The 288358-nt window shown below is 39.9% G+C and overlaps 5 protein-coding genes across 8 annotated transcripts; 4 read left to right on the forward strand and 1 right to left on the reverse strand.

The window, feature by feature from the left end:
* Positions 1 to 10034: 10034 nt before the first annotated feature.
* Positions 10035 to 44045, forward strand: smad1 (SMAD family member 1). Of its 2 annotated transcripts, none has more exons than XM_053502464.1 (7): positions 10035 to 10100; positions 30111 to 30655; positions 32174 to 32452; positions 33056 to 33172; positions 38982 to 39203; positions 40190 to 40446; positions 42009 to 44045. In XM_053502464.1, the coding sequence occupies exons 2-7, from the start codon at positions 30256 to 30258 to the stop codon at positions 42150 to 42152; spliced, it is 1419 nt and encodes a 472-aa protein (XP_053358439.1). In that variant the 5' UTR covers positions 10035 to 10100; positions 30111 to 30255; the 3' UTR covers positions 42153 to 44045. The 2 variants fall into 2 exon arrangements, with proteins under 2 accessions (XP_053358439.1, XP_053358437.1); XM_053502462.1 differs by lacking the exon at positions 10035 to 10100 and adding an exon at positions 29706 to 29970.
* Positions 44046 to 47363: 3318 nt separating this feature from the next.
* Positions 47364 to 64129, forward strand: mmaa (metabolism of cobalamin associated A). The gene is made up of 7 exons (XM_053501320.1): positions 47364 to 47483; positions 51416 to 51836; positions 52102 to 52224; positions 53312 to 53482; positions 53667 to 53752; positions 54549 to 54698; positions 62823 to 64129. Exons 2-7 carry the CDS (start codon positions 51452 to 51454, stop codon positions 63105 to 63107), a joined length of 1200 nt encoding a protein of 399 aa, XP_053357295.1. The 5' UTR covers positions 47364 to 47483; positions 51416 to 51451; the 3' UTR covers positions 63108 to 64129.
* Positions 64130 to 74890: 10761 nt separating this feature from the next.
* zgc:152968 (uncharacterized protein LOC564848 homolog) lies at positions 74891 to 90411 on the forward strand. Its single transcript, XM_053502658.1, has 16 exons — positions 74891 to 75041; positions 76844 to 78675; positions 78749 to 78835; positions 80112 to 80325; positions 80488 to 80678; positions 80812 to 80952; positions 81044 to 81158; positions 81275 to 81346; positions 83772 to 83912; positions 84243 to 84356; positions 84702 to 84775; positions 85979 to 86077; positions 86179 to 86294; positions 86379 to 86517; positions 86975 to 87095; positions 89258 to 90411. Exons 1-16 carry the CDS (start codon positions 74891 to 74893, stop codon positions 89347 to 89349), a joined length of 3699 nt encoding a protein of 1232 aa, XP_053358633.1. The 3' UTR covers positions 89350 to 90411.
* An 11408-nt stretch (positions 90412 to 101819) lies between these two features.
* Positions 101820 to 208605, reverse strand: znf827 (zinc finger protein 827). Of its 2 annotated transcripts, XM_053501834.1 has the most exons (15): positions 208106 to 208605; positions 171598 to 172827; positions 167857 to 168029; positions 165960 to 166410; positions 150104 to 150310; positions 133474 to 133713; positions 132174 to 132228; positions 131940 to 132043; positions 122221 to 122358; positions 121825 to 121996; positions 119900 to 120066; positions 112850 to 113047; positions 112167 to 112344; positions 107321 to 107371; positions 106811 to 106947 (listed from the first exon to the last, which is right to left on the reverse strand). In XM_053501834.1, exons 1-14 carry the CDS (start codon positions 208146 to 208148, stop codon positions 107323 to 107325), a joined length of 3405 nt encoding a protein of 1134 aa, XP_053357809.1. In that variant the 5' UTR covers positions 208149 to 208605; the 3' UTR covers positions 106811 to 106947; positions 107321 to 107322. The 2 variants fall into 2 exon arrangements, with proteins under 2 accessions (XP_053357808.1, XP_053357809.1); XM_053501833.1 differs by lacking the exon at positions 107321 to 107371 and having other exon boundaries at positions 101820 to 106947.
* Positions 208606 to 245463: 36858 nt separating this feature from the next.
* Positions 245464 to 248990, forward strand: lsm6 (LSM6 homolog, U6 small nuclear RNA and mRNA degradation associated). 2 transcript variants are annotated; one of them, XM_053502572.1, is made up of 4 exons: positions 245464 to 245549; positions 246078 to 246176; positions 248132 to 248245; positions 248777 to 248990. In XM_053502572.1, exons 2-4 carry the CDS (start codon positions 246083 to 246085, stop codon positions 248809 to 248811), a joined length of 243 nt encoding a protein of 80 aa, XP_053358547.1. In that variant the 5' UTR covers positions 245464 to 245549; positions 246078 to 246082; the 3' UTR covers positions 248812 to 248990. The 2 variants fall into 2 exon arrangements, with proteins under 2 accessions (XP_053358547.1, XP_053358548.1); XM_053502573.1 differs by lacking the exon at positions 245464 to 245549 and adding an exon at positions 245643 to 245838.
* Positions 248991 to 288358: the final 39368 nt, after the last annotated feature.

A 288358-nucleotide genomic window follows, 5' to 3' on the forward strand; every position in this document is an offset into this window, starting at 1 on the left:
ATATCTCCAGATGGAGACCTCCCCCTCTTTCTCTCTCATACACACACACACACACATATACTTACACACACTCTCATCTCATGAGAAATGACCTCACTGTGTTGTGTTAGACGAACATCTGTGAGATGCTCCGTACGTTATCATGACTTCAGTCCACACGCTGATTTCCTTCTGTCATTTTATCAGGTATAGCAGGAAAACTAAACGTCTTGCACTTTAATTTATGCACTTAACCGAACCGAACTAACTCACATCAGTTTTATTGCCTAGGTCTGATTTACGTACAATAAATTTGGACGCCTCGGTTAATTATACGTATCCTATTGTCTCTATATCATGCCATTTCCAGGTCCGTTCTTTTGCACGTTTGTCTTTTAGGTCTCACAGCGTCTGTTAATAATCCATTAACGGCTTCTGCAAATGGCCTCGGAGAACCTGACATCATCTTAGTAGTGTTACAAGCAGGATAATAAATGTCAGAAATGTGTGTGAAGCATAAATCTGCGGTGCCGTATATATGACGCTCCGGCTCACACAGCAAAAAGGCAAGTCAGGTAAGTAAGTACGTTATTTGTTTTAAACATTGCATTTTAAATCGAATTAGGTTTTAAAAAATATCATTCTGATCTGGGAAACATTAATTTTCCATTGAGATGTTTGGTATGGAGATAGATCTTAAGATCTCTATAGAAATCCGTTTATTACTCTCTACAAAAAACAAATAATTACAAAAAGGTTTACTTATTAAAGCATTATATTAAGCGTTATCCTTATAAAGAAAACATAAACAAATGAACTGATATTACAATTAGTGTTGTTAAGCGATTACAATTTTTTATTTGTATTATAAACGTGCAATACTGACTCAAACCCGGATCCTTAGATCCAATAACCACCAAGCTAGAGCCTTAGCTGTCTGAGTCACCACTCCCAAGTCTTATGGTCCATGTATCATTGTAAAAATAGTTTCCCATGAAACTTAGTGTTTAGCACCACCAGTTAGTGGTTAGCACTGTTGCCTTGGACCTCCAGTGTCGAGGGTTCGATTCCCGCCTCAGGTCTGTGTGCATGGAGTTTGCATGTTCCCCCTGTGCTTGGTGGTTTCCTCCAGGTACTCCGGTTTCCTCCCACATGTCCAAAGACATGCAGATTAGGCTAATTGGCATTCACAAATTTCTCATAATGTGTAAGTGTGTGTGGCCTGTGATGAACTGCCATCCTATCCAGGGTGTACCCTGTCTCATGCCTGAAGTCTCCAAAAGTTTCCAAAAGCATTTAGCACACCCCGTCCAATCGTATTTTAATGTCAAATCTCACAAAAGAAGGATTTTTTTTTTCACTGAAATGTAAAGTATTTCCAAAGCAAACACTTAAGAAAAAAAAAAGGCCCCAAAGTAGAAACTCAATGCAGCAAAAGTAAATGGGCCTTTAATCACTGACATACATGTTAGGGAACATGAGATCATTTATAATATAACAACCCACTTTTAGATTTATAGGCTGTGTGCATCGGCACGTCTGCATCATGACTCCATTTGACTCCAAAACGAATTGGCAGAGGAATGAAAGAAATCTCATTGTGCAGATTCGCAAAGATAAAAAAGAAGAATAGAAAAGGAAAATTACGCCATAGACGGCGTGCTTCTTGCACAATCAAGTGCTGAAAAACAGACGGGCGAACAAGTGCTTCAGACTTGGCAAAGGAGTTATCAGTGGAAATCGTAGTTTCTGTAACAGCGCAGAGACTGCTAACAACATTGCATAACGTCAACTCCTATTGACGGCGTCTAAAAAAAAAACAAGGCTTGCTTTGTAGTTTGCTAAAAAACATAAAAAGAAGTTTCGTTCTTGCGAGCACATTCTTTCTTAGCTCAGATCCTGTCCAGCGTGTTTGGCGTGAACCTGGTCAGGAGTTTTTACAGTACATATATAGTCCTGAGAGTGAAGCACAGAGGTGGGAGTGTGATAATATGAGGCTGTATGATTGCAGAAGGTGTTGGGGAGATGACATTTATAGATGGCACTTTGAACGCCTGTTGATATACCAAAATATTGTCTGACAAGTCTGTAGAAGTTTATCGGGAGCGGAAATTTCCAACATGATAAGAATTGAAAGAACGCTGCAAAAGTCATGCAAGAAAACTGAAAACTGTAACCTGGCCAAGTTTGTTGTCTCAGTTGAATCAAGTAGAAGATGAGTGGGGTACAACTCCAGCAAACAAATTTAATGCAACAATGGCAGAGCATCAAACATAAGTGTGCCCATGCGCATGGGAACACTTATGTCTGATGCTCTGCCATTGTTGCATTAAATTTGATTCCTACATTGGATTCCTACAGTACCTGTACTTTTATTAACAATGCTTTTATTGGTATAACATACAGTGGTACCTCGGCCTATGATTGCCCTGCCTCACGGATTTTCAATTGGCATTGCTATATAAAGCGATGCGAGGTTACATATTTTTTTTGTGTGTTTTTTTGCATTTTTTGCACTATTTAGTAAAGACATTGCCCAAAATTTTTGCAATAATAAAAGGGAGTCACTTTTAGTTTCATTTTCAAAGCAGCTGGTGCCAAAAGGAATCATAAATTAAGGTTAAGTGTCATTTAATTATTTCATATTTTACCTGTTTTTTCTAAATTTTTTAATTGTTTTGCAGCACAGATTACTTAAAAATAGCCAATGCTGACCAGAAAGGCACAAGAACAACCAGTGCACCACAGCTCACCATGCACATGCCCCAGCAGTTAAAGAGCCCAAGGCCACCGATTCTGCCTCCAGATCCCAATACAATCAAGCGTCTACGGGATGCACTGGACAAACAAGTCCGATTCATGAAGGCTCCACCCTACAACCCACAACACTCAAAGGATCCACTGACACAGACACCACCGCACATCTCCAGGGGCCCTACAGAGCCACACAGCAAGGGGCCAGAGCTGTCCCCCCCGCACCCCTCCGCCATCCATCGGCAAAAGGAGACCCAAAAACCTAGATGGCTAAAATGTTGACGTTTTTAATGTCATGATGGTGTACTGTATACTGCAGGTCTGTCGGTTTCACGGGGCTTATATGTTTAATATATTAAAAATTTAAATTTACTCTTACATAAGAGCAAATACTCTACTGTTCAACTTAAAAGTAATGGCATTATTGTAAGGTGATACAATTTTTAATCATTTGACATTTAAGTGATATTGCACAGGGGTGTACTTACTTTTATATTTAGGATTTTAGCCTCAAGAACCATAGAATTAGAGCATTAGAGAGTTGTATGATATTCTGGTATATTAAGAGTTCTTAGATGTACTGAAGGGTACTTTGCAAGTGAAGACCAAGTCCTGAACTAAATGCCAGTCATTGTCGACATATACTGGGTAAGAGGATGGTGAGAACTTGGAATGGAGTCTGTTTTTGTAAGAGTTCTATAAGAGTTGGTGATTAGTCTGAAAAAGATGTAGGAACAGTAGGTGGCTAGAAACTGTTAATAGCAAACAATGCAAGACATAGAAAGTGAGAATATGTTGACTATAAAGAAGATGGATCTTCAGGTGTGGTCTTCTTCCCAAACATTAACTGTAGTGTGAATTGTATAAAAGACCCAGACAAATCAGGAGGGAGTTTTGGATGAATTCGTCTTTGCACTTAACATTCAGCTTAAAAGTGAAAGTCCATTGGAGGCTATGTGAAAGAATATAAAACTGCTGTAAAGTTGATTTCCAAGCTATTCAGAAACATATTCAGTATTGCATTTTGGTGCATTTGATAAAAAACCCCATCATGGGGAAACTTCTGGAGAAAGAGAATTCTCAGCAAGACAGTGTAGCTTCTGGCAGTGTATATTGTTCTAAACCACCTTTAAAAGAAAAGAGCAAACCATGATTAATAGGGGGAAACTCACAAAAGAGCATAGATTTAGAATTACTACAATTATTAAATCATGTCTTGTCGGTAACTAAATAAAATGACTAAGCGAACAATGGCTGGTTTCTCAGTAAATTTCAGTGGTAGCTAAAAATATATATATATTCCTACTAGGTTTTTCCTAAGAGATCAGGGGAAAGTTGGGAAGATTCCTCTTAAAAATACCAAACTTGTATAAGTACACTTGGTGTGGAGTATTTCACAGTGTAGGCCTGTCCCTACGGAAACATGACAGCTGTTCCAGTCACCTGCTGTTCAAAGCCACCTCGCACACCTCCTCCGTGCTGAGGGACAGAGCGGGACAGACCACCCTCCTCGTCTGTGGGGGGCGCGGGGGGGAGGGGGGGTTGGCTTGGAAAGTCAACTGTGTGTTTAGGGACGGCTGTCAGGTCTCAAGGCAAGGCTTGTCTTACACACTCTCTGTGTCCAAATAACACGCTGTCAGTTTGAGGCAAATGTCCAAATCATCCAAATGGTATTGAATTAAAGTAATCGTAGTCTCTGTAGAGTAACTCAACACCGCATGTATAGATTACCCAGGAACAGTGTTCTTCTCACTCAGGACAAATGTTTAAACTACAGGTCTGATGGACAGACAGACAGATAGATAGATAGATAGATAGATAGATAGATGGATAGATGGATAGATAGATGGATAGATGGATGGATGTGTTTTATGGATCCCCATTAGATATATTTAGATAGATTAGGTTTGCCAGGTAACTATGGATAGCTGTTTAGAAATTCAAAACTAAAATTATTTTCAAAGCCACACTCACAAAAAGGTTCCAATTTGGCAGGCGACATGACACTTATTTATCCTAAGTGCTGGGATGACCATCATTTATTCACTCACTCATCATCATCAGTATCACTTCATCCTGTATACGGGGGCCTGGAGCCTTTCCCAGGACGTTTTTACGCACAAGGCAGGGTACACCCTGGATGGGGTACCAATCAAGAGCAGGGCGCACACACTCATTAACACACTCTAGGCAATTTGGGAACGCCAATTAGCCTAATCTTCATGTCTTTGTGGAAGGAAACCAAAGTAGCCAAAGGAAACCCACCAAGCACAGGGAGAACATGCAAACTCCATTTACACAGACCCGAGGCAGAAATCTGTGGGAAAAAGTATTTTATTTCTGTTACTGTAGACTCACTGTCTGTTTTAAATAACAATACAACATTCACTTACTCATCTTCTATACCGCTTTATCCTGTATTCAGGGTTCGGGGACCTGGAGCCTATCCAGGAGGCTTAGGGCACGAGGCGGGGTACACCCTGGACAGGGAGCCGATCTATCTCAGGGCACTACAGGCAAATTGGGAACGCCAATTAGCCCAATCTGCAGGTCTGTGGACTGTGGGAGGAAACCGGAGTACCCGGAGGAAACCCACCAAGCACTGGGAGAACATGCAATCAGCAACAACATTTACAGTTAGTTTCAATTTTGTGATATTTCTTGTTATCATAGTCGCTTAGTTAAAAACTGCTGACACTGGCGACTTCTTCCTTACAATAAATGGCAACAATTCCACACACTTGTAAAATTTGCGTTTAATGTTTATGTGCATCATGTACTACATAAAGCCCTCTATAAACTGTTACTGTAACAAAAACCTGCTCTTTTGTGGCTCTGTAAATATTTCTAATATTCATGCAAAATATTTATTTAGTTTTTTTTAAACATACCAAAATATTAATCAGCCATAACATATACAGTATATAATGTATGTGTATGTGTTTGTGCAAATGTAGCCTGAATTAAAAAAAGGCCTTAGAGACAGCATTTAAAAATTACTCTAGATATTATTTCTAGGCGAGATTGTTGGCTCTGTGCTGTCCTGTGTAATGTGAGCTGTCTGACGCTTGGCCGCCGTGTTTAGCATTACTGAAAAATCTGACGCTTGGCCAAAAATCCCAGATGGCACAAAACGAAACTAGTGTTGCCAGGGTGTGATGGTAAACTGGTGACACTGGGCCGCATTATAAAGAAATAAATGTGTACAGATTCCTGGCATTACACTATAAAACTTTCTATTCTTTCTGACTTCTTGGAAGTATTTTAAAGGTATGATCAGGGATGGCTCGCAATATTTGTCATACTCACAAGATTCCACAGTACATCAAGTAACATACAGTAATGTATGAGACAAGACACATTGAAAGGTCTTTTGTCTTTGCTTTGGCTCAAACGTCCAACAAAATAGTCCTTCATTGCTGTCTCACTGGGAGCCCCTGAATAATGTCTAGGGTTGCCAGATTTCACTGAGAAAATCCCACCTAGGCATTGCTGAAATCCCACCCATGAAACTTAGGAGCTGACCATAAATCTTCAGAGATGTTGCATAGCCAAAATGTTTACTACCAGCCCAATTTCACGACGGTAAAAATTGCATAAAATCTATTCAATCTGGTGGCACAACTTACGACTTTAAAGGCGTCACTTCCTGGGGATCGGTATGCCCAATGTACAGTAATCCTGTGCCATTTAGACTTGGGTTTAGACTAGGGTTCTCATTCAGACATTAAGCTGACGCATTCAGATGTTTCATTGAAAAGACGTGTATATCTGAAAAGAGCTTAAAATGCCCCATGTGTGAATGCATGTGTGAATTCCTGCATCACACTAGCATCACCAAGGTGACCAAAGTAAATTTTCCTGTCCAGTCTATCTGAGATCAAATTCTGGGTCCACCGTCACCCTGACCAGGATAAAACAATTACTGGCGATGAATTTATGTAAAACCTTTTGGTGTTAAGGACTATATGGTGCAGTGGTGGCTCAGACGGTTAAGGCTGCAGGTTACTGGGTTACCGAATGGAAGGATAAATGGTTCAAGCCCAAGCACTGCAAAGTTGCCACTGTTGAGCCCTTGAGCGAGGCTCTTAACCCTATATCTGCTTCAGGGCGTGTTGTATCATGGCTGGCCCTGTGCTGTAACCCTAACGGACATATTGAAAATTACAGAAAATTAATTTCCCTTTGGGATTAATAAAGTACTAAAGCAATTATTATTATTATTTAAAAAAAAACAAAAAAAAAAAACACCTGAGTGTTCTCAGCTGAGTGTTCAGATCTAAGGCTGACTAGATTGTTTAGTCGGCTTGTATTTTAACAGCAGGTAAAGAAAATGTTTTGAAAATGAATGATCAAGGGGTAATAAGAAACAACTGAAAGTAATAATAATAAAATAAAAATAATAATAATAATAATAATACAGTATGTCTATTTTTAAACTGCATTTGGGACATTGTGGTTAACACTGTGGCTTCGCACCTCCTGCCTCAGGGTCTGTGTGTGGAGTTTGCAGGTTTCCCCTGTGCTTTATGGGTTTCCTCCGAGTACTCCAGTTTTCTTCCATAGTCCAAAGACATGCTGATAAGGTTAATTGGCGTTCCAAATTACCTGTAGTGTGTGTGTGTGTGTGTGTGTGTGTGTGATGGATTGGCACCCTGTCCAGGGTGTACCCATGCCCAAAGTTCGAGACTTAGGCTCCAGACCCCTGTGACCCTGTATAAAGGATAAAGCGATGTAGACGATAAGTGAGTGAATGTATATTTTTTTCTTTTAATTGCATAAAAAAGTACAAATATTTCAAAGTAATGTTTTTGCTGATGTGGATCTTTAGACAGAATGAATAATGAATCACACACACACACACACACACACTGTTCCAACTCGCAGTGTTTTCCCAGATTTCACATTCACGTTACAGACTCGGCCCTGGTCCCAGCCCGCATACTCTCATACTAAGCAGTGCGCTAAAGCCGGAGTCCCCGCGCGCTCAGCGCTTGAACCTCCGGCGGCGCTGCCTACTACTCTTACACCCTCTTTAGTGCGCTAGTATGCGGGCTTCTGGACGGAGCCTCAGACTTGCTGTCGCCAATCGCGTGACGTCAGCCGCCCTCGCAGCGCAGCGCAGCGCCCCCTGCCTTTCTCCTGTATCCCTCCGCCGGTGGCGCTGGAAGGGGGAAACTAGTTCCACACGGAACTCATTTTGGAAGCTTTAAAACAGCTGATTAAATACATAAACCTTTGATAAAATTAGGCAAAAAAGTTAAACCTAATATATATAACCATATACCAGCACAGTGTCAGTAAATACATATTACACTGCATTCCACAATGAATTAGATATTAATAACAATTCAGTTTTATTTGTATTATTGGTGCTACATATGCTGAATAAATATATATATATATATATATATACAGTCAGCATATGTAGCACCAATACAAATAAAACTGTTGTAAATAAAACTGCTTTTTATTTATATTTATTATATTACATTATTTTTATTCAGGATTGTGGAGGCTTTTACATCCATTTATGGTCATTATATATAGTACATATGCTAAATGTGTGTGTATAGTACATATACTATATACACCGACTGTAATGCATGTACAAGCCTCCACAATCCTGAATATACAGATAATAATTAACGTGTATACTCTATAGAACTTTCTCAAGACTATATTATTTTAAACAATTATAACAAATACATATTATATCACATTTTACAATGAATTAAACCTTAAAGTACAGTTGTATTTGTATTTGTGCTACATATGCTGAATGTATGTATAGTACTATACTATAGTATATTCTATAGACTATATTACGACAAGCCACCACAATCCTCAATACACACACACACACATCAAAGCACGACTTATCATGGCTTACTGCAAAAAAATAGTACATACACTATGAAAACTGAATCTTGCACCATCAATTAAATCAAAATGTTAAATAGAAGAGAAGTCATGAGCAGTTATGTGCCAGATGCTGGTATTCTTATGTTTAGCTTTAACCTTTCAACTATTTCTAAAACCACTTTACTTATGGTAGTATATAATATTTATCGCATAGATTATACATTGCACAACAATATCATCACCATCTTATCACGTGCACTTGTCTTCTCACTGCTTTCCATCTTCTCACTTTGGCCGATGCAGAATAAATAATGAACCAGAGAGATCATCTTCTGCTGTCTTTCCATTTTCAATGCACTAACCTTCCAGATCATGTTCATCATACAGCATGCATCACTGTATTTATCCTGACAAAGCATCCAAACAGACCCAGCCCTAGAGTGTCCTTTCACTAGGACATACCATAGATTATAAACAGATTCATAATCATTTTTACAATGCCGATCCTAAACACAGATTTTGGTTTGTTATGTAGTGAGACTAGACATTAATATATATAAAAAAATAATAAATTATGAAAGCCCCACATGCCTTTTTTTGTATAGAAATATCCCGAGATATACAAATTATACCATATCTATTTAAATGGTGGATAGTAGTTAGTTAGTTATGAGGTAGGAATTTTAAATTTCAATGCAATTATTTAAAAAAGATTATTAAAATATTTTCTATTATTTATTTATTTTATGCAAGTAAATACTTGTATTTCTATACAAGTATTTACTTGCATAAAAATGCTTTTTCTTTAAAAACATTTAATATGTTCATTTTACTGTTTGTAATTTTCTTGTAATAGACTTTGAACTGCTTTTTGTGATTATTATTATTATTAGTGTTGTTATTATTACTATTATTATTATGGTTATTATTATAATTATTATTATTTTGTTCATTGTAGTTGTTTTTTTTACTTTCCTTGTTATTGGATTGATAAAGAATCTATCTATCTATCTATCTATCATAAATCTTTGTCTTCTTTTTGTTGTTGTTTTTGTTGTTGTTATTATTATTATTATTATTATTATTATTAAACACGTTAATTTGTGGTTGTTCTTGTGGTAAGAATTGTCTTTGAAATGAATAAAGTATCTATTATTAATAATAATAATAATAATAATAATAATAATAATGTTGTTGTTGTTAGTTGCATAAATGCAAAAAAAAATATATATATATATAGTATAACTATAAATATTTTTCAAGTTATATGAATTAAATTAAATGTATATAAATTAAAACAACATTAAATGTATCATTAAACACCAGGGGTGTGTTCGATGCTGCTGCTCCTCCTTCTCTCGGCTCTAACTCGCTCTCGCGCAGGGATCCGCGGCGCGCGCGCGGAGCAGTGAAGCGGCTCGCGACACCCTGACGCCAGGAGAAAGCAGATCCGGTCCGCTCGCGCTCGCTCGTGCGTCGTGCTGAGGGAGGAGGCGCAGGAGGTAGAGTCAACTTTATTTTATTTACAAACAACATAAACAAACAAACAACATAACAGCTAAAGCTCCGGCGTGTTTCTAACCCGAATGCGCGAATAGGATCTAGAGGATGATGTTACATGTTTGCAATGTTTAGACTTTACAAGGTGTTTGGAAAATGCGCTGGAAATAGCGTGCGCGCGCGTCTGTTCGTAGGACTCTTAGTGTTAAAAGTTGGAGGTTGAGAACTGATGAGGATGAGGATGATGTGCATGGGGTTGGATGTGATGTTGTGCTGTAAATCAGGCTATTGTTCATCATGCACAAACCTTTTTACGTCCAGTTCTCTCTGCAGTGCCAGAATTGAGGGTGCACTTAAAAAAAAAAAAAAAATATATATATATAGGATTATTGCATTGCCATAAATCCTGATTGTATTTAATTTTTATATTTCATTTGCTCAGTGCATGCATGTCATGAGAATGTGTTATTTAATTTTTTTTATAGGTCTCTTCTGCTCTGTGTTCCAACCTGTACTTGCTGTGAATGTTGATTTCTTGTGTGTGTGTGTGTGTGTGTGTGTGTTTGTTTCTTTCATTCTGCCTATTATACACTTGTCAGTGATTAAGGCATCATTGCAGCATGGATGCAGGAGCTCACAGACCGAAGCCCGTGTTCCTGACATCAGTGAAGATGACATATCAGATTACTCAGAGGACAGGAATTCGTCCTTGTCTGTGATTTAGTCTGCTTCAGTTTGGTGTTAAACCGCTTTAGTTCTCCGTCTCATCTCTTTATAACTCGAGAAGTGTCTTATAAGTGATTATTAACCATTTTACCCCGTAAACAGCAGCGTTATTTCAGTTTGCTTGTGTGTGTGTGTGTTTGTGTGTGAATGGGAGGGATGTAGGGCTCGTGAGATTTGATGATTGTGTGGCAGCTCACAAAGTCATAAAGCTGCTTCTCCATTTGTATTGTCAATCCTTTTTTTGGGGAAAAAAAAGTGCTTACTGATCACCATGATTGTGCAATCCCATAGACTGGAAATATAATAAACTAGCGCTGTCATTGACGGTTTGAAGAGGTTGTTGTAATAGTTGAAAGGTTAAAGCTAAAAATAAGCTGATCAGCATCTGACACATAACCGCTCATAACTTCCCTTCTACTCAACATTTTGACCTCGAAATGGCGCTCAACCATGGTGCAAGGTTCAGTTTTCATAGTGTACGCACCATTTTTTGGAGTAAGCCATGATGAGTCGTGGTGTCGTGTGTGTGTGTTGTTGATTTGGGCGTTTCATTTGTAGGTGCATTATAGTCGTTTCTGTGACTTCTGCACACTGTGTATACACGATGTTGATTGGCACTGTTGAGTGACTCGTATAGCCACGCCCACCTCGAGAAGGTTCAACTTCAGGCAGATATCTAAGGACTGAAAAAGTTTCATAAAATTCTGTCCAGACAGATGTTATGACAAAATCTGGCTAGACAGACAGACAGACAGACAGACAGACAGACGTCCAGACAGACATTTTTCTGAGACTGGTTTCTTCCTCCAATGTATAAAACATTATAACATTAAGATATCATTGAAAGTTCTGACCAGTGTACAGGCAAAACCTTTCTTTTATTTATTATAAATAGGCTTGATATTAATACTAATCACGTTAGTGTTCATGAGGCTGATCAGAGCACTTAATGAACAGTCATGAAATGTTTAAGACGCATACTTAATGATCACATGACCGCAACCTCCTTGTTTCATTATTTATCTCAAGCTAATGGAAGTGAGTCTTGCTGATAAATAGAGAACGTTTTTAGGTTAGAATCATGCACAAGGGCCGTTCAAGTCAAACTGGGACTTTATATATTTGATGCAGAATAAAGAACACCATTCTGAGAGTAAACATGCCCTTTATTTTTGTATATAATCCCCTTTCTACACTAATGAACTTATCCCAGTGTTTCACTAATGCTTGGTAACCATCGTCTGATTCTCGCCTAAAACGCCGGCCTCCCAGGAACTCCATTATAGTTTACTTACACATGTGGAAATGTCTTGGAGCGAGGTCAGGACTGTACAGAGGATCTGGCAATAACTCCCAGCTGAGTTCCTGTAACGTGCAAGTGGTGTTGTTGAATGATCTGTGTACAGTTCACACACACAGATGCATCTCTTGTGCAAGTTGGTGACAATTTATTTTTTAAGGTTTCAATTTTAAATTCTTCTGTAAATGTCAATCGCTTTAAGGCCTTCATTTACAAAAAAGTTCCTGGTTTGACTTCCAAAAGAGGTCCTGGTTTGACTCGAACACTCCTTGTATATATTTGTTACATAACTTTTTTTTTTTCTGTTGTGATGCACTTGTGTGTGAGTGTAGGGGAGTCTTTGTTCGTGCTCTTTGTTAACTTGTTAGTCAGTTGTAGCTACCTACGGCTAGTGTTTGATACGTCGTGTGATATTGAGATGATGATGTATTAACGCTGTGATACGGTTTTCTAAGTACTAATATAACTGATAATCAGATTGAACTAGTCTATGTCATAATGTAGCAATTTTGTGGGGTTTTTTGTGTTTAAAAAAAAAATCTTGGTCAAAACGTCCAACAAGGTCTAAATAACATCTAAAAAAAAAAAAAAAGCTTTTATAACAATAATTAACTTTTTGATCATGATATATTGTGCTTCATGGATGTGAGGATATGAGATATCGTGTAACAGAATCCCCAAAAACTACAGTATGTATATTAATCTTTTTGTCTGATTTTATTAAATTTTTTTGGTTGAATGTTCCTTTTTTTAAAAATCATTTTAGATTATATTTGTTATTTTTTTTGATTACCAACATTACAATAAAAAATTAAAATCTATATTTCGTTTTTAAACGTATATTTCTGACCTTATAGATCTTTTTGTAATAACGTCCCATTTAAAACAAATACTTTTTCTTTTTTTTATCTTTATTTCCGAATCATAATTTTATCTAATGTTTTGCTGCGAATCCTTCCATAATTTCAGTGGAATGTTATTTATATTTAACAACTAAAAAAGAATAATGAATAGACTGAATTAAACAAGTCTTTAATTAATCAGTAAGCACGTAAAGATTTTCCTACATGTGATGTGTAGCTTTGTTTAAAGTTTCCCAGCAGTATAGTAGTTTTTCATTTTTAAATATCTATATAAATAAAAAAAATAAAAAAAATTAATAATAAAAAATTGTATAACACTTGATTTAATGTTTGCAACTAAATATATATTTTCTGTATTTATAGTAAAATCATAATCAGCAAACATTTTTAAACAGAAATATAAATAATAACAAATTCTATATGAAATCAGTTGCTTACTATCAGTTTTTAACAGATTATTTAAAAATTAATTTTAAGTTTAAAATGTTGATAAATTTGAAACGATATCAATAAATCCAAATTGTTTTGACAATTTCATATCATGATATGATGCACACACACACACAACAACAACAACAAAACTTCATGACGTATCAGATTAATGTTTAGAAAAAAACACTTTAAGATTTTTCAAATCATTGGGAAGATCCTCTGTATCGTATGAACCCCGTCTCTCTCTCTCTCTCTCTCACTCTGACTGCATACCACAGGTGATGTGTGTTAATTTACCGTCCCAAACATTTGCCCTCCATGTGTGCACAGGCACAATGTGTTCTCGGCTCGTCAGGCCTGTCCTGGCTCAGAGCTCCTCGATCCACCGCCCTCCTCATTCCACACCGATATGAGAATAAATTTCCTGAGAAGTAGATGTGTAGGCCATCGCCAATGTAATTCCTCCATCTGTCCATCTCCGCTTTACTTCCCCTCCACCCTTCTTTCCTGTTTTTTTTTTTTACTCGTTCTTTTTTTCCCCCCTTCCTCTTCTGTACATCCCGGCTCGGAGCTAATGGAAGTTCCAGGCTTTGATAAATAATGTACGTTCTTCATAATGCCGAGTCCCCGGAGAGGGCCGAGAGAGCATCATTACTGCCTCCTAAATTGATTAACGGCACTGGAGCGGCGCAAAATGATACATGGAGATGATGCAGGGGGTCGGGCTCGGCGGAGGCGTGCCGCGGGGGCCGCATTAGCCCGGGTTTCTGCGCACTGCTAATATTTACGTGCACTCAGGCTCCGAGAGCTTCGGCCTCAATTATTGGGCTTTTATGGGATCCGAGATCGCCGTTTCAGTTCATTTGGGCAATTCTTCAACGCGAGGCTCGCTCACTGGCGCATATATCACAGTGTATCAATTGTCTTCTCGTCAGGGCTCACTCTTTATGCGTATAAATTATCTTCTTTTTTAAAATTCATCCCATAAAACCGCCGCATTACTACATCTTAAATGGATTACGGGCATTAAAACGGGCCAGTAATGTCAGAGGATCGCTCTCTGCTGCATAATGCAGACATTATTGCCGTTTATACTGACAGGGACACAGCGAGGGGATTAATGCAACTAATGTCTGTACGGATTTTATTGAATGTTTTTATAATTTATTCTTATTCTTATCTAGAAGAAATCTACAGCATGAGAGCTCCATACAAATAAATCATCAGAAAAACACATGCAGCGACAAAAATAATTTAAAAGAAATTAAAGTTAATGGGAAAATGTTAATGGTACAAAGAGAGGCAATCAGAAATATGAGCTAAAAAATAAAAATGTGGTAATTTTGTATTTTTTGTGTTGTCTTTTTTATCATTATATACATACACTTGGCACATTTGGCACGCTTGTAAACCATCTATTAATTGCAGTCGTTAACTAAAACATACTAAAATGTGACATAACAGTTGTACTCCAGCAGTGTAGTGCTCTATTTGGGCCTCATTTCTGAGCTGTAAAACTCTCTTTTTGGCTCAGAAGGGTTGCCAGATCCCACACCCAAAATATATCCTAGGCCTTAAAAAAAAAAAACACCCCAAATAACGATGTAATAGTTAGAACTTATGCTGTATATGTGTGTAAAAATATATATGCAAAGACGTTCTTTCAGTAAAGTTAAACTAATAATTTATTACCAGCCCAAGTCACTTTTTTGTTGTCAGCCCACGATGATAAAACGTAGCCCAATTACCAGAAAAGAGCACAATCTGGCAACACTGCACATGCTGCTTTGCGCTGCGTGACAAATGTGCCGTAAAACAAATCCAGAGGCTGGAAAAAGGGAAAAATCCGATCGTCTGTTTCAGATCGGAAAGGAAGCATCCGATAGGGTCTAACAAGCCTGTGTTCTTTGATCGGCTGGTTTTGTTGCACGTTTTTCTTGCTGTGCCAAGTTTAGCGACTTAATTATTTATTTATTTATCTGTTTATTTATTTTGATGCTATTTATACAGGCTATTTTTGATTCATTATTTTTCAAATGATGAACATCAGTCAGCTGCTTAAATGTGTTTTCACAACGTAAAACCTACCTATCAAGTGATGTTAATTTTTTTTTTTTTTTTTTATGTAAGTGATTTTAGTTTTCCGTTGACTCGTCATATTGTTATCATATTTTTGCGACTCGGGAACACGAGTTTCCAACAGGAATTCCACATTAAACTAATTGATCGATCGTTCTGTTACCCTTTTCTGTATTACAGGTGAACTTCTGTAAAACGTCGACTGCAGCATAGGGTTGAATATCGTTTTTTTTTTTTTTTTTGATACCGGTGCCAAATCGATACTTTTAAAACGGTACCGGTGCCAAAACCGTGCCTGAACCGATACTTTACAAAAAACACAAAATGATGGTGGATGACTCAAGAATAAATTTTTATTGAACAAAAAATTTAATGCTTAAAATTGAACAATATATTAAAAGTTTAAAGTATATATGAATATATAAGTACCTTTTAGCTGGAAAGCCATAATTATAAACAGAATCCATGTTACATTAGTATTTTACAAATCGTTTGACCATTTGTTAGCATGAACGCAAGATTTGCAGTTTGCGATTAACATTATATTATCCTACGACTAACCTGCGAAAAGGCTGCTGTCATCATCATAATCGTCTCCTTTTTGCTACGGTTGGTATGACTGGGGCTGGGGTCGTCCACACTGATAGTGCCAGCTGTTTCGCAAGCTTTTAAACGCGGTGCATCCCTCTGCTTTTAGCTTTATTCCGTGTGCCCTCAAATGTTTCATTAGATTTGACGTGTTTCCCCCTTTACACGAAACCGCTGTAAAACATTTGCTGCACGTCGCGGTGGTGGAATCCTTTCTTGTGAAATATAGCCACACTTTCGACAGTTTAGTTTTAGGCATTGAAACTAAAGTTGTTTAATTTAGCAAGCTAAGATAGCGGTAGACCTCCTGCTCCCGTCAGAGCAAGTGTAACGTTAGTTGCTACATTCACGCGCATCTTGGATGGTCTCATTTCCTGATCTAATTTGATAAACTTTTAATCTACAAAAATAAAATGGACAGTAACATTACTGCAACAATGTTTTGGATTTGTATTATCAAAGTTTTCCGAAGTTCTCAAGATTTTCCTAATTAAGGAAATAATTAATTTTTCCCATCATTTCTGACACCTCATGAATGCAGTATTTAAATTTTTTTAGTGATCATGTGTGTTGATAAATCTGATGCTTATTACAACTGTGTCATCATAGCCCCAGAGAACAAATATTTTAATCGACAGTTCAGGCTTTTAAGTGGCACCAAAGTGAGGCACCGAAATTCGCGTTCTGTTTCGGTTCGGTACATACCGGCTATATAGGTACTACTGCAGCATGAAGGCAGTACAGCTACGTTCACATCACCAAATCCAATTTAGGTTTGAGGTTTTTTTTATATGTCAATGCCACCATATGTGCAGAGAAATCGAAATATCGTTTCTCTTTTCTCTCATTAAGTGTTTACATTGTTAGTGCAAGATAGAAAGTCTGTATAAAAATATCAGCAGTCAGTGCAATATAGAAACAAATTTTTGTATAAATGTACAGGTGTGCTTATAACAAATAGCTATAAATAAATTGAGTGAATATGTCTTAGATCTGAATTAATATCCAGCTGAAGTGAATTTTGTTAATTCGCCCAAGGGTCCAATATTTGTAAGGTAACAAACATACGTCCAAATCAAAACACAACAAAATCCAAGTATTTGTGAGGTACGAGACGGGTAGCAGCAGTACGACTGTAGCTACAAGAGCACCGCAGTGCAATAGTGCAATCAGATTTCGAACATTTTAAAAGAATTCAGAAGAATTCGTACATTTATTACCCTTTGTCATACAAATCCGATGTTTTTCAGATTGGATCTGAGTCAGTTTCGTACAGTATCCTAGATCGGGTATATACTGTATATAATGAGAACAGATTCATACGCAGGACGCTCGCTGACATCATCGATCAGCATCGGCAGTGGAGGACAGCAGAGAGTTAGTAGATATTTGGGGCAGCGAGTCTGTCCAAGCAAAACCGGAGAGAACCTACAGACATATATCAGTGTTCGAGATCATTTCAGTATCGTTTCAGGGGACAGACGCGTCCAAGTTAAAGTCAGATTAATGTCATTCGTAATTACGAACGTGAACCATCATGACGTGCGAATCGGCTATGACCGAACAAATGGGAGTTGAACAATGTGACTTGTAAAGTTTTCCAGGACAGAAGACGTTTTGTGACTCTCTGGTGTCTCTGTAGCACGAGATGCTTTAACTTTAAGAGCGGAAAAAAAGAGCCATGACTGTTTAAAGCTGCTGTAAAATGAATCCTAATAGACATTTAAATGTAAGTAAAATTGATAAAAAGTTTGATAAAATGATCATTTTGGATGAAAGTCAAACTTTATATTCTGTGCTCAACTGATTGCTGATTGTGTTTTTTTGTTTTTGTTTTTTAAAAAGAAATCCCAATAAATTGGCGCTCCTCATCCTCCTACTATACGAAGCTATACAAGCCTCCACAGATATTTCGACTCACCTAAACTGGCATAGAGTCAATATTTAGAGTATCGAGCTCTCGAGTCAGGATGCGGTCACACCGGCGGTCAGATAATATGGATCCTCAAGTCCGGATTGAAAGAAGGTCAAAACGTTTTGGAGCGGGCGTGTGTCAGTCATGCAGGCAGGATGTTAAGCTGGGTCACGTGACCTAGAAGCAGATGGTGAAGGACGCGGAAAGCCGACGCGGCGTCCGTGAACGCGGCCCACCTGCAAGAGCGCGGAGCCGTGTTTGGGTTAGAAAAGTGTGTTTTCAGAGTTTTGCATCGTACGCCAGTGAGGTTTTTCGCCGGAGTAACACCTGGATGGATGTTTGCTCGGATCCACACCGGGGTTTAGACCTTGAGAGAAAGCCTGCTTTAGATAAACGTGCGTCAGGCAGCGGTGTAACAGCAGAGCTAGTGCAGGTGTTGGGCAATTTTTTTTTTTTTTCCAGTTAGTCACGCTGAAAATATGAGGAACAAATATGAGAACTTTGCTGACGATGGAGTTTTTCGCTTACTGTCAGTCTGGAAGGCAGAAGTTCACAGAGATGTCTGGTTTCACTGCAGAGGGGAATCTCGAGCCTGGAAAATGTGCCTGTTCAAATCATAATGGACCTTTTTGGCTTTTTGTATATTTTTATATACCTTAATATGTTTTTCGACAAAAGAAATTTATTTCAACCCAGGTAGAGTTTCTGCAAAACATGATTTGAAAGTGAAATAATATAGATAAGATGTATTGTTCAATAAAACCCCCTGAGTTTAATGATATTTTTTAGTTAATTTACCTGCATAAAAATATTTAAACTTTTTTTTTAATTGCAAAGAAGGAAAATGATTTAGAATAGCTCATTTATATTATATTTTTTAGATGGATTAGATATGCATAGAAATAGAAAAAGACATATTTTCCAAACAATTCACACAGTAATAGAATAATTTATTTTTCTGTATTTTAACAAGCTGAGTTAACAGTAGTCAGGACTTTGCAGATCAAATGTATCAGAATATAGATTTTTCAAAACAATTGAATTTCAAATTTTATTACCAGGGGTCACCCGATATAATATCATTCCAACACCATTCAGTTTGTATTGCGATTCTTTAAGTATCATGATTTCATAAAGATTCTGATTCGTTATTATTCTTATTCTTATTATTATTTTTTTATTTTTTTTTTTTTCCGGATTTTGTTTTGAAACCTAAAAAACAATTTGCAGCTACCACACAGAATACTGTGCTGCCTGCTGGAATGTGAATAGTTCAGAGTGCAATTTTTCCACCTTAAATGTAAACATAAAATCCATGTCTAAATCAAAGTTTCCCCCATCTCTTAATATTTTCACATCTATAACAAGTTCCTGTTTGTTTCTATTTTGATATTTTGCAGACGCTCTCGTTGACACACATCCTGCATTGCGGTGAAGATCAAATTCTTTATGACGCATGATGGTGTATGATGACTCACTTTAAGCCAGCGTATTTAAAATGTATGAACCAGTACGTGGCTGTAGCTCTTCTAGATGAGAAATCAACACAATGTTGTAAACTGAAACTTTCCAATTATACACATAAATAAATGTGTCTAACCAGTGGAATTACAGGAAATTAATAACAGTTTATGTTTATTAAAAAACTTGTAATTTAAAGAAATAATAATAATAATAATGTATGTTTGGATGAAAGTTCGAAGCCAGTAAATATGTACATTAAAAACTTTTAATATAAGAATTTGAATCCTCATTGGTGCCTGACTTTAAATATTACTCCCTTATTATTAATAAAGCGAAAGCCTGCGTTCTAGCTGAAGATGTAACTGAAGATGTACGTCAGTCTGTCCTCTACCTGAGACATCTGTGCTTCCCGTTTAAGTTCAGTTTATTCAGGTGTCTGTGACCACGTGGCCTCGAGGTCGAGGGCCGCCTGCAGTGGAGTTCATCTCCCGATGTAGAAAGCGTAAAAGCACAAGAAGTAAAATGACACAGCACTAACTAAAACTATCAGACCCCCCAGGAGTCAAGAGGTAATTTGGGCTGGAAGTTTCTCAGGGGTGGAGGAAGAAAAACACAGACATTGGCAATTTGGATAGAAATAAAAGGACTGAGTAGCACCTGTGAGGACGTAAAGCAGTCTTGTGTGATAGGTTTTTGTCAGCTTTACACTTTTGGACCATGAAAAAATAAATATACGTGGGCTGTGAAGAACGCAATTTTCAGATCAGATTGTGGTCTGGGTTTTGATCCGAAAATGGTTTTGTTTTTGGCTTTAAATCATTATAAGTAGCTTTCCGAGTATGTTTAGGGTAACTGGAAGAGGAACCATTGTCCTGGTCTTTAGTCTTTGGGAAACTGGAAAAGTCTTTCCTTTAAGAATCCAGAGTTGTCTTGGCCCTTCGTCCCCACAGTCAGGGACATTGGAACTGTTCGAATTTAACCAAAAACAGCCTTTGTTTTGATGCATGCTCGTTTTTTTCTTTAATACAACAGTGGCAGACTGTTGTCGAATGATTTATGAATTTGTTATTGAAATTGGACAAGGCAAGGACGTTCCATGAGTGGGGACATCCTGGCATGACCCCACTCGGACTCACTCCGCATTGAAACTTAATTTCTTGAATAATAGGATGTCAAACTTCCATTCATTCAGTGTGTGCTAGCTGGACTACGGACAATTGTTGAGTTCGCAAACGACATAACGTTAAACTTAATGAACAAACGGGTGGTTTGGTAGGGTGGGAAGAGAAGAAAGTGCTTGTTGCTTGGAAATGGAACTGTTATGTAAAAGCAGTATGACACTCATGAAGTTGTTAAAGGAGATCTCCTTAATTCTGTTTTGAATATAAGCTTAAATCCTTTATTGGAAGAAAAAAGTTAAGGACAAGTTGACGGGAGGGGGCACAGGGGTGCTTGAGGTAGTGGCGCGGTGGTCGGGTATTCAGCCTTGTTTTCAATGTCCATGCCCAAAGCATAATGCTACCACCACCATGCTTCACCATAGGGATTGTTTTTAGTTTTTGCCAACCATAGCCCTTTGTGCCAAGATCAGAATGTGTTTCCCCATGTTTGCTGATAGTCCATCATGCCCCCTCGCCTTTTCTACTCTTTTAGTCGAGCTTTGTGGTTTGTCCAGGCTTGAGTTTTCCTGTAAACAGCTTCTTTTAAGAACTGTGGATCTCTTTACCTGCTTCAGAGTTACCCTTAGTGTTTGCGTCGCTTCTTTGTCTAGTCGTCTCTTCTTTGTCTAGTTGTCCCTTTCCAGTCTCTGACTTTTGATGGACAGCCTCCTCTATGCAAAATGAGTGTTCTGGGAGTTCATTGGTCTTTGCGGTCATGTTTATTCAGGTGTGTTCTCTACCAAACTCTGGGAATTTTGGAAACCAAATAGATTTATAGGTTTTCCTCCATTTTTATTATTTCAGGTTGATCTGGCCTGTAAGAGCTACTGTAGGGATTGTTTCTAATTAGGACATGAAGTTAAACATTTCCGTTTTAACTTGTTTTGATTTAGACTTTCTAATTCCAAAATAAAACCAGATCATAAAATTTAACCAGAAAAAATGCAGTTCCAACCTCATTTTTGTTGTTGTTGTTGTTTTTGGTGTGGGATGTGCCTTTTAACTCGCCGAAGTGAATCAGAAGGGGAAAACCAGACTTTTCTTCGCCCACGTTTTAAGCTCCACCAGAATTTTATTCAGTGACTAGACTTCAGTTATCTAGGCTAAAGTTCAATTCCCAGCGAACATCCTATTCATTATGTGATATTACTTGACATGCCACAAATCTATTATTGTTTTTTCTTTTTTTAAACCATCTTTAATCAAGATTCAAAGAACTTTATTGATCTCAGACGAACGTTGCTTTACAAATTCACAAATGGAATAAACTTTTCATAGTATTACACTATACACTATTACGCTTACACTATACGAATAATACAGATGAATAAGTTTTAAATTTTTTGCACTGAAATGATCAAATTTGCACATCACACCCAAATTTTTTTTAATAATCTATGAAAACTTTTAATGCAACTTCCGTTACTTTATACATTCTACCCTAAAATTATAAAATATATACAGAATTCTATACATTATCATGATATATATATAGCCTAGTGCAAAAAGTTGCATACCCTTAAAACATTTTTTTTTTTATATAGATTAGAGCATATGTTTTTTCTTCATGCTTAATAAGTTTTTATTAAATTCTGTACATGTAGGTAAGGGATAAAACATCAGGGCATGCTGTTATAGGAATATAATGAACAAATGGGTTGTGTGAGGTGACTTGACATAAAGCAAAGTCATTTTTATAACACTGAAGTTGATTATTTTCCTACTACAGCTCATGCCTGAGTGCTAATTTGTGCTAACCCCTTACACCACAGCATTTTACATTCGCTAAGACATTTTCATCAATAAATATTGCTGCACAATCAATAGCATAAAAATCACAAATGCAAATATTTAATCATAATCTATTACGTTTGTCAAGAATTTAAGTATTTGTTACATTTAAAAAAAAATACTTTTGGGGTAATAAATAAATATTGGCGAACATCCTCTTAGTGAGATAATTTGTAATCTGTAATTTGCTGTTAGTCTTATAAATTTCTAGACTATGAATACAAAATGGTACATGTAATAGTAACATGTCGCAGTTTAAGTAGTAATTGCGATTTAAAAATAATTGCAATGTCATTTTTTATTATTATTTTTTCATAATTTTGTTTAGATCCCCGTGTCCTGTGTTGAAAAACAACATTTCCTGTATGACTGCTACTAAGCAGGAACACTGGAGACCCCTTCCGTAAACGTCAACTTGGCATCTCTTTACCATATCGACGGTTTATAATCCATTTACCTGGAGTCTGTGTGTAAGCTGTTACAATAGAAACAATATCAGATTAGATCGAGTGCATTAATACAAACCTTTTCGCCAGAACTTCATGTGGGCACTGCTGAAACTGACTCAACGTTCATCAGAATCCAGAATTCAGCAGTGATATGGAAAAATATTATCATCTCAGTTCAGATGGGAGAGGGAGAATTACTGGTACCACTCTTATATCGGATCAAAGCAAGGAGGTCATAGCACAGCCTTTGAACACTGTTTCTCACTTGTTTATTCATTTTTATTTCGTGTGTTTGTGTGTTAATGAAACCGTTGGAAATATTTTTTTCTTGTTCAGCAAATTACAGTGGAACATCAGTGTATGAACGTTCCGCCCTAAAACTGAAATTTAGCAAGAAATTTGCCTCGGAATACAAAGCATTAAGCCGCGCGTACATGTTTTGCGTCAGTGGCCGCAAAGCGTGTTTACATTTTTTCTTTTTTTTTTTGCATTTTGTGCAAGACTTAATGAAGACATAGCACCATGGGTCTCAAGAATAATAGCAAGGTCGGTAGCAAGGAGAAAAGGGAGCCTCTTTCAGTCTGGTTTTTAAAGCAGCCGGTGCCAAGAGAAATCATAAATTGAGGTTAATTGAGGTTTAATGTCTATTTATTTTATATTTGACTTAATTTACGTGTCTTTTCGAAATGTTTTGATTATTTTTATATTAAAAAATATGATTATAGTGTTGGAAATTATTGGTAATATTGGTTATTTTTGGGTGGCTGGAACGGATTATCTGGATTTACATTATTTCCTTTGGGAAAATGCGTTTCACAATACGAATTTTCACTTTAAGAACTCGCCTTCAGGACGGATTCAATTCGTATGCCGAGGTACCGCTGTATACATTCGCATACCTGTTTTTCTATTCCGAATCGACAGGAAACTGGGCACGTGATGGTTAACGGAGACTCGTTTTAATCTGATTCATTCCATCAGTACAAAACTACAAGCTTACAGCATCTTTCCCGTTAAAAGAGAACTTTAACCATCGCTTTTTCACCTTAAACCTGACGACGTTGGCGTGCGTGCCGGATTATGTCAGTGAATCTCCTGCCAGAATGCACTCATAAGAAACAGAAATAGAAAGCTCTTAGTGTGACTGAACGCCGTACCGTAAAGTCGGTCATTTGATCTCAGACTCTGATTAACCAGAAGGCCGTAACCGTGTGAGAGCTGAGCACTTGGAGACGCTCGCTTTGTTGCTCTTGGCTGTGATGGACGTGCTTCCCACTCTGCTCCGCTCCTCCCCGACAACAGCGCGAGTTCCCGAGCTTTTAAATTAGCTCTTGGCAACTCCGCGGCTCTAAATATAGGAGGAACTTTTTAGCTTTCCTGTCATGGTGCTCTCCACAATCGCTGTAAACAGCACCTGTTTCCATTGAAGGGCTCCCAGAGCTGCGATCCCGGCCTCGGAGAGAAAAGCGAGCGGGGATTTGGCTCAGGCTGGTTTTTTGCTCTCGGAGAGAAAGGGAGGGGGAAAAAAAAACGAGTGGAAGAAATCATGAAAACAACAAATAAGTAGGAGTAGGGCCTTGATGTTTGGCTTTTATGCACAACAGAGAATAGTGTGTGTCTCTCTGACTTTTAATCTAGTAATACACAAGGACAGTATCTCCCTCCATCTGTCGCTCTCTCTCTTCCCTCGTGCACTCACACACACAAATACACTGACTCATTAGTCTGTCCTGAACACTTTGCATTGACATTATGAATAATGCAACTGTTTAATCCTGAACAACACCTGATATACCACTGAATGTATCCCAAACCTCCGTAACAAAAGGTTGATTTTTTATTAAAAAAAAAAAAAAAAGGGAAATAAATAATGAGATTGATTTATAGTTTCCAAATGTAAAATTTACCACTCATTTATGTATGTATGTAAAGGACGTGATTTTTTTTTTTGTCCTTTACACACATTTTGTCCACGCACATTTTTCTTTAATCTGGTTTCCAAACATTAGTATTCCAGCAAAAAAAAATTTTTAATAAAGATATTATAGGAGAATCTCTGAAAAAAAGCATATTACGTAAAAGACACATTTTTTACATGTGGAAACCTTTGTATTTGTGAAGACATTCAGGATCTACAGCAGTTACTTGGATGTGATAAAGACGTCGCGCATTAGTGTAGATATGAATGACCAGAACGTCACTGTGAGTTTTAGTCTGTTCCACATCTGTCACGTTAGTCATTTTTACTGTGTGTGTGTGTGTGTGTGTGTGTGTGTGTGTGTGTGCGCGCACGTATTCATCTGGAAAGATTGAACATTTTTGTAAAATGACCAGTAAAAACAACCTGGTATACAGTGTGTTCCCTGTTTGAACAAATTTAAATTCTTTTGAAGTTGAAAATTTGAATTTTTTTAAAAAAAGTTACTGGTCATTTTTTTCAGGATAAAGACATAACACACAGAAGTGCTAGATGTTTTAATTTATCGCGAGCCAACACCAAAAAAAAAATGCAGAACAATTACATATATATTAGAAGCGTTCACATTCAATATATATTGTGATACAAAAACTTCATGATGTATATCAGTTGGTCTCATGATTCGTAACATGTGGTATCCTGACAGCAGGGCAATTTGTAGACAAACATATCCTGACATAATATACAAGAAAAAACTTTTTTTCTTTTTTTCCCCCTCTCTCTCTCTCTCTCTCTTTCTCTCTCTCTTTTTTAAGAAAAAAACTGAAATGGATTTAAAAGCCTCTTGTTTACAGATAAATGAGTTCCACAGGCTGCTCACGGCCATAAGGTTTTTTAGGACAAGCGTACACTACACACCATTGATGTCCAAAGTTTCCCCGCAGTGCTTACTTCTTTCACCGTAATGTGTGATGTACAAATCATGCTCTCCTTTCATGTTTTAACACACAAGGAGCACGATGAGCTTGGATGTGGAAGCACGTGCCGTCTAAACCTGCGATCGAGCTGAGATTAAATGAATAGAAAAAGCTCCGTATATTATAGCTCCTTGAAATGTTACGATAATATGCTGTGTGTCGTGAAATAGTATTTGCCACCTTTGAGGTTTTATTATTATAATTTTTTATTTATTGCATATTTGTTTCACTTAAATGATTGAGATCATCAAACAAATTTCAAATTTTGTAACCCGGGTAAATACAAAATGCAGTTTTTAAATGATGATGTCCATAATCCTCGAACCACATGTAGACATCAGGGTTAATATGATGCGTGTGTGTGCTGAATTCTATGCTGATTTAAATCCAGTATGAGGGTTTTGGAAATTTCCTATTCGGCAGTAGAGAATGCAGAATTTAAAAACGTATCTAGAGCTATGGAGAGCGAGTCACTGATCAGCAGTAACATTAAAGGGGAGATGAAATGTAAAATTCACTTTTAAGTCATTTCTAGACTTTTTAATGGGTTTCCAGATTGTGTGTTTAAAAACTTAGCTTTTTATCTTTTTTTCTATTTCTGGATTGGCCAGAACTTAAACAGGCTAATTAAATTTTTTTCTCTATTGTGACCTCATATAAGGGGATATCCTCCTCTGCTTGCTGATTGGCTTTGCTGTTCTCTGGTGGGCGTGGCTCAGCCATAGCTTGTTTCCATAGACAACAAAACGGCACGTTTAGAAAAGGAGTGAAATTTTTTTCATTTGATAAATTGTGCTTTTTTTTTCTTTTTTTTTTTTAAATTTGATTTCATGCTTAAATATATATATATATATATTTGCACTTTTCTACATTTAAGCATGGAAGTTGTAATGGTGTAATGAGTTTATTGTGAAGGCACATCCATCTCTTTAATTTGTTCAGAGATCACTTTTGTGAATAATATAACATCCAAATAGTTGCATGATCTGAAGTACAGTACTGTGCAAAAGTTTTTATCTAACATTTCTTTATAGTTAAATTGAATGATGTAGATTAACTCAAACAAATTGGGAAAAAAAAATTCCTGTGACAGGCTGCAAAGTAATTTAAGATGCAATAAAATAAAAACGGTTGTTTATGTGCCAACCTCAGCAGCAACCTCATTTCCCCTCTCGCAGATCAAGACAGTTTTAGGACGTCTCAGGCTAAGGAAGAAAATATAAAGAACTGACAGGGTGTCAAGACTTTTGCGCAGTATTGTATGACAACTAATATCACACATTCTTACGACATTGCTGTCTCACAGTCAGTAATCAGCCTTATGAATCTGTGAACCTGTTCATGATGTGTTTAATGTTGTCCATTGCAACAGTGCACTTAAACAACCGTGTGTGTGTGTGTGTGTGTGTGTGTGTGGGTAGCCTTCAGTGTGAACAGTCATGTAGCCAGTGTTTGTTTCTCACCCTCAGGTCAAAGTGACATATTTTAATGGTTTATTTTTCTGCACAATGGAATGTACAATACAGATGCACAACACGGATTCAAAAAAACAAAAACATTTGTGATATGCTTTGCTAGACTTTATCAAAAAAAAAAAAGATATGAGCTTCTCCTGGTTTCTGACTGGTCGTGCATTGTTTGAAAACATGTGAAATCATGTCAGGGTCGTGATTCATCCGGACAGAAATGCTTACCTGTAGCATCTGGGATTGGTCAGGATCATGACAACACAATGAGGTTTAATCTTTAGTTTGACCTTCTTTCATTCTGCTTTTATACGTAATAGTGTGTGTGTCAGTTTTGATTTATAGTCAATTTAATCCTTTTGTGTTTGATTGGTTTTCCTCCTTTGATTGATTTCACAACGTAAAAAAAAAAAATCAAGTGTGTAGTAGTAGAGATGATCGGAGATGTATCGCAATTTTTTTGTGTGTGTGTTTTGTGTGTGGCAATTCGAGTATCGTGAAACTGACTCCAAAATAAATGTTTTTATGATCAATTATTTTTATAATTATATTTATACAGTATTTCTTTGCATGTGAGGTGGATAAAACAGTAGCTCATGGTTTAGGTTGTTAAGGGTTTAAGGTGTTGGACTGCTTATCAGCAGGTTGCTAGTTCGAGCCCCGACGCCGACTGGCTGCCACTGTTGGATCCTTGAGAAATTTCCTTTATTCCCAAGTGTTCGGATACAGTCGGTCATCGGCCTGGAAACCCAACCCCGTAATTAAACCAAATCTAATAAATATGTATCGCAATTATTTTTTTCAAGACAATTCAGTACACCACAATGACTCCAAAATCTATATATTTTATTATTTTTTGGGATTTTTTCCCGATTTTTCTCCCTATTTTAGTCGTTACACATTAAGGCTACTACTACCATTCAGCCGGGAGGGCTGAAGACTATCACGCGTTTCCTCCGAACCACGTGACGTCAGCCGACCGCATCTTTTCGAACTGCTTGCTTACGCACTACTAGGGGCGGAGTAACACCCTCGGAAGAAAAGCGCTAGGCGCTCCTTCCGCGTGAGCGAGGTCACAGACGCCCCTGATTGGCTGTGGAGCCGTGATTAATGTGGGAGTGCAAGTACCTCTCATCCCTCCCCCTGAGAGAGCTCGGCCAATCAGCTCTCTCTAGACCTCCGGCTGTGAGAGGTAACAGCATCACCCGGGATCAAACCAGCGATCCCCCGATGATAGGGCGAGCACTTTACCACTGCGCCACTCGGAGGCCCCAAAATCTATATTTTTAAAGTTATATTGGTTTGCATTTAAATGCGTAAAATGTTGCAGTTCCACCATAATCCTGCATGTAAACTTCACACTTTGGCACATTCTGTGTGGTAAAATTTGTTTGTTTAGTTTGTAACACAAATGTAATATTGAATTAGGATATTTATAACATTGTGATACTTACACAATCGCAATACGAATCAATCGACATCTAGGTATCGTGATGATATGGTATCGGGTGGTCCCTGGTGATTCCCATCCCTACATATCTATATCTCTAATCGGGACATTTCATAAAATACCGATAATTAAAGGATTGCAATTCATATAGAATCGGCACCTAAGTATCATGCTCATATCGTATCAAATGGTCCCTGGTGATTCCCATCCCTGTATAAATCTCAAATGGAGCTATTTCTAAAATTGAGGTATTTACAGAATCGCAATACAAATAGAATCGGCATCTGGGTAGCATGATGATATTGTATCGGTGGTCCCTGGTGAAATTCTTTATTCTTTACATATCCAAGCTTTTTGTTAGTAGACTGGGGTCAGAGCGCAGGGTCGGCTGTTATACAGCGCTCCTGAAGCAGACAGGGTTAAGGGCCTCGCTCAAGGGCCCGACAGCAGCAACCTGGCGTAGCTGGGGCTCGAACCGCCGACCAGTCAGTAACTCTGTGCCTCAACACACTGAGCCACCACCGCCCCATGTATATCTCGTATTGGGATATTTATAAAATTGTGATGATTAAAGAATCGCAATAGAAATAGAATTGGCGCGTGATGATACCGTATTGGCCGGTCCCTGGTGATTCCCATCACCATAGTGTTTAGTGTTTGTTAGCATCCACCTAAAACTCATAAATGTCTTGGTTCACTTTCATGCAGTCGAGTCAATTCGATTCGATTCACTCATGCAAGAGCTCGCTCTGTGCATCTGCTAATATAGGAAAACGCAGTGATTGGTTCCTCACTGCTCTCTATTTGAACTCTCTCCCATCCTTCCCCCGGAATAAGCGCTGAAGCTTTAAGCGTCTGGTCTGAGTAATTTCAAAAGAAGCACGAACTCTTGCTTTCTCTACCATTCTCCGGCTGCTGAATTGCCGTCTTGGGATCTCGCTGAATAGCCACTTTCATCCTCATCCAAGTAGCGTTTCCTGTCTCGATGATGTCAAGGGAAGCAGAGGCTCTTAAATGTGTTAGATGCGCCGTTGTCTTTGCTAGCCTGTGTGAGGATGCAGGAAAATAAATGCGACGTCTTTGACGTATAGCTGTGTAACTCTAGAGACGAAGCCAGCAGTGACTCAGGAGGATATTCAAAGCCGCGCGGCATCACATCGACGGATATGTGCCACCGGTGTCATCCGAGATCACTGTGCGAACGCTCGGCCGTACCGGAAACCATTTAGAGAACGCGGTGTTGACTGGACGTACTGGAAAAGCCGCGCATTGTGGCTCTTGATTCCCAGAAACGGTGATTCGTGTGGTAGTGATGTCACTCTGTAATGACACGGATGTGCAGCCAGTTGCTTTTTCGCATTGTGTTAAAGGTCCCCCGTGGGGGAGAATTTCTCACAGGAGTGTTATAACGAGCAAATCTCTTTCTCTTTGCAGGTCAGCTGGATATCCGTGTGTGTTGTTGGCACCGTTTCCTGCTCTGCTGCTGCTGTCGCTGCTTGTGTTGTTTTTTTTTGTGTGAGAACTTTCTGACGTTCAGCATTTTGCAAACCAGACGGGACACAGGACGTTTAGCGTGAGGATGAACGTCACGTCACTGTTTTCCTTCACCAGCCCGGCGGTCAAGCGCCTCCTGGGCTGGAAGCAGGGCGACGAGGAGGAGAAGTGGGCCGAGAAGGCTGTGGACGCGCTGGTCAAGAAGCTGAAGAAGAAAAAGGGCGCCATGGAGGAGCTGGAACGCGCGCTCAGCTGCCCCGGCCAGCCCAGCAGCTGTGTGACCATCCCGCGCTCGCTGGACGGACGGCTGCAAGTGTCGCATCGCAAAGGCCTGCCGCACGTCATCTACTGCCGCGTGTGGCGCTGGCCTGACCTGCAGTCGCACCACGAGCTCAAGGCGCTCGAGTGCTGCCAGTTTCCGTTCGGATCCAAGCAGAAGGACGTGTGCATCAACCCGTACCACTACAAGAGGGTGGACAGTCCAGGTGAGAGCTAGCGAGCGTCGCGGCACACATTAGCTTTACTGTCATTTTTACGTTCTATGACTATAACGAAAGACATTTTAAAAGTTAAGCAGGCACATCTAAAGACATCTCTTTGATCTAAACACGTCATAAGGACGTAGTTCATGATCTGTCGAAGATCTAGATGATTTAGTTGAAGAGTGTGCGTTATTTATTCACGTTTCATCCTTCGTTCCTCTCCCACATCCTCCTCTCCCCGACCAGCTGCTTGGCCTTTCCGTTATCATTTATACTACAGGATAAAAACTATCTACATTGGTAATCTAAAGTTTTTTGTACCGTGTGTGTGTGTGTGGTTTGGCAAAGCAAAACCTGTCCTCCGTTCCTGCTCCAAGGAAACGAGGCGACTTGAAACACACACACAGGCATAACATACCCCCACCCCACCCCACACACACACACACTTTTTTTTGTTGGCTTAGCAGAAGAAGAGGGTCAGCTGACAAGACAGAAACAGCTGTCCACAGTGTGTGTGTGTGTGTGAGAGAGAGAGAGAGAGAGAGAAGTAGGAGAGCGGGAGCAGGAAATTCCATTCAGAGGGAGAATAAGGGCTTTGTTCTGTCAAGTGTGTGTGTGTTGCACGCGTGTGCAGAGAACATGTGGCCGCGCGGAGAAAAAGTGCAGCAGGAAGTCCTGTCGACGTCTCGCACAATAGCAGGAAGGAGTGGAGGCCTGCTGTACACCCGCTCCCGCAGCACCTGTCTCACACACTTCACTTCGCTCCTTTCATCAAAGCAGGAAACGTGACCGATAGCTGATGTTACGTATAAAATAATGGCTTTAAGAACTGAAATTTTCATGTCTTATGAAACATTTTCGGCACACGAGCGATGGAAAAGCCATGTAAAGTTTTTTGCATTTTTTTGCAAGATTTAGTAAAGATATAGCACCATGGATCCCAAGAATGTAAGCAAGGACGGTAGCAAGAAGAAAAGGGAGCCGCTTTCATCTTTGGTTTTAAAGCAGTTGGTGCCAGGAGGAATTATAAATTAATGTCATGTGAGGTTTAATGTCTATTTATTTCATATTTTACTTTATTTACAATTTTTTGTAAATGTCTTGATTGTTTTTATATGTAAAAATATGAATATTGTGTTTGGAAATTGGTAATATTGGTATTATTTCTGAGCAGCTGTAACGGATTATCTGCATTTACATTATTTTCTATGGGAAAATGCGTTTCACTATACAACATTTCACCTTAAGAACTCATATTAAATTCATATGCCGAGGTACCGCTATGTGCGTGTATCCATACAGTATAATTAACTAACTGCTTAACTAATTAACTTTAATTAGTTAATAAATTCATCTTTAAAAGGGAGGCGGTACTGGTTTAAACGTCACACCGTCGAAAGGACACCAGTACGTAGCACAACAGTGTAGAATGCCTTTGTTTACTCTCCTTCTATACATCAACCTTTTTCCCATTGCTGGTCAAAGCTGATTGCTTTTTTTCTTCTGCATCATTTCGCACAGTTCTGCCGCCGGTCTTGGTGCCTCGGAACAGCGAGTTCAACGCCAAGCTGTCCATGCTGCCACGCTACCGCAACTCGCTGCACCAGACTGAGCCACACATGCCCCACAACATTAAATACCCAGAATCGTTCACTCAGCAGCCAGGCAACAGTTTACCGTTTGGACCCAACTCGCCCTCCAACAGCTACCCCGGCTCACCCAACAGTGGCACGGCGAGCAGCGCCACCTTCCCACATTCACCGGGCAGCTCCGAACCCAGCAGCCCCTTCCAGATGCCAGGTGAGATTGTTAGGGAAGTTGATGGATTTTATAATATTGCTTTTTAAGTCAAGTTAAACCGGAGCGGTGTTACTAATTTAATTGTTTTAATTATTCTATAACCGCAGCTCTGACTTCAAATCACAGGTTACTATGAGCATATGCTCGACTTAGTACATTTCTGATTCCATATTAAACATGCAGTTTCTGTAATGATATAATTTGATTGACATTACGGCTGTCAATATTAATGCGTTGCGATTAATCCAGAAATTTTGACACAAATTAATCATATGACCGAGTTTGACCCCGAAGGCCTCCCATAATCGCAGCACAGTTACCTGGCTGTGTGTGACACGGATAATAAGATGACTGAGTAAATCTAAGTATTTTAAAATTGCGATTAATCGTGATTAATCACAGGCTATGACTGTGATTAACTAGATTAAAAATTTTAATCGATCGACAGCGTTAACTTACTTTTTATTTAAGGAGTTAAACAACAGGGTAGTGTGACGCCGCCAACGTTTGAAACGGAGATGTTCTTAGTTCTTAGTGCTCCAGGCTTGATTTTGACTTGTGATCATGTGGATCGTGGATTAAAGCTCGCGTCTTGGTTCACAGAAACTCCGCCGCCTGCATACATGCCCTCTGAGGAGCAGATGACACATGACTGTCCCCAGCCAATGGACACCAACATGCTGCCCCCCAACCTTCCTCTAGACATCAACAACCGGACAGGTACACACACACACACACACACACACACACACACACACACACACACACACACACACACACACAGGCAATACCATTCAACGCCTCTGCCTGAGATCATCTCCTCAATCTGTCAGCACCTGCTTCGCTTTACACTACAGGTGCAGGAAGTCTCACACACGCTCATGTTCACACACACACACACACACACACACAACCCCATGCCCCCCCCCCATTACGTCCACTTTAGCCTTTCCGGATGATTCTGTAGTACAGCGTGTCTCGGGTTCTGCTTGTACCTAATGATTCATTTTTAATGCTTTAGCTTGTCAGCAGTCAGGAGACGGAGTCCTGGATCTCTGAACGAAGGCTCGCAGGGAAAACTTTTTCGGTTTAGTGATAAATCTGTCCACGTTTGGTCTTACTTTTTATTGATTATGAGTGAACAGGATGTAGGACCTGAGCTGAATTAGTTTTTGTTTTTTGCTTTTCCTTAAACAGAGCTGTGTGGCATGGGAATTAAATATCAGTGTTGTTTTGGAGGAAGAGCTCTGAGATATAATCAGATATACAGTTTAATCGAGAAGGTGGGTTTTAATCCATTTAAATCAAATACAACATTTTAAACGGTCGAAAAAGTCCCCCCCACAAATGTATACGGGTCAATGACGTGACGCCCCCTTTTTCTGTCCGGGTTAATTTTATTTTGCAGAAAAAACTAAAAAATACATAAAAATTTCTCATCTACTTGTTATACCTTCTTTACCTACTAAACCACTCTAACTTCTCCAAATTTTTAGGTTTTTCATCATTTTTTCTGCTATCCGAAGTGCCAAAACACCATATGGGGCGACCGTCCGGCCTTGACTTTAGTTAGGACAACTGGTTTAAAAACACTTTAAATCAACTTAAATATATCCCTTTTCCTGGTTGGCATAATTTTAAACATGTTTTACATCCATTGACAAAACTATAAAGCATTTGCTCATATATTTCTATCATGATATACAAACGAATGTTGTCCGAATTATGTTGATTCTATCCATTTTATCCGGGGCGACCATCAACAAACCACAATTTTGGGACCTTTATTTTAAAAAAACATCTCAAGGATGGGATACTGCATCCGCCAGACACAAGTGAAGACCCCCTGGAAACAACTGTATAGTAAATCAGTCTCTCTCATATAGTAAGAAAAAGCTGTTTTTTAACGGCTGTGATGTCGTAGTCACTTTTGGTCATCATGTGGGGCGACCACCCCAAAACTGTGAATTATAATTTTTTTCCACAAATCTATATTTTGATGATAAATTTGATAGTGCTTTGTCACTAGAAGAAGCTAGTTTGGTTTCTGATGCTAACTGTTAGTCTGTTATACCTGAGTAAACTTGAAAACATCATATGGGGCGACCGAGTCTCATGTGGGGCGACCACTGCTGAGTGTTTTAAATGATAGATATATGTCCTATATTTGTAGTTTTCATATTCTATACATTAATTATATACATAGAGTTAATTGTTTAAGTATCATTATTTGTATATTTTATCTTTTATTTTCTAAATTTAGCCATTTTCCATTCCTTTTGTAGGGATAAACATTTATTTTAACTGGATAATGAGGGAGACTCTGATATTATAGAATAAACTTGTGAAATAATGGTTTTTATAAAATGAAAGGACACTAAAGTTTATCTTTCTTCATCAGTTTATCTACTTACTGATATGAGTTCAACTAGTCTTAATGACACATAAAAATGTGAATTCTGAGATATATTACGGTCGCCCCAGATGACTTTTTTAAGGCTATGTTTTATTAACTTAAGTGTAAAAACACTAAAATGACAATTTTTTTACTTTTCTTTATAAAGGCATGTGTACACTACATTCCAAATGTTTAGAAAATGGCCAAACATATCCATATTTTTGGTATTTTAAAATTGGCCTATTAAAAAGTCTTATCCGTCAGTGACCCACACATACTTTTAATCGATCGAAAAAGAAAAAAAATAGTATTATTTATATTATTTATATCATATTAATATCATAATGGTTATATATAAACTAATATATAATGTTTAGCAATATATTTAGTATTAGAAGTTTTTCTGAAGTGTGTATACAAGGTAGGCATTCAAGGTCACAGTTCTAAAAACGCAGGACACTAAAGAGACTTGTCTACCGACTGTGAAAAACACCCAAAGAAAGATGCCCAGGGTCCCTGCTCATCTGCGTGAACGTGCATTAGGCATGCTGCAGGAAGGCATGAGGACTGCTGATGTGGCTAGGGCGATAAATCGCCATGTCTGCACCGTCAGACGCCTAAGACGGCGCTACAGGGAGACAGGAAGGACAGCTGATCATCCTCGCAGTGGAAGACCACATGTAACAACCATTTATTTTGAACTAAAACTCACATTTTACATGCAGTTAGTGCTTTACCGCCACCTACTGGACAGTAATGTGGAGCAGGAGATTGAAAAGGGTGAAAAAAGTCACTTTGTATGAGACGTAACATTTAAATTACTCATCATTACACCATGTGTATCAGCCATAATATTAAAACCACCTAGGTTTTGGGTCCCCTTTGGGCATGTGTTTTCTTTTTATTTCTTTCTTTCTAGTACCTACCAGAGGTAAAGCTCACAGGTCAGATCAGATCATCTCACAGATTTAAATGTACAGATCAGGTCATTTTTCAGATCGGAAAAAAAACAAGGATACATGATTTAACTGCAGATAAGAGATCGAGATTGGATAAATCTTTATTAATCCAGAGGGAAATTGCAGTTGTGCAGAATAACAGTTACAGACGTCTAAACAAAGATACGATTAAATAAAATAAACCAAGCACACGAAAGTCCTATTTACTGTACACTAGGTCGCATGTCTTGAGAAGACGTCGACAAGGACTCATCATCGACAAGGAGGTGGCAGATACCCGGCCCTGCAGGCACTCACTAAGGATCCTAATGGCCGCAGGTATAAACGACCTCCCGTAACGCTCCTTAGTGACACACTCCACACTACAGCATAAAAAACTAAAATAATAATAAAAAAAATCACCCTGGTCACAACAGACTGATGAAACACATTCAAAAGTGACTTAGTGATTCAAAAGTCTGCTAAGGAAATAGAGGTGACTCTCTCTCCCTTCTTCTATACAGCCGCTGGGTTTGTGCTCTAGTCCAGTTTGTCATCCAAACGTACCCCTAGATTTTGATCTTTTTGAAGTCGATAACCATCTCCTTTGTTTTGGTGATGTTCAGTTGCAGATGATTCAACATACTGTACAGCATTCCACAAGGTCTCTGTTCTCACTCTTCTTTCCATTCCCTGTACACCTGATCACTACTGTGTCAGGAAATTTTTAATTACAATTGTACAATTATAGTACACTTAAAGCAAGAAATTTCTGACTGTGAACTTCCAACCAGTCCTTGGGTATCTGCCTGAGGTTTAACCCGCACCATAAATGAAATCCAAATGTTGAGCAGTTTTGCGACAGCGTACTGGTCATTCATCAAACTCTGGGCGCGTCTTCAATCGAACAGCGGACAGGATTTAATGGAACTTTGGCATTAGTTAGTATTTTCACTGCTGATGTTGTTTAAATTAATTGATGCACCGAAATCATTTTAAGACAAAACTTATATTTTTGGGATCTACTTTTTCCATTTCTCATCTGTGATTTACTCTCCGATTACCGAACAGGGAGTGTATTTGTCTGACCACCAAAGAAGGACAACTTAGTGTAAACAAGGCGTAAAAATATTTTTGAATCTTTATAGCTTACTGTAAAGCTGACCGTCTGTAAAGGAATGTTAAGTACATTCGACCACCACGAATTCGCGGTTCAGAGTTTGCTGCCTCAGATGCAAACTTATATATTTAACTTATTTATATATACATTAATAACAATATAATTGACTAATTTTTTAACATAAATGTGGATAACTCAGCTAAATCTCATTATAAAATATAATACTCTATACATTTGTTTAATACTGCAGAGAGAACACAAAGCGACTGTAGATTGTGATGGTAAATTTATACCGTATTTACCCTACAGTACTGAAAACAAAGAAAACGCACTTGCATGAGTTACAGTATACAGTAATATATGGGGGGGGGGGGGTAACATCTGTATTTTACATTCTAGCACAGCTGGAGACACAGCAGTACAGTACTGTGCAGTTCACGGGTTCACCTTAAGATTCTCTTTATTTTTTAAGGGGGGATGTATTAAGCCGAGTTTGAAATGAAATTAAAATATTTTGGCAGCAGATTTATGGTTTAAACTATAAAAATAGGCATTTATGGGCATTTTTTGACCACATCTAAAATGTGCGTTTTTTTAAAATAACTTTCTGGTTGCTCTGGGAACCGTAACCCCAAGAATTTCAGGGGTCGACTGTATATTTTATAATAAATATACAAATATGTGATATATAAATATAAATATATAATATTTTGGTATATCGTCCACTCGTCCCTGATGCCGAACATGGATATAGAACTAGGACAGAACATTTGATCATTGTTAATTAATTCAGACAATAGCAGTTACGTGGATAAAAACAAGCCACACAATAGAGACGTGTCCTTTGGACAACCAACCAAAATCTTTTAAAGGAAGCCAAATGAAACCATGGGGTGGAAAATTGTGTTCTTATGATTTTGTGTATATAAATGTCTGAAGAATAAAAGAACTTAGTGAATAGGAAAGCAGTGTGACATTTAATAACGTGACTATTTTTTTTGTTTATTTATTTATTAATTTTATTAATTCGATTTAATTTACTAATAAATTACTCTGTAAACTGTCCAGGAATATGTGATTTTCACCTTCACAACGTTATGTTTTGGTCCGTGCATATGAAGCTGTGTGTCCTGTCCTAGTAGGGAGACGTCGAGTTTTTTTTTTTTTTTTTGTGGAGTTGCGAGTCGAGTGGGAGTTTTGGGAAAAAGGACTCAAGCTGCATCCTGTGTAGTGGCGTTAGGCGCTGCCCCATTGTGAGAACGCTGATGGGAAAGGGGTAGACAAAACACACCTGCACCTCAGTGCCACCCGGCTCAGGAAGCAGAAGAGAGCCGCGTGCTGAATAAACACACTTCAGCTCTCTCAAGCGGGGGGGGGAGGAGGACGAGGACGAGGACGAGGCTGAGGACGAAGGAAGGGCAGAAGGGCTGACTCACTGAGGGCAAACACGGGGCACGACACAGGCGCAGACACGCAAGTTCATCCGATGCGCACCATGGATGCACACACTACACTGATTCAGATCGAGGTCTGGTGTGTGATTAGCTTGTGCATTCGTTAATACAAAGCTGTGTGTAATTAGATTAAATACATTAGTGATAATCGGATTAGAATACGATCAGATAATGCTAGTTTGGAGACGTTGACATAGCAGCTTATTTGATTACAAACAAAAAAATAAGAAAAAGCAAAATGCAGCAGCCTTTAATATCCACCTTTACTGTATCTTTGATCATCTCTGTGCTCGCTGAGGTGTTGTTTTCCATAAAACCTATGCAACATAGCATTTATTTCCAACCAGTGGTCTATTAAATTTTGCCCGAGATGATTGACAGGAGAGTCAAACCACTTCATTCAGATTATACTAATTGGCGTTCCCAAATTGCCCGTAGTGTATGAATGTTGATTGGAGAAAAAATACAATGGTCACCATTTGGCCTCCACGGTCCCTAATTGGACTACAGAGGTCCCTAGATGGAGGGATAGCTGAAGAAATAAGTGAGTGGGCTCAAGATTTCTGCACAGCACTGTATGATACCTAATAATGTTTTTTTTTTCTGTTTCTATGTGCAGACGTCCAGTCAGTGGCCTACGAAGAACCCAAGCACTGGTGCTCCATCGTGTACTACGAGCTGAATAACCGGGTCGGAGAAGCCTTCCAGGCGTCCTCGACCAGCGTCCTGGTGGACGGCTTCACCGACCCGTCCAACAATCGCAACCGCTTCTGCCTGGGCCTGCTGTCCAACGTCAACCGCAACTCCACCATCGAGAACACGCGCCGGCACATCGGCAAAGGTTCGACACGGGAACGCTGCGTACATTACATTACAGATGTTTCTGTGGTTTTCCGTGCGGTTTACCTGACGATGCAGTTCATCAAGGCCCAGCTCATGCAAACTGATAATATAGATTAATGTTACTCGGTCCACTTCCTAGAGGTGTACTGCATGGCCTCGTTTCAATCGATCAGCCCGTTCCCATTAGGATCAAACTACAGTGTCGCGATATCCGGCTAGACGAAGACAAAAAAATACCACGGGGAGATGTTTCCTTTATTTTAACTGCATTTGCTCTGCATATGCTTTGTTTAATTTTAACTGAATGAATACTAAAATTTCAAAACTTTCTAAAGCTTTCAAGCCTTAGCTTTATTAGCTAACCTACAGTACGTTCTGCAGTTGAATCCCACTGAATCAACGTCTATACCGCTTTATCCTGTGTAGAGGTCCTGGGATACAGGAGACTTAGGGCACACGGCGGGGTACGCCCTGGACGGGGTGCCAATCCATCGCAGGGCACACACACTCTCACACTCATTCACACACTATGAGCAATTTGGGAGTGTCATTAGCCTAATCTGCATGTGGGAGAAAACCGGAGTACCCAGAGGAAACCGGGGAGAACGTGCCATCTCTCTGAACACAGACCAAAGGCGGGAATTGGAGAGAATTTGGAATTGTGTTAGAAGCTAGTTAGATAGCTTTGTATCTTGGCTTAGGCATAAACAAACAACACATATGGTTTAGAGGCGATTCCGAACGACTTGGAAGAAATTAGGGAAGAAGAAGGAAAATTTTCTCAGAGTTAAGAATCCAATAACAATATGCTACGTTGGTATAGACCCCACTAAACCATGCCATACAACACCACACATCTCCAGAGGTCACATTATTAGCTTTCTGTAGCCCACAGTCTCACCCAAGACCATCTACACCTTCCACTATATCTCTCATCCAGGAGTTTTAATGAAGTTTTTTTTGGTTTGTTTTGTTTTTCCCCAGGTGTGCACTTGTACTACGTAGGAGGCGAGGTGTACGCCGAGTGCCTGAGCGACAGCAGTATCTTCGTGCAGAGCCGCAACTGCAACCACCACCACGGCTTCCACCACACCACCGTGTGCAAGATCCCGAGCGGCTGCAGCCTCAAGATCTTCAACAACCAGGAGTTCGCCGAGCTGCTCGCCCAATCCGTCAACCACGGTTTCGAGGCCGTCTACGAGCTCACCAAGATGTGCACTATTCGCATGAGCTTTGTCAAGGTACTTCATTCATTCATTCATTCATTTATTTATTTATTTTATTTATTTATGTTTGGTTATGATCTATGTATAAAAGTAATGCACAATTAATCGCACAAAAATCTAAATCACCATGAGGACCTGTGGAATCATTTAATCACAAAAATCTGCAATTCACTGTTGTTAAGGTTATTTAAAAAAATATATTTAGAGGGGATAAATAAATATTGTTTAGCATCCTCTCAATGAGATCTGGTGTAGATTAGATAAATATGTTTCAATATAAAATAGTATGCAGCCCTAATATATAATTATTTTCCATATAAATTTTCTATCTGATTCCTTACTTTTGTCTGTTAAATGTGTTTATTTATTATGTTTTTTTTATTGTTTAGATGTTTTTTTTTTTACTCATTTGTTATTTTACCCCATTGTGGCAAAGATTTATGTAAAAAAAAAAAAAAAACTGGCATTTCAGGGTTAATGTGATGATGATAATAATAATAATAATAATAATAATAATAATAATAATATGACCTATTTTACCTAAAAGTTAAAGTAAGAATATGTTTGTTTTCACAATGTCAAGTTTAAAAACTACTCTATCTATCTACAATGGCATCCCGTGTGGTAGGATTGAATTATTTGCATATACAGTGGAACCTCGGATTACGAGTAACGCGGTTTGCGAGTGTTTCGCAAGACAAGCAACGATTTTTAATATATTTTTACTTGGAAAACGAACAAGTCTTGATTTACGAGTACTGAGTATCATGTATCACGCATGCACTTCTTGTTTTGACGCCAAGCATCACGTGATCACAACTGAGGCAGATAAAACAGTGTTTTTGTTGTGTGCACGCGTGTGTGTGTGTGAAAAGAGTGGCGGAAGGGTGTGTAAGACGAGAAAGGGGAGAGGGGGAGGGGCTCCTTACTTTAGCTTCACTCACACACACATACACAGCACCTGCCGCACAAACGGAAACACTTATCTGTCGGGATTTATTTTTACTTTTTTTAAAGGTAAAGTGCAGGTTAATTTTTTTTATTTTTACTTTATATTTTGTAATAATTATTTTTATGTATTTAATTTTTTGGCTTGTGGAACATAATTTGAGTTTCCATTATTTCTTATGGAAAAACTAAATTTGGTTTACGAGTGTTTTGGAATATAAGCCCGCTCCCGGAACGAATTATACTCATAAACCAAGGTTCCACTGTATATTATATATATTTTGTTTAGAAATAATAATTATGATGGTTGACTGAGTAGCTTTTTTTGTTTAGTTAATTTGAAGTTAAATGTTAAAACTCTTGTATTTTAAGTTAGTTTGCATTGTATAAATGGTGCACTTGGTTTTTAAATGAAAAAACTAATGTTATAAGGAACAGCCTACATTTAATTAATCATGTTCAGTTCACTTCAGGTCAGTTGTGAAGTAATTGAACCGGCACCGAGGTATCGTTTTAATATCGTATTGGGTGGTGACTTGTGATTCCCATCCCTACTATCTATCTATCTATCTATCTATCTATCTATCTAGTGTGTACTTATCAGTGCCCGTGTTGATTTCTGTGTCCAGGGCTGGGGAGCCGAGTACCATCGTCAGGACGTGACCAGCACCCCCTGCTGGATCGAGATCCACCTCCATGGACCGCTCCAGTGGCTGGACAAGGTTCTGACGCAGATGGGCTCTCCTCACAACCCCATCTCCTCCGTGTCCTAAGGAGTGGGCGGAGAGGGGAGGGAGCGGGGTTATGAGGTTATGAGGTTGGGGGGGGGTCAGTTGTATACGATTTTACTTGCAGTGAGCAAAGCCCTCAGTCAGCGAATGTCTGGAAGATACTTGATAACTCTGTGTGACCAATCGCAATCGTTGATGAGGCCATCATACCCGCTGCAAAAGTATCCTCCTTTCATACTTGTGACAGCAGGCGCTCTCCTGTATCACACTTTCTCCTTTCTTTTCATTTTTTTTTTTTTTTTGGTTTGTGAAATATGTTATTATTCCAATGAAGAGGAGGGGGGGGGGATTCGTGTAGGTACAGTAACTATACAGTAGAGGGGTTATGCGACACGACTGACCTGCTTAGAGATTAAAAACGAGTAAATAATCATAGACATTGTGCGTCAGATGCACGGAAGAAGCGTCTGTGCTGTGTAGAACAGAATGTATTACAGTTTTTATTCTCTTTTTTGTTTTTGCAAGAAAATGTAGCAAAATGAGACAAAAAAAGACATTGGGTAAATAAAGATAATGTGGACGTGAATAATCATAAGTGTTGTAAAGGGGGAATAATATGTGGGTTAAACGGCATGATGTTGGTAGAGTAGGGGCACATAGGCACACTCGTGCTCTACTTATATTGCATCCGATTGATTTCAGATCATTTTAAGGGCAGTGTATAAAATTTTTTATAGATGTGCTGATTGTTAGAGGAAATGCTGTGCTGTCTGTTTTGGATATTATTTTGTTGATTATTATTTTTCTGCCACTAACATTTTAACATATGAGTATTGAAATACATTACATACATAGTGATCGGAAGACACTAAAGGTCGTTCTCGTTTATGAAAATGAAATGGACAGAAAACGAAGAAAATTCCGTTCGTTTGCTGTGGTTCTGGTTTGGAGTGTTCGAAATATTTTTCATTTTCCAGCTCAGTGTTGCTCGATATCGCCCTCACGTCCAGATGCGGTACATCAGGAGGCGCTCACGGTGCGCTCGAATTTTTTTTTTCCTCTTTAGCTCATGACGCAAATCGTAATCGACGATATTGTAAATAAAATCACAGCAGTTAAATCGAAAAGGCTGTAGTTCAGAGAGTGATATTCAGAATTTGATGTTTAACTGTTTAACCATCAAGCATCCGTTCCATATTAATAAGTAGGGATAGTAATCACCATGCGTCACCCGATACCGTATTATCACCATACCTAGGTGGAGATTCGATTTTGTATTTCGATTTTGTAAGTATTATGGTTTTGTATGTTTTTTTTTTTTTTTTTTGATTTTCTTACAATTCTAAACAAACTACTTTAAATAGCGGAACTGTGACTATTTAAAACCACCTCAAATGCAAACATATATCAATAAAAAAAAACGTAAAAAATTAATAAATAACATTTATAACAATTTTGGCGTATCAGTGTGGCGATACTGGAACTGCCACACACAAGAATTCTGATACATACCCAAATCAACCTAAATTTTTCCTGTCTATATTATTAAGTTCCGAATAATTAACCTGATATGGTAGTTATACAGTAAAAAAAAAGACTTCTTACATTTAAAACCAGACTTACCTGTTTTTTTTTATATACATTAGGTTCTAATGTTATGTCCTGAGCTCCGAGTATAGCTAGCTGATTAGTAGCATTCAAAAACAAAACATCAAAAAAATGCACAATCTTGAGTGTTTAGTGCTAGACAAGAACGCGATAAAACAGACAGTGTTTGTTCAAAGTTTAAATATGGAACAGTGACTTTGATTTGAAAACTAATTCTAATTTGTACTCATCAGATCAGCTCAGTGTTTATTGATGAAATACAGTACAGATGTGGACAGATGTGTGATTTATGGCTAAAACAATTTTTTTTTTTTTTTTAAAGATGGCATTATCACAAATATCTTGTTTAATGTCTAGAGTAAAGCCGACAGATGTTCCTGATATAAATCCTGTTCGTTTTATGTTTAAACATGATGGCGTGTTGCAAAGTTGGCCATGCTCCCTGGGTGGGAGGGGCATACTGTATCTCTCACCTGTCAATCACAGTGACCGCATCGTCCATAAGCATAGCGCTTTCCTAAAGATCGGACCAGGAGTCAGTCTCAAAATAGTCCTAAAATGATCTTTGTTTATTATTGTATTACATTTTATCATAAAAAATAAAAATAATGATGTGTCAGTAATGTACAGTATGAGAAGGAACTGAAACCACCCGCTGGCTGTTCTCTCGTAGCTCGATTATGTGGAAAAACATGTAATACACGTGCATTGGAAGGAAAACAAAAACGGCACGCATTTGCTTTTACTAATGACACGAAATTAGTGCACCACACAGGATATGACATTTTAATTCAGTTCAGTTATATTTATAGAGCGCTTTTTAACAACGGATGTTGTCACACAATCCAGATAATCAGCTACGCTTCCTGTTTTTTAGCCTTTTATCTCCGGAGTTTATGCCTGATTAACACTCCTGGAGCTATTCAGTTTCACAACGCAGAGAAAAGGATTGAGGGTTTGGGTCACGCTGTATCGTACCGATTTGCACGTTATTTTCTTTCCTTCATAGAACAAGAAATTCGTACTGTTTTATTCCTCTTATACCACAGCAGCTACACTTTTTATAAAGTAAATAACGACACTTTGTGCTTTTTATTCCTTTGTAGTTACGTCTAACGTCTGAGTCACGTCGGTTTTAGCAGCTACACACAGTTCATTCCTTCACCAGCCTCACTTTTCTCTCTCTCTCGAAGTTAATCTGCGGACGGCCGGCTGCTACGAGACGAGCTTCTCTTTTAACGGGCATAAAAAAAAACCCTGAAGAAGAGCGAATGTTCAGTGTTAGAGGTGACGTGAGACACATTTCAGGGTAACGCCGACACGCATCCTCACATACAGCGTCTTTGGTCACATAAAGATGTTTTTATTCCGGCGTTTTTTTTTCTTCTTTTTTTTTTTTTCTGCAAACGTTTAACGCTTACAGAAATATAAACCATGCTTTAGGAAAACTGGAACGATTTACCCTGTTGCAGAACTTTATTTTGGGATTCGACCTCACAACCTTCTGATCACTAGCACAACCCACGAGCTGCTTTACTGCCACGTCAGTCAATACGGTGCGAAATCAAAACACAGCAGATTCCCATAAACATCCTGCCGTGAATTTTGAAATTTCAGTCCCAAGTCGAAAGCGGTGTCGCTTTTCACCTTAAAGCAGCAGTAAGTTTCGCCTGAACATTTACAGCATTTAAAAAAAATAAATAAATAAATAACTGATTTAATTCGGTTACTTTCTAAATGGCACTATTTTATTTGTGTTTTTGTTTTTTGTAAAAAGTTTATATTTCTCATTACCTTTCTTTTTTTAATTATTCGAGAGAAATCCCATCCGCTGTTTTAAACTGAAACATTTTGCTTGTTTTTTAAAGAAATTCTATTGTACGTGCACTTTTTCCTAAGTGGTTGTGTGTCTTTGTTTTCCGTCCTTCTTTTGTGCTCTTGTTGCTGTGTAGTGTTTTCCAGAAAGCAGTTTTAGCCACGAAATATTAAAAACTCTCCTGGGAGATACAATAATAAAATTGTTTCAGTATCACAAATGTGTGTGTGTGTGTGTGTGTGTGTGTCTCATTTTAATGTAAAGTAACATAACTGAATCCGATCCGGGAACTGATACTGAATGGAATGATGTTGTGCAGTGTGTGTGTGTGTGTGTGTGTGTGTGTGTGTGGCTTTTCAGAACGAGCGTGGGGGGGGGTCATAATGGAGGACAAGGATGTAGTAGCTGTGTTTCCACGTACACACACATAAGCACAGGATTTACACACAATCAAGTGTACACACAGTACATACACTTAGTATACGCAAAATGATACACGAACAAGTGTACACACACACACACACACACACACACACACACACTACTTACAGAGTATTACACCAAACAGACAGGTGTACACACTCAGTAATTACACCAAACAAGAACAGACACACAACTTACACAGTGTGTACACGGACAGAACTTACACACACACAGACAAGTGTACAAACACACACAGTACTTACAGACAGACAAGTGTACATACACACACACACACACACACACACACACACAGTACTTACAAACAGACAAGTGTATACACACACACACACACACACAGTAGATCCTGAAAGTATTCGCCTCGCTTTTGTTATGTAACAGCCTTTTTTTCTAAATGGATTGAATTCATTCTTTTTTTTTTTATTCTACAAACATTACACCATAATGATAACGTAAAAGAAGTTTGTTTGAAATCTTTGCAAATTTATTATCTTTGCGAATTTTTTTTAAATCACATGTACAAGTATTCACACCCTTTGCCATGACACTCAAAACGAATCTCCGGTGCACCTCTGTCCCCTGATCATCACTGAGATGTTTCTACAACCAGACTGGAGTCCACTTGTGGTAAATTCAGTTGATTGGACATGACTGGACAGACACACACCTGTCTCTATAATGTCTCACAGTTAACTGGGCGTGGCAGAGCACAAACCAAGTCATGAAGTCAAAGGAATTGTCTGTAGACCTCCGAGACAGGATTGTACTGAGGCACAGATCTGGAGAAGTGTACGGCAAAATTCTGCAGTATTGAAGGTCCAGATGAGTGGACAGTGGCCTCCATCACCCATAAATAGAAAAAGTTTGGAACCACCAGGACTCTTAACATACGTTTTAATATAATATTTCCATTCCATTCTCCCCATCTACTGTCCCTAGATAGATAGATAGATAGATAGATAGATAGATAACAATAATTACAGTAAACATAAAAAATAGAAACATAAGCTGGAGTAAAGGCCAAATAGACAAAGGTGTTCCTATTGTGCAACAGGTGACAATTAATTATTTAAAGTTTATAATTAAATTATTCCAACCATTAAACCATTATTTAAATAGTTAAATTGCTAAACAAGAAAATAAATAAATGGTCTATAATATTACGGACATTATTACTTATTATAATTCATATAGTTATGTAGTTTTATAAATCACGTAGATAGCAGATTTCAGACTTTTATTATGAAAAATTCAAACGCGATTCCAGGTTGCGACCCGGAAGAGAACGTTAGCTCCCTGATGCCTCCTGTGAGAGGTCAGTGATAGTGGGTGGATTGTAAATACCTCCAAACACACTCTCTCTGCGCACTATAAGGGAGCTGAAGTAACGGCGCTTTAAGTTGATCTAGTGCACTTCATATTGCTCAGGGCCGTGTTTGGATCTCAGCGGCCAATTGTGCGACACACACGCACACCGCGGGTTAGTGAAGCGGGCGCTCGGGCTCGAGGTAAATAACCTGAGCGGTGTAGATGTGTATGATGTGTGTATGATGTGTGTGTGTGTGTGTGTGTGTTACAAAGTTAGATTAGATTATTAGTTTTAGACTAATGACACGCTGGTGCTCTGTGTTATTTCACCTTGAGAGAGAAAGTGACATTAACATTATTATAGTGTGTGTGTGTTTGTGTATTAGTTTTACCTTCTGTTATAAACCTGGAATAACTTATTAACTGTTTAAAATCCAATTTTTATATTTTAAAGAAGAAAAATTAATCTATCTATCTATCGATCTATCTATCTATCTATCTATCAGGCAGATACAGTTGAAACCAGATCAAAACCACAAAATCTTTTTTTTTCTTTACTGTCAAACATTAAATCAGAGTAAACTTTTTCTGTTTTAGATCAATAAATATTAACACAATTTTTGCATTTGTTAAATGTCAGAATTAAGCAAGGGAAAAATTTTATGTATTTTTTTTTATCACTTTTAACAAAGTCAGAAGTAAACATTAGGGGTGGGAATCTTTTACCATCTCACGATTCAATTCGATTCCGATTCTTGAGGCCACGATTCGATTCAAAATCGATTTTCGATTCAAAAAGATTAGATTTTATTCATAATGATTTCTAATCGGGTTCCTGATCATGATCTACTCTCATCTGCTTTGCTATACAGAATGACAAACGGAGACATTAAAGTGTCTTTTTCACATTTATTAAGTTAAATTCTCAGGGAAGTGCCTTTTATTAAAAACATTGTCTGGTTCTCAATTCCTACTCATTAGTAGCTAGCTATAAAATAAGTTGGTACAAAAATAAAGTGCTTCTTCATAATACAAAATGGTTGAAAATAGATGCATTTCCCAGGAAAGTTGCAGTTTACCACAAATATCATGTAGAACACAACCGGAGAAGACAAAAAACCATCTATATTTCTTAGTCAGATTCAGTAACTTAAAGAATAACAAGTTATGAAAATGAAGTGCTTCTTTCAAAATGGAAAAAAATAGTGCCTCTAAGCTACCTGTCTCTGAAATGTTCATAACAGTGTCTCTTGCAACAACAGAACTGTAAACTGTGCAACTGATTATATGACTTTCAACAAATCATGAAAAAAACTGAACATGAACTGTGAAAAACTTGCGGGACGGTATGGCGTACCTCTCCTCTGCTGTCTGTAACATGCAGACTAACCCCTCGTTTCTCCACAACACTGTAAGGCCTTAGGTCTTTGGCAATGAAGCAAGCGATATACCGAGTTATTTTTTTTTTTGCTCTCTCGGAGTTGGTAGGGAGTTTCGTGAAGCACTGCAGTGTGCGTTGGTCTGCAGCTGGCGGCTGACTCTGCTCCGTGTCGCTGAGCTCCGGGTGATGCCTAGTAATATGAGCATGCGCATTTGTTGTGCTGTCGAAGTACTTGGTCTTCGTTTTGCAAAGCTTGCACACTGTGTGTGTCATGTCCACCGCAGTGCTTCCAGGCATTCGGTAAAAACCGGAATGACGCCAAACTTTAGCTTTAAGTGAAGACGGGGCTGATTGGATCTCCCTCTCATCCATATTTGCTTCCTCTTTGTTTTAGTGATTTGCCGCGCACGCTTACGTTCAAAAACCGGCTGCGTGGTGGCATCAGTACAGACCAGTAGGCTAGTTACAAAAATGGAGGCGAACAGCCAGCTGATTTTATTTATTTATTAAATTGATTCTTGGACATTTCAGATCGATTCTGAATCGTTGCAAATGAGAATCTAAATTTTTCTGTGAATCGATTTTTTTGGCACACCCTTAGTAAACATGCACTAAGTTTATTTTGTCTTTAAACAAAAAGAAAATTCCAGATGATTCCATTCTGATCCTAAGAAGCTTCTGATTAATTCTGGTTAATTGATTCCATTTTGAGTTAATTGGTGACGTCCCTCAAACAGAGAGCCTCTTTCTTTGCATCATGAGGAAATTAAGAGAAATCAACCTAGACATCAGGAACAGATTTTTTTTTCTGGGCCTCTACACGTGCGGCTCATCCTTGGGTGCGAGTTCCAGATGCCTCAAGGTCCCACGTTCATCCATTCAGACGATAATACGCAAGTATGAAAAACATAGGAATGTACAACCATCATACCACTCAGGAAGGAGACGGACTCTGAGTCTCAGAGAGAAACGTTTTTTTTGTGTGTGTGTGTGTGTGTGTGAAAAGTGCGAATCAACCCCAAGACAACAGCAAAAGACCTTGTGAAGATGCTGGTAAGACAGTGTGATTGTCCACAGTAAAACAAGTCCTGTAGCACCACGAGCTGAAAGGTTACTCTGGGAGGAGGAAGGCATTACTTCAAAACCACCATAAAAAACAGACTACAGTTTGCAATACATGCGGACAAAAATCTTAATTTCCGGAGACGTGTCCTGTGGTCTGATGAAAACAAAATTCAAACTGTTCGGCCATGATGATAAACGGTATATTTGGAGGAAAATTCATAAATAAATGGCATCATGATAAATATATCCAGTTACACCAGTTCTGTCAGGAGGAGTGGGCAAAAATTCCAGGAAACTATTGTAGGAAGCTTGAGGAAGGAAACCCGAAATGTTTGGCCCAACTGAAAGTTACTGGGCAAATCCACCAAATACTGAGGAAGTGTATGTAACTTTTTGACTGATAAAATCCCATAAAATTCTCCCTTGCTTGATTCTGACATTTAAGAAATGCAAAAAAAAGTTAATATTTATTGATCTAAAATTAAAAAAAGTTTGCGCAGATTTAATGATTGACTGTAAAGAAGTTTTTTTTTTCCTGAAGTGTATGTAAATATTGTGTTTCAACTGTAGATGGTCAGAAAGTAACCTTTTGTTTTTCTTGTGTGTCTAGCGCTGTCTCAAAAACAAAATAAAAAAAATAATTTAAATGTTTTAAAATTAAATCATTCCATAAAAATTTCCATCTATCCATTCTTCTATCCAAGCCTAAAGCTCCATTATATTCAGATAAAGACGCACTGAGTTTGTTCACTGTAGCTGTAGGTGTCCCCTAAAACACCTACAGTAAATAAACATAAATCCTCTTTTATCCTAAAAAAATAAGGTGATTGAATTTTGACTTAAATGAAAATATTAAAATATTTCTCATCTATATTTAGACTATAATATATATATTTTTAATATATATTTTTTTATCTACACCTCAGTGGCAGTGTAATAGTGCCCCCTTGTGGCTGTTCTTTTTTACGTCCTGTGTTAAATAACAAGGAAAACTCAATAAAAATCAATAGACTGCTTAAAAATAAATTAATACAATTTTGATTACTCATACTTTTTTATTTATATCTGTAACGCTAAAAAATTAGCAATATTATTTTCTATTAATTTTAAAATTAGTATTTTGTCTTGAGCAGCTCTGAGTTTTATTGATTTTATTTCTTGATATAAAAAAACCCACAACATTAAAAAAAACAAGTCTAATAAGGAGCAGGTTTTTATTCCTTCACCTCAATCAAAATTACTAAATTCTAAATTAATAGTTGATTAAAACTGCAGGGTTTTTAAATAAAAAAAATAATTTATTACTTCTTGTTATTTTAAAAGAAAAAAATGTTTTATACTATATTAAGAAGTGTATGCATAAAAATGTTTTAAGTATAAAATAACAAAATGAAATAAACTTAAAAAACATTAAAAAAAAAAACAATTTTTTTTGCATCACATCAATTAAAATAAATACATTCAAAATAAATTAGACTGCAGTTTACATTTTTTTTGTGTATTCTTGTTTCAATTTAAAAACGACAACCGATTTTATTCTATATTAAAAAGTGCACACGAATTTTTGTAAACATATATATAAAATACAATAAATAAAAATGAACAATAAATTTTTACAGCGTATGAATTTCGATGCACTCACTTTTTGTCTCTGTCTCTCTCTCTCTCTCTCTCTGTGTCCCTCAGTCTCTGCGTCCCTCAGTCTCTGCGTCTCACACTGCCATGGCTCCCGCTGCTCTTTTCCCGTGTTTATTCCGTATCAGGTCTCTGAGCTCGGTCACACTTTGCAAACATTCCTTAAAAATCCTCCAGAGGACCAGCGCCGATGGACGAGTGTGCGTCGTGTCTTGCCGGAGGAACGCGTCTACGGAGGAGGCTCTGAGCCACAGCGTGTCGGATCTGACGCACAGAGAGAGGACGGTGCTCGAGCGTCTGTACGATGGCCTGGTCGGGGGTCAGAGGTCATCTCTGGCCGAGTGTATAACGCTGGTGGAGACGCAGCACCCTCGGAAGAAGGAGCTCGCCCAGGTGCTCCTGCAGAGGGTGCTGGCGTACCGGCAGGAGCGTGAGAGGGTCGCAGGAGGGAAACCGGTCGCCTTCAGAGTGGGTGAGTGGAGGAGTTGGACAAATAAACCAAAACAGCTTGGAGATGGAATGGGTTTAAGCCCAAGCTCCTTGACATCCCAACATCTCCTCAGTAATGCTCTTGTAGCTGAATGCTCGCAGATCCAGATCCTTATATTCACACTTCAACATCTAGTGCAAAGCCTTACCAGTAAACCTGAGCTTATTAATAGCAGGAAAAGAAAAAAAACAGCTCTTTAAATGATATTTTCTTAACAATCGTAACACACCTTTGAACGTGACTGCAGGTTTGTCCGGTCCTCCCGGTGCTGGGAAATCCTCCTTCATCGAGGTTCTGGGGAAAATGCTGACGGGTAAAGGACACAAAGTCTCAGTGCTGGCTGTGGATCCTTCCTCGTGCACTACGGGAGGTGAGCGTACGCCAAAATGTAAATCGATTCAATCCAAACAACCACACGGTGTAGGTTTTTTAAAAATTATTATATATTTTTTATCTTTATTACGTCTGATTTCAGCTCAATGAAAGTTTTTTTTTTTCATTAAAGCTACAGGAGGCATTTAAGTCAAACCTGAGACTTGTGATGAAATTTCTTGTGAATGAAGGATTGATGTGTATACAAGACTTTAAGCGCAGTATGGTGATGAGACTCTTAGCTGCAGTAAAACTTCTGAACGGCACAAATGTTTTTAAAAAGGCTGTATGTCCGTAAATAACGATCTCTGTGTGACACAATCATTCACCAACACCACTTGCACATTACAGGAACTCAGCTGGGAGTTATTGCCACGTCCCTCGTACAGTCCCGACCTCACTCCAAGACATTTCTACATATTTGGAAAAGCTATTAAAGGAGTTCCTGGGAGGCCAGTGTCTCAGTCGTGAATCAGGCAGTCTGATCACAGCTCTGACGTACTGAGAAAACCTTTTTACCTTGATGGTAAACAAGCACTAGTGAAACAAGGGGATTATATAGAGAAATGAAGGGAGTTTTTACTTTTAGAACTGTTTTCTATTATCTGGACAATCGAAAGTCCCGTTTTGACTTGAACACCCCTTGTAGTGAGCAAAGCAGGAGGCCAGGATAATCTAATCTGGCGCTGATTATTTCCCCAGAACATCATGTTGTGGTTTGTTTTATTCCTCTTCTACATTTACTCATAATTTTTTTTTGTTCTGTCTTTTTTTTGTTTTCTCTTTAACTTAATAATAAGAAATGAATGAAAATTGTAGCTTCTGTCTTAAAGACTTTGTTTTCCTTAAGTTACAGAGTTGACAAAAAAAAAAAACTGCTTAAGATTCTTCCCCTAAACTTTAAAATAAACATTTCCTCCCAGAAAACTTACTATAGAAACGATAAAGTGGTGGACAAAGCTTGTGATTTGTAAGTGCGCTGCTGTCAGAGTTGCTCTTAAAAACAAATTAATCAACAGCACTCAGGCACAAATAGTTTTATACGATGATGTAATCGTTTTTTTAACATGTAAGTGCCGTCACAGGCTCGCTGATGGGGGATAAGACGCGGATGACCGAACTCTCACGAGACATGAACGCTTTTATCCGACCGTCTCCGGCGTCAGGCACGCTCGGTGGGGTAACGAGGACCACCAACGAAGCCATAGTCCTGTGTGAGGGAGCAGGCTACGACATCGTGCTCGTAGAAACAGTGGGTAAGGGTGTGCTTAATTCTAGGACGTGTCTTTGCTGTCGTTTATTTCATTGTTTATAATGTTGTCTAGACATTTTTCCCCCTTATATATGTGATGCCTTTGCATTTTAACATGACTCGGTATTGATTTGTGATGTGTGTGTGTGTGTGTGTGTGTGTGTGTGTGTGTGTGTGTGTGTGTACAGGTGTTGGACAGTCTGAGTTTGCAGTGGCCGATATGGTGGACCTTTTCGTGTTGCTAATTCCACCAGCAGGAGGCGACGAGCTACAGGTAAATGTTTCGCTTCGTTTATTAACACAGGTAGTTCCTGATTATGAACATTCCAGTCACAAATTTTCAGAATGCAAACACAACGCGGTTCTATAACCATTCGTAGATGCAAACAAATCGCTAAAGTACCTCATGTGTATTGTACAAAAAATAGACACTACAGTGCACCAGATTTTAATATTTATCATCATATACAATATTTTCAGTGTGTAAGTGAACGTATAAAATGTCAGAAGCCCGGTATATTGTGTGTGTGTGTGTGTGTGTGTGTGTGTGCGTGCGAGAGAAATGAGTCTGCCTCACTGGTTTCAATGAATAGGTCCGGGAGCACGATGATAGAAAATGTAAAGCTGTCCTGAATCAATTATCCTAATTTCCTAAAATCCTTAACTAAACAGAGTTCACAGTCCAATACAGTGGAAAACAGCTCTGAGAAAAAATAGTGTCCAGGATTCCTCTCGCGATTTAAAGGCGCAGAGACAACACTGTTACATTTCACTCGGTTATGGCTCGGTTATGGTTTTTTGGTCACATAATGGCAGTGTGGGGAACAGGGACAGATTTAGTCAAGTGGATTGGTATACTTTACATTGTATATTCACTTCAAAGGCTTATAAGACTTAGTCTGACTTAGGAACAAATCTGACTTATGAACATGCTCCTGGAACGAAATTTGTTCGAAGGTTGGGGATTACCTGTAGTTCAAACAAGGTAAGAGGAATATGATTCCTCACTTAAATCTGTCTGTAGAAATATTTCTTTTCCTCTCTCTCTTTTTTTTTATTTGGAAATAAAGGGAATAAAGAGAGGTATTATTGAGAAAGCTGACCTGGTCGTAGTGACGAAGTCAGACGGTGATTTGGTCATCCCAGCTCGCAGGATTCAAGCCGAGTACACGAGTGCGCTGAAGCTGCTTCGAAAGAAATCCAAAACCTGGATACCTAAGGTACATATCCTCTGCAAGTGGATCCTTTCTTGTTAAAGTGATAACTTTCTTGTAAAAAATTTGAGAAATGATCACTTTGATTACTACACTTTACTACATTTTATGCAGAAACAGGTCAAAGTTTACATCAGTGACACCATTTACAACAGCTGTTACCAAAACGTTACACTTTTAATGTAGTATATTAACAGTTTTAAGTTTAAAATAAAAAAAAGAAGTAATACACTTCTCCAATAGAAAATCTGCTATTTTATATATAAGCAACACTGGATGTGTGAAAACTCGCTTCTCCTTATTAGACTTTTTTATTTTTTTTATTTTGTGGGAATATTAAAAAAATATATATATATATATATATATATATATATATATATATATATATATTGTAGCGTTTTCACGCCCGAAAGGATGGTGGAGAGGCGAGTAATTAAATTGCTGCCCAATGCAAATGGCTGGGAGTATTTTATTGTACTCACACAGGGTAACCAGCAGCATAACAACACACACACCACATCACACATATCCTGGCCGAAGCCACTAAACCAAACACCTTTTCCCAACAGGGTGAACACATAACAGCCCCTCCCGCAAAGCATGATGGTCCCCAAGCGAAACCCCGCCCCCCGTCACACTGCCCCCACCCGAGCTGTGACCGTCCCCGGTCACCATGGCTCAGTCCAACAGACGTGACGGTGGTCGGCGCCGGCGTTGGGAACGCCGGAGTCTGGTTGCGGAGGAAGAGGGCCCGTCGCCCTCCTCCTGAGGCGGACTGGCCTCCACAGCATCCGACGATGCTCTGGCGTGGGGCTGATAAGGAGCCAGACGATCCCGGTGGAGCACGACCAGTCGCGACCGCCCCGCCAACCGCACCCGGTAGACCACGTCAGAGAGCTGTGCGACGACCGTGCAGGGGCCCACCCAGTGCGACATAAGCTTAGGTGAGAGCCCCCTTTTCCTTCCGGGGGAATACACCCAAACTTGCTCCCCAGCAGCAAAGTCTCGCCCCCGGCTGTGCGTATCGTACACACGGCGCTGCTTAACCCCGGCGTCCGCCAAGTGTCTACGCGCCAATTCGTGGACACGGAACAGTTTGTCTTTTAATGAACAGAAATACTCCACACCTGGTTTCGTGGGTAAATCCACTTGTGGAGGGGACCCAAACACTAGATCCACAGGCGTGCGCAACTCGCGACCGAACATCAACGCAGCTGGCGTCAGCTGCGAGGACTCCTGCACCGCCGTACGATACGCCCAAAGCACGAGAGGCAAATGCTCGTCCCAATCTTTTTGTCGGTCGCTGGTAAGCACGGCGAGTTGGGTGGTGAGTGTTCGGTTGAACCGTTCCACGAGGCCGTCACTTTGTGGATGCAAGGGCGTGGTGCGGGTCTTTTTTACTCCGAGGCGCTCGCACACCGCCGCAAACACCTCCGCCTCGAAGTTACGCCCCTGATCGCTGTGCAACTGCTCCGGGACGCCGAATCGGCTGAACACCTCATCCACCAGCACTCGAGCCGTGGTGGAAGCGCTCTGATCTGGAACAGCGAACGCCTCTGGCCACTTCGTAAAATAATCCATGGCCACCAGCACATAACGATTCCCGCGATCAGAGACGGGAAACGGCCCCAGAATGTCCACGCCCATACGTTCCATGGGCGCCCCCACCCGAAAGTCTTGCAAGGGTGCTCGTGAGCGCTGGGAAGGGCCCTTCTTTGCCGTGCAGACATCGCATCTGTGAACAAAAAGTTCGCTGTCAGTATGACAACCCGGCCAGTAGAACCGAGCACGCAACCGCCGCAGTGTCTTAGTTACCCCAAAGTTTCCCGAACCTGCGTGCCCATGAACCATCCCCAGCACACATGCCCGCAAAGTCCGCGGCACCAGCAGCTGAAAAGATTCGCCAGCGCCACACGGCCGTTCCCACCGGCGGTAGAGTAAGCCCCCCCGCAACGCTAGTCGGTGAAACTGCGAGTGGAGAGCTTTTTCTTCTGGTCCCAGGTGGGCAATGGCGGCATAATCCGGTCTCTGGCCCGCGTTAACCCAATCTACTACCCGCTGCAGCGCCGGGTCCTTCTCCTGTTCGACCACTAGCTGCTCGCAGTCCATCTGTGGCACAGGCGAAACGACCACCGGCGATGGTTTAGGTGCCGCAGTGACTCGGCTGCACGCCGGCTCGGACGGCCGATTACCGACGGGGGCTTCGGAAGACTGCGCAGGGAGAATGTTCTGGTTCACGGGGGTCGGGGTGTGTTCACTGTCGTGACCACCCACACGCTCTTCAACCCGCTCGCAGTGTCGACAACGCTCTTTGCTGCACGGCCGGCGGGATAACGCATCGGCGTTAGCATGCAATTTTCCCGCTCGGTGCCGAACGGTGAAGTGATAGTCCTGCAACCGCTCGAGCCAACGCGCTAACTGGCCCTCGGGCTCTTTAAAACTAAGCAGCCACACTAGCGAAGCGTGATCGGGCCGCAGCAAGAAGGATTGCCCGTATAAATACGGCCTAAAATGCTTAAGGGCCGCGACGACCGCTAGCAGCTCGCGCCGCGTGACGCAGTAATTCTTCTCCGGGCCAGACAACGCGCGGCTGAAGTAAGCGACAACACGCTCTTCGCCCCCGGCAACCTGAGACAGGACGGCCCCCAGCCCTACATCGCTCGCGTCCGTGTTGAGAATAAACGTACGAGCTATATCAGGATACTCGAGAACGGGCGACGTAACCAGAGCTTCCCGTAACCGAGTAAACGCACGCGCGTGCTCCCTGTCCCAGCGAAACGGCTGGTTCTTTCTCGTGAGCGCGTGCAGCGGGCTGGCGATCGTAGCGAAATCCCTCACGAACCGGCGATAGTACGACGCTAACCCGAGAAAAGTGCGCAGCTGCGACACATTCGACGGCTCAGGGCAATTCTGTACCGCGGCAATTTTGGCTGGATCGGTGGCAATCCCTCGAGCGCTAATGACGTGTCCCAGAAAGACAGTTTCTTGCCGCAACAACTGGCACTTTTTGGGATTGAGCCGCAAATTCGCCCGCCGGATAGCTAGAAACACCTCCCGTAGGTTAGCTAGCGCGACCGCAAAATCCTTGCCGTGCACCAATAAATCGTCTAAGTAGACGACACAACGGTTGCGAGGGATCTCTGCCAATACTCTCTCCATCAACCGTTCGAACGTAGCGGGAGCGTTGCAGAGGCCGAACGGCATGCGCCGAAATTGCCATAGCCCTTGTCCGATAGAAAACGCGGTTTTGGGTCGTGCTTCCGGGGCGAGCTCTACTTGCCAGTACCCGCTACGCAGATCCAACGAGCTAAACCACGCCGAGCCCGCAACGTGTTCCAACGCATCATCTATTCCCGGCAACGGATAAGAATCTTTACGCGTCACCTCGTTTAACCGCCGGTAGTCCACACAAAACCGCCACGATTCGTCCTTCTTACGCACAAGTACAACGGGTGAAGACCACGGTCCGGATGCTGGCTCTATGACGCCCGAGTCGGCCATCTCACGCAGCTGCTGCTCGGCTATAGCTCGTTTAGCTAACGGGAGGCGTCTCGGATGTAACCGAACAGGAGCGGCGTTACCTGTATCGATGTTGTGCTGCACCAAATTGGTATGCGTGCACTCGCGTTCATCCACTGCGAAAATATCTGCGAACTCGTGCAAAAGGGACTTCACAGCGTCGGTCTGCGTCTGATTTAGCCCCACACTGCTACGCTGCATCAGCTCGGCCATTATTCTCACTCGGACAGCTACCGGATGTTTACACGGCGCGTCCACCGGAAGTTCCGCCCCCCTGGTGCGTGCTACTAACCCGTCCGGCTGCGCTTTGGGCACTAGCAACCTAGCTAAACCGAAACTACCCCGCAGAGTCCCGTCCGCGAGATTCAGTACCGCACCCCACCTTTCCAAAATGTCTAATCCCAAGATACAATCATCCTCGATATCCGCCACAAAGAATGGGTGAAAAAGAATGATTGTACCTACTTGTATTCGCACTGTGCGACAGGCCCGTATCCTCAGATAACTCCCCGACACGGTGCGAATGTTCACGGCCGGGTCCGGCAGCACACGACCGCGCTCTCCACGCTCCAACAATCCCCCGCGCAGCAGCGAAACTGTAGAGCCGGTGTCCACGAGCGCCCGCAGCGAAACGTTGTCCAGGCCGCAGTCCACATAGACCCCCGCGCGATTTCCGACACGTCCCGACCGGAAGTTAAATCCGGCAGTTGGGGAAACAAAGATGGCTGTGGGAGGCGGTTTCCCCTCGGCGCCCCCCGAAGCTAGTTTAACGGCTGCTGGGGTACGCTGTCCTCCGGCCGGAGAACGTTGCAGCGGTGGTCCGGCGGTCCCTGGCCTCGGCGTCGTCGCGGAAACTCGGAGGCTGGGTCGAGGCCCAACCGTGACGGGTAGCCCTGTCCCCGGCTAGGTTCACCTACCCAGCGGCCGCGAGCCACCGAAGATCGGTCGGCTCTCTCGCCACGGTGTTCACCCAAGATGGGCTCGGCGCGCTCGGCCTCGCGCAGCGCCTCGGACAGAGACGCCGGTGCCGCTAACCGGAGGTGCTCGCGAAGCCGGTACGGCCGGACTCCCCGAAGGAACGCGCGACGAGCTAGCTCCTCCTGCTGGCCGTGTCCGAAATCCGGATAGCCCTGGCGCGCGAGAGATCGCAGGTCCATGGCGAACGCCCCTAGTGGCTCAGAGGCGCTCCGCACGCGGGTTGCCAACTCCTCGCCCGCGGCCTCGTTACGGTCCCCTGCGCCGAAGCGGAAACAGAGCGACTGCTGCAGCTTCACCCAATCCCCCCGCTCATCAGCCCGGAGATCTTGCAACGCCCGCAGCGCGTCACCCTCCAACGAGAGGGCCACCCGGACAGCTGTTTCCGCCGGGGACCAGCTCGCGAATTTGGCGGCTAGCTCTACCTGGGCGATGAACGCGTGGGGGTCGCCGGCGCCGTTGTAGGCCGGCAGGCGTAGCTGCAGGTCGCTTCGCTGGCGGACGGAACACGGAGCTGTAGCTTGCTCCGGCGTCGGCGCCGTGTCACTGGAGGAATCCTCTCCGAGGTCCAATGCCGGAACCGGGAACGCGCCGCTCCGCTCCGGTTGCCGCTCCTTGCCCGCGCTGGCTCCGTCAGGGAGGGTCTTCTTCCTTCTCAGCTGCTCCGCCACTCGCCGGCCTAGTTGGATCCTCCGGATTTCCTCCGGGGTGCGCTCTAACTCGCGACTCTCCATCCCACTTCTGACACCAATTGTAGCGTTTTCACGCCCGAAAGGATGGTGGAGAGGCGAGTAATTAAATTGCTGCCCAATGCAAATGGCTGGGAGTATTTTATTGTACTCACACAGGGTAACCAGCAGCATAACAACACACACACCACATCACACATATCCTGGCCGAAGCCACTAAACCAAACACCTTTTCCCAACAGGGTGAACACATAACAGCCCCTCCCGCAAAGCATGATGGTCCCCAAGCGAAACCCCGCCCCCCGTCACAATATATATATATATATATTTAAAAAAATTCAGCACTAGATATCAAAATAAATAAAAAATAAAAGTCTTTATTTCATTATAACAATGGTTTCGGTTTATAGAAATGGAAAACAATTATGCGTGATCACAAATTTTATTCATTTACTTTTTAAGCATTATATTGATTTTTATGAGTTTTTTTGTTATTTAAAACTGCACAGGAAAAAGAACAATGAGGCATCATTTGTAATAAATGTTTTTCTTTTGATTATTTTTAGTTTTGTAAATATGTTACAAATTCTCAGAAAATAGCTAATTGAGTATTTTTATTTAAAAAGTAACAAGAACTAATAAAACACAGCCATGGTATTGAAACATGCGGCATGGTGACATAGTAGTTTGCATGTTCTCCCTGTGCTTGGTGGGTTTCCTCCGTGTACTCTGGTTTCCACCTACAGTCCAAAGACATGCAGATTAGGATAATTGTTGTTCCCAAATTGCCCTTAATGTGTGAATGGGTGTGTGCGTCTGAATAAGCGTGTGCAGGATAAGCGGTGTAAAGAATAAATGAGATATTCTTTATTTGTTTTAGTTTTGTGTGTAGATCAGAGAAGAGCAGCTTTAAGTTTGGGAATAGAACAAAAAACTCAAAGCATCCTCATCAACATAGGACAGACTGGTTCGAGTTGACAGGAAAACTTAAATAACCACTCGTTACACAGAGAAGAAAAGCATCTCGGAGTGTGTGTGTGGGTGGATCACACAAACTGGACAGCTAAAGATTGTAAAACTTGATTAAGTCACATCAAGTAGGCAAGTCAATGGTAGCAATTATTCGCCTCTTAAACTGCCTAGTTTTGAGCTGGCTGTGCCCATGAATTTCATTATACAATTAAAATTGTGCACAGTTTAGTGTTATTAATATTTATGGTTCAAAATGATTTTACCCAGGATTGTTCAGGTTTGACCTGAGAAAAAAAAACAACAACTTAAAAAACAGAACAAATCATTGTCTCACCCTTAAACTTCATGCCCTTGGTTCATTTTTATTTTAACATTAACATCACTTAACTTTAAAATCACAAATATACTAGTGTGTACAAAATCTAAATCCATCACAAGGTCACTCGAGCTCACAACCTTCTGGGCCTCATAATGTTTCTTTATAAATTCTAATATATACATTAACTTTTATGTGTTTTACTCAGATGAAACTCCATCTCTGATATAATCCATACCGACGATGTTGTTTTTTTTTATGTTGTTCTGGTCCTCTGTGGCCAGCAGGGGGGGCTGTTTCGGAGACGTCATCCCGATCGTCGTCCAGAACGCGCTACACAGTCCAGGGCTGCTATTCACAGAACGTCTCGGAGATGGAGTGCTGAGCTCTGACGACATTCCAGCCTGTGAATACTCGCCTTTATACCAGAAAAACGATCCATCTTCTTTAATTAACACTGGGGTCGGGATGCCAGCAGCGCTAAACGATACGACTAGCATTACATGTAACAATCTGCTAAACGAAGGGACGTCTGGTTGCTATTCTCAGTCCACCCTTGTTCTTTCACAATTTATTATTATTTTTTTCATCAATCCGATTGAGCTTAGGGGTTTCATGTATGTAACATGCTTTAATGTCTAATTCCCAGCATGCTCTGCTCTGCCTTTTGGACACTGGCACGCAACCTTTTTGTCTTCTATCCCCACAGCAGTACATCTGCCTATTGGCAGCGCGCCAGCATGGCATTTCACTGATTAGAGGCCACCCACTCGCACGGGAGTCGCTCACATCTTTGTCTCCGTATCCACAGAGGGCTCTCAGTGCAGCATCCCTTTCACTCAGCCGTATTGATTTTTCTTTTCCCTGATCTGAAGACTTTCCAGCCTGTAGTTCATCAGTCATTGAAACCCGAGAAGGCCTGTGTGGGTGTGCTTAACCTTCTCGCGCGTCCAGCTTTAACAGCGCGGTTTAAAGGAAATAATAACTTCATCCTCCAAGAATTTCAGATGTGTACAGCCGACATGTCCGTATCGGGTTTTTGACTGACAAACAAACAAACAGACAGGTGAAAACAGGCTATGTTGTAAATGCAGATGTTCGGAAGGTAGTATCTGTTCAAATCCCCAGCTAATTCTGTTGAAATGAAGCGAGGCAGCCTGAATCTGCTAATCAATATTTCATTTCCACTCGGAGGCTTAAAACACCGGTGTGGGGAAAAAAAAAATCTTCTATTTCAGGGCAAACTGCAAGAAAAGATGATAAGAATCCACCTTTTTGAGACAGTTAACAAATTTTAAGCTTTAGGAACCTTGTCATTTGAACAAGCTTCCTTGTCCAGTGAAATATATTCAATCACGTACTTGCACACTGATAAACTTGACTTTGTTTTGTTTTTCTGGGAAGTTAAACCTTGATATTTGCCATTTAAAATCACCAATTTATTAAAATAAATGTAATTTTGCAACGCCAATGTGGGTTGCTATAGTTAAATGGTTAATATAATATATATATATATATATATATATATATATATATATATATTATAATATATATTAAGAATATAACAGTCCTTAAGCTAAGAGTCAGAGTCCATGTTATAGCCTTTATACTTTTTTCTTCTCTCTCTCTCTCTCTCTCTCTCTGTTATGTCGTGGTCAGGTGGTCCGTGTGTCCTCTCAGACAGGACAGGGTGTCCCCGAGCTCTGGGACGTCATGCTGCAGTATCGCGACGTCATGTTGTCCAGCGGTGAGTTGCAAACCCGCAGACGTGAGCAGCAGAAGGTCTGGCTGTGGAGCCTGATCCAGGAAAACGCCTTGCGCCACTTTCAGGAACACCCGGCGGTGCGGGCGGCGCTGCCAAAGATGGAGTGCAGGGTAGCACAAGGAGACATTAGTCCTGGACTGGCAGCCGACCTCCTGCTGAGGGCCTTCAGGACCACATAGTAATACAAAGACCTGTCTTGGGAAGAGGTGCAATGTGTAAGGAATGAATCCTGGGATGATTAAAGCTTTGGTATGTGGGTTGGTGCAATTATTATTTACAGGTTTTCAACATCTCACTGTAAATATTGAAGCAAAGCTGGACAAAATTCATAAACGTAGCAAAAGCTCATGTCCTATGTAACAAGGTGGATAAAAAAAACAATAGCTAGCATAATGTAATAACAAATTAATGAATAGATATATAAAATAAACATGTGTTTTTTTTTTTTCTTAAGAATGTTTCTAAAGTACCTCCTACTCAGCAAAACATTGGCCAAAATATTCACGCGAAAGCTATTGAAAGTGGAACCTCGGCATACGAATTTAATCCGTTCTGTAGGCGAGTCCTTTTGTATTGTGAAACGCATTTTTAATGCAGATAATCCCATGGTAAATGCGGATAATTCGTGGTGGAAAAAAGATGCCCTTTGACCCCTTTAAATTCAGACAGGACCAGGTTGAATATACAAGGTGCCGTGTACTGTAGTCCAGAAGCGCTTGACCCATGCATATTTATTAAAGGGCGAGGAAGCTCCAAAATGTCAGCACTGTAACACTAATCTGACTATAAAGCATAAACTTTTGACCTGCCCAAGTTTTAATGCCATGAGACAACGATTTCTACCAGAACAAACTTTAAAGAACTTTTTCTGCAAGATGAAACCAGGAAAAACTTTTACAATTTTTAGCAAAAGTGCATCTAAAGAACCCTGTATAAAATCTTGTTCTTCTGGCCAAGGCCATTTTATAATGTAATATTTATTTATTTATCCTATTTCTTTTATTTTATTTTTTGCTGATATTTAAATCCCTTACATTATATCTATAATTTAATATTATATCAGTTTGTATAAATTGGTTGAAAGTTTAATATGTATCTGCCATGAAATAGCCTGTGAAGCTGATATGGCAATAAACCCTAATACAAACAAACAAAAACCTAAAAATATTACCAATATTACCATTTTTAACACTATATAACACATATTTTAGCAGATAAAAAAAAAAAAAAAACTTTTAGAAAAGACATAAAGTAAAATGTGAATTAAATAGATGTTAAACCTAATTTAAGCCTTAATTTATGATTCCTCTTGGCACAGGCTGCTTTAAAAACCAAACTGAAAGCGGCTCCCTTTTCTTCCTGCTAACGTTCTTGGGACCTGTGATGTCTTTACTTAATCTTGCACAAAAAAAAAAAAAAGTGTAAACTCACTTTGCTTTACTTTCTACTGATGCAACCAAGTTTTCAACGGCTTCCAGACATGAGTAAGTATGCGGAACTTAGCTGGCGTTCAGTTCACTTTGTACATTTTCCCTTTACGCTATAAATGCTTCAATGCCAAGGATTTCATCTTTATTTCTCTTTGTCACTTTCTTTTGCCTGAGCCACCTTTGCTAGCCCACTGAACCTAATTCTCCACTAAGTAACTATTAAAAAAAAAAAAAAAAAAAAGTTCCAGATGCCCAGGTTACCAATTTGTCCACCCCGCCCTGACAGGCACTACACTACAGCTTTGCAGTTTTACATTGTGTGTAAAAATAAAGACGATACTTATTAAACTCAGTTTTAAAATGAGTTCTTAACCTATAATCCAGATTCATATTGTTTTATATATATGAAGTTTTGTTCCTCCACTGCTGTAACAGAGGACATATTTGATATTATATTCCTCTCCAATGTGAGGACAAAATAAGTGAACAAAGAAAATGTACCTATGGAGAAATGTACCAGTTGCCTTCACTGATTATTGCTTTATACACTGCGTTTAAAGTGTTACATGTGTGACTTTTACAGTATGTTTGGATGTAACGATCGCTGTATTTTTAAAAAAGGGATAGAAAGAGTGAATGAAAGAATTAGTTACTACAGATAATTCCGTCTTCTTTTCTTCGTCCTGGTTTTTAATACACGCTATTCAAACAGCAGCGGTAAATTAATTAATGCACATCATTTATGTTGAGATTTTTTTTCTTTCTTTTCTCAAGAGATTTCTTTTCAGCGCTGGAGACCGGCTTCTTTTGAAAAGACGAGTATAAACAGACTGGTAACTCTGACCTTGTAGGATCTCATCTGTTCCATCCTGTGTGTGTGTGTGTGTGTGTGTGTGTGTGTGTACAGTATGTGTGTTTCTGTAGTTGTGAATACGCACTAATTTATCGAGTTAACATATAAATCCATGTACACTGGTGGTGCGAAAAAAAAAACGGCATTAAAGGTGCAGTTTGTAATTTCTACACCCACCTACTGCCTGTGAGGTGAACTGCTGTCTCGGTTAAAACATCTACAAACTTTCTTGTCTAGACAATTCACCTAGGGTTTTTTTCTTTTTTTCACCAGTCTATAGTTTGGACACAATCTTCGTTTTATTGTCCACACTATAGAACAATACTGGACATTTCAAAACTATGACCGATACGGCTGACATGAAGTTCAGCTGTTCTGGAGCAGCATTTACGAAACCCATCAAGCTTCATGAAGACAGGACCAAAACGTACCTCTGCTGCAGAGGAGAAGTTCATTTAGAGTCACCAGCCTCAGAAATCACCAATTAACAACCAGCACCTCAGATTAGAGCCGTTATGAAGCTTTACAGAGCACAAGTAGCAGATATACATCTCAACATCAACTGTTTAAAGAAGATTATTGTGTATTTTGGATAAACGCCTTCAGCGTTGTTTTATAGTGTAGAAAGAAATAATCAGGTAAATATCATGGAATTAGAAGGGGTGTACAAACTTTTGACAGGTAGTGTGTGTGTAGATGCTTTTTATGCTAAATTTATACATCCACATGTATGACCTACAACAATATCAACAAATCATTGATAGAGATGCCATTTTTTTTTTTTGGTCAAAAAGCGTATTCTTGTATTATATACAGTAAATGTGGACTTCTTTCCATTTACTTTTCCTTACACTTTGATCTTTGATCTACTTCTTATGTTATATCTATTTGTATCATTCCCCATCTCTTTCAAAGGTCAGTGCTGTATGTCCAGTAAACTGCTGAGTGTAGTTTTTTCTGCACATAATCTCATCTGTTTACTGTGCTGCTGTGAGTTGTAAGACTGTCCAGGCTGTCCAGTGTCCTAGCACTGTTTAGTACTTGTACCTTCTCAGGGAATGTGAATTAAATCGACACAAGTTTGTAATAAATGTCTTGAGGGTGTGTATTTATATAGAGCAGGTCAACAAGAGTCAGACTTTTCATCTTGCCAATAAACTGAACTTTTTCTCATGTTTGTGATGTGATATATGGTGTAATTATTCAGAAATGTTTGTTTTTTTTCAGAAAATATTAAAAGAAATGCAAACATTTGTAGTCAGTTTTACTTTGCGTCTTGCACTTAATAAGGATTAAATGGCATGAATCTACATAAAAATAACTGTCTAATCCTCTTTATACCCAGTCAGACTTTAAGTAGACGGCCTCCGGCACCCACACTCGTGGTTGCCATTTTTTAACAATGTGCTGTTGGATATTAAAAAAAATAGTCACACTCTATGATTCTATTTAATCACCTTTAGCTTTGATTAAACACAATGTGGTGTCCAGTTCATGTGTGAAAATGATTTCTCATGCTCCCAGAAACCACTCTGAGTCAAGGAAGAAGAAACCCTCCATAGTTGTGATAACCTGGTGATTCAGTACATTCAGGTGGTCAGCTGACTTCATTTTATTGCCCCATAACGTTGCTGAGTCTAGACCTGATCATAACACTGTCTCCAGAGGCTTGTACAGTGGACACTATGCATGATGGAGCATCGCTTCATGTGCTTCCCTTCTGATCCTGACACGCCCATCACTCTGGAATAGGCTCAGTCTGGACTCATCAGGTCACATGACCTTTTTCCATCACTCCAAAGTCCAATCTTTATGCTCCGTAGCTTTTAAACTTAAACCTTTTTTTTACTGTTACATGTTTTACCATGCACCTTCATCAAGTGTTTAATTGACACATTTCTTCCACAAAGTTGACGGGTCAGCTCTGTCCTTGCAGGTTTTGATGATGTGTTGAAGGGTTCTTCACCCAGTTCCAGTCATTTCAAATCTCCTCAGTTGTTTTCTATGCTTGATGCAGTCCAAAAATTTAACACTTCTGAAATGGCGACTTTTTTTTTTTTTTTTTTTTAGCCAGTGTTTTATAACCATATTATGACGTTTGATTAGTTTCCTATCAAACTCTGGTGAACATTTGTATTTAAATTGAGATCACACGACACTGGGACTCTGTGTAACTGCTAATTCGTCCCCATGGCATGAATGCTTGCACCCTTACCACTTTTGCTTCTTCTTCTTCTTCTTCTTCTCCTTTTGTCTTTTTCTCCACTTCAGTTTCAGGGTGTAGTGCAACAAAATATAGTTAAGCTCGCAGAGGGGTGAATACTTATGCAAGACCCTGTAAATACCAGCGATGATATGTCATACTGTATGTCTTCACATAGCCGTGATGTTGTAATCTGACCTTTAAGTTGTGGAGTTGTGTCTTTATTGACGCTAGATGGCGCCATCTGCTTGGACAGAGTGTTGGTCATTATGTAAATAAGGCTCTTTCTGCATGCCACAGCTGTGTGTCTTAGTCCGCAGTGGTGTGTGTCATGAGTGTGTTGTGCCAGGAAGGCTTGCAGAGTGAGTGTGTGTGAGTGTGTGTGGTTAACTCTCTCACTCCCTACGCTTCTCCGCTATTACAATAGAGGCGGGGGAAAAAAATAAGAGTGTGTTGCTGAACATTACCTCATAATGTTCGAGGTCGGTGTTTGGATGACCTTCTGCTTTGATTTCGCACTGATGAATACAGAGCTGCATGTGCGCATGACGATCTGCGCCTTTGTGCTACAAGCTGTTTTTGTGTGTGTGTGTGTGTGTGTGTGTGTGTGTGTGTGTTTGTGTCCCCGTGTTTCTGTCCTGTCTCTCATGCATGTGCCCTCTGTCTTATGACTCCATGCTGAATGCGGCGTGAATACTAATCAGCTCTTAAGGCCTAAGGACCTCCCTCGCGATCAATCACACACAGGAGCTTCATCTCCTGGCAGGACTCTGTTGTGTGTCTGTTGTGTTGCGGTTTTCTGTTTTACTTTGTGTACTTTCATATAGTTAACATTTTGACCGGTTAAAGCGAGGCCTCTGTGTTCATTTAGAGGGTGGATATTATTTTGTTTATTTACTTTTTTCATCTACTAATGCTCCAATGCATGGATCACGTGTTGAGTAAAAAAAAAAAAAAGATTATTGAATATATATCTAGACATATTTTACTAGTTAAAGGTACAATATTTTACTAATTCTTTAACAAGTTAACCTACTGTAAGTCTCAAAGCTCCCCTACTGTGTGTGTGTGTGTGTGTGTGTGTGTGTCTAGCTGAAATACTCCTCACATTATGCTTTTTTCATAAAACTTCACAACAAGCTGTTTCAGTGTCTATGTAAATGAGCGATTGCTAAGCCACGCCCCCTCCAGAGAACTGCAGAGCTGAACAACACGCTAGGGGAGGGGCATCTTCTAATATGAGGTGACATTAGGGGTTGGCGGGTTGGGATCTCATCGGCTCGTTTAAAACCTGGCCAATACAAAAATGGGGTGGGGGGGGATAAACAAAAGGAAGATATTTTTCTCCTTATTTATGTATATACTTATTTTTTGGGGGGAGATCAATCCGAATGTCTTTTTTTTATAAAAAAAATTTATAATATAATAGGTCCCCTTTAATGCTTTACACTTTCTTGTTCTCTTGGCAGATGTAACACATAAAAACTATTTCCAATTTTTAAAAAAAAGTGAAATGTAAAAATTTAAGATGAAGAATAGGTAATTAATAATTGTAGATTTGGTTTATTGTATTCTATAAAGAAGCAATAGAAACAAAATCACTTTGACTTGGTTCAAGATATTTTCCCTATTTGTATAGCGCTTTTAACAATGGACTCTGTCCAAAGTAGCTTTTACAGAAATAATAATAATAAAAAAGAAATACAGATAAATAACCTTTTTTGTAATGAAATGATTGATAGTTTATCAGTTTGTCCCCAACAAGCAAGTCTAAGGTGACAGCAGTAGAAGGAAAAACTCCCTGAGAGAACATGAGGAAGAAACCTTGGGAGATTTGAAACTCATAAGGGAACCCATCTTCATTTGGGTGATAACAGAGAGCAGGACCATGAATAAATCCTGTCAACTGTTATATGGTCAAATTTGCAGATTTATAACATGAAGTCCATTTTGTTGAGGTTTACCAAACCGTTCAGTAATTAAGATTGAGACTTGTCGTAGTCACAAGCCTTTCCAATGACACATCAATGCAAGAATTTATTTGACATAAGGAAAAAATATGTGAAAGTGTATCGCTCCATATTCATGCCTGAGTCGTGAGATTCGTGCCCATACGATTCGTGTATAAAATGTATACGAGGGTGAGTCAAAAATGAGCCGCACTCTGGCTGTTGAATTTATTTTAAATAACTTTTAAAAAAGACATACATCATTTTTTAACATAATCTCCTTTTTAAGACACTTTGTCCAACTGTCAACAAGTTTCATATTCCCTCATTAAAAAAAGTTTCAGGCTGAGCTGTGAGCCACGAATGCACCGCTGTCTTCAGTTCTTCATCAGAAGTGAATATTCGTACTCGAGGGGGAAAGTTTGATGGAGCGAGATCAGGACTATGCACACTACTGTACATACATATAATTTATATGATATAAAAATAAAAACCATAAAATAATTATTTGCTTTTTATTTTTATATAAAAATTTACACACGACTGTAAATAACATGAAAATTAAATCAAATGTAAAATTATATTGTGTAAGAGCCAGTCGTGAAAATTAAACGTAAAGAATCACGTGTTACAATAAATAAATAATTCCAAAAAATTCAAATAAAGGTCACATGAGAAAAACAAACAAACGGATTGCTAATAAAAGTTATACATTTTACAAAAATATATAAACCCATGCACTGTGTGTAAGAAGTGTTAAAGCTTTTAATGTGTGTACAAAATCTCCAATTCCGTGTATGAGAGTTGACTTTTCTGTTAATCCCAGTCCAAAAGTAATCACAATAAATAACAGTTAAATAGAGAAGAAAAAAGTGCTACTGTTGTGTGTGTGTGTGTGTGTGTGTGTATAGAGAGTGTGAGTGTGTGGAGACTGGTCACGCTCTGAAGCCTGACAAAAGCCTCCATCTCCCTGCTGTGTTTGCTGTACTCTCCCCACTCACACTCACTCTCACTCTCTCACACACACACACACACACTCACACACATACACACACTGTGACTGCTCAACTGGATGCCTGACCATCTCTCTCTCTCTCTCGCTCTCTCTCATGACAGATGAGTGTGTAAAGCATTTCCTCCAGGGTGGTGGGCTCTGTTTCGAGAGCTGAGCTGCTGCAAATGATCCCATGAGGACGAACCTAATGATGCTGGATTTGTGCTGCAGGAACGTTAGAAGTCCGGAGCTTCGAAAGGCTGTAACAGAGACCCAGTTCGGTTCCTTCGGTTCCCTCTGGGCATGGCTGAGAATTGAATGATCAGTGTGTGTGTGTGTGTGTGTGTGTGTGTGAGAGAGAGAGCCTTTCTATGGCGTTAAGCATTCCGGCAATAGAAAGATCAACAGATTATGTTACCGTTTCATTTTCATGCAAAACCTGACATGCCTGTAGGTGGTCAACGCGATAAGGCTTTATTAGTTGCCAAAGGAAAAGCTCGCCTTGCTAATGGTGTGTGTGTGTGTGTGTATGTGTGTATGTGAGTGTTTCAATATCTCTGTAATTCTCCCGTCTGCCTCTGGGCTGTGTTTGAGTGCTGATCCCATAGAGGAAGCACTGGCGGGAATAATCAGAGTTTAACAGCGAGAGCAGGCGAACACGGTAGACCTCTGGTAATGGATCTGAGTGAATAATTATTGCGAGGTACAGCTTTGGATGATGGTATTGAGGGAAAAAAAAGGAGGAGGAAGAAAAAAAAACAGATGAGTTCCACTGCATGACTCATTGGCATAAAAGAGAAGAGTGCCAGCGCTCAGTTAATGAATTCCATCTGGTCTGTATCGCAAAATCAGTGCTGGATCAGACTGGGGTCTCCCGGGTTGGCCTCTCCGAGAGCGAGGGAAAGAAAAAGAGAGGGAGAGGGGGGAGAGAAGGACTCTTTCCCGTGGTTCCGCCCCCGTATCTTTGATGTCGAAACTGCCCTCTTTAGACTGAGATATGTGCATTGTGGTCTTCTCATTTATCCTGGCAGCGCTCTCTTCATTCACAACGATACCAAAGAATCTCAAGATGGCGCCCGGATCCTCCTCAGGCCACGGAACCCAATCCTTTATGATCCGCCCTATAATTGCTCACTTTGCCAGTTAAAGAGAAAACAGCTGCTCGCTGACTGTAAAGCCAAAACAAACCTTTCTTTGCAGGACAGACCATCATCATCATCATAATCATCATCGTACAGATGTACACTTTTTTTTTTTTTTTTAAATAAGCAAAAGAAGATCAGAGTATGGCAGCGCGCCTGTTAAGGAGGTGAACCGGCTTTTCTGTGATGCATCGTTTCCCAAGCGGAAAAAGGAGACATCAAGAGAGGCAGGTTGCCTCTGCGCCCCTCGCCTGGCTCCTTCATCTCTGTCTTGTAGCGATGATATAATAAAACAGTGGACAGGCAGAGAGTGCAGTGTGTCTTTCCCTCCTGGCCTTCCTTTCAAACATCATCGCTGCTTTGTGTATCTGGAGAGCTAGACCAGAAGCTTTGATCAGGTCAGGGGGTTCATCCCAGCTGAAAACTGGTGCCATTGTGCCCTTGAGCAAAACACCGAACCCCATCTTGCTTCATTTTGGATAGTGCAATCTGCTTTAGGCACAAAAAAAAAGAGAGAGAGAAAAGAATCATATAAATGTGTGGAGTGTTTCTTACAGGTTAAAGGACTCCAGGCTGTGATATAATTATCCAGTCATTTGAACTGCTAAAGGTAAACGTTTCATCTAAAATCAAGACGCTCGATCGTGCTGCACTTACTGTAGCTGCCGGTGATACTCGGTTCCGTTTATAAAAATGCCAGCAGGAAATAAAACACCGGCGGTTATGCTGTGGAAAGAAAACAAGCAACGACTAGAAGTGAGGCTTGATCTATTGTATATAGGGCAGAGTTACTGTTACCACCCCAGTGGTGATGGTTTTCCAATAACTGCAGATCCCGAAGTGTTTTATTTCTCATACACACACGATCGGTTTACCCACAATTACAGTTTGTTAATTAAATAACGTGTTTTTTTTTTAAATCCATTTATATCATATAAGTGTAATAAACTGTACTTTTCTTGTCTCAAATGTTCAGCTTTTTTTTTATTACCTATGAATTGTATTCAAGGATAAAATATATTATATACTTGTTTCCAGATACTGTAAATTATACATATTTAAGTTACAAAAGAGCATTAAGACTATAATTAGTCATGTTTAATGCTGTGGAACGTCCAGAAAAAAAAAAAAAAAGTTTTAATGGTTATACTTGGAAAGCTCTGTTATGGAAATATTGTTGTAGTTACAGTACAACCCAAATGATCAGTCTAGGAAAAGCTGAAATTTTACCTGTTTTCTGGCTACAGCAGGAAGCATTGTATTCTCATAGTTGCTAGTTCCTGTCCCAGAGCTCCAGGGTTCCCGTCTCACACCTCAAGGGTTCATGTCCCAGAGCTCCAGGGTTCCCGTCTCACAGCTCAAGGGTTCATGTCCCAGAGCTCCAGGGTTCCCGTCTTATAGCCCCTGTGTTACTCACATCTTTTGGGGGTTCTGTCTCACACCTTCTGGGGTTCTCTCTTACATCTCCAGGGTTCCTGTTATACATCTTTAGGGTGTCTGTCTCATATCTTCAGGTTTCAGTCTCACATCTTTTGGGGGTTTTGTATCACAGCTCTAGGGTTCCTGCCTCACACCTTATGGGGTTCTCTCTTACAGCTCCAGGGTTCCTGTTATACATCTTCAGGATTCCTGTCTCACATCTTTAGGGTGTCTGTCTCACAGCTCCTGGGTTTCTGTTCTCAATATTCCAGGGTTTCTGTGTCACAGCTCCGGGTTGTAGAAAGAGTTAAAAGGATAAAGCTAAAAATAAGCTGATCAGCTTTAATGTTATTAGAGATATTATTCATTTAGGTTGAAGCCCAAGTACATGTCTGCCTGCAACAAAGATGAATCTCTGATTTTTTTTTTTAAACTGTAAGTTCACAAAAATTTTTCTAAAAATTTTAGAAAATTATATCGTATTGGAGGCTAAATATTAGAAAATTTTCACAGCAGGATTTCAAATCTACAGTGCTGTTATCCTATTACAATTAATGGTAAAAAGAGGGTATAGAAAAGTTTATACCTTGATTACACTAAGTTGTACTTAGTGGGCCAGGGGTAGCTCAGTGGTTAAGGCATTGGACTACGGTTCGAAAGATCCCAGGTTCAAACCCCACAACCACTAAGTCGCCACTGTTGGGCCCTTGAGCAAGGCCCTTAACCCTCAACTGCTCAGATGTATAATGAGATAAAAATGTAAGTCGCTCTGGATAAGAGCGTCTGCCAAATGCCTAAATGTACTTCTTTCGTTGTCAGATAAATACACTCCCTGTTCAGTAATCGGAGAGAGAATCACAGATGAGAAATTGAAAAAGTAGATAAAAATTGAAAAAGTAGATAAAAGGATAAAGATGAAGTTTTGTCTTAAAACGACTCCAGCGTGTTAAAATTCACTTCAGCGCTGTTATTTCCGCAGTGGAAATATGAACTAATCCCAGTAAAAATATTCAGTTTACCTTTTCTAATTAATATCTATTAGTGCTGGTAGTGCATTAGTAGCTTATTTTAAGGTAGATTATTAAATCCACCACGTAACTGTTCATACTGTAACATCGCTTTTACTCAACATTTAGATTTCTTTTATGGCACAGATTGAACTTCAGGCAGATATCTAAATACTGCAAGAGTTTCATTAAATTCTCACTTTTCTCATCATTTTGCATGATGCTGTGACGTAACCTGGCTGGACGGACAAACTAATTTTCTGAGACTGGTTTCAGGTCCTTCCATTTATGCAGCGTTATCATTGAAAGAACGAGTTCTGACCAACATACAGACAAAACCTTTCTTTTATTTATGTAGATAAATACAAATGATAATAATCAATATAATAAAAAAAAGGATAGAAATAAAGATAGACTGTCAGACAGAGAACGAAGCAGACAACTAGATAGGTAGACAGACAGAGAGATAGATGTTATTCAAATGAAATCGGGACATTAGAGTAGGAAAATAAAAAATAAAAAATACACATTTTTACACACACACACCAGTTAATAATAATAATAGATTATTTAATTTTTTTTTATGAAACACCTTTCACGTGTTAAATCAAATATTTCATGCATTAATTCAGATATGAAGGCTGTTTTTCTGTGTCTGTGTGTGTGTGTGTTTTAAGACCTGCGGAGTGTGCGCGTGCCCTCGGGTTGTGTGTGTGTAATTGTCTGCAGGTGATTGCAGGCTCATTAATTGCGCACCGGAAGTGGGCCACTAATTAGGGGGTGGGAGGAGGTCAGGTAGGAGGGCGGAAGGGTGTGTAGTGTGTGTGTGCGCACGCAGATGTGGCGTGGACATGTCTGTGTAATGAGCGTTTATTAAAGCGCACCGTGTCCCTCCCTAACGCTAAATAAACTAGTTTACAACACACACACAGTTGTTAGTTTTGTCTGTGGCTTTGCGCTCTCCGATGTTTCCCTCCGCTGGACTCTTCTCTCAGACTGACTGTCCTTTCCTCAGCCGGGCCGGATGTGAGCGACCTCACTGTCCATACAGACACATCAAAGGAGAACACGGCACAGGTGCGCGCGCCGGGAGTGCGCGCGCGGCAGCTGAGACAGGTACGCTGTAAAGATGGGCGTGGCCTAAATCAGCACGTGTTGACCGAACAGGCGGCCCTTTCTCCCCAACTGGCAGGTCTTTCATACGGTATTAGTGCTAAAACGTGTCTCACCTCGGGGTGAAAAAGTCAATTTTCAGACAGGATCATAAGACACTTTTTTTTTCTTCACATCCATGCTTCATTTTTTGTAAAATAGGCATACACATTTTTATCTGATAAATAGAAAAAATTCTCCTTTTTTTTTTAAATTTTTTTTTTTACATTTTTTAAAAAAGAAATGGAAACATTTTCATGCTCTTGAGTGACTTTGTAACTTTTTTTCAGTTTAAATCTTTCAATAATCTTAATTGTCCTTCAGATTAAACTTGGCTGATTTAGATTTCACATGAAAACCTGAAAAAATGCAAAATTGTTAAGATATTGCAACATGAATTTGACATGGATATGGGCACTACAGCTATTTTGCTTTTTAACCTTTTACTGAAAAACAATTTAAGCAACAATTTTTACAGGTCATATACTTCTAGAAGGTCCGTCACTTCCATGTAGCATAAAATTCAGGAATAGCTTCTTTGGCACACATTTTATTTGTTTATATATAAGGAACAGCAATAATGTACTGTGTTTTGACTGACTCTAAAAAATATTTAGCTTATCATACAGGTTTAAAAAAAAAAAAAAAAAAACCTCAAGGACCGCCGATCTTTATAAACCATACTAACGAGTGGAAGTGTATTAAAACTTTATTGTATTTTAAAACCATTAAAAAATGTTCTAAAAATTTGTAGCTGTTCCAGAATGAATGTATTCAATTAAGATTCCAAATGTAAATTGGGTAAATATAACTTATTAAACATATTACTTTCATATACACCATTCACCTGTAGTTTTCTTGTGTTAAGAGTTTCTTTGATCATATTTATGAAGATGTTGAATGTCCCAAGTGGATTAATGAGGCAGCAATTCCTTACTAAAGTGCAGGTAAAGCTGGAAAATATTTAAACACTTACATTTCTATTTTTAAGGCTGAACGTGCAAATAAGATTCACCTGGAAAAAAAGAAATCCATGCACATCTCAAATCACAAACTGTTATTCATTTTTTTTTTTATTGAATAAAGGCTGGACTTAAGTTTGTTAACAGTGGTTTTTAATCCTAAATATCTTGTGCTATATATATATAGCGATTAAATATTTAGTTATATATAACTTTCTTGAGTTTCCTTTATTGGATGATGTATGTTGGCTTGCAAGTTAAATGAAAAAAAATGACAAATATTATTAAGGGGTCATTCACCCACTAGCTGTATTTGAAGTGTAGTCATGTTAGGAATTTTAATCGACTGATTGAAGCTGTTTGGCAAAAACAAAGTTTGTTGTAGAGTATTGGTTTTGAAACATGTGAATAAAAGATTTTTCTTCCAAAGTGCAAGCAAAAACCAAACTCTTAAGGTCAAGGGGAAATTCAAGTAGACTAACTTGCTGTGCAAAAAAAAAAAAAAAAAAAAAGCACTTTCACTTGCCTGGGTGTAACATTTCATTGCATTGTTCTATCTTGTAAAATATGCTTTCAGTTTCTTATGTAATCGTCATTTGATCTTGATCCTAAAGAATTTACAATTGTGTCACATCAGAACAATGATTTTCATATGAAAGAATTGGCCACTAATATTTGACACTGATTAGTTTGGTATAACAATGTGTGGTAGATGTTCTTGCACAGATGTTTTCTGCAAGCTTAATGTATTACAGTGAAACTTTTTTTTTTTCCTTTTCTTCTCCACTCAAAACTTTGCTCTAGGTCATGGCAATCATAATGCTGCTAGAGTCTTCCACAACCAGGAACAGAGCCACGCTTGTCTTTCAGAGCTGGAAAGGATCAACAAACAGATTGAAGCAGTTAGAAATGAAGTGGAGAAAGAACAAAAAAGACTGTCCCGCTACCAGTCTGATCAGGCTGAGAGTGCTGGAGCTAGCTCAGAAGAATATCTTGTGACAAGAAAAACTCCTTCTAAAGACCAGAATGGAAACCAGCTGAAACGTAAAAAGTTCACCACTGCTGCCTGCAAATATGTTGTTGATCGCACCAAACCAAAAACTGATCTGGAATATGATCCTTGTTCAAATTTTTCTGCCGACCTGCGATCTGGCAGCTCAACAGATAAAGCGAAATCTGCCGGTAAAGCTGATGTGGAACGTGATCAGCGGGAGAAAGAAAAGGATCCGGATCCGGTTCCCGTTGGCTCTTGTGATTTTGAGGATTCTGATGAGGAGGGGGAACTGGTTATTGACATTCCCCCCTTTGAATATGACGGGAACAAGAGGTCTCAAATACAAAGTGCACCAGACAGTGAAAATGCAAATTTTATAAAGCTAAACAGGGAATCTTCAGAAGTGGCCCATCTTGATACTGACATGCTACTGCTAGAAAAGAAGGTTGAAACAATTAGGACAGCAAAGAAGACCATGACTAGCATCGGTGAACAACTGGAGGCACCCAAATCCTTGTGCAAGGATGCTGATTTGGTAAAACGAAAACACCCCATGGTGGAAAGGGAAACAATGCCTTCTGAAAGAGTTCATCCTGTTGGAAATAGACCTACAGAAGGTGAACAAAAACCCTCAGTTTGTTCCACAAACCCTCAGTTCAGGATAGTCAATGAAGAATCTGAATTACCCAATAAGATGGAGATTGGTGCCTTGCCTGCAAAAAACAATCAAGTGCTTCATAAGGGTCTGAAACAAAACTTGGCTGCTTCAACAAATGACAAATGCAAGAAAGAAATCTTGAATTGTGTGACTGAAAAATCTTCAGAATTACCTGGAAACGCAAGGTCGTCTTCAATGGTAGGTTTTTCAAAGGGTAGCCACTTGGGAAAATCTGCGAACAGTGTGAATGCTGGCGACTATGAAGAAAAAACACAGAATATTGAGAATGTTTTAGATGATATTTCCATTTGCCTGGACCACCTAAGGCATGAAAGTGAGAACATTGCTTGCCTTCAAGATGTGGATACTCTTCTTGACACGATCCCTTCTGCCCCCAGTTGCTTGAAGATGCATGGTGATCCTTTACCAAATCCTTTACCACCTGTAACAGAAAAGCAAACAGAGCCTGAGATACAACCAAATAACTGGCTCACAGGTCACATTAGAAAAATGGACACAGTGCCCATTGGACACTCATCAAAGATCCCACAGAACTCGACAGTATTCCAGGATTACCTTCCTACCACTTCCTCTTTCTCAGCCATAACCAAGGATCCAGGATCTTGTCAGAACACTCAAACATTTGTTGAAGAACACTGGCCATTTGCACATAAAGTCCCAACTGAACCTGATGTTCAGTATGTACCGCAGTATGTTTCTGGAACCAACACCCCAACAATTCCATCTTCACATACAGAGCTCAAGCCAGCTGCTCCAACCATGGATTTGACTGGGGGCCAGTTCCTGCAGACCCCACCTGCTCTGCAGTGTGAAACAGATGATATAACGGTTGATTCTAGTTCTTCAGAAGATCTCAATTATTCAGACATAGATCTTTCTGAGAGTGATCCAATGGAAGAGTGCTACAGAATATTTATGGAAGCCAACAAGGATGAAGGTGCCACCTTTCAAGGTGACAAGCCAGTAAGTGGATGGGTGTATAATGGGTAGGACTGACCATGGAAGGAGGAAGCTTATTATTTCCTTTATCTTGTAGGAAGAGGTTTCAAAGATATCGGAGGCTGAGACTGTCGCACCAGTTCTTTCTCAGAAAAAGAGAGTAGCCCATGTAGCAAAGTTTGAGGTAAGACTACTTATTCATTAACAATACTAACTTGGGAGCCAGGGGTAACTCAGTGGTTAAGGCATTGGACTACGGTTCGGAAGATCCCAGGTTCAAACCCCACAACCACCAAGTTGCCACTGTTGGGCCCTTGAGCAAGGCCTTTAACCCTTAACTGCTCAGATGTGTAATGAGATAAAAATGTAATCTCTGGATAAGTGCGTCAGCCAAATGCCTAAATGTAAATGTAATGAATGAGTAATTGCTTGTAGAGGAAGATTACTAATATTTGAACTCAAAAGCCAAATAAATACACCCTTAATTGCTTATTTAGCTCCACTGCCCAATTTCATGGAATTGCATTGGTGAGGCAGTGACCCTAACAAGTGGGGTGTCTCACCATATAAAATGTCCCAAAACATTGTGCGATCACGCACTACAGAAATTGACCATGTTTGTAGCTAAGGTAACAAAGAACGTAATGTTGTCTACTGTATTATTACAAAATATGCATCAATCCAATCAATCATACAAGGGCTAGAAAATGTGTTCTTATATTCTTATAAATATTATGATGGCAAATAATGTAATTACTGTTTCCCACCCAGTAGGTGGTAGGTTGGCAAAAGCAACAGTTGCTGCCTCAAAGCTAATTCTAAAATGATTCATCAGTCATGCCGAAACATGGCATCCTTTACAGGATGTCATATTTCATGTCCTTTGACTCGGGTTCTCTTTATTGTTAAAACATCTCACCGATTGTAACTCGTCCCTTTACCCTACTGTGGCTCTATTTTTATAACTTCCATTGCTCCCCGCAGGGTTGCCAGATGACGGTAGCAAAATCCTGCCTAGACAGTGCTGACAGCATTCTCACTTGAATTATAAACAAATCAAAAAACTTAAAACCGCCGAAATAACATTAGTGATCCAAGTCAGTGGTGTTTTGGGCCACATTAATTCTCACTTACAGTGCCAGGGCTAAGTGTGAACACTGGATATGACCTTCCCCGCCAACCCACACAAAATGGACAGCTAGCGAATAGTCATGAGAAAATCAGTGAATGTCAAAAAAGTATATTTGATTAAAATTTCTCTCTTTAAGGATCATTGAGTCCACATCAATCTAATTAGTATCATTGTTCGGAAAACATTTTTGATACGAATTGAACAACCCATATTGTTTTGACCCACAGTCCAACAGAACTAGATGGAGTTGTTAGGTAGCTTGTTCAAATGTGTTGAGAATAACAAATCATTCTATATGTATTCAACATATTTGGTGATGTATATCTAGACCACTCATCAGGTCAATAAAAACAAAGCACAGATCATCGTGCCCCTTAGAGACAGCGGTTCCCAGCTGCCAATGCCCAGCCGGAGTCAGCAGTGCCAGAAGACTGCGATGTCTCTTACAGCAGCTGTGAAAGGATGCCAATCCTTTATTGCAGCCAATGCACCCAAGCGAGTCATCACACCTACTGTCCTTCATCCAACTGCCGTGCCAAACCGTGAGTAATCTCATTAGAGTAGAGATGACCAAAGCCAGTTTTGGGAGGCTTGTGAAAATTTTACTTTTAAAAAAAAATTATTTATTTTTATCATTTGTTTAAACAACAGACTTGGTTTTAAATTTGAAAAATCCATTCTTAAAAATAAAAGTCAATTTCTAGACTGTGTGAACATCCTCCCGGCTGGAGCGACCCTGCAAATCGGACCAAACCTGCACCTGATAGTCCCTGAAGGGACCTGTGCATTACCGGTCACACTAATTCCCACTGCTGCAGTGCCTATAGCACGTCCAGTTCATCAACCGTCCCCAATCCGACAGCCTGTGCAACGAGCTAACTACACCCCTGCCAAGGTAGGTAAGCCTTGCTAAACAAGGCTGTTTTTGTTAGTGTGGGTTTTTGTTAATAATAATTCACCTAGCTGTAGAGCCAAGCAGTCGAAGAAACCTTTTAAACCTGTACTACAATGTTCAATTATGCAAACAGTCAATTCCTATCAAACGCAAAGCAAAAGGACGTGCAGAGGTTGGCGTCAAAGTTCCTCATGATGTACGGCAGCGGTACGTCAATCTGTTTGTGGAGGAGTTCCTGAAAACCTCCGCCACTGTGCAAGACGCCTTTGAAAAGGTTCGTAACACAAAGGGAAATGGATATGTATCTCCTTTTGTAGTGCGTTATGGTTTATAAATGTTGCTTTTGCAACCTGCTTTTATTACAGGCACTAGCAGAAGAGAAGACTGTGTTTGATCGCAGCATCAATAAACTGAAGTATTTAAGCATAGCAGTGAACGCACTCAAGAGGCTTAAAAATCAAAATGCAGCTCCTGCCAAATGTATGCAAATGTGATGAACGGTTCTTAACAGCAATTTGCCAGTAATGTTTTAGATAACCTTTTCATGAAATATGCTAATCTCATACAGTGTTACTGTCCCTGTTTTTACTCTACAGTTTCCAGCGAAAGAGATGCACAGGCTTCTAGAGGAAATGTGCCACTCAATACTCAAGCACTCCTGCAAAATGGTGAGAGTGCCATTAGCTTTTATTTCAGGGTCACATTAAAGTGTCCATCCTTCTGGTATTAATATCAATTTTATCCGATTCATTATGTATAAATGCTTAGTGGACCGTCCTTTAGGGAACACACTTAGTGCTCAGGATGTACAGTAGAGAGTGATGGAGTACTAGATTAGTTTGCTTTCGGACGGCTCGGTAGACAAACTGACAAAAGTATGATAAGGCTGATCGATCATACGTCACCATATTCAATTCACGTGCCAATTATGTTGATGCTAAGCGATTCACCTACAGTAGTCTTGTGGAGTAATTCTCTTGGTGAGCGTGCTGATCTTTATATTAGCTTTAGTTTTCTGACGGAATGGAAATGGTAATCCTGAACAGAGACGGCACTAGAATTTCATGGTGCTTGCTTTATTTTGGAAGATTTGATTTAGGCCTTAAAGCTCAACAAATTAATAAATCAAAATTAGTGGTATTATCTGAAAAAAGTAAGTTTTCTGTGTAGGGATGAAACTATTGTTCCTATCGTCTGGGACTAGTAATTTAAACATGTAATTTAGTGCTAGTTTTTTTGTATCTATATTAATTTATCTCTCTAAATTAGTTAATCTGTATTGGGATGGGCAGTAAAAAAAAAAAAAAGAAAAAGTCAAATAATACTTGATAAGTGTTGTGTTATTTAAACTACTACTATTATTAGTTATAGTAGCGGTAATAATATTAATGATAATTATTATAATTTGATAAAAAAATATATAGGGGGATCTCTTAACTGACACATTTAGCAATTGAACTGCTTTAAAACAGAATTTGTAAAGATTTTGCAAAGTTCGTGTTTTGCCTATTTTAATTTTCATTTATTTTATTCTCACGTATACAGCTATAGTTTTTTTTAAATATATACTGTATATATATATATAATATTTGTAAGCCTGACATTTGGTTCTAGTTCCTAAAACCTAGGTCTGCATGGTACATATTCAAGTATTCAAAGTTGATTCTAAAGTGGGTGTGGCCTAAACTTTTTTTTTTTTTGTGTGTGTACTCTGCTGTCAAGTTTTCTAGTGAATTTCGTTGCCTTTATTTCCCATAAATAGCTCAGGCCAGCTACTAAGAATAAGTTTATCAAGGCAATAAATGCATCGTTCATATTGATGAACATGCTTCTACTTTGTGCTATGAGCTTCATAGCTGGAATTAATACTCTCCTACCTGTAGATGTAATGTTAATCTTTCTGGCAAGCATTAAAATAATAACTATTATATTTGCTATATCCTTTGGAATGGGTTTAGCTGAGCATATCAGCAGTCATGTGATGCAGACAGATATAGATGCATACACCAATCACGTTACCACTACATAAAATTAAGACTGAATATCAATTACAATGGAACCTTGGATTGTGAGTAACTTAAAAATTTTTTTTTTTTAGAAATTCAAACGAATAACAATAAATTTGATAAACGAGCAAGGTCTTTCCATATGAGTAGTACATATGCGCTTTGTGGGTAATTGTCTCCAGTGCTTGGTCTCAGTGCGCATGTTTCAATTGTATAGTCAACATCTGTGTACACGTGTACTGTTGACTATAACATGTAGTGACTTTTCTTTAGTACCTGTACTGCAATAATTGCCTCTGTAAAGAAAAAGTTTAAAAAGACTATAGTAGTCAGTGTTGCCAACTCCTCATTAAAAAAAGGAGCCATCGGCTGTCCTAAAAGTCGCTTAATGACATCACGTAATTTACATAATGTCATGACAAAAAGTGAGTAGGTAAAAACACCCCTAAATATGTTTAGAACTATACAAATGAACTAAAAAAGTCTCAGTTAGCGTAACACAGTGCATGTAGCAAGCTTTTTTATTATTATATAATAAAATGAAACGAGAAAGAATAGAAAAAGAATAAAACAAGCTATTGTTAGAGGCCTGTTTTGCTTTTGTTAGTTGTATAATAAAGAAAAAAGAAAATAGATGGAATACAAAAGGAACATAGATGCTAGTGGTAATCGTTAATGTTTTTTTAAATTTTTTTTTTTAATGTCACAATTCTATCCCTCCTCCTTTATCCAGGCTTGGAACTAGCTAAAGTGACCCAAATTAGACACTCTTTTGGACACATTAAAGTCTGCAAAAGTCTCCAGTAACACCAGAAAAAGTGGCTAGAGGGGTCTGCGGGGAACACGCTAGTCAAACAAGTCCAATCCACAAAGGCCCCACCCCACTACATACAGCACTCAAACGACCTAGAGGTCTTGTAGAATCATGTCTCGAGGGGACAGAACCACCCCAATAGTGCAAGAGGAACTTGTATAATACTGGGCTTAATGTTTTAAGGTTTACTGTTGTGCCATTTTGGTGTATATTATAACTGGTAGGTGATAAATATTGATTGTCTGTCTTTCCCATACTTCCTTTTAACATTAGGTGACTCCACCCTCTATGATCAGCTGAATGAACATATTCTAACCAAGGACCTGCTGAAGGAGAATAACTATCCTCACAAACACCCTGATAAAACTGGCTTTGCCGTTCAGTATGGTGACGCCAAAAAGGGTAACACTGATGGTAAGCCCACCAACATTCTAATAATTCGCAATGACCTGAACCAACCAAGGTGTTCAAGTAAAAAAACTGAAGAATGTATTAGGATGTGAGATTTAAAGTGTTTAAAGAAACCACTTCTGATCACATCTGAATTTAATATTTACATGCTGCTGAAGATTTGGATCTGCGCGATTAGATTAGCATAAACTATACTCTGTTGTATCTCTCTAGGGGCTGAAATCTGTCTCGTCGTTCTAAATGTAGAATGCTGTTGGGAAAACTTTTGGGGTAAATGCATCATGAACAGATTTAGTGTGAATGTTGGATAACCATTGTGGTCAATTGGCTCAGTTTCCAGGAGAATCTGCTGTCGCTGTGGAACTTCTTTCTCCGTTGGCCAGACAGGAAAGCATACTCGCAAAGAAGAGTGCAACTATCATTACGGGAAAGTCATGGAAAACAGAGGTGAGAAGCGAATTAAGTGAGTAACTGCCTTTACCAGACGTATTTTATATATCGGTGCTGCCAGACAAACGTCTGGGGACGCATTGACTTCTTTTTTTTTTTTTTTTTTCCTTTCGTTCTTTCTCCTTCCCCAACAAACCCAAACACACCTCGTTGTCTGCTCCAGTACTGACTACACCATCATCTGACCTTTAGTCCGTCATATTACTCTAGAATAAAACGTATGAGAGATTTTCCCAAACAGCTGGCCAACCTTTGTGCAAGATTGTAAAACATTTAGAAAACTGAGAAGTCCAGAACCTTTTGAGTTGTACATAAGTTTTTCCATTTGTTGATTTTTCACAGTACCAGGAGGAGTGGAGACGCGCTATAGCTGCTGTGAGAGTGCAGTCGGGTCTCCTGGCTGCCAAGTGTTTAAGGTACGGGTCTCTCTCCTCTCAACCATTCCATTTATCTTGCATCGTCCACTTGGGAGGAAAAAAAGACCTTCAGAATCAGATTGTGACCTCACTGACCATGTGCACTAGTTGTTAGCAGAACAAAAATTACCTTTTTAAACAATATTTTTGGGGCAGTAGTATAGGTTTAGTTAGAATGATTTTTTAAATTTCGTAATAAAGGAGGAGAAGGTAATCCTCCTATAGAGATGGAGATAAAGATGGAGATAAATCCTTTGTGAGATCACCCCCTTTTAATTAATTTTTTTTTTTTGGCTAGGCCTTACCTACAGTAACCTTCAAACCACCTACAGGTTTTTAACCAATAATAGTGGGACAGAATTCTTGTAACCAAGTTTAACGCAGAAGGTGGGATTTATTTTGTGGTTTTGTTTTAATCTATACATATAATAAAACCATAAAGTTGGTGTGTCTGTACATTGAAGATATTTATGAAAAAATAATTGGAAGGGGGAGGACCGCGCACTTCACAGTAACACGTAAAAAATTTTAGTTTACGCACTCCAAAATTCAACAGTAGCCCTGTGTGTGTGTGTGTGTGTGTATATATATATATATATATATATATATATATATATATATATATATATATATATATATATATATATATATATATATAATTTTATTTATTTATATTTTTTTAAACGCACTTGAGTGTTCAATTAAAATTCCACATGAGCGAAGTCATGGGCACAGCTAGTTATTTTATAATGTACTTTACAAAGAAATAAATACTGTTAGTATAAATACGAAGAAATGAAGAAAAACTGTTGTCTACCAAAGACTCGGGTATACTTTTGCATGTTTTTTTTTTTTTTCCCTGTTATGGCTCTTTTCATATTTCAGACAGATTGGGAGGATCATGAACGAATGCATTAATGTGTTGTGTATCTGCTCCCTTGTTAATCAATGTAACTTTTATTTGTTCCATGAGCTTCATCGCAGACTGCCCTCATGAACCTAATCTGATCATCCACTCCCGTCACTTATTCTATCATCCCGTGGAATCCCAGTCCCAATGCACCTACATTATATCCCCAAGATATTATTTTTCTTATTAGTACCCTTTCTTGACCAAGTCTTTGGTTTAAAATGACCATGAACACACTCAGCAGGTAAAGAAGAAAGTATAGTACAAACTAAACCTTACTATATCCTCTGTAGCTCCATGTCCATGATGCACTGAGTCTCCAAGGCTTCGTCACTAGCCTCCCTCAGACTCATACGGACTGCCCAGGGATTTACGCTATTGGCACGGAAATGGTAAGAACATGAATATGACCACATCACCATGTTATATATTTACCATGAATCCCAACTGAAAGGTGAGCTCTCCTAAACATGGCTCCTCGTTCCCTTTTCAGTGCTACACCACCCAGGGTCTGGAACTGGTGAGAGTCACGGTGGTGAACAGCAATCTGCAGGTCGTCTATGACACGTTTGTTAAACCTAACGATGAGGTCATTGACTACAACACCAGGTATACTTTAGATGATGGTCAGTAAAGTGACTGCAAGTACTCCATGAGTAAGAGGGATGAAGTGGTCTTCATGTTCTTGCCCAGGTTCTCAGGAGTCAGTGAGGAGGATGTGAAGAACAGAAGTTCATCTTTGCAAGATGTGCAAGCTGTGCTTTCAAGCTTTATTAATGAGCGAACCATCCTTGTTGGGCATAGTTTGGAAAATGATCTCTGTGCTCTAAAAGTGAGTTTAATTTTTTATTTATTTAAATTTTTTCAGTATGCTTGTGTGGTTCCTTACATTTTAGTTTGAGCAGACCACAAAAGAACTGACTTTTAAACACTTCTTTATAAACATCAGTACATAAGTAACTTGGATCATGGGCTAAATTTTTGAACATCTGTTGGAAAACAAATCTATTATGTACTGTATACATTAACCATTCATAAGTATGCGCACCCCAAACTTGACTTTTGGTGGATTTCAAGATATTTCAGTTGTCCTGGGCATATTTTGATGGCTCCCTGGCTGTCTTTACACTGTTTTAGTCGTGATGTCTAGAAATTTAAAGACTTTCAGTTTCAGGATGTCACGCAATAACGTTCGCTTATTCAAGCAACTGCCCTCTAGCCTCCAAAATTGAGAAGAGACAAGAACTCTTATTTCTTTGCTGCCTTATTTATTTACTTTTTTTTCAAAGCTTATTCACAGCACGGTGGTCGACACGTCCGTGGTGTTCCCCCATCGCCTGGGTCCGCCGCACAAGAGAGAACTCCAAAGCTTGACAGCCGAGTATCTGAGGAAGATAATCCAAGAAAGCGGTAGGTTTAGCTGATTGAATCATTTGCCCTGTTAAACCCATCTTTAATCAAGCGTGTGACTGGGGCTGGCTCACACTGGGAGCTGCTGAGGAATCTTCTCATTCTGTACATTATCTTCACTTAGTTACTCTCATCTGGGGTCTGGCCAAAAAAAAACAATATATATATATATATATATCAATTTCAGAATGATTAAATAATTGGTCTGCATCATGCAAAGAAAACAACTAAGGAGATTTAAAATTGCTGGAACTGGGTTAAGAACCCTTCAACACATTAGTAAAACCTGGAAGGATCGTGCTGAACAGTCAACTTGTGGATGAATGGAGATCACTTGTAGCTATGTATGTTTAATAATAGAATTAAGAGCATTTCCATACACACACTATGATGAAAACTCACAGGATTGGGACCATCAAAAAAACACTTGTTAAGAATCATTAGGGGGGAAAAAAAGACATTGGAGCAATGTAAAAAAGGTCATGTGGTCTGATGAGTCCAGATTGAGCCTATTCCAGAGCGACCGGCACATCAGGGTAAGAAGGGAAGAGCATGAATCGATACACCCATCATGCATTTTGGCCACTGTACAAGCATCTGGAGGCTGGTGATTGTTATGAAAAATGTCTATCAAAAATTTTTTTTTCAAATAATGGGATTTACACACTTTGTCATGCTTCTGAAACAGTGTCCCAGTGGTTATTCACAACCAGCAACTCAAAAATATTCCCTGTCCAACATTATGACTAGCACCTCAACTTCAGGCTCTAGGATCCTGATCGAAAGGGCGAGGGTTCAAACCCCAGCACTGCCAAGCTGCTGTTGAACCCTGTCTGCTATGCGCTGGTCGACCCTGAGCTCTGACCCCAGCTTTTTAAATGGGACGTGGAGGAAAAAAATAAAAATAAATAACTGTGCTGTAAGGTACACAAGACAAACAATTTTAACTTTTACTGTAATGTTCAAACATGTGATCCCATCTTCTTTCTTTTTCCCCCACAAGCATGTATTGGACTATAAACTCTTTCTTAATACTTTTGACCAAGGTGAAAATTATATTGCTATATAATGTATATTGCTACTATTTAATTATATTGCCATAAAGATTAATAAAGAGCGTTTAACTTCAGTTACATACAACATAATTCAAACACATTAGGTCATATAATGTATTTAGTTATACCACAACAAATCTAAATTCATGATTTTCTCCAGAAGGTGTTGAAACTTTTTCATTATCAGTATTGCTAGCTGTTCCCCCTGATGATTCTTGTATTCTGGGGAGGGAAAGTGTACAGAATATAAGTATATATGCGTCCCTCCGCATACGAACACCAACTGAATTTTGCAAGAAATTCGTCCGACATACGAAGCATGCATACAAATAAATAAAATGTACATTCTGGAGCCGTTAAAAAGCTGCCAGTGGAAAGCCAAAAGCATGTTTTTTTGAATTTTGTGCAAGATTTAGTGTAAACATAGCACCATGGATCCCAAGGATGTTATCAATGACGGTAGCAAGAAGAAAATGGAACCACTTTCAGTTTGGTTTTTAAAGCAGCCGATGCCAAGAGGAATCATAAAGTTAAGTGCGGTTTAATGTCCATTTATTATTTTACATTTTTCATATTTAGGATTTGCAGTCGCTCTGAATAAGAGTGTCTGCCAAATACCACTAGGTTTGCAGGGCACCTAAGCACAAGGGTTGCATGAGGAAGGGCATGATCAATGTGCGGATTGAAGGATCTGCTGTAGCAGATGTAAAGCAGGCGAAAGAACATCCATTGTAATGGATTAGTCTCCTTCTGACATGAACCACATTACCTATACTGTATGTATATTCCTTTCTAACAGTACAAACTTGGTACTAAAGGGTGCTTTCCTTATGCAGTAGTGAATGCATGTCTTCACTTTCTTTTGGAAATATGTTATAAACATTTAAATGAAATTTTGGACTTAACCAAAATTATACTCAATACACCAGCTGGTTATTGTGTAGGTTATACAATGGTCTGGTGTGTAATGGTGTATAGTCTGCAGCATGAGGCAAAATTACAGTCTGTACATGATTGTGTAATCTTGGAAAGAAGGGACCAAACAAAAAGCCTGTGCTTCCATTTTCAGCGTGTGTTATTTCAGTGTTTGTCCTTCATGTCTCACAGTGGAGGGACACGACACCCAGGAGGACGCGAGGGCGTGCATGGAGCTCATGCTGTGGAAGGTGAAAGAGGATGCTAAAGGGAAGAGATGGTGATCTCATCATCTCGGCTGATGAAGAAAGATCTGCTTGGCCCTAATGTGCACTGCTGTAGAATCGTCACTAGAAACTTGCTTTATCGTATCAATCGTCACCTGTTGTCTGTCTTATTGGGTTAATAATTAGATTAATAGCTGCATTAGGGTTGCTGGAAATGTAGGGATAGAAACGAATGGTTTCCTCACATATGTATTGACACATTTCTGTTTTGTTTCACTTTCAGAAAACAGGGTACCTTTCTTTGTCACTCTAGGCTTATTGTATTTGACTAGAAATGTGGAAATAGTGTAACTCTTAAAAGTTCATAAAGTTACTTAGTTACAGTCACATTGCATATCATAACCTCTAGGGCCTATCTATATCTAAGTAAAAGATGTACCAAAGACGTAGGCTTAAGGAGACCACTTCAGTGACGAACAAAAGTAAGGTTTTTTTTTTTTTTTTCACGAGTCTTGAACGTGAGACATTTTGTTTTGTCAAGTGTCCATGAAATAAACTTATTCACCATTGCACTATGGAATTATTAAATAAAAAAAAGTATACTTGTGCACTCTGGGATGATGGAAAAGCAAGTAAAGACACTGCAATGATCTGGTGCTGTGTGAATTCTTTAGCCCAATTAGTTTGGTTACTGATTAGTTGATTGGTTAATTAGTTAATTGGCTTCAAATGATTTCACTAGCTGACCCAGTCATGCCTCCACCTAATGCTATTGATTAACTTTCTTTAAATGTCCATCCAATTAGCTACACTTAATTTGCAACTAAATTAACATTGATTAAGGTTATAGAGTAATGCGCACACACAAGTGACTGTGATTGGTTCTTTCACAGGTCTGTTTTTCCTCTTTGACTGAGGGTTTGGATGTTCGTGTTCAGGAAATCACTAATTGCTAATTTGGTATTTAGTTTCTCAGGTTTGGGAGAACTGAAGACACCTTGAATGACTTCAGTTCAGATTTACGATTTGAAATGTTTAAAGTATTTATTCCTGTGTTAATGAGCTAGCTCAATGTGTAGACCAGGTTTAATAAGATTATGAAGGATGATCAATAATAAACAGCGTCTACCGATGCCTTTCCAGGAGTTGATTCACTTTATACAGTTTGGGGTTTAAAAAAAAAACTAAGCAAAGTGGCAATATACAGGAGTGATACATGCTAAAGGTAGACTCGTTTTATTTTATTTTCCTCCCTATTTGATCATTTCGAGCTTGGTGCAAATCACCATGTGAAACAAACACTATGGCAGGTCAACTTCTGGTTTAGCTCCAGGGCAACAAACACCTGTACTAAATTATATAAATAAACCAAACTCCTCCCATGTGTGCAGGGTGCGTAAAAATATGTTTATATTTAATGGCTGTAGAACATTGGTGACCTTATTTTTATGCAGGATGGTGCACCCACCCCATTTTGCTCTTACTGTATGTGACCAGCATTTTCCAGGATGTTGGCAAGGATGACATGGACCTCATGAATGGCCTCCAGATCCCACTTTCCTGTGGAGCCTCACACACTGGAGGACTTGTAGGTATGGAGTCAACAGGTTTTTAGTAATATCCCAAACACCTTCCTTCAGAAGTCTGTGTTCCATCCCCAGCTTTGAGGAAACTGGTTTGATGCCGCTGGTGCCTACTTTAAAATTTAAAGATTTGCTTCCTATCTAAAAAGGACATTAGATTTGTTTCAATACATTTGTATTAGAAATTTGGACTTTTTTGGAGGTTTCACCCACACTGTATATATACTGATCAGCTATAACATTATGACCACCTGCCTGATAATGAGTATGTCCCCCTTTTGCAATCAAAACCCTGATGCACTGTGTTTTCTAACACCTTTCTATGGGAACCAGTATTAAACTTTTCAGCAGTTTGAGCTACAGTAGCTCTTCTATTGGATCAGACTACACTGGCCAGCCTTCACTCCCTGCTTGCATCAGTGAGCCTTGGCCACCCATGACCCTCTTACTGGTTCATAGTTGTTTTTTTATTCTGTGGAGCACTTTTGGTAAATGCTGACTACTGTAGACCAGTAACATCCTACAAGTCCTGCAATTTTGGAATTGATCTGATCCAGTCGTCTAGCCATCACAGATTGTTGCACTAGCTACCGATACAATCTCAATACAATGGGGGCTGGAAGTGGGTGGGATTAAATTGGGCAGCGGTAAACATTTTGTCTCTGAAGTTGAAGTTTTGGAAACAGAAGAAATGGCGTAGATTCCTTCCTGACACAACCATCCCATTGTTTTCAGGCTTGGGTTCGAGGCGTGAACTAGGAATCGAACTCGGGCCTTGTTCGTGGCAGGTGGGAAGCCTACCACTGAGCCGGCAATACCCCAAGTTTGGAATCTGTGCTACTTTAGCTAGAGGGTTTATTCCTACCTCGTCTCGAAGATTAAAGTGGCTCATATTTGTTTTACTGCTGTGTGTTTTTAGATTTCCAGCAAACTTTTAAATCACTCTTATTAAACTGTTTTTTTTCAACATGTATTAAGGTGAAGGGTAAGTTTTAAGCTTTGGAAACAAGCTGATTTTTAATTATGTTTTTGTAATTAAGTGGTTGCATGTTGCGGTCATTTTGGTTCTCACTAGACAATAACTGAATCTATCTGGCTGCTAAAGTTTGATTCTGCAGGACTTGGGCTGGGAATCAGACTCTGTGTATCAGCGCTTCCACATCGCTGTAGAATCAATACACCACAGTGTCTCTGCTCTTTTGGTAGGTGTGTGCGCGCTTGTGTGGGCTGCTGATGTAGGATGCCTCTGCAGGCACAGAGCGAGGCCAGCGTGCGAGCTGGCAGAACGGTGTTTGGACATGGCCGGGCGTTGTGCCAGGCCACTGCTGCTCCAGTCCGTTTGGGCTCATGCTGGACAAGCTGTGAGAACGTGGCCCAATTGGCAGATGGGCACGGCTCAGCAGCAGCAGTGGGCAACTGTAACAACGGCCAGACACACACTCGCACGGCACTTGGCACTGGAGAAGAAAGCCAGGTGTCCCTCTTCGAGCCAAGAGTGTGTATGCTTGCCTGTGTACGCGAGTGGCCTGTCTTCATGATTAATGCATGGATGACATTTTCATTTGATGTCATAATGCATGCTAGTGTTATTACCCGTGTGATTGAGTGGTCGTGCATAGGGATTTAACCGTCTCATGTCTGGATTTATTAGGAGGTTAAAATGCAGTGTAAAGGTAAAGAATTTCTAGATCATGGCTTACAAATGTCTGGTGGTTTGGAGGGGAAAAAAAGAAACATTAATGTTCATCTTTTTAATTTAATTTGACCTGCTGCCTTGTAAAATAGGAATTAATGATTAGGCTTAGAAGGTCTTAATTCGAAGTTAAACAACCATGTGATACTGTGATAACTGATTTAAGACAGTTATCACGCTTTGTTTAACAGCACTAGTTGTTTGACATAAAATAAAAATGAAGGTTTATATTCATGTTGTTAGCACTGTTGCCTTGTACCTCCAGGGCCCGGGTTCGATTCCCGCCTTGGGTGCTTGGTGGGTTTTCCGCTGGGTGTTCCAGTTTTCTCCCCAGTCCAAAGACATGCAGATTAGGCTAATTGGTGTCCCAAATTGCCCATGGTGTATGATTTAATGTGTGTGTGTGCCCTGCGATGGATTGGCACAGGGTTGTCCAGGGTGTACCCCACTTGTGCCTCATACCTCATAAGTCTCCTGGGATAGGCTCCAAGCGATTGAGTTTCATGTTTGTTACTTCAGTTCTTCTTAATGTGCTTGACTGATTTTCCAGCGTGACTCAAACCGAGACCGAATATGATTTGGTAAGAAGGTTAAGAACTTCATCAAAGAGGACCTTAACATAAAATGATTAAATAAGTTATGTATCCAATTTAACAAGCATCAGTCTACGCTTTTAGCCATGTAGTTTGAACCTTGTCTCTATCCTTTTTACTGGGTTGAAAACTTTCAATTATCCATACCAGTCTCTATATTTTCCTATTTTAAATGTTTATCTGAACACTACTTTTATTTTGTTTGTTCGGTGAAGTGCCACTGCAAGATAACATTACCTCTAGTTGAACCCTGCTGGTGATTCACTCAGCCCATTTCCACATCAGTACATAACCCTGGAACGGTTTGGAAAGTTCTGGTGCTTTGGTTTTGCTTTTGATCTGCACGGCCCCTGCTACTTTGTGAGCACATTCATGTGCTGGTGCATGTTGGAATGCAGCCACCGCTAAAAGTTCAGCGTAGAGCCGTTCGGTTAAGACATGAACCCAGGATGGGTGACGTGTGCATAGGTGGTTTTTATCCTGGATATAGAACAGTACACAGATTTGTTCAATTTAGAAAACTGTCTCTTCAGAACCAGAAACCTTAATAGCTTTATGTTCTATCCCAGAACAGAGTGTTTCTCTATTAGAAAAGGGTTTCCAAGCTCTTTGAGTGGTCAAAGGTTTTAATTCCAAATGAAAGAACTCTTTTATGAGACTGAAATGTCAGTGGAGTTATCTTAAAACAATTGTTACACAGCTCACCCAGCTAAGATTTAAAACTTGCATAACAGGTCTGACCTGGGAGATAGATGAATCTGTTTTGGAATTTATTTTTAAATATGGTAAACAATCCCAGCCGTAACAGTATAACCAAGCACCTAATGTTGAAAAAGGTCACCCTTTTGGGGACCTTTGTGTTTTGACTCCTTTGTATCAGAACTAGCATCTACTTTTTCAGCTACATCCATCCATCCATCCATCCAGATACCTCCAACCAAGGACAGTGAAAGCCAATTTTGACCATTTTATTTATTCCCATTTTCACAGCCGTGGTAGAACCTACGGTCAACATTTACATTGCATTGACATGCTATGAGCAATTTTGGAATGCAGATTACCCTAATCTAAATGTCTTTGGACTGCGGGACACCGACTTGAGCTATCGGATCAGACTACGCAGGCCACCCTTCACTCTCCATGTGCATCATTGAGCATTGGCTACCCATGATCCTATTGCCGGTTCACCGGTTTTCCTTCCTTGGATCACTTTTGGTATGTCTTGACCACTGCAGACCAGAACCTTAACAGACCCATAGGATTTACAGTTTTGGACTTGCTCTGACCCAATCCTCTAACCAATCGTTATTTGGCCCATGTCGCATTAGATAACGATATACTGTAACGATGTACTGTGTTATTAGATTTAAAAAAAGGGGGAAATGTAAAGATTTGAATGACAAGAGGCAAATTGTGATATCTAGACAATTGGGTCAGTGTAACTCCAAAACTGCAGCTTTTATGTGATGCTCCCAGTCTGCAGTGGTCAGGACATACCAAAAGTGGTCCAAGGAAGAAAAACCAGTAAAAGGATCGTGGGGAGCAAAGACTGGCCTGTAGTCTAATCCAATAGAAGACCTAGTGCCGCTAAAACTGGTGAAAAGGTTAAATCTGAATTTGTAAAATGCCTTGTAGAAAAGATAACTCCATGTAGGTATTATAAGAAAGTATACAAATATGGGGTTATTTTTTATTTTTTTATTTTTTAAAAGAGTCACTTTTACCACAGCAAATGTCAGGACCGCATACAATCACGTTAACAGGAAGGAAGACACAAGATCACAATGTCCCGACGTAAGACCGACAATCATACTAATAAAACAGCTTTATTTGGGATGTAGAAGTCTGTAAGACATAAACTCATGATAAAATGTAATAATCATTTAACGTTCATATTACAATGCTAGCTGAACTGTGCTAAAGTTACTCTACAGTTTAAGCCCTACCCTTTGTGCTCTAGGGTGGGTTCACACTTCACATTCAATGAGGATCTAACCAATCATCATTGAGACCTGATCATAATGCGGAAGGTAGGATTTGTTGCACTCGTACCCTGGTTGTGTGTTATGCATAAACAAAGTCTCGAGGAACGCTAACGTAAAAATAATCCTAGTCTAAATCACAGAAAACCGTCACTTTAACATACTGAGAAAGCCAGTAATGTTAGGCATTCTATGTCTTAAAAAAGATATATAATCTCAAATGCAGGCGTTATGAACTGCTTGGCAGCAAGGTGAACGTTATCTTAAAGAACGGAGTTGTATTTTATAGTCGTATCCCAGTTCGCTTAAGGTTGGCTTTACAGATGTAAGGGCGGAGCCTTTGTGCTGGTATAACCACCCACCCATCTTATTATAAACGACTACATAAAAGGGTGCTACGGGGAACTCTCTGTCTAGACTGCAGACTTCGGGACGCCTAAGTAGACCTTGGGATGCAGCTGATACTTTTAAAAGTCTCGCCCAATTCAAAGTGCAGAGCAGCAAGTAATACGACACTGAATTGCTTCCATTCATGAGGGATAATTGTGTGGCACTGAGTGGACAAAGAACCCTCCTTGTGTGCCACCCTTGTCTGGACAGGCCAGCCCCCAGGGACTGATGGGTAATCCCTCTTCCTCGTTGAAACCCCCCGTCGCGCCTCCAGATTGTCAAGCCCCCTACTGAGCGTCCGTGTGGTACAGTCTGGGTCTTATTTGCTGAGAGAGATCGCGCCATTGGGGGCAAGCCAGGGGGGGGTCCTGTCAGGTCAGCTAGGGGAAGAAATGCGCGTCGTCACACGTCTTTTCGGAAAAACCAATTTGCAAGTCACACTGTTGAATTGTGGATTAGTAATCTTACTCCAGTGCCTCTTTGGTGCCAATTACCGAAAAAGCAGCAGTAGCATCACCACACGTCACTGCCATCCTGTCATATTTCGGATCCCTTCTCGTTTCTGATGAAGCTTCAGCCACATCTGTCTTACGTATACGTACTGTGAAGTCTCTATCAAAGGCAAAGACCATGTGGCGTTTTCTCCAGCCGTAATCAGTTCCAGAGAATTCTTTCTCTTCCTTCGAGCAGTCCACTTGGAGACTGGTCTGAAGGCGTTTGTGTGTGTGTGTGTTTCTGTGAGCTGAACACTGATCTGTCTTTACTTAGTGCAGCTCTTTTCGTACAATGCAGGAGAGAAAGAGAGGGAGTGTGGCAAAAGAACAATGAAGATGAGATGAAGAATAGAGGGAGAGAGAGAGAAAGAGAAAGAAAAAAGAAGATGGGAGGGGAGAAGGATGTGGGAGAAAGACAGAGATAAAAAGAGAGCAAGACATCTGAGTGGAGACAGGGAGGGGGCTTTTCTACAGACTCCTCTAAGCAGCTTTCCTCTCGAGGCGAGGTCATGCAAGGTCACAGTGGGATTACAGTTTTGGCAAACAGGAGGGAGCTCCACTCTCTTACGCGCACACACACATATACAACAGCAACAGCAACAGAACGAGAGACAGAAGCTCCCTGATGACTCGAACCTGGCTGTAATAAAGCCATGGCCGGCTTGAACCTACAAACAAAAAAGCCAACAGCCTATCGATCGGCTTCTGCCGACTCTCTCGCGCCCGTGTCGGGAGGCTGCCTTTCTGTGCAGACACACTCCCGCCTGAGGTTGTGCAGAGAAAAACTGGCCGCCTCGCTTCCAAAACACACACACGTCTCCACTACGGCCAGTGCAATTCCTCACACATTAAACCCTGACCCGCTGGAGCAACATTTGGGCGGATAATACGATCTCATCCTCGGTTTAAACCTCAGGGGGAATTCCTTCTCTCAGCTCCCAGCAAGAAACCGTCCTAAATAAGCGATAAGAATTTTTATAGCTGGGTGCCCGTAAGACTAAATTAGCCCAGTGTGACGCAGATACTGTGTGTGTGACCCGATCACTCTGGAGACACACTTCTTAATCAACGTTTCCACAGTGGCAGGGGGGGTCACGCAGGGCCGAGGCGGATTCTGGCCTCCAGTGCTGCTTTGAAGTTAATTAAGATGCGTCGGAGCACGGTTGGAGAGGATTCATTAAAGCTCCAGTCGGACTAACAGTGTGTCGCTTCGAAGTGGACGCGCCGTCCAAGAGGACTAAAAGCCCAGAGGAGAGCTTCAGCCCCTGAGGCGACACCTCGAGTGCCAAGCAGGCAGGCTTGACAGCGAGCCCTCGTTCATCAGCTTGGTAACACACACTAGACACTTCACACAGACAGCAGGAAAGGATTTTAGTAAGGAGTAAACCCTTGGGGTCTTGCTGTTCTAGGAAAATAATCAACAACTGATTGGTGTGATGAAGCCTAAAGGTTACCATGCTCGAGTTGATTTTTCAAGTTTATTTTAACAGCATTTCCCAGAGCGTTTTATTCCTAGTGCACGGCTACATTTTGATATGTGGACGCGTTTCCACGTGGATGCGTTTTTGATACATCTAACGATGTTTCTATGCAATAAAAGCGTTTAATCAGAATGTACGTTTTTAAAAAAAAAAATTTACAAAGTGACTCTGCTGTGAAGTGTTTAATCTGCTGGAAACCCAATCAGAACGCCTTCCTCAGCCAGAGACCCAATGGATGAAAGTCCAAAGTGTTCTCATAGAGTTTACTGATCACTTAGTGTTGCCCCACATGGGGCAAAAGTGCAGAAAGAACATACTTCTTCCAACAAGAAATAAATAATCAGATCAAGTGTTTACATGGTTAATATTTACCTACTGAATCAATGATCAAAGGTTAAGAGGGTTGGGTTACACACCACCGCTCTCAATCTCATCGAAAACGTATTCCAATCTGGCCGGATCGGATCAGAACGTTCCGACTGAAGTGTTTTATGCATTTTAAAGTTGTTAGGCTTTTATTCTTATTATTAGTGCAATTATGGGGTTTTATGTAAATGTACCCAATGTGACCAACAAATGAGCTGCTTACATTTTGGAACCGATCCAAACTGGGTCAAGGTTACAGCAAGGTCAAATGTCAGAATGAATTTTTCTTTAAACGCTTCTTTGCTGTTTGTCATACAGTGCTGGCATTTACATAATATGTGTTCATCATTTATCAGGGTTAATAAGTGTTTATAAATCTAATGTCAGAATAGAATTATACTGTCTCAAAAGCCTCCAGTATAATTCCGTCTCCAAACTTGCAGACATGCAGAGAATATTATGCAACCAAAAACTGATTCTGAATTTCTGCATTTTTTTTCTTTCTTTTTTCCCCCCAAACTTTACATCATTCAAAGTTTGTGGAAGAAATATTTCTGGTTGGCAGTAAGTCCAGTGTGTATTCTCAGCTCATGTTTGGTGTTCCATGGACTGGCACTGAATCCACTATGACCTTGAACAGAATAGTGTTCAGGTGCTTGCTGAAGATCACTAAATTAAGGAGTGATGTTTTCAAGATGGCTTCCTCCATAACTTTGAAAGTTTTTATGGTTAAAGGTTACAGTTAGCCACAATGGGACTCATGCAAGAAGCAATATTTTCTCTCCTTTTTTTTCTTATTATGTTCATATCCGTTCATTTCTGGGATTCACCAATGTTTTATTATATTTGCTTCTCTCATAGGTAAGAGAACTCTTAACAAGATCAGGTAAAAAATAAAACAACCTGTTTTCAAAGTGCTCAAAGTGTTTGTCTGATGCACGGAAACCGAGGTTTAAAATTGAGAAACAAAAATTGCATCATATACTAAACATATAAAAATGTAGATTATGTTTATAGAGGAATGATGATGAGCTTATTAAATTTATGGCTTAAAGGGATACTATTGGTCAATTGATCCCATTTAAGACGATAAAAACCCTTGGATGCTTCTGAATGGCTTACAGATGGCTGTTAGATGCTTTGGTCATCCAGGGCTTGTGCAGAGAGCGATCACGCAGAGATTTTGAGATGAAGGAACGGATGCTGAGCAGTTGCGGATTTTCATTAGCATTCTAAAACAAAACATTGGCGCGGTGGCTCAGTGTGTTAAGATTGAGTTAAGGGGTAAGTAAGTAAGAAGGTTGGCGGGTCGAGCCCCAGCTCTGACAGCTTGCCACTGATGGGCTCTTGAGCAAGGGCCTCCAGGGATGCTGTAAAAATGGCTGACCCTGTGCTCTAAGCCTAATAACCAAGCTGGGATATATGAAAAATAAAGAATTCCACTGTGCAGTAATGTAAATATGACTAATATAAATAAAGGCTGAACTCATCCAACTTTTTAACATAGCTGCAGGAGATTATGCCCTCACGCGGGAGTTACTAATTATCCCAAATGATAGGACATGGTCCTCCAATTCACGGTACGATCGAGTGGGGTTCATCATTCGGCTCACCTGGCTATAAGCAGATCGGAATAGTTAAGAAAGTTTGATGTGTTTGGTATTGACTTCTCTTATTTTTTTTCTTTTAACAGAAAATTAAAGGAAAATTAAAGGAAAATGTTGCTCTTTGAAGCCCAATGTGTCGTTAACTACATTGTGTGTTTATAAGTCTGAGCTACCTGATGACGATTAATAGAAGCATGAAATATCCACGACAATGGAGAGATTCTGAAACTTTTTTGTCCTTTTTGTTTTCTAGCTTGGAACCCGCAATAACCAGACACGTATAGCTCATATAGAGCACATCACAGCTCATTGCTTTGGAAAGCTTATATAACGGCTGGTCTGTGGCTGACCTCGCTCCGTGGCTGTGTGTCTACTGCAGCATGATGGAGGGATGTGGGGAGGGAGAAGTCCCTGTACAAGGTGCTCTGAAGCCCCCGGGCTAACCGTGATGAATGGAGCCCCTAATGGCGGCAAACACTTTATCTCTGCTTCATCTGTTTTCATTAGGCAGCTGCAACCTTTGGCTTGGTCTGAGCGCTTCGCTGCTCGCCGGACTGCTGCACACCGAGCTCGGGGAGTTCACCTTCGCCTGTAGGGGCCTGACTGGACTCCTTCCCACTGCTGTTAGGAAAATGACTTAAAAACATATTTGAAGTCTCCATTTCGGAAACAGCAGTGGCGTAATGTTGACAATATAGAATTCCCATGTTATAAAGTGATTTCTGAGAAGGTAAGCGGCCTGGAATTAAAGCTTGCAACACGATCTTAATTAACGTGAGCAAGCCAATGTGTTAAACGCGTCCTTGCCTAAACGTAAAAACGTTAAACTTTGCAGTTGCAGGAAGTGGTCGGGTGTCATGGCAGCCAAATCACTTAGAAATTTTAACTGTTCCCTTTGACACTGGCTGCCATGAACACGTCAAATTCTGTGTTTCAAGGCTGCCGATTTTAACTTGTGACCAAAGAATTCTTTTTCGGATGTGCGGTTTCTGTCTGTATAAGAAAATCAGGCTGACAAGTGTAGCAGTTTTAGTATTCTAACTTGCAATATAGATTTAGTCTTAAATATAATAATGATTGGCTCTTTTTTACAGACTTTTTTACTGTTTTATGTGCAATTAGTGCCAATTCAAGTACTTCAAATTCAACTAGTTATAATTAATCAATATCACCCAATAGCGAGTATACTGTTGTGCTGGATATCAGCACGGCCGTGATGCTGTTGTTGGCACGAGGGTGCAGCTTTTATACAACAGTTCCACAAACACCATTTATTATTGACAAATTAAGGTGGTGGACAGTCGTGTAAATCATGTAAGTTACTGTGGGATTGAATCCCAAATAGCGTTAAAAGGGAAGCTAGGGCACTACGTAGGGTTACAATTCCTTGTTCCACATACCAGGTAGTGCCATTAGAGAGAGAGATTTGGAAATCAAGCTTGTGTCAGAAGCTAGTTAACTTTGTACAGTACCTTGCCATAAAAGGAAATAATACAACATGAAGGCACTTTGGAACGACTTAGGAGGAGACGGCGCATTGTTTAAGGTGACGTTATCAAATGTGCTTTCTTGCTGAACGTTTTTCTGTGACTGATAATGTAAATGTAGGTTTTGTCTCTCCTCCGTACTGCGGACCGTACAGACCTACTGGACTTTGCTGCGACCTAAAGTTAATGTAATTAACGGTTATTAGAACACCCGTGATATGGAGTGATGTGTATAGTTGAATGGTCCAGTGCCGTTACTGTCTATCATAACTGGTGGAACGCCTTTTTGCCAATAAGATTACTCTGTGTTGTGCAACTTTCTGTATATTCACTCCCTACACATATTTTGGCTACGTTTACACTGCAGGTCTCGATGCCCAATTCTTTGCCGATTTGTTGCCTATATCTGATTTGGGTGCTTTTCCTTTTCCATGTCACCTGCGATGTTATAATTCCACACAAGCTTCCACTGGAGAATAACATTACGTTATTAAACTGCGAAGTAGTCACAGTTTTAATGACGTACAGAACGTAATGCCTCAGGAAATCCAATCTGTCTGTTTACACGACAATCACATTAGCACATATCTGATTTATTTCCACATATAAAGGAGGCCTGAAACCGATCTCGTAATATCGGAATGCATGCGTTTTTTTTCCCTGTTTACACAGACATAGAACATATCGGATATGTGTCACATATGAGCAAAAAATCGGAATTGGGTCACATTTACCTGACAGTGTAAACGTAGCCTTTGTCTCCCATGTTTGTACATAAAAGTTTGATGTTGCCATTCTTTTTTAACAATCAGCTTATAAACTGTACATGGAATACAAGAAGACACATTCAATATCTGATGTAAGCTTTACTTTCAAATCTTGTTACATTTAGAACTGGCAATCGGAACATAAGAAATGCCAAACTGAGGAGAAATAAAAATATATACAAAACAAAAATGAAGGTACAAATGGTCTAATTACCAGTTATTGTCACAAACAACCCTGTACAGCCTTAGGAATGAAGTAATAAAAAAGCTTTATTTTACAGCATATCATTTTACTGAGTGCCAAAAATAAACAAACAAACAAAAAAAGATCATTGAGCCTTATTGAGTCATAAAATACAACAACAAATGCAAAGCGAAAAAAAAAATGTGCTGGAAAAGAAAATATCAAGGTAAATGCAAACAGTATTTTTATTTATTCATTAAATTTTTTTTAACGAAGAAAGAACATAAGTGCTACAAGTTAGAAAAGAGCGATCGATTTCATGCATCTTTTGTAGGGCTATAAAGGTAGTCTCGTGTAATGCACAATGATGTTGAAGAAACAAAACAAAAAAAACGTACAGACACAGAAAAAGCCGTCCCCCTTTGCATTTAGGCAAAAGAAACGCAAGAATAAGTGCTTGAGTACTGGCGTCAGCACAGGGAGGAATTTCTATCCTCCGTTTCCTGCCCGCATAATCAGACAGGACCGAGCTGCAGCCGCTATCATCTTTTACAAAATGATTACGTGGTATATCGAAACCAATAGGATCTCATCCAACTGATTTTTGATCTGAATGGGTCAAGAGAATCAGTCTGACTCATTCTAGGGCCTTCCAGGCCATGTCTTTTCCACCAAGTGGCACTAGAGCATAAAAGAACGCATCGAGCTGGAGCCTCGGTAACGATCAGAAGCTCGGCTTGATGCGAGGCATCACACTTTGTCTGCATGCTGGGCATGTGTGCAGAGAAAAGTTAATAGCATGGGATGAAAATGAGCAAAGTGAAAGAAAAGTAAGTGTGGATGTGTGTTCGGTAGCTTTGTTGGTTAAACCAACCCAAAGAGTTAGACGCAAGGCTGCATTTAAAAGTGTACAACTTGGCCATAAAAATTCACATCTTCGTTCTAGTTCATCTTCTCCAAAGACAAAGAAGACTTGAGCTTAATTAGGGAGAGATGAGGCGAGGGTCAGCTCTACGAGTAATGCTCCAGGGTTTAAGAGTCCCTTCATGTGTTTGTGAACTTGGGGTTCACAAAGGTGTTCGCGAAAAGCTAACAATTACATCTGACATTATGGTGAATACTAATTATTCATTTTACTCTAGGCAGGTTGAAAATATACAGACTTTCAACACGTTGACTTGGAATTGGATTCATCAGAGACCAGCCGATACAATATTATCACGATAACTGGGTGCCATGTTTTTATAAATTCCTGATTTAGCATAAATTTTTTTCAGTATTAAATTAAATTCTAAACAAACATCGCTCCTACCAAACAGGATGCTATGCTGGGTGATTAGGTCATTTTAACCCCCAAAAGAACTATACGTCTTAACGTGTTTGCTTTTGATTTACAAATTATATTGTTAGTATTTTTATGAGTTTTGCACTAAGTCATCACTAGCAGCAACAATGGTCCCCGTAACTTCCTTCCAAGCTTTAGTTTTCTTTGCAGCGTCCCTGAACGCGTTTTATGCATATACAGAATATAACAGGATAAGATGGGCCATAGACTTCATTTAAAGTTAAGTGGATCGGTCGCTTTACTGCATTGAGAAAATCTCAGCTGAAATAGTGTTCTCCATTGGAAATGATGGCTATGGTGGTTAATGTAGGAGTACTGGTATAGTTGGGAAATTTCATCCATCCATCCATCCATCCATCCATCCATCGTCTATACCACTGATCTCATGTAGGGACAGAGGGGTTTAAAACCTATCCCAGGAAACTCGGGGCTCGGGGACCAACCGAGCACGGGGAGAAGACGTATGGACGTGGACGGAGGAAAGATTTGAACACCCAACCTTGGAGGGTTGTGGGAACAGCGCTAACCACTGAGCCACCGTGTCACCAGTCTTGAAATTAAGCAGTATAAATAAATAAATCAGATTGTTGCCACTGTTGTTTTTTCTTTTTGTTAATATAATACAATCTTCTATTTAAATATAATAGATAAAATTCAGTCACCTACTTAAGAGATTCATAGATTATATTTATATTGATAGGCATAAGACGTACAGACATACTATAATAATTGATCTGAGCTCTAAACGCAGTGGAGCCTTACTATAGAGCATTTCCTTACACACGTTCCCCAAATTCACTTAAGAGCTTATCAAAGACTGAGCTATTTCTTACTAATTTCTGACTCTAATTCAGATTATATATTTTTTCCACCTCTAATCCACTGATTTGTTTGGAAAAGTGCAATTTTACAGCACAGTGCAAAACTGGCTTTAACAAATTTAGCCTGGTCCTTCTGCAGCCAGGTGAAAATCTACAGTATTCCTAATGTACGATTCACTTTAATGGAACTGTCCAACATGGGCAATATCTGTAAATAAGAGCTTTATATATTTATTTATATATTTTTCCCTCCCAACCTGTATGGCAGAGACACCAAATGAGGCATTATATAAATGCCAATGCTGTGGTCTGACAAGGTTGGTGGAAGTGGCATCAAATGAAATTTGTTCTTGGGCTTAAGTGCTTTTGCTTGAAATGTGTTAACATGGTAAGTGCAATTAAAATGGAAATAAAGAAATGGAGAGGGGAACACAGGATACTAGTACCATGTTTGCCCGCTTTAGAGAAAGCCGTGCTTTTGCAAATCCTCCTTAAAAAGTTGACGGCTGCCTCCACATTGCACTTAAGAGCCATTATCCAATGAGACTTTCATAACGGTTTGTTATGTATATAACAGGATATATAGTTAAATATCTTACATTTTAAAGGCTCATAAAAATGGTAGGAAATAAAACCAAAACAAAAAGAAAAAAAAAATGTTAAGAGACAGAAGGCCACCAAAACCAATATACCACTATTTTTCATATCTTGACTCTTTCTACCTCTGTATCACTTTAACATGAACCAACGAAAAGTACATTCATTCAAGTCATTTTGGAACAGTTTCTCCTTTTTTTTTTCTTTTACCAAAAAACAAACAAACAAAAAAAAAGCAACAACAAAAAAGAAACAATAAAAAAAGGTCCAAAAAGCACCATAGAATCGGCCTTGTGTGACGGGGACTTGGAATTTCCCCCCCAACAACCTTTCGCCTTGTATATCTTCGTAAATATATATGTGCATGTTACAACCTGATAACTATGCACAAGGCTCGACTGGTCACTCAGCATCTTTCGAGCTTGGGTAGCTTTTGGCACAGTCTGTGGCAATGTGGTGTGTTAATGGCAAGAGCTGCGGTTTTCAGGGCCGTATGGTGGGTAAAGTCTTCCTATAGAGGAAGCTGTGATAGCTTGGACCATTGGCGCACCCTGAATGGCTTGTCTTTTACAAAAAAAAAAAAAAGGCTTAAAATGTTTTGCCATCAGCTGTGCATGACTGGTAAATCGCCTTCAGCTTACGAGCCAAGATCAGTGTTTCAGGGCTGGTGTCACCAATCCTGAAACCCATTTGACGCCAATACGCATTGTGGGGCAGTGGGACGTCAGTGGGTGGGTAGAAATGGGTACAAAACTATATACAGTTCGATAAATAATCAAGTGCATGGTTTGAGGCGTCGCTTTGAAAACGAGACTTGAAAGAAAGCAATTTGTGTCTTTTTTTTTTTCTTTTCCTCTTTTCTTTTTGTCGTGCTGCAAACGCCCTGGGATATTTTGTATTGAGTCCCTAAATGACATATAAAACAATCGTAACACATAGGTGAGCATGCTACCTGATGCTTGGCAAAGAGACATACTGATGCACAAGAAAAAAAAAAAAGAAAAAAAAAAAGTCAAGCGCTTAAATTTTTGCATCTTCTTGTTTTCTTTTTACCTCCTCATAGAAGGGAAAACAATAATCCTATGGAAATTACTACTATATGTTTCATGGTCATTCAAAATCTGCAGAACAGAAAAAAGACAAAAAAAAAGTATAATTAGATTAATAACGAAAAGCAGCTTTCATATAAATGCATTAAACACACAGCCTTTTTTCCTTTAATAAACACTGTGTTCTTTCGGTTCCTTGAGAGCAGTGCTCTTCTGATGCCAACGGGCAGAACTGGTCACTCCTAACTGCTGCCCAGGTGCTGCAGGGCCGAGTGAAAGTAAGGAAAGATGAAAGAAGATTGACAAAGAAAAAAAAATGTAGAGGTAGGTAGCTCAGATGAGATGGGTAGCTCAGACGGTTTTTGCTCTTTCCGTCAATCCCAGATACGCCAGGAAGGAGTGTTTGGGGGATATGTGCAAGGGTGAGGTCTGTGAGGATGGGCGGGGCCAGAGTCTGGAGAAAGGTGAGGGGGCGTGGAATGTGAAGCGGCGGCGAGCGCTGAAGAGTGTGGTGAGAGGTATGAGATGAGCCGGGTCAGAGGTCCTGTACTGCTCGATATAGTGAGCCGCCAGTGTTGGCGATGACGTAGGAGAAGCTCCATTGGCACAGAGGTAGTGCGGGGAGGGCGTGGTGGCAGGCAGCATACCTGAAACTGACAAGGCAACCGACTGCAAGGCCTGTGAGGCACTCAGGCTCATTAACGGGCTGCTACTGCTACCGTCAGGCAGGAAAAAGGGCTCGATAGCATCGGCGCTGAGTGGCCGTGGCGTAAAAGCAGCCTGAGCCTCCTCCTGGGTACTGCCCTCCCCAGCCTGGTGCTTGCGGACGTGGCGACTGTAGACGAACGGGTGCGTGGTGGTGAAGGGACAGCGGGCGCAGCCAAGCGCATGGCGTGGTGCATGTTTTAGCCGCTTGTGCAGGTTAAGGTTGTCCTTGCGTTTGCAGCTGTAGCTGCATCGGTCGCAGTGGAAGGGGCGCTCGCCCGTGTGCACGCGTCCGTGCTCTATCAGCTTGTTGGCCGTCTTGGCCAGGTAGCCACACTGCTCACAGCGGTAGTGGTTGCCCAGACGGTGGGTGCGCGCGTGCCGCTCCAGCTCGGCACGGCTCGCCCACGCCGCCTGGCAGATGCGGCAGCGGTGCTCCGACTTGTAGTGCGTCTTCAGGTGGCACTCCATGGCCGCCGCCCTGCTGGTGGAGTATATGCACAGAGGGCACCTGGGCACAGAGACAGAAGGTGAGGGGTTGCGAGAAGCATGGGATGTTGTTTAATACACTGGCTTCCATGTAAGCCATTTATTTCATTAGATAAAAAAAAAAAAGAAAAAACGACAACAACAAAAACGGACAACGTGCACAAACACACGCAAACACACACAAAATGGACAAAGGGAAGGGATGAAGGATGCACTTATGTATGTAGCTGACCCTGAATAGTGTAGAACAGCTAAAAATCTATGTGTATGGTAGTTTATATGTGTATTGCATGTGTGTATGTGTGTGAGAGAGAGGGTGTACACACAGATATGTGTTTTAAAGTGACAGTTTGGGGGTCAGACGGAGGTTAAATGAATAAATGAGGAGCACTTACATTTAAATAGCACCTTTCATCTGCTCAGGGCCCCAAAGCGCTTCACAAACCCTGCAGAACAAAATGACCTCAGAAAGCACACCAAGAAGAGCGCTTCTCTGCCTCAGCGCTGAACCTCAACACTGAACCTCAACGCTACCTTGTTCTCTCATCAGTCTCACAGCAGCAGAGCAGGCGCGACACACCCAACTACCACTCAGCAAACATTCTCAATTCATGGACACAGTTTGAATGAGCCTCATAATTATTACCGTTTTCATTCCATTCTGGTGCCAAACCATCTTAGTGGTTTGGTTTTAAAAAAGGCACAATTTTCCTCTTACCCCAACTACATTTCTCAGCCAAGACATGTTTCGTGTCTACAGTTTGCCTTATTGCTTGCATTACAACTAAGATAGTGCAGCTAGTAATATAAGGTCATGAAATAATAGAAAGGAAATAGGAAGAATATCTATAAATACGTTGTTAAATAATTTTACACTTGCTCAATTTTTTTTTCCATTTTGCTTTTAAACTTCAAATATCCCTAGAACTCCAGGGGTGGTTATATTACCAAACTGAACTTAGAGGAACAGGCAGGTGTTTAAGATGGCTGCAAACAAAGTTTCATGTTTACAGTCATACTGTAGGTCATATTTTATCATATACCATATAGGCAAGTCTGACTGAAGTCACCACATATATGATGAACTGCATGAATACTGACTCGACGAAATATTCTATAGTGTTACAACTTAATAATTTCAGTAAATTTTTAGTATAGAATAAACCTATTTGTGCAAACATGGTGTGATGTGATCTCCAGAAGTTGGTGAAGAACTAACCTGGATCTAAACACATATCTAAAAAGTCTGAAAAATGTATAAATTAGGGATTGGTTTTATGTTACATACAGTATATATGTCATTGAGTCTTTGACCAGGTAAGGAGCGCAGTAGTCAGTGAAGAATTAAAAAACCTCAATACGATGCTACCGCTACCTTGCTTCACTGTGATATGCATTTGGATGAAAGTTTTTTAGCCATTTATCTCTAGTTTAAACCTAAAGAAGTAAACATTGGAAGCATGTCTTGGCTATTGGGCAAGTGGAAAAATTGCATTTTAAAATTACTTTTAATGTGTCATTTGTACATAAAGATTTTTTTTTATATAGACAAACTTCTTGGCATTGACTTGAATCTAGATCTGTATTCTCATAACCATATCACAAAGGCATAATGCCTGCATTCCTACCTCTTAGTCACATGTGTAATAACTAAAATAGAAGGTGGTGTGTTTGGGTATTTATTTATTTATTTATTTTACCTTTTGGATGTGAGGGGAAAAAGTCAATGCCAAAGTTAAGCTACTGTTTTTGTGTATTCCTGAGCATGGCCCATAATGCGTGACTAATAGGCCAAATGATGAGTTGCATCTCTCTAATTCTATTATGCTTAGCCTTATAAATACAGGCTAAAGTATACAGGCTAGCATGAGAAAACACAGCTATAAAGAGTGACATGATGATTCAATGGCATCTGAAATACACACAAGACTCTGAGACATGAATTATGTATGTCACACAGCTAGACAAATACACAAAAAAGAGACTGGACTATGTACTGGAACACTCTGCAGGGGGGAGAAAAAGAAATGATCCACAAATGAACCACAAAGGGGTCAGTTTGTGTGTGTGTGTGTGTGTGTGTGTGTGTGTGTGTGTGTGTGTGTGTGTGTGTGTGTGTGTGTGCATGTGTGTGTGTGTGTTCACGCACTGTAGTGTGGCTAGGGAGAAGTGTGCTGCATGTGTTTAGTTTTGTGTAAGTGCTGGCGACTAGGACAGGCTGGGAAAGAACAGTGTGAACTCGAGTCTAATGCTCTTGGCAGTGGGCTCGTTTAACAGATGGAGAGGCGCTGACTAGCTTGTCGTGATTTCTTCAGATATTGCACATGCACAACCAGACTTCTTGCTGGAATGAGCTACTGTCGCATGGCAGAGATGGGCTTGTTCCTGAAAGTGCTTTAGACAAATCACTACTTTTGTTTTGCATTTCTTAACATTAATAATGACTTCTACATTTTATTATATTATAGCTGTCATGGCACATTCAGGAACTTCCTATATCTGTGTATCATTTTGTGGTGGTGGGACGGCGAGGGGTGGGTGGAAAAGATGAGGGTTTGGGGAGAGTTCGCCCTCAAACACTGCTGTAGGATCAGTTGTTTAGACCAAAACAAGTGTGGCTTATTTAACACATTTTTTAATGTTCACCTTAGTTGTTTAGTTAAATTGGTACTAGCATAGTAATACTTATGTTGTTTTTTGTCTGCTCCGATGAAGGAGTTGCCAGAGTGGACCATACAATCTGCATACATACTACTTGGCACAGGTTTTCCCTTGCTAGGTGCCCTTTCTGACCACAACCCTCCCATTCTATCCAGGCTTGTACCCTGCCCCAAGGATGCCATGAATCCAGTGGCTGGGTTGGAGTACCGGAAATCGAACCTGGGGCTTCTACGTGGCAGGTGACAAGCCTACCAATGCCTGCCATAATAATTTATATGAAAACATTTAGAGCAGCCAACAACTGTTGAGCTGTATTGGGTCAGATATTTCAAAATGTTTTTAAGAATCTTTAGTCTAATAGCATTTTGAGAAACTTTCATAAATTCAAACATACTGATGCTGGGATTGCATTGAACCTTCACTAGTGTGATCTGAAGATCAAGGCCCAATTAACATGCACGTAATATTAGTTGATGAGAGAACGTTCCAAAACGTTTGCCACCTACAGATTGGGGTAATCAGCTAAAAAAAATATCCCCAAAACAGCTCATAAACAAAATACTTGCTGTCAAACACTAGATGTAAGGCAGTAGACCAGACAAGACCAGGCCAGTTAGGGCACTAAAGGAGAAGTTGGTTTAAAAACAGAGGGTACAGACACAAATAGCTCTAGCTAAGTGTGGAAGCAGACAAAAGAGTTGCTAAATGAATGGATGAAATTAGTCAAGAGTTCTGGACTGGGTGGAATTGGACAGTTTTTAAACGAGCTGATAAGTTAGTCAGAGTTCCTTCTGGAGCTTGTGCGATTGGTCTGGGTTTCTAAAGAAAGGGGTAAGATTAGTCAGAACATTCAAAGTGGGATTAATCAAAGTTTCTACAGGTGTCTGGAGGACTGGTCAGAGTTTATAAAATCATTGTATTTGGTCAGAATGTCTAGACAAGTAAGTAAGACTGGTTAGAGTTTTTTTCAGGAGGGGTGGAGATTCTTACTCAAGGAGTTGGCAGAGTTGGACAGAGTTTCTAAAAGAATTGGTAAGATTACCCTGAATATCCATAGAAGCAGGTGGTATTGGTCAAGGTTAGTCAGAGTTTCTAAAGGATGGAGGGAGATTAGTTAGAGTTTCTAAAGGAATGAGAGGGATTAGTCAAAGTCTCTAAAAAAGTGGAAGGTATTGGTCAAAGTTTCTAAAGGAACAGAAGGGATTGGTCAAACTTTCTACAAGAACAGAAGAGATTGGTCAAAGGTTATGAAGGAAAGGGGGAGGCTACCCTGAACTTCCAGAGGATTATTAGGAGTTGGTCAAAGTTTATTAAGGAATGGGTAAGATTACCCTGAACTTCCAAAAAGACTGCTGGATTGGTCAAAGTTTATGAAGGTGCAAGAGGGACTGTTTAGAGTTTCTAAAGAAGCAGAAGGTATTATTCAGTTTCTAAAGGAGGGATTGGACAAGGTTTCTAAAGGAGCGGGAGGGATTGGTCAGATTTTCCTAAAGAAAAGGCAGGGATTGGTCAGACTTCATAAAGGGAAGGATAATGAACTTCCAGAAAAACAGGAGGGATCGGTTAGGGTTTCTAAAGGATCAGGAGAGATTGGTCAGTTTCTCAAAAAAAGGGAGGGACTGGTCAGAGTTTCTAAACGAGCAGAGGGATTGGTCAGTGTTTCTGAAAGAGTGTCAGGAACTATTTCGAGTTTCTAAAGGAGGGGGAAAGGACTGTTCAAGAATTTCTGTAGGTCTGAGCTTCTTAGCAGTAGTCAAGATTGGCCAGTGTGTCTGCTTAAGTGAGTAAGTACAGTTGGGTTCGTAGTATTGTGCATGATTGGTGAAGATTTCTACAGGGGTTGGTAGACATGGTCAATATTTCTGTAAAAAGAGGTAGGCATACTGAGAATGTCGGGGAGAAGTGGTCAGAGTTGCAGCAGCTGCAGTCCAGTGGAAGCAGGGCTTCTGCAAGATTGGGTAGGCATGGTCAGAATAACTGCATGGATCTGGTCAGAGCTTCTCAGAAAAAAAATGTGCGAATAGCAGGAGTGGATTGGAAAGGTCAGATTTCCTGTGGTAGTGGAAAATCAGTGTTTGACAGAAATATGTAATCAGTCTTTGCAAAAGCATGTAGTAGTGGAGTCTTTGTAGGACCAAGGTATCATTAGTCAGCACATCTCCAAAAATGTGTGGGAATGGCTGTTTTCTGTGGGAATGACCTGGGTTTCTTAGGGAGGGTGTGGGATAAAGTGGGAGTGGTCAAAGAAGCTTTAGGGGAGTGGGCTTAGCTGGAGTAAGTGTGTTAGCCTGCTGGGAAGGAGTCACAGATGGGTGCTGTCTCATTCTAATAAAATATTAAAACTGACTTTAATTGGTGAACATTTGCATTTTCATGTACTCTGGGGAAATTATGGTTGTTCTCTTTAATGTGTCAGCATGATCCAAAAGCAGCACTCCAGGGGGATCTCACTTGAGGGTGGGGGGGTTGTGCTGTGGGTGAGAAGGGGGCAGATGGGCAAGGGTTATGTAGGGCGATTGAGGGAGGGAGTGGGATTTGTGAGGCGGTAGAGGAAACTCGTGCTGTACTTGCTTTCCTTACTTGAACCCTCCAGCGGGGACCGTATGGCACTTCTTGTGCTCGAGGAGCTGCTCGGGTGTCTTCATGAACTTGTGGCAGACATCGCACTCAAACATGCGTGCGATCAGGTGGATCTGCAGGTGCCGCTCGTACATGGCCCGCGTCTTACACACAAAGTTGCAGAACACACATTCAAAGCCTTGAGGAAGGGGGAGGAAGAGAGGACACATTTACATGTTTATGCTGATGCATTTGCCAAACACTTATGCAAAGCAACAAAACCCGAAGCCTGCAGATGACATGAAGACAGAAGTACAAACGCAACACTGTAAGGAGGTTTCCCTTGGAGCATTTCCTAATATTCCAACTATCGTGTAGGCTTCTCGTAAGTGTGATTTACTTCACAAACATCCAGCACGAATGCTCCTTTAATACCTTGGTGGTATTTTTGGAATGGTGTTAGTCGAACAAAAGAGCCGTTTAATGCTTTTCTTGCAAGATGCTTTTTCAAGTGTCAGACAAATTTTGTCTATGGCCCTCGGTAAAGTCACACTTTTTATCCCTCAAAATGATGGTGCTGGTTTTGGCTCTCTTGTGTGCATGTCTCTTTGGTTTCTAACCCTTTGCTTGCTTTAATATGACAGTCGCCATTTTTCATAAATCATTGTTATAATTCACTGCAATAACGGTAAAGAATATCTCACCTTTTTCTGACTTCTCCTCCATTCCTGATGCCAAACTCGATTGACTGCTGGCGGACGAGGGTGGAGCCAAAAGACTTTTGAGTTCCTCGCTTCCTTGGGTAACGTCTCCGCTTTCAGAGCTGTTCAGGGAGTCACTGAGGGCTGAGAGGGATGAAGACGTGCTCTTGCTCTCACTCAGAGGACTCCTGGAATTTAGGCCTGTCCAGGTTAAAAACAGGAAGCAGAACGTCATCCACACACACCAAACTATCGTTTCTTTGCTCTGTATTTGGCAAAAGGTGTAGCAGGATGCTTTACTGCATTCCCATGCTTGGTATGAAGATCAGTACATCTGTTTATGTAGTACAACATGCCTGTTCAGGCATTTAATTATCATTGTTTTTTCCCCCATAAGGAGCAGTGAGAGCTAAAATGTATAGCCTGTTTAATGTATGTATTAATGTGTTTTAAATCAAAGGTGTTCGGAAATCTGGCATCTTTGGATATGTTTACTGGAAAAAAATATATTTTAGATTAGTATCTTTATTGCACATTTTAAATTTATTACTGTTTCATGGCAAATATTCTTCCGGCAAATGTCAATAGATTACCATGTGTCATGTCTCGGGATTAACAAGAGAGTAACCTGTTTTGAAGATGCATGAACCGTGCTTGGGAAGGAAACCCATCTTGGCTGCAAGTGGTCAGTCTCTGGTGAGATTATGATAGATTCCAGTAGTTCGTTGTATGCTTTCTGCATTTAGTCTCAGGATAAACTAGCGTAAAGGCAATACACCACAAGTTTAATCTTTTGTTCTATTTTTAAGTACTGAAGTGGTTGTCATTACATCAGAGCCAACAGATAGCTCTGTGGTAGGCTCAAACTGCACTGCAATGCTTCATAAAGGTCTATCTTTTTTTTAAAGGTAGAGAGACTTTTCTAAGATAAAAGGCTGTTTTCCTGTTTCATGTTGATTGTGTAGTGGTTGTTGCAGCATTATAAAGTCAACAGGGATCCTGAGCTCCTGTTGTCTGTATGCAAGCAGGCAGAACAATCAAGGCTGCAGCCTTATTGATTTCCTCAGTCTGCGAGGGCTAGAGGGAGGGGGCGGTCAGGTCACGGGCACTAGAGCTAAGATGGAGGGAGCGACGCAGGCCATGGCTCTCCCTTAGGGCTCCATAGCTAACAGAATGGACATGATTCTACACAAGCTTGCATATACTGCCTGCCCAAGAAAAATGGAAGTCTGGCATACCAAACTACCATCCAGACAGTCAGGCTAAGCAAAGTAGGTGACCACTCTTAATCCTCCGTTTGTTGCAAGATGCTGAACAATGTGATTAAAAAAACACACCAATGTAAGTAAAGTCAGCGGCCTCTATTAGTAAAAGTGAAGCAGACATGCTATATGACATGGAGATGGATTAACAATCAAGTGGGCTCGAAGCCCTGCTGCAGGAAGACACAGGCATGCACTGAAAATCTGTCTTTACTCCAGCACACACACACACGCATCTCAGGCAGTGGAGAGACTGATTAGAGGTCAGCCATTCTGTGAAAGGCAGTGTCCCTGGCACAGGTCTAAATTACACCTGACACATCGAGCTGGCCTTTCGCTGTCACCCTGCCCGGTGGACACGGCCACTCTGGCACACTCTAAATGCCAGCAGCGGGTGTGAGAAAGTGGGAGCTCTAGCTGTGGGTGGCTGTATGGGGACCGTCCAGGCTATTGATTTCTCAACCTCCAGTGTCTGATAACGCCAGGTCTTCTAGATAAATACACACTCACTCACACACACACAAGACTGGGCCACCCTCAGTCATAAACTCTCTTAACAGCAGGCCAGCGTACCTTGGCGATAAACCCACCGCCTCTTTTGTTCAAAACACTATCGACCTTCAGATTTGGACGGAAAAGTCTGTGGAAGGTTAACAAAGCGCTGTGTACTGGCTGTTCATTACACTGTGTGCTGTGTGTTTGCTAGAGGACACAAATGGCCGATGCATGTGCTTCCAGTATCCCAGAATATCTCAGAGATTCCTCAATCTCTTATTATTGAATCTATATTCCAGGGAATTAATCTAAAGTCCAGCCATGTCTAATGACAATTTTCAAAGCAAATAGATATACCTGTGGAGCGTATTTAATACAACCTGAAATAAAGACTTGTTTGTTCATGTTCCTGGTTTTCTCAGTATGCAGGGGTCATCCCTACTTCACAACTGAAACGCTGGCCCCAGAACTCCTTCAATGGCCCAAAAAAGGGGGCGAGGTCAGGTCTTAACGGGGGTCGTGGCAATAACTCCCAGACGAATTCCTGTAACGTCCACGTGGTGTTGGTGAATGATTGTGTGTACAGTTCCCATAGACATGCGTCTTTTTTACAGGTTGGGTGAAAAGTTGTCTGTCGATTTTCAAGGATCAGGAGTTCCATTCGCTGAATGTTCATGGCAAGGACTGCAGTATGCTCTGAGCCACCTCGTCATTTAAGGATGTACGGCCTTCTTTAAACTGTCTGCACCGTTCTCATCACTGGAGTCTCATCACTGTACTGTGCTTGAAGTTTTCTGTAAATTTCAATTGCTTTTACACCTTCAGTCGTGAGAAACTTCATCACAAGTTCTGGTTTGACTTAGCCCGACAGATTTTTTTGTTGAAAGAGCAATGACTTCATAACACATAAATCATCAAGTGAAAATATTCACAAGTATAGAAATTACATTTCGCAAAGTATTGCAATTTTTTAAAACATAATTTCAAAATTAAATGAGCTACAATACCACAAGGTTAGCAGAACTTTCTTAAGATTTCAGAGCAGTCAGTAAATTGCATTTACACACACAATGAGGGTCTACAGAAGCAGGGGTATTCAACTAATATAAGTGAAGGTCAAGCAACATTAAATTTCCTGCTTATAGAAGTCCAGATAAATAACTAACATGACTGAATATTGACCACATTTAGGTTTCTATCCTTAACCATTATCGCACAGTTTCACAATTATGAAAAGGCATTTATTTAAAGTGGCTGTTTTGTTTCATAGTCATGGTTGACATTCTTACTTTTGACTCCTGACACAAATGCTGACTAGATGAGACATCAGCACTGATCATTTTTAAGCTTTCTGTCTAGATTCTTCTTAACAATCCATGTCAAGAGAGCAAAATTGGCCATGATCTCTGGGTGGTGTTACTCTGTTCCTTGTCAATCACAATGACACCAACCAATCATAGGCATCTATAGGTTCATATATGTGGAAGTCTGATAGCGTGCTCCTTCAAGTGAGTCATGCTGCGCAGTGATGCAGTGTCAACAACAGTTGGAAAAGATGTTTTGGATTATATGGATTGATAAAAGTGATGAACAACTTGTTTCATAGCTCAGTGGATAAGGCAATGGACTACGGTTCGGAAGATCCCAGGTTCAAACCCCACAACCACCAAGTTGCCACTGTTGGGCCCTTGAGCAAGGCCCTCAACTGCTCAGATGTATAATGAGATAAAGATGTAAGTCGCTCTGGATTAGAGTGTCTGCCAAATGTAAATGTTTCCCCATCACCCCAATTTTTCATCAGTTGTGTTAGAATTACTTTCAGGTGCTGAGATACTCCCTGGGTATTTTGAGATTGCGGCATTCAAGTTGACAACCCCTGGTCTTAATCATTGCGTTTCCCCAAATACTGTTGGTCTTCTTCATTGGTTTCCAGAAAGAAGTAGTATTCTTGATTTGTCAGCAGCCTTCGATACAGTGAATCATAATATTCTCCTGGATCGTCTCCATTACACTATTGGTCTGTCGAAAACTACATTGCAGTGGTTCCAGTCTTACCTGTCTGACAGATCTGAATGTGTCATGTTGGGAGGATGTAAGTCCAGGCTGCTTAATGTCACATGTGGTGTTCCACAGGGGTCGGTTCTTGGCCCCATTCTTTTTACCATCTATATGTTACCTCTTGGGTGCATTATCAGCAGACATGGACTGTCTTTTCATTGCTATGCTGACGACACGCAGCTTTATATTAAAACTGCTCCAAGCCCATCTGAAGCCCTTTCGAACCTTACTGCATGCCTTGAGGAGATAAAGGCATGGATGAACAATAACTTTCTACAGTTGAACAGCAATAAAACTGAGGCAATTCTTGTTGGAACCCCTCATCAGATCCTTTCTTTCCCCATATCTCAGTTTACTTTTGATGGTCAGGTTATCACTTTGTCCTCCACAGTCACTAACCTGGGGGTTCGGTTTGATCCACAGCTGACTTTCAGTGAACATATAAAACACCTATGTAAAACATCAGTTTACCATCTACGAAATATCTCCAAACTCGGCCCCCTTTTAACACTCCCAGATGCAGAAAAACTTGTTCATGCCTTCATATCATCAAGGTTGGATTACTTTAATGGACTCTTTGTTGGGATCCCTGTCAAGGACATTAAAAAATTACAATACATCCAAAATAGTGCCGCTATAATCCTAACGAAAACCAGGAAATTTGAGCACATCACTCCCATTCTCCAATCACTACACTGGCTTCCTGTCTCATCCCGTGTTGAATATAAAATCTTGATGTTAACGCATAAATGTCTCTCTGGTCAGGCACCATCTTATCTGCAAGAACTGATCTCTGTACAGTGTTCTAACCGCACCCTTAGGTCATCTGGAAGTGTGCTCCTCAAAGTCCCTTTTACCAGACTCTGTACCATGGGGGACCGAGCCTTCTGCTCAGTTGCACCACAGCTCTGGAATCGCCTTCCTGTCCATCTGAGAGCCACTCAGAGCCTTGATTCATTTAAAGCTAACTTGAAGACTTTTTTATTCAAGAAAGCTTACAATTGTTGATGTGGTTTTATTTTAATTGTGTTTTTTTCCCCCCTGATGTTAGCACTTTGAGATTTAATGAATGAAAAGTGTGTTACAAATAAAATGTATTATTATTATTATTATTATTATTAATGGTAATTATCTTGATTTCCACTCTCCCTCACTCACTCTTCGCCTATACTGCTTTATCCTGTATTCCGGGTTGCAGGGAGCCTGGAGCCTATACCAGGAGACTTAGGGTGCGAGGCGGGGTACACCCTGCACAGGGTGCCAATCTAATGCAGGGCACACACATGCACACAATCACACATCATGGGCACTTTAGGAACATTTAGGCAATTAGACAAATGTCTTTGGACTGTGGAGGAAACTGGAGTACCCGGAGGAAACCCACCAAGCACGGAGAGAACATGCAAACTCCATGTACACAGAGACAGGAATCGAACCAGGTCGGGAATCGTACCTGGACCCTGGAGGTCTTGATTTTCAATTGTATCTATTTTTTTAAATAATGAAATGAGAAACATTTGATTTTTTTCTGCTTCAACTTAGGTACTGATTGTTTTGCACTGTTCCTGAGTATGATTGCCCCCAAACTCACCAGCTGGTCAGCTTTCACATTGAAAATATTCTTCCATTCCTACGTGCACATGTGTATCGACATTCCCTAGACAAAAACATGTCTAAATTTCAAAGCGTTCAAATTATTGGACTGCATCAAGCAAAGAAAACAACTAAGGCGATTTAAAAATTATTAGAACTGAGTTAAGAACCCTTCATCACATTATTAAAACGAATTATAAAGGATAGTGCTAAACCATCAACTTTGTGAAAGAAATGTGTCACTTAAAAAAGTGGTGAAGTTACATGATAAATAAAAAATCATCAGTTAAAATCAGAACTGTGAAAAGTAAAAATAAAAGCATTCCCACATGCACGGCTTTGCGTCCATAAGAAAACCACTTGTTAGTGAGTCTTTAAAAACACTCACATTTGCTAAGGAGCATAAACACTAGACTTTGGAGTGATGGAAAATTGTAATGGGGTCTGTTGAGTCCAGATTGAGTCGAATTCAGAGCGTGTCAAGGTAAGAAGGGAAGCGCTTGAAGCGATGCTCTCATAATGCATAGTGTCCACTGTACAAGCCTCTGGAGACAGTGCTATAATCTGGGGTTGCTTCAGTTGCTCAGGTCTACAGTAGACGCAGTAACAATATGTGACAATAAAATAAAGTCAGCTGCTGACCTGAATGTACTGAATGAGTTTTTTTTCTGATGGCACGGTCATATTTCAGGACAGGTTCTGAAACAGTGGTTCTGGAAGCGTGAGGAATAATTTTTACACTTGGACTGACCACCATGTTGTGCTCTGTTATCAAAATCAAAGGTCGTCACATGATATCTTAGTGTGTGACTTTTCGGACAGGGCCGTGTACAAACTCCAATACAACAAGTGTTTTGTGATTTGCCAAGAAACACAAGGAGTATGAGGAAGGAGTTGACCTTCACACTGTGCCTAATATTGATATTTTGGAGAAAATGTCAAGAACAACCCTCTTGTCTGCCTTCCTACATTATCAGCTATGGCTGTGCAGTTTAGAGGATAAGATCGGCAAGTCCTCCACGCATACACAGATTTCGGTGTTGTTGTTGAAATTTTAAATAGCGGTCCAGTCCCATGTTTTGCTTTCAAACCTGATTTGATTCACTGTTCCATCTGCAAAAAAAAACCCTTTTTACATTGTTTGGTAAAGATTGGTTGTCGGTTAAACAGATTTTGGGATCATGTGACTGCTCCACTACTTCTGAGACACCTGTACTACAATTATTGTAGTATTGTTGTAAGTGACTAGTGTCTAATTTTCAGCTTCATTGAAGAGGCAAGAGAAATATAACTAACTAGCATCGCAAAGCGACTTGTCTTAGGAGATTCCCCTCTCAACACTACACAATTTATTATATACTTCCTCAAGCTCGCTCCTTTTCCATGCTCATTTGTCATTACCATGGAGAGCTCACATTCCCTCTTTCAGTAACCACACAGATCTGGTGCTGTTCACGCTGATCTCCCACTTCACATACCTTCAAACCAACCACGATGACTATTTTATTGTTCCTAAACAGACTCTTTCTACTATTGGAAGTGTTTGTCTAGCTATTTCTTGAGACTAACTCTGTAGTGAGTTTCTTTCCGTCAATGTGAGTATGTGTAGTCTAGTGTCCTCACGTGTAGTGCTGAGGGTGCTGACCTGTGTGTTCAGCGTTGATATGAGCCTTCATCTCGGCCTCGTCCACTCCCACGTACTCACAGGAGTTACAGCACAGCGAGAACATCCACTGCTCCTTATCCACGTGCAGCGACATGTGGCTCACAAACTGTGCGTTCAGCTCCGTCTGGAAACCACACACTCGACAGCTAGACAGAGAGAGAGACAGAGAGTGTGCTACCTGTTGGATGCAACACCATGTGGCTTAAGGCTACGAATGTTTTACAGACGGACACGTACATTCAACCACTTTCTCTTTCTCACATACACACACACACCCTGTAAAGAGTATTAGGAGGGACATACTGATCTCTCTCTCATCAGTTTCATACCTGACACTAATCTGATCGAGGGCTGCAACTGTTGTGTTGCATCATTTTGCTAACCTGTAACTACACACCTAATCATCCATCCAGCAGCCAATCAGCTTTCAGCAAACATTTCACACAAAGGAGCTGAAGACCTTTTAATTGCAGCCATGCCGTTTATTAAAGGTGCTAAAATCTCTATCTTGTGTTCGCGCACATACGAAATGAATAAACATCGGACATTTTCACGGCATAGATTACAATAATGAGACAGCAGCAAATGGGACAGCATCTTATGTAAAACTGTAGCTCATGCTCAATATTTAATCAGTGTTTCTGTATTCACCAGGCAATAGAGTTTATTTGTGTTCAGACAAGGGATTATCCTCGTGAAGTTTCCTCGGTTATTATTTAATTATACGTACTTGTAATGCCTTATTTCATTTAATTACTTGCCAGGCAAAAATCTTTTCTTGGAAATATCAGTTACTAGACCCACCATGAGTTGCCATGATGTTGTCAGTGATGGGGGTGTGGCCACAAGGGTTGCACAGGTTGACACCTGCCACCATTAAAATAAGCCTTGTCACTCAAATCTGGCCTTCTTTGAACTTCTCAGGGGTGTGACATGAGGTCAGGGTTTCCCACACACTTGGTGCAAACGTAATGGATGAGATCTAGCTCATGTTGATTTAACCATTTAAACATCCGGCATCTGGTTACTTACATTCATCTTTGGAAACTTGAAATTTCTTTAAATTATAAGCTTTGTGATTTCTGCCTCGAGCAGCCATGTGTCTCTTAGGTTTTTAAGCACTGTAACTATTTAAAGCATTTAATAATCATTGATAATTGTGTGTAATTGTTTAAAACGCGATGCTACTAGATGGACCCGTTGAGGTCTGGGTCAACGTGATGTCTAGTTACGTTACTGAGGAGACGGGTGTCAGTGGTACACCTTAGTGTACGTAGCTACGTGAGGACCTATGACATAGACTTCATGTAGAAGCGTAAACCAGTCTGAAGTGTGTTCTGATCTTCTTCACCATACTCCAGACCAGTTGGTGGCGGTAATGTACCTCTTAACTGCCCATGAACTTAAAAGATGCGTAAGACTAATGAGCGTATTAGCAAGTATTTTTTTAGTAAAAGTAAGCAGTTTGTATTTTTTGGATTTATTTATTCATTTATTTTTAAAGAAATTTGAGTTTAACATTCAGACGTTTATCCAAATCAAATTGAAAAACTGATAGTTTAATAAATCGATTCGACAAAAAAAACTGTTTAAATGGCATAACTTTAATACCTTTAAATTTAATCGCATCGCTCAAAGTTATTCCAGATGGTATGATGTGTTGGTGTAGAGGTCATTTATTAAATAAAACTTCACTTAAACCAATACCAGAACCGATGCATCACTAGTTCCTAAATTTGGTAAACAACATTTTTATTTTACTGGTCAGTTCCCATGGACAATACCACGAAGCTATGATTAAGCCACCCTTAAATGATACCACCCCATGTCTAAATGCCTGGACACCGTGCAGGTGAGAATGCAGAATATTTTGATGGGGGGGGGGGGGAGTGCTGTGTGTATACCTGTAGTAGTAGGGGCAGTTTTTGCGTTCCCCTCCTTCGTTGGTGACCGAGTTAACGATGTGCTCGGCGTCCGTGCTTACCAGTTTGACCGAGTGAATGGTGAGGTGCTGGTTCAGGTTGGCGCGGCACTTCGCCGCATATGGGCACAGGTGACACTTATACTTCCTCTCCTCTGAGGAAACACACAAACAGAGTCATGCACATGTGAGCACGGATGTCACGTTGGTCTTGGAGAGCAGTGATAGTGCTGGAGCTTGGAATGAAATCTAAAAAAGAATCACTAGACAAGACCAGAGCTGACGTGCAAATCTGAAATCGTGGTTCAGTTTTAAAAAGGATCTCCAATTGTCAAGTCCTAGTGAACCATGAATTAGTGAAAGAGTGTTGGGATCTTACCTGTGTGTAAGGAAAGGTGTCTGGAGAGAGTTTGCTGGCGGCCGAAGACTTTGCCGCACACCGGACATGGGAAGAGCTGCTCGTTGAGTCTCCACTGCGGCAGGCCGTTTCCTGTCTCGCACAACAGTTTCTCTGAATCTTAAGAAGAAGAAGAAAAAAAAAACGTAATCTCTCCAGTCAAACTGCTCAGTACTGTTGAAGCTCGAGACACATTGCTTAAATGAGCAACGTTCACGACCAATTCAAGCGCGGCACATTCTTTCAATTCATTTGAATGAAAAGCAACAAGAAGACCTGCATCTGTGAATATTTTTCTTTCTTTTTTCTGTTAAGTGGCCTCGTCTTTCTGCTCTGAGATCTGTAATGTAGTCTGTGCATAGTATTAGATTTTTTTTCAGAGCGCTGCACATTCTCATTTCATTTAACCAGCAATAGCGAACGATACGGACTTTAACTGCAAACTCCCAGTGCGACCTGAAATAAATTCCTTTTTTCCACATTCCTTTACTATTACTATTTTACAGTAGCTACTTTAGGATTAATTAAATAATAAGCTGAGTCTTTATGAGGTTAAGTATAGCCTGGAAATAAATGTGTGAAGCCAGTTTGAAATAAGTCCACGTAAATAACACACTGGTGGAACAGCGCGTTTGACCATTTCTGCTTAACCCAGGGGGGAAAAAAATCATTTTACAGAATAAATAAATAAATAAGTAAATAAAAAATAGAATTTCCAGAGAAGAATGTGTTATGATGATAAAACGCAGGAGGCTGAAAGGTAGAATACATGTCCAAGATTTAACAAAGGTGAAATTGAAGTAGACAGTCTAGATCACACAATCACAGGCAAAATACAAAGCTGAGAGAACGCTGGCAGGAGTCAAAAACACCCACTAACAAAATACTGGAGGATAAACAAACTATTATATATCTAAAAAACACAACATGCATTTGAAGACCAGATACCGGATAACACTTTTCTTTTTTTTCTTTCTTTCTTTTTTTTTTGTCTTGCCTGTAGGCATTGATGTTTATTTTAAGGAATAAAGAAACTCGGAGGTGTGCTGTTATAGCACAATAATCAATGACAGAGTTTGTTATAACTGCACAACTGGAAGAGTTCCGTTCTTCTAATTCGACAGCAGTCTGCTGACACTGGAGACTCCTTCCAAAAACACCAACTGACCATCTCCTTACAGAAATCATCACCGAACCCTCCATGGCGTCTAGTTGCAGCAGTAGCCAGAGCAACTTGTATTTATTTCTGTATATATTTAGGTCTTGTTCAGCTTTGGCAGCTTGGTGGTGCTGGGGTCTGAACCTGTGACCTTCCCATCAGCATTCCTAGGACACGCATCTACAGCGGAGGACGATAGTGGTAGCAGTGATTTTCTTTCTATACTTTGATTTCAGATGTAATGGTACTCCTCTGGATGTTTACAGTGTGTGATATTTTATTTAAGAAATATCACACGATTAGGAGTGCTGTTGTACTGCTTTTATACAACAGTTCAACGAACATTGTTTATTATCAACAGATTATGATTTGTTTCTTTATTTAATTAGATATTTTCCTCCGCCAACACGTCTTCATCTTCGTCTATCAGAACTAACTAAACCTGACTGGTGGAGCTGGCGACTGTCAGTGTAATTAACAGTGCGAAAGCAGTTTTAAATTCTATGAAGGCAAAAGGTGAGGAGAATAAACCATGCAGGTGGTGGACAAGCCTGAGAAAGTTACAAGATTTACTTATATTTCTATTTATTCCATTTGAGAATATCAGTTTCATTGACGTAAACTGCGTTTAAATAGCGTTAAACCAAATAGCGTTAAACGTGAAGCTAGTGCACTGTGTAGGGTGCACGATCCCTTGTTTCTTGTTTCTTGACCAGGGGTTAGAAAGAGATTTGGGATTCAGGCTTGCGTTGTAAACTAGTTAACTTTGTAGCTTGCCTTTGGTGCCAATAAAACAACAACACAGAGGCAATTTGGAACGACTTAAGAGACAGCCAGCCCTTTGTTGTTTAAGGTGATATAACGTTATCAGATGTGTTTTGCTGAAAGTACTTCCGTGGCTGGGTTTGAATGTGGGTTTTGGGAGGCAACTGCTGTCTCCTCAGTACAGCGGATCGTACTTTAGGGTAATTAACGACTGGTAGAACAGTTGCCACAGGGAGCGATGCATACATTTAAACATCCCAGTGTTTTTCCCCCCTCATGCAATCCATCTTGTCCAATCAGATCGCTTGGTCTCAAACAACTGTTTTATAATCGATTCTATAATCTAGTGATGTTGTTCTATTGTTGGAACTCGCTTAATGTATCTGGCGTACTAATCCCTATAATCTGTAAATCCCTGTGAACCATAGAAACATCAAACATATAACATTAACGTCGAAGCTGTTAGGAAAAGAGAATGAATAAACAACTTCTGAGCGATCAGACGGGATCAGACTGGAAGTCCTGATTAATTACAACCAACATCGTCCAGGACTCTCAGAGCCCAAATCTACATGTCTGATTAGTTAGACACTTAACACACCAGGATTATGTACAACACACCCTCTGTCTGCTGAATCCTACTTGTACACACCTTTTATTTCTGATATGGAAGGAAGGGGAAAGGGAGATTAAGAGAGTGAGAGAGAGAGAGAGAGAGAGGGGGGGGGCAGTACTCCACAAGGAGACAGACAGAATTAACCTTCTGATGAAGGTGCTTTGGCTTGGCGTCAAATTAAAATGCAGCTCCACGCCTCCCCTCTCTAACATACTGGAAGTAGGGGGAGAGATAAATAAACGAGGGGATAGATAAACAAATCAGAGAGAAATTCCGTCACTGCGCGTTGCGGCCCCTTCGAATGGCCAGGTGGTGCGGCGGGCAAGCATGACTCTTATTCACTCACACACATACAGACGCACAAACAGGCTAATGCAATGCAGGCATCACACATGATAAACACAGCATGGTGACATCAGCACGACGAACGAGTAAAACAGCAGACCCGCGAACCTGGGCCAGTTGGACATTCCGTGGAACACACCAGCGTGTGTATGTGGGTGTTCGGAGGTCATGCAAATGACATCTACAGCCTCCTTAGCTTCCTGTGTAGATCTCCGCATTCCATCCCGCTTGCTACACACTCACGCATGGCGTTCTGCCTGTGCGTACATGCTACTTTGTGTGTATGTGTGTGTTTCCTTGGTCCTGGGTTCGTTATAAACAGGCCCATTTTTCTGGAGGCTGTCCTGCATAGCGCAGGCTGCAGGATTGATGGGGTTAGGGAGGAGGAGAGGGGGGAGAGAGCAAGAAAGAGAGAGAGAGAGGGCGTCTCTGAGTAGCAGCTTTTTGGCATGTTGGGGAATATTTAATGGCGGCCATTAAAGAGCAGATGCACTGGCCTTGGACGCCGAGCCTGAAGGACGTCTCACCGGTACACGACCCAGCACGTGACGGCGCATTACGGCCCAAAGCAGCTCTAAAAACCCAAATGAGTGGATGAGTGCAGGGGAATTTGGGTAATCTTATGGGGGGAAATTAAGCTATTGAGGTAGAACTTGCCTTATTCAGACTGCTTTTTCTTAAAGCTGAATACACTAATTGTTTAAAAAAACATAAAGGTGTTAGTGAAAAATTTTATTTAAATCAATAGGAGGACACATTTCTACAATATTTTGACACAAATGGAGATAGATCGGTACACCTCTAGCACTTCGGGGAATTTCATGTCTGGGACGTCAACCTGAGAAATCTGTCCTTACAATGAAGCATGGTGGTGGTAGCATTAAGTCGGTTTGGCTTAAGTGCGACTACTTACCTGCTTTCTTTAAAATAATGCATTAAATGGTATTCCATGGGATAGTCAAAGCTTGTAATATTTATTTCTTTATTGAAGTACTAACCTTGATTTATTTCTTATTCATTGTTAGAGTGTTTGGTTTTTGTGTTCTTCAGGAACTAGTATATTTACAGTATTACTCACATCCAATTACACTGGCCAATGAGTATGGCCAATTGTGTGTAAAATATAAAATAATCATGTAAAAACAATATAGAAATGTGGATTTAAGAAAAAAAAAATCTAGTTTATTTCTTGATTAAGATTATGCTAATATCTAGCTGTCTAATTATTTCTACTTAATACCAACACTTCCAGAGATGTCTGTATCCAATATTCATGCAGCATGTCAGTTCTTAAAGTCGATGTGTTAGAGGAAGGAAAAATGGGTAATCGGAAGAAGCTGAGTGACTTTGCCAAAGGACAAATTGTGACGGCTAAACGACTGGGTCAGAGCAAGTCCAAAACGGCATTTAGTACCTACTAAAAAATTGTCAAAGGAAGGACAACCGGTGAACAGTGACGGGGTCATGGGGTGCCCGAGGCTTGTTGATGTGCATGTGCCCATGCTGACCCTGTCTACCACTGAAAGCTCCTACAATGGGCATGTGAACATCAAAACTGGACCATGGAGAAATGGAAGAAGGTGGCCTGGTCTGATGAATAAGATTCTCCGTGAACGGTGGAGTGCATGTGGCTTAGTCACATGAGATAAAGATGGCAACGGGATACACTATGGGAAAATGGTAAGCCGGCGGACGCAGTGTGATGCTCTGGGAAACCTTGGGTCCTGAAATTCATGAAGATGTTATTCATGGTGATGGTAATGTTATGGCTGATCTACTGTACGTACTGTATACAGTACCTGTGCAGTGAGAGTGTGTTATCTAGATTATAGACTATTCCACTGATTTATCTACTTACCTTCTAAAATAATGATGGTGTCTATAATTTATGATCGCTAACACACTTTTAATGGTAACGGCATGAATATCTCATGAGAGGAAGGTGACCTCGTAACCTTTTATGTTTCGTTTCATAACATTCGACACAGTTGCAGTCTGGTGTTAATGCAGCTACACTACTTTTAAACTTCAGCCTGGATTAGGGGCGGCATATAATTAAATAAACTACGTTTAGTCTATAATTACATAACTACACGGTGTATACTGCATCTCTTTACTTCGGCTGGTCTGATTCACATTACGAGAGCGTCCATTAAAGCTGCGAGGATGTTTGCCCTTAACTCTGGTGTATGACTTTTAGAAGTGCTTTAAAAAACGCGCAGGGAGCAGTCACGACACCCGGGAACCTCTGGTGCAGCTGGGTGACTCATGACCAACAAGCACCTATTAGCTTTGGTACTAGTGTGATTTATGTCACATTCCCACAATGCACTGGGGAAAGGGCTTGTGTTTGGTGTGACTGAACCGTATTCCGTTTGTTAGATAAAACATCTGCTCTCTAGCTAATTCATCTAACTTGTGCTAATGTTTCCTGTCGAGGAAAATCTTGTGTCTGCGTTATTTATAGAGAAGTTAATGAAGATAAAGATAAAGCGATGTTCCTCGCTCATGTTTTACACACTGGTTCAATTATTTGAAGAGACATGCCCAAATGAACACATTTTTGTCTTTGAGATTCAAAAAGTGAGGTGGGGTCACGGGGTCAATGAGTTTGGAAGCTTTGGAGCATCTGTTAACCAGACCAGCATTGAGTGAGAATGTGTGTGTGTGCATCAAGTCCTCAAGTGCTTAATGGTTTAATTGGCATCAGTAAGGTCGGAGAAGAGACGTTGCTTGGAAATAAGTGCAAGACACAAGGACACACACTTTCATACAAGTGCAGTAGCATCATCATAAAAATTGGACTGTGCAGGAATAATAATAATAATAATAATAATTTTAAAAATAAAAAGTCGGAGCATTCTCTGCATTGACCATGGAGTAGGAGTCCAGCCCACACCGCCTCACAAAGGTGTTAACCGTTTGGAAATTAAACAGACAAGTAGAGAGCGAGAGAGTGTGTGAGTGAACTATAGTTGTAGTGTGTGTGTGTAGTGAATTAACTCTCAGGGCACCCTGAACATGGAAAGCCCAATCATTATTTCATTAAGTGGTGGAAGGAAGCGGGCCAGGCTGCCGCGCACTAATTACCCTCCGCCAGAGGGGCCAGCAGAGATGGGGGTGGGGGTACATGGAGCGCAGCTGCCCAGCGCCAAGGCCTCCGGGCTGGGCATGCATATGGGCACGGGGCCTCTGGAGCTCTGGAGCCTGGCACTGGGTGAGGGGGGGGGGGGGGGTGTTTTGTAATCAGCAAGCCAAAATGAGGGAACTTACGAGGGCAAAAGATCGCCGGCAACTGCAGCATCTCTGAGCGGGAATAAATAAATTCAAACTTAATCTAATCTGTATGATCAGGGTCTGTTGAGGGTTTAATAAGAAAAAGTATCATTAAAAAGTGACTTTTAAAATGAATCATATTGGATTGAAACTTAGAGCTACAAGATGCGGGGATAACAAACTATACTAATCTGAATAATTTGTAACATAAGAATAACCGAACTGAGTTTCTGAAAACGAACAGGTTAATTAGGAAACAGTCTTAAATAAACAAATTAACCCCACTACACCAGGCGTCGCGGCAGCTGTATTAAACTCGACACTGTAGTTAGAGTGTTATTGTTTCTCTATCTGTTTGTGTGTGTGAGAGAGAAACGAGGTTTTTGGCTAATTAGCAAATGTGTAAATTGGTGTGTGTGTGTGTGTGTTTGTGTGGAGGGGAAGATGGTTTGTCTTCCTGCATTGTTGACTCTGTGATTACATTAGTGCTCATTCACTATGTTTTGTTGGTAACATGTTGAGTCAGAGAGTGTTTTCTAATCTTACAGGTCTGAGAGGTTACAGTTCGCTCAGTCTCTGGTTGTGCTGTTGTTTTATCTCTTCTAGAACTTATCATGCTGCTGTTAAAGTTGTGCCACCTGTAAGAAACAGCCGCACCGGCGATATCACGCCAGGGCGGTGGTGGCTCAAACTGTTAAGGCTGTAGGTGTGTCGGAAAGCCAATCAGAACAATTTGTAACATTTTGTTTGTGCAGCGTCTGAACTGCATCATGGCCACTTTGACAGAACATATTGCAGACGCCAGGAGATTACAAAGATGTAAAAAAAAAAAGTCCAAATTATAATAATAAAACATAATTGCAAGCAATGATGAGCGGGTCCAAGCATGTTTCGCCATCAGAAACACAGTAGGCACAGTGGGCCCATGCATTTGAAGGGGCATCCCATCTACTATTATGACATCATTTTAGAAAAGGTGAAATTTTATGTTGAAAAAAGAAAAAAAAAAAGCCTTATATGTGATGTCACTCAATGTGATGTCATGCCGATGACATGCGATGCGAAAGTTGTTCAGATCAATGAGCTCTTAATTTGTACTGGTTTTTACGTGGAAGTGTGCGTGAGCTACAGTATGCAGCAAAATCTCATGTGAGCGCCCTGTGCCAGATTCCAACATGTGCGTTGATTTTCATAAGTTTTTAAGCAAGACCCCAAAAATCCCAGGATGTTGAAAAAATATATTTCCGTAGAAGAACAAGAGGGCCCTGCACATACTATGACATCAGCACTATCACACATCAGCAATGACAATGCTGATGTCATAGTGCTTGGGCCCAAATATAAAATAATTTGCCCCTGTGCATTAACTAGCCTCAACAGGATGCTTGCTAGCGGTCGAGTGGTGAGCACAATCGGGCGTTTAAGTCCAGCTCAGGTTTGATAATGATTTACTTGTCCAGTCTTTTTTTTGTTCTTGTTGCAATGTTCTGTTCTGGGACATTCGTTTAACGTGATCTAATTGTCAAGTAGTCAACATTGTTTCATCAAAGTAATTCAAACTTTCAAAACCAACCTAACATCAGCGTTGTCCGTGACGCTGCCAAATTAACATCACCACGATGATTTGGCAACCTAAAATTCCTGCTGGAGTTCCAGTTTTGCATTTTTGCTCATTTGTCACTTTCTCCCCTGGTTTCCATTGTAACTTCCAAAAACTTCCTGGGAGGTGTATTTGTAACTCCACAATGCCCTTAGGTGTGAATGCATGTGTGAATGTGTTTGTGTGTGTGAGATCTGCAGTAATAGAGTGACTGCCTCACTGCCTTGTGTCCAGTTTTTACAGAATTTCATTACGTAATTCTCCTATTTAATTAAAGATTTTCTATACTTTATATATATATATATATATATATAATTGCACTTTTACAGAGGCACATTACACCATTTGATCTACGTTCCAATTTACTTATGGTACTGAACAGACCCGCCATCCTCATGATGAGCCGGTATTGTCTGTGTTTGCTTGTTTCAGCTGTTTTCCTAAAGGGGACCTATTATGAAAGTTCATTATCGATGGGTCTCATGGGTTTTTAGTATGTGCGAGTGTGTGTGTGTGCATGGAAAAAAAATGAGAAAAACACACCCTCATTATTTTTTCATCTTTAAATTTGCATATTTTTCTTTATAAACCTTCTCTTTGGATCCATCCCTATTAGTGACACTTACAAAATCCTTTGAGGGGGGAAAAAGGGTGAAAAGATCCTCCCCAGTGAGTGACATCACAGGTATGTGTTTTAAATTAACGCGTTTAGAGTGTTACAGCAATGTGTGTGTACAGTATATGTGTTAAATGTTTCACATCAGACTGCCTTCTCGATGAGGAACGATTCTGAGCCGCCTTTGCAAAAATACTAACGCTGAAGTGTGGATCTGTTCCGAGTGTCCGAGACGCAACTTTAGCTCTAAAGCTGTAAAAGTGTGTTGTATTGTTTAGGCTTGTTTGTTGAATTTAGGCAAACTGTGAGGCTGAGGGTGGGAAGAGTAGTGTGGATTGTGCAAAACATTGTATTTTGCACCGAAGAGGATAAGTCTTCAAGGATAGTCATTTTTAAAAGTCATGAAAATGTACCAGAGAATTTGAGGTGAATTTCATGAGCTTTTCATAGCGTGTGGATATAATAGTGCAATTTCACATGATTTTTTACATGATTTTAACCTCGGGCTGGTACGGATATTATATAATAATGATAATAATTAGTACTTTATTAATCTCAAAGGGAATTTTTTTTTTTTTTTTACATATTCCAGTTAAGAATCTGGGACCCGAGCCAGGATACAGCACCCCTGGAGGACATAGGGTTAATGAACCTCCGACCTTTCAATCATAAACCCAGTAACCTATAGCCGTAACCGTTTGAGCCACCAGTGCCCAGATCGGGTATCACCAGTTCGCCTGTTTCTAACAGAAGAGTACGTTAGCGGTTAACGGCTAGCCTAGAGGTCTTCAGTTCTTAGCTGTGTTTTAACTTTCATATTGTAGAACACAATCGCGAACAAACCCTCTTAAATATAAACACGATAAATCAATTGTGACTGAAAAATCCCCCCACCATTTGTTTTTTTTTACTTTTTGTAAAATGCCTGATCTGACCTGTCTTGAAGTAGGCAGGGATTTTACTCCTTTAGCTTTTAAACTATGCAGGTAGGTAACGAAAGTTGAAGGTTTCACCAAGTAGAAGGTTTCGGACTGGCCGAGTCGATCAGACCTTAACCCGAGTGAGAACAAAAACATTTCAGCTCCTGAAGCATTGTGAAGCATCGCGACAGTTTGATGATGTCAGTAAGATCCTGGGACTGCAGGGCACAGAAGACTGCCTGTTCCAGTACTTTTGAAAATCGCATGGTGTGCCAGCAGAGCTACCATGTTCTGAGTTGCCTGTTACCAATCGTCTCTTCCTTGAGGGCTGATACTTTTAGACGGAGCTGTGAATTTATGGGAAGGCGATAAATATGGACGTGTTTGTGTGTGACCTACTGTACCTTGCTGTTGGGAGGCTCGGGCGGATGAGCTGGCCTCGGCCGGGGAGGAGCTCTTGGAGCGCGTGCTGAAGGGCGATTGTCTAAAGCGGTCGTCCAGAAAAGGGCTGGAAGGAAAAAAATTCATAAAGAAAAAAAAAAACGTGATGTAAGAACAGTAAACTCTCCTTTCATTTCATTTCAGGGCAGGGAAACAGGGAAACAGTGGGTACAGAGGGTACCTGTGTCGGCGCTCACCTGGTCATGCCGAAAGATGCGCTGTCTTTGTTTTCGTTAGCTTTGCTTACTTTTTCTGCAACACACACACGAATAAAATAAAAATACATACACGCAAAGGGCAATCGGGTTAAGCTGGTGTGTTTTTACAACGCCTTATTCTTCAATCTAGCCGAGTGCAAACGGGCCGACCGCATGTCTTTTCACGCGACTGGCTGTGTTTGGAGATAAAGCGTAATTGTGCGCTATATTTACTCTAGCCTGTGAGAGTTTAAACATACACGGCTAAAGAAAGTGCAGTGTTATTGTTTAAGCCCTAGAAGGCCTCATGTTATTATTTGGTTATTTATTTTTATAAAAAACACATTACACAATAATTACATTAAAAATAAGAGGAATAAGTACGAGATATAAATCTGGTTCTTCGAAGACACCTGAGAGAGACAGAGAGAGAGCTTGTGTGGGGTCCCAAGCTCCTGTTGATTTAGTATCTGCGTGCACTCGGAGCATCATGGGAGTCGGGGGAAAATAATAAATCGGTCAGACAAGGAACAAGCTTCACTCAGCTCCTGGTTTACACAGTATATCTTTAGAATAAAGACGGAAGGCCGCTCTTCCCCCCACTGCACTGCAGGGTGACGGTAATGACCCCGCTCTCTGGGTGACACTTCCTAGGCTTTAGCTCTCCAACACTCGGTGTCACATGACACGCCGAGGACACAAGGGTTCTCTGGGTTGCCATGACGATGCCGCAAGAGATGCAGAGAGAAAAAAGGGGCGAGAGAGAGAGAGGGGCAGCGAGAGCCGGAGAGACAGGGATACGCAGAGGAAGCATGTGTGAGCGAGTGGGTTTTTCATGCCAGAACCTTTGAGAATGAGATAAATGGAGGACCAGGGCTTTAACGGACGAGGCTCTCTCTCACACACACACGCACACTAACACACACACATACACAGACTTCTCACATCACAGATTCTTGTTTGGAGCATGCGAATGGTGTGTGTGCTGGGAGACAAAGTGATGGTGGAGGATTTTTTTATTATTATTTATTTATTTCTCAAGCTTTAGAGGTGCTACATGGAATTTAAACCGAGAGTCGTAACTGGCGAAGTGAGTAGCGGGGGCAGCTCTGCCTCGACTAATCCTCTCTCTGCTCTTGAGTGAAAAGCGTGTGTCGTTTACCACCACAAACACATACACCCATATAAATATATATATACACACACACACACACATATATCTACCAACCAGGCCACAGGAAGAAAATTGAGCCCAAAGTGGAAACACACACACACACACACGGTAAATAGACACACTCACCAGACAGTTTGAAGAGCAGCTCGGAGGCCATTTTGACCGATATGTCCTGGGAGAAGAGGTCTTTGTTGGGGCGGGGCAGAGGCTCCGGAAGGCTGGCCATCGGCTCCTTCTTCTCGCATGCCCCTAAAGTGCTGAAGCCTAGCAGGTGAGAAGGGGGCGGAGCCACTTCCGAGGGTGGGTCCACCTCCATTGGCTCCGCCTTTACCGTCACTTTCTGGAGGCAGGTGTCTTTGCTGTTCTCTGAAGGAGACGGAAAGATAAAAAGGTTAATGACGTCCGATGATGTCACCGATTAAATAAAATAAAGTTTTGGTGCGTCACGGTGTGTCAAAACAAATGCATTAAGATAACTAACTGACCACAGACATCATTAATACTGTATGTGGTTAACGGCAAGGATAACTCCGGTTTAACGCGGTTGTAAGGAAAGCACTTTCCGCCCTCTTCTGCATACTTGAGCTCACAGATGATTGACAGGAGAGAGAAAAAGAGAGAGAGAGAGAGAAAATACAGAGCCCTCCCTCTTTGTCAGAGCTAATAAACCAATCTGCATGGCGTTCCACATCTCTATGGTCCAGCATTCCTCCAGAAGAACACCATTCTTTAGATCGCTCGGCCGCACCAAGTGAATGTCGAGCGTCACGTGGATCCTCCGAGTGATTCTTCGATTTTAAACCTTCACACGAGTCTCTAAAAGCTGCCTAAAGAGGAGCTGGAAATGTGTCAGAATGAGTCGGAGCTGTCTCCTTGATGAGAGGAAAAAAAAAAAATACAAAAATCCTGGAGGTGTTTGTCCTCCTGCCATGAAAAGGAACAATCCATCTGTGTTCCTGAAGGAGGCAGACAATGTGTAATTATCTTGTCTCTCTGTACAGGATATCAAAGATGAACAGAGCGCGCTACGTCTCTGTGCGAGTGTTGGTCAGCGTTCAGCAGATTGCATGCCAGCCTCCTCTATTTTAACTCCTGATATTTTGACACAAACTCCTGCTCTGAATCAGAAACTTATTTTTAGGAGAGTAGGATGAACTGGATTATGGGATTACACGGACGATCGATGCTTTCTTTCATATTTCTCAGGAATAAGTAACTTTAGGAATCTTCTGTCACGCAATATGGTTCAACAGGCATGGTCGCTCGTTATGTAAGAAACAAAACACTCATAAACATGGTTTTATAGGAAAATAATCAATCATCATGAAGCAGAGTTACAGATTCCCCCAACAGCCCCATCCTGAAGTGTTTTTTATTCCTTTTACACCTTACTGTGACCGAATCCTCATATCCAAAGCCGTGGATGAATCGGTTATACAGTAGCAGAAGCTCTGGTGGAGATGTACAGCAGACGCTCCACGCATTTCCTTTTAAAAGATAATAATTTAACATTCGTAGAACTACGGTGGAATGTTATTTACAGACACGACACTTCAAGAGAGGGAAATAAGGGGCTTGTGGTTGAACAACATTAGAGTGAAAAAATACCTTATCGCCTTTCTGAATCTATACTGTATATGTCGTTGATGGGTCAAATTTTCGTAGCACGTTAAAATCTTAAAATAATCTGATGATCTTTAATGTAATCAATGATATTTTTATTATCTTAGGTTGAAGCCCACGTACAGTACATGTCTGTCTGTCTGTACAGCAGAACTCTCTGTCTAACTTATTAATACAAAGAAATCTTACAACTGGTTTACACTAAGTTGTCCTTCTTTGGTGCTCAGACAAATACACTCCCTGTTCGGTAATCGGAGAGTGAATCACAGATGAGAAATGGAAAAAGTAGATTGGATGGAATGAAGTTTGGTCTTAAAACCACTCCAGCGTGTTAAAATTCACTTATACCAATTCAGCGCTGTTATTTCAGCCAAAAAATATAAATATTCAGTTGATCTTTTCTAATTAATATCTATTGGTGCAGGTGTTTGTTTACATTGAGCCAGTAGCGCATTAGTAGATTATTTTACAGTAGATTATTAAATCCGGCAAATAACTGTTCATAACATCGCTTTTACTCAACTTTACTCCTTTTGATTTTCACTTCACTGCTTTTTATTAGCGAAACGGTTTCAATTTTGAGACTCTGAGGTGGTCAAATGTTCCACCGTTCCTACAGGTGGCGCACTGTGAAGTATTTACACATTTTCATCCCGTGTTTGTTTAGGAATAATACTTATGACAGATTATGTACTGTAAATACACGCTGCTTAGTAACAGTGCGGCTTTTTCGTTTAATTAAACTAGAAAGTAAATTTTAAAATAAATTTTTGTATTGTTTAAATGCTGTGTTTGTTGTAAAACTAATATTATAAGGATTATTAAATTAACTGGGTGCATTTAATAACTCCTTATACTTTTTTTTAAGATTTAAAATTTTAACAGAATCAGAGAGAAATGCAATATTAAATGGGGATATTTATAAAAATCGTGGTACTTATAGAATTGCGATATTACTCTAATCGGCACCGAGGTATCGCGATAATATCGTATCGTACCGTAAAAAGGACGAGTGACTCTAATAAGTGCTAAACTTCCCACCTGAGATGCTACACACACTGTATTTCTTTTTCTTAAGAGATTCCCTACATATAAAATGCTATAAGTGTCATGCGCGACACATTTTTATTCCTACGACATTCAGCCAGTAACGCTGTTGGTGTTCTCTATAAAGACCATAAACGCCATTTTTTTCTTTATTTCCTTTTTTGTATGTAAACAATATGAATGTGTTCGAGCTTCATTCCGACAGCCCGAGTGTGTGATATGAAGTAAACAGCATTCATGCTGAGTGGAGGTTCAGTCACCTCAGTATCTAGAACATTCTCAGGTCCACTTAAGTAAAAAAAAAAAAAAAAAGAGGAAGGAAACAGATGCCAGCGCTATAAAGAGCACATAAAGAGCTCCTCCGCTCCAGCGGGTGTCTTAATGAAAAACTGCCCTCGTCAAGCGGCCTGATATCGGAAAATAAAAAGGTCTGCGGTAGCCCTGAGCGCGAGGGCGGGAGACACAGAGAGAGATGTTGGTGGACGGAGAAAAGAAACCCTTTCAGAGATTTTCATAGCGTGCGGCAACCTTTCCCCTGCTCCTTCTTATCAGATCGGTTCAAAAGGTTAGACAAACAGCCAGCTATAAATAGCACCAGGGTAGATGCCATCTGCGGTCAGGTCTGCCATGGTGGGCGGAGCTAACAGATGATGCTGGTTCTGGTCCCCGCCCACTCAGAGTAGCGTTGGTGGGCGGAGCTTGGATTGGTGCCCGTGTTTATGTCTGGGTCTGACCTAGATAGCGCGAGTACAGTGTGTGTATGTGATTGTGTGTGTGTGTGTGTGTGTGTGTGTGTCCAGGTGTCGGGCTCTGGAGGAGGCAATGCCACACGGACAACCAGCAGCCTGCTAATCTTTTAATAAGTGGCCTGGAGCCAACACGAGGGCCGGGGTCACACAAGGGACACACACACAAACACACACACTCACGCACTCTCTCTCTCATTCACACACACACACACACACACACACACATGCACCAAACGTGTACTTGCACCTCAGGTTCACCAACGGATTTTGTCAGTAACTGGTTTCAAAAAACAAACACACACACACACACACACACACACATTTTGCAGAACGAGGTTTTCTTTCCTCTGTGCACACGGTTCAGGTACAATTCACTGCCACCCACAAACGAAAACACACACTTTCACACACACTTTCTCACACATACACAGGAAGTTGAATTTAATTTAAACTTTTGCTGATTTCTCTAAATATATTCGAAAAACATTATTTCGTATTCACTCGTAACACTTTCTGTCTCTGTTTTCATACAAATGTACCTCCAAATAAACTTACTTATTTGTTTGTTTGTTTGTTTATTTATTTTCATGAAGTCGTTTATACTTTTATGGAAAGACACTGTACTGTATACCTGATTTTAGTCAGATGTTTAGAATGAAAGACTTTTTGTCTAAACAACAGCTGATTGATCTGAATCTTGGCAACTTTGTAGCAGACACGAAGCTCCACCCACTTTAAATCACATGACCCTCAAAGGCTTGCTTCCTGATACAGACGATGAGTATTGGATCATTTTTATATAAATATGTTTAGGCTCCTTTAATGTGTGTGTGTTTTTGTGTGTGTGTGTGTGTGTTTGAAAGATTCTCATCAGCTGTAGTGTCTTGTCGACGAAGATGACACGACTTTCCATCGCTGATATCAAATTGTGAGAAAACTAATGTAATAAGCAACGCGTTACGTTTAATTACTTATTAAACTTTTTTCAAAGGTTTAAAATTGTAACAAAAAATGTAATATTGAATCGTGATATTTATTAAAATCACGATACAGAATCGCGATATGAATCGAATCGGCACCGAGGTATCGTGATAATATTATATCGGGAGGTGACTGGTGATTCCCACACACACACACACACACACACACACACCGAAACCCAAAGAATAGTTCAGTAACACTACACCCCCATCCTCATTTAAAAGACACTAATAAATACTTATTAATATACATGAGGATACATGAATATGCAATTAGACCACGCCCACACGTCCTCCTGTTTAGCACAGCTCTGTGCCGGTCATTTACAAACTGACCTATTAAACAACACCCCCCTGTCAAAATACGACGTTGCCATAGCAACCATGATAGGGGAGGGTTGCTATCTCGTGCGCGGGTCGAGGCTCGGACATTTCCTTATCCGCTCCCCCTTTAATAATAATGCGGGACTGGTCCGAACCACAGATGTGACTTGTGACCCAAACAGCAGTCCCTGCACCGCTATGCAAGCTGTGTGTTAACGACGTCTATCCTCAGTGTGTCTGTGTGTGTGTGTGTGTGTGTGCCCTAGCCGGTGTGCATCCTTACACAGTTATTAGTGTGTTACACGATGAAATGATGAAACAATGCTGTGTTACATCAGAATGTTTCCTGCTCTCTCTCGAGGTATGTGTGTCTGTGTGTGTGTGTGTGTGTGTTGCTGATGGACACAGTGGCACGCCGGAGTCACTCTTTACACGCGCAGCACATGCAAACTGCTCTTATCACATGTGGCCTTTCTCGTAGAGTGACGTGGCGCTGAAATATGAATTGAGGTGACACGAAGAAATATGAATTGACGCACACAGAGAGGCGATATGTGTGTGTGTGTGTGTGTGTGTGTGTAAAGCAAGACTGATGAAAGAGCATCAGTATAAACAAAGACTGAGGAGGAGTAAAAGAAGTGAGACATAATGCTGAGAGGGAAAGAAACAGAGAAATAGACAGAGAGAGAGAGAGAGAGAGAGAGAGAAGAGGGGGAAGAAGACGGAAGCTTGGAGGAGTGTAAAGGTGACGGGCCCTAGAGTGTAGGCGAGAGGAGAGAGAAAAGAGGTAGAGGAGAAGGATAGAGAGAAGGGAAGAAGAAAGAGAGGTAAGAGGAAAGAAAGGAGAGAGAGAGAGGGGAGAGAGCAAAGACACAGAGGAGGAAGATAAAAGAGAGAAGGGAGGAGAGATAGATGGACGAGAGAGAGAGAGGAGGGTTAAGGGAAAAATAAGGGGAAAAAAGATCGGAGAGAGAGAGAGAGAGAAGGGGCAGAGGAAACAGTAAGAAAAGAGAAAAAACTAAAGAAAAAAAGGACAGAGTTAGAGAGGATAGAATGAGGAGAGAAAGATAGAAGAAAGGAGAGGAAAGAAAAGAAAGCTGAGAAAAAAGAAAAGAGAGGAAAGAGAGAGAGAACAGCGAAAGGAGTGAGATGGGAGAAAGATAAAAGGGGTAGAGGAGAGAATGAGAGAAATAAGAGAAAAGATAAGGGAGAGGAAAAAGAGAGAGAGAAAGAGAGAGACCCAACAAACAACCAGTTAATTCCTGCTGGGAAAAGAAAAGAGGATCCAGATCCCATTAGAGATTCTAGTGGTTTGTAAATGGTTTCAGCAGGTTTCTGATGGTTCGTAATGGCAGCTGTAGTGTCCGTGTCGCTCCTGATGGTTCTGGGCAGTTTCTCTTCTGATTCTACTGAAAGTGATGATGTTATTACTGTCAAACACCGGCGATCTCTAGCATCTCTAAATCTCCAGCACGTCTACAGGGAAATAAGTTCATGCACGAGTTATAAAGGAAGAAATTAAAAACCTTAATTAGCAACATGTTTTCTTCATCTCTGTAATTATTAAAGGTACTGATATTGATATGAGTGTCGCTTCAGGAAAACTACGGCGATATAAATATATATAAATTATCAATAATAATAATAATAATAATAAAAATAATTTTAATATACAGCACACACACACTGTGGTTTTCAATATCATGTGTAAAAATGATTTTAATGTTGATTTTAATTTTTTTGTTAAGTGTTTAAGCGATCTCCACTCGTGATTTTTTTTCCATGTGTACATTTCTCAAATCTCCCTAGTTGTTGTCTTTGCTTGATGCAGCCCAATAATTTAAGCTTAATAAAATAGTGACTTTTATTTTTGGTTAGGCGGTGTCTATAACATTGCAGGGATAATACTAATGTTAAATATCACAATTAACAGAAAATATTTATATTTAGAAATTAAATATCACGAGTTATATCTTTCTCAGACATTTTGTTGGGACATTCCTTACTTTACTTAATAAAGTCATTAGGTTTAAACTGTTTCAATAAAAACATTCCAAGCTTCCAAGATATTTCTCAGTCAGTCGGTCCAGCACCATTTATCGCATTTACTTGAGATCGTGAATAGATTAAATCAAGCTTTTAAGGTTTTGTAGTTTTGTCCTGTTTTGTGTATCGTATAGAACTGTGAATCGTGATTAGACTGTTGATTCAAAGTAATTCCGTTTTGATGCCCGCTGTGGTGTTTAATTTATTTAGATTCAACAGCACGAGTGTTTATTGTCTAATTTGTCTCAAGCAGCTCTATTTCTTACAGCTTTTCAAATATTAAAAACATGTAAAATATTGTGTAAATTGTGATGTCAATTGACTAAATGTCATGTACAAAAAGTGATGATTTTTCCCTTGCTAATATCCAGTCCAATAGGGGGCAGTACTGCACCAACATCCATAATAACTCAAAAGAAAAAGAAGTGATGTTTGTGGAAGATGAGAACAGTTTGTATTTACCAACTAAAAATATGTTTCCGTCTTCCACAAACACAAGTGTATCACAACTTCTTACAATGACAGAGAAGTCCAAAACAAAATAAAAAAAACAAAAAACAAAATAAAAAAAACTTTAAAAAAAACAAATTTGAAAACAAAATAGGAAAACCGAAAACAAAAGAACAAATTTGAAAACAAAAGAACAAAACCAAAAACAAAAGAAAGAATTTGAAAACAAAATAAGAAAAACCAAAAACAAAAGAACAAAACCAAAAACAAAAGAAAAAATTCGAAAACAAAATAAATAAAAAAACGAAAACAAAAAACAAACCCGAAAACAAAAGAACAAACCCGAAAACAAAAGAAAAAATAGAAAATGAAATAAGAAAAAAGAAAAACAAAAGAACAAATAAAAAAAACGGAAATAAAATTAGAAAACATAATAAGAAAAAAGAAAAACAAAAGAACAAATAAAAAAAAATACCAAATTAGAAAACTTAATTCTTAATTTTATTCGCAATAAAATCGACACCTACCCTTTTCAGTTTGTTGATTCTTACCACTCGTCGAATGAGAGTTATTTAAAATATACAAAAAGTAACTTCTTATGTTTTGACAGATGCTTTGTCCAAGCAGCGATAATAAATTATTTTCGCAAACTATAGCTACCGTTTCCGGTAACAACTTCTTTTAAGTTTTTTTGAGTGTTAGTGCGGTACTGCCCCCTACTGGACTGGAGGGTGGAGCAGAACATTGTCAAGGAAAATTCTTTTGACTTTGTTCATAGAATTTGGACAAACAAAACTGAAAACAGGCCTGTCGATTCAGTAGATGAATGAAACTAACCAAAGAAAGATGGATTTACTTATATGGTTGGGTTTAACAGCCACCTCGGGGTTGATCGTATCATGCCTGCTGAGATGCTCTTCTGCTCGTCGTGGTTGTAGCGAGTGATGACCATCTACCCAAACACCTGTTGCTTGGTCAGTCTCTCTGTTTTTTTTTCGTGCTGTTGTTTTTCACACCATTCTGTGTAAACTTTAGACGATGGTGTGTGTGTGTGTGTGTGTGTTTGTGTGTATATGCGTGTGTGAAAATCTTCACAGATCAGCAATTTCTGAAATCCTCTAACCATCGAGTCCATCTGAAACTAAGAGAAACACGGTACGAGTATAGTCACAGAGATATTTTATCAGATATCATTAGTGGGGGTGTGATGATTAAACCGTCCTGAATTAACCAGAGAGAGAGAGAGAGAGAGAGAGAGAGAGAGAGGGGGGCTGTGGTTATAACTTAAAAAGAGAGAGAGAAAGAGAGAGAGAAAAGACTGTTGTGGTTAGAAAGAGAAAGAGAGTGAGACAGAAGAGAACTGTGGTTTTAAAAAGAGGTCAAGCAAGAGACAGAGACAGTGAGTGTGTGAGAGAGAAAGAGAAGACAACATCGAGAAAGAGAATAAGAATGAGATGAATGAGAGAAAGACAGCACTGGTTATTGAGAGAGTAAAGGAAAGAGAGACTTGTGGTTAAGAAAGAAGGAGGTAGAGAAAGTCAGACAGGAAAAAAGAAAGACAGAGCGTGAGAGTGTGTGTGTGTGTGTGTGAGAGAGAGAGAGAGAGAGAGAGAGAGAGAGGGGAAGTAAAGAAGCTTGTCATTCAGAGGCGTGTCTCCTGCGGGTGAAGAGTTCAGCTGCTTCAAAGCATCGCTGCTACACTGGACACAGCGGGCACTCACGAGGAAAAAAACCCCACCACTTCGGCCGCGATCTGCTCAATAATGCAGTACATCGTGATGCAACACACACACACACACACACACACACACACACACACACACACACACACTGGTGAGTGGTGTTCAGTGCTGAGACCAGACGCAAGAGCAGTACGCAGGTTACATAATGTTATTACGAAATGGGATAAAAGTTTGTGTGTGTGTATTTGTGTGTGTGTGTGTGTGTGTGTGTGTGTGTGTGTGTTTCCCATTGGAGCTACAGTAAAGAAGCTCGAACCCACAGTGAGCTCCAAACATCCGCTCCATCTCCAACTCCAACACCGGCTTTATTTCATCACCCCGACACATCGCACTCAACACCGTCCACACACTCCGTCCGCGTCACTCGCATCCACCTAAACATCCTACACACACACACACACACACACACTTCACACGGTCGGAAGCTTTTTTTGTTACAAAAAAATAAAAAAATAAATCACTGTTGCCATAGTAACAAGTACACGTACGTTGTCGTAGTAACAGCTCGTCCACAGAACGTTTTCTGTAAGGAGACGTTTATTTAACGTTTAAGGAAGGAGTCTCCGCTTCGACGGGTTTCTGTCTTTGTGTGTGTGTGTGTGTGTGTGTGTGTGGTTATGACATGGTTGTGTAGCTGTCGTGAGCCAGTGTATCTATAAACGGATACAAGGGATGTTGTTGCTAAACGGAGCTGGCTGTGGCATCGTACAGTGCTGTGAAAAAATATTTGATTTTGATTTTTTTTTTTTTTTGCATATTCGTCAAACGTTAATGATTGAGATCATCAAACTAATTTTAATATTACACAATGATAACCCGAGGACATACAAAATACATTTTTTAAATGATGATTTTATTTAGAACTGGAAAAGAAAAGCTGTCGAAACCAACCTGGCCCTATGTGAAAAAGTAATTGCCCCCTAAACCTCATAACAGGTTGTTCCAACAACTGCGATCAAGCGTTTATCACGAGTCTTTCACATCGCTGTGGGGGAATTTTGGCCCGCTCTTATTTGAAGAATCGTTTTAATTCAGCCACACTGGAGGGTTTTTTTCGAGCATAAACAGCATGTTTAAGATTCTCGATCGGATTTAAGTCCGGACTGAACCATTTAAAGTGTGACAAATATGCAGAAAAAAAAAAACATAAAAAATCATGAACGGGCAAATACTTTTTCACAGCACTGTGTGCCTCATACGCGCTCATTTAAAGGGCAACTATTATGCAATGTTTACTTTTTATCATTTTTTGACATTTACATAGGTCTTCAGAGTGTGTGTGTGTGTGTGTGTGTGTGTGTGTGTGTGAACAAAACATGAGGGAGAGGTTTCCCCCCTCCAATTCTATCCATGTTCAGGTTTCACACCTGGTATGACATCATTCATATGGAACAATTTGCATAGCCCCTCCCCCAGCCGGACTCCTAGACGCTGTTTTGAGTGACGTCCCCTTTCTCTCGTTCTGATTGGCTGGAATAATGCATTTCCACAACGGGCCGTGTTTGCAGGAGTTAAACTGCATTTATAGCACATTTAATTCTGTTAATGTAATATTTAGTGTAATATTTAATATTGTTTTATATTGTTTTTGATAGTGTGATTTTCCTCGTGAGACGTGTGTCTGTCCATAAACTATGTCAATAATGTTCGTCTTAAGAGCTGAAATTTTGCAAGAAATTTTCCTCGGCACATGGAGCATTTTCATCATAAGCGCGAACAAACCGAGCTGAACTGAACGTTGTGTGTACGTCCGGGAGCTGCTCAAAACTTGTGTGCGTCAGTGCAAAACCAAGTGAAGTGAGTTGTTTTTTTCTTATAGCACCATGAGTCCCAAGAATGTTATCAGGAAGAAAAGGGAGGTGCTTTGAGTTTGTTTGTTAAAGCAGACAGTGCCAAGAGGAATCATAAATTAAGATTAAATGTGGTTTAATGTCTATTTATTTTATATTTTACTATATTTGCATGTTTTTTCTAAATGTTTTGATTGCTATTTATATGCAGTAATATGATTATAGTATTGGAAATTGGTAATATTGGTAATGTTTTCGAGTGGTTGGAACGGATTATCTGCATTTACATTATTTTCTATGGGACAATGCGTTTCACAATACGAAATTTCGATAAAATTCGTACGTCGAGGTACCGCTTTTTTTTTTATTTATTAGAATTTTCAAAAATCTTTTGGCCAGGTACGAAGCTAGAACATCTGTGTGTGTGTGTGTGTGTGTGTACACGAGCCTCCTCATCAGTGCCCATCTGTTGAAGCCTGGTCTCGGCCGGTGCACTAACAAGGCAGAGGTAATTAGCCGGTTTGGTGCTAACGGCACCGATCAGACGGACCGAGCTGCTAACTGGCTGATGGGGGCAGGAAGAGGAGGGGTAATGGGTGGTGTGGGGGCATGAGGGTTTTTTTTTTTTGGCGGAGTGACCTACTTTACATAAGCGATGATGCAACAGTGGGCAGTTATGAGCGGAAACAGAGACGCTCATCTTGCTGCTGCTGCTGCTGTCTTGTTTCTCTCTCTTACACACACACACACACACACAAAATATATAACACATCATGTCAGCACCAGCCCTGATATCTAGGCGATAATTTTTGCTCATTTCTCATGAGCCTGTCTGCACACACACACACACACACACACACACACAAACGCCAAACACCTCAGCTGCTAAAAGGCAAAAAAGAAAAGAAAAAAAAAAACCCACCAGAGGTGACTCATTTAGCCCGCCAGCCTCATGTCTCCTGCCATGAGTCAAAGCTTTTTCACTCGAGGTGAACGTGTGAAGGGTGACGACGCGGTGGGTGTAAAAACACGACAGGGATTTTAGCACGTTTCGAGCGACGCAGCCGGGATTCGAGAACGTTTCCCACGATGATCAGATCGCGCGCAAAAAAACAAAACAAACAAAATGATTGTTTTATCCTTCTCGTCCTTCTTCTGTACAGATAAACATCCACTTTATTAAAACACATATATCATTAATATTATTATTATTATCAACACCACTACGTAAAAATATTTCGTATGTCTCTTCCTCATGCGTGTGTGTGTGTGTGTGAGTGTGTGCCGAGTGTGTGTTCTTTACCGAGCTGTCGCTCACGGCTGTTAAGCTAAGAGTTCACTTCTCTCTTGACTGGAAATAAACGAGCTGATAAACTGTTGCTGCTTTCTATCGGTCTGTGAAACGCCGGCGCGCTGACCCCGAGTTTACACACACACACACGCACACGAGACGGCTCTATTAGATCTCACACACTCGCTCTCACTGTGTATCCCGTATATGCTCTATCTATCTGTTTACTCTTTTTTTTTCTGTTGCTCTCTTACCGTTTCTCTCCTCTCTTCCACCCACACTCCCTTTTCTCACTTTCAGTTTGTCTCACACACACACACACACACTAGAGTTGTGACCCGGGGCCCGACAGCTTGGCCGCACACGTATAAAGAGATGCTGTGTAGCACGAGCTGAGTCACAAGCTGAGGCGCAAGAGACGGAGAGAGAGAGAGAGAGAACATTGGCGGGACCTGTCACACACACACACACACACACACACACACACGAGCACAAACTGCACTGAATCATTCTCAATCATCCTCTGTAATAGACTCAGCCTTTCTCTCTCTCTCTCTCACACACACACACACAAACTTGTGCATGTCGACCCAAATAAAATATAAAGCTAATTTCATCACGGCACTCAGGCACCAAAAAAAAAAAAAGAAAAAAAAAAAAGACTCGTACTATTTAACCGGGACGTTTTATCGATCGTGACTCATGATAGGATGATTGTGTGGGCGTTTGCGGAGTGTAATTTCCAAACGATTTAAAGCAAATTCATGATAATTATTTTCACAAGCTGGACGAATATTACAAAGTGATCCTAATAATCAGGCGTAAAGCGCGCGCGCGTGTGTGTAATCTCTGTTAAAAGGGATACTCCGGTGTTTCTGTTCGACGTCACCTCTATCGGACGTATCTGAAGCCCCCGCGCTCGCTGGAGATAAGTGTTTCAGCACGCGCTGAGCGAATAAAAACCAGAGCGTCCATAATCCCAGTGATGATGACAGACGTCTAGGGGCCGGGTGTTCAGTCTGTACGTGAGGAAAGAGGGGGTTACGTTTGTTTGTTTTTGACCATCTGATCAGGTCGTTTCTTCCGCCGTCTTTACAGATCGCATGTCTTCAAGTTCAGGGAGACGCGCCCTGGATTCCGTTACGCAGAGCGACAGAGCTAAGGGAATCGATGTAGAGGATGAAAAGGAAAAACGATAATCTACTGCTGATCCACCTGGCGTGTTTTTGGGGAGAAAGAGGAAACTGGAGAACCCTGAGGAAACCCACAATATGAGTCATTTGTCTATGGGAAGGGAAGGGAAGGGAATCCCCCCCAACAACAGGACTCTCATTGTGCCAGGTGTAAAAATGTTGTATATACTATACGTCATAAGTATGTCATATTATATACCGCATAATGTACTGTTTGTACTGTAAGTGTGTGTGTGTGTGTGTGTGTGTGTGTGGTGTTGATACTCCATATCTTAATCTCTCTATATTTCACTCCTCTTCCGAACAGGCCATTTCAGTGTCTATGTAAATGAGCCACTCCCCTGAGCCATATCACTCCAAAAAACAATCAAAAAACAAACAAACAAACAAACAAAAAAGGCTAAGAAACAACCCAGGGGAGTGGGATCTTCTTATATGAGGTCACAAAATAGAGAGAATTCTAATTGGCTTGTAAAAGCCAGGAATGTTTTCCTGAAAATGACTCGAAAAATAAACCTCAAGGAACGATTTATCTAAAATCCTTAAATCTCAAGCGGCACAGATACACAGCACACGGCATAATATATATTATATAGAAACAACCATTAAACAACCATAAAAACACGAGATCATGTGCATGTGTACTATTTCTTTGCCTACTGTATATGACTGATTTTTACATTTTATAGTCAGCTAAAGGATACGTCACTCTACACCATACAATCCTGAGCCCTTTATATGTTTATTGAAAAAAAGCAAAAAACAAAACAAATAATGGTTAAATCCTCTAATTTTAAGGGCTGCATCCTGTTCCAAATGAGACCTGAGAGGTGATTCGAGATGAGGGAGACACAGGTGCCTGTCACTGGTCCAGACTAGCAGGAGGAGGAGAACAAAAAACTCATCCAGGACCTTTTCTGCATGGTGTAACTTGAACAACCTGCACCTTGACAACGCTAAGACCTGGTAGATGGTGGTGGACTTTAGGAGACCCAGGCCTCAACCAGAACCTGTGACTATTAATAGTGACTGTGTAGAGCTTGTGAGGACATACAAATACCTGGGGGTGCAGATGGACGACAAACTGAACTGGACTGCTAACACAGATGCTCTGTACAAGAGAGGAGACCCGCTTGTACTTCCTCAGAAGGTTGGCATCTTTTAACATCTGCAAAAACTGATGACGATGTTTTACTTGTCTGTCTGTCTGTCTGTCTGTCTGTATGTCTATCTATCTTCTGAGATCTAGGCTCTGACCTTCAACCCTAGACAGCCCTGAGAAGGTGATTTGACCTTATTAGAGTTCTGTGCAGGAGCAGTAACACGACTACGCGATTACCATCCCAGCCCTGGTTTAAAGAGAAAGAGTGACAGGACAGCAAAATTTTTAGCGGAAATAAATACATAAATTAGCTTTCGTTTATCCTAAAAGTGCTTTATTTACCTTTTAATTACCTCATTATTAGTCTTTGGGGTTTGTGAAAATTCTTCTACAGTATGTACGCAGGTATGTTAGCGACACTGTGATGTATCGTTACCTTTGCGAACATCTTTCCAGCCTTCAGCGTTTCGCCTTCTACCCCCGAGTGTACACCAAGAACCAATCTGTGTCTCTGAGTCGCTCGAGGCGATCAGTATCCTCGTGTCACTAGTGAACACTTCTGTTGAGTTACAGCTGACTTCATTCGCTGCTGGTTTCCTCGAGTCGGAGCGGGCAAAAGTGGCTGATTTCTGTTTTTTTATTTAGGCATTTGCTGGTGTTTGTGTGTGTGTGTGTGAGAGATGTGAACAACTAAATGGATGTTATATAAGAGGTCGGTACAGCGTGAGTACTGCGGGAGATTCAGTTGGTTTCATTTAAGTTGAAATCTTACACGCTTACACAGACAGACCTGGTTTAAAAGTAGCTTCAAGGAGAAAGTCGGATCCTTGACGAGACAAACCCGAGGCGAGCGCGACTGAGGATGGGGGTATCTCGAGTCCATGCGGAAAGCACTGGTGGATAACGAGCAGGACTATAAATCGTTACTGTTTTACAATTAAAAGAGTCGGAAGGATATCCGGGACCCTAAGAAGCAAACAGCCTTGCTTTCCCCGCGTCTCAGGCGCATTGTCTCCGGAGCGTCTCCGAGGCTCCCTGACAGCAGTTAAACCGATTTATACGCAGCCACAGAAAATCCGAAGATGGTGACAGATGAAGCGCGAGTCTGAACACCTCTCGGTGTTGAACTACAGTCTCTCCCCCCTCCACGTCTTCTAAAGTTCAGATAAAGATTGGGACCGTGGCCCCAAAAGAGCAATCGATAGGTTTGTTTTGGCACAGCGCTGCTGAGCATGAAAAGGATATCGACTGCACAACATGAAAAGGAATTGACCCTCGAGTTTCTGCCCAAACCACAGCCGTGAGCTGAAGGCGTCTGGGATGGTGGTGGTGGCGGCTGCGACGGTTGGGAGGGAGGGGGATATTGTGGGTGAAGAAAAAGGGGGGAAAAAAAGAAGTGATAGAAAGGGAACAGATGAAAGAACTAAAGGGATAAATAATACAAGACCACGATGAGCCAGAGTTTTGCAGAGATTTCCACTCGTTCTAATTATTTCCTAAAGTCCTGAAAGCCTCCCCCCCCCCCCCAGCCTCTCTCTCTCTCTCTCTCTTTAAGAGCATACACAGAAAAATCTGACCTCACCGGCTTCACCGATCCTGCAGATCTCAGCCGGAAAACATGCTAATGACGAGACGGTGTTAGCGTACACACCCAGCCCGGTCGTGCGGCTCGCTCTGGATCTCATACAGCTACTGTTATTCATCGCTATTTATAGTAATGCTAAAATCTTAAACCTGATTGGTCTGAAGGTGTTCGAGCTAGAATAAGAAAAAAAATTAGTTATTATAACATGCTTTCTTCTGAGTTTTTATTTTTTAAAAAAATCAGGTTTATCTTTAAACAAATATTTAATTTAACTGATGCTTTCGCTGCTGAAACGCTTAAATAGTTAAAATCGAAATTTACACGATAAATTAGGGGTTTATTGGATGCACTGGATACGTGGCGATACTAGGGATGAAAGCCAGCCAACGATATCATCACGATACCTGTTCCAATTCCTTTTGCATTGCGATTCTGTAAGTACAGTCGACCACCGAAACTGGCAGGGTTTTACGTTCCTATAGGCAAAAAAAATGCCTATTTTAATAGTTTAAACCCAAAATTTTCGCCCAAAACACTTTAACTTAATTTCAAACTCAACTTAATACATTACACTTTAAAAAATCATCATCACAAGCAGCGTTCCCCCTACTGTGACATCATATAGGTAAGATACCCAGAGGGACATTGCGGTATGAAAAAGTGCAATTATCTGAGGGGTATTTCAGCTGGCGCATTAAAAGACACAGATCTGAGACCCGTATTGACGTAATAGAAATAGTAAAAATATGTAACCTTTAAAAAAACAAAACAAAAAAACTGACACATTCCTTAGCTTCAAACGTTTTTCAAACCCAGTTTTGAAATCCGTCTTACCAGAGAGTTTCATGAGCAGTTCGGACGCCACTTTGACGTTGATGTCATGGCTGAGGATGCTACCATCTTGGCGCGGCCTGCCGGGCACCGCGGGGGCATCGTGGCCCAGGGTGAACGGCGGACATCTTGTCGGACTTAGTGCTTCCTCCGCCTCGGGCTCCTCCTTCACGCAGAACCCACTCTTTAGCGCCTCCTTCTGGTTCGCCGCTGTGACCATAAGATAGAGACAAAGACAAAGGAATGAAACTAGGCAGCCATCTTTCTAACAACAGAAAGTAAAGAGACGCGAAACAGGTTTTTCTCCATCTGCTGAAGCCACACCAACTACCGTCGCGCATTTACAGTGCGGGAGGAATGTTTATTTATTTTTAATTTTTTGTGTGTGTGTGTGTGTGTAAGTTTCGGAGGAGGATGCTAAGAGGAAGGTAAACCAGGCAGCGCTGTAGGGTTATTTTTAGGAGAACCATGGTAGAGTTGTAGTGGCTTCCTGAGACTCGACACACAGTAACACACTCAGGTGTGGGGAAACACGCAGGGCTTTAAAGGACAACACGGGTATCATTAAACGAGGTTTGACATCACTTCCTGTACGTGTTCTTCTCAGGCTTTAGGTTTTGGTACAAGCTGATAAATCCGTACAAGCAGAAATTTCATAGACAACCTGAGAAGGTTTACAGACTCGGGATTTGACAAAATTTTAAACCCGATCAGGAACGAGCTCACGTTTTGCTAAATGCACAGATGGAGAAACTTTTAAGCTAGCCTGAAAGTGTAGCAGCGAAACAGTCGTCTTGCATAAAAATAAAATTCCTTAAATTAAAGTTTAAAAAAAGAAAAGTTTTTTTATGCTTCTTTTTTTTGCACACCCCTTTAGATTTAACACATTTTTATAAATTAGCTGTGCACAGTTGTCACTGTTATTAAACATATTTTACAATTATATAAATATTAGGGACGGGAATCACCAGTTACCTCCCGATACGATATAATCACGATACCTCTGTGCCGATTTCGATTAAAATTGCCCTTCTATAAGTATTACAATTTTATAAATATTCCATTCCGATATAATATTTCCCTAAATTTTGTTACAATTTTAAACCTTTAACAAGTTTAATGAGTAATTAAATATAGTTATATTATTTTTAAGATTATTTTTTTCCCTTAAAACCCAAGCGCAGCATTTAAACACTACAAACTAACTTCAAATACAAGTGTTGAACATTTAACTGAGCTATTATTGTTATTATTTCTAAACAATACAATACAAATTTCCATAATCTTTTTTTTATTTTGTGAAGCTGCTTTGAGACAATCACCATTGTTAAAAGCATCATGTAAATAAAATTGAATTGAAATTAAACAATTTTAGCAAATAATTCACTCCTACTACACGTTATGAAAATGTGTGAATAGTTCATAGTGCGCCACCTGTACGATTATAAAGAAATGGTGACGTTTTACCGCCTCAAAACCCAACTCAACAGTAAGCGCGTGGCTTGAGTGGCGGCCGGCTTCTAACGCGGAGCTTCTAATGAATCCGTTTTTTGACTAATTAGCACTCCTGGTGTTTTGAGGTGATTTAAGACTAATTCGCATACAGAGTTTAGAGAAAAAGGCAGATTGGAGGGTTTTAATACGTGTATAATTTTTAAAAGTGTAACTCCATAAAAACACATTTTTGTTGCGCCACTATCTGTTTAAAATAGAGTCCATAGACTTGATTTTGGAGTCAGTGTGGTGATGCATGAGTCACCACAAAAAATAATCGCGATTCATAACAATCTCTAACGTGTATATATGATGATGCAGACAAGGCTACACTTGAGATGATGTAAAATGTTGGATTAAATGTCTCACACTTCAAGCAGTGACAATAATTCACAAAAATCGACAATTACTAAGACACGCAAACCTACTCGGACGGATAGCGGCGCATGCTGCGATCCTTCATATTTTTCAGATTAGCGTGTGATGAATTCCTCCGAGCGCTGATGATAACACAGTCGCTCTGTCTAAGCCCGCGTACGTTTACACTGCTGTCTGCACTTCATATGGAAAGCAAACACGCTGTTTGCTGAAGAGGGGCGGAAGCTCTGTGAATACCACTATGCTCTATTTGCATAAAAAGCTCATATCTTTCCCTGACACGCGAGTACAAAGCCCTTCTGAATGCTGCTCCTTGTTAAATCGTGTCCTCTTTACATACGCGCTGGTGTTTATTTGTCATGCTCGCGCTTATCGTTTCGCTAACTGTAAGGATTAGCCCGGCGCGAAAGGCGAGCGCTTGATAATGCCGGGGAATGAAGCCATCGGGTCAATTTCAGAGCGTGATTAAAATGGCGTGCGCTCAAAATGATGACGAGGTGCTCTGAGAGTAATTAAAGCGGCCGCTTCTGGCCCCCGGGCCGCGTTACGGCCGGGTCAAATCTAACGAACTGACTGTGCAGCATGTTTGTTTTGACTGTCTCCATTAAGCCTAAAGGGCTGCTGAGGATTGTGTGTTATTATGCACAGTGGAGTAACGGGGAACGGAGCGAAGCTGCCTCTCGATTGAGGGTGAGGCTAATCAAGCCTTTTCTGCTCACGCGTTATGCTGTAGAAGTAGGCCGTTTCTAATCAGGAACAGATTAATAATTTATATCAAGACGTGGAGCAAGTTTTATACACTGTCGATAGAACACAACATAGGCACTGTGCTTGTCTCAGACACACACACACACACACTAAAGCCCAGTTTCTTCCCAGGGCCGTCTCTACACAACATATCTGTCCATGCTCTTATTTCATTCTCACCAGAGACGCAGTGATCGATGATCTGATGTATAAGGGATGATGATTCAATACCGTGTGATGTACAACTGGTTTAAGATATGAAATAATCTGCATTAATATTGTGCAATAAAAGTTTAACACCGCCTCCTTCACTGAGAATGACAGACACAGAGGTCACAGCTCCTCCATGGACAGAGGCCACACCTCCTTCACTCACAGACACAGAGGCCACACCTCCTTCACCGAAAGAGGCCACACCTCCTACACTTACAGGTGCAGAGGCCACGCCTTCTACACTAACAGAGGGAGAGGCCACGTTTCCTTTACTAAAACCGACACACTCACTCACAGAGGCCACACCTTCTTTGATAAAACTGACAGACACAGGGGCCACACCTCCTCCATCGACAGAGGCCACACCTCCTTACCTCAGACACAGAGGCCACACCTTCTTTACTGATACAGAGGCCATACCTCCTTTACTGATACAGAGGCCACACCTCCTTTACTGATACAGAGGCCACACCTCCTTTACTGATACAGAGGCCACACCTTCTTTACTGATACAGAGGCCACACCTCCTTTACTGATACAGAGGCCACACCTTCTTTACTGATACAGAGGCCACACCTCCTTTACTGATACAGAGGCCACACCTCCTTGACTTGCAGACATAAAGGCCACAACTTTACTGACAGGGGTCTCACCTCGTACACTCACAGATACAAAGGCCACACTTCCTAAACTCAGACACAGAGGCCACACCTCCTACACTCAACGATGCCGAGCCCACGCCTTCTACACTTACAGAGGGAGAGGCCACGCCTCCTTTACTAAAACTGACACATAGGCCACACCTCCTTAACTGATACAGGGGCCACACCTTCTTCACTGATGGACACATAGGCCACGCCCTTTACCAACACTAATAAACACATAGGTCACACCTCTTCAATAACACTGATGGACACAGAGGCCACGTCTCCTTCACTTACAGAACACAGAGGCCACGCCTCCTTCATAGACACTGATAGACACCCCTTGTACTGACACACACAGAGGCCACGCCTCCTTCCCTGAGACTGACAGACACAGTGCCTTGAGTGTCTCCCTGCTTTCTTCATCTTTAAACATTCTCTCCTGTTCCTCTCTTAGGTGAGCAGCGATGTGATCCCTCACTCCTGACACGGTCAACACTCGCCTCGCAGCAGCTATCTGATGTCCTCTTGCCCCGAGCCTTGTAAATACACACTCCATAACAGCGCAGGCACGCGTGTCATCAATCTGCGCCGGGCGGTCTTTCGGCTGAACCGATGGCTCTGATTAACGACGGCGCGAGTGTAGAAACGCGGTTGGACGGAGATCCGGGACAGGTGACGTGACATGGCCGGCGGAGTGCGCGACCTTCATGCGCGGAAGCGAGCGGCGTGTATGGAGGGCACCGGAGGGGGTGCGACTCGGGCACCGGCTGGAAATGTCACCAGTCAGGCGTCAGCGGGCGGACGGAGCGAGGCCGGGTCAGCACCTGGAAGGGCGTCCTCTAATTAAGAGCGTGTTGGGTCGCGTGTCCTATCAGGCAGGGACAGGGCATTACACAAACATTTCCCTAAACACACACACACACTCGCGCGCACTCACTTCCTCTCAAAGGCACACATAAAAGTACAAGTTGGAGACGTGAGTGCAGCAACAAAGTCACACTATTCTGGTGACCTTTCGAATGGTGGCTAAAAATAGGGCGAAATTTCCATTCGAATTCATGTTACACTGAGCGCTGAATAATTTATCAGTTCGAGCCGTCAGCTGGTTTGTGTTTTCTTATCCCTTTTCGCCTTTAAGCCCCGAAAGCCCACAGGTCTCCGAAATCCATATCATAAGCCGTGTGAAATGAGACGAGCCGGAATTCTTCGATTTGAATCTCGTTAAAGCTGTACGGAGCGTCCGGCTGCTTTAAAATTCCACGACACTTTTCCGCAATTCCTTTTTTAAAAACGTGAAAACGATACGTGATTTGCGCCCCCTCTCTCCCTCCAAAATTCAGAGAATTATACGACTAACGTAACCGTAGTCGTGTACTCTAGATTAGTCTCGTGCGAAACAATTTAACAATCAAATCCTTAAACGTGACAAACATCCGCATGGTTAATTAAAATACGATGCCTGTTTTTTAAGCATCCCGGAAGTCCGTCGATCGTATGGGATCCCTCTTATCTCCATGGCAACTACAGCAATGCATTCAAATGTCAATCCTTTTCTTTTGTCATGGATATCTTTTGGATTTGAATCAATCCGATCGATCTGATGATTGTGAGTAAGAAACATGAGCTACGTGTAACACACAAGACCAGAGTGATTGTAGAGCAGGAGATAGGAAAACTGTTAGAGATTTAGAAACGTAGTAACAAAACGAAAATTTTCAGACACACAGCTCGCCGTATAGGGGATAGGCCACGCCCCTTTCTAGAGTCTTTCATGTTGAGCTCTGCTCCATTTGTTTTTTTTATTTTATTTAAGCTATGACTGTCCTGCTTTTAAGAAAATATTATAAACTAGTGACAAACATTTGCTTCCGTACTGTAAAAACCTGTTAAACAGACGTCTCTCCCCGTGTGCCACCTGATTACAGTACAGCACTTCTACACCTTTCCTCATCCTAGCCGTCAGCTGGCCTCTCTTTCCCTCTTTCCCTTCATCCATCTCTCTGACAGATCCTTGTCGGGTCCTCCTCACCTCTGCCACCGTCCTGACTGGCCACTATCACTCCACTTCATTAGCCCTGTACCCCTGTAACAGCGGCGTGCTCTCCGCCGCTAATGTCAGAGCGCTGGCTTAGAGGGCCAGACACGGCCATGTGATTCTGCACACACACACACACACACACACACACACACACAGGTACGGGAGCTGGCATTCACAACGAAGATCCTGGCGGATCCCAAGATAAAAGAGAACGTGTTTGAAAAGGCAGAAAAAGAAAAAGAAAAGGACGCTGAGGTCCGGTTTAAAAAGAGCAAATTATCAATGATAAATAGATGAATGAATGAGTAAAATGCAAAACAAAAAAACAGGAAAATATCCTGAATATAATGTAACTCATCTACACTTACCTCTCATTAAGAAATTACGATTAATCGAGGATTAGATTGTTGAACCTTTTTAAACAAGTTAATATACCGCAAGTCTTCAAAAATATATCTGTTCATTTTCCATCTAAAATACTTAAAAAAATGATTTAAATAATTTATGGTTTAAGGTAAATGGAAAGAGATGTAAATTTCTCATGCTTTTTTTTGCATTTTAAAAGACACTACAATTTTACAATTTCCCTTTTTGAATTAATAAAGAACTCTTTCTATCTCTCTCCCTCTATCTATCCATCCATCACTAGAGATCTCTAAGACACCTTATAAATGTTCTCCCTTTACCCGCGCTTCTATCTTGTATCTCCATGGGTTTCTGCACATTGCCGCTGCCACATAACAGGCTGATTGGATAACTGTGTAACCCTGCAGGTCTATTTGGTGTCCCTATTAAAGTGGACAGTCAGATTCTGTGACTGGTGCGAGTGACTGGATGGTGATTTTTTTTTCTCGCTCTCCATGTGCCGCAGAATGAACAGTCATTTTAATCTGCTGTGTTTTTTTATCATTATTTATTTATATTTGAATCTCAGTGCCGGCGTGTCAGCCCCCCTCTCCTCGTCCTCCGCTCTTTTCTCTTTTCTCCAGCCAGCATGTTGAGAAGAGAAATGAATAGGGAACTCTAATCCGTGGCTGCCTATGGAGAAATTTTAATCTCGGGGGGTGTACGGATCCGGACCCAGCATGCCGAAGCAAAGACCTGGCGTGTTGAATATTGGGGGGGAAGGAAATGTGAAAAAAAAAAAAAAAAAAAATTGTAATAAAATAAATAAATGAGCAAGCCACGGTGCCTGAGGCAGATGGGACGAAGGAAGAAGCAAAGGATTAATGGAAATGAGTAGAGTGAATTTGTGAAGAGTGATGAAAGACGGGATTAATCTGTTCAATGTTAATGCAGAAGGTGGAAAAAAAAAAAAAAACAGGAGGTGACACATTGATGTTTAATGTAATGTGATTAGCGAAGTGTGTACTGTAGTGTATAACTAAAAGTTCAGGACTAGTGGAGCTCGTCAGCTTTAGTGGAACTGTAGTGAAAAACCGCATAACTTGCCAAGATTAATGCTTGTCTCAATTCCACCAACTGGAGAAACACATAAGATGACGTCATACTCATGGGACAGGTACAGATACGGTAGCTGGAAACACCCTTAAAAACCACTGACCCTTTGCACGTGTCTTTCATGGTCCCATTTCAAAATGAATGTTACTTATTAGATGCCGGTGCCAAAACCCACATCTGATAGCAGTATGTCATCTTAAACAACACTTTGTCTCCTTAGTAATCACTTCTAAGTCCATGTTGCGTTTCATGGCTGAGTCCCAAATCCCTCTCTAAGCGCTGATGAAGGCACTACCTAATGTGTTAAACAAGGGATTGTACACTCTACATAGTGCACTAGCTTTCCGTTTAGCGCTTTTTTATATTCGACCACAGAACAGTTAATTAGCTATAAAAATAATGAAAAAAATTTAATTAATATCTATCTATAATAGCTATCATGTTCCAGGTTACTTTTACAGGTTACAGTTATTATCAGGTAATATTTTAAGCTACAGTTTTGGGCTCTGAAAAACACCATGAACGTAATAATCAATGAAGACAGGTTGTGGCCTAACGTCGGTTAACGTTGGATCGGCCATCTGCTGTACGTCATGGGAGTCACGTGACTGCACAGGCGGTCAGTTGTACAGGGTCTCTTGTAGACGTTTGTCCTTGCTGTGACCTTGAGCCTATTTGGATCGATTCCAAAGTCTAATCAGTTCAGGTTCTCCTGGTTATAATAATAATTTTATATCAATCTTACAAACACGCAAGAACTTGTTGATGAGGAATCTCGTTAGCGCTAATCTCTCCAATCAGACGGATCACGCCTCCACGACTTAGTGGGATAAAAAACGTCTTTATCGTCTCAGGCTCGCTGTGAAGATGTTTGTAGCTGCGCTTGGAGATTAACAGTACTTCCTACTTCCTGTGCAGAAAATGTTAGTTACGAAAACTTCCCTCGATAAACTCTCTCCATTTGGAATGTCATCGGCGCAGACATCTCTTCTTTGGTGTGTTACCATGGTAACGAGATCGTCTCAGATATCTGTTGTACAGGTAAATGTACATAGATGTGATTTAAGTAATTTATAAGATGTACAGTTTAATTTTTAAAGAGATTATAATCATGCAGGTTTTTTGTAAATTAACAGGCTATTTAATGTAAATAATCTATTGAATATAGATGTAGATTGACAAATGATTATATAATAATATGATTCATAGATATTTTGTCTGCTGCAGAGTATTTTTATTAGTCTTTTAATATTTTATTTTATTATTATTGTATTAATATAGTTAATTATTATTATGTTATGATTATTATTTTTAATATATATATATATATTTTTTTTAGAATTTTTTACAGTTATTATGTAGATGTAGATTTACACATATATTAATAGGTATATTAAATATCATTATTTTTAGATGGATGTAGATTTTTTTTTATTATTTTAATTTGTCTTTTATATATTTTTTTATTATTGTATTAATATTTAGTTTATTTATTATGTTATTTTATTTTTTATTGTTTTATATATAATATTATATTTTTAGAAAATTTTACTATTATGTAGATTTACACATATATTATGTTGTATTTTAAATATCATTATTTTAGATAGATGCAGATTGTTTTTCGTTATTTTTATTTGTCTTTTATTACTTTTTTTTATTATTATTTTATTATTATCCAGATAATTTTTTTATTTTATAAAAAATTATAAAAATAAGCCAAGGTACTACTGTAGGACTGCTTCTCTACAAAGTTAAGCTTAGGTTTAGATTTCCAGTCTTTTCCGATAAATCCCGCCTTCTGAGTTATGATTGGTTAGAAGAACTCTAACTCTCATCTATAATTGGTTAGATGCTTTACTTCGTATGAAATACAAATTAGACTGTGCTCCTTCCACAGCCAGACAAACAACTGATGATAGTTTAAAAGAAGGTCACCCATATGGGGGGTGGGGGGGTATTTGTTCTCACAGAGTTTACGATCATAAATGGGAGTTAGATAGTTAGATTTCCTTCCAGGAAACTTGTCACAATAACTACCACGTGGGGTAAACATGTGCAGGAAGAATGTGTTCAGTCCAACAAGAGAAAAAACAATCAGGGTAATATTTACGAAGGTTTTACACCGCCGGATCAGGCGCCTGACTGGGGCAATTTTATTCCATTCGCACCATTATTCCCGTCATTACCGGAAATATCAGCGTCCATTTAGACGCACCTTAGCGATCACACTTCCATTCGCACGGAGCAGTTTCGCTCAATACAGTTTGGAATCTCACTTAGCACGGCTGAATACCGCGTACGGTCCACCTCGCAGGGACCTACAGGCAATCGGAACGCAACCTGTGTGTACGTGATCCTGTCTTCCACATGAGTAGATTTGATTAGCGTAAGCAGAGCGTAGTAATTTTCTTTCATCGTGGGTCTCGCAGGATCGTTGGCGGTGCGTGAGAAGTAATATGTTAAAAGACCCCTGAAGTCACACGGTGTTTAAAAAAATTAACAAGTAAAATAAAAAAAGCTTTAAGTGAAAGCTCTCTACTATGAGCTGCATGTGCAAGTTTTTTTTTTGCAGTTGCTTTTGAGTCATTTAATTCAAAAACAATCAATCAATCTGAACTGCTTCACAACATCTGAGCCGAAAGAGTCGACTCTTATTGGCGCGAGCGGAGTCGCTGATAAAAACTGGAAATTACCAGTATTACAACAAATACAGAGAGGAGAGGTTCACGCTAACAAGAGCACGGAGAAGACGATGTGCATTACAGGTCACACACACACACACACACAGACACACTGCAAATCACACTCACGTCTAAGCAAACTAAAGCAGAGGCAGTATAAGGACATGGTGTAGGGCCGCAAACGTTTAAACAAGCCAACTTTAGAAGCCTAAAGTTAAGATGAAACTCGGATGAATAAAATAAATAAATAGAAGCAGACAAAATTCTGCTCAAGTCCTTACATTTTTAGAGTTAAAGTAATAAAAAAAAAAAAACATCCATTTAGTTATGAATCGGGATTATTTAGTTTTAGTTATTTAGATTATTATTTAAGCGAATTAGTCTCAAACTGACTCATTACACACACTTACACCAGTCTCGCAACAACGTGTGCGCTAATTAGTCGAAAACTGTGCATTACAAGGCCTGTGTGACCAAGTTAGAAGACGCTCAACTCGCGCGCTCATTGTCAAGTTGAGTTTTGAGACTTTGGTGGCGTTTGAGGCGGTAAAACGTAATCCTACAGGTGGCACACTTTTTGAATTATTTGCTGAGTTCGTTTAAAAATAATAATGATCATGGCGGATGACTGAGATACGCGGAAATGGTATCTTTTTGTTCAATTTAATTATTTTAGTGTTTTAATGCTGCGTTTGTATAAATAAAACCATGATACTTATAGAATCAAATTCATTGGACCTCCCGATACCAGATACGATGTTATCATGGCACCTAGTTATCGCGTCAGTATCGTATTAGGGAGAAAAATGGTGATCCACATCACAATACAGGACTAATATCATCTCTTTTACATCCAACACTAACTGGGCATTCATGGCCACTATGGACACATTCATGCACACTTTTTGCACTATATAGTTTTACTTTTATTATGGACCACTGCACAAATCACCTTAATAATAAGACACTTTAAGAACCTCAGCCATTTTTACATTACTTATACGGACAAATTTCTATTTTTTTCTTTTATATTTCCATATCATATATATTTTGTTCTTATTTGTACAGTATATTTTTATTTTAATTTTATTTTACTTAGCACAGTATATTTTACTAGTTAATTTCGTTTTTCTGCAATATTTCTTTTACTGCAATATATCTTTATTTTTACTTGTACAGTATATTTTACCAGTTAACTTTATTTTCTACCGTATTTCCTTTATTCATATTTATTTCTTATGTTTAAGCTTTAATTTTAAGGTCGCTGGTAGTCGAAAAAGCATTTCACAGCATATCGTACTGTGTATGACTGTGTGCGTGACAAATAAAATTTGAATTCGAATTTGATTCCCATCTCTACTTATTTTGAGATTTCGTCATACTGTCAGCGTTTTGATTTACAATTTCTGACTCAGATTTAAAGCTTAGAGGAAGCCTATATATCATGATATAACACACACACACACACACACATATATATATATAGTGTTTATTAGTATTGGGATTATATTAAATTCCACTCATACAGCACAGCTGGTGAACTGCTAGCGTGGTGCGTTTTTAGTATTTCCTTACGGGCAAAAAAGGACACGTACAGTAAAATTCACATAATGAGAAAATATAACGATGATAAAAAAAAAGCCATACTGGGAAAACAAACCCCCACAGAAAAGAATCGTTCATACAGAAAGTGCACAGAACGCTCACAAGGCCGAGCTACACACTAAAACCACTAAAATGTTATAGATAATAATTCTGGTTATAATTAGTGATTTAGATGATTTGTTTCAGGTCACTGATTGGACTCTTGTGTCACATAAATTGCTCACTTGTTATTTAAGGTATTTTGACAAAAAAAAAAAAAAATTTCTGAAGCAGGTGTATTTCAGTTCTCCACATGGCCTTATTAGAGGCTAATCATCTAAGAGGACTCATTAATGACTCATTAATGACTGAGAAGAGCTGACTCATATTGACTCACTGAAATGAGTCAACTTGTGGTAATGACTCACTGGAACAAGACTCGTATAAATGTCTCAAGTTGACTCATATTAATAACTCATTAATGACTCACTAAATAGAGCTGACTCGTATTTATGACCTGCTGAAACGAGTCGACTTGTATTAATTACACACTGAAGAAAGTTGGCTCATATTACAGACTGAAACAAGCCGGCTCATTAATGACTCGCTTTACCAAAAACGAGTCGGCTCATGAATGACTCACTGAAAAGATATGACTCGCATTACAGACGCACAGAAATGCACTGACTCGTTAATAACTCGCTAATTAATAACGTACAAAAATAATAGACTCACAAATGGCTCACTGAAAAGAGTCGATCCACATCAATGACACACTGAAGTGTCAACTCGTATTAGTGACTTACTAAAAAAGAGTAGACTCATGAATGACTCACTGAAAAAAGTCAACCCCTTAATGACTTGCTGAAACAAGTTCGCTTGTGTCAGTGACTCATAGAAACGCAATGACTCACGGAAGAAACTTGACTTGTAATAAAGACTGAAACAAGTCGACCTGTACTTATGACTCACTTGAGAGAGTCGACTCGGATTAATGACCTACTAAAATGAGTCGACTCACAAATGACTCGTATTAAAGGCTTGCTAACACAGTAGAAGGCGGCACGGCCGTGTAGTGATTAGCACTGTGGCCTCGCACCTCCAGGGTCTGGGTTCGATTCCCGCCATGGGTCTGTTTGCATGGTGGGTTTCCTCCGGCTTCTTCGGTTTCCTCCCATGGTCCAAAGACATGCCGATTAAGGAAAGCCTGACTCTTTTTAAGCATCACGCCCCTACCTCGACTTCTGCAACGTGCTTATCTTATTTACACTTAAAAAGGCAACCAGAATCACATCTTGCCTCCAACTGTTTTTAGCTGGACTCTCTCTCTCTCTCACTCTCTTACACACACACACACACACACACACACACACACAGTGTATAGACACATAGCAGCTAATTGCCTGTGACATTAGCCACGCCCACCTCTGCAGCACGAGACCCAGAGCGCTCATGCTGTGGCCTGCATTTCAAAGCGCTTTGCAGGCTTTTATCTCTGAACGAGGACGTGGATCGCTACTGGACGTCTGACGCTCGTGTCAGTGTGTGTGGCAAATCAAAGCTGATTGGTTTAACGGGCTGGAAAGATCAGCGGCTGGCCCAAAAAACATTTAAAAAAAAGTAAAAAATAAATAAAAATGACAGCCCAATTATGTCAGAGGTCAGAGAGAGTTCAGTGTGTGTGTGCGAGAGAGAGAGAGAATGTGTTTTCGCCCGGGGATCTAAAAACACTACTGTGTTGTCACTGGCTTCACTCTTCTCCCTCTCTATTTCCTCTTTTCATCATCCCTATGCGCTGCTCTCTCTCCCTTTCTCCCTCTCTCCATCTTTCCCTTGAGTCACTCTTGCATGAGTGTGACGGAAGACGACATCAGGAAAGAGCTGGTCATATCCGTGCTGATATTGATGCGGCGATGAAGCGAGATTAAATTCCTAACCGCTCACGTGTCGATACACCCATGTGTGTATCTGCTTTTATTTAACGGGTAAAAAAAAAAAAAGGCTTTTTTTTATAGGCTTTGCATCATTTCCATTAAATGACTTTTTACATTTAAAAAATATATATATATTTTACTGTGCCATGCAAGCCAAATAAGGACATATGGGCGGGGCTAAACCATGATACAGTCTGTTGATTGGACGCCAGAATGCTCCATGCCTGCTCCTACATTATTTCTCCTTTCACACGTCTATTGTCATATTCAATAACACAATTATAATTAGGCTCCGTCCCAAATGGCTTCCTGTTTACTATACATTTATATCATATGACTTAAACAGAGTGGAATAAAATATTGGCACCCATGACTTCATTCCGTCTACTATTGTTATTAAAAGCAGACGACGTGATTTTGCCGTCGTGCCTTGACCAGTTGCCACGATGCCCAATTAATTTCAGAAACCACGCTGGCAATAATTTGCTGTGCCCTTTTCTTACGGTGCCTTGGTGCCCTTTATGCTTTTATTCATTGAAATTATCAAAATATATTTGGATATCAGGCTTACTGGGTGGTGTGCGCTCAGCCTGGTGCGGCACACTGCTAGAGCCACACATTTAGGCCTAATTTACATTAAAACTCAGTGTGTACCTGTGTATAAATGTGTGTGTGTGTGTGTGTTTATACATGTGTGTGTCAAATGTCTAGTATGTGTGAAATTTCTGTGGCTCACTGGCGTTTATAAACAATCAACTATATCTACAGTCAGCTTTGCAAGAGTCAACTTGCGTTAATGACTCACTTAAAAAAATCAACTCATATTATTGACTCAATGAAAAGACTCACTGAGTCAACTTGTATTAATAACTCACTAAAAAGAGTCAATTTGCATTAATGACTCACTGAAGAGAGTAAACCCATATTAATGACTCAGTGAAAAAAGTCAACTTGCATTAATGACTCACTGAAAAAAATCAACTCATATTAATGATTCATTGAAAAGACTCACTAAGTCAACTCATATTAAAAACTCACTTAAAAGAGTCAAATGGCATTAATGACTCACTGAAAAGTCTACTTGTATTAATAAGTCACTGAAATTTCAACTCATATTAATGACTCACTGAAAAGACTCACTGAGTCAGCTTATATAAATGACTCACTCAAAAGAGTCAAAATCGAATTAATGACTTACTGAACTCATATTAGAAAAGAGTAAACTTGTATGAATGACTCAGAGTCAAATCGCATCATTGACTTAATAAAAAGGACTCGCGTCAACAGGACTAAAGACTCACTGAAAAATACTGACTCAATGCAAAGAGTCAAATAGAACTAATGACCTAATGAAGAATCGACTCATATTAATGACTCACTGAAAAGAATCAACTCTCTTGAACTGACTCAGTGAAAAGTATTGTCACTTTAATGACTCACTGAAAAGAGTCAACCTGTATGAACGACTCACTAAATAGGACTCGTATTATATATAGACTATAGTACTATATACTTATTGACTGTTGTTTTTTATCTTTTGCAATATATTGAATCTTCAAAATCTACATTTTGTTGTCTGAGGTATTGTGGATATCGCGATCTCTGTTTATTTAATGTTGCCCACACACACACACGAGGCATCCGTCCAGGAGGTCACACTCTGGCGCCGAGGGCCGCTAATCACTTCCAATTACAGATTCCTTCTTAATTATGAATTATGCATGAATTTTTAATTAATTTTATATTTGAAAGAGTTTTTTTTTTTCTATTTTTCTTCCCTCTCCTCCGTACCAAGATCTCAATCTAATTACTGTGTGTTAAGCGGGTGAGCGGCGGCCCTGTCTCTGCCCTCGCGGCTGAACCCTGGGCGAGTGTCTCGCATCAATCTTGCCATCGACTCACAACAAGCCGACATCCTAAACTTTGGGCTTGCTGGAGTGAATAACTGTCAAAAAGTCCTGGCTCTTTTTAAAGCCTTTAGAGTCAGCAGGATACCGTCGCTTTAGTGTGTGTATGTGTGAGTGTGTGTGTGTGTGAGAGAGAAAGTAAGACAGACACAGTGGACGTGGGCTGTACTACTACATTAACATCTCTTATCTCTCCTATCTAACGCTTAGTGTTTTAAGTTCTCAGCACGGCTCTTGGAGAAGTTCTACGGTAAAGCACGTGGTCCTGCACTAACACACATTAACGAGCCTTTAATGAGCTTAAAATGGTGATGCACGCTCGTCCTTGCAGGGTCTGCGCCTTTAATTGTCCCTACAAGATACATTTTAGAGGTTTAACAAGCTTCGTCACCTCATCGAGGGCCTCGAAGATCAGGTGTGTTGGCCGCAATGAGAATGAAAGGAGGATCTGTAGTTGTGATTCGTCCCTGCCTTCGGATCCGGTGTCTCTGAGACGGCAAGAGCCTCTTCAGTCATTATTTATTTGGTAATTATTTGACCTTGTGTTTCCTACCCATAATGCAGTTCACCCTACTAACTGATAATGGTCTGGTGGGATTCAGCCCTTTAGTACTTTTTTACTAGTACTTCTTTTCTCACGTCCTCGTCTGTACACTCTGCTCAAACAATCCGGCTTTCATATCGTCATATCGTAGTGTGCTAGTCTCGGCTGTAGCCTGTTGCATTCTGGGAATCTGCACCATTAATTCCACACATTGCGTTTGAAACCTACCAGAGAGCTTCATGAGAAGGTCGGTGGCCGTCTTGGTGCTGATGTCGGGGCTGAAGAGCGATGCGGCCGGGGTGCCCGGGCCCGGGCCGGGTGGACTAGCGCTGATCCTGGGCAGATCCAGTGAGCTGCTGCTGCTACCCGGTCGCTCTCTGCCTGGTGGGAAAGGCGGCGTCAGGGCGACGTCCTGAGGCTCCTCTTTGATGTGTGCGTGATTGGAGGAGGGTTCGCCCGGGGCCTGGCACAGAGACGGAGACGGCGAGGTGCCCGTGCCCGACGCCCGCTCCGCCTCGGCTTCCTCCGCGTCGGTGAACGACTCCTCCTTGACCTTGAGCTCGGTCCGGGGAAAGTGCTGGTGACAGCGCATGTGCAGCTTCAAGCTGAAGTGCCGCGACGAGGTGAAGGGACACAGCTCGCACTGGAAGGTCTCGCCCCGATCCTGGTGCTGGTGCACCTAAAATGATCAAGATTTATTTACTCACGACTGATATTCTGACACCTGCTTAGTTTAAAGTATGTTTAAAAATTCAGAAAGGAAAATTATTATAGATGTCATCATTATGCGTTAGAAACTATATAAACTAGAAAACGTATTCTTTTTTTATTGCATAAATTCTTTGAAAAACCAGCAGAAGCAAAAAGCCAAAGCTCCAGCTCAAATCTCACTCTTAATATCCAGATTTACAAATTTATCATCAATCACATAAAATCAATCAATTAATCAATTAATCAATCAATCAATAAAGTGGTGACAAAATTAAATAGACTTGTTTTTGCCTCTGCTCAGGCATACGACGTTTGCTAACGCCATCATTCATCACCCAGTGCGGGGATTTCAAAGCAGTGCTAGTAACAGCTGCTAAAACGGCTAAAGCAAGACGTCTGGCTTTCTTCCTTTCTCTAGACTTTACCACACACAGCTGTCTAACTGCTTGCCGTCGTCAAGAGAGCAAAACCCCAAGGACATTTTTTTGCCAAAATTATATCTATTGTTTGAGATGACGGAGTGATTGAGCAAATATAACGTGTTTTAAAACAGATGGTGCGAGAAAAGACGCGTCAGTGTGGTGATGTGTGGGGTTTCAGGGGACAGACGTGTCCACGTTAGAATCAGATAATAAAAGTCACCTGTAATTAGGAATGTTATCCGTCATGACGCGCAAATCTGATCCGACCAAAAAAAACAAAAAAACTCTTTGGCTTGTAATGTGAACGTAGCTACAGTATGTGTGCATTTAAAATAATAATAAAAAAACTGACAACTACTAATTATGACATTTCGTGCATTGATGCAATTTATTTAATATTTAGTTTTACTTACAATATACTTAAAAATTATGTGAAAAAACTTCATCGGTAATAAATGCAAACCTTTAGATAACTAATAATTATAAATTATAAATTCATCAGGAATATTTGGCAATATTAATGCCTTTTAAAATAAATAAATGTTTAAACATATTATAATAAATGTTATAAATATATTAAAAATAAATCAATTATCTAAAAAAATAAGCATAATTCATATTAATTAATTAATTAAAATATAAATTTTAGGAGAAATTAATTAAACAATGATATAAAAAACTATATTAATATAAATATATGAAGCACATGTTAATGTAATCTATTTTTTTAACCAAAAAAAAATGAAAAATCAAATTAAATGATGAAACATTCAATATTACTTAAAATAGACTTAAAAAATATAAATTAAATAATAAGTGTTTGTTATTTATAAATATTAAATTATAATTAAAATCTTAAAAACAAATAGTAATGATATAAATTTAAAAGTGTGGATTAATAAAGTTTTTTATTACCCACTGTAACATGCTATATAACATGTAATACATTATAACGTTAAATCACAGCAGCACTGAGGTGCCATGAATCTTACCTTCATGTGCGACTTGAGATTGTCTTTGCGAGCGCAGCGGAAGGGACACAGAGGACACTGGTGGCTTTTTAAACCCGTGTGGATCACCATGTGTCTCTTCCAGTAGCTCTTGCGTTTGATGACCAGGCCGCACACGGGGCACTGGAAGGGTTTCCCACTGTCCTCCGGTGAACCTTCACAGATAAAATAAAATAAATAAATATGGACAAAGAAGAAATATTACACCCTTCAGACTCTGATCTTTACGCTGCTACCTTAATATGCTACATGAGACAGTGTCTCGGGTCGGTCAGAGGGACGGGACGGGGAAGCTGTCGATGTTGGCGAGTCCGCTCGGGCTCGTGGTTAAGTTTTATTGTGGTTAACTGTATGGACGAGTGATGGGAATAAAAATAAAAATAAAAAGGGGTGCGGTATTAGCGTTTTTCTCACGCTTCTTGCCGCGATCCTCGATCTCGGAGGCGTCTTTGGCGTGGATTGATGCGATCGGGTCTCGCGGCGAGCTCTCGAGATGATTATTGTTGTTGGCTCTGTATCCGGTGCGCATTAGAGCTCGATTGGTCTTATTAGAAGCTGGCATGATTGCATTAGAGGCGGGCTTCATAAGTATTCCAGTCGCGTGGCTTGAGAAACATCTGGTAATCAGTGTTTGGCGAAATTGCCGCGCTCAGCCGTTCATTGACCCGGAGTGTAAAACTTCGAGGCTGCCTATTTGCGACGATAAACCGCCATCTGTGGCCCGACCTCGTGCTGCGACGGGATCGCCGTGGAAACTGAAGGTCTTTTACGCTCGTGGGAGACAAAAAAAAAAAGAAACGGCTTGTATACGAGGGACTGTCCCAGGATAATACCGGACGCGCCTACGCAGCTGTCGATCATTCTTTTACGTTGGCAGGAATAAGGCTAGAAGATAACCATTTAAGTTTCCAGAGCTACTGCTTTACAACTCGTGTTCGTCTGCTTGTAAATTTCCCACAAATGCCTTTTTTAACAATTTAAAAAGTTTGTAAACGGTGCCAGTGTGGTGGTTTGATGCGAAAAGCAAGTCTGAAGTCTAAACTCGGATGGCTGCGTTGCATCTGAAGAGCCTGACCTACATTCCTGGGGAATCTGCTGAGATGGACTTGGTTAGCTTGCGCACAAACATGCGCGTACACACACACACACACTTACACACACAGCCTCTGTTTGGCAGTCGATACAGCCGAGAGAGAGAGAGAGAGAGAGAGGGGGGAAAAGAAGAAAAAAAAAAATAGTGGTGATTGAACAAAACCACAGCGAGCTAATATTTCCACAAATATCTTTCTAAGGAAGGAAGACAAATAATAAAGGCTGAAGATTTCTGCAAGCAGATGTTTATGAGACATGTAAGAGGAAGGAGTCTCCAGTGTCAGCGCATCGTCAAAGCACTTTCTCAGAAAGATGCAAGCTGGTAATTTTCATCCTTTATTAACTTCAATGAAAAAAGAGCGAGAGGAAAAAAAAGAGAAAAAGATTAGCTGGTGGAGGAACTAAATTCTTTACATCTGCTTCAACATATGCATTGTTCTCCACAATGTTAAGCCACTGCTTCAAATAGTTTAGCTTCTTGTTCTTCAATGAAACAAACAAACAAAAAGAATCTATAGCAAATTCCTGTGGTATAAGAGGAAGAAAACGGCTCTAGAGGTGTGCTTTTATTTCTTCACCATACAGGCTATACCTTACACTTACACAACGTGAGCACCAGTGTCACCTACACACACACACACACACACAGACACGCTATTCCCTCATGGTGTATCCACAGCCTCAGGTACAGGAGTAATTATGCGCAGTAAGATCTCTCTGGGTCACGTCGAGAAGGCTAAAATAAGAGCTTATGTTCATGATGACGCTCATCGGAACGAAAATATCCCTGACGAAATAAACTCGGACTGTTGAGAGAGCATTGGATTGTGTCTATTTTTATTTTATGTTACATGAGATTAAATGAGCTCGTATTTAAAATGCTCGGAATAAAAAAATTAATAATAACTCGCTTTGATAAAATGCTTAATGTAACAATGTCATTTCTTGCAAAAATATGTATGGCGTATTATAAATGCTTCTGTATAAGATATACTTAAAACAAAATATGTAGATTTGCTTACAAAGTTGAAAAAAAACTTTAATAGTTGTTTATCATCTACATCATTGACATTACAGCATTTTGGCAGATGCCCTCATCCAGAGCGACTTATATTTTTATCTCGTTGAACATCTGAGCAGTTGACGGTTAAGGGCCTTGCTCAAGGGCCCAACAGTGACACCTTGGTGGTTGTGGGATTTGAACCTGGGACCTTTCAAACTGTACTCTTAACCACTGACTCACCATTATATCTTCTAAACCAGAAAATAAAAACGTGATGGTAAAAAAAAAACACTTTCAAGTAAAAGCACACAGTGTAGAAGCGTTTTATTACTCTTATACTTAAGCAACTATTATAATGACCTTATATGGTCATAGTCATTTCCTCATCAGCCTCATTTCTCTCTCTCTTTCTTTATTCCCCTAACTCTCTGTGTTAACATGCAAAAATACAAGAAAATATAATACAGTGCATTGCATAAAAAAAAAAAAAAACTAAAGCTTGCGTTGTGATTATCAATCAATTATTTGATTTAGTCGATCTTCTGATGGCTTGGTTTTCAATTCACAATTAAATTGTGTTGTTTTTGTTTTTTTTTTACAAACAAATTATTTAGAAACATTCAAATATCTAACATTTTTAAAAAGTCCTAAAAATCTCTTACATCTTCTTGCAGAACACACAAACCACTCGCATTTCCTGCAATCTCATGTTTTATGAGCGTATCATGGTATTCTTCTTCTTTTTGCGTTAATGAGCACTTGGTGCAATATCGCCACCTACCAGTCTAGGGGGAAAAAAAATCATCCCTTTGTACTAGACATCACATTTAAATAATCAAAAACACACGGTATACACAGCATTACCACGTTCACTAAATATTTTCTTTGTAGTTTTTTAAGACTTGCAAACCTGTACGAAATACAGTATAGATGCTTGAGACAGACAAGTGCTTTTAAACTGGATTTAAATCCAACAATCTGCATGAGATTCAGAGCAGTGAAATGAAACAGATCATGTAATCTTGTACTGCTCAGTGACAGAAAGCGCTGACACTGGAGACTCCTTTCATAAATATGACATGTCTTCTATTAGAATACTTCGATTTGCTTCGTGGTTAAATAACAAGAATTTTTTTATATAAGTAACAAAAATCTTGTTAAAAAAGGCTTCTGTCTGATCAGACTCAAAAAGATGTGATTCAAACAAGCGAAAAAATAAATAAATAAAAACAGTCAGTATTTAAACTAAGAAACAAAAAGTCAGGCATTGATGATATTCATGACTCATCTGGATATCAGCCGTCTTTTATACAGAGTGAGAAAATTTCCAGATGATGAAATATGAAACTGTAAATTAGGTCAGTTTATGTCAGTTATTTCACATTAACGCAGATGAATAGATGAATAAAGTCTGGCATTTTATTAGCTATTTTACAAAAAAAAAAAAAGAGCAGTCCTTTCAGTTTGCAGAAACAGGTCAAGGTGTTAGAATACCTTTAGTCGTTCACGTACAGGTGATTTTATGCAAACGAGGACGCCTTTAGCCAAATCGCCTGCTGTCAGCCGTCATTACGGCGCATTAAAGGAATTGTTTACATGCATCTGCCATGGTGAGGACAAGCTGTTACCTGCTTGGCTGCTGGGCTTGGTGCGTCCCTTGGGGGCGGTGGGCAGCAGAAGCTCCATGTTCTGGTTGGGCGTTGGGGCCTTGTGGTTCCTGTCTAACTGCGCTTTGGAGTCCTCGGCGTTGGCCGTCGCCAGCTGCGGCTCCTTTTTATCAGCCAGCATGTTGCCGGCGGCCCGAGCTGCCACTTCTTTAAGCAGCGCTGCAGATGAGGTCATGGAGACGAGAGACAGAAAGGGGGCGGCCGACGGCTGCTGCTGCTGCTGCTGCTGCTGAGGTGGCGGCTGTTGCTGCTGCTGGCTTCGCTCTGACACTTTCTTGGAGAGTGCGGCGAGCGTGGAGCTGGCAGACTGCGAGCTAAAGGGCGACGCGAAGGAGTCGAAGCGCGCCGGGTCGTCCGAACGCCCTCCGAGTGGCGGCACGGAGGAAGAAGACGAGGATGAGGAAGAGGAGGAGGTGACTGAAGAGGAGGACGAGGAGGAGGATAAAGAGGTGGAGTTCTTGTCCTGGAGAACAGCATTGGCTGCTGCTTTTAGTTTCTGGATGGCCGAGTCGGGAGACAGGCTTCCAGTTGGAGGCCATTTGTCACCCATTCCGACCCAAACGAAGCTGGTGTTGCCCGAGCTGGCGGGCTCCGCTGGTCCAAAAGGGTCTCCTGGCTCCTGTTTTACCATGGGCACCGAGGCGGGTGAAGTGGAGGCAGAGCTAACGCCGTTGTTACTGCTGTTGGCAAGTCTGCGTGCGAGGGCACTCAACTGCTGGGCATGATGTGAGGACGGAGACAGCGCCAGGCCTGCAGGCGGAGACTCCGTCCCTCTGCCCAGACCTCGCCCGATCAACTCTCCTGATTCTATCTTTACCGAGCCGGACTCCAGAAGTCTGCGCAGGTTGCTGCTAAGCGGTTTGGAGAGCCCGTGGGCCGAGTCGCCGTACAGCGATGATACCATGGATGACAGCGAGACAGAGGATACCAGGGACATGTCCTGCGAGGACAAGGTCCGCGCGTCAAGCCCCAGAAGCTCCAGTGACACTCGCTGATTAGGCGTAGCACAGCCCGACGGGCTCCGGGCCGAGGCGGCGCGGTCCGGCCGTGCCCCGTCCCCCGGAGACACCCGCGGGTCGTCCTGCACATCGCCGTAGGATGATGTTGAAGGGCTGTCGGAATTGTTCCCAAACCAGCCGTCCTCCACCGCCGAGCTGCCCGCTAGCGCCCCGTCCTCGGATGGCTCTGCATCTGCAGGATAGCAGAACAATGATTTTACACACACTGCAGAAATGAACTGTGTACCAGTGAAAGAACATCGTACCTGAATTAACCCCCCCGCCAAAAAAACATCAAGAGCTTCGATTTGTTATTTTCCTTTCACTTATTGTCTTTCATCTTTCTAATAAATAAATGTAAAAAATATTTAAAAATCTCTTAAATCATGACCTTTTCCAGGTCGCGCTTTCTCGTCGTGGTCATTGTGACCAGTCTGAACATGCAGGGGGAAAAAAAACGGAATGACACCAAAAACTCTTCACCAGTGTGCAATTCGCAACGCAAGAACGACTCGGTCCTCTGCCTATTTTTTTTTTCCTTTTTAACCATTTTTTTTTCCTTCCCAGGGTCTAAAAGAGCCTGGTGAAGGGGTTACCATGGCGACGGTCTCTTCGGGGAGGCTAGACAGCAAAGATTAGGGTAATGGAGGTTACAGAACTGCATTAATATTCATGAGGCTGCAGATACCACCGGGGAGCCAATAAGGATAGGGTTAAGGTCACTGAGGGTCATTAATATACACTTCATGTATCAATATTCATAAGCAAAACATTACAGCTTGCCAGACAAGGGCGAACAAAAGAAAGCGAATATTCCTGATACATATTAACAAAGCCTTGTCGAGAACATGTCAAGAAAACACAACAGCCAGAGCCCTGTATGTGAAACATGTCAAAACTTATCACCGAGGTTTTTTTTTTTTTTTAAACTCCCCTCCATCCTCAGAGTGTACAGTTACGTTAAGCGTTTTAAATGGCACCACCTCCGCAGGGACGGACAGATAATGAAAAAAAAAAAGCTGTGGCCGTGCAAAAGGTCAGTGCACCTCTGACACGGGAATATGATCTGTACAAAAAGAAAAAGCAAGATTCATTTGAGCGCTGTGTCCTCCGTATCGCGGCCTCCCTCACCTCGCCGACCTCGACATAAGCCCTGTGAGTTCTTCTCTGTTTACAGGGAAAAACGGCAAAGTCGTTGCCAGGCAACGTCGCCCCCGGTGACCCGCCGGGATCATTACAGTCGACACACATCTGGCCAGCAGCGCTGACTGGAGGAGGGGAAGGGGATGAGGTGTGGAGGAGACGGCTGCCTCGACCTCGCGACCGGACCGGTTCGAAACGAAAGACTCCTTTAGGTTTGTCTACGCCCGAGAAGAATTTCCTGTGCATCTCCATCTTTCTATACTTTACTTGCTTGTATATCTTACAGACACCGCGGCGCCTGATACTGCAGATGCCCAAAAAGCTGTGTGCGTTTCATTTTTTAATGTAATGTTTAGCACTTTTACGTACAGCTATGCAAAACATGCTGGGCTTCCTCTTAAAGTGCCACTATTATGCTTTTTTAAATATTTTCTTTCATGCAGTGTGTCATGTAGCTGTATGTGAACATAAACTATCTGCGCTATCTGTGACGCTGACAGTGCCTGATAAATGAAGTTTTTATCTATTAAAAAAAAAGAGTCGGCTCACATTCGCCAAACGAGTCGTTAGCAAATCTATTTTTACTCTGTTAAGGATCCATGTCACTCCATAACATATTTGCATAATTCCCGCCCACGTTCTACGTCGTAAACAACTTGCCCGCCCATGTTCTACGTTACGAACAACTTGCCTGCCATCTTACAATTAACGTTACCACATTCTTGTTAATGTGAACAAGCATTCTTGCCGGGTTCGCTTAAACACTTTGTAATATAAAAAAAAAACAATAAAAAACGAGAGCACACAAAATCCTTTTAAACTGTTTATTCTCCACCATTCACCAAAACTGAACTTAACACTCGCGAAGTGGCAAGGCGCATGCGCACTTCATGTGTGCGGATGAATTTTTTTCTCTTGGGGCTTGCCGCAGCAAAGAGTAGTAATGTGGACCAGCCGTTATTTGTTTGGACGAGAGAAGGAGAGATTGCTGTGGATCATTTTATTTCGAAGATTTTTTAACCGGATTATCTTTGACTGGACATATTCCCCGGACTTCTCACCCTCCGTCATCGGCCTCCCAGACTTCATTAACCCTGGTGAGACCGAACCATACTCGGTATACTCGGATAACACACATACAATAAAACAGGGACTTCTGACATTTTCCACTTACTCGCACACATACACATACAGTTTATTATATATAGTTTGTAAATATTGTTTATATCTTTGTTTGGTTCTGGTGCACCTTTTTCGTTTACTTTATTTAGTTTTGTATAATACACGTTTGCTTTATCTACTTGTTTGTGTTTATCCTTTTTGCTCACCAGCCTTTTAACACAACACCGACACAAAGATAAAAGACCTCTCGATTTTTGTAGCCACAGGTAATATAAAATTAGCTGATCGTTACACGGTAATGTCATGTCGATGACGCCATCTTTTCTATGTATTGACGGGTCTCCAGAGTCGTTGTTCAGTTATGGAAATGGCCGTTTCATTTTCCGACACACGGTGTAGCGGTAGACCAATCATAGCGGGCCGCGCCATCTGACCAATCACAGCAGTGAGGGCTCACAGAAAGGAGGGGTTTAGACGGACTGAATCTTCGAACTGCTTCACACGAGTCGTTTACGAATCATTTAAAAATGGGGTACAATTAAATCTATTTTTGGAGAAAACTTAAGTGTTGCATACATGTAAACCTGTTTTAAGAGACTCATTAGGCAATATCAGCAACCTTTAAAATGGCATACTTGGGGCACTTATAAAATTTTTCACATACTTCGTCTCCATCTCACGTCCAAAACCCTTCATGTATGTTCAATCTACTATTCCCAGAAGAACAATATCTCCTTCCGCATACTACCCCAAGGTGTGTGTCCCACTTACTTTGTTTAGATTATAATTCGTTTGGTTATAATCTATCATACGATGTAAGACGAAGTGTTTTACTAATCTTGTACCACTGGCACTGGAGACTCCTCCTTCCATAAAATGGCAAATAAAAAAAATAAAAATCCCCTTACACAAAACTTTAAAAATATGCAGCATGGCCGGTAGACATCCCTGTAAATGAACTGTTACTAAAGAAACTATACGTTTTTTTTTTTTTTTTTAAATGTTAATATAAATTAAGGACATGTTTAAACATTACATGCTCGCTTTGATGTGACGGAGAACCAACAGAAGGGTGAGCACAATAAGGCGATTCTTTTACGTTCGCTTTACTGATTTCAAAATCTATTTTTTTTAAATACATTTTTTGATTTATAGAATTGCATTTCGCTAAGTGTTTAATTTAACAATGTATATTTATAATGATATATTTATAAAGTCGTAATAGTTATAAAATCACGATAAAGATCGGTACCGCGATAATATCTTATCGGACGATTCCCGTTCCTACTGAGCACTTAAAACAACAATCAAGCAGATTTATTAAGTAAAAGCACACTCAAACACACACTTTCATCACTCTCCACAGCAACATTCCGCTACTAACGCATGACACAACCATGTCCAACAGTGTGTGTGTGTGTATGCGCGTTTGTGTGTACAAACACAGAGTCTCGCAACGCTCGTCATTAAGATACCCGGAGCAGAAGAGGGCGAGTGTGTTTTTGAGACTGATTGTCGGTGTGTAAACATGTGCGAGTGTGTATATGTGTGCGTGCTGTGATGTTGCCGAGCGGCCTGGAGCTGAAGATCACCTGAGCGTAGCTTGAGTTCACTGCGCGTGACCTGCGTCCATGTGACAGTGCAGAGGACGGCTGCTAATGGCCCTAATGTGGTTAGAGAGAAATGGCTGGATTGCTGACCCAAGGTCTCGGAGGCAGAAACACACAGACAAACACACACACACACACACACAAAACACATACAACGCACAAAATACACACCCAAACGTGCTGCTCGCGTAAGTTACGCTAGGCACCACTACACCCCTCCACTCTCTCTTTCTCTCTCTCTGTGGGCAGGGTGACATTTTCCAAGGTCACGACTCCAGCTCCAATTTTGCATGGATTTATCTCGAACACTACCTACCTGTCTCTCTTTACTTAGTTTTCTCTCTTCACCTAACTGTCTTTCTCTCTTTATGTCTCTGCTGTATCTACCTTTCTTTTTCTCTACCTTCCTGTCTCTCTTCACATACTCCACCTACCTATGTTTTTCTCTTTACTTCTTAATCTACCCGTCTTTCTCTTTTACGTCTCCAACTACCTTCCTATCACTTTCTCCACATACCTGTCTCTCTCCACCATCCTCTCTCTATACTGCTCTCCCTCCTTCTACCTGTCTCTCTTCACCTACCTTCCTATCTCTCTCTCCACCTACCTGTCTCGCTTCACATACCCATCTCTCTCCCTATGTCACTCTCTAAATACCCGTCTCTTCATCTACCTGTCTCTCTTTATTTTTCTTTCCAGGTACAGTACTTGTCCCTCTCTACCTACTTGCCTCTCTTTACATACCCGTGTCTTTTTGTTTGCGTTGTTTCATCTATCTCTCTTTAACTACCTCTCTCATTCTTACTCTGTTCTCTCTTTATCTTTCGCTCTACCCATCATCTCTTTCTTCCTTCTTGTCTCTCTCCTTATCAGTCGCGCTTTACCATCCCGCCTCTATCGATATACTTCTGTCCTCCTCTTGTATCTTTCGCTCTAATTTCCCTTCATGCTCTCTCTCTCTTCCTCTCTTTCTCTCTACTTTATTTCCGACATCAGTATCTGAATCTAACGAGAGCAACAAGCAACACACAACTAGTAATTTACTGCATGGATAAGGACACACTTTACCGTAAACTAAACCGCTATTAGACACGTCCTTCCTTCAGGCTGAACAGAACCGAGCGAGTCGAGGACCCGCTGAACCCAACTTCATTTTATAATCTGGACAGTTTACAGTGTTAGTGTATATAACACTGCAGTACTGAAATCATTTCTGACCCAGAGCCACAGCGGTGCAGGTGTCCAGGCCGTTTAGCAGCGGTCAGGATGAATCTCCGCGTCCTGACAAGCTCTCTCTGCAGCTCGGGTCGGTTTCTCCGGGCGGCTCGTTACCGCCCAGCTGACTGCCGCTCCTGCTACTCGCTGTGACCCCGCGCTTACCATCGCTCACCTCCTGTTTACGCTCGGCTCCTCAGACTCTCTCGCCCAAAGCCACGGCGTTACACAACTACAGAATCAGTCCTCCTGGAGCGACTCGGGGTTAAGCGCCTCGCTCAAGGGTACAGCACTGGTAGCCGTCAGCCAGGATCGAACCTGTGACCTCCTGAGTCATGACAAAAAAAACAACAAAAAAAAAAAAGGACTCTACAAATCACACTGTTCAGTGTAGTGGGAACACTGCAGTGTGAAATTCTCTCACTTCTTCTTATCTCTTAAACTCTGAGTCCAGTCATATTTCGAATGTACACAGAACTCACGCTGCAGCTGTAGTCTATATACACGTAATGCGCTGTACACAGTTTATTTACACAGCTTACTTTAATCTAAATCTACTGATTAACAGGTCCCCTTAGTGTTGGGATCTGTTTTACCTAGTTCTACACAAAACTTTTACAGATATGACCTTTTTTTCCTTTGGTGAAAATGAAATTGTGTGCACACACACACGCACAACATCTTTATTCTTTTACTGAGCATTTTTACTGCATAATTTCATTTCATATATATGAAACTAGAATTTGAATACTGCACCAAGTAGGGAAAAAAAACTACACCGGACAACTCTGAACCTAATCTCGTTTTCTGATCTGAAAAAAAAAAAATCTAATTTGTTTTTCATAGGCTTGGAAGAAGAACCAGAATATTTTTACTCATACTTGTGATTATTTCCTGAGAGCTTTTCGAGCAAACATATCTTGCGGGGTCTTTTCCGCGCAGCCTGGACGGGGGAGGAAAAGACAGGTAGTCCCCGACGTTCTAACGAGTTCCGTTCTGGGAGCACGCTTGTAAGTCTGATTTGTTCTTAAGTCCAACAAAGTGAGTGTTATACGCCATTGACACAAATATACAATGTAAAGCAAACCAATCCATTTGATTAAATCTGTCCCCTTTCCTCACATTGCCATCATGTGGCTCAAAACCGTAACCTCGCCTAAAGAAATTAATCTCAGTGTTGTCTCTACACCTCTAAATCCCGGACGCCATTTTGTCAGCTGTTTTCCACTGTATTGGATTGTAAACTCTGTTTTGTTGAGGATTTTCCGAAATTAGGACACCTTTACAAGACAGACATTTTCTATCATCGTGCTCCCGGACTGATTCATTGAAACTGGTGAGGCCGACTCATTTCTCCCGCACCCCCACACACGCGCATACAATATACGGGACTTTATACATTTCATACATTCGCTTACACACTGAGAATATTGTATATAATTGTAAATATTGGTATCTGGTGCACTGCAGTGTCTGTTGTTTGTACAATACACATGAGCTACTTCCGCGATCTAACGAGAAGTAGAACAGCGGTCCGTTCATATCGGCGGAAATTCATAACTCGAACTAAATGTCCGTAAGTCGGGGACTACCTGTATACAGTATTAGCATTCGGTATCACCTCGTAATTATTCACATCAATTCTATTAAAAGCTGCAATATTCTTTTTTTTGGTGTTCTGACTTATACAAATATCCTCAATAGTTTGTAACTAGGTTTAAGCTGCAGCCTTGGCACGGTGTAGGGTGGAGCTTTACATGAGGTGTCACTGTAGATCCAGACGGGTGTGGGTTCAATCAAATGTCTGACCTATCCACGTACTTACTAGCAAAGTAATGTCACTTATTGCAACTTTAACTGGATAGCCTCAATTTATAAACTGCTTTGGAGGTTTTTTGTGAATGTAAGGGATGAGAATGAGAAAGAAGAAGAAGGGGAAAAATCAGGCAGCGAAAGAGATGCTGCTGGTTTTCCCTCCCAGACCCACATGACTTGTGTGAGGTTGTCTACTGACATACTGCGGTTATTCTGCACTCAGCGGGCCATAAAAATCGGCCCGGCTGACCCGAGGTCACGGAGAGGGTGCGTGGTGGGGAGGGTGTGTGGTGTTGGTTGGGGGGTTGTGTTGCTGTGAACAGAGGGCAGGCTGCTTCAGCCGAGTGAAAAGCAGGCACAGAGGCCATTAGTCGATTAAACTAGGGCGCAGCCATCAATATTCCGCTCTCACACAGGCTTGCAGGAGAAGCTGAGGGTCCAACTGCTTTGACTCCGTCGCAAATAGACGAGTGGGTACGCTCCAGGGTGCACGTCTTGTTCACTGTGGGGCTGTAGGACAAAGCGCAGCCTGCGTCCGTGCCCGGCTGCGGCGAACGTCGTGAAACTCTGCTGCGCAAAATAATCGCCAAGTATCGGACCCTGAGTTTACTTCCATTTACTTTGGGGTTAGTGCAGTATCCAGTGTGGGACACACGACAAACCCACCATTTAACTGGACCTGACATAACACCGCCTTCTCTTTTCCGGTACTGATACTCTGAGCCAACATCCATACCCATCTGATTGTTTTCTTAATTTTTTTCCCTGATGTAATTATACATTTAAACTGATACCAACAGCCCCAGGATGTGAACAAAATCCATTCCTAAGTCTGTCCTAAAGCTAAATTTTTAGACTCGTCTGAACAGTCACGTGATTCCTTGGACCTTATTTGGTGTCAATGTGTCGGATGTTTGTCTTAGAATATAGTACAGTATAAATTAGAGAGGAAGGGAATGAACTACAATTTTGACGAGTTACTGTGAAGTGCGCGGAATGAAGGTGTGAGATCGCCTTTATTAAGTAGATTTCAATCACACACTCAATGTGTACAGCACAAAATGTACAGCGCCATCTGTTGAATTTTGAGATGAACTGATAATTTTTTTCAAGGATGATTTTTAACGATATAAGGGCGTTTTCTGGTTAAATTTCAAAAGTAGAATATTTTCTTTTCCCGTGGGCTGACTGTGATGAAACAAAGCCTATGTTACCTCAAGCTCGGCCAAATACACCTGTAAAAAACCTCATTAAAATTCATCCAGTAGTTTTTACGTCATGCGTGCACAAAGGGTTATTCCCCTCCCTAGTACATATTTTACCCTGTAGGCATATCAAACATTTTACAAAAACGTTTTAAAATTCACTAAAACATCTTTAAAATAAAAAATGCAGTACATAATACTGATAATAAATTGTTGCTCTTGTTTGCACATTTGTACTTGCACTTTATGTTGTCTTGTTGCATAGCTCTTAGATAGTTTTGTTAAGTTATGGTGCTAATTAGGTGTCTTAGCTGGTCCTGGAGGAATAATGAACTCTATATTATTGACATGACGATAAAAGCCGACTTGACTTGACTAATAATATATATATTTTTAATATAACAATAATAATAATAACTATTCCAAAGACTGATGATGTTCCATCTTTTATCCGATCACTTTAACTTATCATCTCCACTTTTGGTTTTTTGACTGTTTTTATTTAAACAGGCTTGCGAGTACGAGTTGTCCACAAGTTAGATGTCCTTAACTAGAGGACTGTCTGTACAGATTTATAAAGTACTAGTAATGCACCATTTTCCTGGCTATTTATCGGTAATGGCTGATTTGTCTTGTTCACCAGATTTTGACTGATTTGCGTTTTCCCTCGTACAACCGTAGCCTACCCAGCTGTGACTTCGGCGAAGATGAAATAAGCGGTGCTATAATACCTCGAATAAAAAGGGACGATGTGCACTCGTGTCGGTAAACGACGGCTGTGCTGGGATACTTCACTGTCTCGGAAAAAGATATGCATTCTGGCGATATTTCAAGAGTTAGTTTGTTATACTTTTTAATCGCTTTTACATTTAGATTCAATTACATTTATGTTTCACAAAAAGCTTTTTGTTGTGCTATGTAAGTACTGAAAAAAATCTTATTTAGTGTGGAGCTGTACAGAAAGATAAAAAAAGCCTGTTAAAAAGCCTTGTTTTTCACGAAAACAAATCTGCCTTGTAAAGAAGGTTATATTAAAGGTTTTATTTTTCATAAATTTGACTGACTGAAAAAGAAAGTGTGAAAAGGGCTTTGAAACAGTTTAAGAATTTAATTTTTTATTTTTTATATGAAGATCTTAATGTTTTCATAGGCACAAAACAGGAAATAACACAAAAATGGCATCGGTCTCAAAGTCGGTTATCGGCCAAATCATTATTTTATATTGTTTTTGTGTCGACCCAGAATTTCTAAACCACACTGTATAGTAGCTGAGCTACAGATCATCTGCACAGAAGCGCGAATCAAAGCTGAAGGATCTCACACGGATTCTGTTGTATCCGACAAGTCAGTCTGATCCTTCCGTTTCATTGTGATTAAATTCTGTGACATCACCGCGCGTCTCCACCGACAAACTAATTAGTGTGTGTGTGTGAACGATCTCAGGTGGGAAAAAAAAAAGAAAAAGTGCCGTGGCTTTTCCTAGACTCGGAGGGAAGTGCTGCGACTCGTTCTGGAGGCGGCGAAACCCGAAAGCCAAACTAATTGGCACCCTTTTGGCAGCCATTTCCTGGCGCTCCCAGTGCATGCTGGGAGCGAGTACTGTTAGTGAGAGAGAGGCAGTGGAGCGAAGTGTGAGAGAGGGTTGGTTCAGGGGATGGAGGAAGATAAGGAGTGGTTGCCGGTAATGAAGTGTCCGGAGCTGGGTGGTGCCGTGGCCGCCGTCGGCTATGCTAATTAGTCCGCCTGGCGGGGCAGTGCTGTCTTATTAGCGCACGGTTGAGAAAATGGCGGGAATCACTCTCTCTCTCACACACACACAGATTTGGGTCTCTCGCTGTCTCGAGTGACTAACGGAGCTCAGCAGGAGGTGTGGGGGGGGGGAGGAGATCCTGCTAATTGGGGATCTCTCACAATCAGTTCTGTCTCAAGAGGAGACCAAACGAGTCCAGACTGATGAACCGACAGCCGTGTTGTAGCTTGAAACTGCTCCAGTTTGACAAGGTTTGGCTTAGTGTGCGTATATATGTGTATGTGTGTGTTCCAGGACTGACGAAAAAAAGTCTACATTTCCACATGAAATGTAAAGCAGCTGGAACGCTGCTGCGTCGTCGTGTGTGTGATTCTTTTCACGGTGCTGGAAACGAGGCCTCGCTCGCAGCACGGCCCTTGCTATATATAATGGCGGCCATGTTGTACCGAGATGTAGTACATATTACCATCTGTGTATTTTCAGCATGGCCTCGGCGCTCTGTGGGTACGCCCGGCTCCGTGCCAGAGGTGAGAGTGCTCTTGGAAGAGGAACGAGGCGCCTTTTTGCCTGGAGATTTCTGAAATTCCTCTTTGCAGATGGAGCGCCCTTTCGCTCGTCCGTTAAATTTCCTCCTCCACCTCTTTTGCTTATGGAGACCACACACACACACACACACACGTGCACACTTGTGCGCGAGAATAGACGAAGATGGGGAGAAAAGAAAAAAAAATCTCGAGTTGAAAATGAATCATTTCGGATTTACCTTCGGAGCTCTGAGTTGATGACTGCGGGGCATGGAGAGGAGGAGATACGCTGTGAGTGAGGAGAATGGATTGGGCACTAAAATAAAAAAACGCAAACAAAATGGAAAACACGAGGATGTGTGTGTGTGTGTGTGTGTGTGTGTGAACCAGAGTGATAAAAGTAGCAGTGTGAGCAGCAGAGGGACAGGAAGCAGAGGTGGGTAGGAGTAGGTGTTGTGACGCTCGTGGCACTAACGGGCATTTGCTCCGGCGCCGAGGCCGCCTACCCGGGCAGGGACGGGGGTTGGCGCTGCCAGGGGAAGCTGTCCAGCTACTGTAAATCACGCTCCTTCCTACTAACACGTCCAAACCAGAGCCACCCAGACAGACAGAAAAAGAGAGAGGGAAAGAGAGAGAGGGAGGTGGTACTCTGGAAGAAAGAAAAAAAAGAGCGCTGGTGTCTTTTTTTTTTTGTTTTAGTGATATTGGTTTGACAGCAGCTGGGAGTGCAGCCTGAGGCGGTAGCTTCCTGGACGCGAGCCTGTCACTCAAAACGAGGGACACTAATCAGGAAAGAGGGAGGGCGGCTTCTCAAGCATTAGACGGAAAGGGCTAGGGAGGGAGACTGTTACAGAAAGACAGACAGAGAGAGAGAGAGAGAGAGACACTCCTCTCTCATTTACATGCAGGTCCAGGAGGATGGCGCGCTGATTCCTTTTTCCAATCTCCATGTTAAACGGTGGCCAGGGCGGCCCATGGTTACCGTCGCATTGTTCTCTCCGTCGCAGACACGTGAGCCAGATAACGGCTCTGAAATAAACTGGGGAAAAAAGGGAAAAGAAAAAAAACCTGTCGAGCCAGAGGAGGAGGAGGAAGAGAGGAATAGGAGGAGGAGGATGCTGGAGTGCGAGAGTTATTTTCGTCTCTCCTGTACTCCTGGTGTGTTGCGAGTGTGTATGTGTGTGTGTGTGTGTGTATGTGCATGTGGATGGAGCCAGGTGTGTGTCGGACTCGCGTTGCACTATCCCCTCGACAAATCATTGAAAAAAAAAAAAAAAAACAACAGAGTAATGATCACTATGACAACCGTGGCTGTGCCTTTGGCAGGGAGGAGAAGGCTGACATTTCATGTTGACCTCGACGCTGAATTGAGGCATCACTCAAATCGAAGGCTGTGTTTGAGCCCGAGTCCCTGGCAGGCTGGAAAAAAAAAAAAAAAACAACGAAAAAAAACAAAACAAAGCGGGCTGGTGTCACGGAGACTTCCAGTGCCGCGGAGCTTGAGGTGGGATAAGTCTGGAGGGCCCGCGATACGCAATACGTACAGTACACACACACACACACACACACACACAGATCAGGTTTCACACAGAATTACCAACATGACTGAAAGCACTTAGAAGCTGAAGGACCTCAAGCACCAGTTGGTTAAACTTGGTTACTTTTTTTCCTTTAACGCACTGAACTGAAAGTAAATGTTAAAAACTAAACTTTTCTTCTGATGCTAATTCTGAAAATGTTGGTAGTTAAAACAAAAGATTGACAGATCAAAAGAAGGTCCTAAATGAGTTTAATGTTTTACATTTAATTCTGTGTTGCTATGAAACTTGAAGAGGAGTTCAAAAAGCATCTTGTTTAAATCAGGTATAAAATCTATATACGTTTAAGTATGTTGCTGTAATTTTGAACAATTAAACCTTTTATTTTTCAACATGAAGCCCATTTTATTTTTGTTGTTACTCAGATATTCATACTTCAAATAATGTCAATTTTTTTGGACACCCTGAATTTAGAGGAAGCGATGTTTTATTGAACGTAAAAATATTTTACAAATAAATAAATAAATAAACATACAGCGACAGCAAGTGTAGTCCAGTCTCTTCATTATTTATTTATTTTTTACGTAATATTATAGTTTCTCCAGAATATCCACATCTGTACCTCACATCTTCCACACTTCCTCATACCTTATCACCTTACAAATTTCACATCTTACTAACGCCACGACGATACGCGAATACTAATTCTGCACAAGTGTCTTGTTTTCGAAACAGACGTATTTATTTATCCTTACGCCTGATCGCTCCGCACGCTCGTATTTCCGATTGATTAAGATGTTTATAACTGTTCATATCTCGAACGCTATGGCCGCATTCCTCTTCTGATCTGTTTAATATCTTAACGAAAAAGCAAATAAACGGGGCTAATTAAACTAGACGCTTTTTGGCCAAAGCATGCGTTCTTCGTTTGTTGCTCGGGGTTGCCAGGTCGACAAGATTCCCATCTAAACTAATTCTAAAATTAAGGAAAATAAACATCTGAAATGTTACTTGGCGACTGCTGGTTTGTTGTGTCTCAAAGGAGGGTGTGAGAGTCTGAAGTCCTGCGTTCGTCGATTGAACCAGAAAAAAAATTGATGTGCTTATGTCGTCTGTGCAATGTTACGCTAGCGTCTAGTGTCTTGTGTAAACAGCGTAGCGTGGATGTTTTCAAAGGTGGAATGTGGGCTTGATTACATTTTAATGACTTGATATATATATAAACACTGTTTTTTTATGACAAGGTTATTATTTTATTATACTTTATTATATGGTCTGCTGAGTGTATCATTAGAGCTTCGTATTAAACCTTACTGTACATTGTATCCTACACTTTATATAAAGTTCCAGAAGCAGCGTGACGGTAAAACTGATGAATTCACTTATAAAGTTCTCCTTGATGCTGGTTAATGCTTTCACTATAAGAAGACACGACACACAGAACACTTCAAGAGATTACTTTAAGAAATGTCTGATAAGAAAAAATTGGATTGGATAAGCACTGAGCCGGTAACTGACTTACAAGCAGAAAAAAACATTCATATTATACATACATAAAAGTAAATACTAGACAATTTCTAAAATTACATCTATGCAAGTTTACGTAAGCAAGGTTAGATTTGCTATACTTCTCAAACCTCGCCTTCTGCATTATGATTGGTTAGAAGAATTTAGTCTCGTCTGTGATTGGTTAGAACTTCCCTGAGCGTGAAACACAAGCCAATCCTAGAGAACAAAAGATTGCTTATTTAAAACCAGTTTTGATTACTGTAGGCCTTAAAGCCTCAGAGTATTTTTTGCCTTTTTTTTTTGCATTAATATACATTATTTGAAAAAAATAATAAAAAATAGGGGCCAGGATTGTTTAATATAGGAGTGACATTTTTTTTTTTCAGCACAGACTAGGCATTATGATAAAATTAATTTTCATTCATTTTAACCAACTATACAAACGTGACTGAGCGAGATAATTATTTTTTAGAAAATTGTCACACAGGCAAAAAAACAGCACAGAATCACATGATCACATATTTTTATGGTTAATTTAGGTTGCTTTTATGTAAAAAAAAAAATTATAATAATAATCATATGAGCATTTGGTGAGTTCGACCTTTTTGCAATGTCAACCCCATAGTGGTTAAATGTTCATGTTTCAAAAGTAATGATAACCTAGTTTCTACATGACATACACTGCTAGTCAAAAGGTTGGACACCCCTTCTAATTCCATGGCCTTTTCTATATGTATATATATATATATTTTTTTTTTCTTTAAACAATACTAAAGGCATTAAAAATACACAATAATCTCCTCTGAACAGTTGATATTGTGATGTATCTGCTACTTCTGCTCTGTAAATCCTTCATAACGGCTCTTATCTGAGGTGCTGTTTGTTAATCAGTCATCTCTGAGGCTGGTGACTCTAAATGAACCTCTCCTCTGCAGCAGAGGTAACTTTTGGTCTTGCATTCCAGGGAAGGTCTTCATAAGATTGACGGGTTTCGTAAATGCACTCGACACAATACTGTTCTTGCAAGAACTGTTTTAGAACAGCTGACCTTCATGTCTTACAATAACAACTGACTGTTGTTGTTGTTGTTGTTAGTTAATTACCCAATATGTTATTTCATAGTTTTAAAAAACAAACATCTAGTATTGTTCTAGAATGTAGAAAATAAATCAGATTTTGTGTCCAAACTCTTGACTGAAAACCCCAAAGCACACTTTAATATCTGAAGCCTGTCTAATTGACTTTTTTTTGCTTTTTTGGTTTTAAGCGTTAAACATCCTGAACAATAACGATTATGTTGCTTGGCTAGATTATTTATAGAACAGCCCAAAACAATAAGAAATATTTCTTATTTTAGATTAAATTTTTCAGATTTTTCTCCCACTTTGTCTCTTTAAGGGCACCATATATTAAAAGCAAATTCCACCAAATCATTAATTCTTTAACTAACATTTAAAAGTACACTAACTTAGAAAACTGAAAAAAAAAATTATAGAAATTAGCTAACATCACATCAAACTATGTTTTATTACTTACATCTTTATTAATTACAATAAAAATCTTTAAATAAGAACTGAATTAAATGTCTAAGAAACTATATATCCCTACTCCACCAGATCACCCTGACAGTAGATTTCATTTTATTTGGATTATCTTGATTTTTTTACTTGTAAACCAGCGTACTCGATAGCATTTATGATAACACGTTAGGTTAGGAGAAAGGTTTGTGTATCGCAGGCTTTTGCGTCGCTCCTTATCTTGTCTATTATCTTGTTGTCTTATCTAACTGCCATGGAGTGTTTCCTGATCTGCACTACATGTTGTCTAGTGAGTATCTTGTGTCAAAATTTTGCACTCATGCCTAGAATGAGGAAAAAAAACTTCTCACTTCTCTCTTATAAAGACACTAATGACGGTCCACAAGATTCACACACCCTCTAGAGCGGAGTAAATATTTTAACTAGCAGGACTATATATAAGGAAATGACTCTTCTTTTTCGACGTGTCTGATCTGAAAGCTGCCGTCTCAGTGGGCGGATTTTTCTGGCCTTTTTTTTTTTTTACTTGATCTTCTTATAAAAAAAATAAATTAATAAAAATAAATAAATAACATTTACTTCACTTTGTCCCTGAATATTTGGAAGAGCAAATAAAACCCAGACCAGCCATAATTACATTTTTCACATTTAATCCTTTCTCCGCCACAAATGCACTAATCACCACAGATCGCTCAATGCGATACCTAGCTGATGTTTCGATCTGTATCGCGATTCTCTGATTATCATAAATTTATAAATATTCTAGTTGTATATACATTTTTCAGATTTTTATACAATTCTAAACAAACTTTATTGGTAGTAATTTACTCACAAGTTCCATTCCGGGAGCCTGTTCGTAAGTCCGATTTGTTCTTAAGTCCGACAAAGTGAGTCTTATATAGCTTTGACACGAATATATGATGTAAAGCAAACCAAACCACTTGACTAAATCTCTGTCCCCTTTTCCTACAATGCCATCATGTGGCCAAAACCCGTAATCGTGCCTAAGTAAATAAAACTTACAGTGAAATGTAACAGTGTTGTCTCTGCGCCTTCAAATTGCGAGGGGAATCCCAGACGCTATTTTCTCTTAAAGCTGTTTTCCACTGTATTGGACTGTGAACTCTGTTTTGTTGAGGATTTTAGGAAATTAGGATTATTTTCAGCTTTACAGGACAGACATTTTCTATTATCGTGCTTCCGGACTGATTGATTGAAACCGGTGAGGCCGACTCATTTCACCCGCACACACAGAAAATATTGTATATATTTGTAAACATAGGTACCTGGTGCACTGCAGTCCCTATTGTTTGTATTAAACACGTGAGCAACTTTAAAACCTAAGCTACTGTAAGCTACTTCGGTGTTTAAACCGGAATTAGAAACACGGTCCGTTCGTATCTGTAGAAATTTGCCAAAACTCAAATGTTTGTAAGACAGGGACAAACAGGTTATATGTTAGAGTGATGCAGCATCACTCTAACACTATACATACAGTATGTGTGTGTGTATATATATATATATATACACACACACATACTGTATATATAGTGTTAGAGTGATGATGCATGAATTGCCCTGCAAAATAATCATGATACGTAACTGAATCGATTTTCTCCCCTGTCTCTACTCGCTTTAAAATTGAACTTAAAAAAAATCGGAAAGTCAAGAAGGGCAGCAGACTGTCACATTCCATGAAAAAAAAGAGCAACAGTTTGTTTGTTTTTTTCTTCTGAAATGTGTTTCACAGTGTGTATCAGTATAAAATATCTGCCTACTTAGTAAACATGATCTTCTCTTGTTTAGTTTCTCTTCACTTCTCAACACCTACAGTTCTGCGCAAAGGTCTCAGGAACCCTAATCTTTTGAGGAAGTTGAAACTGGAAGAAGAGATGCAGGACTGAAAGCACAGCGCTTAAAGAATCAGCACCTCTGCTGTTTTCTTTTTTCTTTTATTTTACAAGCATGGCATTTGTTCAGAGCTTGGTTTAAGAGCGGGATCTCCTCTTGTAAAGTCCTCTTTCTGCCCCTGTGTATAACATTAAATAAAGATTTGACTTCCATATCTGTTTGAGGATTGGATGTGATTTAGGATTACTTCAAGCACAAACCTATGAAATTAAGCACAAACCCTGATGATTATGGTGTAAATCAAAGTTGCCAGATTGGATTAAACAACAAACAGGGCTACAGCGTTGGCTGCGCTTGTATCGGGAATCTCGTTCTGGCTGCACCATCTGGATAACATTAGAGCTGTGAAGCGGATGTAGACCATCGATTTGATTTTTTGGGCATTGCCATTTTCAATTCCATTTGATTCGATAGCGTTAATTTTTGCCTTTTGAAAGCCACTATATTTATAAGTACTAAAGTGCTTTATTTAGAACTATTAAAAGTTTTTAATAAACAAATAAATGCCAAGTCTCGCAACACAATTAACGCTGCTAGTTTAAAATCTTCTCTCGCGATACTGTAGCATATACCGTATGATCAACAAGCACGCAGTTATTACCCCACCGCTTTAATCCTGATTTGTGCATCAGAACCTGACCTGAACTATATTTAATTAAATATTAATCAATGCAAATGACAGTCAGGATCATTTTCAAGTCATCAACTATTAGGGTATAATTAAAATTTTATTGAACTAACCTCCTAATGATAACAATATTTATTAAAAATAAATTTAAATAAAATAAAAAACTAAAAACACACTGTTCCAAATTATTATGCACAACAGAGTTAGAACATTTTAAAGGTTGTAAAAAAAATGAAAATAGGCTTTCATTGAATTTGCAGCATTATGAGGTCATATTTACTGAAATCAAAGCTATTTAAATTAAGAACATCCTAACAGGGCATGTTACATCTTAACATAGGACCCCTTCTTTGATATCACCTCCCCAATTCTCGCATCCATTGAACTTGTGAGTTTTTAGGACAGTTTCTGCTTAAATCTCTTTGCAGGATGTCAGAATAGCCCCCCCCCAGAGCTGCTGTTTTGATGTGAACTGCCTCCTATCCTAGATCTTCTGCTTGAGGATGCTCCAAAGGTTCTAAATGGGGTTGAGGTCAGGGGAGGATGGTGGCCACACCATGGGTTTTTTATCTTTTATGCCCATAGCAGGCAATGACACAGAGGTATTCTTTGCAGCATGAGATGGTGCATTGTCATGCATGAAGATGATTTTGCTACGGAAGGCACGGTTCTTCTTTTTGTACCATGGAAGAAAGTCAAAAACTCTATATACTTTGCCGAGGTCATTTTAACACCTTCAGGGACCCTAAAGGGGCCTACCAGCTCTCTCCCTATGATTCCAGCCCAAAACATGACCCAAAACCACCAAATTGTTGAAGTTGCAGCCTTGTTGAACATGATGGCCATCCACTACTCCATCCATCTAAGTTGCTACTCAATCCAGGGTTGCACGACACTTATCAGTAAACAAAACTAGTCTTCATGTATGCCTGGGCCCACTGCAACCGTTTCTGCTTGTGAGCATTGGTTAAGCGTGGCGGAATAGTGGGTTTATACACAACTGCAAGCCCCTGAAGGATCCTACACCTTGAGGTTCACAGGACTCCAGAGGCACCAGCAGCTTCAAATTCCTGTTTGCTGCTTTGTAATGGCATTTTAGCAGCTGCTCTCTTAATCCGATGAATTTATCTGGCAGAAACCTTCCTCATTCTGCCTCTATCTGCATGAACCTGTCTGTGCTCTGAATCAGCCACAAATGTCTTCACAGTACGATGATCACGCTTAAGTTTTCATGAAATATCTTTCCTGCTTTCTCAACCTCATGAACAAAACTCAAGCCCAAATTAAACATTTTAAAGAGTTTTAGTATAGTAGCCAAAAATAGTAGTAATAATAATAATAATAATAATAAATAAAATGGAGACATACTGGAGAAATTCTGGGGTTTTTTTGGTCAAGTCTAAAATAATACTTTATTGCTCTCAAATATTTTGCCCAATCTTTTCTGTTTAAAGTTTAAACAAAGCAGGAGACCCAGCTCTCAGGTTTGATGAACTGAGGTTGTAATCGTGAGAGAAATACTGAGGTATTGTCTGTTTTGTTGTTGTACTGTAAATTCAGTGTGTATCCACTCTACAAACCCCATCATCGTCTACGGAGTGATTTTTGCAGCGCCATTTTTGAAGGGGTGAATTAGTTTTAATCTACATGATTTTTTTCACTAAAGTAGTAGAGTTTTTTTGAGCCCTTTGACTCTTGTTTTCCAGTCAGACTAAAATAGAGCCAGTTCTAGGAGTCAGGAGAGCAAAGTGGTTTGGCACCACAAAGTGGTTCCGGGTACCAAAAGGATCCTTATAACACGGAAAAAAAATGGCGCATTTTTATCCAAGGTTGAGATCATTTCACTGCGCTCGGGGAGACCTGGTTGAACTTTGTATAAGTTTTGCGGGTGCACAAATGAGAAATTTAGGCCGATACGGCCGCCTAGTCGCGGGTTGGAAAAACAGAAAACGCCAAGTCGGATTCCTCAGTATTTAGTAACAGCACACCATTCACAGAGTGAAGCTCCACCGGTACGACCTGCATTAACCGCCAACATTTTTGCGCTTCCAAAATTACAATAATAATAGTAAGGGGGCACCCTAAAAAAAATCAGCCTGCAGTTGGGAAGTGTATGAATCGCAAAACCTTGTTTGGATGGTGGAATTTAAACAGATTCTTCTTAATAAGTCTTGACCTGTGCATTTAATTTCTGTCTAATGATGAACACCACTAATCTTTCTTTCGGCTGCTCATGTCAAGGGGTCCCACGGAGGAACCATACGATCCGCACAAAACTTGGCACCATTTATCCCCTTTTTAATGAAGCCCTCTCATTTTTCTAACCAGCCTTTTGACCAGCACTGCATGCAGTGACTGGGTAGTATAAGGTGAGGCAAACCCACCAACGACAGGACTCAAACCCAGATCCTTAAATCCTCAGAATTTTTTAAGGGATTAGAGATTTGGGATTCAAGCTAGTTAACTTAAGTGTAGGTCGTGTTGGCATTGAACAAAAGAGTATGGATGGTTTAAACACAATTCAGAACAACGAAGATGCGATGACAAAAGTGGTAGAGTGTTGTTTAAAACAACGTAACGTTATCAACCTCGGAGATGTGTGTTCTTGCTGAAAAGTGCTTCTTGTGACTAGTTGTGAATGTGGGTTTTGTCAGACAGCTGCTCTCTCCTCATTACAGCGGACAGTACAGACCACCTCTCACCTACAATTAGTGTAATTAACCACTGGGGGTAGAAATTTATATATTTAATAATATATAAATATAGTTATATATATATATATATATATATATATATATATATATATATATAACTTCCAAGGGCTGTTATGCTCTATATGAGGGGTTCCCAAACTTTTCAGCTCACGACCCCCAAAATTACCGTGCCAGTGACTCGTGACCCCCACTATCCTCGGAAGCATTTAAAATATACAAACGTTGCGCGCAACGGCGCACATGTGCCAATAGGCCTATCCAAACATAAGCATGACAACACAAAAGAATACAACAGTCTAACAACCATATAACCTTTTTAAATAGTTTTTATAGTTTTACTTCAACGTTTTACGTTTAATTTCAAGAAAATACCTCACCTAATGAGATGGGTGGGCACAAAGCTCGGAGCTTTGTCCATTCTTGGGTTAATTTTGGAGACCGCGACTCGGAGATCATCCTCCACGTTCAGTCGCAACCTGTATTATTTTTTATGTACGTGAGCGCCGAAAAAAGTCTTTTCACACAAGTAGGTGGTGCAAAACGGCATCAGTGCATCCATAGCCATAAGCAATGTTTCATTTCAACAAAAATATTATCCTAAGCATAAAGCAAAGGAAATTACCTACACGTTACGTGCACATGTCGGAATGTTTAACATGGTGCTGTAAATTGATCTGCTGCAACTGACGCTATTGTGTCGTTAATCTGCCGTAATTACCTCAGGGGTCGCGATCAAACGGAAAGAAATTCGCAGGGCTGATGGCTTTTTAATTTGCATGTTTTTTAAATGTAACTATTAACTAATAGTTTTTATCTTTTGTTAGTTATGGATAAAATATTTATAATAGTTTTTAAAAAAATAATTTAATTTCTTGGAAATCATCTCGATCACCCCTATTTGGGAACCACTGCTCTATATCACCACTCGTGGAATAAAAAATTATATTAAAAAAATTCTCAATATCGTAATGGAATATAACTTGTTTTGCACAGTACTTCTTTGTAGCTCATGTATCTCTTAACTTGTCAACTTCGAGAAGTCGCACTTACAGTTCAATATTGTAGGTTGTATTTTTAGCGCCTTTGTTTTGGAATATGGCCTGAGAGACAAAAGCGGTATTTAATTTCTTAATTACTTGTTTAATCTTGACAGGCTTCATTAATTTGTCATTCGTAATCAAACTGTTGCTGCTAGAGGTGTTTAAATCAAACCTAATCAGAGGAAGAAAGTTTGTGCTGTTTATTAATGATTAGTCGATTATTAATTGTTAATGTCTTAAAGTATTGGTTAAGGAAAAGGAGAGAGATTTGGTGCAAAAATGTGTCTAATTTTATCAGATTAACACATTACTAAGACGTCAACTTAAACCGGAAAAGTTTTTGCTAAATGAAATCTCAGGAGATTATAAATAGAAAAGGCTTCTTTTAATTTAAAAAAAGAAAGAAAGGTCTGGAGTCTGTTCTTGCTTCGCAGCCCTGGAGAAGCTCATCATTTGATCTGGTTGTGTTTATCTACTTTGCTGATCAGTGAAACTATTACAGAAAGCTGGTGAGAGAGGTAGCAAGACACAAACTGTAATTTCAACAGATACACGTAGATACTAAATCCAGCGACACACGCGGCAATGCTCACAACTCTCCAGTAATAACATTCTTTAAAAGCCACTGCTGTCTTTATTTCCAGCGAACTTTATGTTCTGTCAATCATGACATGCTTCAACTCCAAACTTTTCCTTGTAACAAATTTGAAGTCGTATTCTCCGGTCTGCTCCTGGCAGATCTGTAGCATCACGTTAGTCCAAACACTTAAAGTCATGATGCATTAATCCAGAACAGAACTGTAAGAAAGTCAGCTTTGTGTATCAAGGGCATGGACGTTGCAGAAATGCCAAGAACAACGTGGCCCGGCGTTCTTTTATTTATTTTTTTCTTCCCCTCTCTCAGGTGAACACCTGCGGTTTTAAGGTTGTAAATTAAACTCGGTGGCAGCGATGGCTCTCCGGACATGACTCCACATCATGGACATAACTCCTCGCTTTTTGTAAGGCAGCCAAACGCCCCGGCTCTTCCTGCTTGATATATCGCCTCCCTTGAAACGTGCTGGCGCTCAGAGTCTTTTTTTTTTTTTTTTTTAGCTGCTGGCACTTTTAATCTTCTTGGTCATAAACGGGCCGTGGCTCGGGGAAAAAAAGGCTCTCGGAGTTTGCTAACAGGTTAGTTAAACTCATTAACGTGTTGGGACGATGGAGACTTTCGACGCTCGCCCGTGAGATCTGGCGGAGATTTTGTTTTGCAAGGGAAATCCCCAAGATGGGGGAACAAAAAAGCTTTAAAATCCTGTGATCTATAATTAGAATGTTTAATGTGCAACAATGTAATTACGAAATGATACTTTTACCCAAAGTTGCTCATTCCTCTAACTTTTTCGATTGACAAGCAAGAAGAGAACTGCTAAAAAATATTGAACACTCATTTTTCTTCTATAACACTAATCATCATATCTCCACTCAGAATTAAGACAAGAGAAGAAGAAGTGCACTAAACTGTTTTTGACAAAAAAAAAAATAATAATCTTTAGATGCAACTCTGGCCTTAATCATGGTTTCTCAGCGGTTCCCTGTGCTTCATCTCTTGCCCTGTGTTTTGTGTACTTTTGATATAACACTAGACATGGATTGCAGCGTTTGGGACGAAGCCGAGCTCCGCCGTGGTCCTCTGAATGCAGCCCCTAAAACTCTCTGACGGTTTCTTGCACACTAGGGGACCAACTTGAAGAACACACACCTTTTCTAAATGAATGTTTCTTGATGTTCTATTCTTCCATTCTATTCGTCTGAACACTAACAGCACATCTGAACAAAAAATTCTTGTAAAAAGATAAAATTACAAGGACATGATTTCATTCTTTTTCTCACATTCACACAATTTTACATTATCTCCTGCTACACTATTGCACTCATCCCAATGTTTCACTAGTGCTTGGACAGCATCAAGGTAGAATGTTTTCTCAGTACTTATGGCCGGAGTCGTGATCGAACTGCCTGCGTCACTTTGCGTCTTAAACGCCGGCCTCCCATGAACTCCTTTGTGGAAATGGCTTGGAGCGAGGTCAGGACTGTATGGGGAGATGTGGCAATAACTCCCAATCGAGTTCCTGTAATGTGTAAGTGGTGTTGGTCAATGTTTGTGTGTACAGTTCTCACAGACAGACACATCTCTTGCGAAAGTTACCTGTCGACTATTTTTTGACAGTGTTTTGTTATCATTTGCTTAAGTCTGATTCAAGCTTTCCTTACCATCAGACGTTCCACTCGCTGAACGTTCACGGTCGCCACTACACCACCTTGAATGCCGACTCTTGTATGCTGCTACAACGCACTACATTGATGCCCCTCCCCCCCCTTTTTCCCCAGGTAAGAACAACAAATATATCCATAATCTGGTTGAAGTTGTACCACGTGGGTACAGGACGAGTGAATACAGTCTAGCTTAAACAAGAGGATGTAGATATTTTTTATCCAGATTGTGCATGTTCAAATATACTCACATGTACATTTTAATCATAAACATCCATGTCCACTATAAAGATTTAATAACAGGTGTAGGGAAAAAAAACATCATTTTCAACCTAATAAACGACTCCTACAGGCTTGCGCTTCTCCCAAGCTGTAATGCTCTGGTCGGTATTACGTCATTCCTAACTTCGGCTCGGTAGACAGACTGAGTGGGGAAACTTTGTGTTCGGGTTGTGTTTGCACTCTGATGAGTGATGCGTATTATATCTCTGAAACGGCAAACTGTGTAGTCAGTGTTTTAGATTTAACAAACATATCCATCTACATGGTTTAACCTAAAGGTAATATTTACATGTATACCGTATAACCAGTTTAACTAGAATTTGGGAATAAAACCCTGAGTTGCATTTTCTTGCTGTGGTTTTTAAAACATAAGTTAAATAGCCATTAGTTACAAAATACATATATATTCGCTGTAAATAGTGGTGTTGCTAGCGTAGCAGTACTAGATGCAACTATGTTTTTACGTAATAAAGGTCTGTCCTCTTTTTGTGCATTTTTATGTGTTCAGGAAATGATGACCTGTTTAATTTAAATTCATAGCAATTGTTTTTTTTTTTACCTTACTGTACCAAAAAAAAGGACAGAGCCATGACTTCACAACCTATCAATAGCCATCTGCTAAATGCTGTAAATGTTATAAAACGCTGGCGACAAGAACAAAGCGAAGCTCTTTATGAGTGCTGTAACTTTTTTTACATTCTTGCACAGGATGATGGATGAGTCGGTTGGAAATATTTTCCAAACATATTGCTGTGGTTTACATCACCTCCTTTATGTCGTGTCCTCACTAGGAGCGGTAAACTAAAGAGCGATCCTGCACGCTGATTGAGTTGCCTATGATGTACGACCGAGTGAAATCATATACAGTACGCTCTGATGGTTCGGGGACTCAATCTCTATCTCTCATGAGCTCGAACCACCAACAGACAACTGCTACAAACAAACACCCGTGGACTGTTAAGAATCTGAGATTTGGGTGTTCTAATGCCTTGAAGAATATGCACCAAATATACGGTACTGAAATGAAAGACGAACAATCACCTTGTCATCTGTGCATTTATTTCTAACATACACATTATTAGTGTGTTGATTTACGACGATATGTGTAATGCAAGTGGTTTAAAGTGTGTGTGTGTGTGTGTGTGTGTGTGTGTGTGGATGGTGTTCATATCATTCGAGCAGATTCTCAACCCAGAACAATAGGTCACTGCTGCAGACTCCTACAAAACGAGGCGATTTGCTCGCGTAATGCAGAAACGGTTCTTGCCAGATCTTCCCAGGTGAACACACTCTCCTTTAACGTTCCCCACAAGTAGACATCGGGTGGTGTATGATCGAGGAAATGGGACGGGTACAGAAAAGAAATGTGTTCTGCTACCGTTTTAGTTCTTTTTCCCCACATTCACGGCCGCTTCCATATGAGCAGAAATAAGACTCAACTATGAAAACTTTTTTCTTCGTTGAGAGACTCATTTACAACAACATCCGCACAACACAACTTCCTTTTCACTACTGGGAAGATGCGTGTCTGGAGCTATGCCCCTTTAAAAACATAACCTTTTAGTACTGTATATTTTTACCGCATTTTGAAAAACCTGAAACGTAATTAAAACTATTAGAGAAGCGAGTCACCTGGAAAACTTGCAATTCTGTATTCTAATGCTGGTATCACAATTTTATAAATATCCAGATATCTTTTATTTTTATTACAATTCTAAACAAACTTAGCAAATACTTAGCTTCTACCTGCTAACAATTGCTCCCCCTTCATACTCCCACGCTGGCCCACTCCCACATATTTTCTTTTTTCTCTGTTCTTGGGTACATGTGCGTATTTACACACTCCGATACAGTAGGTAGTTGTAGCATGCACCTACTTGGTTTGTGAGCCACCATTAAACGAGGAACGAGGGTGTTATCTTTTGCTCTATGCCCAAGATAAGTGATATTTTTAAATAAAAAAAAACTGTTAACTGTTACCGTTCTTGCGTGCCTTCCTACTGTATCAGCCATGGCTGTGTGGGTCAGGATAAAATTTGGCACGTGTACGGGTACACAGACATTTTGGATTATGACATCGCATCTAAACAGCAATCTTCTTTTGTGTTCATTTACTATTGGCTTCCATGTGGGATTCGATTCATGCCGGGCTACACCGTATTATTTTCAAGACCACCTCTTCAAGGGCAGCTCTTTAAACGTCAAGGAACTGACGCAACGTGGTCAAATATTTTGTTTCTTTCCTCACTTGTACGTGTACTTTTGATTTTGGTGTTCACACTGAATCCCAGTACATGTTTACACTCGGGGCCAGCGAGACTAGAAGTGGACAACGGTAACGACAGGTGTGTGGTGTGTGTGTGTGTGTGACTGGGTCCTAAAGTGTCGAGGGGACATGTTTAAGACTTTGGGTGTTGTTTGTCTGGTCGAACTACTGGTCCGGAAATAAACAAAAACAAACAAAAAAAAAAAGCTTGATTTTGGTATACGTGTCTCCAACCTCTCCCTCCTGGTACGATTCCTCAGTGTTGGTTTTTCTCTCACGGACACGCAAGCCGCAACCTGATTCGACATGTTTGTGTTGTTTTGTTGGCGACCACAACAACACTGACGACGGTGCTTTTTTCAAACCAGCTGCTTGCTGTAGTATTACATGTGGAGGAAGAGGTTTATGGGGGTTTTTTTCACTACAGGTGACAAACAAACCTGGGGGCCATTTCAAAGTGTTAAAAGGGGAGGAAGAAAAAAAGGGGGGAAAAAATCTCTAGACCACACCACATTGCTGTAAGTCCATTAACTTGTCCAGGTTGGACAGGACGCACATACTGTCACAGAGTAACAATCCCAAAGTAATGGCAACCACACTCTCTCTCACATTCTCGTAACACAGTTCTCCTCCTCCAAGATGGCTACGGACATTCTCGCTAATAAATCATGTCCCTTGTCTTTCTTGGCCAGATGGGGTCATTGGTTAGAGTTAGCAGGCTGTTAAAGGCCAGACCGCAGGGCCTGGACGTGCCCATGTGGTACAACATCAGAAAAAAAACAAGAGCACCTCCAGATCTCTCCTCTAACTCTTTGTATCCCTCAGTCTTTGTGTTCTTTATGAAACCGTGCCAACACCGTCCCTGCGAGATGGTCATTAATCCATCCAGAGCCGTCGACTGCCAAAGGGCTGCGACTTGCCGACATGTGGAAAATCGTTTCCCCCTGTTCAGGTACTTCTGTGATATGTGTGTGTGTGGCTTGTTTTTGTTCGCCGTCGAACGCCAGACCGTTGCGTTACATCCTGAGATGATGTGACTCGGCGGCTGTGCTGCACCTCCCGTGCGCTTTGATGGTGCGAGGTGGGTGGACAACTCCCGCGAAATCTGTGTTTTCAAAGACTCGAGTTATTTCAGGCGTTTTTTTTCCTCTTCTTCTTCCTCTGTCAAGTGGTTTCTATAATGCGTCGTCTATATGACCTCGTCGTTTCCTGCCTTTCTAGCCGCAAAACGTTTAACGTAAAAAAAAAAAAAAAAAAAAACTGCTCCCGGCCTAAAATAATCTCAAGGCCCCGACTTACACAAACATAGAGAACTGCTCCACTGTAAGCAAAAAGAAACCAGAACAGATGTGAGGCGTCTGGGGGGTGAAAGGGGGTCTCGATGTCACGCTGGATGGCGGGAGTGGGTCTGTTCAGACAGTCCGGTGACGGGATCGACTGCATCCTTGAGGAAAACACCCTTATCCAGGACGACTTACATTTTTTATCTCATTGTATATCGAAGAAGTTGAAGGTTAAGGGACTTGCTGAAGGGCACAACAGGGGTAACTTGGTGGTCATGGGATTAAAACCTGGGACCTTCCAACCTGTACTCCAATGCCTTAACCACTAAACTATCCCTGACCCCATGTGCCGTTATTGGGGAAAACACTCACACTTTCATTTTAGCGTTTACTACAGTGATATCACAGATGTGTAATTGCTCCACCGCTCCTTGGTCATATACGTACAAGCTTTATTTAGTGGTCTTGATTAAGGACTTCAGTCCCCTCCCCTCCAACAACAAATCCCTTGAATCATTCATCAGTCTCTGGAGCAGGACGAACGCTGCTCGTGTAGCTTTGTCGTTTGTGTGCATTTGTTGTATGTATTAATGTGTCCTGATCAGGCGTTTTCCTCCTCCTCCTCCGCCTCTCGTCTCGCCTCTCTCTCTTTAATTACGAGTCAGCGTGGAGCCTTTAAGACTATACCTGTGATGAAAGCCAGGCGGTCCAGCGCGCCAGATTAATCTAAACGTTCTGGTTGGCTGTGCGCGGCTCTAGCTCTCCTGTGTTTTTGCGGGCGCCCGTTCGCCAGGGCGTCAGCCGCCCCTTCTCGCATTTGCCCTTTAATTCTTTTCTAAGTGAAAGCCCTGTGTATCATTATTCGCTTCAGCTGAACCAGAGAGAGAGAAAGAGCGAGAGAGAGACACATTAAGAGACAGACAGAGAATTAAGAGTGAGAGAGTAGAGAGAGAGAGATCAGCTTGGTAAAGGGATAAAAGGAGAAGGAGGAGAGCAAGAAGAAGAGAGGAGGAGGAGGAGGGGGTTTCTTGGCAGATATTCCCAACAAATCGGATGCCAAGAGCGAAATGGAAACCTCCCCTCATTTTCCTCTCCTCTTAATCCAATGTTTTCGAGCCCTACCCCAGCCAAGGTCATTATAATCATAGAGGAGTGGAAGAGCGCCAGTGACCCACCATTACAGTAAGGTACAGAGCTACACACACACACACACACTGCTCGTTCCGCTCTGCCGTCAGTTTGGTAATAATACAGCATCCCTGTAACGCTCTGCCGGTTCCTCCATTTGCAAAATGCAGATGCCCTCGGAGCTCGAGAGGGCGCAGGAGAAGGGTAGAGCTCTTCCCCATAGGGAGACATTTTAGCTGATGGCAAAGGTCAGGGTGTAAGAATGATACGGGCTGCGGTTTTCTACAAAATGGAGGCCTTCAAGAGAGACAAAGAACAGTAGAGAGAGAGAGAGAGAGAGAGAGAAAGAGAGAGAGGGAGAAGGAAAAGGGAAAAGAAAAAAAAAGTAGTAGTAGTAACCTTATTCAACCTCTGTGGCTTGGTGCAGAGCTTTTAGAAATATCTTAATAACACGCTAAACATTTAAGACTCTTCGATCAGTTCTGAAGCTTGGCGAACTTTGACCTCGCGGCCCGATCAAAGGGAATGAATTATCCGACATTAATACGCGGCGAGGTTATGAAAGCCGACCGGTTTCGGTCCCTGCGGGATTCGATGCGGCCCTTGAGCTAGAGGTTTTATATTTAACCGTGAAAAGAGAAGGGCGCGTGACCTCACCTTGGCCTCTGTGCCTTCTTGCACACTTTCCGCATGACACAGGAGTTCGAGCGAGAGAGTGTGTGTGTGTGTGTGTGTGTGTGTGTGTGTGTGTGTGTGTGTGCGCGCACTCGTTTACAGAGGTAGAGACGCAAAGGAGAGAGCGAGAGAGGAAGCGAGAGAGAGAAAGAAAAGGGAGGGGAAGCTTCTTGAAACTGAATTTGGAAGTAGAGGAGATCGGATAGGAATTGACAGAGAAACATTTTGACATTTGAAAGAGAGAAAGAAAGTTCAAAGTGATGCACACTTTACCATTTAATGACAATCTTTGAGTTGTAAAGCTTTGGGGAACAATTGTAGAGCGAGCAAAGGGATGAGCAAAACATTGTTATTCGAATACAGTGGAACCTCGGCATATGAATCCACTACTTTATGGATTCCTGCCTAAAGAAATTTCCCCGTTGTGGGACAAATAAAGGTATATCTTATCTTATCCTTTAAAATTTTGCAAAAAAATTGGCATATGAAGCATTTTCGGCATACGACGAACGACGTGAACGCCCGCTAACATCCGAGAAAAGCCAAGAGATGCAAGTTTACGAATTTTATAAATGTTTTTCAGTTAGTGAAAGTTTTTTCGAAGGAGTCAACTCATAATACCAACGCTGGCTTATTTTCTTTTTGCCGTCCTGAAAGGGATTATCCTCATTTACATTATTTCTTGTGAAAAAAATTCATATCGCAATATGAATTTTCTCATTAAGAACTCATATGCTGAGGTTCCGCTGTGCAGTACTTGACATTGCTTAGTGACAGTATTTAAGGTTTGCGTCCAGTTCCTCAAACCTCTGACAAAGAAGAATGATTATTTTTAACGCCGATTATTGGGGGAGCAATGCAACAATATTATTGTATCGTAATACGATATTTAGGGTTTTCAACAAACAGTTTTTTTAACCAATGTAAAGGTTAATTCTTATATTTAATGTCTACAATATTAATTCATTAACAAAGAAAAGATCTATTAAATAATTTTTGGAGTAACATTTTGGCATCTTTTCTCAGAATATATCAACCAAGTGTGTGTGGTGATAATTAACGATATATTACACCACTTATGTTATATCGTATTGCTCAGCCCTAATATCATTTAGATATCTTTTTTTTTAAAGACATGCTGTAAATAACCCCCTGAATGAGTACATTTCGATATACAGTATCACGATACCTCCATGATATCTCCCTGCTTCCGCTTGTCAAATATCTCTCGTAGCATTACACCTCCGCTCGACTTTACTGTGCAATCGCTTGCAGCCTGTACTTCTCCTTCCTTCCTAGAGAAAAGCTCTGAATAGATAAAACTCCAGAGTTTTATACATCAGTCATTTGTGCTTGAGAGGAAGCACGTTTGTAAAAAAAAAAAAAAAAAAAAGGCAGATTTCCTGGCTGAATTGAAGAAGTACTATTAGTAGAAGTTCCTCTCCTTTTGCCTCTTTGCTCAGAGGAGTTCTTGGATGACCCCTGCTGATCCCTCGGAATACATTCTGGGAAAGGAGCAAGCGCTAACAAACTACTGTTAACGCTGAAATCTTCCTGACTGGATGTCAAGCGTGCGAGGTGGTTGTACCGGAGTCTGAGATGTTCTCCGGGCAGGATGGTTCATCATGTAACTTCATCATGAGTAACTCTAAGTAATCTCTAAGGAGTTAATCGTATCGCTGGACGCTGTGATGGGATGGTGGGCGGGTCGAGATGATCTCCCTCAAGCTCAGAAAAGAACGTAGCACTGCTTTGACTCATCGCTGACGTCGTACCGCCGGGTTAGGGGAGGTCACATTAACTGACAAATACAAAATAAGATGTTCGAAACACACACACACACACACACACACACACACTACATCCTGACACACACTTCCATACAATGGAACTTCAACATACAGTGGCTAAACATGAACTATGACGAACGCAGCTTGTTCAACTTGACTGGTAATGATTTACTGTAACACGGTAAGTTTTTGTTTGGAACATTTACTGTCTACCTTTGACCTTTGTGATGAAACCAGGAATTTTAAAGCTTTTAAAGGTAAAAATTTACCTTTAAAATGCATTATGAATTTTAAGTCCCAATTATGTACTTATTATTATTTTTTAAATGTGCTAAGATAAAGTACGTTACATTATTTTTTATTCTGAATGTGTTTAGCTTGGATGTACAGTAGTAACCTTGTAAAGTAATCTTTAAGCCAAATTAAAAATTCTCCCCCCATTTAGAATGAACTTTTTACAATTTTCTTCTCTTTTCTTACACCATGAATGCTAATCGGGCGGAAAAAAAATTTCCCCGAACGTTTTCATGAGACGGGGGAACTCAGATCCAATGAATCCTGTCTCAGTTGTTTAAAAAAAATTATAAGAATTTTAAAAAACAAACAAGGCATGTCCTAAACCTTACAATAACACGGCTTGGCCACCGCAGCGCATCATCTCCTCATTTTATAGGGTGCCATTACTTATTACGTTCAAAAATACAAACGGTGTCAGTGTGGGGGGTGGGAGAGGGAGCGTAAAAGATTTTTTGAGCAAATTCACGAATAATCTTTTTTGTCCAGAAAACATTACTATAAAATTTTCTCGCTTTATAAATTGTTTAAAATTCAGGTGTTGGTTGGTTCCTGTGCTGTTTTTCATTTGGAGAATAAAAGCGAGGCTAATATGTTTCTCATTAATAGCTGGTGTACCACCGAAAAAAGACAAATAAAAAATAAAAACAGTATTTTATTGAGTATAAAAAAAATCAGAATGCCGCTTTCTCTCTGTACAACAATTTCCTTACAGTTACTTTAATCGCAGCATTTCTTCCAGTTTCTCACTTAAGTGGTAAATCTTTAACTAAGCCACACACTCACACACACACTCTCTCGCCATTCTCCCGCTAGCTCGTGTCAGGTCAGTTGGAGGAGGACGTTAATGCATCCTGACAGCTTGTCAATCACGGCAGTGGTGCTCTGGTTCACTGTGATGTCACTTCACTACTTTTTTTTTTTGTTGCTGAGATACACTTCGAAGCGCAAACGCGTCACCACTGTCCCGATCAAAAACGATACGATAAGACGCGATCGTGAGAAATAAGGGGCTTTCTGTCACGTCACTTGTTCTTCACTTTGGTATGCCGGTTTATATTTAAGATTCATGAGAAATGAGATCCATAGATCCTTTATAAAAATGCAACACTGAACTGTTAATGTTAATGTAAAAAGATTTTCTCTTTTAACCGGGAAGAGTTTTTTTTTGCTCTTACAGTTTTCCAACGATTATATATTGTATATTTATTTATTAAAAGTGCATTTGTTTTTTCTCTCTCTCCAAGATTAGATCTTTAACACTTACGTGTGTCGACATTGAAAATATATATTTAGAAGCTCCACCCTCAGGATATACACACTCAGACACAAACATCGCTCAGAAAAGTCTTAACTTAAAGGTGCGTTAGGAAATATTCGCAAATAAGAAACTTCAATTGAATTAGTCGAACTGAGTCGGATTAGATTTAAGATGTTTTTAATCACTGATCTCGTCTTCTTTTCACACGCACGTACACAAAGCTCCGCCCCCAAACTTAATTGGAGTTGATTAGACTGCATGTAAATCCGATTTTACTTCACAAATCTAAACTTTAGAGACTGACTGTCGACACTGTTATTTAAAAATGATCCGGTCTGATCTCTGGATGTGGTGCACATCAGATTCAATAAGTATATTTTTTTACCTGTTCAGACTACAGGAAGGCAATATGATTCTAATCTGAATATGGCAAAGAAAAAAATCTGATATAGGTAACAGTCTGAACAAGGCATACCAGATAAAATTATAATGCACTGAAAACTAATCATTTCTGAGGATGTGAAGAAGAATGTGGGGGGCATGTCTACAAAACGATTGACAAGAAGCCAATGCAAATACAAACAAACTGGAAAGCAGATTTACACCAAAAAAAAAAAAAAATAGACACCATCACATTCTTTAGATTAAGAAAACAAATAGAATGCTGCACTCTTAAGGAACAACACATCGTTTGTTTTCATCAGTTTATAGTTAATGTCAAACGTCCACGTTCATTTTGTTACATATCTTAAAACAGCTATAAACACTCGCTTCCTCGCTCTTACCTGCCAGAGTTTTTGACGTTAATGAGATGGGAGACAAAAAAGCAAAGCTAAGCACAAACAGCTCTGTTCTGAAGACGGAGCTGAAAACGGAGACTCCTTACTTTAACGTTAAACATTTCCTTACGGGAACCAAAAATAACTCGACAGCATAACATTATTTTCACCCACAATACAAGTGAATGATGCTCAATGTAGAAACGGTAACTTATTTAGGCCTTTGAGTGGCTCGGCATTAACGAGCTCGAGAGAGCTGATTGGATGTGCTTTCTCGAGGAGATGAAAGAAAGGGAGGTAGGGAAGCAGGGATGAGGGGCACTCTGGTGCGTGAGTAACGTTCTTCGTGATGGTGCGTGAGCAAGCAGTTTGAAAAGATCCGTTTGGCTGGTGTCAGGAATCACATGACAGCCTTTGCCCTCCCTTCTTGGTAGAGAATTAATGATGGGTATGAATCAGCTACGACTAAATTAGGAAGGAAAAAACTGTTTAAAACGAAAGAAAAAAGGAAAGAAAAAAGAAACGGTAACTTATTTCATTAATATAAATGACCATGTGATTTTTGCCTTAGAGAGAACGATTCGACAAGGATTCTTTATAAGTTTTCATCACGAGACCCTGAAGATGTCACCAAGTTGTTTTCAAGAGCCCACACACGCACCTGAACACAGTGTTATCAGTTTATTACTATGTGCATAGATCACTCGCACCGCTCACTCAACCTGCTGATTACACCATAACTTTTGAAGCACTCACAGGGAGCATGGAGCCTGTCCGAGGAGACTTAGGGCACGAGGCAGGGTGGACACTGGACACACATGGGATAGAAGAAGAGCAATGCATGCATCACAGACACACACACTAAAGGCAATTTTGGAATGCCAATTATTCTAATCTGCATGTCTTTGGACTGTGGGAGGAAACTGGAGTATCCGGGGGAAACCCACCAAGCACGAGGAGAACGTGCACACACACAGAACACCCGAGGCGGGAATCGAACCCGGACCCAGGAGGAGGTGCAAGGCGACAGTGCAAACCAAAACAGATCGGTGTCTTTCTTCGGTGTCTAATAAAGCCTCAGCCGGCTGCACGCGCTGCTCTCTAGCGGCCATCGCATGTGTGCGCCACTCCCCCCCCCTTCAAATCCTCCTCTTTAGCTGACAAATGCAACATCCTGGTTGACCACGGGGTCATGAAATGTGTACAGGATAACATACAGGGACACATGGGACACGAGAAGAAAGAGAGCATGCATGCACACAATCCGTGCAAAAAGAAAAAGAAACGTGCAGAATTTTTTGTTATTATTATTATTATTTTTATTTATTTAATGCAACAATGCAATGCATTATACAGGCATGCAAAATTAAAAGAAAATGCAATGCAATGCAAACAACAACAACAGGGGGACATGCAAGAGCAAAAGTTGCACAAAAAAAAACAAGACAAAAGTTGTGTGTGTGTGTGTGTGTGTGTGTGTGTTGGAGAGGTGAAATGATAGTGGGGACGTTAGATAGCGCTGTAGCTCAAGCAGCAAGATGAAGAGGAGGAGGAGGATGAAGAGGAAGAAGAGGAGGAGGGACGGAGAGCTGGAAGCCCTGAGTCTGAGTGCGAGTGTGTGCCTGTGTGTTACAGTGCGTGTGTGTGTGTGTCTGATCTGACTGACCCTTAGTTTTTTTTTTTTTTTATAATCGCAGCTCCATTTCATTTCTCGTGCACCTTCTATGCGCGAGATCTCTCTGCGCGCGCTGGACGCGAGTGAGTGAGACAGAGAGAGAGAGAGAGAGAGAGCGCTCTCGCGCAGGTTACGTTTAAATAAAAACGTAACCGCCGTGGCGCGCGCGGAGCGGCGCGTGCGTTAACGGAAAAGCGCGACACACACACACGCACGCATACACACTCTCTCTCGCGCGCACACACACACACACACACACACACACGACAGCGTTAACGTAACGGCAGCAACCTTTAGGCGGAACGGGACCTTTCTGTGGCTGTTTAAAGGCAAAGCAGGCGTTAGAGCCGAACAACATGGCTGCCCTAGCACAGAGAACTTAAAACCCTAAAGGGGAGTGAGATAAAGCTGAGCTTTGCCGCTGTGTCCTGTTTATTTATTTTATCCGCTTTCACCTCTTTAGTCCCCCGTTCGACAGGAAAAAAGGAAAGAAAATGACAAGAAGAAGAAGCGGACTCACGCGAAGGAAGGCGCTTCGGCTGCTCCTGTTTCCTCCTGGGCATTTTTAAAAACAAAAATAAAAACAAACCCTTCTTCTTCTTCTTCTGCTTGTTCTTCTTCTTTTTCTCTTACATTCTTCTTCTTCTTCTCCGTCTCGCTCTCTCTCTCTCAGGCGCGACAAGCGGAAAGCTCCTTCGCCATGGAAATGTGGCGCGGGCGCGAGCTCGATGGCGGGGGGACTCGCCGCGTGCACCTGGCCGTCTTCGCTCCGCTCCGTGTGTGTGTGTGTGTGAATGTGTGTGTGTTGGGAGCGGTACAGCAGGAGGAGGTGCTGTTGTTGTAGTCGCCGTGTCTTGCCTGCTACAGCCGCTCTTCTCTCCTCTCTCTCCCTCTCTCTCGGTGAGTGTGTGTGTGTCTCGAGCCCCTAACTAACACTAATGCAGGGATCAAAGGGCAGCAACAGCAGAGCGCGAGGGAGAGAGAGCGAGCGAAAGAGAGAGAGAGAGAGAGAGAAGCAGGAGCGGGCGCGCGCACGCACGCACACGGAGGGGGGAAAGCGCGCGCACGCGAGGTCAACGTGGACGCGCGCAAGGGGGGCGGGGGGTCGGCAGACAAGGTGGCCATGAACCTGACAGAGGGCACACTTTAATCACTGGCCCTGAAACAGAGAGAGGGGGTGGAAGTCGTTTACTCGTTCCTTTTGCTTTCTTTTTTTGTGGGGTTTCTTCAAAGAAAAAAGTTGTGAATAATAAAGGAACTGAAATGAAAAAGCAAGATAGATAGATACTTCATTGATGCTTTGCATTTCCATGTATCAATCAACATACTGCATTTAAAAATAAAATAAAAATAAGTTTTAGATAGATAGATACTTTATTGATTCTAAAGGAAATTTCCATGTATCGATCAACATAATGTATTTAAAAGTAAAATAAAAATATTTATAGATAGATAGATTAATACTTTAGATCAATTTTTGACCATTTAGATTCATTTAAATTCAGTATAAACAAATAATATATTATTATAATATATAACTATATTTTATATATTATAATTTATACATAATAAATGTATTTTATTTCAGATTTTCATAAACAATAAATAATTTTTATTTATCATATATTAAAATATTTAATAAAACTATACGAATGAAAAATTTAAATATAAAATAAATAATGATAATGAATGACAGCTCATTAATATGTTTATTAAAATATTAACAAGTAGTTGCATTTATTATAATGCATTTATCATTATAATTATTTAATAATCATTTAATATGTAATACGTCTATATACATTGGGTGTTAAAAGTAACTTTAAATCAAGATTTGTTAATTATTTTAAGTTATTTAATTAGCAAAGATTTAATTAAAGAGTGCATACATATGAATGCGGTTAAACAAAAATATACATAAATAAATATATATTTAATAAATATAACATTTAGGTTCAACTATACATAGTTCGAGCTCATTATTTCAATTTAAGATAAATCGTTATCCCAATTTCTTTAGATAGATAGATAGATAGATAGATAGATAGATAGATTCTTTATTGATCCTAAAGGAAATTCTGTAGATCTTGAGATGATTTGTGCTTTTCAGTGCAGCATGCCCCTACTGTGCCTTCAGCACACAAACTTTCTGCACGCACACACACACACATCCCAAAAAAAAAAAAAACATGAAATGCAAATATTTTGGTGGTTGACTCCTCTAAGCACCTTGTTATGATAAAAAATAAATAAATTATGCATCCTGGTGCAGTCTGTATCTATGTAAATGCTGAGAGCATATAAAAATACAACAGTTTTTTTTGTTTAAAAATGAAATTTTTTATTACATTGCTATAACATAAATGAAGTTGTCTTGAACTATTTCTCTATTTTTTACTATTCAGCTTTAATTACTTTTGGAATTAAAAGAGTAGCATGTCTCTACAAACATATACATTTATTTATTTATTTCTATTTTAGTTATTTTATTTCATTATTTTTTTTATTTTAAATATGGCATCCCAACATAGACTTTTTAATATATTGGACAAAGTTAAACTTATTATGATTTTTTGTAACATTTTTAAGAAAGAATTTGGCAATGATTTAAAATACTGCAGGCATAAAAGAGTTAACTTTTATATATCAATTCCAAAAAAAGGGATAAATCGGTCCTTTTTTTTTCTTCTTTCATTCGATGGATTGAGGAAAAAGTGCATCATGCAAGGGAATTACCAGAAGTGTAGAAAATTTCCCCCCTAACACTAGTGTAATTACACAATGAGTTATACAATTACAACCAGGTTGTAACACCATTAAAGGAAGGAGAATAACTCGTATAAATAAATCAGAGCGAAGCCGAACCTCAACCCGAGACAAAAGGCTTTCTGTGTGTTTCCTTTTCGCACCCGAGCCTGTTGGAGAGGAGCGAGCAGCCGGCTGCTCCCCACACGCGGCATGTCTCCATGCGTTGGCCGCTCTCGTTCTTTCACACCTCTCTGGTGTGAGCAGGCCGGCGCTGCCATGCTGCCGTCCCCCTCACGCTGCCACCCGCACGTGATGCCCGCTGTTACCGTGGCAATTAGCGCAGGGCCCAAATTAGCCCGCTTCGCCCCTGCACAGGTGACTGACACACTCGGTATGAAGCTCATTAGAATACGGGCACCTCACACACACACACACACAGTGGCCTATTGTCCTTCTCCAACCAGTCGACTAGTGTGTGTGAGTGTGTTGAAAGGGATGTACAAATGAACACGTCGATATAGATCCCAAGACTCCTACTGCAACTCATGTAGTCTCATGTTGTTTATGCAAGAAAGTGTGTGTGTGTGTGTGTGCATGTTTCTTGTTTTTGTTCAGATTTAGCCCGGTCTCCATGGCGAGGTCAGAGGCTGCACTGTGACCCTGGCCATGCCGGGCGGCTGAGGTAATGCAATCGGCGAGATAGTCACCATGGCAACCACAGCGTGACCTCACACTCGGGGTCGACCTAAAGGTCATCACACAGACACGATTTCGCCACGCGGCGTTGTATCAACAGGACCTTGGCAATGACAAATGACTGCCAGTGGACGGATACCGTGCATTTCCATTTGATACTTTTCACACACACACACACACACACTCACACACACACACACACACTCACATCCTGTAGTATCATTTTACTATTCACCTCTAGACCTTTATTCACGCATGTCACATTTGCATCTAAAAGCATTTGTCTAGTTCGAACTCTAGAGTTTCAGCTTGTCCCAAATGAAGTGTTTCAGTGAGATGTGATGTTTGTTTGTTTGTTTATTTGGGTTGTTTTTGTTAAACACCTTCAAAGCACCTAATGTACAAATAAGTAAGAAGAGTAAACCTTAATCTATTTTTACACATAACTTTCTCTTTATTTTCTCTGATATTGACTCACGTTACCCAAATGACAGATTATTAACTAATTATTAATAACACCTTATTAAATAAGCAATAATAAATAAATAAATAAATCATGAAACGTCCTGAGAGCCGTGATGTCATTCTGTATATTGATGTATTCCGTTCTTGAAACAGGAAGTTGACGCGCAAAACCAGACAACAGCATTCCAGAGAACTTAGCAAACTACCTAAATATCGCAAATAGAAACAAAGGAGCCTTTTTGTCATCCGTGGAAGATGAAATCCTAAATGATGAGGCGCTGTGCTGTGTGTTTTGGAGGTAGTGACGCCAAAGTTCAAGAGCCAAGAGATCATCACCAGGAGATTTCTCACTCACCTCAATCATAGGCTAAAAGGAATACATTTTAAATATTCCACTACTTGATAAAAAAATACTGATCCATCCATCCATCCATCCATCTAGAAACTTCTGTAGTCCAACTGGAGATCGTGGAGGCCAGTGGTGACCGTTGTATGTATCACCGTGGTTGTAAAAATGGACAATTTGGGAACGCCGATTATTCTAATCTGCGTGTCTTTAAACTGTGGGAGGAAACCGGAGAACCCGGAGGAAACCCACCAAGTGTGGAGAGAACATGCGCACTCCATTCACACATACCCCAAAGTAGGAATCGAACCCCGACTCTGACGGTGCATAGTGACAGTGCTAACCATAAAGTCTGTTCATACTGATGGAGAAACTTAAACAGTGTATAACGGGAAAGAAATCACATTCTCAGTCAGTCTGATGTAGTGAAACTCCACCCACTTCCCATTTCAAATAAACTCTGAACTTTGTATAAGTTTTGGTAGACGCACAGCTAAGAACATGCTCGTGAATCTTATTATTACATATTAAACAAGCAGGATGGTGGTTTAAAGGTTAGCATCACACCTCACACCAGGTTCAGGGTGGTCGAATCTCATCTCCGGTATTTGTGCATGAAGTTTGCATGTTCTCCCTGTGGGTTTCCTCCGGGTTCTGCCAGTAGTGTATGATGCTTCAGCACTTTGATGGGTTGACACCAAATTCAGGGTGTATCCCATCTTCTGCCCTAAGCTTCTTGAGATAAGCAACAGGACAGGATGTGTTACAGATGCATAGATGCATTTGGTACTGTTTAAAGTTTGCCTTTTCTACCCCAGCCATCAGGGGCATCAGACCACCAGGGCGTTATTAGTGCAGTGGCGGATCATTACACCTTTTTTCAGCACAACCTTGTAAATGCAAATATATACAGTATTATGTACAGTATATAGTCAAATACATATAGTCAAGTACATGGTATGGCTATAATGTTTTATTATGATATTACAATAAACCAAACATAATATATATGTTACAGAACACAACTATTTAAGGCTTGTTTGTTTTGACTTTATAATAAAGAAAACAAGATAAATTTGTTTGTATGTATTTACTATCAGATAGTGATACTGATATACACTCAAAAAAATGAACATGGCTACCTGTTACATGTACTAAAATGTAATATGTGTTTTGTACATAATAATTTCATGTTTCCAAGATAAACATGAATAAATTATGTTGTATTTACATGAAATTCAACAACTTAACATGAATTAGATTTAATCATGTTGAGATAAACCAAAGAGATCTTGTCACTATGAAAACCGGAAATAGCTAAACCGGAAGTATCGCGAGAAGACATCGCGAGAAGAGAACACAGCGTGTTGAGAAGACAAACGTTTGGCGGGCGTGTGGAAAAGGTAAGCAGGAATTAATTCCCATCTTTCTAAATAGAAACCAAATACTGAACATAAATGTCACCTTCTGTTTAGCGATGTTTAGTCACGTTATTTTGGTTTAAGCTATTCATTGTATTTTTAATCACACTTAAAATACCGACGGTTATATGCGCGTGCTTAATCTGCGGTTCGGTTCTGGTTTCGGTCTGTTCTCATGAGTTGTGAAGCGAGAGGAAGAAAGTATAAATATTGTTCATTTGATAAATTAAGTATCATGAATTTTTATTGAATCTATTTCTGTACTTTTCCACAGGAGTTTGTGAGTGAAAGTGTCCTGTCTGCATCTGACTTCAGGAGTTTCCTGACCAACCGTCTCTAACGGTCATATTAAAAAGTCATAACGGACAGTTATAAAGTACAAAACTTTCTGTTGGTGGTAAAAAAAAATTCTATGATTAATACTTATTTGTGGTGTTTTATGTTTTTTGTACATCTTTTCAAATTGAGACTTCATTTGTAAGTTGCTGCTGGTGTAAAATAAAAATCTCCGTTTTATCCCGTTTGTCTTATGCTTCCTTCCTTCACAGAATTCTGTTGACCAGGTCTTGAAATTTAAATTTACTTGAGTTGGATCAACTTAATTTACAACTGAAAAATGTGTTGTACCAACGCAATTTATTTATGTTAACAGTATTAAATTATGTTGGACGCAGCTGTAGTAAATAAGTTAAATGAACCTAATAAAATTAATTTGACTGAACCTAAGAACATTAAGTTGGGCCAACAAAATTGCTTAATGCTAAAAGAAAGCCATTAAATCAGGTGGAAATTCTTTCCATAATTTAATTACGTTCATTCAACAAGTTATTTTTTTGAGTGTACGGTATAGCGCAGACACTGTGGGTGTAGCTATTATACAGTTTTGGATATGCATATGGATTTCCAAAGGCAGTGATCAAAAACACAATCAGAAATTATTGCTATCAATTACTTATTCTAAATAAAAGAAGGGTTTTGTCTGTTTCATACATTGGAGGACCCGAAATCAGTCTCAGAAAAAGACTGTCTGTCTGTCTAGCCAGATTTTGTCACAGCATCACACAAAACTGTCTGGACAGAATTTAATACACTTACGCAGTCCTTAGATCTCTGCCTGAAGTTTAACCTGCACCATCAGTGAAATCACATTGTTGAGTAAAAGCGATGTTATAAACAGTTATGTGCTGGATTTAATAATCTACTTTATAATAATCTACTAATGCGCTACTGTCTCAATGTAAACAAACACCTGCACCAATAGATATTAATTAGAAAAGATAAAGTGAATATTTTTACTGGGATTAGTTCATATTTTCACTTTGGCTGAAATAACAGCGCTGAAGTGGTATAAGTGAATTTTAAGACGCTGGAGTGGTTTTAAGACAAAACTTCATCTTTATCCTTTGATCTACTTTTTCCATTTCTCATCTGTGATTCACTCTCCGATTACCGAACAGGGAATGTATTTGTCTGAGCACCAAAGAAGGACAACTTAGTGTAAACAAGGCGTAAGATACTCAATCTTACAGAATGGGATTTCTTTGTATTAATAAGTTAGACAGAGAGTTCTGCTGTACAGAGAGACACACAGACATGGACGTGGGCTTCAACCTCAAATAATAATAATAATAATAATAATAATAATAATAATAATATCACTGATTACATTAAAGATCAGCAGATTATTTTTAGTCTTGAACTCGTAACTATTTCTACAAACTCTTTAACCATCAACGACGCGTACTAACACTAGTTATATAGTAATTATAACTGATCCTTCTGGAAAAAACTCAGACAAGTGTTGTTTTTTTTTCTTTGAATAGATTATCTTCATCTATTTTTTTATTATTATTTAAAGAGCTCTTTTCATATATTGAAATGTTGATCAAAAATAAGGGCAAATAACACATAATCAAACTGAATCAAAATGAAAAATAAAGAATATAAAACTCTAATAGAAATTCGATGAATAAATAAATAGAAAATCAGATATAATAAAAAAAAATTTAATTACAGTTAGTATAATAGTTAATTATTGTAATTCTATTTATAGACTACCAGTCAAAAGTTTGGACACACCTTCTAATTCACTGGTGTTTCTATAGTTTTATTATTTTCAACATTGTACATTAATAATAAAAGAAATCCAAACGATGATGTATGAAATTATGTGGGAAACAAAAAAGTAGTTAAACAGCCCAGAATATGTTTTATATTTTAGATTGTCCAAAGTAACTACATTTAGCTTTGATGCCAGACTGGCACACACATGGCATTCTCTCATCAGATTCACGAGGCTGATTCACCTGGAATGGTTTTCAGGTTACAAGTGTGTCTTGGTAAGAGTTCATCTATGACTGTTCTTCCCTTCTTGATGTGCTTTAGACCATCAGTTGTCTTTTGCATAGGAAGCAAGCCTTAATGCTTAATCGTCAAAAACCAGAATATCATTTTTTTTCTTTGGCTTCGTCCTTTTTATCTATGGGGTCGCCACACCAGATCATTTGATCCACAAGATCTGCCATAGGTTTTATACCGGTTGCCCTTCGTGTCGCAACCCTGACATTACCTAACCAAACGCGGGACCGGCGCTGCCTGCAGTGGCTGGGTTGAATAGGGTGTAGAGAAAGGTCTTTCTTAAGCACCCTACCATGGCAACCCAGCGATGGGAGAGGTTCCCAACACTCTGACTGGCAACCAAGATCCTCTATTGCTGCCCCATAAAACCAGAATGGGTACCAGGGTGGGTACAGTGTCAATCGCCCTTCTAGTGCTACTACAACTACTGTACAATTCCATATCATGGCAGGAAACACTCTGTTAAGTAAAGAGAACAGACAGTGTGTCATTACTCTAACCCAAACGATTTAAACTATCCAACAAGGATAAATTGTTGTATAAAGATAAACTGTAAAGGATAAGACATTAAGCAGAACATTATATCGATGCTACATAAATAGTGTCCTAAGTTTTAACATATTTCCTCTGTGATTTAGCTAAAAAGCTCAGTGTCTGTGTATCCAATGGTGCTATACTCTCACTCACTCGTCTTCTATAGCGCTTTATCCTGTATTCAGGGTTGCGGGGGCCTGGAGCCTATCCCAGGAGACTTAGGGCACGAGGCGGGGTACACCCTGGACAGGGTGCCAATCCATCACAGGGCACACACACACTCATTCACACACTACAGGCAACTTGGGAATGCCAATTAGCCTAACCTGCACATGTTTGGACTGTGGGAGGAAACCTGAGTACCTGGAGGAAACCCACCAAGCCCGGGGAGAACATGCGAACTTCATGCATGCAGAGACGGAATTCGAGCCTGGCCGGGAATCGAACCCGGACCCTGGAGGTGCAATGCGACCGTGCTAACCACTACTACCATTACTACCGCCAGTAGTGCTATACTATTACTCAATTTTCCTGTAAGCTAGGATTAAAACAGGACTGTTGCATCTGTGTTTTTATTCTTTCACACCTTTCACCAGCAGAAATAATCACGGCTAGCGCGGCCCTGCTCTCTATTTAACCACACAAAATTAGCCTTGTGCCTTTTCTCAGGAACAAATTATATTTAATCCGAAGCCGCCCTCCTAATTATGTTTCTTTTACCTTTATTGATAACGGCGATTGTTCTGTCCAGCTCTCTCTCTCTCTCTCTCTCCCTATTTTTTTTTTTTTACTTTTTTTTTTGTTGTAAAAAATGACTCGTCTTGTCTGTTGGCGTTATTACTACTTATTAAAATGGCTTCCCTGCAGCAGCAGCAGCGACAGCGGCCCATGCTGTTAGTGCGCTAAATGAATTTCAGGTGCTTGAGTGGATAAAGAAGGCTGGATAAAGAAGTATATCTCGCCCTGAGGTGAAACACAGTGGTGTGAGTTACCACTTCTTCTCGTCTCGTCTCAGCCTCCTCCACTGCCTTAGTGCAAGATGAGCTGTCACGCTTTACTCACAGACCCTCAGAATAAAAAAAAAAGACGTGCCGGATGACAAAAAGTCTTAAGGTCGCGCTTACAACATAACACATCATACATTTACATTTTACCGTACATACAGATGTTAACACAAAAACATTTATTCGTCATCGTCTTTCGGTAATTTATAACTCAAGGACAGCGCGCATTAATCAGCAGCAACAACGGAGCTGTAAATGAGCCAGAGTCAGCCCTAAAGGCTAATTTCATCTGTTTTTCCCAGATGCTAAAAGACAATCTGAAAAAAATCACATTAACAAAATTATAATGCATAAAAGGAGATAGCAGTGAGACATGTACTGTACAAGAGAAACACACGACCATGCAACTACCGAACAACGTTTAACATCTTTAACACCATGTCTGAAACTCAGAGAATTTTAGCCATTTTTTGGTTTTGCTGTTTTATTAATAAACATATATATAGTGCTCAGGTTGGTGCGAAACAGAGTAACAAATCCTATTCCCAGTTCTTTTATGATAAACAGAATTTTGGTTCATTTTAACCAACCACACAAACATAACTGAGCAAAAAAAAAAAAAAAAGGGGGTCACATGAGCAAAGAAATAGCACAGATACACATGATCACGTGTTTTTCTGGTTGTCTTTTTGTTTGTTTCTATGACCAAATAATAATAATAATAATAATAATAATAATAATATGCTCAATTTTAAAGGTTCTACATTTTTGCGATGTCAATCCCATATTTGTATAGTTGTCAAATTTACACATAATAATAAATTATAACGATAAAAGGAATGCCTTTCTTTTTATCTGACCTACACAGTTGGAAGCGAGGCTTCGAAATAAGAACATTTTTTAAACGTTTTTTTTAAATCATCATTGACATATGCTGTCTTGCTGGCATGGATGTGTGCAACTTAATTTTTAAGAATTTAACATCCCAAACATGTGGAAATGGCTTGGAGTGAGGACAGGACTGTACAGGACAGTGGCAATAACTCAAGAAGAACACTGAGCACATCTTGTAGAACCTTACTGCAGTATTCAATCATCATGTTGACCCCATTGGGTGGAAAATCCACATAAATGATGTCATGTTTGTCCCAAAACTTTTTCGAGTCCTTCACGATGATGTTCGTTTCATTTCGGGGCTGAATTTATGCACCACACAAGTTTTATTACAGGTGACTTTGCAATCAAGAAGATTCTGGCTTTCCGTGTCAAAACGTGTCTTTAACTCGGCAGAGACAGGTCAGGTCCCGGTTGGACTTGAAGGACCTGGAAAAGTTCTCGGATGTTGAATTGTCATGAATTCAGGAAAATAAAAATACACTGATCATCCATGTGGGTGAAAAGGTTAACGCTGGCTGTGATAGAAAGGTGTCAGAACTCACAGTGCATCACTGTTATTAGGCGGGTGGTCATAAAGTTATGACTGATCGGTCACCGACCACCTCGCCTTGGCGTCTGCCTGCAAAGCTCATGTTTAAGGAGCACGTTCAACAAACACAGCAGTGAATAACACTCAGTCTACGTACAGTCCTGAAGATGTCTACAGCTAATTGTGTGATTTCGTTACCATTCGTTAGCTGATAGCTACCTGCTGGAGTGATACGGATATGAATCGATCAGTTTGATTCGTAATCAGATAACGGCTTTCAAAAGGTCCGTCATGCTCCTGCTCCGTGACATCGCAATCATAAGAAAGAAAAGCTCTTTTACACTCAAGAAGCGACGGTGATGAGGCTCGTGCTTAAATGCAGTGAGCGACTTTTACATTGCTGCTAATAATCAGTATGTGATTTGAGGGGTTTCTTAGGTTTTTGCAGTTTGTTCGTTATAATTTAGATCTTTCTGTAAAATTTGATGGATTTCTCCATTTTCACCTGCAAAAGATAAAAATTAATGAAAAAATCAAAGTTTTAGATCAATATATATAGCATAAAGTACAGTAATTTTACTACATTAAGAGTTTTTCCACAACGCCGCTTGTTCGCCACGCTTCGATCCCTACTACTTCCTTTTAATTGTCTGATGTCGCCATGCTCTTTTGTGTGTTTTATGCTAAAGTTAACAATAAACAGCAGCATCTGCTTCTGATCAGACCGGAACAGCGTGTCAGGACAAATACAGCGCGTAACCAGTGCCAGTGCTCTCCTGGCACGCCACCTGTCTCACTCTCTCCCCTCATCCAGCAGTGTGACAGAAGCAGCTGCCCCTATAACCCAGCCTTAAATTTACCCTTTGGCCTTTTACACCAGTACACACTTCACTCACCCACACACACACACTACTCTCTAAAGACTTACGGAATAATCTTGGAGCTAACAACTAATCCCTGATCGGTTTTGGTTCTACGAAAGCAGGTCGGCTTCTAAAGGCAGTACCACGGCTGTCTCAATACACAGCGATCAGACGCGCGGATTTCCTCCAGCACTCGCGCCATGGAAAGTGTGACCACCTTGAACTTTGACCTTTGGCTTCCAAAGTGTAGTCATCGAGTGTTTCGGTGCTCCCGCATGCTTGAGAGGCTGTGCGAGATGACCCGGTCCTCAAAAATAATAATCACTGAGCTAACAGAGAGGGAAGTGCCTCGTGTCCTAATGTCAAAAATATGCCATAGAGTTTGTTTTTTTAACTATACAAGTGTTACAAAATATGATTTTAAATTTCACAGCTGTCGTTTTTGCTATTTACTAAACAGCTGTCTATTTAAAAAAAAAAAAAGAAGAACAGGCAACTCAACCTTTGAACCACAAAAAAAAATACATTTAAATGCATTATCATTTTTATCGCTTCTCCTTTTATTGACCGATTCACCTTCTCTTAAGAAGATTAGCAGCATTCCAGTATCATACGTGTCACATGTTCACCGCATTCATCAGATTTACATCTATTTTATGTACAAAGTTACTAAAATGTATTTCCTGTATATACAGTATGTACCGTTAAGACGCTGTAGTATATCAATTATTGTAAATGGCACTTTAATAGTCTGTAAAATGAACAGCCTTTGTGCATGAAATTGTTTGTGATTATTGAATTTTTCAAAATTCACAATTCTCAAGTGAATTGGCTCAAACAGTTTGTTGAAAAATAACTGTTCTGGATGTTGCATTAAGCAAAGCATTACTTTATACACTCACCGGCCACTTGACTTATTAGGTGCACCTTGCTAGTTCTGGGTTTTGCCTTCAAAACTGCCTTAATTCCTCATAGCATGGATTCAACATGGTGCCTGAAACATTCCTTAAAGATTTCAGTCCATAATGACATGAGAACGTTGCAATTTTGCTTTCTGCACATCCATGATGCGAATCTCCCGTTCCACCACGTCCCAAAGGTGCTCCATTGGATAAAGATCTGGTGACTGTGGAGGCCAAGTGAGTACAGTGACCTCACTGTCATATTCAAGATACCAGTTTGAGATGATTTTAGCTTTGTGACATGTGCTCATAAAGGGATGGACACGATCAGTAACAAACCTCGGGTAGGCTGTGGGATTTAAACCATGCCGAGTTGGTACTACAAAGTCTATCCATCCATGCATCCATCCATCTATCTTCAAGTGCTTATCCGAAATCAGGTCGCAGGGGTAACAGTTCCAGCAGGCAACCCCCTTATCTTTTCCCAGCCACCTTAGCTATCTTTGACTGCAGGATCACAAGGCATTTCCCAAGCCAGTGTGGAGATGAAATCTCTTCACCTGGTCTTTGGTCTGCCTCCGAACTGGACGTGCCAAGACCACCTCCCTAGGGAGGCGTCCTGGTGACATCCTTACTACTGTAGATGCCAGAGCTACTTTAAAGTGTGCCAAGAAAATATCCTAACACCATTACTCCACCACTGCTAACACCAGGATGGATTTGTGCGTTCTAGCTGGTTTTGACAAATTGTGACCCAACCATCCGATTTCAACCAGCAGAAATCGAGACCAGGTGACGTTTTTTTTCCGATCTTTTACTGTCCGTTGTTGTTGAGCCCATGTGACCTGTAGCCTCAGTTTCTTACCTGACAGAAGCGGAACATGTTGTGGGCTTTTGGTGCTGTAGAAGATCTGATTTAAGGTTTATGTGTTGTACATTCAGAGATGCTCTTCAGCATACCTCGGCTGTACTGAGATGTTATTTGAGTTACTGTTTGAGTTACTGCCTTTCTATCAGCTTGAACCAGTCTCGCAGTTCTCCCCTGACCTCTGGCATCAACTAGGCATTTTCACCAAGAGAACTATCCTCACTGGATAGTTTACCTTTTTCACACTATTCTCTATAAACCTTATGGCTTTATGGTTTATGGAGATGGTTTTGTGTGAAAATCCCAGAAGATCAGCAGTTTCAGAAATACTCTGACCAGCGCCTTTGGGACCATCAACCATGCCATGCTCAGAGTCACCTAACTCTTTCTATCTCTGCCCCTTTCTGATCCATGGTTTAAACTTCAACAGATCGCCTTGATCATGTCTACATGCCTAAATGCATTGAGTTGCTGCCATGTGATTGACTAATTAGATATTTGAGTATACGAGAAGTTGATCAGGTGTACATCACGCCTTATAGCAGAACAAACTAATAAAATATGAATAATATTGTATGCTCAAGCTATTTCTAACATACAATTCTGTCTCTCAACCTTAGGCTAGATTGTTGTGATACCAAACTGGTGTAGAAATTTACCTTTTAAGACCAATGACTTTTTGGCTTGTTGATGTTGTTTATGTGTCAGAAACCATGTCTGTGATACTCGAGTTGCATGAATGTGTGATGATTTTGAAACCAGAGGCTATACTGTAAATACATTTTACATTAACCAAGCACAAAAAAACAAAATACTATCAAATACATTTGGGTGGCCAAGTGGTTGGCACTGTGGCCTCGCTCTTTTAGGGTTGAGGGTTCAATTCTCGCCTCGAGTCTGTGTGTGTGTTTGCATAACAGTTACTCTGGTTTCCTTCCACAGTCCAAAAACATACAGATTAGAGTAATTGGCATTTCCAAATTGCCCTGAGCATGTGTGTGTGTGTGCCCTGTGATGGATTGGCACCCTGTCCAGGCTGTACCCGGCTTAGTGCCCCGTGTCTCCTGGGATCGGCTCCAGGCCTCCCGCAACCCTGTACAGGATACGCACTATACAGAACGAGTGAGATTAGAGATTAGAGGAAAAATTGGATCAAATTGTTTTTTTTTTTTTACTTTTTTTACTTTATGACCGAAGTGTGTGTCAGTACAACATGCACTGATGTGTATTTGGAAAATATATCACCAAGTGTCTAAAGCAGTCCTTTTGCAGTTTATTTTTAAAAACAATACTCTTGTTCTTTCTTTTTTTTTCGGTCTTGACCTTCCATTTATCTCATCTTGCATTTACTGTATTATGTTCAGAAATAAAGGCGCTGGATTGCAGAAGTACACGGACACAGTTCCGCTTAGAAACACTAGTGTTCGGAATGAAATATTGAGAATATTCTCTCCGAGTCCAATTATAATGTTAATATCCTCGGTGTCAAAGCTGAAAGAGTAATGATGAATAAATACAGTGTGGTGACTGAGATTGAAATGGAAAATTGGTCCTGGCTTGTATGTTACAGTGAACACAAGGTCTAACGTTTCTTTAGATTTTCTGTACAGTATAAAGCACAAAGCAGAAGTGTTGGAGGCTACGCAGCCCGCGGGTAATTGCAGCCCTGCTTCAAGCCTTTGTCTGCCTATGGTTTTGTCTCTAAACGGATTTCTGCTTTCTCTCTCTCTCTCTCTCTCTCTCCATATCCCTTTGTTTCTCTGTTTTTTTTTTCCCTCCCTCGCCTGCTCCTAGGCTCCTCCCCCCTCCTCCAACACTCCACCAATGGGAGAGTCTTCAGGTGTTGACCTTATCGGGTGGAGGTCAATGCCAGGTCAGGGCTCTGTTGCTAGGCTACCATCAGATAAGTGGCGAGGAAGGCTGCGCGGTGGGTTGCGCCGTCATTCGGCGCCTGTCATGTAATCTCATTCATTTGCTGACAATTGCCTGCGCGTCACAGAAGGTTATCGAGCCCATCCTGTCATAATGAAACGCATTAAAATATTAAACCAAGCCGCTCGGTATCATGCGAGACTTTCCCCCTCTTCTGCTGCATTAATGTCAGCTTTTATTTCAGCAAGTCAGAATGGCTTCATGCATCAAATCTATGAATCGCAGATGCTGAGATTTCTCAAAGAAGGACCGTTCCTTGTAGTCATGAGGCACACAGGTGACAAATTAAAGGAAAAAACAAACAAACGTTGCTAATAAGATGAGCTCTGACAAGATAACAGGATGGCCAGAACCTCAGCAGACCTTAACAGAGATTCTTCACATCTCTGGAACTGTCCAGGAACGACCATGAACACCATAATTCTAAAAGATCTTCCCTCAGGTATGGTGATGATGGAGAGTCATCTGACCTGTAACACCACTCACTAGAAAAAAATTCTGGAAGTTGAGTCGTGTGAACTGGACTTGTTTCTTGTTAGGCTGAAACATTTCACTACTCATCCAAGCAGCTTCTTCAGTCTGAGTTTCTCATATTTGTATCGTCCAGGATCAGAAGGGTCCTCCCCTGTTCACAAGTCTTTTCAAGTAAAGTTTGCATAACAAGCCTTTTCAGGAAAACATTCACGTAACGAGCCTTTTCAGGAAACATTCGCACAATTATCCTTTTAGGTAACATTTGTGTAATGTTTGCATAACGAGCCTTTTCAGGTAACATTCGTGTAATGAGTCTTTTCAGGAACGGTTCTCCAAACGAGCCTTTTTAGATAATGTTTATGTAACGAGCTCTTTTATACATAACGAGCCTTCATTTTCATCCTTATCAAACGATTCAGTAAGATCTCGTACCTTGATGTAGGGGTGGAGCCAACCTGGAATAGACCACGCCCACCAAAAATCAGTTCGAAGGCCTTTGTATTGATGTGCAGTGATGCATTCTTCTAAACTGATGATGAAGGCTGATTATTTCACGGAAAATGTTTAATATTCTAATAACTGCTAATTATGATTTAAAAGTGTCCTTTCCGTTGTTTTAAAGCTGATTAATAGAAATAAAAGTTACATATTGGTAGAGAAATAAGCTCAAAATGAGGCCTTGTGAGCAACATGATTTTTGTTTGATCTCTAAAATATTCATTTCTGTGACCTGTATGGACGTGTGTAAGCGGGTAAGAGTGTGTAGGTATGTGCGTGTGTGTGTGTGTGATTGTGAGTTTGTGTGATGTCCAACAGACTTATCCATCATGATTCATTTGTGCTCCTGATTACTTCTAAGCTCCAAATAGCACCAAACTGGAGCAGTTGAGGCAGCGTATTATATTTAGTCCGCGTGTCCAAGGTCTTCACACAAATGTGACGCAGCCTCCTACGCACTGCCACCTGGACTGCTCGGGAAGCGCTGCTCGTGGATAAATGACAACTGAAAGACAGGTCTTGTTCACACCAGGCCAGTCACACACACACTCACACACACACACACACACACACACACACACACACATGCACACAGTTTAATTGCAGGAATGTAATGTAATGTAGTGCCGTTTCATCCTGTGTTCACGCTACAAAATGATGAAGCGATAAGCGATCGTTTATTCGTGTGAAACTGAACCACGATTTCTAAAAGAGCGAAAACTGAGATTTGATGAATTATATGCAAATCAGGTTCGACGCGGGAAGGCGACAAATCCAAACAACTGGCTTGAAAGATTTCGTCAGATCAACTGTATGGCACACAGGGTCTGAGGAATCTTCAGCTCCCGACTCACAGCTTCAGCTCTGATCTGCCATCAGTCTGGACGTTTGGCTTCAGCAGTTTCTTGAAACAGTCAAATGAACCTTAATATTATTAAAATCTGTGTAGAGTATAAAAGAAAAATTAAGCTTAAGAGGAAGTGGTGAAGATCGTTGGTGCCCCTGGTGAGCTGATAAAAAGCTGAGTAAAGTAGAGTAAAAAAAAAAAAAAAAAGAATTATATAAAAAATCTCAGACAATTTTGTGCTTTTTTCATTTGTGTTAGATTTAGAAATTGTATATCGCTATAGAGGGAGAAGAATTGCTGAATAGTACACGCCTACAAGCGAAAAATAATGACATCGCCATCAAAATACACAACATCTAAAACCTGATAGTGTCAATCAAATAAACCAGTGGATACAAAAATTATTTGGGACTTGACATGAGTTTTAAGGTTGAGTCAAATATTTATAAAATTTCACACATTATTACTATTATTTTTTAAGAAAAGAATACAAAAGATAAAAAAAACTTAACAATAAATAAATGAAGGAAGGAATGAATGAATGAACAAATAAAATAAAAATAAGCCAAGGTAAGTATAAATAAATAAACAAATAACAAACACAAATAAATACAAATAAACATACAAATAAGATGCAATAAAAATATACAAACAACTAAAAAAATCTGTATAAAAGTTTAAGTACAAACATACTTAATGGCATCTTTATTGTCAGCAATATATATATATATATATATATATATATATATGCTAAATATATATTATTAAATATATATATTATTACTTTTTTTTAAATAATTTTAAACTTTTTTAAAATAATTTTCTACATTTAAAAAAGTAAGTTTTATTTCTAATAAATAAATGCAGAATAAAAGACAAACCTGAAAAGGGGAATAAAAACATTCCTTTATCCCAAATCCATTTCTGATTGAAAGATTCAGCACCAGATTTTAACATCACATCAAGCTGCTTCTTGTCTGTTTGTCTTGTCATTTAATCATTTGAAAAAATCCATATATATTATAAAAGATTTTTTCCGCCGTTCTTTTTCTTGGGCTTTGTTCTTTTTTTATCCTAGGGGTCTCGACATCGGATCATTTTATATGCAGGATCTGGCACAGGTTTTTACGCCGGATGCCCTTCCTGTCACAACCCTCCTTTTTCCCACCCAGGCTTGAGACTGGCACTAAAAAAAAAATTTTTTTATCACAATATCCATATAATATTTCTATATCACCCAGGCCTAGTTATGCTTACCTGGAAAATCCCAGTGAGACCAAAATAAACTTATGAAAACAACAACAACAACAACAACAACACAGCAGTCTGCCTACAATACAGAAAGATGTTTTATCAATGTTGCAGGAATTTTCTCAAAAACTTTCCTAGAATGGTGACATTCAGAAAATGTTCCTCTATCCAAAAATATGATTTCTGGGAGTGAAGTCAAACAGGATCGAAATGTCTTTGTAGCCACAGGAGCATTCTGTCACCGTCTGAACCTCGGGGTTAACCGCAGGTCAGTGGATTGGACGACGGATGCGCTCTTTGATGGGGCGTCTGGCCGGTTCTGAGGCAGCTAACATGGAGCCTGGGTGAGATTGGCGCACTGCGAGGGGTGAAGGCTCCACGCCTGGGCGCTTGCCAGCTGACATTCCAGTGAGACAAACCGAGAGAGAGCGGGAGAGAGAGAAAGTGGTCAGGGCAGATTTACCAAGGCAGCGACTCGCCTCAGGAATGCTCGTGTAATACTGCACTCCTGTGAAAAGGATAAGGACGAGTGTGAAGACTCTCGCGCTGGCTGTCTCTTCCACTCTTTACTTCTTTTCAACCTTTCACTCGTCACATTTCTATTACGGCGCATGTGTGTATAATCCTGTTGTTGTGTGGCCTTTAAGAATATTAACTTTTTAATTTTTTTTTAAACAAAAGAAAGCCTTGGTTTTGAAAACGATGCTCATTATGTCATCCTTCGTGTGAATGCAAGTGGAACTGGATAAACTTTAACGCAAATACGGAGTAGACTTGCAGAAATCCCTGATATTACAACTGTTTATTGTGTAATGTATGAATAGTGTGATGTACTGTATTGTATCAAGGATACCAATGTTTTTCTAAGTTTGATAACAAAGATATGTCTACCAGAGTGCAGTCACGTTCTTGGACCTGATTGGTTAGGAGGTGGTGATTCATTTTCTACGACAGCTATAGCTTCGAAACTGCAGATTTATTTTATAGTATATGAATGCCCTTGTTAAAAACATTATAAATTATATTGCTACAAAGACATCCCATGTGGCAAACGTGACAAATAACCAAATAATTATTTCAATCTTTTTTATTTGAATGCCTCAAATGGCCTTAAATATGCAGTGCTTGGATGGGTTTGTGATAGAAATTCACTGTATATATATATATATATATATATACAATACATGGTACAGCTGAATAAATGTGTCATGTTTTGAAATTGATATGATGCTATTAAAGCACGTCCTTCATTTGGGTCCTTGTAAAGTCTGTTTAGCGTCCTTGAACCTTAAACAATCCCTAAAATTCCATTCATTACATTCAGTCTATACATCTTTTTTTTGTAAACATTTATCCCCTTCTCTTTCATATATATATATATTACACTTAGAAGAATTTCCTAGTCCTTCACTAACAAATGGCCGGAAAGATGGATGGACCGATAGCTAGCTGGTGGTAAATAAGAACCCAGAGTCTCTGAACACGAACGTGCAAATAAGATCTCAACAGGAAGGAAACTATTCGAGAAAAACTGTTTCAGACTTTTGACCTTGCTGTGACCTTAAACTAATTGGTTCATCTGCCGCCTACAAGGATAGAGAATGTCTGATGGACGGATGCATGGGAAGCCCTAAAACATAGCGTCTCCTTCATCACCAATGGGGAGGCAGAAGCTGGTGAAGAAACAGGTGCAAGTGAGAACAGGAACTAATTTGCATTAGACACTTAAAATGTGTCTATGACGTTTCACTTATGAATGAATGAAAAATCATGACTTGGATGGATTGGCACCCTGTCTAGGGTGTATCCCGCCTCGTGCCTTAAGTCTCCCGGGATGGGCTCCAGGCCCCCTGTGACCCTGAATACAGGATAAAGTGGTATAGAAAAGTGAGTGAGTGAGTGAGTGAGTGAGTGAGGAATCAAGAGCCAAATTGCTGTTATTGAAAATAAATAACTTTGTGTTACTGTAGTAACTGTTTTTCCTGAAGTATAAATTATATATATGCAGCATGATGGCACTGTGGCCTCGCACCTTAAGGGTCTGGGTTCGATTCCCACTTCGAGTCTGTGTGTGGAGTTTGCTGTTCTCCCCGTACTCCGATTTTCCTCCCCATAGACCAAAGGCATGCAGATTAGGCACAGTATGTACAGTATGTGTGTTCCCTGCGATGGATTAGCACCCTGTCCAGGTGTACCTTGCCTCATGCCCTAAGCATCCTGGGATAGGTTCCAGGCCCCCAGTGACCGTGTATGGAGGATAAAGCAGCATAGATGATGCATGAGTGAGTATACTGTATATATATATATATAATAGAGAGATAAAGTCAGAGAGGCCAAATTGAGGTGGTTTGGGCATGTTCAGAGGAAAGATTGTGAATATATCGGTAGAAGGATGCTGAGGTTGGAACTGCCAGGCAGGAGGTCTAGAGGAAGACCAAAGAGGAGATTTATGGATGCAGTAAGAGAGGACATGAAGTTAGTTGGTGTGAGAGAAGAGGATGCAGAGGATAGGGGTTAGATGGAGGCAGATGATTCGCTGTGGCGACCCCTGAAAGGGAACAGCCGAAAAACAAAGAAGAAGAAGATATATATATATATATATGTATATATATAGACTGTATTAATAATATTTTCCTAATAATTCCAAAAGGATGAAATGCTGATAATCCAGACCAGTCTAGCTTCCAAGCTTGTCTATATAAAACACCCTGTGTGATGAGATGTTGAGAGAGTCACAAGTTCAGTTTCCATAAAAGATAACAGGTTCTGAGTTTTCTAACCCTAATTACAATCAAGTACCATAGTGAGGCCACTGTGGAAGCACAGCGTAAACTGTTCTGAATTTTACTAAGACAAACAGGACGCCTAGGGAAGAAACACAACATCTCACTGACTCAATGAATATTCAGTATGTGTATAGAGAGAGAGAGAGAGAAAGAAAGAGAGAGACAGAGAGCTGGAGCTCGGTGTCTGACTCACAGCTTCTCTGTGGCAGAAGCACAGCTGGTCAAGGCAGAGTGGGAGTCAGAATGAGAGCGAGATAAAGATGGACAAAAATATAAAAAGAAAGAGAGATGGAAAGACACGAGAGAGTTCCTCACCAGAGGAAAGCGATGTGTAGAAGCTGAAAAGTAAGGGTTATGTCTCTCTGGAGTGTGATCTCTCAAAGCTACGAGGTGCTCGGAGAGAACATCATCATCTTCCTAGACTCACAGCATGTATTTACTGATGCTGCACTGCCAAGCTGGTAACGCTTTACGTTATATTTCACTTAACTTGACATTCTTTAACAAGAGCAACCAAAAAAAAAAAGAATTAGCATACTATTAATGAAGAAACTAATACTTGCATTTTAATGAATTTTTTTTGAAGGCCATGTAATTTGAATTTTAATAATTGTATTTAACACACAGTGTGTTTAATATTAATCACACGAAACACTCACTAACTTATCGTCTATACCGCTTCATCCTGGGTACAGGGTCACGGGGGGTCTGGAGCCTATCTCAGGAGCCATAGGGCACAAGGCAGGGTACACCCTGGACAGGAGGGAAACCAATCCATCGCAGGACACATACACACAAACGCACTACAGACAATTTGAGAAGGCCAATTAGCATAATCTGCATGTCTTTGGACTGTTGGGGGAAACCGTAGTACCTGAAGGGAACCCACAAAGCACCAAGAGAACATGCAAACTAAATGCACACAAAGATGGGAATCGAACCTGGATGGGAATCAAACCCACCAAGCACATAGAGGAGAACATGCAAACAAAGATGGGAATCAAACCTGTATGGGAATCAAACCCGAGTACCCACCAAGCACATGGAGGAGAACATGCAAACTTCACACACACGCCCAAGGCGGCACTCAAACCCCTCGACTCTGAAGGTCCAAGGCGACAGTGCTAACCGCTACACCACTGTACCATCTTGCGTGGATTACTCAGCTTTTATATCTGGAATATACAGTCGAGTTGGGATCACTGATTTGTTTTACGTCTAAACCGTTTAGCGGACGCCCTTACAAAAGAGATTTAGTCTCTACCAAACACAAATTCCCATGCTAGTTCACTAGGTCAGGGACTATGAATGCGATTGAAAAACCAGGTTGTGTGGAAAAGTCATTTTATATCATTTCTGGCCCCCCCAAAAAAAAGAAAAGAAAATCAAACACTCATTCATTTCATTAGATCACCTTTAGATTTGAGATTACTCCATGCATGTGTCACACCTTTGTTTTGACAACATTATGCATCACCATAACATTTGTTTCCATCCAGGGTTACATGACTTTTGGCGGAGATTCGTGTGTAAAAATAATTCCTCATGAACACAGTCCTGGAATAAGCCCGAGCCATCAGGGAAGGAAAAAAAAAAAAACATTGATGGGATAACCTGGTCATTCAGTACATTCAGTTTGTCAGCTGACTTCATTTCACTTCCATCACCCTGGAATAGGATCAATCTGACCTTCCTACATCCCTCCAAAGTCCAGTCTTTATGCTCCCTAGCAAACTGAAGCCTGTTTTTCTGAAGAGTTTCACTAACTAGTGGTTTTCTTATAGACACACAGCTGTTTCGTCCCCAGTCTTGGGAGTTTCATCACATTACAGTATGTTTGTATTGAAATGCTCTCACTTACACTATTAAACATAGTTTTGGTTTCTACTGTTGATTTTTTTTTTTTTTTTTTGATGCAACATCTCTCTGATCATGCTAGTTCATGATTTGTTTCCATCCACCTTCCATTGATTGACAGTTCAGCACCATCATTGTAGGTTTTAATAACGTGTTGGACAGTAGTTTAACTCAATTCCACTAACTTTAGTTGTTTTCTTTTCCTTGATGCTGGGCAAAAAAACGCTAAAACAGTGTCTATGGTTTATGTCTTTTGACATGGTTGTTTAAGAAATGAGAAACTCCTCACCGCATCAGTTAAGGTTAAAAAAAAATTGCAGAAAGCTTAAACATACTAATCACTGCAGTAATTATCCAATCAAAGCCTCCCTGCTTATTTAAATCCAAACAGCAACATTTTTTCTTGGCTGGGCGGTGTATTGTCGGCATTCATTAAAAGGGTCCCTATTATGCAAGATTCACTTTTTAGTCATTTTTAGACATTCACACGGGTCTCCAGTGACACCCAAAAAACGTGAGAAAAAAAACATTCCCTGCTGTTTGTCCTCTTTCCATTTTTGCACTGTCTTGGGCTTATTAAGTACAGAAACAAAGTAACAAAATAGCTGTACTTTTTTACTTCCACCTAATTAGGCTTTCGGCTTCACTGCAGAAATAAAGAAAGAAACTTGCAGCTTGACACGTATCGAGGCTCGCTGACTACATAGCGAGTAACATCAAAAACTGTATAAAAAAAAGATTCAGACCAAATATAGAGTATACATACTAATTCAAAAGTTTGGACACAAGTTTGCAAAATGTATTTCCTGAACACGAGATATGAACAATGTATTTAAAGTCTTTAGAGTCTGGGTTTTTTTTTTCAATGCTATAAACTATCATATATGGAATTAGGTTATTATTTTAAGACACTGTGATTAGCTGTTTTATACATATGCGCCGTTGCTATGCGGTCTTTCAGTAGCCCTGAGCACGGCCTGATGTATCTATTTACATAGTAGACACGAACAATGTATTAAAACTGGCTGTTTTTTAGGCAGCAAAGAAGTTGTTGGTGATGCTGCCGATTGTTTCATTTGCGGGGGGACGATGACTGTGACACACCTGGGACCTGGGACGGGTCTACCTGCCGATATATATATATAATTTTTTTTTATGTCGTTTTTAAAGAAATGTATATATAGGTATATCGGCAGGTAGACCCGTCCCAGGTCCCAGGTGGGTCACAGTCATTATTATTATTATTTATTTATTTTATTTTATTTTATTATTATTTTTTTTTTATGAATTTCTTTCAGTTTTGTGAAGCTGCTTTGAGACACTTTAATTGTTAAAAGTGCTATATAAATAAAAATGAATTGAATTTAATTGAATTGAATGGTGACATAGGTCACTGTGTGGCTTAACAAACAAAAAACATTAATCTGAATGTACAGGAACTAGACTGAAAGTCCTATAGGAAGCCTCGAGAACATTTCTTCAAAAACGACATAAAAAAAAAATTATATATATATATAAAAACGACATAAAAAAATTATATATATATAAAAACGACATAAAAAAAATTATATATATATATATATATATATATAATTTTTTTTTATGTCGTTTTTGAAGAAATGTTCTCGAGGCTTCCTGAAGGACTTTCAGTCTAGTCCCTGTACATTCAGATTAATGTTTTTTGTTTGTTAAGACCCAATGTGGGAATCAAACTCAGACCCTTGAGGTGCAAGGCGACAGTGCTAACTGCTACGCCAACACGTGAAATAATAAAATGCTGAAATATGAAAAAAATATTTTAAAGACAAAAACTGTTCAGACGTATGCAAGGACATTCGACATGCCTAATGATGCAGATGTATAAAACTCTTGTGATCATGTGATTATTTACATGCGCTGCTCATGTAACTTTTCTGTAAAAGATAGGCACATTCAATAGGACCAATGATGTACACAATAGTTCTGTTACATCCCTCTGACTGCACACATATTAACAGTAACCGTATGCAGCCCTTTCGGTGGCTCAGCAAAGTCGATGAACAGTGGAGATTGCTTATGAAACACAAGGTGTGACAGTGTGCCAGTATGTTACGGCGGTGCTGGAAGAACTCATCATGAAAGCAAGATGAGGGGGCTTTGTTCCAAATGTCACGATGCATATTTATGGCTGCGGCGGAGTGTTTCCTTTTGTATAAGCACCCGACGTCCACTCCTCCGTCTCCAGCACTTCTGCTTACATCACATGACCGAAACACACACACACACACACACACACACACACACACACACACACAATCGAAACGCCAATACAGTTCCAGTATGACCCAACCTTTTAAGCTGGCATGGCCTTTCAGATAAAAGATATCAAACAATAATGCAAAACATATTTCCCACTACCAGAACTGGAGAAAACAGAAACATGCTTTTTGTCCTTCCATTAGTGCACTATTGTTTCCCAGCCTGAGGTGTTTAATTATTCTAGATTAGGTCATGTGAATGTTTTCTCTGCTCTACCCTTCAGGTGATAAGGGGTCTGGAAATGATCTGATAAACTCAATTAGGTGCCTTAAACTTGTCCAAGCTTTACACTCAAGCAAAAATGACAAATAATTCTTTGATCTGTGAAGCGTGCCTATGAAGACTGTCTAAAGGCCTTCGATAAAATAGCACCATAGCATTCTAATTTACTTTGTTATTTTACTTACTGTAGGTACATATTCCCTACATATTTCATGCATCCGTATGTTACTTTAGTAGTTTTATTAGTGGATACTTTTTACTTTTAATTTACTTTATCCTACAACATACGTCTGTACTTTCTACTTCACTACATTTCTGTATGGTGTTGCATTACATAACGAGAGTGATGCATAATATTCGAAGCAGGAATATAGCCATGGGCTGACTATTATTTGCCTTCCCTAATCATGTAGCAGGTGTTTAATATTAGAACTGGAGACGGTTGTAGGTAATGACGAAACAGCCAAGAAGAGAGAGAGAGAGAGAGAGAGAGAGAGAGAGAGAGACTTTTTGATAAAACGATATAGACAGTGAGAATGAGAGTGAGATTAATATGACGATTTCATTATCATAAGGTTTGTATTTACGTGAGCTTGTTTTCTGCATCATCTTGATTAATGACAAACACACCATCATAATGTTCTTTAAAGAATTCCGTCTGTAAAAAACAAGGCGAATATCCCACAGTCGCATTCTAGATTGTTTCTACTAGATCAAGAGCAAACTCATTACAGCATCAGAAGTGGACATTTCCAAATTTGTGGAGTAAAAATGCTAACAATAAATAAAGAATATAACCAGAGACTTTTGTCCATTATTAAAATTAGCATAAAAAATGTTGATTCTTTTTTGGCTCATAGTTTCTTTTCTTGATGAATAAAAATTTCAGCAAAATTGTTTCCAAATTTGTGAATATACTAGTTCATTTCATCATATTTTTCCCGGAACATTATACAATAACAATAACAATCTTATAACAATCTGTTACAAGTTTGATTTATTCCCGTTAACCTGAAATAAAAAATATCTAGCGTGCCAACACTGATGCAACAATGGCTATTTGTTAGAATGTGTGCCAGGCTGGTGACATGGACACTGATCTATACGCCATCTATTTTAGCTAGCATGCAAACACTTTTTCAGTACAATCGAGTTGAATACTCTTAGCTAGCTGTGATAAAAGGTTTTCACAGTGGTTCACAGCAGTATGCTATAGTACATGGCTTATGTAACAAATTGAAAACTTCTAGTTCCACTCTAGAATAGGGTCATGTAAACCTGTCTGAGGTCCACGTAAAACCACTGGTCTTGGGATTGTTACTGTACAAGTGCACTTTGTAACAAAGAAACGAGGCCAAGATCTCGAAGTTATGTGACTAATTTAAAGTTTTACAAAATTCATAGAAAGGCATGTTGTGGTCTAAAACCTCCATCTAAATCAATGAAATGAAGAAATATTTAAAGCACAAGCAGGAAATGTGTAGAAAATGTAAGGGACATGTTAAGTGACAGCACATACTAGACAAATAAGGAGTTGACAAACGTAGCAAAGCTAGTTCACTCATCTCTCTGTCTCTATAACAAGGGGTTTGACTAACTTCCTCCCCTTGTGTGGTGTGTGCATGCCTTCAGGACTGGGGTCATAGAGACCACTTCCACCAAGGGGTGGAGAACTCATGGCCCTCAACCATAGCAGCCTGGGACTGTACTGTATAGTCTCTCTCAGACATCACTCTCATCCACACAATGCTCTTTTCTTTTATCTCCAAGAGGCTCGGTGGATTTCCTCCAAATTGCACAGAGCACTCATGCCCTGGACTTGGCCTCTTTTCTCCCCGCGTTCTCTCCCCTATGATCTTGCCCGCAGCATAAAGTGGGTTTAGGGGTCACGGATAACCATGAAGAAATTTAAATGTATTTCAATCGGGATCAAAATCAAAACGTAGACGATCTCATGATGTGTCTCATTAGCTTCAATTAGCTTCAGTAGGAGGAATTGTGTTGCAAATATCAGACAGGGCTAACTAATAATTTATCATGAGAGACAGACCTTGGTTTTCACTTCAGGGCAGCAGGCAGTGTAAATAACACTGTTCAAACTTAACAATACATTTACATTTAGGCATTTGGCAGATGCTCTTATTCACTTACTAAAGTGCTTTGAGAATAAAACATACATTATACATACAAGTTACATAAACATGGCTCACTGATTCATACTGTTGCATGATCCTATTACACAAAAACGTCCAAATTGCCTGAGATTTATATCTTTCACAGGTCTAGAGGCCATAGCTAGAGGCTCAAATCACATTCTGGCTAGAGTCCATAACCTCCCATGTTCTGATATACGTATATATATATACATAAGGTAGCATGGATCTATGGGTTTGAAAGTCCCGTGCCCCATTTTTGATCAAGGCAACAACATTATGCCATGATTTCCAGGCTTTTACCTTCACCCAGTATCAGGATTATGGAGAAAAGGTTGGTAGGGGCAGGCAAAGGAGGGGGCGAGTACACTCCGCCAGCCAATCTGGTTTTCATTTGAAAACTCCCTTGAGGTTTTTCCATTATCCTTCCTCCATATCCAGGCTGACCCTGGAGAGAAAGCCCTCGGCCGCAAAGGTCAATGCAGTCTAGACTCTCCCCACTCTCCCCTCCATCCTCTCACCACTGACTGCCTTTGGCGACTCAGGGATCCCTCCCCTCCCCGTCTCGTTTTCCTCCTCTCTCTCTCTCCCCCCTTGGCTCTCGCTGACCCACCCCTCCTCTTTTCTAACCCCGCTCCAGCTCGCTCTGTAATCTTTTCATTTCGGCTCCCCTCCCTCGCAGGTCTTTGGGAGCTGCGAAAGGTGAGGCAGGTTGTGCCAGCGAATCAACTGTGCCACTGTCCATCTGAGCACTCCAGTGTCTTTTGAGGCAGGGTGAAAAACAGTCCCATCTGGCCTTGCTGGGTGCTATTACTGTTGAGTTACCACTTTTGCGTCAGTCAGGGATCAAGGCATCGCTCCAAGACATGCAACGTGTGCGCGGTCTGTACAGCATTAAGGCTTTCTTTTGTCTACAGCAAACCAGTTTTGCATTTTCACAAATGCCGTGGAGCCATGATGATGCCTTAAGTGGTCCGCCAGCTTTATTCATTTAAGCCATCTAAGAAAACACGGAGCTGCAGACCGGCAGCGCTCTAGAAGGACAGGTCAATAAGGTTAAAATGTGTGTGTGTGTGTGTGTGTGTGTATGTGTTTTTTTAACACAGACGAAGGGAAACATTCTCATTTTCCTCTCCAGGCAACTGCCACAATGGTGGAGAGAAAAGCTTGTGAAACCCAAGTTGTGTCTCCCTGACTCCATTGTGTTTCCATTCAGTATCACTTAACAAGTCCAGCTTCCTGGCTCCCATCCAGCAAAGTCAAGAATGAGCTGCAGTACACCAAGGAGGTCAATATTGTGTGTGTGTGTGTGTGAGCGTGTGTGTGTGCATATTGCATTATGGCAGTAGCCATGCTAGCACTCTAATATTATTATCAATCCCGCTAGAAATCCTTTTAAAACCACACAGTGATAAAGTAAATGATTTCTTTGATTAAACAAAGGAATTAAACCTAAGTTTTGAATTTCAACCCCTTCATGATACAAACTGCAGGAAGCTACAAAAGAAAAAAAACTTCTCATTGAATATTCATTAACCTGGACCTAGGTGTGTACATGGTTCTTAACCACACTTGTTTATGACTTAAGGACTTGTAGCACTGACCTTTTGTTTAACACTGCACCAGATATTCAATTAACCTCTAGCCTCTGCTTGGCCTACCATGGCCTGCTAACAAGCAAACTGTCTGGAAGCGCCAGAAGTGCTTTATGATTCTGCCTCTCAAATTCCTGCCTTGCCCTCCCTCGAAGCGAGCACCCAACACACCCCCAGCGCCTACCTTTATTATTATTACTGTTTTTTTCCTCACTTGTGCCTCTTTTTCCAAGACGACTGTAATTTTCACCATCACCTTCTCCATTGTTCTGGACAGAACCATGATAAAGTATACGAAGAAATGCTTCCCACGAGGAAGGTTTATCTACTGAAGAGGATAATAGAAAATACTGCTAACATCTTGAGCTCCACAAGCTTTAATTGACAATAATCTTACATTTTGAAATATATATACTGTATGTATATATCTACAAATTGACCCGTGCTCTGTTGTGTGATTAAAGGTGCAGGTGATATTTTAAATGTATGTTCAGAAAATGCTGATATGCCTTAACAAATAAATAAAAGCACTACAGACTTATTACTTTATTAACTTTAAAATGTATAAAAATTCTGAATAAATTCTAAATTATATTATAAGTACAAAGCCTGTTTGTTTTTTATCTTACATTTTAATCCATTTTTTTAAGCATACTATTTTATTTAAACTTCAATGTGATCTTGTAAACAAGATGTTTCCTTAAATAGTGTTATGTGCATATTAATGGTTTTATGAGCCATGCATAACTCCCGGGGACAACGAGAATCAATATAATGTTTTTTTTTTTTCATTCGCACTGAGACTTTATTTACACACAGTATTATAAGGATAAGGTGTTCAGATATGACTACTGCAACGATATTACTTTACGTGAACCTGGAAGGCCTGGACCTTGAATGTGTCTCCAGGAAAAGGGTGAGAACACTGGTTTCTTTGGGAATAATTGCAGATGTTTATGACCAGTTCCAAAGGGTTGGAATAGGTTTACAGACCCTGCAGATGGCTGGTGCGTTCAACTTTAGTTTAGATGTTGGTGTGTGTATAACTGTGTGGCATGCAGGATGTCGGAATGTCAGATGAGGTGGAGAGCATTAACAGAACTTCCATGTAAGAACGTACAAAGTCTTTATATCCAAGATGCTGTTGGATTTAGGGGCTTTCTGCATTGCATTTCAGTCTAAGGAGCTAAGGCATCTGTCACATGTGACCTGACTGGGGTGCTAAACTCTGACAGCAAACTGGGGACAAAGCTGTTAAAGTTAAAAGGTCAGGACCATGACCAGGACTCCATGGCCTAGTTGCTAAATTCTGTACATCAGGGGAAGAATAATGGTAGAGGATGAAAGGGCCAGTGCATTCTGTCCCAGTTGCTGCTCCAGAGAGGCCTACGGTTGTGTCGACTAGGCAGTGGTCAAACCTGCCTAAAACACTTTTTTTTATCTGGAACACCACTAGGTATAGATGCTGCTTGACTACTTTATCATTACATGACCGTAGTAAGTAAATTGCTTTTATGACCTTTAACCCCAGAAGTGCAAATTAGCAGGAATCCAGCTAACTTACCTTGAATAATTCAAGAATAACAAGTGGTATATATACATCCGCTTCGGGTCTGTGTGTTAGGGAGTTTGCATGTTCTCCCTGTTCTTGGTGGGTTTCCTCCCACAGTCCAAAGACATGCAGATTAGGTTACCTGGCGTTCCCAGATTGGCTGTAGTGTGTGAATAAGCGTGGTAGTGATGACTGGAGGTCCTGCCACGGTCAAGAAATGGAAATATACAATGGTCACCATTGGCCGTCACTCTCTCCACTGGACTACAGAGGTTCCTAGATGAATAGAGTAGTATGTAGCCATTGGGGAAAAAATGCAGAACCTAGAAGAACCTAAGGAAGAGTGCGATCTGAGTGCCACTTTGGTGCCAGATTGTAAAGCCAACTTAATGCTAGCATTTGAGACTGGGCTTTGCTATCTTTCAAGATCAAATGACTTTTAGTTCACCAAAATCATTATCTGTTAAGCAGGAAGCTTTGCATGTACATGTTCTGTACTTGTGTGCAAGTCAGGAAGAAGGAAGGAAAAGAAAGTTGTACGAGAATTGCTTTTATTGCAAAGAGAGTGTCACTGTAATTTGTGACTTTTTCAAAAGGTCATGGTATTTTAACCTAAGCTAGTGTGACTGTAAACTCTTTAAACTGTATTTTTTATGGAACTATTCTACACTGTAAATATTCGACAACTGGTTTTTGTCATCATATCATTTTGTAGACATAATGATAAGGCTACAAAAACCCTAGGATAAGGTTTTAAAAAATAAAAGATAACTTTTATACAGTACAACATATTAATATTGGAACCATTATGTTTTGCAATGGAATTATATTTCATAACTGTTAAGACAGATTGAGCTAGGGAAAATACAATATTTTGGTTTTTACTTGTAAGACTATTTTACAGCACTTAACACACTATCTTATTCCTGTGACCCATGCTTTCATACCAGTCAACCTACAAGTAAGAAATTGTGCAGTTCAACCATGAGAACTTTAAATGTTAAAGGTTTTGTTCAAGGGCCTAGACGTTGCTCTGTGTTAGGGCAGGGATCTGAACTCACAAACTTCCAATTATTACTGCTGGGAACGTGTTAAAAAATGACTGGCTTGTTGTAAATATATGATTTCACTCAATATACTCTAGCAAGATGAGGGTTTACCATTTGCAATTGGGATTAAAAGTCATGATTATTTAGTTCTCCAAGCTGAAGTCTGTTAGGTTTTTATATTTAACATTTTCTCTACCTCATGCATAGGAAGGAGCACAATAAAACAAGACTGTTATTGAATTTTCAATCTGTTTCCCAGGCTCATTAATACATTATATAGAATAATGGCAGCCAAGAGCAGAACCCTGAGGAACTCCTTTAACGATTTTAAGATCCGCTGTTAGTTTAAGACAAGAGATAAGTTAAGTAAAATCCCATAATGATTATTATAAACTGTTACCATTCTCTCATGGGTAAAATAAAGTGTTCTAGCAACAATAATAGTACAAACCTAACATGTGAGAAGGTAGATAGATCAATATAAATATGACAGTAGTAATGGCAGCGTGTTAGCATAACCTTCGCTGGAATCTGATCTGGGTTTGTGCAGAATTAGGCTTGTATGTACACAAAATTAGCTTTTAAAATCACTTTCAAAGTAATTTTTTTATCACTGTCCTGTAATTATTTTATAATGCTATGACAACTTCTTGTTGGTGGATTTGAATGAATTTTAGTTGTGGAGTTATTAAGAATTTAATAACGAATATATACTGTATATATATTTTTTGTGACAGCGGAATTAAACCAGAAATCATATGGCACAAAACCAGCTTTACACAAAGCACAGTTTTGATAGAATTTATGATTTATCCTTTTCATTTTCGTTAGAATTTTTATTCTCAAAGGCCTACTTCAATCTATAGAACACTGAATCAGTCAATCAGAATGTTAATATAACACAAATATTACAGGATAAACAAAATGCATAAATCTAAGATTAACACATCTATTACTTTTCTGTTACTGCTCACTGTAAATGAGCTGGACTTGATCCAGACATCTGAAAAGACAGAAGTTCATCCACACACAATATCTATCTATACAGTGGAACTTTGGATTACGAGCATAATTCGTTCCGGAAGTGGGCTCGTATTCCAAAACACTTGTAAATCAAAGCAAGTTTTCCCATAAGAAATAATAGAGATAAGAAATAATAGAAACTCAAATTATCAGCCTCCCCCTTCTCATCTTACACAGTAAACCTTGCTAAACCCTTGCCTCACACAAACACACACACAATAACCGAAAGACTGTTTTGTCTGAAACATTAGCAAGGAACATCGCTAATGACACTCGCGTGAGCGCATACTAACGGAATCACTGCTGTAAAGTAAAACAAACAAACAAATACACCTGCACTTAAGCTTATTACCTGAAAAGATTTGAGGTTCCACTGTAATGAGTAATAGTTAGCTATAACAATGATTCTGCTCATTGTTATGTTCAAGGTTGTGTTTCCTTATGGAGATTTCTTTTAAGCCCTATGTCCAGAAATACATCTTGTACTCTGAGACATTGTGACATGCCAATCAGAGAAAAGGTCATGGTTTGGGATTTTCCCTAATGAGGTCCAGGTGGAACAACACCTAATCAGGTCACCTTTAAAAAAGAAAAAAAAAAAACTTAAATAGTTCAGGTCAGTGCAAGAAAAAGGCCTGGCTTTGTCAGTTTCTCTGCATCTCGTAATGTCTTGAATGTGATGCCTTGGCACACTTCACACAGGCTATTCTGTGCCAATGTACCAGTCACTCTGGGTTATAGCCGCTCCAGACTGGCAAGACAAATAATCATCCGAGGTCTGGTCACCCTCAAGTGAGAGCTTGTTTCAGATGCTGTGTTCATCTCATGTTCATAGACATCACACCTACAAGTCTGTGGTGAACTTGTTTTGGCATCGGGTCCTCTTCACAGATGAACAGACGCAGATGGGCGGACCAAAGGAGAGGAAGGAGACGTGCTGATGGCTTAGTTCAGGAAAACGACCCCTGGGGTGGCACCTGGGGTGCTGTCTGTGGGCTGAGCCTCACCAACCAGGCAGAACATGGCAACAATTAATCATCAGCAGGCTAGAAATTATGGCTATAGGATGGCCTGGATTGCAAGATCAGGTCATGATATGACCCTTTGCCTACAAATACATTGGTCTGTCCAGCGAGCAATAATGCAACTGCATATTTAGAGCCTTATTAGCACTGTGAACAAGACAGGTAGAGCATAGCCTACAATTCTCTCTTGAAAAAAATCCACCTTAGGATGACGGGTACCACCTGAAAAAAACACAAACCATACTTGTCAAACTGGTAGAGCTTTATTTTCGAATTGGTAGAAAGGAAACCATTTCTGACCACGTTTTTAAAGAACGAACATGGTGATGAGGGAACTGGATCATATTAAATATTAATTTATTTCTACAATCTCTATGTGGAATTTCACATGTACTTATGTCCACGTTGGTTTCCTCCGAGTTCTTGGTTTCTTCCAACCTCCCAAGAACATGTTAGTAAGTCTGTTGGCTAGGATAAATTGACCTTAGGTGTGAATATATATACAGTATATATATATGTGTGTGTGTGTGTGTGTGTGTGTGTGTGTGTGTGTGTGTGTGTGTGTGTGTATATATATGTGTGTGTGTGCATGGTGCCCTGGGATGGGAGTTCTATTCAGGCATGTTCCCACCTCGCAACCCAGGATTGGCTTTGCTAAAGTGGTTACTAAGGAAGCATACGTGATTAATTTAGCCATGTCTTATGGAAGCTGGAGACTTATAGGCTACGTTTACACTGTCAGGTAAATGTGACCCAATTCCGATTTTTTGCTCATATGTGACACATATCCGATATGTTCTACTGTATGTCTGTGTAAACAGGAAAAAAAACGCATGCATTCCGATATTTCAAGATCGGTTTCAGGCCTCCTTCATATGTGGAAATAAATCAGATATAAATCAGATATGTGCTAATGTGATTGTCGTGTAAACAGACAGATCGGATTTCCTGAGGCATTACGTTCTGTACGTCATTAAAACTGCAACTACTTCGCGGTTTAATGACGTAATGTTATTCTCCGGTGGAAGCACGAGTGGAATTATAACATCGCAGGTGACATGGAAAAGGAAAAGCACCCAGCCTGTGGAAAACAGCCCCTAAACAAGCAAATATAGTTATTAAATTACTTTTGAATAATATGTTATTCGATTTTACATCTTGTACTTGAAACATCATTTTAGTTAAGACATTATTCACTCAACCCGGTTACCTGAAATCTCCCCATGACATATTTGTAATATTTGTAATATAAGTGACAAGTTAAATTGGAAATGTCTGAAAAAGCATAGGGAGGGCAAAGGTCATCTCATTTATGTATTTATTTTTTAAAGAAACTTTGAATTATGGCGACACAGTGGCATAGAGGTTAGCACTTGCACCACCAGTGTCAAGGGTTCGATTCCCGCCTCGGGGGAGTTTGCATGTTCTCCCCGTGCTTGGTTACTTTCCTCTGGGTACTCTGGTTTCCTTTCATTAGCGGATAATTGGCATTCCCAAATTTCCAATAGTGTGTGTATGTGGATGCCTTGTGATTGACTGGTACCCTGGCCAGGGTGTACCCTGCCTCCTGCCCAAACTCTTCAGTGTTCCAGGCCCCCAACAGGATAAAGCAGTATAGAAGATAAATAAATGAGTAAATAATACTTTATAAAGTATATGTTTATATAATATTTATATGCAGGCATTACTAAATGGCGGACTGCGGTCCGCATCCGAACTCAGTGACAGTTCTATCCAGACCCTGATGCTTTCTGATAAACGAGAATAATTAATATAGCGCTTTTCCCCTCGAGGTGGCGTGTTTTATACGCTTTACTCAACAGAGGAAATCAATGCAATAGTTTACCGTGTGTAGACAGTGTGTGTGGATGAAACAGAAATAAAAGCGCGACACAGCATGACTCCAGCAATAAACAAAGTAGACAACGAAGACTGAACCTTTAAAGATGAATGGACAGATCAATATATGTTTATTGTGTTTATTCTGAAAGTTTAAAACCAGTTTGTTTTATATTTTCCTGAAGGTGTGATGATAATAAAAAGAATTATAATAAAATGTGAAGCTATGAGACAAAACATGGGTCGTTAGAGCAAAAATATCCTCTGCAGCATTCTGAGGTGAGGGCATTTATAATACCCCGAAGCCCGGTATGACAGAGCAACCAGAGTCCGTTCATATTAATTTACAGCCCAGCAGCGCGCAAAAGAAGCTTCACTAAAGACTGATTAGAGAAGTTCCCTACAAATACAAGGGAAATATACACGGCCATCAAAGTTAAACTGTTTAACGTAGTTACTAAAAACTTACAATAAATATTATTAAAATGCTACGGAAATTTTATGAAAATAGCAAATTTTTTATAGACTTGAAATTCAGAAATTCTCGAAATTTGACATAAAATTCAGACCTCGGCCCGAAGAAACTTTTATTACCCAAACCTTCTTAAATTTTAATTCAGTACCCCAACTATAGTGTGTGACCTGATAGTGTATTAGCTAATTATTAGGGGGAATTCAAGTGTTTTGAGATTTGCTCACCACAGCTCTGGCCGCTTTCGCCATACATCCTCCCTCAGATGACTTAAAACCTGGCAGTAGAATTCATTACACGATGAGCGTGCACTCGGTCGAACTGCGGACCTGCGTCACCTTTTTCAGTCGTGTCTTCCACTGGACATATTGCTGCTTCTTCTCAGTGTTGTAACCATACACCCAAGTTTCGTCACTGGTAACGACCCTCAACAACGACCCAGGACGTGTAATACACGGCACGCCGACAGGGTTCCTGGCAGACTTCAACGTGACATTTCTTGATACGTGATAGCTCCTAGGTGATGAATTTGCCAGCTAGCATGTTCAAATAACACGTTCGGTATAATACACAGACATTGGCAGCAATTTTATGGATTCTTCTCCGATAATCATCATGCCTAGGTTGCCGAATGGTTTCGACATTTTCGGGGGTTGAGCTCATTGAAAGTCTTCCTGATCTCTTGTTGTTTTACACGTATGTTATTCCGCTCTTGAAGCGTGCATGTCACTGAAAACACCTCGAACGACTCGTTGCAGCATCACCGTAAACTTGACCAATCATGTCAAATGTCCCTGTGACAGATTTGCCCAGTTTCACAAAGAATCTTACGTTCGCTCTTGTTCTAACTTGCTGTCCATGAAAAAAATAGCAGACGTCGTAACGAATGTGGTCAAAATAGCACCAGTTTTACAGCTCCTGATGTACACAGGACAACGTCTTTTGGCACACTGACTTATAAATCTCAGTGCTCCCTGTGACTGTGTTAAAACTAGTCTCGAAATGTTTCAATACCACCTCGTAATATGTTTAAAAAACACCCAATGCTGTTATGTAACAAAACTTAAGAGCAGAATGCAGCAAGGAATTTTAAAACTTAAAGCTTGTTGTCTGGTGTCAAATTTTTGAACGCTTAAATCAAAGCATCATATGTTTCCCTAGATTCAATAGCGAGGTGGATAAAAGTAAAGTTTAATTTATAATACATTTTATAATTAATTATATGTATGTTCAGTAACAGTCACAGTTGCAGTAAAGAATGTATGTCAACAAGCACACATGCTAATCTATTACTGTACACTCACAGTACTTAGCCTTGGTTTATCGAAACGCTTTTCTTCTACTGTCCAGTTGCAGCTTCCGTAGTCTTTGGTAATCCTGAAAGCTGATTGGCTGTACACTCTCAGCGCTACATTTCACCAAGACGTGCAGCAAACGTTGGAACTAGCCTAGCAAAAGCCGTGAGTATTAATAAACCTTTCCCTTATACGTATCTAGTTTTTATGTTTGTTTTTCATATGGATATTTTATTTTTAGCTATAGTTTAGACACATTTATATTGAATAATGTAATACCAGATTAATTTTCTTACCGCGTACGTTTGAGGAGCATTTTTCTTCTCCTACCTGTATTCCGACAAACGACCACTTCCGGTTTTATCGTGCTCTTGAACGTGATTGGCGGAATCATAGTTTGAGCTTGAAAAACTAGCCAATCACGTGAAGCAAGGCGGGAATTGCCATAATACGGGTATGGATAAAAGCTGTTAGCATGCTAAATTGAACAAACCTAAACAAACTAGTATTAACTAGGCAGTAGTTTATTATTATATAGCTACATCAGATCATGTAGAAATGTTATTCTTTCACCACACTGTCCACTCAATGTGCATGCATGTAATGTAAAGTACATTACATTTCTGAGTTTATACATTGTGTGTGATTACTTTGTACATTGGCATTGTGATATTTTTTTTCCCCTTTATTTAGTGAAAATGAGCGTACGCAAGCAGACCCCGAGTGACTTCCTGAAGCAGATCATCGGACGCCCTGTTGTGGTGAAGCTCAACTCTGGAGTGGATTACAGAGGTAAGGAAAGTGTGATCATGTGTAAAAGATCTAAGTGGATCGATTATAACTACTGATCCCCCATGGGCTGATCGACTGCTCAAACCGTCTCTCAGGGATCGGGAGAGACCTGTGTATAGACTGTTTTTTGTTCTGGCACACAGGTGGAGGAATGAACCTCTAAATCTATAAAGTCACTCTGGATAAGGGTGTCTGCCAAATCCCATAAAATGTAAATATAAAGTCCAAAGAACAACACAGTAAGATATGATAAATGATGCAGGGTGACAGAGTGCATACTGACCATAGAGGAATTCATTATTATACACATACCAGTACTGAGGACGGTCCAGACAACTTGGCGATTGACTAGAAGATTCTATAAGTATCACGATTTAATAAATACAGTGAATAATTCTTTAAGTGAAATTTTGTATTTTTAATTTCCCATAGGAAATAATGTAAATCCAGATAATCCGTTCCAGCCACCCAAAAAAACTACCAAGCTTACCAAGTTCCAACACTTATTTTTTTTTTATTTTTTAGATTTATGATTCCTCTTGGCTGGCTGCTTTAAAAACCAAACTGAAAGTGGCTCTGTTTTCTTCTTGCTACTGTCCTTGATGACATTTTTGGGACCCATGGTGCTATGTCTTCACTAAATCTTGCACAAATATATATAAAAAAAACAACACAATTTCGTAAATTTGCTTCACTTGTATGCTGAGACAACTTTCTTGCAAAATTTTAGTTCTTGAGGCGAATTTTTTTGAGGTGGGCCATTTGTATGCCTGCTGTATCCTGCTTCTGTGTTACATTTTTGTTTTCCTGTTTTTGTCACAATTTTAAGACCTTGAACCTTTTAAGATTAAAAAAAAAAAAGTTGAGCCTTAACTCAAGTTTTCTACCTTAGCTTTATTCAACAGCTTCACAACTGAATTCAACATAAGTAATTAAATATAACATTAGATTTCTCACTTAAAAACCAAGCAAAGCATTTAAACAATACAAACTAACTTCAAATACAAGGGTTTTAACATTTAACTTCAAATGAAAAACACAAAGCTACATTTGTTACTGAGCAGTGTGTATTTCCATCATCCGGTATTATTATTATTATTTGGCAGGTAATTTACTCCTACCACACGGAGTCAGTGTGTGAATAGTTCAGAGTGCATCACCTGTAGGTTTATAAAGAAGAAGTGACGTTTTACCTCCTCATACACCTACTACTACTACTTCTTGAGCGCATGTTGAGTGGCTGTGAGCACACGGGCAGGTGTGTCTGACTCCTAACGCATTTGTTGTGTGACTGGTGTAAGAGTGTGTAATGAGTGTGCTTACAGAGTTTTGAGAAAAAGGCCAATCTAAGGCTTTTTAACACGCATAGCTTTTGATAATAAGAAATACTCAGAAGCTTGTGCGTTCGGTACAGGATTGGTTACATCCAGCGTGATCAGTCATGTCTGATCGAGCTGAAAACCAGCCGATTCCAGTCACTGAGTTTCTATTATAAATATATTACATCATTTAAAAATGGATTTTGGAGTCAGTGTGGTGATGCATGAATCGGCACACAAATTTTTTTTTTTTGTTCAGTTGCAGTGGCTACAGGTGCAGTTAATAGAGATGGTAAAACAATCGATTCGTTACTTTTTGCTTTTTGATTCGCATATCGCCACACGAATTCCATATGACATTTATATGTTTAAGATGTTAAAATGTTGCAGCTCTTCTATAATTCGTAATCTGTAATACAGGTTGGGCGCTCTAAACTATTCACACATTGCCAGACAGTAGAAGTTAATGTGGTAGGAGTGATTTGCTAAGTACTGTATGTTTTAGAATTTTCTTAAAAATAGTAATGTTGTATCAGGAGATTTATAAAATCATCAAGAATCGCGAATATGCGAATCGAGTTGGCACCCCGTTTTTTTTTTTTTTTTTTAACTTCTGTTCTGTTCCCTCCCCTCCAGGCGTCCTTGCGTGTCTCGATGGTTACATGAACATCGCAGTGGAGCAGACTGAGGAGTACGTCAACGGTCAGCTTAAGAATAAATACGGAGACGCATTTCTCAGAGGAAACAATGGTACGTAGTGAGAAATCGGCTCTGTCTGTCATTTAATCAGGAATGAAGTCATGCAGGTTTTAGATAAATTGAGAAATCAGAGGGCTACCGTGTTTAACAACATGCTCGTCTAAAATTTGTTTTTTCAGACTTGTTTTCTCTTGACTTATAAATTCCAAAACTTAATCTGGTTGTGTTTTTTTTTTTTTTTTTCATATTTTACAAGATATTTAAACCAGTAAGAAATTAAACAAATGACCGTTACATTTTTAGTTTGTGACGGGCTATCTTTGGAAAATTATCAATTTTAAGGTGGTAGGAGTAACTTCCGGGCCATGTCACCACCCTGTTGTTGATTATTTTCCTATTACTGCATGCACTCAAGTGTTGTACTCCTTGCATGAGACCTGGTTAGCTTCTGTAAAGTCGATATAATTTTTTCTTGATTGGTTATTTGTTTTATTCTCTGTTTAAAAAAAAAAAAAAAAAAAAAAAAAATACATCTTGCATACATCTAATGAATGCTTTTTTTCTTTTTTTTTTCCCTCCTAGTGTTATACATCAGCACCCAGAAGAGGAAGATGTAAAAGTGTTCCTTTCTAAAATGTATTGGTTGTCAAATTTGTTTGTAGTCTGTGTTTTGTTTTATAATTCAGTACTAATAGTCTTGTTTTAGTTTGAATTCTTGTTTTTTTTTGTAAGTGAAATTATGTATTGCTATTACACATGCACGTGATGCAATAAAATCCTTTTTTGTCCCACTCAACCATTTGTTTTCCTGCTAATTTTGACCTGCATGTTAAATAAAGAGCTTTCTAGAATGTGTTTTGTCTGTTGCACAACATCTTAATTTTAAGACTTTAGTTTTATATTTTCAAATCATTTTGATTTTTAATGTTTTCTTTCATCCCATTTCTTAATAATCTATTCTCTTAAGTTGTTTTTTATGCTTCTTTACATTTCTTCCTTCTTTTCTGTTACATTTGTTGATGTTCCAGTCCATTCCTTCACATTACATTCTCTTACCTTCTGCTCATTTACAGTGTTTCATTCCGTTCCTTTCTATTCCATTCATTTACATTCCATTCCCTTTTCTTCTGTATATTTACATAGTTTCTGTCCATGCTGTTTCCTTTATAGTACATTCCTTACATTCTTGTCCTTTATGTTCATTTATATATGTGTGGTTTTTTTCCTTTTACAGAACTAATCTACTTTTTTCCCCTTTACATTATTTATGTTCTGTTTATTTACATTCTGATCTGTTCCTTTACACTTTTTTACTTCCTGTTCTGTCCCATTCTGGATCATTTTGTTTTGATCCTTCACATTCAGTTCCAGTCATTTACATTTCATTCTATTGATTTGTATTTCTATTTTGTTCATTTACTTTGTGATTTAAGGTCCTGTTTCTTTACATTCTGTACCCTTCCTTTCTATTGTTTCTTTACATGCTGTTCTTTATTGTGCTCCTTTTATGTTTGTTTCCTTTACATTCCGTTCCTTTTTCATTCTGTTCCTTCACGTTTTCTTTCTTTATGCTACATTATTTAACATTTTTCTTTATGCTTCATTATTTAACATTTTCTTTTTTCCCGTTCTGTTCCTTTACATTCTTCTTTGTTTTTGTATCTTTTAATTTACATTCTGCTTCTTTACATTTTTATCTTTTTACATTCTATCCTGTTCCTTTACATTTTTTTTTCTATTATTTATGTGCTGTACTATTTCGTTTAGGTTGTTTTTTCCTTTACGTTCCAATCCTTTGTTTTGTACTCTTTTTATTTACATTCTTTAAAATTTTACTTTACATTCTGTTTGTTCTATTCCTTTACATTCTGTCCCTTGTTTTGTACAGTTCCCTTTACATTCTGCTTGTGTTCTTTACTGTCCCTTTACATTGTTTCTTTTCATTTCATTCCTTTACATCCTCTTTACATTCAGTTAAGTTCTTTTGCATTCCATAACCTGCCATTACGTTCTACTCCTTTATATATCCATTCAATTACATTCTGTACTTTTCCATTTAATTTTTTTCTTTCTCCTGAAATCTGCCCTGCGATTGGGGGGAGAAAAAAAAGGGACGCTCTGTGTTTTCCTGGCAGTGACCTAAGCTCTGAATGAGGAGCTTTTTAAAGGTGCCCTGATTAGCCGCCGTTCCACCTGGACCTCATTAGGGAAAAGTCCAGCCGACGACCTTTCGGTGTGATTGGCAAGTCGCAGTGTCTCGGTGCTACGAGCTGAATCACTGCTCGCAGGGTTTAAAACTAATCAAACACTTTCTGCGAAGGAGCGCAACCTCTGGGCGTGGAAATGTTTTTGTTCCCTCAGTGTGAATATTAACACGTGATATGATCTTGTTGCCATTTGAGACGAGGGCATGTAGGTCAGAGGGAGTTTGTCTCATGACCCATATCTTTAATAGACCTGTGCATGTGGAATGTTGGAAAACCTGATTAATTACTGCAGCTCATACCAAAGCGCTGAAGCATTCTCTATTCTGATTGGTCAGAAGGTGTGGATTTATTATATAAACAGATAAATCACAAACTGTTATCGTTTCTATAGTAACCACCTACACTGGGATTTGTATGGTGCACCCTCCAAGTAAAAAATGTATGTGTAATGGTTGGTATGGCTGGAATAGGGTGGGGGGTCTTGGGAGTTTGCATGTTCTTCCTGTTCTTGGTGAATTTCCCAGTTTCCTTCTTCAGTCCAAAGACATGTGGGGTTGGTTGATTGGTATTTCCAGTATATGACTGGGTTTGTAAAGTGATTGTGTGCCCTGCAATGGGTTGGCATCTTATCCAAAATGATGCCAACCTTCCTTGTGCTCTGAGTTCCCTTGGTTATGCTCCAGGCTCTCCATGACTCTATACAGGGTAATTAATATAGATGAAGGATAGGATGTGATGAAGATTTGTGGATGAATTCAGAAATACAGCTTTAGATATTTAGGACACTTTGTACTTCTTTTGCCTTATCAATACAGAACGGGCCATAATTTTATAGCGGTAGCAGAAATTGGCTTTACATGACTCATATGTAAGTAAATATAAATGGATTAAGAATAATAAAAGGATCATTATACAAGGAGCGTTCATCTGAGCAGTGAAAAAGTTTTAAAGAACATCCGTGAATGGTGAGTCCGTGAATACGAGGTGGCTCGTAGCCCGCTACAGAACATTCAGCGAGTGGAACGCCTGATCCTTGAAAATCAATGTCACCAACTTGTGGAAGAGACGCATCTGTTTGTGTGAACTGTACAAACTCTTTCTCACCAACACCACTTGTACATTACGGGAACTCAGCAGGAAGTCATGACCTCGCTCCAAGCCACTTCCACTGTTTCACTTCCAATGTTTGAGCAAACATTAGAGGAGTTCCTGGGAGGCCGGGGTTTCAGTCGTGAATCAGACAGGCAGTCTGATCATGGTCCCTGGTGCTGAGAACACTTTCTACCTTGATGGTGTCCAAGCACTAGTGAAACACTGGGATAAGTGCATAAGTGTCGCAGCGGATTATATAGAGAACTACAGGGAGTTTTTACTCTCAGAACTGCCTTCAAAAGTTCCAACATTAAAACTAAAACAAATGTAATTGTTGAGAAAGTGCAGTGGCGTACAGTAGGAGGAATCAAACACTTCATGGTGTCATGGGAAAGCATCACATAGTAAGAGCAGGTTGCTGTCGATTGTTTTTCGAAAGCAAAAGCCCTCGGTAGTTTCACTCCTCGGTTATTTTCTACAGCTTTCCATCATTCACGAAGTGGCTTTACTAAAATCAAAACCGTTCACGTTCAGTCCACGTAAGGTTCTGACATCATGCGGCGACTTAAGTGTGCCTGGCAATTCAGCAAACGAGCTCGAGCTCTGTCAGTTCATTAGGCTAAGATAAGGAAACCCAATGAACATATGACTCATTAGGCTCTTAATGAGCTGATTTTTTAAAAACGCTTTCTATTTCCTCAGCTTCGCTTGGACCCGTGTTTTCATTCGACTGCTGCATGTGCACGCTCTCTGCCCCTGAAAGGGAGACAAAAGGCTGCCAAGGTCAGGCCTGAGCGCAGGATGAAGGACGCTGTATTGATTCAGCTCTGTCTGTAACAGGAGAGAGGGGAAAAAAGAGGCAGAGAGGGAGAGCGAGAGAGAGAAAGGGAGCTCGCAGGATCATTATGGCAACTGTGGCACAAATGTTGGTCCTACTGTAATCAAAGACCTCAAGCTCCCCCTGCGCCCTTCCCGCAAACAACCTCGTCGCTTTGCTTGAAGCCTAATTAGCACGATTTGCAGTAATGGCCTTACGGCTAAATGGACACTGTCTTATTAGGGCGACTCTAATGACCCTGCAGCGTCCGTCTCAGATGCAATCTGTTGTCCTGGTTCATTCGTTCTGTGCTTCTTTTTCATTTACATGCAGCGTTAATTAGCCTACATGCCTAAGGTGATTGGATAAAGCGCAGTCTCTTTGTGCTGTGGAGCTGAAATCTTTTTTTATTATTATTTTTTTTTATTGTTGTTGTTGCCGGTATTTCTTTTTGTGTCATTTCAGGTATTTGTACAGTAAAGCTCTTTTACATTAACACAGCAGGAGGGTGGGAGATGCACAGTGCATGAGCCACTTGTGGGATGTTTAAGGTCTGCAGCTCCACCAGCAGGCAAACAGGTGATACTGCAGGGTCTTCGACGGCCAGAGGTCGACCTAAAAGCGGCCCCACCGCACTGCAGTGTCGTATATTTAACGCTGTTTCTCAAGCCTCAAGCTCTTACAAGCCAACGACCGTGCAGTATTCAGTTAGGGATCTAAATGTGTACTGATTCTTCCCTAATCGGACATGATTGACCTGTTTACGCTAAAGGTGTTGATGGTGATGTGACAAAAGTAATCTTTAAAAATATATATTAAAATTTTCTACTCGCAAAAAAAAAAAAAAAAAAAAAAAAAGATGCCAGGGCTAGGAAAAATGTAACTGAAAGAATGTAGCCAAAACAATTACACAGCAATATTACAAATCATATTTATTTCACCAGATTGCAGCTTTAAACACTGATTATTAATAAATTTACTATCAATGTTATTATAAAACAGTTTGAAGGGGAGTGGGTTCTCAGGCGGCTAAGGCTCTAGGTTGTTGGTTTGGGGATCTGAGGATCCGGGGTCGAGCCACACCCCACGATACCCAGCCACAGCATGCAGTGTCAGTCCCAAGCCCGGGTAAGATGGGGGAGGGGAGGGGGGGATTGTGCCATGAAAGGCATCTATAAAACCTGTGCAGATTGGATGGTCTTCTGTGGCGACCCCTCAGCAGGACCAGTCAAATTTATAAAACAATTACTCCTGACTGAGTAATCTGATTGGACAAGAGGCATTCCATGAATTATAATGGATGATACCAGCACTGGGATGTTTAACTACAGTATATGTATCACTTGGCGTCCCTGGTGTTCTAATAATAACGATATTTGCACTAAATGGATGGCAGCACTGGTGAGTAAGTAAGTTGGTATCGTCAGCCAAAATGAGGAGAGAGCGGCCGCCTGCCAAAACCCACATTCAAAACCGGTCACGCAACACATTTTTAGCAAGAAAACACAACATTATGTTAACATTATGACATTTTAAACAACACTGCTTACAACATCCTTAGTCAATGATTCTAAGTCGTTCTGAATCGTCTCTGAACCGTCCATGTTGTTTTGTTTGTTTATGTCCAATGTGAACTATAATGCTAATCCCAAATCCCTCTCTTACCCCTGATCAAGGGCACTACTTACTGTGTTGAACAAATGATTGTGCACCCTAGTGCACTAGTTTTCTATTTAAAGCTATTTGGGATTTAAACCCAGAACCCAGAAATGAACGTGGCTGATATAATAAAGTGTAACTAGTGGAAACATAAAGCGAAACTTTAAAGGAGATTTCTCTGGACTGTGCACCACTTCCATGAGTTATTCTCCTTATTTCTACCGGTAAGAATCGAAAACACCTTTTTTACCCATGTTAAGTAGAGTGCCTGTGATGTAATGATGCTTATGACCACATCACAGGCATGCTGATATTCATCACAACAGCACTCCCTCTCATGTTGTTGTTGTTGTTGTGGTTGGTCTTTTCACTGCACTATTTCAAGCTGCACCACTTTCTCTACACATCATTTTGGTTGTTCCTAAAATAATAATATACAGCTTAAGACATGTTTTATACTGTATATATTTGAATTTAATACCAGATCAGCATCATCTGTAGCTAGTGGTGTCACCTAATTAGAGTTCATAACTTGGTATATGTTAGAACCCCCCTCCAAAAATCATGTGGCAGGATCAAGGGCAACTTTAAAAAAAAAAAAAATTTAAACAGGGAACCCGTCCTCGTTTGAGCGATATCAGATAATATTTCACAACATACCTATGAGATATGATTTATATCTATAAATGTCTAATAATTTATAAAAACAGATAAAAAATTTTTTTTATCTTTGTATTTCTTACTTTTTTACACGTTTTTACAGAACGTTTGTTTTTATTTTCTGCACATTTATTAAAAGTGAAATCAACCTTCTTATTTTGGTTGTTTACTTCCGCACTTTTATTTTGCTGCATAAAGTATTTTTATTATATGATTTTCATTTATTTATTTTTTTATCATATGGCCCAGGCTTGGTGTGCTGTTATACATATATTAGACAATACTTATAGTATTTCAGAACTACGGTTACTGTTAAGCTTGTAATTTATATTTCTATAGCAATGTTTTATTCCTCTCATACTTCAAAAAACTCTACCAATGTTTACAATTTTTTATTTTTTAAAGAATTAAAAGTTTAACAAGCTTCTTGTTTTCATGTTATCATTTATGCTTGTTATACCTCTTTATGGCATGCATTATGGGTACAGTATCAGAATTTGATTCTGATTTCATTATACCCTTATATCACCTTTTAGATGTTTTTAGGTAGGTACAACTTTATTGTCATTGAATAGTTCAGGTACTCAGCAACAAAATGCAGTTTAGTAACATTCCAGAAGTACAGATAGTGTGTATACAACCGTGCAATATTGGCATTGTGCAATAACTTTCTAATTTTTATTTTTTTTTTCTTTAGATGTTTTAGGTCTTTTCAAAGTGCAAATCCCTTATCACTGGAAGATTGTCATCCATAAGACTCCCCAGCAATCCATACCCAGGAGCCAAGGGAGCTAAACTGGAAATACATCTTAGCTGGGTGGGCGGGATGACATACTTTTTCTTCCCTGTCAATCACAGGAACAACAACCGATCTCAGGTGTCTGAAACCTCTTGTATGTGGAAGAGAGTGGATAGCGCTTTTCTCTGAGTGTATCTGAGCTGCCCTGTGATGATCCCTGGAGTATGAGCTCATGAGAAGTTCTGGTCAGTAACTGTTCTACAGTATAACAGGTGAGAGTTAGCTTGTGGGTAGGAATGGGTTAAGAATGAAATTCGGAAGTCAGGAGCAAATGTGGAGAAAGTCCCCCACCCAGAATCTACAAAGGAATCTGCTGCATATTAAAAATAAATAAATAAATAAATAAATAAATAAATAGTCGCATTTAAATCGAACTTCCTTATGTATGTGTGCAACGTTTTTAAAAACCGTCTTGATCTTTGACCCATTAAATAAATATGAAACTTTTTTTTTTTGCCCTTTTTGATATTTTGGGCACTAACAAAGGTTCCAGGCCTCGTTTGAAGCCTTCTAGCAAAAAAGGAATGAAATGTTCCTCTCTACATCTTCAGCATCAACAGACTTCGCCTCTATTTACATAGCAAAGCCAGAAGAAGGGCTGTGTGTGTTTGCGTGTGTGTGTGTGTGTGTGTGTGTGTGTGTGTGTGCGCGCCTCCTTACAGGGTAAAGCCGCGGATCTGCGCCCCTGCATGCGAACTTGAACTGAGGTGACCCGGCAATGATGAATGAAAAAGATCACCTTTCACTCGCTGCCTCTTTTTCCTTACCAGGGCCGGGCCTTGGCGCTTTGTAGCTTTTTCCCTTTCCATTAACTGTATAAACATATGAGGACATGGCAGTAAGTCATGGCCTGCAGTGTCATGCAGCATTTCTTCGTGTTTTCTTCCTTAAGCTGAAAGAGAAAGGCTGCGCGCTCAGACCGGAGATTGTACCACCGCTGGGCTCTTAATTTAGCCCGTGCTGCTGTCCCCCATGGCCTGGAATGTCCCCTCTGACCTTCCTATCTGAAAGGAGCTATTCCGGACGTGGACGGAGGGGCCTCTGATGATTTATCGGAAGTACAAATGGGCCGGCGAAACGGCTTGGCTCGGAGGACTGTCATTAGTTTTGAGGATAAAGAAGCCACAGGGGGATATTTTACCTCGATGGAAACCCTTTACCTGACTACATCGACCTCTCGTGGTCGTTGTAAATTACACCTCTTCAGCGGTGAGGGATTTGCTGTAGCTTGTGGGGGTTGTGTGCAGTTAATCAGAGAGATTTGTGAGTTTTGTAGAGTAATTAAATAGAATCGTTAATAAACAGAGCCTGAGAGAAGTTACTAAAACCGGCTCGGTAATAAGGTGTGAAAATGGTTGCTATTGCAAGTCTTATCTAAAGCTCGGTTTTAAATTGACATTTTATTCAAGGGTGGCCTAGTTAAAGAGACAATTTGGCCCAAAATCAACCCCTGCCCCAAAGCTCTCATAATCTCCATAGTTTGGTTTTGGCCATTTTCCAAAATGCAATACCCTTGCAGGATCACATGACAGCTAATAATGGTCCAGGATCACGACTAAAGCGCTTCTCCTGAGGCACGTACATACAGCCTTGCACACTCCTGGTCTTGTTGTACACTCTATCTGCCCTCTTCCACGTACATAACCTCATCACTAAATGGCGAGTGACAGTTCTATCGAACCCTGATGCTTTTCTGGTGAATGAGAATAATTAATATAGCAGTAATCTAACTCCTTGAGGTGGGCGTGGCTGTACTCGTCACTCAACAGAGCCGATCAGCGCAATAGTTTACCGTGTATACACAGAGTCAGGTGTCAAATCGGCGTTCGAGGCTCTGACACTTTTTCACAAGAAGTAATATTTATGCAATCCGAACGAAATTAACACACGCTTAAAGCTGCGTGAGGCATCAATCAGACGCAAAGGTAGGGAGCATTAGAGAGTGTGCGAGGTCAGTGACATAATATTATCCAAAGGTTATTTACAATTATATTAAAATATCTGCATCGACTTTAATCATGTAACATGTTTTATATTCATGAAAAAACACTCAAAGGCCAACAAACGTGATTAATACAGAATCAAGAAACAGGGAGAGAATCACATTCATACATGCAGAACGAAAATATTCAATATTTTTTTCCCTTTTTTTTTGCTCTTTCCCGTCTGGTGTGTCAACAATGATTCTTTTTTGCACTTTACTTATTATTATTATTATTATTAGTAGTAGTAGTAGTAGTTGCATTACTAGTTTTTTTGCTCTTCTTTTAAATCTTTTTAATTTTGTTATTTTGTGACTTGATTCTAAGCTTTGGCAATACTCTAGGACATACCGTCATACACTCTACTTTTTCACGGCATGGTCCCACATGACTGCTGCATTTCAAATGTGTGCTTTGAAGTTGTTGTTTTCTCTTGTTGTGTTAGCCCCTGAGTGTTCTTATAAATAATAATAATAATAATAATTTGTTTTGTGCATGATTAAATTCCATACAAATGTATATTTATTTCTCCTTTGACTAATGACTGTATTTTTTAGAATCATACTTTTCACACAAAGCTTTTCTGAAAAAAAGAGAGCCCGGTATGACAGAGCAACCAGAGTCCACTCCTTTCACATTCATTTACATCCCAGCAGCGTGCAAATAAAGATTCACTAAAGATTGATGAAACATTGTTGTCTCTATAACATAGTTACTGAAAATTAACAATAAATATGATTGAAAATATATGGAAATTTTAAATCGCTTAGTTTTTTATAGACAGAAAATGACTGCAGATAGAAATCTGTGATCCTACAGTAACACAAACATGGATTTATTTAATTCAGGATCCCTGACATAGATTCTCGTGATTGGCTCGTGACACTGTAACTTCCTCCAAGATAACCGTCAAGGTTCAACCTCTCAATCTGCTATCAAATGATATTTGAATCTTGATAAATGACCCCCCTGGGTGTAAACACCTGGGTTATTGATGTCTTTCGATAAATTCAATTTATCGCATCCTATTCAATGATCGCAGCTCCTAGGATACACTCCGGGACCATAGTGACAATGACCAGGAAGGAATGTTATGCAGATCCTGCAACTCTGGAAACCGAGATAGAAAGAATTCACCTGACATACACACAAACACACATGTTTTTTTTTCTCATCAGATGTCTCCATTTTACATAATTTATTTTCCTGCACATAAGCCACACTGTGCAATAATTTCCCCAGCATCTGTAAAAGGGTGGCAAATAGCCCATAAAACAAGATATGCAGTGTTGTTATAGCTGTTTGTTAAAAAAAAACGTTGGCTTGTAGGTAGAAAACTGAATCCAAATGTTAACACAAACCCGTCGGATCAAACGGAACACCGCCGCAGTGCGTTGTAAAGCTGTCGTGTCAGAGAGCAGCTCAGTGTTAGTAGGTAAATCTGTAACACTGTCTCGTCTCTCTCTCTCTCTCGCTCTCTGTGTGATTGAGCCTCGCGTGAAAAACCAGACTAACCCTGCACTCAAGCAATTAGCCCCCTTCACCGCATCACTCTGACTGCCAATTTGTCCGCCATAGAACATGACGCAGAGCGCCGCTGGCACGCGCCCAAAATGCTAATGGAATTGCCAGAGCATTTTGTTTCCCTTCGAGTAACCGTGGACGGTGCACGCCGGCAAAAACCCTGTTAGGCCCCGGTAATTGAGTGTATTTTGTTGCTAGTGCAGCGATGAATAACTGGCACCTCTGGCATCCTCGGAGCACAGGAAAAAAGTGGCTGGGCGAGTGTGAGAGAAGGATCCTAAATGTAGTGTAACAATGCAGCTGAACATCACGGTTCGAACGCATCACAGCATCTGCTTCCAGCCTTAACGTGTACTGAGGATCATATTAAATGGTGTTTACACCACGGCTCCGTTCATTAATTTTCTGCAACAGCACACTGCGAAATTTATATTAATGCACTCTTCCTGATACGTTATCATTTATGCAGTAATAACCTGCACATATTGCTATAAAGACACTGCCTTAAGTGTTTTATTCCTCATATAGGGTGCGTGAAAAGCAACTAGGCATATATTTCTAACATAAGTCCATATTTCTAATATAAATTCATTTGAACAAATTGTACATCGTACTTTGTTACATAGGAAAATGAAAGCAAATCTTTAAATTTCAAGTAGGCACCGCTGGCGTCAACCAGTTTCCTTTAAAGGAAGTGACTTGGGATGTTGCTGAGAACCTGCTGAATCTGTGCCTTCAAGTCCTCCAATGTGTCCTCCAGCATTTTCCAGGACATTGGCTGGGACGACACGGACCTCATAAATGGCCTCCAAGACGTCCAGATCTCACTCCATGTAATTTTTTCCTGTGGGGGTTAAGCAAAGGAGAAGGTGTACAGGAAAAAGTCTTGCATAAGGGAGGCAATACATCTACATCTACAATTTTGTTTCACTAAATTTTTGTTAGAAATATGGACTTTATTACCAACTGCCTAGTTACTTTTCACCCACAATGTAGATATACATGTCTTCTTCTATGTCTTTCGGCTGTTCCCTTTAAGGGTATTATCTGCCTCCATCTAACCCTATCCTCTGCATCCTTTTCTCTCACAACAATTAACTTCATGTCCTCTCTCACTGCATCCATAAGTCTCCTCTTTGGTCTTCCTCTAGACCTCCTGCCTGGCAGTTCCAACCTCTGCATCCTTCAACCGATATATTCACCATCTCTCCTCTGAACATGTCCAAACCACCTCAATCTGGCCTCTATGACTTTATCTCCTAAACATCTAACATGGCTTGTCCCTTTTATGTAGATACACATGTACCATTTAGCAAGGACAATTTGACTGTATGTCAGACCTCCAGACGGTGCTGTCCCTTGAGTTAAATGTTAACTTTTCACATTTCATTTTCGGTTGTCATGCTCTGCTCCTACCTAGCCAATGTTTTTTTTTTTTTAAAAAAAGGTACTCTCAGGCAGTTCAATACATTCTCAGTTGTTGAGATCTGGATTGTTACTTCTCATCCATGCCACTGGTTTCTGTCTCATTGTCCATGCCTGTTTCTTTATCCATGGTTTTGGATTGTAAATGTCCTGAGTTTTTTTGGTACCCAGGATGCACATTGTGAAAATGACCAGATGGTGGTTTTACAGATATGGCATGTTTGAATCTTAAAACCCTGAAGTTTAGCTGTCAGATTGATTGTCTGCACCACTTATGGTACAAGGTCATGAGAGCCTTTTCCAGGGGACTTGAGTCAGGGAACACCCTGCACAAGGTGCCAATCCATCGCAGGTTAACCCAAACACACACTCACTCACTTAGCTGACTTTCGAAACGCTAATTAACCTAATTTCTGAGAAATATTAGAATATTCTGAGAAAACCCATCAAGCCCACAGAGAAAAGGGAAGCTCCATGCACACAGACCCAAAGGTGGGACTCAGTGTGTACCCTCGGCCATTTGAGGAGCGAGGCCAGGGTGCTATTATCAGTGTTAGTACAGTTCTCTCCTATTTGCACCCCTACAGATTCATATTAAAGCCCTAGTGCGTCCTCCTTACACACTGGTAGAACCTCTACAGAAAGCAAACAAATTTTTTTTGTTAAATATAATGTGCTCTAACATACCTGGAATTTTTTTTTAGCAAACTCATATACAGTATCTAGCTAGTGTTAATGAAAAAAACTCACAATGTTTTGAGTAGTGCTTTCTCTATTCTCTATTCATTCAGACTTCTAAAAACATAAAAAATCCAGATTGAAGCCACAAATTGACCTTTTTTACTTAAAATATATATAATATAACGTCCATCTGTCCATCATCTATACCGCTTCCCTGTGTAGGGTAACACAATGGAACAAGGCGAGGAACCCATCACAGTCCACAACACACTCACACACACACACACACACACACACACACACACACACACACACACACACACACACACACACACACACACACAAAAAAAAAATCCTACAGCAAATGACCTTAGACTGTAAAGGGAAATAAGAGCATCCAGAGAAACCCACCAAGCATGGGGAGAATGGCATTATATATATATAATAGCATTGCAATAAACATCTAAGTATAATACACCTAGTATGTTGTTAACATAGTTAGTTATTACTATTATATGAATATAACACTTTATTCAATACATTCTAATGTTGTGAATTTTATACATTATATATATAGTCAGCTCAATCAATTTCAGAAACATAAGAGAATTTTATTTTGCCATTTGGACTCTGTACACCACATTGAATTTGAAATGAAACACTCAAGATGTGAGCGAAGTCAAGACTTTTGGGTTTAATTCAAGGGTTTTGACAAAACTGTGGCATTACCCATTCAACAATTACAGCCATTTTTAAACAAGCCCTATTTGGGGGCTCATAAATAATGGAACGACCTAACATAATTACAAACAGAAGGATTGCTTTTAATACTTGACTGCCTGAAGGCTGAAACCCATGGACATGGCCAAATGCTGAGTTCCCTCCCTTGAGATGATTTCCCATGCCTTTAGTGCAGCTGGCTCCAGCTGCTGATGGTTTGTGGGTCTTTCTGCCTTCAATCTTGTCTTCAGTAAGTGAAAAACATGCTCTGTTGGGTTTCAGATCAGGTGTCTGACTGGTTCGATTAAGAATATCCCATTTCTTTGCCTTTCACTGTATGTTTTGTGACAACGCTTTGGACCTTATGTTGAGAGTTTGAGTAAACAGCTAGAAATTGCAAATGTGATACTCAGAACCACCATTCCATATTTAGTCATGGAGTAACCAGGGAACAGGCCAAAACTGGCCATGCCACAGCTTGTCAGCCATTTGTTCCATTATTTATGACCCCCCCCAAATTGGGGTCTATAGCTAAAGTCTATCTATCTATCTATCTATCTATCTATCTATAGAGCTAGACAGTATGTCTGTCTAAGACTGGAAAAGAAGGGTGAATTCAGTATTCCTCTTCCTCTGCCATGTAATATTGGTCAAGGGTAAAACTCAGACAATAGAGTTATGAATTTGGACTGCATGTGGCACATCAGGACACACACACACACACACACACACACACACACACACACACCTAGTGTAATCAGTGTGATTAGGCCCAGCTCCCTCTTTCTTTCTCTCTCTTGTCAGTCGTAGGACTCACGCTCTGCCTTTCAGCCCGAGCTGCGATTCTAATAAAGTAGAGTACAGACACGGAGAGGCTGTTAAACTGAAAGTGACATGGTAGGCTGAGCAGTTACACCGCACAGGCCACGCAGTGTCACTCAGAGAATTTTATCGAGCCGCTCTGCTCTTATTCAGATGAACACTGATGGTGTGAGATGATTACAAAACACGCTCCTGCTGCAGAGGCGCTCCGGGTAGACGGATGATTACGAATAGTAATCCTGTCATCGCTGCCTGGAGACTAGCATAATTATTGTGTATTACTTATAAATATTTTGATCATGTCTAGAAAGTAGGGCAAGCATAGCATTCTTAATTCAGCAGATGTAATGATTATAAAAAAAAATACAGAAGTATCTTTCTATGTGATATTTTCACTGTAAAGCAAAACAGAACTTCTTACAGGTAAATTTACCTTAATGTGTTCTTGATATACATAAATAAATGAAAGCTTTTTGTCTGTACATTGGTCAGAACGCATTATTTTAATGAGCTCTTCAATGATTTTTTATACAACAGAGGACCTAAAACTAGTCTCGGAAAAATTTCCGTATGTCTGTCCAGCCAGATTCTGTCCCAGCAACACACACGACAGATTTTAAAGAGACTCTGACAGTCCTTTACAAAACAGTCCTTAGATATCTGCCTGAAGTTTAACCTGCACCATAAGTTATGAATACGAATTGCAACGTTAATTCAAAATGTTGAGTAAATGCGATGTTATGAACAGTTAATTAAATAACCTACTTTAAAATAAGCTACTAATACACTACTTGCTCAATGTAAACAAACACCTGCACCAATAGATATTAATTAGAAAAGCTAAACTGAATATTTTTCCTGGGATTAGTTCATATTTCAACGAATTTTGACGCGCTAGAGTCGTTTTAAGACAAAACCTAATCTTTATCCGATCCACTTTTTTGATTACTTATCTGTGATTTACTCTCCGATTACCGAACAGGGAGTGTAACGACGAAAGATGGAAAACTTAGTGTAAACAAGGCGTAAGATACTCAACCTTACAGAATGTGACTTCTTTGTATTAATAAGTTAGACAGAGAGTTCTGCTGTACAGAAAGACACACAAACATGTACGTGGGCTTCAACCTCAAATAATAATAATAATAATAATAATAATAATAATAATATCACTCATTACATTAAAGCTCATCAGATTATTTCAAGGTTTAACCTTTTAACTATATCATCAAATCTAAAATCATTATAGGCGGACTCACAAAATAAGTGCGTACTGTGAATGTGACTATTTCGGATGTTCCAGATGAAATCTAAAAAATTAATTAAACCCACATCAGCTGTTGGTGTCTTAAATCATCTAGAGATGTAAATGATTTTGTCTTACATCAGAGTACATTTTGTATTTGATTGTAATGCATGACAAAGGTTTTATAAGACTGGAACAATGTGTACTAGTGTTCTAGTGCTAATAGTTGTGGTGAAACACATATGTTGCTACTTATAATTTCATTATTTCAAATAATTGCTTTCAGTTGCTGATCAGCTCATGACTAGCGTTTATACAGTGCATGAATATTAACTAGAATTAATCTGGTTTTAGATATGTGGATGTTCATGAAACCACAAGCATGACTTAGCCCTACATCTGTGCATTAAATTGACAATACTGTATTTGTGATTTAATAATCACACAATTGTCTGTCTGTTAATAATATATTTTTACGCAGTTTTACATTTAATCTATTGGTGGTTCAGTGGTAAAATCCTTGACTTTTATGTGGGAGGCCTGGGTTTGGTTCTCAACTAGTGCACCAAACCCAACCACTAGGGGAGTGCACTTATACTGCCAATTCATAGTCCAGACAAAACATAAGGGCTGTATGAGAAAGGCCTCTAGTTTAAAACCTATCCTAAATCAAGTAGGCTAAAAGAAATTTGGTTATAGCGACCCCTAACAGGAGCAGCCGCAAGAAGAACAGGCTCTAAAATAACAGGGATCCTAAAACCGAACCTTGTGGGACACCATGTTGTACATTTCAGGCTCTGATGAATCCCTATTTATGCCAACCAACTGGTAATTCTCTGCTAGTTAAGATCAAATAAAAAGTTGTCTGTCTAATCCAATGGTATAATTTTTATAAACCGTTGAATGGTCATATTGCATGGGGCTAACACAATGTACAGTATACAATATTAGGCCCACAGTTAGTGATAAAATTTATCAAACTATTATAAGGTCTCTACACTCAATGATCAATTTAGTATTTCTTTTTCCATTTAACATTTTTGCGTGTGCTAGCTGCACCTTAACATCCTCACTAAGTAAAAAAAAATTTTTTTGAATTAATTAATATATATATTTTAATAATATATTAATAACAACTAGGAAAAAGGTCTTCCAAACAGTTGAGAAGTAGCTTTACGGTAAAAGTATTAATATATTTACAAATAATAAAAAAAAAAAACCTCATGTATGCTATGAAGCAATAAAAATGCATATTATTTAAAGACACAGCATCATCTAGTGGATGGTTTTTAGCATAGCATACCTCAACCAAATGGTAAAGATGGTGCAATCAGATTACGTGCAGCACATTTTTATTTCTGACCACTGTAATTGTTCCTTTTGTTCAATTCTGATTACTACTCTACACTATGTTGCTCTGGTATGTATAAAAAGAAAATATTCTGAAAGAAATCTTTGACTGTTTGACCCACACTAAAGACCATCAATCAAAAATATGACAGCTACTAGTATAAGACATAATACATAATATTTTGTGTTGACATTTCTTGTTAGCCATCTTGTGCTTGGTTACACCTGTTACATATTTGCAGCAATACAATTTAACATCCTTCATTCTGTCCTTGTACAAAATGAAATGTAATGAAAACAGCCTTTTCATGGAATTCCACCTAAATCTCGAAAATCTGATACTTTTCCCGCATAAGTAGAGAAAGGAGCGTGTAGTGAAACACATACCTCACTATCTTGCCAACTCTCCACCATTTACTCTTGGCTTTCCTCCAAACGTCTCCACTGTAAATCTACTCCGTGCAGCCTAGGCCCCTTATCCAAACAGGCCCTGCTCACCCTGAAAGACGTGAAGCAATGGGCCTTGATGGAGCGTCTCTAGGAGACCCAGAACCCTGTGACCTGAACTTGATCCCTGCATCGCCTGCAGCCTGGCGGAAAGGGAGGCCCCGGGGCCTGAGAGAGGTGCATTGAACGAGGTTTGGATGAAAATATGCTAAGGGGACCATGGGTCTGTGAAGGTGGGAGGAGAAGCCGAGGGGTCGTTCTCTCTCTCTCTCTCTCCCGATGCCCATACCAGCGGGCATTCTGCCAGTCTGTCTGAGGCATTGCTGCAGGGCGCTGGGGTCTGTAGGGACATGTGGGGACTGAATGTGCATGTTTATATGTTTGTGCACGCACTCCTGTTGTGTGTGTTTTGATGGAAGAACAAAGCCGAGGGGACTTTTTTGTTCATACATATGTCCACCCGGTCAAAAAGTGTGCTTCTCATACACCAGATTTTTCTGGAAATACCTGATGGACTGAAATTAATTTCACATCTCTTGTATAATATATGTATAAGAATTCCTATACATCTTTCTTCTTCTTAATTATCTGGTCTGTCTCTAATATGATTTATTTTACATTGGACTCTTCATTATTAAAGCTGTATGTCTTAGGACTGGTCAGTTTTGTGTTTGAGACATTATTATTATTATTATTATTATTATTATTATTATTAATATCAAAGTCCTTATATGCAAAGTAAATTAGCCTGTCTTTACTCTTCAATGCACAGAATATCCGCACTTAAGTAACCTTTAAGTCTTTTTTAATTTTAATTAAGTCATTATATTAGTATTTGTTGTTATTTAGATAATAGATGTTATATATTTGTCATTCTCAATGCAGTACGCATCTGTTCTATTACACAATATACAGTCTTTGTGCATGAAGTTTACACATTTTCCCTGTGGGTTTCCTCTGCGTACTCTGGTTTCCTCCCACAGACCAAAGACATGTTCTGTAGGGTGAGGTTGCCTCATGATTGGGTGTGTGTGCTTGCGCTTGTGCACTGTGATGGGTTGGCGCCACATCCATGGTGTATCACGGTCTCTGCCCTGGGATAGTCTCCAGACCCCCCTGCAACAAACAGATAAAACAGTAGAAAGTCGTAATCATCATAATGACAACTAATTTTCATCCATTTTCTGCATTTAAGCTCATTCATGTTCTCAGCCCGTCTTTATTTTACTGTTGAAGTTAATAAAACAAAAACCTACAGCACTGTGCACAAGTCTTTGTTTTAGCACCCTTTTTTTTTTTTTTTAAAGTACACATTTTGTTGAACGTTTTTAAAAATTAATTTTTAATCAGTCAAAAAAAGTGATTTCAAAACATTAGTATATATATATATATATATATATATATATATATATATATATACAAAACACTTTTTAGACAAAAAAAAAGAAAATGCATGAAAAAAGAAGTAGGCGTGACAGAGTCCGCAAAAGCACAGTTACTTGTTCTGCAGGAGGTTCAGTAAAACTTTAAAACTATAAAACTGCACACACACACACGCACGCACGCACGCACGCACTGTACCTGAGGCTGTACTTTAAGCAAAAACACAATTATTTACGTTATTTAATTAATTACTGTTTACTGCTTTTAATGTTTTTTTTTTAATGTAGAAACTTTTTTGAAGACATCTTTGCTTTACAGAAGTTATTGGAATGAGCAATAGCATCTATGTGTGTGTGTGTGTGTGTGTGTGTGTGTGTGTGTGGTGTATTATTATTGAGGCTCATGAAGGTTAATTATTACTAGTTATTAGTATAATATTTTCCTATTTCTAACAGTCATGTTTGGACTGTTTGCACTCTACTGTAAGCTCCAGGTCCCACGTCCCACACATTCTATTGTATATATATTGGAATATTAATTATATTTTAGTGCACTTATCTTTTGCTTATTCTGTTCTTTATTCTTACATTTTCTTATTGCTGCTGGTCTTTGAGAGCTACCAAACAAATTTCGTTGTATCAATTCAATGACAGTAAAGGTTCGTTATCTTATCTTTATCTTTATACATTGCTACAGAGGAGGGACAAGGTGTATTATTGTTAAGTTCAACAAATTGATGTTGGTAAGTGAGCGGTTGTGATAACACGAAATAACACAGCATTAAAAGTAAGTGTAAATGCTGTATTTTATTTAAAATAGATTGAGAGTTTTAGAGAGATAAAACACCTGAGAATTGAGAATTGTCTCCTTGCACCTCCCCGGCCCAGGTTCGATTCCTGCCTTGGAGTTTGCATGTTCTTCCCGTGCTTGCTGGGTTCACTCCGGGTCCTCTGGTTTCCTCCCACAGTCCAAAGACATGCAGATTAGGATAATCGGCGTTTCTAAATGTAGTGTTTGAGGTATGTGTGTGTGTGTGTGTGTGTGCCCTGCGATGGATTGGCACCCTGTCCAGGCTGTACCCCGCCTCGTGCCCTAAGGCCCCTGGGATGGGCTCCAGGCCCCCTGCGACGCTGTACACAGGATAAAGCCGTATAGACGATGAGTGAGTGATGGTGAAGTAAACTCAGTGGTGTAGCGATGAACCCCTTGTAAAGATTTCTACACACCACTAGAGGTCAGGGTTGTATAATATAAAGACAGCAATAATAAAAGCCTTGCCACTTAGGATTCTATGCATTTCTGCTCAATATTTATCTGATTGCTCCAAAAGCATGGAATCAAACTACATGCATTCTGTGTTAATTTAAATAAGTTGTCTGTAAATGTGTTCAAAGAAATTCATTTGTACTCAAAAGGGAAGAACAAGATCTTTAGACAGTGTTCGACTACACAAAACGAGTGCGTGTGAGTGAGTGAATATTGATAACGTTGTGTTTGGAGAGTGAACTGGATTTAAATGCTGGATGTAATGTTACAATAATAAATTAATTTCATTCATCACACTCACAACATAAAGTGCAGCTAATTAGTTAAATATGTGCACCCATGACTTATTGATTTGTCCTTAAACGTATGATGAATGTTGCATTCATGTCAGACATTTTGTTGCTAATGAGAAACTTTTTTCTGCCTCTTTTTTTTTTTTTAATAAGGGTGTAGTTTGACGCGTTACAGAGTCTCGGCATTCTGTACACACTTTTCACCACGAAACAACCCAGAGGGTGCGACAGCAAGCCGATATTTATCATTAGTCTGAGCTTTTTTCTTTTTCCTTTTAAATAAAATGACGGCTCATTTCTACCCTGCGAAAGAGTAAATCAGGTATTGTGGATGTAAATGTTATTAATAGAGCACCTTTCATACATTTAATTAATATTTATTAATCAGAGTAAAAACATATACTAGCATCCATAATATATACAAACAATAAAATGACAAAAAATTGAAACACACTAGTGCTTAGAGCTGTTTATAGCTGTTTTTTTTACCCATAACTGTATAATTTTTCCTTGTGCATCTGAAACAGCTCTGATCCATCCAGGCATGAACTCCACGAGGCAAGAAGTCTGAAGGTGTGCTGTCGTTTGTGCCTCCAAGCCTTTAATAGCAGATCCTCCAAGATCCTTTATGGATGTAAGTCCAGTGCATCACATTGATGTTAAGATCTTTACAATCTGCAGACCTCAAAACAATCCTAAACCTTTTTTTTTGGTAGTATGTCAGGGTGCATTATCCTGGGGAAAAGGATAGTGTTTCCATGAAGGGGTTTCCTGAGTCTGTGACAATGTTTAGGTAGATGTCAAACTATCCAAGGTGTCCCAGTAGAACATCATCCAGAGCATCACACTCTGCGAGCTCACTTTCTCCCCATAGTACAATCAGGTGCTTACAATTTTGTCTCATTACACATCTGAGCAGTTAAGGGTTAAGGGTCTTGCTCAAGGGCCATACATTGTCAACTTGGTGGTGGTGGTGGGGTTTGAACCTGAGACCTTCTGATCAGTATTCCAATGCCTTAAGCACTGAGCTATCCCTGCCCCAATTCCTTCGAACACACCATATCATACAATGTCCATATCATGTAAAAGAATACATGATTCATCAGACCAGGTCTCCTTACATTTACATTTAGGCATTTGGCAGACGCTCTTATCCAGAGCGACTTACATTTTTATCTCATTACACATCTGAGCAGTTGAGGGTTAAGGGCCTTGCTCAAGGGCCCAACAGTGGCAACTTAGTGGTTGTGGGGTTTGAACCTGTGATCTTCTGAACCATAGTCCAATGCCTTAACCACTGAGATACCCCTGGCCCCTGGTCCTTCTTCTACCTATTTCTCCACGATCCAGTTCTGATGCTCACATGCCCATTGTAGGTGTTTTCGTTGATGGACACGGGTCAGATAAACTGATACATGATGCATTATGAGTTCGGACTCCTTTCTATCAAACCGAGCATGAACTTTGTCAGCAATTCGTGCAATAATGTCTCTTTTGTGCCCATGACATCGTTGCCGGGTAAATGGTTGCCCTTCCTTGGACTACTCTTGGTTTACACCAAGCACTGCATACCCAGAAGACGAGAAGAAATATTTACTGGTCTGTGTGAAACTGTGAGCTCCGAAGGTCGGCCTAATGTCATGTCAGTATCCAAGTGCCCAAGTATCCAAGTGCCACTGTAACGAGATAATCAGTGCTGTTCACGTCCACCATCAGTGGTTTTAGAATGAACATTAAAACGTATTTTTATATTTATTCAGTGTTGTGCATTGTCTTCTGTGTATAATTGAGAGCATTAAGACGTAAACAGTGGCGATAATAGTAGAAGTATATAACTTAAAACTACCTGAAGTAGTTTGTAAGGTTAAATATCTAAATAAGTGTTTCTCTATAACTCTCTCATACTTTCTCAACTGTTCGGTGATCTCAGGGTTTTGAACTTGCTAATAATTTGCTCTCTCTCTCTCTCTCTCTCTGTGTGTGTATGTGTGTGTGTGTCTGAAGCAGCTTGAGGGCATTACAGTAGGTGAAAGAAGCAGTAATGGAAGAAAACCTGAGATTTTCTGCAACAGTGTAATGTCCTTAACAAGCTGTCACAACCAACAGGACATCATTGTCACTGCAGGTAGACATCAAGGTCTCTCTCTCTCTCTCTCTCTCTCGCACACACACACACACACACACACACACACACTGCTCAGTGTGTTCTTGCTTAATGGAACCTGAGCTAAAGAGAGTTTTCTGCTCAGGTATATGAAGCCCCCAAGGCAAAAAGGCATTAGCCCTTCTTTTTGAAATGGTGAATTCTTAATGATGTTATTAAGGATGAGTCCAGCCACCTTTAGCTCTCCTGCTCAAGGATGCGAATCAGTGCCTTGTGCTCGATGGGTTATAAGGCTTTTCTTCTTTTGGGGGAGAAAAAAAAGCTCTCTAGTTATAGCAAGGCCAATATAACAGGTGGAAATTGTAACTGTGCTATCGAAAAATGTGTAGCTCAGAGAGCCATTACTGTACGAACCATTTGTTTTTAACATGCTGCGTACAGTAGAAAGCTGCTCTCGTGCTCAGTTGAAGTAAAGAAAAAAACTAACTAGAAACTAAAAAAAGAACTAGATGTGAGGCTGAAACCTAATATCTATAATAATAGTAATAATAATAATAATAATAATAATAATAATAATAATGATAATAAATAATAATAAAAATAATAACTCGGTGTGACATTTTTAGAGTTGGAAATTATCATAAGGTATTGCATAATAAGTACAATGTAGTCTTAAATACAGGATTGGCACCCTGTCCATGGTGTACCAGGAATATAGGAATGACATTACAAAAATGTTGAACTCACCAAATGCTTGTATTATACATCATTTTCTGTGACATTCTGTGCTATTTCTTTGCCTACATGACTAATTTTTTAATATTTTTCTCAGTTCTGTTTGTATAGTCGGTTAAAATAAAAGTCAGTTCATCATATTTCCTACATTGTGCTGAACTTTTAATATATATATGTGCTGATATATATATATATATATATATATATATATATATATATATATATATATGTGCATATATATATATATATACTACCATTCAAAAGTTTTAGAACACTTGCAAAATTCTTTTTTTTTTTTTGTTTAGTGATTTCTACATTCTACAACAATACTGGGGATATAAAATAACACATACTGTATGGAATTAGGTAATAACGTAACAACAAGAAAAACAACAGTTAGTTGTTATTTTAAGACACAGAGGTCAGCCTTTCTGTAATAGTTCTTGCAAGAACAGTATCGTCAAGTGCATTTGCAAAATCCGTCAAGCACCATAATGAAACTGGCTCCCATGAAGGCCGTCCCAGGAGGGAGAGACCAAAACCTACCTCTGCCTCAGACGAGAAGTTCATTTAGAGTTATCAGCCTGAAAAATGACCAATTAACAACCAGCACCTCAGATTAGAGGCGTTATGAAGTCTTTACAGAGCAGAAGTAGCAGAAACATCTCACCATTAACTGTTCAAAGGAGATTAATGCATTTTTTGGACGCCTTCAGCATTCCTTTACACTGTAGAAAGAAATAAAAATTAGGAACCATCATGGAGTTAGAAAGTCACCCCAAACTTTTGAACGGGAGTGTTTATATAAATAATACTGTGAAAGTCAGGGTTCCTCTGGCATAGTTTACATTTAATCTTCATGTTTTGCAGATATACACTACAATGCAGAAACCTTGCCAATTGAAAAATCTAAGAAAAGTCTAATAAAAGTCTAAGACAATTAGTTGAAAATACGTCTGCCTTCTTCTGTGCCTGAACATTCCAGGCCACTTTAAGTTTTCCTTTGGTTTTTGTTATGTAATTGAAGTGGACTTTTACTGGAACATGGCAACCCTTCTGACACAGACAGCAAACTATTCATAAGTGTGCACTTTTTGTTTATTTAAATTCAGATCTGGTGGCCAAGTTCTTTCCCCAATAAATAAATAATAAAATAGATAATCGATACACTAGGTGTCAGTATGCACATATATACATTGTTCGTTAGTATAACATATATCTACATACATATTATTTGTTTAAACGCAGGTGAATCTCAACAAATTATAATATCATCAATATCATCGAAAAGTTGATTTATTTCAGTAATTCAATTAAAAAATAAAACTTGTATATATATATATTACACACAGACTGATACATTTCAAGTGCTTTTTTTAAATATTTTTATTGTGATGATTATGGCTTACAGATAATGAAAACCCCAAACTCAGTATCTCAGAAAATTAGAATATTGTAAAAAAGTTTAATATTGGACATATTGGACTAGTCACACTCTTTTCAGGTAATTAACTCAAAACATCTGCAAAATGGTTTCGAGCTTTTAAATGGTCTTTTAGTCTGGTTCAGTAAGCTACTTGACAGTTGTTAACTGCTATCTTGACATTTGTCTAGAAGATGATCATTGGCACCCTGCATATGAAGGCATAAAAGGTCATTACTAAACAAGCTGGTTGTTCACAGAATGTTATATATATTTCTATTCTTTTCTTTTCTTTTCTAAAAAAAATAAAATAAATTCTTTAATTTTTGTGAAGCTGCTTTGAGACAATGACCACTGTTAAAAGCGCTATATAAATAAAATTGAATTGAATTGAATTGTATATATACAAGCACATTAATGGATAGTTGAATGGAAAAAAAAATGTGGTAGAAAAGGTATTCAAGCAACAGGGATAACCACAGCCTTGAGATGATTGTGAAACGAAGACCATTCAATAATTCGGGGGAGATTCACAAGAAGTGGACAGCAGCTGGAGTCAGTGCTTCAAGAGCCACCACACACAGATAACATCCAGGCCCAGGACATGGGCTACAACTGTTGCATTCCTTGGGTCAAAGCCACTCTTGAACCAGAGTCAACGTTTTTCAGATGCAAGTAAATGTTCGATTTCATCTGGAAATCAAGGTCCTATAGTCTGGAGGAAGAGGGGAGAGTCACAAAATCCAAATTTGTTGAGGTTCAGTGTAAATTTTGCACAGTCAGTGGTGGTTTGGGGAGCCATGTCATGTGCTAGTGTTTGTCCACTGTGTTTTATCAGGTGAGAAGGTCTTTACAGCCCTCTACCAGGAGGTTTTAGAGCACTTCATGCTTCCCTTTGATTATTTTAAAGAGGACGATGTGAGACACCAGACCCAACAACACAGAAGAGCTGAAGGTCGCGTTCAGAGCAACCTGGGCTTCCATAACACCTCAGCAGTGCCACAGACTGATCGAGTGTTGTACATGTTCATAATTTTCAGTAGTAAGTAAGTTCTGTTCTGTAGTTCTGTTTTTTTATTATTCTCGAGTAATATTCTAATTTTTTGAGATACTGAATTTTGGGTTTTCATTAGCTGTAATATAATAATCAGAATGTAATGTCTGGTACGCAGAGCAGCACCAGAACACAGAGCATGGCCGAAAATATATAAAAATAATCACCTTGTCAGAAGGGTGAAATTATTGGGACGTTACAAGCTAAGAAAACAACTAAGGATATTTGACATTACTAGGAATAGGTTAAGAACACTATTCAAAACTTTATAAAATCCTGGAAGGACAGTGCCGAACCGTCAACTTTGTCAAAGAAATATGGTCGGAAAAAAATAAACGGATATCACTTAAACACTTGGTAATGCTGCATGGTAAATGAAATCAACAGTGAAAACTTTTCATAAAAAGTTGTAGCTTTTCTTTGTTTCAGTTTATAGACATAAACAACACAGTAGTTATATTTGTTGCTGGATTGGAACTGAAGTCAGGACAGACATAAAGTGTGCACTAGTTATACTTCCATTGCTCCAGAGGCTGGTAAAGTTTTGTGTGGGAATATTTTTCTCTTCTCTTCTTTCATATCTTCTGATGTAGCGAATGCTAAAGAAATTATTCACACAACAACTCAGCAATAGCACAGCTGGAGCTCAGACATCTGGAAAGGTCATCCAGCTTTTTTTTTTTTTTTTTTTTTGATTGCTCAGACTTCTGAAAGCGCCTCATCACTGACACGACACCTACGGACATTATCGACGACATTCGGAGCTCACAGTTTCACAGACCAGTAAATATTTTTTCTCGTCAATAATTCAGCTTCAGCGTGTGGAATTATTTATCTAATACGTATTTATTATTCATATTTAAACAAGAGAGTCGCCTTTTGGGACCAGGTCTCATTTTCAGTCTCTTATTTAGTAAACACACAGCCACAAAAGTGACAGATTTACTGATTTAAAGAGACAAGCGTGGATTTGCGAGTTTGAGGTCTACCTTGAGTCGAAATGGAACGCGATAAATAATTAATGGTCGGCACAATTTGCATCGAGTCCCATCTGATTCTGTGTCTTTTTCCCCCTCATGCAAATGGACAATGGCGTTTCTGGGCTGGAAGTAGGAAAGGAACGCTAACGCACCATATTCATCAGAACGGCTAACACGACGAAACAGGTGGCAGTCCTGCTTGAGCTTTTTACAGTAACATAGTATTTGTAAAAATTCAGAAAGGTAGAAAAAGTTTAAATTAGTTGTACTGAATAGATTTTATGGTTAAATCTTATTCACTGATCAAGTTCATCTTTAAAACAGTTAAAGGTTTCTTTTAATAGCTTGGCGGGTTTTTTTTTTAGCTACGTGTTTTACTTTGTGTGCTCCACCTTGTTGATGACAAGTTGTTAAAAACAAGCTACAATTTGATCATGGCAGATGGTTTTTGGTCATGTTTTAAACAAAATGATGCTTGCCTACAAAGCTAAAAATGGCCCAGCACCCACTTACCTCTCTGCGCTAATTACACCACGCACTGCACCACGTTCCCTCCGATCCTCCAGCACTGCTCGCCTCATCCCACCATCTCTCAGGGATCGAGGGCGGCATTCATCCAGGCTCTTTTCTGTTCTGGCACCTAGGTGGTGGAATGAACTTCCTCTAGATGTCCGTACATCAGAGACTTTGACTATCTTTAAACGACGACTCAAGACTCATTTGTTTCTCCAGTACTTGGACTAACCCCCCCCCCCCAAAAAAAAAAAAAAAAAAAAAAAAACCCTCTTCTCAGATGTGTTGGACTAATGGTACTTAGTTATTAACCTAGTTAACCCAGTGTAAGTATGTATCCAATGTTGTAAACATTAAAGCACTTTTTGTAAGTCGCTCTGGATAAGAGCGTCTGCCAAATGCCTAAATGTAAATGTAAATGTAAAATGTTTTCTTGATCAAAACACAGTATTGGTGCTGATTATTTTTTTTTTATGTTATACATATAACACAGTAAATGTGTGTGGCCAAAGAAGCTACTTCTGAAGTTTATGCAACATGGAAGTTAATTCCCTAAACATTTCAAGTTGATAATTTCAGCCGTTTTGGAAAGATGATTTTATATGAGCCCCAAAAATGGCCATTTTTAGTTGTTATACTGCCTCTGTTCAAACAATAATTATTTAAAATGTAAATGATTCATATTTCTTTTTGATTATTGATATTAAAATTGGTGTAAGCTTCTAGAAGCAGATGACCTGTAAAAAATGTTGCTTTAATTGTTTTATTTTTAAAAAAAGCTTAAAAAGCAAAAAATCTGTAGTGTCCGTAACCATGTCAAATTCATGTTACAATATCTCAACAATTTAGCATTGTAGAATAATACACTGTTTCAGGTTTATGTCTTTTTTATGTGAAATCTTAATTGGCCAAGTTTTATCTGAATGACAGTTAAGATCGTTGAAAGATTTGAATTCCAAAAAGTAACAGACATTACAGACATAAAAGGTCATGAAACCTTTTCACCTACTTTAGATGAGACACTTTAGCACCAATACCACATTTTGGCTGATTATATTATTTCTAGATCAAAATGTACAAAAGTACAAAACCAATAAAAATTTTTTTTAAATAAGTTATTATAGTGTATGTTGAATATCTCAGAAAAGAGAAACATAAGGCTTCTTATTCCCACACAGTTTTTCCCAGTTTTATACCAGAGCAATCTGCAATGATCTGTAACCCTTCCCACTTACATTTAATGTTATGAAACATCCTAATTTTTCACCTCTATGTCATCGAACAATTATACGATTTGAATCTTTTCCAAACAGCATCAGTAGTTTGTCTTGAATTCTCCGATTTATAGATGGCGTGTGGTGAGGGGGAACAGACTGCGGCGTGTACGTGTTGTTCCTCTGCGCTCACGTCACTTATTTTTTAGTATCCTGAAAGCCGTATCACGACTGTATTTCAAACAGAATAATGTTGAACAGCATGTTAACTCTTTTTATCATATATTTATGTACGTACATCTATAATTTGCTTTAACATTAAATTTAGAGCTGACAGTCAGGGGAAAACAGAGAAGTTAACGTGGGATGCGTCGAGTGAAGAATTGATGAGGACACATAATCGAGTGACGGCAGAATGGACCGGTGGATGTGTGTGTGTGTGTGAGAGAGAGAGAGAGATTTTGCAGCTGTATGTGAGTAAGTGTGTGAGTCCTGAATTAATTTTAATGCCCCACTCTGCGGGCTGCGTGTCATTCTCCCTCCTGTCGGAGAACCCGTCGAGATGACATGGGAACAAGCGCTCTGCTCGGTGGCGAGGAGCTGGGAGAAGCATCGGTGCCGGGGAAAGCGTTTATGAAAGATTCATCACAGATGTCGCTCTAATCTGCCATGCATTGTCAAGGAGCTGCTCCAAAGCACACACACTGTAAATGGATTCTTCCCCCAGACTTCAGTCTGTTGCTGGCTAAGAGTGGCGGATGGAGAGGAAGGCGGTGACGGTGGCTTGGGGGAAAAGTACAAGGTGTGAGAAGATGAGGAGGAGCACTTTATGGACTGCATTACTGCACGTCTACAGAGAGATGGAAGGATTTTTTTAATGTGCAGATGGCCATGTTAAGTTCACATCGGTCCACCGTCATTTGTGGATCACATGTCAAAAAGTCCCCTCTTAAAGTGACAGAGCTCCACAGTCGCTCTAAGGAGAGCTCGGGGATTTTATTTACACACCACTGGTAGCAGGAGGGATCACGACCAGGAACTAAAGCTAAAGGAAAAAACTGTGGAAATGAACACTTGGAAGTTCCACAAAATACACAAGTGGAAATACAATCAATTTGTCTTACACTGAAGACATTTTTTTGATTTATTTTATTTATAAGTGACATCACACAAAAAGCAAAAAAAAAAAAAAAATCTAACAAAACAAAGCAAAGAAGATTTGTAAAAAAAAATATATACGTAGATTAGTTTAAAAAACAAAACTAATAAAAACCAAAACAGTAAAAACCTTACAAAAAACATTTAACAAACAAAGAAAAGCAAAAGAAATTAAACAAACAAAAAGCAAAAACAAAAAAAGCTAATTAAATCAAAACAAAAATATAAAACAAAACAAAGCAAGTCAAAAACAAATTCAAACAAATGGAAGCAAAGTAAAGCAAAACAAATGAAAACAAACCAAACAAAGCAAATCACAGCTGGGAAACACAAAGCAAAACAAATTAAAACAACAGAAAGCACAATAAAACAGAGCAGAGCAAATACAAACAAGACAAACTTTGCCAAAAGAAAAGAAAACAAAGAAAATTAATTTGAAACAAAAGTAAAAACAAAACAAACAAAAAAGAAAGTAGACTAAAGCAGAACCAAACAAATAAAAATAAAACCAATTGACAAAATTTCAAACACGCATTTCCAAAAAATTTAAAATCACAATCACATCTTTCAGACACATTCCTAAAGCTTTAGACATGATATTATTGCATTGCTTTCCTTCTCAGTCATTGCGTTGACAAGTTCATTAATAACATCAATCACAATATTAATTAGTAATATTAACTTATTCATGTAGTCTTATAAGGACCTGGCTGTTGAATTTTTTGATCTTCTTTCATTTTTTGTTTCTTGTAGCACAAGCGCATCAAGAAAACAAAAAAGTCTAGGTGATTGGAAGTTAATATATTTCTAACAAACACTGGACCTACTGTACATCAGCTCTAAGCTTCCTAACAGCTGCAGTTTTGACCTGAATGTACTCCATAGTGACGAGGTGCAAAACACTACGGTGTCACCCAGTCAGCCGTATGACTTCCCATGACTCATTATGAATTTGGTGATTTGTAGAAAAACTTTCATAATAAGGAACTTGTAAGTGTTGTTTTTATTTTAGATATGAGTAAAGCAAAGATCTACTAATAGGTTGTTGTTGTTGTTGTTAGTCTTTTGAGTGCTCCCATTGAGGGGTCGCCACAGCAGACCAACTGATCCGCACAACAACTTGGCACAGGTTTTACACCAGATGCCCTTCCTGACGCAACCCTACCATTTTATCCGCGACCAGCACTGCATCCAGTGTCTGGGGTTTGGGCATTGTTTGTGAATTGATTCGAACCTAGGCCTTCCACTTGGCAGGCAAGAAACCTACCACTGAGCCACCAGTGCCCTCCATCTACTACTAAGATGACAAAAGAAAAAAATAGTGAAAACTAGAATAAACAAATAAATAAATAAATAAATAAATAAACTAATTAGAAAAAAGAAAATAAAAAGAAAAAGACAAAAAAGCAAAAAGTAAATAACATATTAAAATATTATATATATAATAAGATTATATATATATATATATATATATATATATATATATATATATATATATATATATCACCAAAATTCCTGAAACAAAATAAGTATAATACTGTACAAATAAAGCCAAGCAAATCAAAATGTAAAAAATTTAAAAAAACAAAGTAAATAAAAAAACAGCCAACCAACCAAAGAAATACAAAAATAAACAATGTAAAGGGATTAAATAAATATAAAAGAAAAAGAAAAGCAAAATATAATTAAATAAATAAATAAATAAATAAATAAATAAATTTAATCAATAAATAAATCAAAACCTTTCCAAGGACAACAAATAAATTAAAAATAAAATAAATTCAAACCATACCAAAATAAAATAGAACAAAACAATACTAAACCATTAAAACTAAATCAAAACTAATTAAAGTACCATAAATCAAAACAAAGCAAAATAGAACAAATCAAAAGGAAACCCAAAGCAGTGTTTTATAAAAGCACAGTGATCATTGTTAGTTTGTGTTTAGGGAGCTATAATACGATAGAGTTAACTTGCACAAACTTTGTCATATTTAGAGGCACTAAGTTTGAGATGTCATCAATAATAACCAACTGTGGCACTTTATTAGCTGAACTCTTCTCTTGTTTCAAAGCCTTAGTGCTCAGGAAAAGGTTGCGCCTTCCCCGAGTGCTGAATGATGAAACTGGAAGCAGGCAGATGGATTCCTCCTCCCGTCTCTCTGCATAATCTCTCTCTCTCTCTCTCTCTCTCTCTCTCTCTCTCGTACCACAAGGCTGAGGAGACGGGACACTTCTCACTCGACCTGCCTCACACAACGCTGTTCCCTCAATTTGACTTGAATCTAAAATTCACTTTCCTGTCCGTCTGTCTCGTCACGCGTCTCCTCGTGCATCTCTTCACTGCTTCTCAATTAAAGAGAAATGAGCCGCTTGTTGCACAGAGAAAAGAAAAACAAGGAGTCAGAAAGAAAACGGAAAAGGAACACGTAATGCAGCTCATACGTCAGGTTCGATTCAGCACGCTGACTAAAAACCAGACACGACTCGATGAATTATTTGGACAGCACAAGGTGGAAAAAGACAGAGAAGAAGGAAAAGAGGAGAAAATGACATTGTTATTCATCTGTCTCTTTGTCACTGAGCTGAGAAAGCAAAAGATGTGCAGAGAAAACCTTCAAGTGCACTGCCTCGGCTCCCCAGAGCGTGAGCTACCACGCTTCAAACAAAGTAAACAAGTCATTTTCTCAGATGCTCACTTTAGTCTTGCTGCAGGCAAAAGCCGACTTCCTTTGGCAGGTGGCACAGCAGAACGTTTATCCGATGACGCAGAGATTTGAGCAACAGTGGCAGAGAATTCCCATTCTAAAAGACCCATGGGAAAACTCACGGCATACCTGGATTTTTACAATCTTACCGTTGATAATAACAATAAAGGAATCTGGTGCTGTAGAGAACACTGTTGATGCTTGTTTTGCAAAATTCACAAGCAATGTTTTGCCACCTATGTGTATTGAACAACAGATGCATGATGGGCACTATACAATTGGGTGTGTGCATGTGTAGGTGCTTGTGTATTTTAGGTGGGGGGGGGGGTAATTGGTAAGATGTTTGGAGTCTGTGAAACCTAATTTTATCTCTTTACTGTTGTTTCTTTAACAATACAGATTTAGCACTGGAATAACGTGACATCTTAGAAAGTGAAATATTCCTGAATCTAGCCAACCCTACCTGACTGTAAGTTTACAGCAAACCGAATACAGTGGAACCTTGGATCGGGGCTTGTATTTCAAAACACTTGTAAACCAAATCCAAATTTTTCCATAAGAAATAATGTAAACTCAAATGATTTGTTCCACAGCCCTAAAAAATAAATACATAAAAATAATTAACACAAAATATAAAGTAAAAATAAAACAAAGTAACCTGCACTTTACCTTTAAAAAAAAGTACAAATAAATCCCGACAGATAAGGGTTTCCGTTTGTGCCCACAAGCGGTGTGGGTGTGTGTGAAGTTTTATCTGAAAAATAAGCAAGAAATCTCTTTAATAACACTTGATTGAGTGACACACTAAGGGAATCACTGCTGTAAAGTAAAAATAAAACAAATTAATCTGCACTATACCTTTAAAAAGAATTGACAGAGCAGTGTTTCTGTGTAGAGCAGAGAGAAAGAGTGTGTGTGTGTGTGTGTGTGTGTGTGCCCAATAAGGCGTACACACACAGACACAAAGAGCCGGCTGATACAAAGAGAGAAAATGGACTTTTAACCTCTTTAATGAGATTGCTTTTGCTTTAAACGCGTGCTGTACACACACGCATACAAATACAAAATAAAATATGTTTTACACACATGCACACACGTGGTCACAGTGTTATAGTAAACAGTACACGCGTGCACGGATGCTTATTATACCAGTATGAGACGCACCCTAAGACCCAGCAGGAGAGACGATTACCCACAATTCCGCAGCGCAAAAGAGAGAAAAACCATTGGCTCAGTTGTGATCACATGACGCTCGGCCTCAAAACAAGAAGTGCATGAGTGATACATGATACTCGATACTCGTAAACCAAGACTTGTTCGTTTTCCAAGTCAAAATTTATTAAAGCTCTTTGCTCGTCTTGCGAAACATTTGCAAACCGCGTTACTCGCAATCCGAGGTTTAACTGTATAAGATTATTAAGCTTGCTTGTAGCCCAATGTTACTAAAGTTGCAAATAAAAAATGTCTTGTTCTATTGGCAAATAATTTTGCTTCTTTCAACAAATGAATTCCTAAAAATAATAATAAAAGTATATTCCACTTGACTGAAAATAAGCTTAAAAATCCTATATTTGGTTTGCTGTAAACGTATTTTAAGAAATAAACAGTTTGATGAGATTCCAGAATATTTTACTTGCTAAGATGCCAACTTTTTGTAGTGTACTTATAATTTTGGTTTACCTTCCAGCAGGACAACGACCTCAAACATACAGTACAGCCAGATCTACAAGATTAAATTATATTCATGTGTTAGAATTCTAACTGAGAATCTGTGGCAAGACTTGAAAATTGCTGCTTACAGACACTCTTCATCCAACCTAACAGAGCTTGAGCTGTTTTGCAAAGAAGAATGGGCAAAACTTTCTCTCTCAAGATCTGCAAAGCTGAAAGAGATATAACCCAAAAGACTTGTGGTTCAAATTGCAGCGAAAGGTGGTTCTACAAAGTATTGACCTCTTTATCACATCAAATCCCAATGAAAAACATTTACATTTGTGGTTGTAACATGTCAAAATTTGGAAAAATTCAAGTTGTATGAATACTTTTGCAAGGCATTGTAGTGTCCCGTTTTGTGTCAAGTTGTGTTGTTTGTCTAATTCTGATTGAACAAAAGTACAAAACTACTTACCTTCAATTTACTTCAAGTATCAAAAGTACCAAGCTTATACTAGCTTACAGTAACCTTAAAGTCATAGTAAAAGTCTCTTTCTCTGTACTTCCCGACTATAAATGTGCTGTTTTGTCTCTATCTTCTGATTCCAAACACCTGCTACTGTACATGATTAGGGAAGGCAAAACAAGCACTCTCAGCGAGAGTCAGTATGACACAAAGCGATGTCACGCAACACTATACAGAATTGTAGTGGAGTAGAAAGTACAAATATTTGTTGTGGGAGGTAATGAAGTAGAGGTAAAAATAATCCACTAATAATTGTTAATTGATGTGTGAAATATGTAGTTAAGTACAATAAAAATGTACATGTACTTAATTACCTTTAACCTCTAATTAAAGGCAAAAATGCACAAATGAAACTTTGAGATGTAACTGTTGCCAGTAGAATAAAGTAGTTTAGAGTCTGCAGGAGTAACAGTAACTCCACTTTAGCAACTATGTTCCTTTAAGTGCCCCACCCTTTCATCTTACACATCAAAGAAATTTTATAGTAAATCTAAAATCTAAAGTTACTTACACTGCTAATGTGAAACTAATGTGTAACAGTAAATGTATTTGAAATTCATTGTTAAAAAAAAAAAAAATCCCTCATTACCCATTCTCCAAAAAGAGTCATTTGCAGTAGAAATGCTGCTTATGTCTGCTTCTTTATTATACACCAGACAGTGCAAAACCTCCACAATCAGCACCTTCGGTGAAACACACAGACAAATATTGCGTTTGTCTCATTTTGATGTTACTCAAATGTGGATAATTTGTGCAAAAAAAAAAAAAAGAAAAGAAAAAAAAAAACACCCGTATACTGTCTGACTTTCAAATGCAAATGGAGCTCATTAAAAAGTGCGAGGCAAATTCATTAACTCTCAGACCAACAGAGTTTATTGATTTCTCCACCTCTGAACCCTAATGCGCCCTATAGGCAAGCGAGGTACAAAGGTTTATCTGAGTGCTTATTGAAATAGCGTGGCTGAGGGGCAGACGAGGGTTCTAGCTTTGAGCTCCAGCATCTGGAGAAGAAACATTTACATAACGCTTTCTTTCGGCTCGGCGCTTCATTATTTCGGTGCAGCTTTGAACTTCCTGGTGAAGAAAGAGATGCGGAGCTGAAAGAGTTCTTTCTGTTTCTGTGTACGGGAAAAGATGATGTTATAAAGAAACTTATTTCTCCATGCTGTGCAGTTTTTCAGAATATTTCCTAACGTCTGGAGAATTATGAGGTTAAATCTGAGGCGCTGTTGGATTTCCCATTGAATCATGACATCAAGGTTCAAAATTTCCTTAAGATCTTTTCCAATGGTTTAGGCTCCAAGGCATTTTCCATTTTGGAAATGCCCTCTGAGGTTAAGGGTCAAACAGTGCCACCTATGTCATTAAAATAAGGACTAGATCAACACTTCTCCAGTGTTTAATGATTATGTATCACACTCAGGACCCGGCGCTGTATCTGCACCATCGTTAACCACCTGTGCACAGAGGCCAGGGTTAAAGACAGGTCTCTAATCACTGGTCTGTAACCATAACTGCTGTTCTACATGGCTCTTTGGCTTCGATTTGTCATTATTCCAGGTGTGAAAATGCCTGCCAGAAATAGCCCACAGTGCTTAATTAGCTGTCAGTACATTACGGTGGCGAGATAATACAACATTTTTTTTGTGCAGCGATTACTAAGATCAAGCTAGCCGGCATCTGTTGTAGTGGCATTCGCTATTTCTAGGTCCTATAACACTAATGAGTAGTCTAGTTTTGGGATTTGGCTGCACATTGTATTATTAATCGTAATAGAAATGCCTGTACTAATCATCTAAACACTTAGACCCATTGTCTCCATTCTTCATGCCATTATGCAGCAAGCCAAGCATGTAGCAGGAGTTCAATGCATAAGGTCATGCAGGTGCATCCATCCATCCATCTAGGAACCTCTGTAGTCCCACTAGGAACTGTGGAGGCCAATGATGACAACTGTATTTATTACAATTTTGTATGACCCTGGTCGGACAATTTGGGAACGCCAGTTAGCTTAATCTTCATGTCTTTGGACTGTGGGAGGAAACCGGAGTACCTGGAGGAAACCCAACAAGCACAACAAGAGCATGCAAACTTCATGCACACAGACCCGGTGCTGAGGAGCAGACGAGGGTTCTAGCTTTGAGCTCCAGCATCTGGAGAAGTAACATTTACATAACGCTTTCTTTGGAGGCAGTGCTTCATTATTTCGGTGCAGCTTTGAACTTTCTGGTGCAATTTGGGTAATTAACCCAAACTAACCATTAACCACTATGCCACTGCGTTGCCAGAGCAACATTTTGCTTGATTAAAGCTTATACATAGGAATTTTCCAACCTCCGTTAAAAAGAAAACACCGTCTGTCCTGTTCAGAATACATTGTGAGGTTCTCCTCACCTCTGAGTTTAGCAAGAGACAATAAAGCAACATGCCTACTCAAATGAATTACTCTTATGAATAAAAAAAAAGGTTTTGTCTGTATATTGGTCAGAACTTGCTTTTTCAATGATATCTTTATGCTTCATAAATTGGAGGACATGCAAATATGCATGAATATTTTTACTGGGATTAGTTCATATTTTCACTTTGGCTGAAATAACAGCGCTGAAGTGGTATAAGTGAATTTTAACACGCTGGAGTGGTTTTAAGTCAAAACTTCATCTTTATCCTTTTATCTACTTTTTCCATTTCTCATCTGTGATTCACTCTCCGATTACCGAACAGGGAGTGTATTATTAATAATAATAATAATAATAATAATAATAATAATATCACTGTTTATATTAAAGATCAGCAGATTATTTTAAGCTTCAACAATTTAACTCTTTCTACAAACTCTTTTGCATACTTAAGCTAGTCAGCAGTAAAGTATTAGCACCATGAAATGTCTTTCAGTATATGTGTGTGTGTGTGTGTGTGTGTGTGTGGCTGGGACCTATTACTAAGATACACAGTTAGAGTAAAAAAAAAAATACAAAAAAATAAGCACCCATATCAGGTCTTTTATTTTTTTTTGTCTCTCCCTGTCTTCATGCTCCTCCTTTTGGCCTGATGAGTGCTCCAAGAAACTCCGAACATGTTCTCAGCTCTCATTAGCGTGATGTGATGAAACAAGCTGTAACACGTGTCATCAGAGGGCAGCTATGCTAAGCCAATCTGAAGGCCCGCCTCCTAAATCATGAATCAGTGCCGTCTGCTGGGGCACACGCTCGCGAACCCAACACCTCGCTGGGGGCATCAAAAATTAACACTCCTACACCTCATCCTTGTTCTTCCTCTTCTCTGTGACCTCCGCTTCGCTTTTATGAGATCCCAGTTTTTTCTCTCTGGACTTCACTCATTTTTTCTTTCGTTCTTTTCTACTTTTTTTTTCTCGTTATGCCTTTCTTAGCTTGATAATGTGATATAAGAAAAGGACAAGACAAAGGAACATGGGTGAACTTATTAAAGAATGTGTCTGTGTATGTGTGTGGTTTCTCAAGAGATTACACAGGTGTTACAGCATACTGTTGTTAACATTTTACTCCCCAGAATGTGGTGCCCATCCTGTCATCAGGCTGTGAAAGCTGAACACATGCCACCTGCACATCCATCACATTCACCGATGGCATGCAATCAGACAGCTGGCAGTCATGGAACTCTTCAGACTTTAGATTTAATGATTCCCTCTTTGTGCATTTAAAGAGGAAGAAATCAAAGTACATTTCTCCACGTATTTAACATTCACTTTACTCTTTCATTTCAGTGCTTCACTTTGGAGGGTTAACTAAAGCCACAGAGAACTTTTGCTTTGTGCCTCACTCACTTTCAGTGCCTGCTTTATCCAGGTCAGGATCATTTTGGATCACTGAAGCTCTGGGTGTGACACCTGAATACACCTTCGATGGGATGTCGCAGACACCATGTTACCGCCAAACTTTTGTTCGTTTTGTAGTTGGGAAAATAGTTGCAAAGCCCCAGCAGTGATCACAGGGGTTCAAACACTACCAGGGAAAAAGAAGAAACAGAGTCATAAGAAGTACCAAATCTATTACAATTTCAGGTCACAATATGTTAGGATAAACTTTAACAACATCAAACTTCACAGTGGCTGCAGGACGTCTTCGGTATCATGCAAACAAGAGATCTATAGAGCTTGTACTGTACAAGTGTCACATGATTTGGGTTTTGCTATTGTCATCTTGCTAGTCATACTCCCATCTCTACTGTCAACAAACTGCCTAGTCCTTGTGCTGAGTACCAACAATTCTGCCCTATCTAAACTATAAATCATCCATACAGCCATTTTATTAAATATTATGTGTTCATCATGCACCCTAATGAAATGCATGTGTGAATGTTCCATCCTGTAGTTGAATTGAATTGTAAAAAGTTCATGCATTCATGACCTCCAGACTGGACTAATGTAATGCATTACTAGGTGGTTGTCCTGCATCCTCAATAAACAAGCTTCAGTTAGTCCAAAATGCAGCCGCCAGGGTTCTCACTAGATCCAGAAAATATGATCATATAACCCCTATATTATCATCCCTGCACTGGCTACCTCTTCAGTTTAAAATTAATTACAAAATAGTATTACTTACATACAAGGCTTTAAATGGTTTAGCTCCCACATACCTAACCAGTCTTCTAAAACGCTATAATCCGCCACGCTCCTTAAGATCACAAAACTCTGGACTTTGCGGTAGTTCCCAGAATTTTAAAATCTACAAAAGGGGGTAGGGCTTTTTTCATATTTAGCTCCAAAACTTTGGAATAGCCTTCCAGACAGTCTTCGGGGCTCAGACACAGTTTCCCAGTTTAAAAGTAGACTCAAGACGCATCTCTTTAATCTGGCATACGCGTAACTCATCCCATAACTTCATACTCCAGTACACCTATCCTGAATGGCAACTACGCTAATTCTCTCCATCCCAGATGCCTCGGGATGGGTAGTACTTTTCTACCCATCCCGAGGCATCTGGAGATTGTACCAGCTTCAGTAGACAAAGGCCAACCCTGGGAGGATCCTGAGGCATCCAGAGAAGGAACAGCTCCAGCTGAATTCTGCCTTATGATGGCTGGAGCTACACATCCTGCTCCTGTGCTCCCAGTGATCCAGACCCCATCTGCCCTCTGCACCTACTGACTCCCTGTGCTGAACTGGACTTCATGTTAATTTAAAGAACTTCTGTTATATTGAACTTTCAGCTGCATAACACACATGATGTTATATAATTTCTATTCATTATTACCCAGATGAGGATGGGTTCCCTGTTGAGTCTGGTTCCTCTCAAGGTTTCTTCCTATTGCCATCTCAGGGAATTTTTCCCTGCCACTGTCGCCATCAGACTTGGCTTGCTCATTAGTGACATTTTATTCATCATTCATTTACTGTATTCATCTCATTATTATCTAGACACATTTTTCTCACACTTACACACTTACAAAAAAATTTCTTTTTTAAAAAATGTCGTTCATTTTTGTGAAGCTGCTTTGAGACAATGACCATTGTGAAAAGTGCTCTATCTTAGATTCTGTACCTTGGTGTGCTACTAAAACTACTTGGTGTGCACAGAATCAAAGATTCAGCTCGTTCTATACAGTAAATGTGTCTATATGGTCTTCACCTAGAGCTTTTTCCTGTTGTTAAGGAGTAAGAGAAGTTTGTATTACCTTAGAAGGTCAAGCCAATGTTTCAGCACAAATCCAAAAGAGTGTGTTATGAAGCACTTTCTGCTATCAAG

This window comes from Clarias gariepinus, chromosome 8, assembly GCF_024256425.1.
Source record: "Clarias gariepinus isolate MV-2021 ecotype Netherlands chromosome 8, CGAR_prim_01v2, whole genome shotgun sequence".
In the NCBI taxonomy this organism is placed as follows: Eukaryota; Metazoa; Chordata; class Actinopteri; order Siluriformes; family Clariidae; genus Clarias; species Clarias gariepinus.

Bases quoted from the DNA above. Each gene is read 5' to 3' on its own strand.
- smad1 (XM_053502464.1), top strand. From the start codon at position 30,256: ATGAACGTCACGTCACTGTTTTCCTTCACCAGCCCGGCGGTCAAGCGC. The intron at 30,656-32,173 runs GTGAGAGCTAGC...CATTTCGCACAG, and splicing joins CAAGAGGGTGGACAGTCCAG to TTCTGCCGCCGGTCTTGGTG. The intron at 33,173-38,981 runs GTACACACACAC...TTCTATGTGCAG, and splicing joins AGACATCAACAACCGGACAG to ACGTCCAGTCAGTGGCCTAC.
- mmaa (XM_053501320.1), top strand. From the start codon at position 51,452: ATGGCTCCCGCTGCTCTTTTCCCGTGTTTATTCCGTATCAGGTCTCTG. The intron at 52,225-53,311 runs GTGAGCGTACGC...GTGCCGTCACAG, and splicing joins TTCCTCGTGCACTACGGGAG to GCTCGCTGATGGGGGATAAG. The intron at 53,753-54,548 runs GTAAATGTTTCG...TTGGAAATAAAG, and splicing joins CAGGAGGCGACGAGCTACAG to GGAATAAAGAGAGGTATTAT.
- zgc:152968 (XM_053502658.1), top strand. From the start codon at position 74,891: ATGTTTCCCTCCGCTGGACTCTTCTCTCAGACTGACTGTCCTTTCCTC. The intron at 84,357-84,701 runs GTGAGAAGCGAA...GATTTTTCACAG, and splicing joins GAAAGTCATGGAAAACAGAG to TACCAGGAGGAGTGGAGACG. The intron at 86,078-86,178 runs GTAAGAACATGA...TTCCCTTTTCAG, and splicing joins ACGCTATTGGCACGGAAATG to TGCTACACCACCCAGGGTCT.
- znf827 (XM_053501833.1), bottom strand. From the start codon at position 208,148: ATGCCCAGGAGGAAACAGGAGCAGCCGAAGCGCCTTCCTTCGC. The intron at 172,828-208,105 runs GTGAGTCCGCTT...GCTATCCTGCAG, and splicing joins GCCGAAGCGCCTTCCTTCGC to ATGCAGAGCCATCCGAGGAC. The intron at 120,067-121,824 runs GTATACACACAG...CTCTCTGTCTAG, and splicing joins AACTGCCCCTACTACTACAG to CTGTCGAGTGTGTGGTTTCC.
- lsm6 (XM_053502572.1), top strand. From the start codon at position 246,083: ATGAGCGTACGCAAGCAGACCCCGAGTGACTTCCTGAAGCAGATCATC. The intron at 246,177-248,131 runs GTAAGGAAAGTG...CCTCCCCTCCAG, and splicing joins CTCTGGAGTGGATTACAGAG to GCGTCCTTGCGTGTCTCGAT. The intron at 248,246-248,776 runs GTACGTAGTGAG...TTTCCCTCCTAG, and splicing joins ATTTCTCAGAGGAAACAATG to TGTTATACATCAGCACCCAG.